At 33.7% G+C, this 282,119-nt stretch overlaps 33 protein-coding genes and 7 long non-coding RNA genes across 58 annotated transcripts; 18 read left to right on the top strand and 22 right to left on the bottom strand.

Annotated features, from left to right (window-relative positions):
* Positions 1-6,059: 6,059 nt before the first annotated feature.
* Positions 6,060-12,447, bottom strand: LOC124441882 (zinc finger C4H2 domain-containing protein-like). 2 transcript variants are annotated; one of them, XM_046992352.1, is made up of 5 exons: positions 12,370-12,447; positions 9,464-9,619; positions 7,870-8,041; positions 6,918-7,087; positions 6,060-6,550 (listed from the first exon to the last, which is right to left on the bottom strand). In XM_046992352.1, exons 2-5 carry the CDS (start codon positions 9,571-9,573, stop codon positions 6,256-6,258), a joined length of 747 nt encoding a protein of 248 aa, XP_046848308.1. In that variant the 5' UTR covers positions 9,574-9,619; positions 12,370-12,447; the 3' UTR covers positions 6,060-6,255. The 2 variants fall into 2 exon arrangements, with proteins under 2 accessions (XP_046848308.1, XP_046848307.1); XM_046992351.1 differs by lacking the exon at positions 12,370-12,447 and adding an exon at positions 12,260-12,331.
* Positions 7,082-8,072, top strand: LOC124441883. The gene is made up of 3 exons (XR_006947022.1): positions 7,082-7,172; positions 7,447-7,520; positions 7,756-8,072. It is a non-coding gene; the product is annotated as an uncharacterized LOC124441883 (long non-coding RNA).
* Positions 12,448-13,967: 1,520 nt separating the features above from the next.
* LOC124441881 lies at positions 13,968-17,863 on the bottom strand. Of its 2 annotated transcripts, XM_046992349.1 has the most exons (5): positions 17,449-17,863; positions 16,754-17,106; positions 16,244-16,332; positions 15,132-15,485; positions 13,968-15,031 (listed from the first exon to the last, which is right to left on the bottom strand). In XM_046992349.1, coding segments are annotated over exons 1-5 (1,107 nt in total). In that variant the 5' UTR covers positions 17,450-17,863; the 3' UTR covers positions 13,968-14,721. The 2 variants fall into 2 exon arrangements, with proteins under 2 accessions (XP_046848305.1, XP_046848306.1); XM_046992350.1 differs by lacking the exon at positions 17,449-17,863 and having other exon boundaries at positions 16,754-17,335.
* Positions 17,864-18,461: 598 nt separating this feature from the next.
* LOC124442416 (pyridoxal kinase-like) lies at positions 18,462-21,337 on the top strand. Its single transcript, XM_046992913.1, is given in 11 exon segments — positions 18,462-18,688; positions 18,765-18,819; positions 19,158-19,262; positions 19,349-19,432; positions 19,516-19,550; positions 19,622-19,707; positions 19,787-19,832; positions 19,908-19,976; positions 19,979-20,021; positions 20,567-20,758; positions 20,835-21,337. Coding segments are annotated over 11 exon segments (921 nt in total). The 5' UTR covers positions 18,462-18,604; the 3' UTR covers positions 20,957-21,337.
* On the bottom strand, positions 20,980-23,110 carry LOC124442415 (popeye domain-containing protein 3-like). 2 transcript variants are annotated; one of them, XM_046992911.1, is made up of 4 exons: positions 22,557-23,110; positions 22,229-22,334; positions 21,528-21,729; positions 20,980-21,468 (listed from the first exon to the last, which is right to left on the bottom strand). In XM_046992911.1, the coding sequence occupies exons 1-4, from the start codon at positions 23,000-23,002 to the stop codon at positions 21,290-21,292; spliced, it is 933 nt and encodes a 310-aa protein (XP_046848867.1). In that variant the 5' UTR covers positions 23,003-23,110; the 3' UTR covers positions 20,980-21,289. The 2 variants fall into 2 exon arrangements, with proteins under 2 accessions (XP_046848867.1, XP_046848868.1); XM_046992912.1 differs by having other exon boundaries at positions 20,980-21,453.
* On the bottom strand, positions 23,105-24,780 carry LOC124442414 (general transcription factor IIE subunit 1-like). Its single transcript, XM_046992910.1, has one exon. The coding sequence runs from the start codon at positions 24,681-24,683 to the stop codon at positions 23,472-23,474; it is 1,212 nt and encodes a 403-aa protein (XP_046848866.1). The 5' UTR covers positions 24,684-24,780; the 3' UTR covers positions 23,105-23,471.
* A 276-nt stretch (positions 24,781-25,056) lies between these two features.
* LOC124441947 (rab-like protein 3) lies at positions 25,057-27,859 on the top strand. Its single transcript, XM_046992421.1, has 10 exons — positions 25,057-25,102; positions 25,367-25,458; positions 25,852-25,969; positions 26,037-26,132; positions 26,474-26,504; positions 26,701-26,791; positions 26,883-26,957; positions 27,032-27,103; positions 27,175-27,213; positions 27,346-27,859. The coding sequence occupies exons 1-10, from the start codon at positions 25,057-25,059 to the stop codon at positions 27,415-27,417; spliced, it is 732 nt and encodes a 243-aa protein (XP_046848377.1). The 3' UTR covers positions 27,418-27,859.
* A 152-nt stretch (positions 27,860-28,011) lies between these two features.
* On the top strand, positions 28,012-39,593 carry LOC124442015 (PEST proteolytic signal-containing nuclear protein-like). 3 transcript variants are annotated; one of them, XM_046992506.1, is made up of 6 exons: positions 28,012-28,091; positions 28,197-28,342; positions 28,580-28,663; positions 29,028-29,086; positions 29,383-29,499; positions 39,471-39,593. In XM_046992506.1, the coding sequence occupies exons 1-5, from the start codon at positions 28,046-28,048 to the stop codon at positions 29,483-29,485; spliced, it is 438 nt and encodes a 145-aa protein (XP_046848462.1). In that variant the 5' UTR covers positions 28,012-28,045; the 3' UTR covers positions 29,486-29,499; positions 39,471-39,593. The 3 variants fall into 3 exon arrangements, with proteins under 3 accessions (XP_046848462.1, XP_046848463.1, XP_046848461.1); XM_046992507.1 differs by lacking the exon at positions 39,471-39,593 and adding an exon at positions 39,086-39,102; XM_046992505.1 differs by lacking the exon at positions 39,471-39,593 and adding an exon at positions 30,650-32,499.
* A 1,073-nt stretch (positions 39,594-40,666) lies between these two features.
* LOC124442167 lies at positions 40,667-41,879 on the top strand. The gene is made up of 3 exons (XR_006947169.1): positions 40,667-40,690; positions 40,778-40,939; positions 41,836-41,879. It is a non-coding gene; the product is annotated as an uncharacterized LOC124442167 (long non-coding RNA).
* An 89-nt stretch (positions 41,880-41,968) lies between these two features.
* LOC124441008 lies at positions 41,969-54,305 on the top strand. The gene is made up of 15 exons (XM_046991426.1): positions 41,969-41,999; positions 42,068-42,139; positions 43,136-43,237; positions 43,387-43,498; positions 43,834-43,940; positions 44,088-44,355; positions 44,426-44,682; positions 44,983-45,217; positions 45,904-46,956; positions 47,250-47,255; positions 48,003-48,007; positions 49,840-49,974; positions 52,596-52,883; positions 53,252-53,515; positions 53,593-54,305. Exons 9-15 carry the CDS (start codon positions 46,031-46,033, stop codon positions 54,087-54,089), a joined length of 2,121 nt encoding a protein of 706 aa, XP_046847382.1. The 5' UTR covers positions 41,969-41,999; positions 42,068-42,139; positions 43,136-43,237; positions 43,387-43,498; positions 43,834-43,940; positions 44,088-44,355; positions 44,426-44,682; positions 44,983-45,217; positions 45,904-46,030; the 3' UTR covers positions 54,090-54,305.
* LOC124442166 (metallophosphoesterase domain-containing protein 1-like) lies at positions 47,038-49,738 on the bottom strand. The gene is made up of 4 exons (XM_046992649.1): positions 49,664-49,738; positions 49,178-49,293; positions 48,838-48,948; positions 47,038-47,807 (listed from the first exon to the last, which is right to left on the bottom strand). The coding sequence occupies exons 1-4, from the start codon at positions 49,678-49,680 to the stop codon at positions 47,683-47,685; spliced, it is 369 nt and encodes a 122-aa protein (XP_046848605.1). The 5' UTR covers positions 49,681-49,738; the 3' UTR covers positions 47,038-47,682.
* A 1,933-nt stretch (positions 54,306-56,238) lies between the features above and the next one.
* Positions 56,239-57,656, top strand: LOC124442896. Its single transcript, XR_006947423.1, has 3 exons — positions 56,239-56,374; positions 57,144-57,491; positions 57,579-57,656. It is a non-coding gene; the product is annotated as an uncharacterized LOC124442896 (long non-coding RNA).
* A 5,576-nt stretch (positions 57,657-63,232) lies between these two features.
* On the bottom strand, positions 63,233-67,596 carry LOC124441907. Of its 2 annotated transcripts, none has more exons than XR_006947030.1 (3): positions 67,467-67,596; positions 65,248-65,455; positions 63,233-63,422 (listed from the first exon to the last, which is right to left on the bottom strand). It is a non-coding gene; the product is annotated as an uncharacterized LOC124441907 (long non-coding RNA). The 2 variants fall into 2 exon arrangements; XR_006947029.1 differs by lacking the exon at positions 67,467-67,596 and adding an exon at positions 65,828-65,880.
* A 22,547-nt stretch (positions 67,597-90,143) lies between these two features.
* On the bottom strand, positions 90,144-93,597 carry LOC124442773 (transmembrane protein 9B-like). The gene is made up of 5 exons (XM_046993265.1): positions 93,467-93,597; positions 93,202-93,293; positions 92,177-92,264; positions 91,987-92,097; positions 90,144-90,677 (listed from the first exon to the last, which is right to left on the bottom strand). Exons 1-5 carry the CDS (start codon positions 93,512-93,514, stop codon positions 90,552-90,554), a joined length of 465 nt encoding a protein of 154 aa, XP_046849221.1. The 5' UTR covers positions 93,515-93,597; the 3' UTR covers positions 90,144-90,551.
* A 736-nt stretch (positions 93,598-94,333) lies between these two features.
* LOC124440953 (dynein axonemal heavy chain 5-like) lies at positions 94,334-153,421 on the bottom strand. Its single transcript, XM_046991378.1, has 96 exons — positions 153,311-153,421; positions 152,537-152,712; positions 150,932-150,934; positions 150,115-150,135; positions 149,820-150,038; positions 149,225-149,343; positions 148,872-148,963; positions 148,713-148,802; positions 148,605-148,637; positions 148,336-148,398; positions 148,153-148,224; positions 148,007-148,081; positions 147,674-147,745; positions 147,485-147,586; positions 147,108-147,377; positions 146,261-146,337; positions 146,096-146,189; positions 145,405-145,503; positions 144,813-144,994; positions 144,369-144,488; positions 143,978-144,089; positions 143,573-143,662; positions 143,413-143,508; positions 142,923-143,023; positions 142,319-142,391; positions 142,158-142,247; positions 141,784-141,849; positions 141,600-141,689; positions 141,440-141,517; positions 141,041-141,102; positions 140,761-140,912; positions 140,626-140,678; positions 140,245-140,399; positions 138,892-139,222; positions 138,271-138,375; positions 137,558-137,788; positions 137,201-137,281; positions 136,682-136,956; positions 135,224-135,353; positions 135,036-135,154; positions 134,736-134,839; positions 134,432-134,627; positions 133,226-133,466; positions 132,398-132,597; positions 132,170-132,323; positions 124,063-124,226; positions 123,312-123,543; positions 122,678-122,815; positions 122,017-122,094; positions 121,597-121,743; positions 120,632-120,895; positions 120,461-120,548; positions 120,059-120,246; positions 119,252-119,446; positions 118,515-118,592; positions 118,009-118,227; positions 117,696-117,836; positions 117,099-117,203; positions 116,814-117,001; positions 116,605-116,659; positions 116,242-116,355; positions 114,942-115,106; positions 114,750-114,869; positions 114,563-114,679; positions 114,339-114,473; positions 114,127-114,249; positions 113,387-113,629; positions 112,931-113,083; positions 112,441-112,675; positions 111,847-111,995; positions 111,625-111,779; positions 111,194-111,359; positions 110,973-111,137; positions 110,707-110,895; positions 110,105-110,467; positions 107,906-108,196; positions 107,344-107,511; positions 106,657-106,922; positions 106,266-106,539; positions 106,141-106,191; positions 103,344-103,499; positions 102,370-102,552; positions 101,543-101,786; positions 100,706-100,892; positions 99,888-100,006; positions 98,966-99,087; positions 98,625-98,810; positions 98,328-98,463; positions 98,042-98,181; positions 97,752-97,916; positions 97,411-97,605; positions 96,933-97,163; positions 96,613-96,801; positions 95,980-96,192; positions 95,784-95,912; positions 94,334-94,942 (listed from the first exon to the last, which is right to left on the bottom strand). The coding sequence occupies exons 6-96, from the start codon at positions 149,325-149,327 to the stop codon at positions 94,532-94,534; spliced, it is 13,857 nt and encodes a 4,618-aa protein (XP_046847334.1). The 5' UTR covers positions 149,328-149,343; positions 149,820-150,038; positions 150,115-150,135; positions 150,932-150,934; positions 152,537-152,712; positions 153,311-153,421; the 3' UTR covers positions 94,334-94,531.
* On the top strand, positions 153,317-154,054 carry LOC124440950. The gene has a single exon (XM_046991375.1). It carries the CDS (start codon positions 153,351-153,353, stop codon positions 153,933-153,935), a length of 585 nt encoding a protein of 194 aa, XP_046847331.1. The 5' UTR covers positions 153,317-153,350; the 3' UTR covers positions 153,936-154,054.
* Positions 154,055-154,188: 134 nt separating this feature from the next.
* LOC124440949 (proteasome assembly chaperone 1-like) lies at positions 154,189-157,071 on the bottom strand. The gene is made up of 4 exons (XM_046991374.1): positions 156,557-157,071; positions 155,054-155,237; positions 154,508-154,650; positions 154,189-154,428 (listed from the first exon to the last, which is right to left on the bottom strand). Exons 1-4 carry the CDS (start codon positions 156,950-156,952, stop codon positions 154,348-154,350), a joined length of 804 nt encoding a protein of 267 aa, XP_046847330.1. The 5' UTR covers positions 156,953-157,071; the 3' UTR covers positions 154,189-154,347.
* Positions 157,072-157,146: 75 nt separating this feature from the next.
* LOC124440952 lies at positions 157,147-158,146 on the top strand. Its single transcript, XM_046991377.1, has 4 exons — positions 157,147-157,273; positions 157,375-157,475; positions 157,631-157,710; positions 157,782-158,146. The coding sequence occupies exons 1-4, from the start codon at positions 157,232-157,234 to the stop codon at positions 157,898-157,900; spliced, it is 342 nt and encodes a 113-aa protein (XP_046847333.1). The 5' UTR covers positions 157,147-157,231; the 3' UTR covers positions 157,901-158,146.
* Positions 157,925-159,690, bottom strand: LOC124440951. The gene is made up of 4 exons (XM_046991376.1): positions 159,367-159,690; positions 158,826-159,185; positions 158,441-158,574; positions 157,925-158,348 (listed from the first exon to the last, which is right to left on the bottom strand). The coding sequence occupies exons 1-4, from the start codon at positions 159,437-159,439 to the stop codon at positions 158,334-158,336; spliced, it is 582 nt and encodes a 193-aa protein (XP_046847332.1). The 5' UTR covers positions 159,440-159,690; the 3' UTR covers positions 157,925-158,333.
* A 2,434-nt stretch (positions 159,691-162,124) lies between these two features.
* LOC124442699 lies at positions 162,125-163,867 on the top strand. Its single transcript, XM_046993192.1, has 3 exons — positions 162,125-162,246; positions 162,334-162,849; positions 163,063-163,867. Exons 1-3 carry the CDS (start codon positions 162,144-162,146, stop codon positions 163,470-163,472), a joined length of 1,029 nt encoding a protein of 342 aa, XP_046849148.1. The 5' UTR covers positions 162,125-162,143; the 3' UTR covers positions 163,473-163,867.
* Positions 163,453-167,606, bottom strand: LOC124442698 (phenylalanine ammonia-lyase 2-like). Its single transcript, XM_046993191.1, has 3 exons — positions 167,147-167,606; positions 164,028-165,781; positions 163,453-163,840 (listed from the first exon to the last, which is right to left on the bottom strand). The coding sequence occupies exons 1-3, from the start codon at positions 167,149-167,151 to the stop codon at positions 163,680-163,682; spliced, it is 1,920 nt and encodes a 639-aa protein (XP_046849147.1). The 5' UTR covers positions 167,152-167,606; the 3' UTR covers positions 163,453-163,679.
* A 284-nt stretch (positions 167,607-167,890) lies between these two features.
* Positions 167,891-168,921, bottom strand: LOC124442381. The gene is made up of 2 exons (XM_046992879.1): positions 168,441-168,921; positions 167,891-168,348 (listed from the first exon to the last, which is right to left on the bottom strand). Exons 1-2 carry the CDS (start codon positions 168,581-168,583, stop codon positions 167,922-167,924), a joined length of 570 nt encoding a protein of 189 aa, XP_046848835.1. The 5' UTR covers positions 168,584-168,921; the 3' UTR covers positions 167,891-167,921.
* A 201-nt stretch (positions 168,922-169,122) lies between these two features.
* LOC124442308 lies at positions 169,123-170,056 on the top strand. The gene is made up of 2 exons (XR_006947209.1): positions 169,123-169,357; positions 169,803-170,056. It is a non-coding gene; the product is annotated as an uncharacterized LOC124442308 (long non-coding RNA).
* A 2,275-nt stretch (positions 170,057-172,331) lies between these two features.
* Positions 172,332-173,219, bottom strand: LOC124442266. The gene is made up of 3 exons (XR_006947197.1): positions 173,161-173,219; positions 172,800-172,835; positions 172,332-172,705 (listed from the first exon to the last, which is right to left on the bottom strand). It is a non-coding gene; the product is annotated as an uncharacterized LOC124442266 (long non-coding RNA).
* Positions 173,220-178,404: 5,185 nt separating this feature from the next.
* On the bottom strand, positions 178,405-191,580 carry LOC124441949 (inhibitor of Bruton tyrosine kinase-like). 2 transcript variants are annotated; one of them, XM_046992424.1, is made up of 32 exons: positions 191,127-191,577; positions 190,962-191,058; positions 190,415-190,545; positions 190,199-190,309; positions 190,055-190,140; positions 189,910-189,991; positions 189,722-189,839; positions 189,625-189,665; positions 189,021-189,151; positions 188,801-188,924; positions 188,371-188,482; positions 187,841-188,066; positions 187,627-187,723; positions 187,131-187,431; positions 185,277-185,430; positions 184,893-184,952; positions 184,663-184,745; positions 184,316-184,353; positions 183,710-183,809; positions 183,154-183,203; positions 182,451-182,502; positions 182,256-182,373; positions 182,091-182,151; positions 181,518-181,691; positions 181,234-181,446; positions 181,075-181,121; positions 180,869-180,958; positions 180,555-180,707; positions 179,121-179,285; positions 178,924-179,028; positions 178,734-178,764; positions 178,405-178,656 (listed from the first exon to the last, which is right to left on the bottom strand). In XM_046992424.1, exons 1-32 carry the CDS (start codon positions 191,433-191,435, stop codon positions 178,537-178,539), a joined length of 3,780 nt encoding a protein of 1,259 aa, XP_046848380.1. In that variant the 5' UTR covers positions 191,436-191,577; the 3' UTR covers positions 178,405-178,536. The 2 variants fall into 2 exon arrangements, with proteins under 2 accessions (XP_046848380.1, XP_046848381.1); XM_046992425.1 differs by lacking the exons at positions 178,405-178,656; positions 178,734-178,764; positions 178,924-179,028; positions 179,121-179,285 and adding an exon at positions 179,306-179,364 and having other exon boundaries at positions 191,127-191,580.
* Positions 191,581-193,215: 1,635 nt separating this feature from the next.
* On the top strand, positions 193,216-197,250 carry LOC124442707 (TNF receptor-associated factor 4-like). The gene is given in 6 exon segments (XM_046993197.1): positions 193,216-193,527; positions 194,543-194,690; positions 194,800-194,961; positions 195,038-195,328; positions 195,331-195,411; positions 195,869-197,250. Coding segments are annotated over 6 exon segments (2,127 nt in total). The 5' UTR covers positions 193,216-193,348; the 3' UTR covers positions 197,135-197,250.
* A 153-nt stretch (positions 197,251-197,403) lies between these two features.
* LOC124441007 (TNF receptor-associated factor 5-like) lies at positions 197,404-202,662 on the top strand. The gene is made up of 11 exons (XM_046991425.1): positions 197,404-197,427; positions 197,571-197,666; positions 197,790-197,914; positions 197,993-198,053; positions 198,338-199,166; positions 199,697-199,942; positions 200,831-200,978; positions 201,088-201,249; positions 201,326-201,403; positions 201,614-201,691; positions 201,913-202,662. The coding sequence occupies exons 6-11, from the start codon at positions 199,767-199,769 to the stop codon at positions 202,660-202,662; spliced, it is 1,392 nt and encodes a 463-aa protein (XP_046847381.1). The 5' UTR covers positions 197,404-197,427; positions 197,571-197,666; positions 197,790-197,914; positions 197,993-198,053; positions 198,338-199,166; positions 199,697-199,766.
* Positions 202,663-203,383: 721 nt separating this feature from the next.
* LOC124441874 (peptidyl-prolyl cis-trans isomerase H-like) lies at positions 203,384-205,470 on the top strand. Its single transcript, XM_046992338.1, is given in 10 exon segments — positions 203,384-203,467; positions 203,611-203,706; positions 203,830-203,954; positions 204,034-204,097; positions 204,183-204,245; positions 204,317-204,372; positions 204,374-204,471; positions 204,889-204,945; positions 205,018-205,153; positions 205,220-205,470. Coding segments are annotated over 10 exon segments (900 nt in total). The 5' UTR covers positions 203,384-203,389; the 3' UTR covers positions 205,347-205,470.
* A 227-nt stretch (positions 205,471-205,697) lies between these two features.
* LOC124441006 (chloride intracellular channel protein 2-like) lies at positions 205,698-206,859 on the bottom strand. The gene is made up of 3 exons (XM_046991424.1): positions 206,818-206,859; positions 206,588-206,722; positions 205,698-206,531 (listed from the first exon to the last, which is right to left on the bottom strand). The coding sequence occupies exons 1-3, from the start codon at positions 206,857-206,859 to the stop codon at positions 206,070-206,072; spliced, it is 639 nt and encodes a 212-aa protein (XP_046847380.1). The 3' UTR covers positions 205,698-206,069.
* A 269-nt stretch (positions 206,860-207,128) lies between these two features.
* Positions 207,129-208,340, top strand: LOC124442615. 2 transcript variants are annotated; one of them, XM_046993104.1, is made up of 3 exons: positions 207,129-207,347; positions 207,605-207,679; positions 207,825-208,340. In XM_046993104.1, exons 1-3 carry the CDS (start codon positions 207,269-207,271, stop codon positions 208,091-208,093), a joined length of 423 nt encoding a protein of 140 aa, XP_046849060.1. In that variant the 5' UTR covers positions 207,129-207,268; the 3' UTR covers positions 208,094-208,340. The 2 variants fall into 2 exon arrangements, with proteins under 2 accessions (XP_046849060.1, XP_046849059.1); XM_046993103.1 differs by having other exon boundaries at positions 207,132-207,347; positions 207,596-207,679.
* Positions 208,116-209,672, bottom strand: LOC124442618 (profilin-4-like). The gene is made up of 4 exons (XM_046993105.1): positions 209,487-209,672; positions 209,266-209,400; positions 209,086-209,191; positions 208,116-208,952 (listed from the first exon to the last, which is right to left on the bottom strand). The coding sequence occupies exons 1-4, from the start codon at positions 209,628-209,630 to the stop codon at positions 208,924-208,926; spliced, it is 414 nt and encodes a 137-aa protein (XP_046849061.1). The 5' UTR covers positions 209,631-209,672; the 3' UTR covers positions 208,116-208,923.
* Positions 209,673-209,798: 126 nt separating this feature from the next.
* Positions 209,799-211,621, bottom strand: LOC124441473 (jun dimerization protein 2-like). The gene is made up of 4 exons (XM_046991953.1): positions 211,433-211,621; positions 211,116-211,313; positions 210,790-210,897; positions 209,799-210,158 (listed from the first exon to the last, which is right to left on the bottom strand). Exons 1-4 carry the CDS (start codon positions 211,484-211,486, stop codon positions 210,009-210,011), a joined length of 510 nt encoding a protein of 169 aa, XP_046847909.1. The 5' UTR covers positions 211,487-211,621; the 3' UTR covers positions 209,799-210,008.
* Positions 211,622-211,698: 77 nt separating this feature from the next.
* LOC124441471 lies at positions 211,699-217,843 on the bottom strand. Its single transcript, XM_046991951.1, has 10 exons — positions 217,549-217,843; positions 216,899-217,010; positions 216,186-216,373; positions 215,900-216,079; positions 214,899-215,034; positions 213,790-213,962; positions 213,483-213,722; positions 212,723-212,899; positions 211,970-212,167; positions 211,699-211,899 (listed from the first exon to the last, which is right to left on the bottom strand). Exons 1-10 carry the CDS (start codon positions 217,664-217,666, stop codon positions 211,712-211,714), a joined length of 1,710 nt encoding a protein of 569 aa, XP_046847907.1. The 5' UTR covers positions 217,667-217,843; the 3' UTR covers positions 211,699-211,711.
* Positions 217,844-218,611: 768 nt separating this feature from the next.
* Positions 218,612-225,746, top strand: LOC124441469 (solute carrier family 28 member 3-like). 3 transcript variants are annotated; one of them, XM_046991948.1, is made up of 12 exons: positions 218,612-218,782; positions 219,190-219,438; positions 220,371-220,449; positions 221,340-221,692; positions 221,981-222,122; positions 222,600-222,791; positions 222,875-223,036; positions 223,172-223,428; positions 223,538-223,706; positions 224,197-224,376; positions 224,574-224,754; positions 225,584-225,746. In XM_046991948.1, the coding sequence occupies exons 2-12, from the start codon at positions 219,350-219,352 to the stop codon at positions 225,595-225,597; spliced, it is 1,818 nt and encodes a 605-aa protein (XP_046847904.1). In that variant the 5' UTR covers positions 218,612-218,782; positions 219,190-219,349; the 3' UTR covers positions 225,598-225,746. The 3 variants fall into 3 exon arrangements, with proteins under 3 accessions (XP_046847904.1, XP_046847905.1, XP_046847906.1); XM_046991949.1 differs by lacking the exons at positions 218,612-218,782; positions 225,584-225,746 and having other exon boundaries at positions 219,241-219,438; positions 224,574-224,759; XM_046991950.1 differs by lacking the exons at positions 218,612-218,782; positions 219,190-219,438; positions 220,371-220,449 and adding an exon at positions 220,681-220,958.
* LOC124441472 (AFG1-like ATPase) lies at positions 218,810-229,356 on the bottom strand. Of its 2 annotated transcripts, XR_006946973.1 has the most exons (13): positions 229,099-229,356; positions 228,769-228,911; positions 228,631-228,694; positions 228,373-228,474; positions 228,118-228,242; positions 227,952-228,051; positions 227,826-227,884; positions 227,702-227,753; positions 227,603-227,633; positions 226,876-227,053; positions 226,542-226,799; positions 226,253-226,434; positions 218,810-219,289 (listed from the first exon to the last, which is right to left on the bottom strand). XR_006946973.1 is itself a non-coding variant. In XM_046991952.1 (12 exons), exons 1-12 carry the CDS (start codon positions 229,214-229,216, stop codon positions 226,303-226,305), a joined length of 1,362 nt encoding a protein of 453 aa, XP_046847908.1. In that variant the 5' UTR covers positions 229,217-229,356; the 3' UTR covers positions 225,683-226,302. The 2 variants fall into 2 exon arrangements, 1 of the variants encoding a protein (XP_046847908.1); XM_046991952.1 differs by lacking the exon at positions 218,810-219,289 and having other exon boundaries at positions 225,683-226,434.
* Positions 229,357-231,647: 2,291 nt separating this feature from the next.
* Positions 231,648-233,058, bottom strand: LOC124442879 (akirin-2-like). 4 transcript variants are annotated; one of them, XM_046993398.1, is made up of 4 exons: positions 232,984-233,058; positions 232,641-232,850; positions 232,129-232,398; positions 231,648-231,953 (listed from the first exon to the last, which is right to left on the bottom strand). In XM_046993398.1, the coding sequence occupies exons 2-4, from the start codon at positions 232,804-232,806 to the stop codon at positions 231,754-231,756; spliced, it is 636 nt and encodes a 211-aa protein (XP_046849354.1). In that variant the 5' UTR covers positions 232,807-232,850; positions 232,984-233,058; the 3' UTR covers positions 231,648-231,753. The 4 variants fall into 4 exon arrangements, with proteins under 4 accessions (XP_046849354.1, XP_046849355.1, XP_046849353.1 ...); XM_046993400.1 differs by adding an exon at positions 231,986-232,057 and having other exon boundaries at positions 231,732-231,882; positions 232,641-233,039; XM_046993399.1 differs by having other exon boundaries at positions 232,129-232,395; positions 232,641-233,044.
* Positions 233,059-234,823: 1,765 nt separating this feature from the next.
* LOC124442867 lies at positions 234,824-248,807 on the bottom strand. 2 transcript variants are annotated; one of them, XM_046993373.1, is made up of 28 exons: positions 248,703-248,807; positions 248,363-248,460; positions 248,185-248,289; positions 247,869-247,953; positions 247,684-247,799; positions 247,534-247,608; positions 247,360-247,461; positions 247,094-247,199; positions 243,079-246,264; positions 242,731-242,770; positions 241,771-242,394; positions 241,122-241,256; positions 240,477-240,680; positions 239,843-240,220; positions 238,898-239,158; positions 238,535-238,617; positions 238,145-238,306; positions 237,860-237,917; positions 237,714-237,793; positions 237,449-237,518; positions 237,175-237,282; positions 236,596-236,820; positions 236,375-236,512; positions 236,078-236,268; positions 235,890-235,997; positions 235,575-235,752; positions 235,345-235,506; positions 234,824-235,272 (listed from the first exon to the last, which is right to left on the bottom strand). In XM_046993373.1, exons 3-28 carry the CDS (start codon positions 248,255-248,257, stop codon positions 235,084-235,086), a joined length of 7,137 nt encoding a protein of 2,378 aa, XP_046849329.1. In that variant the 5' UTR covers positions 248,258-248,289; positions 248,363-248,460; positions 248,703-248,807; the 3' UTR covers positions 234,824-235,083. The 2 variants fall into 2 exon arrangements, with proteins under 2 accessions (XP_046849329.1, XP_046849330.1); XM_046993374.1 differs by lacking the exons at positions 247,869-247,953; positions 248,363-248,460; positions 248,703-248,807 and having other exon boundaries at positions 248,185-248,255.
* LOC124441000 (DNA polymerase zeta catalytic subunit-like) lies at positions 248,352-250,397 on the bottom strand. The gene is made up of 5 exons (XM_046991418.1): positions 249,969-250,397; positions 249,741-249,815; positions 249,595-249,676; positions 248,896-248,977; positions 248,352-248,503 (listed from the first exon to the last, which is right to left on the bottom strand). Exons 1-5 carry the CDS (start codon positions 250,292-250,294, stop codon positions 248,352-248,354), a joined length of 717 nt encoding a protein of 238 aa, XP_046847374.1. The 5' UTR covers positions 250,295-250,397.
* Positions 250,398-252,398: 2,001 nt separating this feature from the next.
* On the top strand, positions 252,399-262,335 carry LOC124442869. Of its 4 annotated transcripts, XM_046993377.1 has the most exons (3): positions 252,399-252,560; positions 254,414-254,510; positions 259,249-262,335. In XM_046993377.1, exons 2-3 carry the CDS (start codon positions 254,466-254,468, stop codon positions 261,694-261,696), a joined length of 2,493 nt encoding a protein of 830 aa, XP_046849333.1. In that variant the 5' UTR covers positions 252,399-252,560; positions 254,414-254,465; the 3' UTR covers positions 261,697-262,335. The 4 variants fall into 4 exon arrangements, with proteins under 4 accessions (XP_046849333.1, XP_046849337.1, XP_046849335.1 ...); XM_046993381.1 differs by lacking the exon at positions 254,414-254,510; XM_046993379.1 differs by lacking the exons at positions 252,399-252,560; positions 254,414-254,510 and adding an exon at positions 258,344-258,523.
* A 5,796-nt stretch (positions 262,336-268,131) lies between these two features.
* On the top strand, positions 268,132-272,775 carry LOC124442891. Its single transcript, XR_006947417.1, has 4 exons — positions 268,132-268,189; positions 269,873-269,931; positions 271,655-271,713; positions 272,634-272,775. It is a non-coding gene; the product is annotated as an uncharacterized LOC124442891 (long non-coding RNA).
* The last annotated feature ends 9,344 nt before the right edge of the window (positions 272,776-282,119 follow it).

Here is a 282,119-nt window from a genome sequence, read left to right as displayed (position 1 = left end):
TAGAGATGTTGTCTATAGAGATGTTGTCTATAGAGATGTTGTCTATAGAGATGTTGTCTATAGAGATGTTGTCTATAGAGATGTTGTCTATAGAGATGTTGTCTATAGAGATGTTGTCTATAGAGATGTTGTCTATAGAGATGTTGTCTATAGAGATGTTGTCTATAGAGATGTTGATGATGTTCTATAGAGATGTTGTCTATAGAGATGTTGTCTATAGAGATGTTGTCTATAGAGATGTTGTCTATAGAGATGTTGTCTATAGAGATGTTGTCTATAGAGATGTTGTCTATAGAGATGTTGTCTATAGAGATGTTGTCTATAGAGATGTTGTCTATAGAGATGTTGTCTATAGAGATGTTGTCTATAGAGATGTTGTCTATAGAGATGTTGTCTATAGAGATGTTGTCTATAGAGATGTTGTTCTATAGAGATGTTGTCTATAGAGATGTTGTCTATAGAGATGTTGTCTATAGAGATGTTGTCTATAGAGATGTCTATGTTGTCTATAGAGATGTTGTCTATAGAGATGTTGTCTATAGAGATGTTGTCTATAGAGATGTTGTCTATAGAGATGTTGTCTATAGAGATGTTGTCTATAGAGATGTTGTCTATAGAGATGTTGTCTATAGAGATGTTGTCTATAGAGATGTTGTCTATAGAGATGTTGTCTATAGAGATGTTGTCTATAGAGATGTTGTCTATAGAGATGTTGTCTATAGAGATGTTGTCTATAGAGATGTTGTCTATAGAGATGTTGTCTATAGAGATGTTGTCTATAGAGATGTTGTCTATAGAGATGTTGTCTATAGAGATGTTGTCTATAGAGATGTTGTCTATAGAGATGTTGTCTATAGAGATGTTGTCTATAGAGATGTTGTCTATAGAGATGTTGTCTATAGAGATGTTGTCTATAGAGATGTTGTCTATAGAGATGTTGTCTATAGAGATGTTGAGAGATGTTGTCTATAGAGATGTTGTCTATAGAGATGTTGTCTATAGAGATGTTGTCTATAGAGATGTTGTCTATAGAGATGTTGTCTATAGAGATGTTGTCTATAGAGATGTTGTCTATAGAGATGTTGTCTATAGAGATGTTGTCTATAGAGATGTTGTCTATAGAGATGTTGTCTATAGAGATGTTGTCTATAGAGATGTTGTCTATAGAGATGTTGTCTATAGAGATGTTGTCTATAGAGATGTTGTCTATAGAGATGTTGTCTATAGAGATGTTGTCTATAGAGATGTTGTCTATAGAGATGTTGTAAATATATATTCTATGTTTTCAACATTCTTAATTGTTCATTTTTATAGTTCCTTCTCACAATCTACATGGATTACATCGCCCACTTTTTGACAAGTTCACACCTGTGCCCGAGGGAGATTTAAAAACAGCCATTGAATCATTGGCAAGGAAAATTGACTTTCCTTTGACAAAGTTACTGGTTCTTGAAGGATCTAAAAGATCCTCACACAGCAATGCTTATTTTTTTGGTTTTTACAAGAACAAAAAAATTGTATTGTTTGATACCTTACTTTCCGAGGATGTGATCGGTAAACCGGAAGACAAGAACCTAAAGGATAACAAGGATAATGGTAAGGAAGATGGGATAGAAGTGGATAGCAATAACATCGAATCCAAAGGAGAAAATGAGGGTGAAGTGAAAGTTGAAAAGGTATTTTTAACTGTTTGATATTTTGAATTTGTGTGCAATGTTTTTAGTGTTTACCCCACGATTTACTGTTTAGTGCTTTAGTAAGCGAGAGAGTTATATTTTGAAAGATTAAACCAATCAAAAATCTATAACACAAAGTTTTTAAGACTTTGTGGTATTTTTATTTTTTGGATATTACAGTTTATTTTCTGAGAAAACTCGTGTCGACAAAAAAAATTTTCAATGAAACGAAAAAATCCCCTTCAATCCATACGTACCCACCAATACCCCGAGACAGTTAATCACTAGAACGTCGCATGTTTACGTTTTGGTGGGAGATGTCGGCTGTTGACACGCTATTCTTCCTACGTGGGGATGTGAACAGCAAGCTTCCACCCATCAGATCACCAAGGTGATATGCAGGGAGAGTGCTGTCGCGATCTGCGTAAATCACGCATGCGTAGATGATTTCTTTAATAATTCGCGACTAAACGAATGAATTATTGAACTGCATTAGTTTGAACGGCATTAGTTTGTCAAGTGGATTGCGCGAGTATTCAGCCATAAATTATTAACATGTTGTCTGTCTTCATTAATAACATTTTTGTCTTAATAACTTTTTTTGTTGCTGTATCAGATCGTATGAATTATACTTTATTTTATTTGTATCAGAAGACAGACGTCGATGTTGAAAATAAGGAGGATACAAAAACAACAAAAAAAAGTGTTGGTTGTACGATTGAAGAAGTACTTGCTGTTTTATCTCATGAAATGGGACATTGGAAACTCAATCATACCTTGAAGAACTTGATTATAAGTCAGGTAAGTTCATTGGTAGTAACTTGATTATAAGTCAAGTAAGTTCATTGGTAGTAACTTGATTATAAGTCAAGTAAGTTCATTGGTAGTAACTTGATTATAAGTCAAGTAAGTTCATTGGTAGTAACTTGATTATAAGTCAAGTAAGTTCATTGGTAGTAACTTGATTATAAGTCAAGTAAGTTCATTGGTAGTAACTTGATTATAAGTCAAGTAAGTTCATTGGTAGTAACTTGATTATAAGTCAAGAAAGTTCATTGGTAGTAACTTGATTATAAGTCAGGTAAGTTCATTGGTAGTAACTTGATTATAAGTCAAGTAAGTTCATTTGTAGTAACTTGATTATAAGTCAAGTAAGTTCATTGATAGTAACTTGATTATAAGTCAAGTAAGTTCATTGGTAGTAACTTGATTATAAGTCAGGTAAGTTCATTGGTAGTAACTTGATTATAAGTCAAGTAAGTTCATTGGTAGTAACTTGATTATAAGTCAAGTAAGTTCATTGGTAGTAACTTGATTATAAGTCAAGTAAGTTCATTGATAGTAACTTGATTATAAGTCAAGTAAGTTCATTGATAGTAACTTGATTATAAGTCAAGTAAGTTCATTGGTAGTAACTTCATTATAAGTCAGGTAAGTTCATTGGTAGTAACTTGATTATAAGTCAAGTAAGTTCATTGGTAGTAACTTGATTATAAGTCAAGTAAGTTCATTGGTAGTAACTTGATTATAAGTCGAGCAAGTTCATTGGTAGTAACTTGATTATAAGTCAAGTAAGTTCATTGGTAGTAACTTGATTATAAGTCAAGTAAGTTCATTGGTAGTAACTTGATTATAAGTCAAGTAAGTTCATTGGTAGTAACTTGATTATAAGTCAAGTAAGTTCATTGGTAGTAACTTGATTATAAGTCAGGTAAGTTCATTGGTAGTAACTTGATTATAAGTCAGGTAAGTTCATTGGTAGTAACTTGATCATAAGTCAAGTAAGTTCATTGGTAGTTTCTTCATCAATCTTTGGTAAAATTCTTTCGTATTTTCTTATACTTCATGTGAAATTACCAAAGATAATTTAACGTTTTCTTTCTCTGTCTTTGTTGTATTCTGTTATTTATAACTTTCATTTTGCAGGTTAACACTTTTTTATCCTTTATGGCGTTTGGTTTCTTCGTTCATTGGGACGTTTTGTACACGAGTTTCGGTTTCACATCTTCACAGCCGACGTTGATTGGTTTGCTTATTGTCTTCCAGTTTATATTCTCGCCTTATAATGAGGTAATGTTGTGGATTTGAAACATCATCATAGTTTACATTTGATCTTGTAGTTCAGTTGGTAGAACATTGGAGACAATGAATACTTGTTAATATACCTGAGTACATCACAACAACGTAATGTTATTATCTATGATATTAAGATGTAAAAGAAACTAGAACTATGTTTTGAAATATCATCATAGTCTACAGTTGATCTTGTAGTTCAGTTGGTAGAACATTGAAGACAATGATTATCTTGTTACTATACCTGAGTACATCACAACAACGTGATGTTATTATCAATGACATTAAGATGTAAAAGAGACTAGAACTGTGTTTTGAAACATCATCATAGTCCACAGTTGATCTTGTAGTTCAGTGGGTAGAACATTGAAGACAATGACTATCTTGTTACTATACCTGAGTACATCACAACAACGTGATGTTATTATCTATGATATTAAGATATAAAAGAGACTAGAACTGTGTTTTGAAATATCATCATAGTCCACAGTTGATCTTGTAGTTTAGTTGGTAGAACATTGAAGACAATGATTATCTTGTTACTATACCTGAGTACATCACAACAATGTGATGTTTTTATCTATGATATTAAGATATGAAAGAAACTAGAACTATGTTTTGTAGCTTAGAAAACATTCTGTAACTTTTGTTTAGTTACTTGGCTTTCTTATGACCGTTCTCAGCCGCCGTTTTGAATTTCAAGCCGATGGATTTGGAAAAAGTCTTGGATACGCGTATTCTTTAGAATGTGCTTTGGTGAAGCTAAATAAAGATAATCTTGGTTTCCCTGTGGCAGACTACCTCTACTCCACATATCATTACTCCCATCCATCAATCGTTGAACGCATCCGGGCTTTGAGAGGCAAGAAGACCAATTAAAGAGTGGAAAAGATCACTTTTCCCAAGGGTTGTGCAACATCAACAGATAAGTGGAAAATCTCATTGCGCACGTTCGCGCTTTTCTGTCAACAACGTGCATGGATCTTTTGTTTTTAAAATCATTGTTTGTGAGCTGTTTGTGTTATTGACGCCTTGTTTTTTGACGGAGTGTTTTTAAATATAAAACTACAAATTAAACGCTCTAAATTTTTAATCATTTTTTTTATTTTGCTGCTTCATAACATCCTTTATACCACGAAGATCTTTTATTGCGTCATGTGCGATAAAGAACAATGAACTACATTGCGCTATTGATGATTTAAAAGGGAATCATAAATTATACATTGAAGTGCTTCAGATGTCCTTACTTTGTCATTTCTGTCGTCTATGTATGTAAATTATGTTTGTGCGACAGAAACGAATGAAAGGCCTGACAATACTTGGAACACTGTTCTTTATTATTCTCAAATTGATCTTTTGTCGAAAACACTGCCGAAAAACAATCCTTTGATTTTTGTGTAAGACGTCATTGCTTTACCACTCAGTCAATGTAAAAACTAAAGGAACCCCCCCTGGACACTTTCTAAATGTAGGATGAAAATTTTAAAGAAAATAAATTCAGAAGGGGGGCAACTGCCTTAGTTTTCTTCACTGACTGAGTGGTAATTTATTTTTGACTTATGCAAAACTCAATGAACATAATATTTTCTTTTTTTTACTCCGAGGTTTTACAAAACTGAAGAATTTGTTAATCGTGATATTAAATTTAGGTGTGATTTCCAAAGTACGTGTCAGTGAAAAAAGTTTTTAAGTTTGTCAAATCGTTCCATTTTATGGCTGTATAAAGTTGCCAAAAATACTCTTTTTAATGGAGCTTGTACGCCATTCGAAAGGTCTGGAACGACATACTGTTGTGACGTCATGCAAGGGATTCCTCAAAACGAGATATATATACCATATATACCAACTACCTTGGATGACGTCAGAACTTGGCTCGACCCAGGCTTCATGCCACGACGGACGAGGCCATTGAAAGGCAACTTTAAAACTCCATAACAAGAAGACGATTTGACCAAATTGAAAATTTTTTCACCGATACGTTAGCCATTACATCTAGTTTTAATATCGCTGATAAAAGTTTTGCTATCTTGGGCACTTTGATTTGCAAATTATATGATTATTTCAGTTAAATAAATTTGAAATGTTTGTGATAAATTTGTGATGTCAATTACATTTATTGATTTGTTGTAAAAGTCAATTAAATTTTCTTCGTGTTTGGTTTTATTTTATGGTCTGGTTGGAAAGTCTTTCTTATAAATCACAAGTTTTATCCATCTGCCTTTGTTTATGTTCACGCTTTTAATATTTTTTTCTGTTTTCTGTCATTGAGACAATGTCAAGAATGACAACCTGGATTGAAATAGTAAGTACTTCATGTATCAACAATATATTGTGTGTGACTTTGCTAACTTTATATATCATTTAGTGAATAGTTTTGTTCAACTTTTTTCTTATTTTATTTATAGCGGTCTGTATATATTCTACGATATATTTTCATAAGTTGTACAATCTTTAATTTATTAGGGACATATGGGGGTATTGTGGTGTATATATTGATATGGTTTCTCTAATTTGTTTCCTCGTGTTTTCGTTTGTTTTTCTTAGGGTGTCTTGAACGACTCTTGGCTTTGCACAGGGGACATATGGGAGCATTGCGGTGTATCTGTTGATGACACGATAGACAAGATTTCATTGGTGGAGGCTGCTGTCTGAATGGTCGGCTATCCAAAGGTGTTAAAGGCTTGCTCACCATCTGATTGGCTGCTCTGGTGGCCACCATGATTTGAGATGTGACTGTTGGAGGTAGGAAGTCTGGGGGCGAGTGTAGCCATGTTGGTCTTGTTCGGTTATTGTTTAAGTAACTGAAAGAGAAAATTTACTGTTGGAAATGAAGTCTCGAATTGATAAAGCTGATGAGATAATTGTTTGAATCAGTATAAATAGTGCTTCATATTGTACAAAAATAACGGGGTAATCTATCTAGGATGATTTGTTATGTATGTGGGCTGGGAGAGGCATGCTTTGATTTGTATTTTGGAGTCTACTTTGTGATTGTAACAGACAGTACCATTTTAAATTGTGTTACTCATATGGCGCGATTGGAAGATATTTTTGGAATGTTTTCTCTAAAAATGCATAAATTGCTTTTGCTTGATTGCTTGGTCTATTGACATACGCGCCCCCCCTCCCCCGAAATTTCCTATCAAAAACATGCCACGCAGAACTTACTCTTTTTTCAGTTTTTCTTCATCTGGCAATCCTGGTAGTTTATCCAAACCAATGGAATCTCTCATTTTATCAATCTCTTCCTTCAATGGTATATAATCAGCGTGCAGTCGGCGGACGTTATCCAAGCAACGATCTCTCGATTTCTGCGATTGTTTCATGGTGTTTTCCATCTGTCAGACGTAGGAAATATTGAAAGACCTAGCTACTTATGGTGTCCGAGGATTGTTGACCGTTCAACAAAATGTGTGAAAAGGGGTAAGTATGAGTAAAGATGGATAGACTATCATGCAGTGGCTCAATAAAATACTAATGAAAATGACCAATTTTCCCTCCATTGTAAGCATCGCTATGCTCAACATACATCTCAAAGAAAATTTAAGTTGAAACATGTTGTACGAAGCCTGAATGATAATTTTTTCAATCGTTTCAACAATCTTTTGGCGGGAAAAAGAGGAATTTAAATTGTGCTACGTATGTACTGTGTGTATAAAAAAATACTTGACTCGTGAAAAAATTTCTCTGAAACTAGACACGCTTGGAATAAGCAAAAATTGACTGTCGCCAATGAAATCCTTTTTATGAAATCACTTCTTCCTCAATTAAGTAAGTTTGATCAAGTTTATTCTTTGATAATTGTACTTAATAATTAAAATTTTGATGTTGAAAAAGCAATATTCTGTTTTTACGAAGAACAGTTTTCATTCTCTTGTGCATTAAATACATCCCTCCATGTCCTTTTAGCTCACGCATTTTGTTGAAAATTTTATATAACCTGTGAAGCCAGCAGAGTTTCATTTATTGTACTTCTTTAATGAACAATTTCTGTTTATTTATTTAGTGGTAATCAAGAACATTTTATTTTCCTTTACTAACTTGAGGAAAAAGTTTGAATTCTTGTGAGAAAAGGAAAAGCGAATTTCAATATTTTATATGTTTGAGTGCTGCAACTCACCATATTAATGTCGGCATGGATTAATCTCAGTTCTTCTACATGTGACATTTTTTCCTGCAAAAGTTGATCCATTTCGCTTTGATATTCATGTAAACATTTATCTTCGCGCTCCGTAGTTTCCCATTCTTGCATCAGCATATTCTGAAGTCGATGTAACTCGTCCATTTTTATTCTTAAATAAATCAAAACTACATATACTCGTATTTATGTCCTTGATGTTTGTCTTTAAATGTTGACAACATTAATCTTCTATACTAAAGCGAGTCAGAATTTGGCAAATTTGAAATAAGATCATTTCTTCATATGATGCAGATGGATTTATATTTTTCATTGTTATTAAAACAAAATTATATCGCTTGTATTAATGTTAAATGGCTGTAACGTTTTGAACAGTTTATTTTAAAGTTTGTTGAAAATCGCCGATATTTTCTTCAAAACGATCGCTTTATCGCTTGTGTGGGTTCTGCTATATTCATTTCTTCAACGCGTTCATCTGGGTTTTTAGATAAGTCTGTTGCATGCTATATTTTACTGGAGCATTAATGAAGAAGAAATTCTTAAGTTTCTGTAAAGAAATGTTGAAATAAACGATATATTATCATATAAACTATAAAAAATGTGTTTTATTACACCCTGTTTGTATTATTTGAAAGACGTGTCGAAGTTCGTAACACGTGTGACCTTTTTTTGTATTTCCATAATTAACTGTCTGAAAGAAAACTGCGTGGAGTTTCTGGTTGCTGAGACACCAAAACTTCTATAGAAAAATCTGTGCGATTGTTTTGTGCACTTGGCGACGTAATCATTGGAATGGCGCTGAGCCAAATAAGTATTTTCTGTTTATCCAAAACTCGTCTTAGGGTCTTGTTAAAGATATTCGTTTTCCTTATTGCTTAGCTGACCAAACAAAGTGTACTTCGAATAAAAATGAAGTAACGTCTCGCTTTATAGTTTTATGATAATTTTGGTGAATAAATTACTGCTAAAATATCTGCTGTGCGTGTAACTGGCTATAAATGTGCGTAAGAAATTTAGACGTCTCGCTTAATGTTTGTTTTAAATTGACGTCTTTTTATTATAAATAAACAATATCTTTTGGGTTGTGAATAAAGATCTTTTGAACACTAGAACTTTAGCGATGCTCATAACAAAGTATAACCTTTTAGAATCGTAACTTTTATCTGCAGAATTTAATGAAAATTCGGTGTGGCCTTTTCTTTTATGGATTTCAATCATATTTGGTATACAAACTATAAGATCAATCTTAACTATACTACAATATCCTTGTGTCGATGCTTGTCGCTTATCGACGTTTGTCACATTCGTACTGCAGATGTGAAATTAGCAATACATATTTTACGTCAAAAGATTAGTGGATCAGCAGCTATGTTAAAAATTGCTTTAATTAGTCGCAGGTTGCATTTTGTAGCTACTTCGCGTTCCGTTGAATGTTTTTGCAACGGAAATTTTGTTTCATGTTTGATAGGAGAAACATATGTTCAAGGGTACATGCAGCTAATTTAGTGTTAGTCCCATAGACTTGCAATATAGCAAATGGTCAATATTGTAGTCCTTATCTTATAAAATATCTTACTTTATTTCTTTCACTTTTTCCAATTTTGACGCTACAACAGTATCGTCTTCATCGTTGTCACATTTTGTTTGTTGAATTTCCAAGGTTTTGCTCGTCGCCGGCAGAGCCATCTTCAGCGTCTTTGTTCATAACATTGAAAATTTCGCTTCATCTGCGCTTTATTGTAAAAGTATATATGGATATTGTTAGATTGTAGCCAATGAAAATGAGGATAGTATTGAACTTGTTATAGTGTCAGCTGTATAACACCTGTCTCTGTACCATGACAACCTAACATTAATGACTGGAACTCAAAAAAATAACTCTGTAGATGATTAGAATGTTCACAGCCATGAACTACAAGTTATGAAGAATCAGCAACATTAACGAAAAGACGACAAATCTTCCATTTTTATGAATTTATTTTTCACGAGCGGGAGATTTTGATGAAGCAAATTATAGATAGTTTTTTAATATATTCAATGGCTACTTTATGCAAACCTCCAATGACTTGTCAAATTTCATTAATGACAATAGAGGTTTTTACAAAATAGTCGCCACTTAACAGGCTTTGTCTAAAACCGAACAATATACCAACTTGATGGAAAAATTAGAAAATTAGCAACAGTTCTGCAGGATCCTTTGTGAAAAGTTGCAAATATCTATTATGAATATCAGACTGCTGTCTTCAACAGTTTAATGATATAAAATATTAATGGTTTTTTTTTCAAACAAAATTACCTTCTGCCCTTGGACGTTGCAAAATTGTCGATTGTGATTTGTCAGTACATTTAATCAAGTTCGAAGTTAAATTACTTCTGAAAAAAGGCTTCTCAATTTTTTAAAAATGGCTTTTTATAATCGTCTCCTAGTGTAAAACGAAATAGCTATTACTTTAAAAGACATTCTGCAATAGCTAAGCATACGGAAGATAGTTCCGATGTTTTTTCTATCAATCGATTTAAGAAGCTTCCAATTTTATATATAATTAACTAGCTATCATTTAATATGTAAAAATTCTCATTGAATATGTTTAGAAAATGAAGCTTTTCTTTCGATAAATTGGCGATCAAAACTTATGTCTACGGGGTATGCACACTCGTTGCAAATAACTTTATAAATAATAAATATGATTATTTATCGCCATGTTCAAATTGAATTTTATTTTTAGTTCACTGCTAAGTTTAACGTTGGACTTTAAGTGCAATATTTTTTCTACTTATTAAATTTAAAAACTGCAACTTTACATATGAGAATTATCCTTGTGTAATTAATATACTTCATCGGCTTAGCTTTGAAGATTGTTTATCGGCTGGTCTAGTTAGATCTTCCTGGTAAATGTGGAAAACCGTTGATTATAGGGATGTTTAAGAAATTGATACTTCGAGATTTTTCTTTAAAATTGACGTTTTCCTTAACTTCAAAACCGGTTTGAAGACGCTACTTGAATACGAGATTGTGATAATTTCAACTATTAATTGTGAGGTCGCTCGTGGTGTTTTAATAATTCTACTCAACATACCAATCTTCTATAACCTTTAATTTTCCTATCAATCAAAATAGCTGTATTTGTTGCCGTATATTTTTTTTCGTTTGTTGAGTACGAGTTCTTTCAATATGTTTGTGTGCATAATTTGAAGCAATTAAACTCTTTGTTTTTAATTCTGTATTTTTAATCAAGCCGCTTATTTGTAGCATGTGGAGTACAGTCGCATGCTTAAGCACTTCAAACAAATACATCAGGCAGATATTGAATATTTAGATTAAAGAACATGATATTTATTCTTGATTGTCGAGAGACTGTTGATGAAGTCCGTATTTATCTATCGTTTGCCGTAGAAACTAAACTATTTTCCACTCCTTAACTCAAGAAAATCTTAACCTTTCTTTCCAGAGATCTTGTAAACATCACTTCACTAAATTAGTTTTTACATCCTGTATAGTTCTATCTCTTTCCGAATGCGCAGTTTTAACCTCGACTCTTCAACTATTATATCAAATTTTTTTCTTCAATAAGGAAGTTGATTTGGATATAAAAACATCCAAAAATTATTTATTCAGAAAATCTTTATCATTTCTAAATTGTTGACAGAGATTTGTTTTTGAATATCCTATATTCAGTTTAAAAACATTAAAGGATTTTCTAATGTACAATATTTCTTATTCTAACTCGCACTTTTCTGTCATTTTAATCCAAACTGTTTCCCCATTTTATCATTGACTTTTCATCTTGTGAAATATGTGTATCGATATTGTATTAAATATTTTAAACTCATCTTAATTTAAAGCCACCATTGGTCCATAGTTTGTAAATATCTTAATCTCATAATCTGTTACCCTTAACAACTCAAAACTAATTTCGAAAACTTTTCATTTTATCAGCTGTGTGACGAATCAGACGATAGGGAAGAAAAATTGATTATTGGAAATAGAAAGGTTCGTCGTATTAGTTTATTTTTTAATACTTTGTGAATATTTAACTTGTTATTGTCTTTAACTCGCATAAATTGAAATTGATTATTTCTTCAAAGTTGAGTAGCAATTTATGAACACCGCGCAAAGTTTGATTTTTAATTATGTTTGTTTTGATATGTGATCTGTTCGAGAATATACTAAGATCATTTTTAATTAATCTAATGAAACAACGCTATAGTGGAACCTGAACGTCCACTTCAATTACTCTAAAAAACAGACCATTTATTGTCTATAGTAATCTTGCAGATCACTTCAAAATATCTGTTTTAATTCGACACGTAAACGTTTTTTGCCAATCGTGGACCTTTGTATGAAGTATTTTTTTCACAATTGACGTTATACCTTGTTATCCTTATCTATCCTTGATGTTTCTTTGATAGTACTTATGATAATGTACCCTGTTACGGTTATCTATATCGCATGTTTCTTTGGTAGTACAATTGACGATATACCTTGTTATCTTTATCTATCTCTTAAGAATGCTACGAAAGACCACACTTCAAAGCTTGCCAGTTCAAGAAGAGATCGAAATTGGGAGAAATGAGTCAGGAAGGCTGTCAAGCAAAAAGAAAACTGTTCCCACTCCAATAAATGAATTCCAAAGTATTGTTTCAACAATCACAATGGCGCGTTCTCTAAGGAACCGAGATTTGCTGCGCGCAAAATTTCCTAAAGAAGACCTGGGCGAGTTTTATATGAGTCATGCAACGTCACCATATGACATTGAACGACAATGGGATACGACGACCCAGCGAAGAACCGACGTTATAAGCCGACTGAATGCAAGTCCTCATTTCCTCTTTACAACTACACCCAGCAGAAAATTCCAGGTATGGATACATTGATCTCCTTATTTAACTGGACTACATTTATCGTTTATCTTTTTTCAGTATTATAGAGCTCAGTTGTACATAATACATAAATGGAAGTATTTTACAAAAACTGGCCCGCTCTTGTTTTATTAAACACAACCTTTTTAAATAATATTTATAAAAAAATTCAAGTTACAAAGTTTCATACGGACTTTCGTGTCGTCAGTCAATTTGAAGTAAAGAATAAATGATCATTTCGGAGTGTCAGAAAAATAAACTTAGCCTTTAAAACTAAGGAATATAATAGTTACTGTTTAGTTTACTGTACAAGACTAAAACTTAGACAAAAACAAGGAAGGAAAATTAAAATGATAATTTTTATTTTATGACAAGTTGTTTAGACTTGCACTCCATAATGTGGATTTTGCGAATTATTATCTCTAAATAAGGACTACACAACAGCAAGCATGTACTTGTTTTCAGTATCAAAGCCAGACTGTTTTCGTCCTAATATTTTTGTGCTCATTCCCTGGAAAAACAACGAATGGAATTATTTTTGTAAAGCATGAAAATAATTTTGCTGGAAAATTAGAGTAGGTGTAAAAGTTCGTTAAGGTTTCGCTACTGTTTGCTTCACAGAATATGTCACGTTTATTTTGAATCGCGATTCTTCCAATCACTGTCGAATGGCTGGCTCTTTAACAACATGCTTTGTAATGTTTGTGTTTATATGTTCATGAATTTTGTTGAAAAATTATTCCTATGATTTTGTGCAAACAAACGTAGCTAATCATATTTTTAGGATGTGAAAGTAAGAATCGTCGTCGAAGAAGTTTTGAAAGAAAATTTAAAAATTGTTCTTATTCTCCTGAATTATGTCGAACATATTCTCCTGTCCTTGCTGATCATATAAAAGATCGGGTAAAGAGATTGGTTTTCCGCGTTACAAAATTATTGCTCATGTGATCATGGGTCAGGTGACTGGTCAAAGCATGCGCAGTGTTAGTCGATGCGCATGGAACGAAGATTTTGATAACTTTGCGCAGTATTGTTACAAGAGCTCTACACTGTTTGCGACAGCGGTTGTTTATGGCGTGTACACGGAGTAACGAACATCCCTCAATATCCTTTAATACCCCACGACCAATACATTTACACATTTTATTCTTCCTTCATATCTTTGCTGTTGCCATTTTGCAGCGAGTTACCAAATTAAGAGTTGTATAAAAAATCATGAATTTGGATTTGATAATTTTTATTATTAAAATAGTAAATTGTTCATACATTTCAATTTAAAAACAATGGCAGGAAATTTTCTTGCCAACAGTGTGTTACATCAACACAGCTTCTTAAAAATCATTTTACAGCAATTATAAATTAATTATTTCTTGATCATTACTAACTAAGCAATTACAAAAATAGCAAAGACAATAAACTACATTTTATATGGCAAGCATCACTTTCGGCAAATTGGCGGGTTTTGATTGGCTCAGAAATATTTTTGTCAGTCCATTATTTTCCGTAATGGACCACGGTCCAAAACGCGTAATTTTACCGTCAAGTGTAAACAAACGTCTTAAAGCAAACAGCTAAACGCAAAAACAAACAAAAACCATTTACGAGTGTGAGTCGACGGAAAAACACTCCGGAAACAGTTTAACTATCCCGACGATACAATTTGAAACGATTTATTTTTTATCGACAAAACTAGAAAAGTGAAAGTCAACCCGTAAAAACAGCATGTACGAGAAAGAAAACAAGCTTCGTTTCGGGTCAAATAATGCCTTATAATAAACCTTATAATAACCTCGCTTTCTCGGTCTTTACTGAGAAATATCGGAGCTTTGTCTTTCTGTACAAACCTCGCCCTACGGCTTGGTCAGTACAAAAAGACCTCGGTCCGTTATTTGTCCGTAAAGACCTCGCGCTCGGTTATTATAAGGTCTTAATAATCATGATACATTGTTCACACATAACTTTATAAATTTGTTGTCACATTGCTTCAACACATGACTGATAACTTCCACTTGAAGATAGAAGAAGATTTTCCAAACTGTTCCTACTCTCCCTTAAGCTTGAATTTGATCTACTGGTCATCTGTCGATGTTTCTTCTTAGCCGCTTGTATATCGTTATACGTGTGAATTAGAACATATATTTTGAAATCGATTGCTAGAGGCAGGACATACAGCTGTAGCTTTTTATCATTCTCAGGTTTCTTATGTTGGAAAGCCTCTCCAATTAGCTCCAAACATACTAATGCCAATACGTTCCAAATCATTAGATTCAGAGCAAACCAGCATCTATAACACAAAAATAGCTTGTTTCTTAATTTAGGTCTTTCCTCAAGTTTGGTTTCTTTTTTGAGATCTAGTGAAAAATTGGCTGAGAAAAATAGAGTACCTTAGTTCCCGCCGGTCACGATTCATCCAAAACATAAACACAGTCAAGATTAAACAAGCAAAACCTTTACAGCTTTCTCTGATTTTTTCTCTATTATTATCGCTGTACACAGTAAGTAGAGAGTGATAACTTATGGCACAGATGGAGTAAAACAGTAAGATTCTTGAATGTCCAACATTTTCCCCTGCCAAGTATGCTGTAATTCTCTCAAATACCGTTGTCTCTCTGTCCATAAATGTGTTTTCTTCATTGTCACGTTGACAACAAGTTACATCAATAGTTAAACCCAATACAAAAAGCGAAATGCCTATTATGGCACCCGTTGCAAGGTAATGCTCATCCGTAGTCTTAAGCCTTAAAAATAAGAAATGATCAATTGAAAGTTGTAAAGAGTTGTTTGAAAGTTACTTTAAATAAGAAATGGTCAATTGAAAGTTGTAACGAGCTGTTTGAAAGTTACTTTAAAAATAAGAAATGGTCAAGTGAAAGTTGTAACGAGTTGATTGAAAGTTACTTTAAATAAGAAGTGATCAATTGAAAGTTGTAACGAGTTGTTTGAAAGTTACTTTAAAAATAAGAAATAATCGAGTGAAAGTTTTAACGAGTTGTTTGAAAGTTACTTTAAATAAGAAATGATCAATTGAAAGTTGTAACGAGTTGTTTGAAAGTTACTTTAAATAAGAAATGATCAATTGAAAGTTGTAACGAGTTGTTTGAAAGTTACTTCAAATAAGAAATGATTAAGTGAAAGTTTTAACGAGTTGTTTGAAAGTTACTTTAAATAAGAAATGATCAATTGAAAGTTGTAACGAGTTGTTTGAAAGTTACTTTAAATAAGAAATGATCAATTGAAAGTTGTAACGAGTTGTTTGAAAGTTACTTTAAATAAGAAGTGATCAATTGAAAGTTGTAACGAGTTGCTTGAAAGTTACTTTAAAAATAAGAAATGGTCAATTGAAAGTTGTAACGAGCTGTTTGAAAGTTATTTTAAAAATAAGAAATGGTCAATTGAAAGTTGTAACGAGTTGTTTCAAAGTTAATTTAAAAATAAGAAGTAGTCAAGTGAAAGTTGTAACGAGTTGTTTGAAAGTTACTTCAGTGCCGTTATCTACCTTGTTATATATGAACCAAGTGCAGCAGACACGAACACAACAAATAAGAAAAATCCCCACCAAGTTCCTTTGCTTGAATCGGATTCTGTCTGAAAATATGGTCATTATAAAAATAAATATAAAGAGGCTAATAATTTTTTCTCCTCGTGTCATTTGCTGTCATTGAAACACACAGTAGAAAGTGATTCTAACAAACATACGTATAATGATTTTAGTCGCCAGGCCTAACAGGATAGCGTAGTTCTGATGTCCGAAAATCAAATTTTCGTATTATAAAATATATTGCAAATGTTTTAAAACTGTCGTCTCTACATAAATACATTATTTCCCAGCGGGTGATGTATGAACTTAGTCGGTAAAATAATTGAAAACGGTTTTTAATTATAACGGTTAAATTGTGAAAAGTATTTTTTGCAGCCCAAGTTAGGTTTGCAAAAATATGGGAAATATCAGTTGCCAACAGCGTTTGACTTTCAGTTTTGAAAATTATAGAAAACACGAATGCCTTACTCTTGCTTGATAGTCAATTCTGCCTTGGTCTACAAGATCTTCGCATTCATGATCAATTTGATTTGGATTATCTTCTATGTAAAACTTATACAACAACTGAGCAGACTCAACATGATAAGCCAATGTCGAGGCTCTGTTTACAATGTAGACAATCGTATCAACAGACTTGCTGTAAAGTTTGTCCATACATGGCGTTTGTAAGTCAACTATATTCTTAAGGTCGGTAACATTCAACATCCACATGTACATATTCATAAATATCATAACAAGCAGAAACGATTTTCTTGTTATCCTCCAATCTCTTCCTGCTTTAAGAACCCGTGTCTTTTTCTCATACGTGAGCAGGCACAACACTGTAAAATATAATACCACAAGTAGACAGATTTTTTTATAATATTGAGATTTTCAACTTCCGGGATAAACTCAGCTCATGTTTGAAATACCTTCATGTAATCAAACCCCGTTTTAAAAGGATATCGAGGTATCTATGTCCGCTATATATTGTACATAAAAGTTGTGCAGTAAATTGTTAATATTGAAATTAAATTCATTGCGGTAGCTAACTGTAGGGCCACGTACTTCCTTTTATTATAAATACTTCTTTTCTATCTAATGCCCGTTAAACAGACTAGTCCTTGATGTGCGAGGGAAAAGTTATTGTACAAAATAGTCGATATAGTGTACATTTAACTTACTTTGAAACGAAGTTTGAATTAACAAGACTATGCGCTCGAAAGCAAATAACCACCAATCTTCACCATAGCCAAAGAGTACCTTGTTTTTAAATCAAACAATCCGATCAATCGCAGTATTGTTTCACTTCCCGATAAAATCCAACTGAGAAAAGCGACTTGAAATTAAGCGGTTGGTTTTCGTCTTTGTGCGTAGTTTTCGTCATTACTCCTGCCATAATATACTAAAATAACGTAGACAACACAGGACAACACAAGCATTGTGCAACCAAGGATTAATAATAAACGGTACAGCAGCTTCCAGTGACGTTCAAAATCATTTTCTAATTTAGATATCACAAAATAAATAGTGCTGATGAAATTTGCAAAAATTGTTAAAATAAGAACAATATTTAGCAATAAAACCATGCGAATCTTGCTCGAAGCACATTTTGCGTTTGTGAAATTTCTGAGAAATGATATGAACATAAACTAATAAATGTATTCCCACTAAAACGAGAAATCAAGACAATTGATTGGTTGCGTGAATCAAAGACCCTTGAGTGCTTGAGTTATCAATATATCAAGTAGTCGAAGGGTAGTTACGTTTAACTGATTTTAGTTGTGTTTTGTATTTAATTTATATTCTTCACAACGTTATATTTTGCCATTAAAGCGTTATAATTTTCAATAAACATTACAAATTTTACATTGCTAGATCAAAATACCTTAAACAAATGTGGTTGGCGAACTCGAAAGTAATCTTTGTTTGTAATTTTTATGGAGAACTTAATGAAAAAATACTTTTTAAATTTCTGCAGTGTAAAAAGATGTGAAAGTTGAACAACCACCTTAATAATGTATGACATCCACCATTTTCTGAAGTGGATGGTAATTGACCTCACTCAAAATAATATTTCAAAACTCATTTAGATTACAAGCCAACATTGATTACAAGACCAACAGTAGATATTTAAAAAAGTAATTATTTTTTTATTGGACTTCTGTCATCACCACTTATGAAGTGTGTCTCCCATCGGTGAAGACGCGGCAAGTGCTGTTGTAGTGGGCTCATTGCGCTGTACAGGCAATGATAATCAGCTATTATTTATGCAAGAACAAACTCCAAACGTTTGCACTTCTACAGCTTACATAATTTCTACGTAAAAATTTTTATCAGATGTCCGATTATCGTGTTTTATCAATACAAAGTCATGTCGTTCATGGCTATGTTGGTAATAAATCTGCAACATTTCCTTTACAGGTTTGTGTGAAACGATAAACGATCCTATAAACCAATGACCATTCTCTGTACTGAATTCCCGCTTCTCTCCACCTAGGTTAATGGATTTGAAGTTGATGCTGTAAATTCTGTGCAATTTTCAAATCATACAGGTTGGAAAGCGCGTCGTAAATTATTTATTTTATAATTAATCGAACCATATCAAAAGTCACCTCCGTTCCTCACTTTCCAAGTTTATATTTGTTTGGGATCATTCGTTTGCATTCGTCCTAAATGACTTGGATTTTTAATCTTTGTACAATGCGAATTGATTTAAATCCTATTAAAGCATATCTAATTTGACTTGAAGCATATAACTGGGTTTGTTTTGTTTCAATACAAGTTACAATGCCTGCACATGACAACACGACATTTTTGTTGACCGTCTTTTTCTTGTTCATTGCTATTGACAACATTTCTAATGATTTGAAACATTTTTAACTCTTTATAGGTTATGGTCATTGGAAAGGACAAGTGTTGAATTCCAATGAACTGAAAGAACTTTACGATGGCCTCAGGCTAAATAAGATAAATAATTACACTCATTTATTGACAGGTAATAACATAAGATTTAGTGACAATTCAAGATAATTTTATTTTTTCATTTAAACATTATAATCACATTCAAATGCACAACGTCAGGTTATGTTGGATCCGAATCATTCCTTGAAGAAGTTGTCAATGTTTTGTTGGATTTGAGAAAATTAAATCCTACCTTAGTTTTTGGTAAGAATTTCACACGACAGATTAAAAATTAATCGCCAGGAAATTTTTTTTATAATAAAGAATCGCTCCTGGATCTTTTGTAGTGTGCGATCCGGTCATGGGCGATCACGGAAAATTTGTAAGATTACACTTTACAATATTATGTATATATAATCAACATGTCTTCACAGGTTTTTTCTTCAACTTCAGTATGTACCAGAATCATTGCTACCAATTTACCGTGACAAATTGTTGCCCTTAGCTGATATCATTACACCCAATCAATTTGAGGCAGAGTATGTCAAAGTGTAGTTATGCTTTATGAAAGGCATTGAAACTTTATGGCTACTTTATTTTAATTATTTTTTTCACTAGACTGCTCAGTGGAATGAAAATCAACACTGAAGAAGATGCATTTAAGGTAGTTATTTTTAGTTATGAAGTTGAAGAACCAAGCAAATTTATGACCAAAGTGAACAATGTTTTAATTCTACAGGCGATGGATGTATTACACAAGAAAGGCGCAAACTCTGTAGTTATAACGAGTTCAGAATTAGGTGAAGATAACACATGGTTGCATTTGGAAGTTCAAATGGGAAAGGATCATCCGGTGAGTTTTTTAGCTGTTTATATATTGAATAGGCTAGATATTGTATTCATTTTTATACATTTCATGGATGTTGGAAATGGGTTGGTTATATTGTCGGCTCATTGATTAGATAGGTGCAAGGATGGATTTACCTGGGAAATTTTCACCCCCCCTGATAACCTTGAGCAGAGCAAATCTACAGGAGTGGTGCCAATTTCCCTATGAAAGTCAAAATATTAATATGCCTAGTAATTAAGCCGGAGCATTGTTATTTGTGTTTATGAAGCCGATACTTCCAAAAATATCTCCTTGTCATGGTGTAAGAGTAAGAAATCTAACATTGAATGACTACTTTTAAACTTCTATAAATTACTCGGAAAATCTAATCCAAACTAGGGCACCGCCCACAGTGAAATTATCTTGGTTCCATTCCATGGTAGATGTTGTATATCAGGGTTTTTGTTCGAGCATCATTTATGTGGTTATTTTCTTCATATTGATGTTTTAAAGGCGTAGAGTCAACTCAAATTGTATCAGTTTTAAGGACATCTGAATTTATATAACAGGAAATAGCCATCGAACATGCATAAGAATGGTGGTACCTAAATTACCTGCTGTGTTCACCGGAACTGGGGATTTATTCGCAAGTTTGTTGCTTGTATGGATGCAGAAACATCCAGAGAATTTGAAATTGGCTTGTGAAAAGACCATGTCTTCAGTTCAGGCTGTCTTACATGAAACATTACAGGAGGCTCAAAGTAAGTTTGTTACACATCAATTGTTGCATGTTTTAGCTTTGCAAATCAACTATAGAAATGTGAAATGTTTGTTTAGAAAAAGCTGGGGAAGGGAAGACACCTAGCAGTTCTCGAATTGAACTTTGTTTGATAAAAAGTATGGCGAATTTAATTAATCCTCCTACAGACAATGTATTTGCAACGGAAGTGAAGTTTTAATCACTTAAAATGTTAAACATATATTAGATAAGTAATTTTTTTATTATTAAAATTGTTCAACAAATTAACATTACAATTATCACAAATATGTTAGAAAATATCAAATGAATACCATACATTACATACATACTCTTAATTTCTTAATGTCGGAGAATGGCCCAAACAATTATATGGAAATATTTACTTGATTAAAGTGATTGAGGAATTAAATGTGAATGCAATTGCAAAAATCCTCTTTCATGTAAGTCCATTGCAAAAATATCCAATACTTGCATAACATTGATAACTTCACTTGTTTTGTAAAAAGGAATGCCTGAAAATACTGATATTGAGTTATAACCTTGTGTCAATATCCTTGTTATTAAAATTATTGCTCAATAATTTGGTTTCTAAATCATTACAAGTTTCTTCTTCATCTGATAAATTATCAAGGCTCGGATAGACGATATTCGTAACTGTGTTAATGCCAGCAATGGTTGTCTTTACTTCATCTTTTTCTAACGAAAATAATGCTAAAAAATACTTCAATGATCATTATTTTGCATCAATGTAAAGACATACACCAACTTACCATTTTTACTGTACAAAGATTGTGTAGGTCCATTATCAGACTGATCTACGATATGACTTGATTCAAATAGTTTTTTTGCAACATCTTGGCTCAAAACTGAATCAACAATTGCTTTCAAGTAACTATTCTTCTTGAAGATTTTTAACACTTGGATTTGATTCCACGAGATGATTTTGCAATCTGTTTTTGCTTGAAATGTAACCTGTTAATTGAAAGAAATGTTGTTTTACCTACTGGAAGTTTATGTTGTCAATGTTGAATGGGCTAGAATAATTTTACTTTAGTACAAGTTTGTAGGCGTAGGATTATCCAGGTTAATGAAGTCCTGAGTAGGACTTGGTGTTGGTGTTGACTAATGTGTCTACATCATTGAGCGGAGGTCATCTTCATAGTCACATGACCTGTAAATGTCATACATTTCCCCATCATCAGTCATCACTTCAATCAGAAGATGACTATTTCCAATGATGTCAAATAATCAGTCGACTGAACACAAGCACCAACATTTCTCCTAAAGACTGCATTACTAAACTGGACAATCAACACCTTCGAACATATGTATAATGATACTCCTTGGTTCAAAACACTCGCTTTTTTACTGCCATACATGCAGCTTCACAAATGTTGGGTTTTGCTTTGTAAAAATTCATTTCGTATTTGGCTCTAGATTTCAACAAGTGATTTTTGCCTTGAAAACTTGCCTTGTAAATATACGATTTTTCCTTTGCAATAATCCACTCAGGCGAATTTATAAATTCACAATCTTCAATTGTGTAAAGTACTTTGTCATGTTGAAGTACATTTAACCTAAAAAAGGATATTATTTCAAACAATTTAACACTCAATTCACTTCACAGCACTTAGACTCTATAACCGATTTACATACGTATTGCGTAATGTTGTTTGTTTTTACTTAACTGTGTCAAAAAGTTCCATTTGTGCTTAGGCCAACAACGATATTGACCTTTTTATGACCAAATATGACAAGAAATTTATAAAAAATAAATATCGTACATTTCAAAGACATACTTTCCTTTCAAAAGTATCCACAAATTATCTAACTGAGTAACTCCTTCGGAAGCCAAAATCTCATCTGCTTCCAATACTTTCGTTTCAAAATCTTTCGTTAAATATTGAAATTGATGCCGTAAAGTGTTCACAGGTTGAAATATGTTCGCATAAACAAGTTCCATTTCAGCGCTAAACTTTTTAGTCCGGCGACAGTAAAATACGTAAAATAAATGTAGAAAATTTCCTATGAAGAAGATAAAGTTCCAGAGAAAAGTATCTAGAGAACACAATATTATCCATCCCCACAAAGCAAAAAACAAACTGGCAAAACCCAGAGAAATTCGCAAGTATATCAATCCATTAAAGGTCGGCGGACATGCATATGATAACAGTAAACAAAAGTTGGCACAGTGAAAGAAGAAATGATTAGCCGGTAGCCATTCGCAATCAACAGTGTAGGTCATATTACATCGAGTTTTTGTTCTGTTAGTTTCGAATTACAACGCTAAAATTTTTAGCAAGAACTTTTAAATGCTTTCTTCCTTCCAACGAGCTTTTGATTTGCATTTAAAAAAAAACAACATTTAATATTCAACATTGAAAACAATTAAATAATAAAGGTAAACGCACACGGTTGACTGAGCTATCAAACATTAAGAACAGATGTGCACATGTTAAGTACTTAAGTAGTTCAGGAAACAGGTTTATTTGCTCAAGCCAAAACTGAAGTCTAAAAGTAACAAATGTTTAGGTTTGAAAAATACTTACAAATTTTAGTTGTTTTTTAAATTATTTTGCCATTAAGGTTAAGTTAATCAACTCCAAACCAAAGCTGACAAATACTTATTTACTTCTTCAATTGAAATACCCAAATTTTTGATACCTAATAAGAAATCAACACACATCCTCATAGTCTTGAAAATATTTTTCACTTTAGTACAAATGACTAAATGCTTCTTGATAAGCCTTCATGTAATTATCGTGCTCTTCTGTAGTCATATTTTCAATCATTTCATCTGTAATATCATCCAATGCAATATTTTTATCCCCAATCTTTACTGTGATATCATCATCATCATCACTATCCCCTTGTGTACCAGCGTTCTCCTCGGTAACATTATGAAACCCGGAATCAGACTCATCACTTGAGTCTTGTGGTAGACTACCCACACTCTCATCCAGCCTAGCTTTCTTGTTCTCATGCAGTAATAAATTTTTCATAATCTCATTATTAGCTGTATGTGGTTGTTCTTTAGTTAAATTATTGCTGGACGTAGAAGGACTTTCAGCTATATCTCCTGAAGGTCCTACAGTACTCTGACTTATCCATAGTGGTACCTCTTTTGTTGCTTTTTCCTCGTCAACTTTCTCGTCACCCATGTTAATTTTTATGTCATGTTCATAAAGATTCTCGTTAACTTGGGCCTTTGTTGACCAACCTTGTTTTGCATTGGATCCGCCACTTCCAGAGTTTCGTGACACCAACTGTTTTAAACATAATGCAGGTCCTGGTTCCAAAATTTCAGGTGCCAACTTAAAGTTCTCGCATCCACGAAGCAAAATAAATATTTGTTCCATTTGCTCATTAAAAAGAGCCAAAAGCGAACGAGAACTTTGTTTTTGTTCAACACCAGTTGTGTCTTCTTCAATGGGACCACCACAAAATTCACAGTAAAGATTTCCAGACATAGGATCAAGCAAACGATCAATTTCCAAATCAGAATACCTTTTGTTGCATTGAGTGCATACAAAAGATGGTCTGTTTGTTGCTTCTCGTTCCTCATGTTCGATCTTGTTACGAATATGGTCTAATTTGTATTTGATCACATTTACAAATAGTTTATAATCGATAAAAAAATAGTTGAAAGCAATTGTATTTCCTGTATCGGCCTGTTTGCCTTTGTATACTCTCTGTTTAACCAACTTGTCGTTCTTTAATCTCGCTAAAACATTTCGTAGTTGCTTCTTCTCAAATTTTAACAGATCAGAGAGATCATCTTCTTTCACACAAGTATGTTTAACAAGTAAATTAACAATGGCACTGTGTTCTGTTTCGTAAAAGGATTTAACCACAGTTAAAGCAAGGCGCTTTAGAATATCTGGAACTTCAGTCAAAAGTTCTGATTCGTCAACAGTTTGATTCATTTTAGAAAGAAGAAATCTTTCGAACAAGACTTCTTTAGCCGCGTGGAGAAGAGTAACTCTATTTGTGTGACAGTGATACACAACATTAATTGTTACTGTTGCCTTTTCCAGGGGGTACCATTTTTGAATAATACACTCATTAGTTTTACTTTTTAGTTTCGTTTGTGCGATTCAATCTTTTACGAGAGGTTGCAACTAGTAAGCATGATAAAACATATGTTTCGTGTCTTTGCTCAGTATGTGCAGTATGTAGTTTTATTTGCGCTTTTTGTATGCAAGTTTTGTGTGTTTCTGAAAAGGAAATACTATTTTTCCCAAGATTTTTCCAAGCTCTTTAGTCTTTACCCCCCTGTAAAATATCCTAAAATTTAAAATGGCGGATCTCGACAAGGTGAAAATATTAGTCGTTGGAGACTCAGGTATGAATAAAAGCGTAGAATGTTGAATTTAGTTCACGATTGATACTTAAATTTATCGCAAGAGAAAGTTATGATTCTGTAAGCACAGCTATGGGTAAAACACTACACCTTTCTATTAACATTACGCAGTTCTGATTTTAGTCCCTTTTAGTTCGTTTTGTTAATAAACTTCACTTGTCTGATGCGGCCGTAAATTACCGTATTTGGTTTATTTTATAAACTGTAACGGATATTTATGTGTTAAAGTTCATTTTTGTTGGGCAGGTGTTGGAAAAACGTCTTTCATTAATTTGATATGTCACAATGAAAAACTTCGAAGTCCTGCATGGACCATAGGCTGTTCTGTTGAAACTAAGGTAAATTTCGTCGAAACTCGTCTTCGAGAAAGAGCAAGATCAAATCAAGAAGCAGTGAGGTCAAGGGCTCTTTCTTCGTGTTTACGTCAAACTCCGTCCTTTCCATTCATATGCAGTACTGTAGCAAGCCAGTTTACTACTTGTGCTAAATATTTAAATATTTTGGTGTTCGGAGTGCACTCGCTGTAAAAGCAATAGATTTCTAAGAAAATAAAATTAATATTCAGAAATTTACATAGTGTAAGTAAATTTTTTGGCTGGCTACGCTACTGCTCACATGAGCTATTTAAATCTTACAAACCACCTTTAGAAAATGTGTATAATTTTTTTGAATCCAAGAACATAAGAATCTCTGTGATCAATGTCTTACTAATATCCTTTTAAATATCTTAGGTATTTGAGTACAAACGAGGAACTGCACAAGTAAAAGATTTCTTTATTGAATTATGGGATATTGGTGGCTCTGCCAGTCACAAATGCAGCAGATCAATATTCTACTCATCTATAAATGGTATGAAAGTCTATTTTTCCTCATTACAAGGTTTTGTATAATAGCTCAAGTATCATGTGATTTTTAGGTCTTATCTTGGTGCATGATTTGACCAATCGAAAGTCATATTGCAACCTTAGAAAATGGTTAGGTGAAGTTTTTGGTGCTGGTAGAGAAACATCTGGTAGTTGAAATGAATTGATACAATTTAAAGCATCTTTTTTTAGACACTAAAGTTGGCATGTGAAAATTTTTTAAATTGTTTCATTGAAATGAAGAGTTCAAATTTTCAGCTCGACTTTTTTAATAAATTCTTTTTGAGTGGTTTTGAGCAAAATCCATTTGCTTAGCTAAGTAGCAAGTTTTACTTCTGCTATGCAAGCAAGGATGTATTTGCATAGCCCAACTAAATGAATTGTTTGGCTACACCACTGTTACCACAGCTGAAATTGACACGTCATCATTTTTTCATTATTGTCATTCTCTTAAGTACATAGTAACACACTCATAATAATGTGTTTCTAGGAATGGGTTCTAGAAAAATTTCCAGAGCAAGGTACATTTAATGTCCATTTTCTCATCTCAAATGCTCAGTGTCCTTCAAACCAAAAGTTGTGTTTTGTGTAATAATGAACAATTGTTTGATTTTCACTTTGTCAGTTTTCTGATAATATTTAACAAATAATTGAATATTATCTACTTCCTGCATTGTATTAAACTACTAAAAACAGTATCTTGTAATCTTTGAATAGTTTGATAACTGATTTTGACAATGAAGATGAGTGTGATCCTGAACAATTGGCTGGTAATCAAATTCCTATTTTGATTGTTGGTACAAAAGCTGTAAGTATGTAAAGTTAACTGTTGTAGAAGAGCAAAACAATTCGTTTTGTCAGCTATGATTTTATGCCAATTTTTTGATCAATCACTGCAGGACCAGTCCGTATTATCAAATGCAAGCAATGTTCATGATTTAGCTGGTGAAGTTGGTGCAGATTGTTTATCTGTAGTAAGCGGAATATCACACATTTTATGAAGATGCTTTCTCACTTTCACTAGCCTAATTTTATTCTCTCACTTTAGGACTGCACAAGAACCGAACAACTATCAACAGGATCAACAAACCTACAGAAGTTCAATGCTTTCATCAACAAGGTTGGTCTGAAATTAAAATTTACATTTTTCTTGTTGATAAATGTCTGAAACCATTGTTTCTGTCATGAAAGGTTATTGAAAGAAGATATTTTCCAAGAGAAAAGTCACAGGTATTACTCTGTGGTGAACACTGTCCGTTTTTGGAAAATGGGCATGGCAGTTTGTATATTTCGAAGTACATTTAATATACGTTCATGCTTGTTGCATTTCATTAAACAAATGCATTCATTGACATTTTTTAGGCAACTATTCTGATGGATAACACTCGAACAGATAGCTGGAAGGACAGAAGTAATAAAAGAAAATATTTTTAATAGTTCTGCAATTTAAATTATAGTGATAATTTCTAGAAATTGCATCCCATTCGCCAGGACACTTGCTTTACACAGCATGACGTCAGGGGGGAACACTTGAGTAAATTGGGGGGGGCAGCAAAATGAGTTAAAACTAAAAACATAATTTATAATTTTGAGCAAAGGAGCTCAAAAGGAAATAAGATAGTGTATTTAAATATTTTGAGTCTAAAAGGTAAAAAATAACTCAATATGTACTATATTTGAAAATTATTTTTTTTGGGGGGGTACTGCTATCCACCATCCCCTAGTGTCTGTTATTGTCTCTCATGACATCAAAACACCTTAGTGTTGTTAAGCAATGGAGATTTGTGCAGTAACTGAGCGTCGCCATAATCACTCGTATGGTTTGTTTTGAGTTATTTTGTTTTGTTTTAATATTAACTGGAAAATTTGCACTTAATTTTGTTGACAGTGCGCTTAAGCGTGAGGTACTTATAGGAGTACATTGGATATGACGAAATAACGAGAGGGATAGCCGGCTTACCTCGAGGGCATGTTGAGGGTAATATGGGGGTGTTTGAGTTACGTTCTGAAATTCTGAATCTTATTATGTAATTATGTGAAATTGTGAAAGCGACTGGAAATAATGGCTGAGAAAGACGACAAAGAAGTAGAGCGAATTTCGAAAAAAGGTTGATTTCTTCTTCATTTTGTTGATTTCTTCAACATGTGACAATAAAGAAAGGTACCTAAGAATTGTAAGGCTAAATTTTTCCAGTCTATGTCCACGTAAACAGGGTCAAAAGATGAACAAAAAGTGGCAGTTAAACGCAAGTCAAACGACCCGCTTGACGATGAAAAGTACTCGTCGTCAAAAGTAAAAGTTGAAGAACCTTCTAGTAAGACGTTGAAGAGTGGCATTGCAATAAAAGTTGCACCATTGGTAAGAGAAATAGCTTGGATTGTGTGGTTTTGTTGTTTTGGCTTGAAGAGCTCCAGTGTGGGCCACGGGCGGTGGGGGGAGCACCTTTTGAATGCCTTTCCAGTAATGTCATTTTCTAGTTTCTTTCATGTGCATAGCAAACTGCTCTTTTTTTCTCAGAAATTGGTTATTTTTAACATATTGAGCTTCAGTTTTAATGATTTTATAGTACCGAAATGTCTTCGTGTTTATTTATAGAAATCAGCTGAAGCAAAAAAAGAAAAACTGAATGTTATATCAAAACCAAAGAAGGGTTCTATAGCTGCCGCTTTTAATGATGAGGTATTTGATACTTGCTTAGGATGTTGTTTGGATATTTGTGATCATCTTGGTATGTATGTTTGTGTTAGTGTATTAACTGTGTGCAATTACGTCTACCAAACAAAGAAGACATAGAAAGTTTGCTCAGAGAGTGGGTATGAGTTTATATGTATCTGCCTTATATGGTAAAATACATGGTAATGTGTTCTTCTGTTGCATATTGGGGTCAATAAAGATATTTGTGGTGTTTGGAGATATTGAAGATAGGTGTTGGGGGATAATTTAGGGATATATGTGTCAGTGGAATGCAAATTTGTTGATATTTTATGGTCATTAAAATGTCTTTGAATAAAACATTCTCATCAATTGATATTTTTATTTTCAGAGTGACGAGGAGGAAGAAATACCGAGGGAGGCAAAAATGAGAATGAGAAATATGGGAAAGTATGTGAAAATGAATGTTTGAATACATGAACCTGCAATGATTTTATATAGGGGAGGAGAGGGTGTATCTTGGTTTCTCTAACTGTCAGTACACCTACATAACTGCTCACAAAGCTATAGGAAGAGTGCTTCCGCCCCCCTGTCAGTAAACCTATCTAACTGCTTAAATGTTGACCACATAAACTTTTCAAATTTTGGTTTTTTGTAATTGTTCTGATTGTCTAAGACAAACTCAAACAATCTGTTTTTTAATGTGAATATGTAACCATTAGCTAATGGTTCAATGTATGTTTCAGAGACACTGTGACCTCCTCTGGGCCAAATTCTTTCAATAAAGGCAAACAAGGATTCACAAATCATAATAAACTTAAGGAGAAAGAAATGAAACTCTTGAAATAACTAATTCATTCAAGGTTGGTGGCTTTTATCCTCACCATTTCTTAGGAAATGTTTTTATAGCACTGCAGTGTATAGTTGTTCACATGCTATGTAAATGTTAATTCTGTATGGAATCATTATTTTATGAACTATCATTGAACTATGTACATATTATGTACAGTTGGTATTTCATATTCAAACAATTTTCCACATCTTGAAAACTGATGTTGAGAATATCCAAATTTAGTTTTTGAATTACTCACTTTGTCCCTCATTATACATTTAATATATGTATTGACTTTGAAACAAGTTTCAATATTTTGCAATGTAACTTCCACTCATTAATTAAATCATCCAACTTTACTTACTATGATGTAGTTCTTTTAATGGAAATGTTCATTTACTGCAGCCATAAATATGTTATTGGCATATGTATGTACCTCACTAAAAGCCTTTGTTCTCCGACCCCTCCAATGTCAATTTCATTATTTCCAACTCGAATCCACTGACTAAAACATAACCATTGACTCTGAGCCCACCCTGACTTTTGACTATATGTAACTCTAACCCATACATCAATTCCAACCCTTCTTAAACTTAATAAATACCACTCACAATAAACCAAGGACAACAGAACATTGATAATTGAGAGGGCTATAATCATATATTCATAATCCGTAAACACAATTGATTTCAATAGAAACGTATAAAGTAAAACATGCATGTATGAATAATAGCCTCCCAATTATCAATGTTCCGCCACCCTTGCAATAACCCCCCACCCTTGCAATAAACCCCTAATCTTCATTGACTCCAAGTTGCCACCACCAACTCAACCTCGTACCATCCTCCCACCAAAGCTTTTTCACTTCAAAACAAAGAGCCTGGGTACGAGAATGCTTTCGCATCAACTCCATTTCTAAACATTTAGAAATAACGCTGGCATATTGACATATAATATTTCCATATTGTGCACTTAATTAATATGCATATTAATTATGCATTAATTAATATGCAAACATTCCAAAGTGGAAACACGTGTTCCATACAAACAAAAAAACGTTATAATTGTAGATAATTACAACGAGATATTTGAAAATGACGAATGTTTTCACAGATTTTACATTTTCATTTATAAATATATGTTTTGACCCGTTTTCCGACATGTTATCGGTCTCTTTAAAGATATTTTTACCTGTTTGTATCACATTTAAAATCATCGTACTTTTGTCGCATTACTTTGGCTTGGGAGCAAGGAAACCTTTAATTACTGGTGGTAAAAGCGACAAAATGCGTAAGATTCTCGACAAACTATCAAAGAAAGTTAGTCCATTTCATCCAACTGTGTGGACATACGGTGGTAATCTACACACACTGTTTGGGGATATTTTACGTGGCCAACCGAAAGTGAACTATCAATATGAGAGTATAGTTGCGCCTGATGGCGGTGTCTTAAGATTGGATTGGACTTGTGATGATAATGAGGAATACATAGGACCGTCAAAGGCTACGAATAGTGAATCCAAAGTGGATGAAACACATGAATCAAAGACTGTAAATCCCTCCGTATTGAAAGAAGTACCTCAGAAACCAGAGGTTACGAACATTGTCCTTATTCTTCCCGGGTTGACAGGAGATTCTTCATCAGGTTACGCTTTGCAATTTGCAGAGGATGCTCTTGAGTTAGGTTACAAAGCTGTTGTAATGAACCATCGTGGTTTGTCTACAATCCCCACAACATATCGATTCTTTTGTGCTACCAACTGGGAAGATCTTGAGCTTACACTGAAGACAATACACCATAAATATCCTCGCTGTCGTATCTGTGCTGTGGGTGTGTCAATAGGTGGTATGGTCTTAACAAATTACCTTGTACAAAAAAGTATGAATAACGAGGAAACAGGTCTTGCTGCTGCTTTTGTCATTTCAATACCCGACTCATTTAAAGCAGCAAAATCATTGGAAAAACCTGTTCCATGTTTTATGTTTAATAGATATCTGACAAGGAAACTCAGGCATATCTTTGTTAGAAATGTACAAGGTCTGTTGAAGAATGGGATTAAGGTACCAGAGAAACATATAGTTGATGCTTCAAAAGCCACCACCATTAGGCAATTTGATGCAGCGGTTATAGCACCTATGTTTGGTTTTAGAGATGTTGATCATTACTATCATTCAGCATCCATTGTGGAGAAACCTATAGAAGATATCAGAACACCCTTATTGTTCCTTAGTGCTGTTGATGATGCATTTTCTCCTATTGAGCAAATTCCAGTGGAACGTATCAAGCACTGTGATAATGTTGCTTTGTTGTTAACACATACCGGTGGCCATGTTGGATTTCTTGAGGGTTTAATACCTTATGGTCGTAGTTACATGGATAGAGTGTATAAACATTTCATTCAAGCTGTGTTTGATGAAGGATAGAGAAGAAACTAGTGATGAACATTACTGGGTACATAGGGATAGAGTTTGCAAGCATTTTATTCAAGCTGTGTTTCATGAAGGATAGTTTAGATGAATAATTGGTGATGGATAATGCAGGGTAGAAAGGGATTTAGTTTATAGGCATTTCATTCAAGCTGTGTTTGATGATGGATAAAGGAGAAATTTGTGATGAAAGTTTTTAACATTTTTACTAGCAAAAAGTTGTAATTTTTTTAAATCAGTTGAGATCTGCTGGATGGAAACACAACTAGACATGAATTTTCAATTATTTATTAGAAAGGAGCAATTTTAATACTAACAAAACGTCATTTAAACATACTTAAACAATAAACAATTATTGTGTACAATAACAATATTCTAACTACCTACGTGCAAATATAGTGATGTGCAAACTTCTTAGTGCAGTGACTTCGTTTCGAAGTGTATTTGTGCTAATGTGCTGTCCTTTTTGTAGAACTTTTAATGTGAACGTTATTGATAACTACTTAATTGCTATATCATTTGATATTACTTAACCACTATTTGGTGTAATTTGTAACTAGTTAGTTTGTGCTATAAAATGGGAAATATTATACAATGACTAGGCATTGTGCTGTGCTTAATTTTTTTGTTTACATTGCAAAATAAATTCAATAAAATTATGCGTTATGATTCGTAGAAAAGAAATATAATGTGTCTAGAAATTTTGAACCTTAGTTCGATTGAGTGGTCCTGTTTTGGGATCGTATAAAATCATAAATATTTTTACATGCATGCGTAAGATTTGATAAAAGACTTCATACGTCGTCAATACGATACGATGTGTGTATGCGCGATAAAGGGCGGCTGCATAAGTGCTCAATAAAGAACTTTACTAATGTTTATAGAAAATTTGAATATTCAAAAAGTTTGTATCAATAAATGGTTGCGTGACTTGAATGTAAAGAAAAGTTTGTTTGAAAATCCTTATAACGAGAGACAAAGGATTACAATGTAAATGAGCGATGCCCTTGTTCTTATACAGGAGTTTTAAACCACGAAGGTCTGGTATTATACCAATTATAGTAGTACGGTGATGGTAGTACATCTTGATCGTACATACAGTATCCATAGTTGGGCATTGGACGAAATGGGAACGCCGTTCGTACTGGACTGCGCATGTCTGATGGTGATAAGCAGTACGATGATACGGAGGGCTTACTTTCTGTGGTCGATACGGAATAATTACTTCCCGGGTATTTCGTCCAAAATTGTTGTGGGTGAATGATCTGTGCGGGTTGGGTATATGACGATGGACGAATAGTTGTTGGGGAGTATGGTATGCTTGTACTTGTTTCTATCTCTGTTCTTGTCGTTGTCTTTCGTGGTTCTGACGTTTTGCTCTTGCGTCTCCGTGGACGGTATTTGTAATCAGGATGATCCTCCAGTAGTTTAGCGGTCAGTCGCTTCGCTTCCTTCACGTAAGGTCGTTTGTCTTTGTCGCTGAGTTTTCTCCAGGCCTCCCCCAACATCTTACTGATTACAGCATTATTTATTCCTAGAAAAGAAGTGTGTTTATAGCGATTATTAAAGTTCATTCAAAACTATGTTTTACAATATGCTTTTACTCTCCTGCAAACTTTGTAGTTTAATGAAACGAAAGCAATTGTCCGCGTTGAACTAAGTTTTTAAAATATTTGTTTGATAAATCAATAAAACGAGTAAAATTTTAATCAATGTCAGTTATAGTGATTGATTTAACGGTGTGATTATGGAGAATAAATTGTGATATTACGGCAAAATTGGGCAACTTAAGTAACCTTGAAATGTATCTACAAGTGTATCTATTTGAATGTCATATTTCTGTACTTTAAGCGACGTCTAAGAATTTCCTAATATCTAAATGAAATGGAAAGCCGGTTTCGTGTCTTCCCACTTTGAGGATGCGTTAACCATATCACATCTTGACAAGAACTACTTATTTCAATTCCTCGTTAGCTCAATTGTCACGACAACTTTGTTTGTTGCTGATTAACAACTAATTTTTGCGAGAGCAGTCCTTCTGCCATTGCTTTTGGGAAACTTTGCGCGGCTTTAAAGGCTCGGAACATTGACCTTCTCTGTAAGACTCATTGTCGCAACAAAGTGGGCAGGGCCTAAAATTTTCTTAATACATATAATATAATCAAGTATCGTTTGTTTGAGGAAGCTGTGAGTTCGATATTGGACCGCTACTTTTGAAAAATAATCAGATCTTTGGAGCCAGTTTTGTTCTGGCATTGTCTTTTCCCACTTAGCTAAAGTAGATTGTATGAGTGGTTTATGGTTATGTCTTCTATAGTTTGTGGTATTTGACTTCAAGTGAAGCTTTTAAATGGCTTCACGCAAACGGCCTTACCCTGACTTGTCGGCAAATTGTATTGTACATTAATAAATGCTACAGTTTAAGGCGTTATACATAGTTAGTGAACCTTCTGTAAGCTTTTTGAACGGTTGACCGTGAGTTTTGATGTTGAAAAATGTGGGCACGTTGTATTTTATGGTTGTGTTTTAAAGTCGTAGCTATTAACATTCAAACATCGCCTCTTTTAATGACTAATGTTATTTTGCGTTTAAAAGCGAAGCGGCCTCATGGGGAAGTTTTTTGTTGTGGAACTTTAATACGTGTCGCCTTGATGCAATGCAAGTATTTAACCACACTAGTCATACAAAACTTTCATCGTTTTCAACATACATTGATAGCTCTGAAAATTTGAAATATATATCTTTCGCTACACTTCTTTACTCTATAGCACTCTGTCTTCGTGCAAGAAAAGGGTGGTGAACTTGTAGCTTTGTTAGATCACACAAAGAAATTTTTGTTTAAATATTGCAGTCGTTTGATTTTACTTGGGTCAAGGTTAAAATCTCGAAGGTTATTTTGGTGCCTTTCAACTTTCCATACCTGGATTATTTTTCAGTATTTCGCATCTTTTTTCACGACTCCACAGCATAAAGCAATTCATCGGTCGTTTGATGTGAAGATCTTTTTGAGCCATTGATTTAGTTGTTTGAGTGGGTTGTTTGTATACTTGAAAATCGATGATTGTCTGTGTCTTTTATCGAAACAGCTGCGTTGTTGTTTCTTCTTTCTTGTGTTGTGTATTCGTTATTGCCGGAGTTTGGACGTATGTCGTGGATCGAGTTGATAGAACTGTGATATGAACGAACGATGGAGGCCGAATGATTGCATTGAGTTGGTCACAGTTGTCTTATTACGTATGCATATGCCACCCCGCTGATGTAAAGTGGATAAATTTACCATGATCTGAAAGAAAATGAACACAATGCCAATTGAAGAAGTTCACTCTTATTATAATTGTGTTATCAGCAGGCGAGCGTTGAATTCATTTAATTTCGTTTGACATTGAATAACAGTTTTCCAGTTTTTCTGGCATTTATTGCGTGAAGTATTGAACAATGTAGCTTGGATAAATGATGTACCATCATACACCCGTGGATAGCAGATTGTCAACGTGTCACCTTGCTGTATATTTCATATATTGCTAAACAATGCCTTGCAAACTACGCGATATAAACAGGCGAGCCGGAAAGATTCCCACGGCGCTGTTCTTTTTAATATAGCTACGAAACAACGCGTAAATAAGTAGAGAGGTCTTCAGTGAAGGTTTTAGCACTTTATTGTTGCAAAACATTTCATTTTCAGCTTGCAGCTCCTGGTAGTTTTCTTCATAATGCTTGTGTAGTGACTCATCTTTCATTTTCCTTTACATTCTGAAGTATTTAGGGAAACTGAAATCTATCTTTGTTATGCAAAAAATATACCATCTTAAATGTTTATACTTCGGCAAAGAAATAAATAAGATTCTTCTGCAGAATGATACTAAGTAATGTGTATTGATAACATTCCAATTCATATTAAATTCATCGCATTCCAAGATTTATAGATTTTTGATATATGAATGTTTTCCAGATTTGAAACCATTATAGTACATACAATGTGTTGAAGGTACGATTATACCTACAATGTATTAAAGAAATACAGTATAACATAATGCCATTTTGGCTGATGACGGCCATCACGAATGACTGACCATATTATAAAGGATTAAATGAACAAGCAGACAATGAGCCAACTCAGTACGTGTTGTATATCACTTTATTATGTTCTACAATGGCGTTTTATTCTTGTTTTCGTCAAATCATACATTCACACATATTGTATGGACGTTTTAACAATTCTTGGGACTTAAAAGTTTAACGATTATAATGTTTATCTGCCGACGATGGAAATTGTTTAATTGCCTTGTTTTAGTCTCCTTTTAGAATTTCCTACTGAGTAGAGACAGAAAACGTTTTGTTTACATATAAGAAAGAGGCTTAGTTTGTCATAAAATCATTTAAAATGAAAATAACAGCAGAATCCTGTCTCATTTATGACTAAAAGTGTCAGTCAAACTACTACGTCGTTCTTTTCATTAAATTAAAGTAGAGTTTATATACAAATCATGTTGGTATTTTTAATATACGATATAATAGAGCTATACATTTTTTATTTTGGTCCTTGCTTTCATTTATTTACATGTACATTTTGGTAATGCAAAACTTCATTGCAATGCTACGCGAAAAAGATATTTAAAATAACTAGAATAGTTGGCAAAGAAGAATCATAGCTAATTGTCGGGGGTCTTATGATTGATTTATTATAAACGTTACTTTAAAAATGCGGTGGTTAAGTTTTACTTGTAAAAAACGATGCGACTACCCTTCTAGAATTTCGTTTGTGCATCTTTTAAGCATCATCTTCACAAGAATTCATTCCGTTTCAAAAATGAAGAATGCAAAATATTACTTAAGGATTACACACACCTGTTCTTTTGTGGGAAGTTCACAATTGCTTACTGTTCATCCTTTATCGCGGTACGATTTGTCGCAACGTGAGGTTTTAATTACTTATCTATAAGATTGTGTTTGCAAGATAATCATCGGAATGCTGATGTATGAAGATGAATAAATAATATTATCTTGAATGTACACAACTTTCGTTAATGATTTGCCATTGAATTTTTACAAACTTTGCATTTGTAGGCACTGATGTTTAACTTCACAACTCCAATGTTGGCGATAGCAACAAAGCCTAATTTTGATAAATAAATCATGCGTTTAATAAAGCTTATCTTAAAATAACTGCAATTGCATTAACGGAAATTGTAGCATTTAGGTAATATGTTTAGTGTATTTTATGTGCTCGTAAACAATATAAGTGCAGGTTGAATATTAGTAGTAGAAATCTGAGAAGGGTTGTTGACTAACATGGACAAAGAACATCTACAAACATATTCGGAAGCAATAGATGTTTCGTGAAGCTGTGTGCTATATAAATCTTTCGTCATTATTGTTTGATAGTCAATTGATATCAATTAACTCAAAGGGTGCTCGTGGGAATTGTGAAAAATATATATATGTACTTTTTCCCACGTTTTAAACGAAAAATTTCTTTGTATCAAAAAAAGTCAATTATGATTAATTGACTTTATATTTACCCCTTCTGACGAATAAATCCTGCTTGTTATATAAAGGTATGGTAAATATGTGTGAATTTCACTATAACCATGTGAATAAAACTTGCTTTGTTATATGAAACGAAATTTTTGCTGTTTTGATTCCAAAAATGACTACCACTATGGATGTTGAAATGTTAGTCAACACCAGAACCAACAGTCAGTCTGCACTGACTTGAACGATCTCTACTACAAACATGTAAATTAAGCTTTCATTAAACAGAACTTTTAAACTACGGTAGACTTTCTAAAACAATTTTCACCTCTTTTTTTATACTCAAGACATTGAAATTTTTGACCTGTCCAATGTAAACAACCAGTGACGTCATATGACGTAATGAACATGAGTGATGAGGGAGGTATATTTTTTGATGTGGTACTTCAACTTAGCAGAGTTTCCTTCCTTGCGAAATGCTAATGACATAAAATTCTTTCCAAAGCAATTCATCTAAAATTTGCCGCCAGAAAACTGAAGAACATTTGACATTTTGCAGTGACTGCAACATGACGTCACTTACAATGTGACGTCACTTGCAACTTGACGTCACTGGTTGTTCGTAAACTGTAAATCGGACATAACAAACATCTCAATATCTTGAGAATGAAAATAAATATGCGTGGACTGTATTAAAATCTCCATTATCAATTTAAAAGTTCTGTTCAATCAACATTTAAAAAGCAAAACTTTCGTTTCATTGTACGATCATAAGAGCAGCAAGCTAAACACTTTCTTTCTATAAATGTTTGTAGATGTATATCATTCAGGTGTTATCAATTGGGTAATAAGTTTTTAAAACTTGTGAAAAAAGTGTTTATATTTTCTTTGCAACAATAGAATATTGTAATTCTAGAACCAATATTGCATTTCGTTGATTGTACGGTTCAAATCATAGACTTTCCTGTATAAGAGATTTTTGAAGCGTTCAAAAATATTGCTATCCAGTGGATAGTGCTATTCGGCCTTCGTGCTACCTGCTCCTGAGAAGGACTGTAGGTGTTGACTGACGTTTTGGGTCGTTATTCACTCCTTGGTTCAAACCAGTCACTTTCTCCCTATGGTAGAATTGAAGTTGAAACAGAGCTATCCTAAACAAAACGGAATTTATATCCTGTTAGTTTTTAATTATTTAGTATCATAGAAGGCAAAGAAATCCTTAGAGGAAACTTTGAGAATAGTTCATTTACAAATGGGAACTTCCACAAATTCATATCTTCTACAAACGTTTTAAGTAATCTGTATATGGATGGATGTATCGGTTTTTTCTTCACAGTAATTGGAATATTCTACAAGTCTCCTCAAATTACGTTTATTTTTATTTGAATGCAACAATGAATGTTCGTGGTTGGCATATTTAACTGACGTTTCTGACATGTGAAGGATGTAAAAATAATTTTAATTATATTGGGAAAGAAAGCGTTAATTGATAAAATTATCTGGGAATATTTTTCGTGTATCCGTGCCGTCTGTCGTGTGCTGATTTTAACTTGTTGTTTAACGTCTTTATGTTGTGGGCGCCATTAAATCGTGTGCGCCATTAAATCGTGTACTTATTTTCTACTTTGTCGTATGTTTATGTCAAACATGTTTTCATTTGTGTCATGATGAAGCCTATAGCTAATGCCTACTGTACTCTTACTATTGTTTTTCTTCAAGAGTCGATTGCACAACATTGAAAGAAAAACTTGTAGGTAGGAAATCTGCAAATCAACTCAAATTCGCAAACGTTTGTTTGTTGAGAACAGCTATATCTGATCATTCATGATGTTTAAGGTTACCCTCTTGTAAAATGATTTTTGAATACGTTCAACATTTTCTCCGTACAGTTTTTTGCTAAATACGAATTTAAAATCTTAAGCTTGTAGCTAATAATTTCCATTTTAGTTGTTCGCGGACGTGTCGGTGCCTTTTAAAAAATTAGTAATATTTCTGATGTTGCGTTTCATTTAGTCGAATTCTTTAGCTTACATAAATATCGGACATAGAATAAAGTCGATTCTTGCCGCTTTTAATTCTCATTATAAACTTATTGTTTCTTTAGACAATGATCTTTTTATACATATAATGGATCTACAGGAGGGTGAGAACTTTGTACTTTGTCGAAATAAAGTCTAGCTCTTTTCTTGCCTGTGTATTTGTTCTCCTTGGGAGGCAACGTTTACCCTAATCTTAATTATATAATTTCATTAAATTAACCTATTATTCCTATTTATGTCACGATTGCATTAGTTTTTACTGCTTGATCATTGTTATGATAGTATTTTCTCATACATACTTTCTTGTGGTGTATATTTAGGCATTGAAATTGTCATTGACAATGTTAAAAACATCATTTCTCGTCACGTAGTATGCAATTCACTCTTTAAGCCACATTGGAATTCATTTTTTCTTAAAATTGCTTACATATCGTAAACGTTAATTTAAAATTGTGTACGATCTTTCTTGACCTATATTGTGCGTAAATATTTTGGACTATAAACATGATTTTAGCCAGCCCAACAACACACTGTCCCTTGATTCTTTGAGTCTTAGGTTACATATTGTTCAACATTTAACATTTATTTTTGTCCGTATTTTCCCACGTATGTGTTGCCTTTGCAGATGAATCTTGAATGACTATATTACAAGTTTGGAGTGGTTATGTTATGTTTACAAACTTAATACATTCACTGTTTGTATACGTAGCTCAGACAGGTGCGGCAGAAATTCAATTTATCTAAGTGGCAATCTAGAATAAATTACGGCTTCCCGCAATGGTAGAATTATTTTTGGAAATTCATAGCCCTGAACTGAAGACCGATGATAAATAACTGGACTGTGAACATGTGTTTGTTTTCAAAGTCCATCTGCTACATTATATTTTGCCAAACGCAGGATTCTCTACTGACTTATCGTCAATCTCTTTATGACTGCAAGAAGTTGAGATTATGTTTACTGGCATAAAGAATTTCATCAGTTGGCGGACCTGACATGTGTTATCTTGTTTTTGTCGCCTGGAGAGTTAAGAATTTTTTGTTTTGAGCATGTTGATGTCGTACATTTTAATTTTAACAAAAATCGAAATGTATGAAATCAATTTTCGCAGACTGCGAGACCTTCTGACTAATCCAATCGCCTAAATCGGTTTATCCTTTCGACTTTTACAATTCTTTGTATCCAGAATTTGTAAATCAAATTCTTTGATTTACATAGATTAGAGATTAGGTAATCTTAGTTTAATCCATTACCCTTGCTTCCATATAAGTAAGCATGGAGATTTCGGTAAGTCACACGCTTTTGGTCATTAATTTTTAACTTTTATTGATTTATTTTTATCGTCAATCAAATATTCGTTGCCTTTTTTGTAAGGAAAAGATGGAGGGAAGTTTTGCGACTCCCGGTCATTTTTCTTTGGATATTATCGAAGAAGGCCGTCGAGATATTTATAAATGGGGAGAGAAGAGGCGGTCAAAACGCTCTGGTTTTCACGGAGCGCTTTATAAAACCACGAAATTGTTTATTACAAGATCGGTATGTCTACTTCCGATTACGTTTCTTTTCTTTATAATATTTATCTAACGCGCATTGTGAAATTTCATCGAATACAGGAATATGTTACAGCTTGGTTGAAGCATTATAATGTTGAACACGATGTTTAATGACTGTTTAATGACTCTTGTTTGCCATTTTTGTTTATTTTAAGTCAATTTACTGAAGACATTTACTGTACTTCAACCGGACTGACATTCCTTTTCAAAAGCTTTTGAAGTGAACATTAAATATTACGTAACTCAGTTCAAAGAAATCAGAAGCCAAAGTTCAACTTTTCCTACATTGCTAGGGGGAGAGCAAGAGTTAGCATGCCCCATTTCTTTCCCCTGTGAAATTTTTGTAATTTTGTCTACACTTGCTGAGAAAGTTTGAAATTATATTTTACAGTGAAAAGTAAGTTGATACAGTAAACAGGCCAGATTTAACTATTGTATTCAGAATCATTTTCACTGTAATCTGATTTAAGTGGGGATTCATGGAGGCCAATTTCTTCCCCTCACTGACTTTTCATGCTGACAGCTATTTTTGTACTTTTCGTTTTTGACACATCCTAAATGACTTTCTCCCATTTCATAAATCCAATGGATGCCCCTGTTTATTTAAACATTTTTAAATTGTCATGCATGATATTACATACCAACTGAATTTTAACTTTTCAACAGACTTCCTGTTCATTGCAGCATTGCATGAGTCGTACATCGACGTAAATACAGGCAGCTCTGTCTATAAAAATTGGATGGTGTTAATGAATTTGTTGTGTGCCATCTTGCCAATGTAAATAATTGAACAACACTTTGGAGGAACTACAAATCAATGACATGTTCTATAAAGTAGAAGAAAAAATATTTTACTAAACTTGTGTTTTTCTATTTCAGCTTGTTCAAGCTTCTTGCACGAATTTCATGTTTGTTGTGTTGTTCCAAATGTTGTTGGGTATACACAGCTGTTGATAACTTTAATTTTAAACTTATTGCACATATCTTTTATACAAAATCTTTCATTATATTTCAGCTGTATTACTCATTGTTGTGTAACTTCGGTAAGATGTAATAATCATGCGAAGACATTCTTTATAAACATGTGTGTGATGTGAAAATATTTTTTCAGGTCTTCAAATGGAAGTTCATATGAGTTTGTTTGTCTCACCAATTGTCTTTCCTCTTGCATTTTCCATAAATGGTAAGACAAGTTGGTCATGTGACAAAATTCATGTTCAATCTTGCAACTCCTTTAATTTCCACATGTCTGAACTTCTGGAGATTTTGTTGGGATTTATGAGTAATTATACCATCTAAAGTAAATGGTTTGAACCCGGGAGTATCGTTACATGTTTGTAAATATAGATCCTCAAGGTTTGTATAGTCCTGAGAAGGACTGTTTTTGTTGTTGTTGACTGACGTTTCGATGACTACCGCTAAGGTTGTTGAAATGTCAGTCAACAACAGTCTTTCAGGACTATACAACCTGGACATTTACATTTACAAACATATACCATCTAAATACACACATTATGAATAAAATTGAATTTGATTGTTGACAATTGAAGCCCACTTGACAATTAAGGTGCAATACCAACAGTTAGTTAAACCCTAAGTTTTTGTTTTACAATGCTGCTTTTCTCCAAAGTTATTGAATATTTGCTATTAAAAAGTTACTCTAACAATGACAGGTGAACAGTATGTTATTTCTAAGTTGAATCTTAGTCTGTCAAGTTCCTCTTGTGCAGTAGAGTGGGGGGGCGCACAGGAGGAGCCCCTTCTACCTTTGAAATGGATAAATTTTCATATTTAAACTTCAGCTTTGTCAAGAGAGCCATCCATCTGATAAATTTAGTTCTACAGCACTGCCAGCCAATGAATCTTGAACTAGGTAGACAACCAGCTTTGTCTGTAGTTAGATTATTTTGTTTTTTTTCTGTTGATTTTCTGGTTCTTACTCTGTGAAGAAACAAAAAGATATCCACCCTGAAATTTACATAACAGCAGTACCACACCAGTGTTGTAAAGCCACTTTAAATATGTACTTTCATTTAGCTCTTTAGTTGAAATTCTGTTGTTTGATATTTTTACATCTAATTCATTTCAGTACTTTGATATCCTACATCAGAATGTGACTACATAGTTTTATGAGTCAGCTGTAAAATTGAAAAATCATGTTTTGTTGCTTTTTCTTTAGCTAACTATCAACGTCGTGAATCTGTACTTGAAGACTTTAGCAATGTTTAAATCATCTTCTTTGGTTTTGTTCTTTTGTCACAGAGATTGATCGAAGCTGCGGGTTCAAGATTTGTCGTTAATACGAAACCTGCAATTTTAAATTAAAACACTTAATATTACTATTGTGAATTTTCTTATTTTCAATTTTGTGCTTTTTGCGTAAATTTACATAGTATAATGCAGTGTTTGATATATTTCTTTATGTTTTAGAATTGCCTGTCGATTTATTAAGACTTTGTCCAATAAGCTAAAATTTCTTGTCATAAATATAAGAGAGTTTCTCTTGACTGAGGAGTCCATGAAGCGGCAATATATCCTTAAGGTATCTTGTTTTCTACAAAGATGTTGTCAAGCAAATGGTTTGAACCGGGAGTATCGTTATATGTTTGTAAATGATGATCGTCCAGGTTAATAAAGTCCTGAGAAGGACTGTTTTTGTTGTTGATGACTGACGTTTCGACAACCTTAGCGGTAGTCATCTTCAGAGTCATTGATGACTACCGGATTGTCGAAACGTCAGTCAACTTCTTCAATCCTTCTCAAGACTTTATTAACCTATCATTAAACACTATAAATATTGTCAATAAATATGTTGCCTATCGAAAGGTTGTTTGTACGTGGAAATATTCTCAAAAGCATTATCGCTTCATTTAATAGGCAATTTATGAAGATTTAAGTGATGTCGCGCAGTTGAATGACAAAATTCGCACATCGACCCTCAAAAGTAACTCTGCGTTGGTAGCTCGTATCATACATTGTCACAAGTAAGTTCAGAGATTTTATACATAGAGATATTTCTTATCACTCGCAGAAATCTTCTCCAGTTTGGAATTCTGGAAATAATCATGGATAAAACCCAGAATTACATTATATAATTAACGGAAGAAAAGTATACTTTTCTTTGTTTTTAGTTTAATGTGTTGGTCTTTGAAACTTCGTGTCATCCGGGAATACAGCTCTCCCCGGTCCCTTCGCGCCTTTACTAAAGTTTTCATCTTCTTGATGCCTTTACTACTGTCTCCGTATTATGTGTACAGCGGTAATCAGACTGAGAGTACATGGGCGCCTTACTACTTAAGTGTTATGGTGTCTTTTCTATTTGGATCTCTTCAAGCTGTTCAGGATAAATTGGATGATCCATTTGATGGTATTGGTGAAGATGATGTTAAGTTAGAACAGGTAAGTTGTATTTTAAATATTCTTCACTTGTTTGTCGATTCTTGTTAAATAATCTTATCATTCGTTCCAGCTTGATGATTGGACAACTCATTCTTTATTAACAAACAGAACGGTTACGATTGGTCAGTTTACCGTCACGACGCAAACAGCAGCCAATGAGAACAACAGAAGTACATCACCTATTGCAAACGTTGAATGATGAACATTCTCCTAAAAATTTTATTGAAAATGGATCACAAGAAAGCCGTCGCTTTACTTTTCAGGCGGAAGGTTCGCCCAACAAATTAAGACGAATATTTCCGAGGAAGTCCGAACGAAATACGGAAGGTGCGATTGTTAAGATCTTTTGACTGGAAATTCTGAGAACATTTGAGTTGGAGTGCATTTATTTTGTATAGAAATTGGAAGCAATAAATTCTTATTTAGACTTAGTTACCGTTAATTTAACGGTCTTCTCTTAAAGAAGTGAGAACACGTCAAGTTTATATAAACAAAGCCAAATAGAGCACTAAAATGTCCTCGATGCTCATTTGTAGCATTACATCTGTTGCTGAAACACGTGTTGTCATGGTAACATCTGTTGCTAGCGCAACATGCTATATTTTTTTAACGTTTCATTGTTTTCAGGTCGAAAACTACCAAAGATAGAACTAACTGAAAATGAGTTTACGGATGAGCTCGAGTCTCGTTGCCATGGTATCGCATCTAAATTAGAAGGAAAGATGTTGTGCTTCCTGGCAATCGAATACCGTACATTTATAATGAATATGAGGGAATCGCCTCACCAGAAACAGATATAAAGTTAACAAAGGACGACTTGGCCGCGTTAACGAACGAATCGTAGATAGATCTTTGATAAAAAGGATCATGGTGATGATTTTATTTGAAACAGTTGTTTTGTTTGCAAAAAGTTGTTCCTCTGGGTATTTCATGTTTATAAGTCCGTCAATCTGCTTTTCGTTCATATTGTTGTTCGCTCGTGTAAGTTGCGGATCATACCCGTGTTATTTTATGGAAAATTTAATTTAAAATAAGCTGATACGATGACATTTGTTTTTTTTTGATACATCAGTGTTTATCAATTCATTGTTTTTAATGGTGGAAACTTTTGCCTTTAAAATCATTGTTACTATATATCCATTGAACAATTTTACAAAACATGTTTAAGTTTGATTGAAAACTTAATGGGATGGGAAACAAAGAACCTAGGTTCTAATCTCTCATTTCTAGGTTTTAATCTAGGTGGTTAGTGATTAGATTAGTGATAAGTGATTAATCACTAGGTTCTAATTCCTAGTGATTAGAACTTAAGGTTCCAATCTAGGTGATTAGTGATTAAATTAGTGATAAGTGATTAATCACTAGGTTCTGATTCCTAGTGATTAGAACTTAAGGTTCCAATCTGGGTGATTAGTGATTAAATTAGTGATAAGTGATTAATCACTAGGTTCTAATTCTAGTGATTAGAACTTAAAGTTCTCACCACTCCTAAAACGCTCCTAAAACTGTCCTCTCATTTTTATTTACCACTATCGTTCATTCTGATGTAGATATCGAGAATGAAAAGTTCAATAAAACATTATTGAAGGTTCCTGAACAAATTCTGCAGTATAAAAAGTCCGATCTTTCAATAAAACGTGAAGAAACGCAGGAAAAACGGCCTTCAGTGTTGGGTATGTTTTCTACATCTCATTCTGATACCAATATTGAGGTAAGTGGCAATCTTTCTAGTGCTCCCGAAGTCTTCTCGCCTTCTACCGATTTATCTTCGGATAAAGCCGACGTACATTCGGCTAGTAGAGGCAATACACCATCACGAACTAATTCATCGAAGAATTTACTATCAATAAGAGACGAGCGTGCTACTGCGGTACAACCGGTCAGCCGTTTTAAGACCGAAAAAACTATACCGCAAAAAAGTCAACGGAATGGTGGTGAATTATCATCCGTGAGTGATACTTTACCGCCTCTACGGTTTTGTTTGCCGGGTAAAAATCTCCGCAGCAAAAATAAAGGTGGGAGATCGAAGGGTCGTAAACGGGCGAAAAAAGGTGTTAAAGAAGAAACTAAGTTGCCTTCAGAAAGCGTGCATCTTAGTGACTTTAACTCGCGATCGCCATTGCTATTACGTCATTACGATAGCGATGACCTCATTGAGGTATCTGAAGTGGATGCTAATAATGATGAGAAACTGTCAAATTCGGATTCTGGGAATGATGTTAATGGGCAAACTGAAAATGCTTCAGAAGGTTCAGTGGAACTCGCATCTGATGATGAAAATAATGGATTTATTGGTGATTGCGAAACTAAATTTTTATCAAATGATGAAAGAACTGCTCAATCTGAGACTGTGAAGCAGGATGACATTGATAAATGGGATTTTGACATTGATGATAGTTCCACTAAACAAGATATTGAAAGATCACCTAAGGTTAATTCAAAGGTTGATGAAGACATTAAAGAAGAAAGATCTAGTCTACTATCACCTCCTTCTAAAGAAAATGGCTGTTCTCGTTTCCATGTGTTAAAAAGCACTGAAAATCTGTCAGATACGAAGGAAAACAGTTCTCTGTCAAGTCGTTTTACTGTCTCGCGTTCTTAGTTGTAAATACATCCTGTCTGCTGTATTTATTGTATGATCTGTTGACTTGCTCTAAATTAAGTTAATAAAACGATAATTTATATATTTCATTATTTTGTACTGCTCTGAATTACTAATTCAAATAATTTATACATTTTGACAATAATACGTTTTTGTACTGTTTGGTAGAGAGAAGGAAGAAAATAAATATGTTTTATTGTGACTAGTGATGGATCACTAATTGTTTAAAAATTGAATATTATGAAAAACTAATTCTCTTCAAATTTTTTTAATTAAGCTTTTTTTCCTGTAGTGGCAAGTATACGATAAGTCGTTCTCAGCTTTTCTTCAAAAATATATTTTCATGTTTTAAAGTAAATTTCGTCAAAAAACTTCTATTTTTTATTTATCACGAAACATTATGTTGTCTCTCTCTTAGGGTTTTACTAAAATCCTCAAACCTCTCCAAGAATTGCGCAAACCAGCGCAAACAGTAGAAAAACATCTTTTATTTCTTTTATAGAATAAGAATAATACGGGAAAAAATGAATTGGAAGCAAGCGTTTTGATTTTTTCTCCAACATGTTTTCGTGATTGTTTTGCAAATTCTCTTTCATTGATTTAATTGATTGAGCTCAGATGATTTTACATAGGCCAATGCAGACCCAGCTGTAGGCCAATCAGCGCGCGCGTTTTATTACCGTTATTATTTTATAATTTGTTTCGAGGAAAAGCATCCATAATTTTTATTCATGATCACCGTCCTTCATTTCAATATCGAACACAACAGGTTTGTTCACTGGTCTGTACATAAGATTACATGTTGAGGCGTTTATATAAGTTGTCGTACCATCTGATGATACTCCATAACCTAAAGAATAAAGCTTAAACTTGGCGGCTGTTCACTTGATCACGTGCAAATGGTTCAGCGAGGCGTGAAATGACGTTGAGTCATTGAAAGGAGTAAAAATGTTAGGCGCAACAATCACAACCTTTTCTTCGGTGTCATAAGTCATTTTAGTTGTAATTTTCAAATCAGGCTAAATTATTTGTTTTTGTTTTAAAGGTTTTGTAAGTATGCAAAGTGAGAGCATAGAGAAATTGCTCAAATAAGTTTTTTCTTGTGAAGTATTTAATCTTTGTTTTGAATATTAGGGCAATATAGTTGTATCATGATATGGATATTTATAAAACTGGTTTAAAGAGTTTTACCTTCATGTATATGCCCAAAGATATGGTATCTTGGCTTCACATGATTTTGAACAATACGATGATTTTGAAAGGAGTAAAAATGTTTCACATTGCTTCACATGATTTTGAAAGGAGTAAAAATGTTAGGCGCAACAATCTGAGCTTCACATGATTTTGAACAATACGATGATTTTGAAAGGAGTAAAAATGTTTCACATTGCTTCACATGATTTTGAAAGGAGTAAAAATGTTAGGCGCAATCATCTGAGCTTCACATGATTTTGAACAATACGATGATTTTGAAAGGAGTAAAAATGTTTCACAATGCTTCACATGATTTTGAAAGGAGTAAAAATGTTAGGCGCAACAATTACAACCTTTTCTTCGGTGTCATAAGTCATTTTAGTTGTAATTTTCAAATCAGGCTAAATTATTTGTTTTTGTTTTAAAGGTTTTGTAAGTATGCAAAGTGAGAGCATAGAGAAATTGCTCAAATAAGTTTTCTTGTGAAGTATTTAATCTTTTCCATTTGCCTAAATGATTTAATGCTTTGCTGACTCTCGGCTACTGGGCTTATGTAAACAGCCCCTTACAGTTCATCACCAGCATTAGGATGTTTCAATTAAAAAACCTTAATTTGTTTTGAATATTAGGGCAATATAGTTGTATCATGATATGGATATTTATAAAACTGGTTTAAAGAGTTTTACCTTCATGTATATGCCCAAAGATATGGTATCTTGGCTTCACATGATTTTGAACAATACGAAGAAGATTGACACAGCCAGCATGAGTTCGAGTGTAAGTCTTGTCACCTCTGCCTGTTTGCAAGAAATAAAGTGAAGATAATGATGTGAACATAGTGGATAACTGAGGATTTGAGGGTACGTAGAGGAGGATGTGAACATAGTGGATAATAATGTGAACATAGTGGATAAATGAGGATTTGAGGGTACCTAGAGAAGGATGGGAACATAGTGGATAAATGAGGATTTGAGGGTACCTAGAGGAGGATGGGAACATAGTGGATAAATGAGGATTTTAGAGTACCTAGAGGAGGACCATGGGTAATCAATATGTCAATATTGGCAGGAATTTTCTTCCACATGGTGTTGATGTCTTCGCCACGCTTTTTAAGAAATGCCCAATCATGGAACACAGGTGTCCTAAAATAAAATTTTAGAATTTTATCTAAGGAAGAGAGGTTTAGAAGCCTGATATACTGAACAAAGGATGGCAACAATGTACAATTTCAACCGGGATGTGAATGTTGACTGGGTAAAACATTCAAGTGATAGTTTCAGCTGTCTTGTATTACCAAGGTGAGCCATAAATTTTTATGCCATGAATTTCAATAAGAGAATCCTGTAAATAATTACAACCACTCAATTCCCCTTTTATTGTAGCTTCAGGAAAGAAATGACGACGATGTAGTCTCTTAGCTGTTTCTTCATGAAAACCAATGTCATGGTTGCCTGCAATTACGATTTTATGTTCATGCTTTAAATTCTTTAAAAATTCATTAAATCTCCTAACTTCGTCAAATGTTCCATGTTTTATAAAATCTCCTGCATGAATGAGGATGTCGCCGTCAGGAATATCCTTCAACGTTCCTTCGGTTGCATTATGCGTGTCGGAGATACAGACTATCCTGACATGATTATCTTTTTTAGGTTCATTATAGGGCAGAGTGACGTCCACGAATTGTTGAGATTTCGATTCAATACTCCAAGCTTTATTTGGATTTTCTTCAAGTGGAGAATCCGATGAACTTATAAAGATATTTTTCAACCTTGAACATATTGACATCCTTGGCTGTGAAAAATCCTATCAACTAAAATTTCCAGGTATAAAATTACAGAATTTTTCAGTTTCGTAGTTTACATTTTTCCTTGTCTCAATTTTGATGTAAATAAACCTGCTTTTGCTTGTTACACCTGTCGCAAACTAACTTCACCTTAAAGCCGGGCGTATTTTTTGTCGTATCAATTCGCCTACAATCTTTGTTTTTTGTCTTCTTCGCCTCAGCTAATCATCTACCAGTTGTGTCTAATTTATCCTCTTTTCTCAGACAAACTAACTTCGTTTCCTCTGTCAATGTATCTATATGGAGTATGGACCTGTTAATAAAACCTCTTTAATTTGTTTTGCTAAAAGTATAACTTATATAAACAGTCTTTACGGATTTAAATTTTGCCTGACCAGTTGCTTGCATTGCATAAAATGAAATACAAAATAAAATTCATTTCACCCATGAAATGTCGTATTCATTCTAGCTCGTGAATGCGACATGTGAAGTCTCGCAGATGTTAAATCAGAAACTTTGAAATGGCACAAAAAAGATGTTTTTTATTTAAACCTAGTGCTTAATCTCGCCAATTATCAAGATGCTACGGAAATGCTGTGTTTGGTGATAAGATAATTAATTTTCGCACCAAATACAGACATATTTTGTACTTAATTCCTTTGATATAGCTAATAAACAGCGCCTTATCGTGGTCTCGCAGAGTTCTAACTCCACGGCTTTAGTAGTTAGTTTTTTCAATGTTTTATCTTGTCGTTCATAATTTTGTACACTTATCAAAACTGAGAACATCTGAAGATCCTATAAACCTTGATAGATAAATATTACTGGTAAAAAGATGAAGGGTATAGGCTATATAACCATGTTTGTTTTTTTGTTAAATACACTAACTGTTGTGAAGAATTCACGATGCATTTTTTACGTAAATTATTGTTTATTCTGCCAGAAGAAAGTATTTGATTTCATATTTTAAATTTCTCAATATTGTTCATATACTTTGATTTCAATAATTAAAGCAAATATGGATAAATTTTCCTAAACTTTAATAAAAAATCAATATATACGAAGTGAAATAGCTATTGGCATCGCGTCATCGTTTACTCTTTTCGCTCTGGGTGTCGTAGAAATCTTGATGATACTTGATGACCTTTGTAATTGGATAAATTTTTTAAGATACTTATGCTTTAGATGAAGTATGGTTTAAATTTATTGCACATTTAAATATTCTGGTAATTGTTTGTGTTTAAACGTGTCAATGAGCTGGAAAGGAATATTTTTATGGCAATTTTGTCGCGTGTAATCATACAGCGTTTTATAAACAAGACATGGTTGCTGTCGTTATTTTTAAACGTTTAACACCTTCAAGATTTTACAAGATGTGTCAAAATTGATTTAATTAACGTCTACTATGAGATGGTATCGGTTTACATTATAGCATCAATCTCTGCTTTATCGGCATCGCGTCCCAAGTATTAATACGCTTTGAATCATTTCGTGACGCGTTTTGGCATGCAGTTGGTGCGCAAAATGAATCTTTTATTATTGATGTTGATATTGCTGGAGTATTTTACTACTGTTCAATGCTATGGTAAGAAATGGTTGTTTTAGAGAGTGTTTCGATATGTGGTAGATTAGTCTGTATGATTTGATAGCGTGTGAGCAGTAATTGTAAAATATTTTCCTGATAAAACAAATTGGTGGTCAATTTCTTCCCTTGTTGTATACAATACATAAAATCTGCAGTTGCTTTATGTAGGCTGTACATTTTATTTAAATATGACCTGTTCTTGCTGTGTTTTGGAATGTGTTAACGAGCGAAAGTGATGAAAAATGATCTGTTTTTCTATGCATGTTTTTGCCTGTCTGCAATACTTGAAAATCATAAAGTATGTTCAACATTGGTAGACTAACCAATATCTTGTATTGAAGATTTTCCTACTGTTAATTGTTCAGTATAACTCGACTGTATGCGAATGGTTTATGATATGCTGTTGACGGTTAAACTTCTAAAGTGTTAAAACTGGTGCATACAGTACTTTCCATTCAATGTTTCAATGCTATTCCGCTTTTACTTACACTTAATGTTCGAAGTCTGTTGGGCAATAAAAAGCTTTTGTTAAGAAGTACAATGTACGAATCATGCGCAACTTTGCCATTATATTAGTCTACGGAACTTATTAACTTTGTACTTGTACAGGTCTACGGAATTTTTTATTCACGGATTTGGTAAAATCATAAAAACTTTTGAATTCCTCACTAGAGTAAAATGGAGGCTTTTTACTTGGTTTACAAGTGAACTTGTGCTCAGTCAAAGGTATTTGAACCATTTATTGATACTCAACATGATTTAATGAAATCATATTGAAGTATTTACATTTTCACGGAGTGTTGAAAGTCAGAATTATTGTTCAAAGACATCTCCCGCGCGTGAAATATGTTAAAAATACAAAAATATTTGCTGTAAAAATAACCTCTGTGATCGTAGGGTGTCGTGAATGTTTCGGCGTGTACTCGTGCTTTTCTCGTTTTTCGTAGTGGAAATTACATTATTACTGGAGGGAAAAGTCGCAAAAAAGATGTAAAAAATTTTGTGGTCATTTTATGTTATTTTAAGATCAACAAAGTCAGGTGTTTTATTTCTCTAACTTTTTCTGTTTCTTTTAGGTAAAAAAGTGAGAATAGTCTGTGAGGGATCTGTCTTGAACATAGATTGTCCTCTTGCTCAAAAGATTCGCATGTTTTCGGCGAATTTTGGTAGAACTAATAAAAACTTGTGTGCGTTGAAGAACCAGAGCTACGATGATGTCAATTGTGTATCGAAGAAAGCAAAGACAATTATTTATCAAAAATGCGAGGATAAAATATTTTGTGTTGTAAGAGCAAATTCTTCTGTGTTCGGTGAAGATTCTTGTCCTGGAGTCATTAAGTACATTGATGTCATTTATGAATGTGGTGAGTTTTTTGATTACTTTTAAGATAATTCAGTAAACTATTGCAAAGTAAATCTTTGTCAATTCATGTGAGTTTTGAGATACCTAGATGAATGAAGTGGAAAGTGCCTTCAGGAAGGGGAGATGTGCTCCTGGGAAAGGAGAGGAGGGTTTCCCACAAGTGGAGGAAAGGGTGCCTGCAGGAAAGAAGGGGAGAGTTTCCGAAGGAAGAGGAAAGAAGTTGCCTGTAGGAAGCGAGGAGAATTGGGAAGAGTGTGTGACGTATTAATGGAATTATTCACGAAACAACCGATATTTCAATTTGTGACTTTCATAACGACATTAATATTTGTCGAAACATTGAAAGACGTTTGATATTTTTTTATGTAGTCAGTGTTTATAAAACTTCAAGAAAACCAGCATCTGTAACACCGCCATTGATTAAAACAACCCAGTTAAAAACAACATTAGCAAAAACAACGATGAAGACAAGAGACAATTTAACGACAGTCCAACCAAATGAAGGCCGAATTGTAAATGTTGATGTTCCAATCGTCAACAAACCAAATGAAACGATACCAGCTGCAAGCAGTCGTAAGATAAATGATTTTAATTTTTTTCGTTCTGTTTTGGTTATGCTGGTTTTACTCAAAGGTATAAAGTTATGGTATTGCTCATTGCTCATCTTTTAATTCGATTTTTATTGAAGTACTTTTTACAATTTTTGCCAGATAAGCCAAACCATTCATTACTGAGTGTGCTGATCGGTGTGGCCGCGGGCTCAGTTGTAGCTTTAGCTACAGTGTTAATATGTGTATGTGTGGGCAAAAAACGTAAATCTAAAAAGTCATCTGATATCGAAGGCGACCACAAGAACGATGGTGCTATTGAACTTGAAAAAAGCGAACTATTGGCGAGGGAGATGAAGGAAAATAATGATAACAAAACGGCTAAAACAGATGATCAAGTAGATTCGGCATTTTGTGATGATGATTTAGATGGCAATTTATCCAATGGTTATGAAACGACGTCAGATTTAGCTTATTTAGATGCTTATCTTGAGGAATATAATAAAAATCGCAGTCTCCCCAGACCTCCTGTTGACTGCAATAGCAATAGTAGCACACTGCGCATGTCTCGTGGAAGTTACAATGACGGGATGAAAGGTCTTGGTTATGATTACATTGTAAAAAATCATGGAAATTTTTCCACTTTTTCAAAAAGATGATTTTTGAATAAAGGAGGACAGAAATATTCCTTTTAGACTTTCAAATGTCAACTTTATTTCTTTAAACATCAATATTTAACGAAATATTGTGATACTAATGAAAAATATTTTTCAAAAGAGATAACCGACAAATTTTAGGTTATTTCATTTATTCGTTTTCTATAGTTGACATGCTGTAGTTCGTTTGAGTTCAATAAATGAAAGACAGCTGTTTTATATTGTTTGTAATCTTTATGCATTCCGATTGTGCTGGCGAAAACTATGTCATGGAGTTAAATTTAGAACTACTAGCTAATGAGCTAATTATATATATGTGTGTGATATGGTTGATGCTGTGTCCTATGATGTTTTAGAGCAATTATACGACTATATCGATATAAAAAGTTTACTATGTACACATGACATTTCTGACAGCAAATTTGGTTTTACTTCATAAATTCTTGAAATGAAAGAGTGAAGAATGTTAAAGAAAGCAAATGGGTTGTAAGTTAGCGTTCTTAGCGCTTGCGTTAGGATTTGGCTACCAAGATAAGTCTGGCTAAGTTTTTTTTAAGTAATTAACCACAGTCATTTCTTGAAGTCTTGAAGTTGGATTTGCTGTCGTTATTTTATCTTATGAGCCTGCAGTACTTCTGCGCTGAACATTGTACTCCGCTAAACTGCACTTGTACTTTTTTAACCATAGATATAGTAAGTCTAGATTGCTAACAAGCCGCCATATTGCGCGATATTCATGATAAATCCAAGATGGCGTGGGAACGAGGCAAAAACACAGAGTTACTATAGGGCAATTGACGTTTTCGCAATTTAAGTCTTCGTTTATTTTTGTTGACAAACGCCTCGAGACAACCAAACGACCAATTTACACAACATTTCGCAAGCGATATTTTTGCACGTATTTCCATAATAATTGTCCAATGTGACTTCAAAACATTATTAATAACTTAGTAACGCCTTGTTTCTAATAAAACTTGATTGAAAGAGTTTGAAAACACTGAAACGAAGTAAACTGCGAAAAACAACAATTGCCTAATAGTAGCCCTAAGTTTTTTGCCCGGTTCCCGCGCCATCTTGGATTTATCATGAATGTCGCGCTGCCGTCTTAATAAGTCTTATATTACGTCACCCTCGTCAGCGATCTAGTTCTATTATATCTATGCTTTTACCCTTCTTTCACCATGATGGTAGAGAATTGATCCACTCATTAAGTTAAATGTCATGCAAATATTTGTAGCTATAAAACTGCTTTGTCACAAGATACCAAGTTATCGGAATTAAAGATAAAGCTTTTCTACCTTCACGATAAGCAATAATTAAAATGACGTCACCCCCAAATTTAGAAGATGACGTTGAAAAAAGTGAGTTGATTAAAACGTGATCATTTTATCGACAAATTACGTTGTCAGAAGTTAACCATACAAACAGATATCATAAATTATAAACCACTTAACCATGCACTCTATGACCTGTAACCGAAATAATTGAACGGCATTTCTTTGTAATTTTAAAATTGTCATCTGAATAGGAATTCGCATTGTGAGAGTTGTTCAAAAACGTTTAACCATATCTATCATTAAACATTCATTAAAGCAATCATTCATTATACAAGAACGTGAATCACACAGCTTTCATTAAACATTCATTAAAGAACGCCAATTGAGTACGATTCATCAGATAAATATAAAATTAGTATAAAGTTAGACACAACATGCAATTTAAGTATTCGGTCAGAGATTTTCAAATTTCTTCTTTTATATAAATGAACTCAATGTTATATACCAATACGACAAGGACAATTGTAACCTCATTTAACTACATCTCATCACTCAAAATAACAATTGGGGAAGATGGTGTTTACTGACTGTGGTTTTAGCCCTTGAACTCAATAAAACAAAAACAGAATACTTTTCGAGTAAATTACTCGAGTAATGTTATCCTAAAGATAAGCGAAGACAAAAGATTAAATCTGCCAAAGTTAAAGAAACCAAAGGACAAAAAAATATTCAGAAAATTCTGATTTCTCAGACTTTGTAAGCCTTTATGATGTTATGAGCTCGAGACTCAATAAACATTTTAAATAAACGACAACATTCTTCAATTTTATATTTTTTCTAATTACAGGCATGTTTCGACTTAAGTGTATCTGTAAGTCATCTTCAGTGTGAATAGTTATGTTATTTACAGGCATAACCAACTGAATATCTTTAGGAAGTTTGCGCAGTTGGTATGTCCTTTGATAAGCTTCCTGCTTTCATGGCAACTTTACAGCTACTCTTAAATAAAATGTACGTTACTCAGTTTTTAATTCATTTAACGTTTTAGGAGCTAGATTGCTAACGCATTGAACAATTGTTCATTAAATATTCTTAACTTTTTGAAATTCCCTTATACAAAGAATACAGGCGCTGGTTAATGAATACAACAATAAATTAGATGCAATTAACTAGCCATTTTAACTTGCGTGTTTGAAAATATTTCAGTTCAACGCCTAAGAACTTTGATCGCCGACGGGTGCGTTATTGTGTTGATTTCAATGTTAGAACAGAGTTATGTTAAATTCCCAGGAGCAGTTGTAAAAACGATTTGTAATAAATGCATTGAGCTGACAATCGTGTAGGCATACACAGGCTTAGAAAGTTGATATGGCATTGCAATTATAGCAATAGATTAATTTCTAATGATCTCCTTTTTATATACGTCCTGTACAATTGACAGCATGCCTAGGAACTGACCAATCAGAAGACAAAAGATTTGTGCATTTTGTGGCATATTTTGAAATTAACTCAGAGAACATGTGACCTGACGTTTGAATCTACCATCATTTCATTTAATACTGACATGAAGAAAAGTTAATAGAAATACAAATGACGCTTGTGTGAAAAGTTTGTTTGAGTTCTTTGAAAGCAAATTTAGGTAAATGTATTTTTGATGCTCATTTTGACGGAGTACTTTTTGCATCAAAGCTCAAAATATGAACGATATGTGAAACCTAAATATTTCTTGCCATCGAGTTTTCGATTTAGAAACTAATGTTTGTTCTATGCTTGAATATAGACTTGAAAGTTATTTTGTTGTGCGGCAAATGATCACCAAATATTATGGAGAAACAAAGATTAAATGTTGTTAGTTTATGAATGTGGACTCGTACGTATAACTAAAGAAAGTATTTATTGTTGACGATGGACATTGATGTGGCATTTAGAAGCTGAGCTACACGTACCTTAATAACAAACATTTTGTACAATGCAGTGATTAAACTCTGTAAATTTGCTTAAAATTCTACTTGCCTTCAACTGCTTTAACTTTTGCATACCGTCGTCCCACACGAAGCAAAATGAAATGAAACTCCATGGACGAGAATATTCAGCATTCAAAGAGTAAAAACTAAACATGATGTTCAATGTAAGTAATTTTTTTCTTTACTATTTTTGTCTGTAAAATTTTAAAAAAATATCTTGAACTAACATTTACATTAATTATTTCATTTAGAAGTCCTTTGAACAAAGATCAAGTGTAAACAAAAGATGGTAGTCTTAAGAAATGCTTTCATCAGCTCAACATGAGTGTCAATACACAAGTCACTGTTTTATTAAACTATGAATGTTCTAAAACGTTTTTTCTGGACATTCTGTCAAGATTACAATTCCTGCTTGATCAATTAATCACAAAGACAAGTCAATTATAAACTACGATTTATCATGGTAAGAAAAATACTCTTAAGTCTTTCACAACAGCAGAATATACACACCCAATTGTTATAAATATGTAATTTTTGTATAATTTTCTTTTGCAGATGAATAGAGCTCCGCTATCATCGAATGTCTAAATGTACAAATCAGTTGAATTGTGAAATTCTTCGAGAGAAAAACAGAGATTTTCATTTGTCATTTTCTTGAGAATGACAAATTAAAAGTTAGCAGTCGTAATTTTCGGACTGACTGTCCATATTTCTAATATTTATACCGAATGCCATGCCCAACCAAAAAATATAGAGTGTTTTCTTTCTGTGCATGTCGTCGTTGACATGAAACTGGGAATGTTTGTGATATAGCATGAAATTGGATACGATGGTTGTACCTTATGAACGTTATGAATTTTCTTAAATGAAGTATTTTAGCAATGGTTCTATCTAGGTGCTGAGCATCTTAAAACTTTATTGTCACCCTTGGCTAGGGATTCGTCGTTCATCGTCGTTGGTCGTTAAACGCCACGAGGAAATCGTCGAAAACTGTGAGTGTAAACTGTTACGTATATTTTATTCTGCTAACAGGTGAGATCTCCAATTCAAGGCAATCTTTTTGTATTTAGTTGAATTTAAAACTTAAAAAAGAAATGTTAAACTGTCATACAAGGTTGCTCCAAGATTAGCATTTTTTCTCATTAAACAAGAAAATGAACCAAAAACGCTGCAACCATTTTAAAGAGCTTCACAACTTCTGAATAGCTTATTGAAAAAGTAAACTCATAAATATTTCGTAAGACTTCCATACAAGTCTCTCTTCAGTTATGAAAGTCCCAGTCCCAGTAAATAAATGATATTTGGAAACTAAAAAATAAATATGTTATCAACTATGTATTTAAACATTTTTATGTACTACTATTGTTATTTCACCTTTTGTGATACAAATTCATTTCCTCTTTGTCTATAATGTTGTACGTTTTCTCAAAAAAAGAATTTTTCGAGAAGAAAAAATAAAAAAAAGATAAATGTATCCATTGCCAGTTAATAATATTGTGTTGATTTTTGGGATTTTTTTTTTGTCACAGTACATTTCAAGATAATTATTTTCTCGCAATGTTATTATGGTCTGGTCCAAATGCTTTTGTTTCAATTTCTATCGCTCGTTCATAAAAATCTTTAGCTTTTTCGTACTCTCCCATTTTCCTGTAAACTTCACTCAGATTGTTGTACGTTATCGCAATATTAACATTGTCCGGTCCAAATGCTTTTGTTTGAATTTCCATCGCTCGTTCATAAAAATCTTTAGCTTTTTCGTACTCTCCCATTTTCCTGTAAACTTCACCCAGATTGTTGTACGTTATCGCAATATTAACATGTTCAGCTCCAAATGCTTTTGTTTGAATTTCCATCGCTCGTTCATAAAAATCTTTAGCTTTTTCGTACTCTCCCATATCACTGTAAACTGAACCTAGATTGACGTACGTTTTTGCAATATTAACATGGTCAGGTCCAAATGCTTTCGTTTGAATTTCCATCGCTCGTTCATAAAAATCTTTAGCTTTTTCGTACTCTCCCATATCACGGTAAACTGAACCTAGATTGTTGTACGTTTTCGCAATATTAACATGGTCAGGTCCAAATGCTTTCGTTTCAATTTCTATCGCTCGTTCATAAAAATCTTTTGCTTTTTCGTACTCTCCCATTTTCCTGTAAACTTCACCCAGATTGTTGTACGTTATCGCAGTATTAACATGGTCAGGTCCAAATGTTTTCGTTTCAATTTCCACCACTCGTTCAAAAAAATCTTTTGCTTTTTCGTACTCTCTCATTATAATGTAAACCGTACCCAGACTGTTGTACGTTATCGCAATATTAACATGGTCAGGTCCTAATGCTTTTGTTTGAAGTTTTATCGCTCGTTCACAAAAATCTTTTGCTTTCACGTATTCTCCCATTTCTATGTAAACCGAACTCAGATTGCTGTATCTTACCGCAATATCAACATGTTCAGCTCCAAAAGCTTTTGTTTCAATTTCTATCGCTCGTTCATAAAAATATTTTGCTTTTTCGTATTCTCCCACTTCACTGTAAACCCAACCTAGATTGTTGTACGTTATCGCAATATTAACATGGTCAGGTCCAAATGCTTTTCTTTGAATTTCCATCGCTCGTTCACAAAAATCTTTTGCTTTTTCGTACTTTCCCATTTCACTGTAAACCCAACCGAGATTGTTGTACGCTGTCGCAATATTAACATGGTCAGGTCCAAATGCTTTCGTTTCAATTTCTATCGCTCGTTCATAAAAATCTTTTGCTTTTTCGTACTCTCCCATATTATTGTAAACCAAACCCAGATTGCTGTACGTTGTCGCAATATTAACATTGTCTGGTCCAAATGCTTTCGTTTGAATTTCCATAGATCGTTCATGAAAATCTTTTGCTTTTTTGTTCTGTCCCATTTTACTGTAAACTTCACCCAGATTGTTGTACGTTATCGCAGTATTAACATGGTCAGGTCCAAATGTTTTCGTGTCAATTTTCACCACTCGTTCAAAAAAATCTTTTGCTTTTTCGTACTCTCTCATTATAATGTAAACCGTACCCAGATTGTTGTACGTTGTCGCAATATTAACATGGTCAGGTCCAAATGTTTTTTCTTGAATTTCTATCACTCGTTCATAAAAATGTTTTGCTTTTTCGTACTCTCCCATATCACTGTAAACCGAACCCAGATTGCTGTACGTTGTTGCAATATTAACATGGTCAGGTTCAAATGTTTTCGTTTCAATTTCTATCACTTGTTCATAAAAATCTTTTGCTTTTTCGTACTCTCCCATTGTCCTGTAAACCTCACCCAGATTGTTGTACGTTATCGCAATATTAACATGGTCAGGTCCAAATGCTTTTGTTTGAATTTCCATCGCTCGTTCATAAAAATCTTTTGCTTTTTCGTACTCTCCCATTTTACTGTAAACCAAACCCAGATTGCTGTACGTTGTCGCAATATTAACATGGTCAGGTCCAAATGTTTTCGTTTCAATTTCTATCGCTCGTTCATAAAAATCTTTAGCTTTTTCGTACTCTCCCATATCACTGTAAACTGAACCTAGATTGACGTACGTTTTCGCAATATTAACATGGTCAGGTCCAAATGCTTTCGTTTCAATTTTTATCGCTCGTTCATAAAAATCTTTTGCTTTTTCGTACTCTCCCATTTTACTGTAAACCGAACCCAGATTGTTGTACGTTGTCGCAATATTAACATGGTCAGGTCCAAATGCTTTTGTTTGAATTTCATCGCTCGTTCACAAAATCTTTTGCTTTTTCGTACTCTCCCATATCACTGTAAACCGAACCCAGATTGTTGTACGTTGTCGCAATATTAACATGGTCAGGTCCAAATGTTTTCGTTTCAATTTTTATCGCTCGTTCATAAAAATCTTTTGCTTTTTCGTACTCTCCCATTTTCCTGTAAACTTCACCCAGATTGTTGTACGTTGTCGCAATATTAACATGGTCAGGTCCAAATGCTTTTGTTTGAATTTCCATCGCTCGTTCATAAAAATCTTTTGCTTTTTCGTACTCTCCCATTTTACTGTAAACCAAACCCAGATTGCTGTACGTTGTTGCAATATTAACATGGTCAGGTCCAAATGTTTTCGTTTCAATTTCTATCGCTTGCTCATAAAAATCTTTAGCTTTTTCATATTCTCCATTCTCCCAAAGCAATAAACCCAGCTCGTTGTACGAATATGAAACATCAACATGATCAACACCTAACACTTTAGTTTGAATTTCTATCATTTTATAAAGTACTTTAGTTGCAAGTTTATAGTTGCAAAATCTTTCCAAAACATCTACAAAATATTTGGCCAATTTCCAATTTCTTTCATCAAGTTTTTGTTTTGATGATTTTACATCGAACAATTTATTTAGGAAATGCTGAAATGATGAATTTGTTATGAATTTAATTAGATGTGGAATTATTTTGATTTCATCTTCTCTGTCTTTAAAATGATTTAGTGCCCAAGCAACTTGACACAAAAGATCAGCTGCAGATTCTTTAGAATTATTTTCGTTTTGTTTACAGCCAAAGGTCTGCGATGAATAATTTATGATGGCTTCGTGTACAACGCTGTGCAGGCGGATGTCGTTGTTTTCCGTTTGAAGGAATAAAGAACAATGCTTTAATTGAAGACAGACATCTTCTGCAGATTTTGTGGATCAATGCTTTTAATAAATGTATTATAACATCTTGTGGTAAGGGATCGAAAGATATTATTGAGAAAAGTTTAAAACATGTTCCAACAAGATGGATTCTTCGGCATTTTTTGTACTGCTAACATAACAGTTTTCATTCCTAAGTAAGATGGGTTTATTTTTGAAAATTGGCATCCATGTTCTGTCGCTCTCCTTCATTCAACTTATCAAAATATTGCTCCCACGTGAATGTCGGATTTACACTTTTACACTACCTACGTAGGAAGCAGCATTTGCCAGGAACAACGGTTGACGATCTAATTTGTCTGATAAATCCTTTAAATTTTTCATCTTGATTTGAATATCAGAAAAGACAGATAGAAGTTGTCGACATTCTTCATTGTTCATACCATGACTAACTGAAATGTGTTTATTTAGATTTCCATCTGGTGGTATAGCATCTGTATTTTGGACAGTTACTATAATTTGACCATTTTTCCAGCTCTGATCACCAACTTGAGGTAATAATGGATAAATTTTATGAAGTTGAACCACGTTATCTACAACAATCCACCATCTTTGCCAAGATTTCAGTTGCTGTGTCAGCAATAATTGAAAATCTTTAATTTTGTCTTCGCTGCTTTTTGCTTCTTTCAGAATATTTTCAATGACATTTTTATCATTGTTAAAGCGTTGATAAAGTTCAGCATAAGTTTTCAAAAGAGAGTCGACATCTTTTCCGTCGAGTGTCATCACAAATGTCGTATTCTTTTCCCAGTCAAACGAGTTATGCATTTCTTCGCAAATTTGTCTAGCTAATTGAGATTTACCACTGCCAGGATTACCAGAAATATAGTAATATGTTAGTTCATTATTGTTAGTACTGCGCAAGTTATTGAGATCTGCGGTGATTTGATTAAGTAATTTTGTACGTTTAACTACATCGTGATTTGATTTGCAAGGAAGTACATGAAAAGAATTAAATTTGTTTCGTTCACTTTTTATTTTGATAATTTCAGTGAATAAAAATCCTAGATCTTGAAACGACTTTTCAATATCACAAACCATTGTGTGATATTCAGTATCAGATACTTTTCCATCTTCGTTATGAGCGAGTTTGTTTCTTACATCACGTAGTTCCTTCACAGCAGCTTCAGTGTTTGGGTCAATTTTGTTCCAATTGAGTGGGTAAACAATATTGCTCTACATAATGCCGTACAATCCCACTTACTTGTGTCACCATCTTTAAATTTTGACAAAATTTGTTTATCACAAAATTTTTTCTCTTTGATTACAATATTGAACAACTTCTGACCACTAACGTTTGTATTATCCCATTGTCCGTAATTAATGTTCCACTCTTTGATAAATAAATCAACAAGTTTCTTTTTAACGACATTTTTAAGTATTTTCTGCAAGTAGTTGTAATTCTTTTCTTCTCTTGACTCCATCTAAGGGTCATAAGTTTGTTTATATCAACATAAATTGTTTGTTTAATTTGAATTTATAGACAACTAAAATTGTTGAATATCAAACATAGCTACGTAATGTTACAGTTTTACTTGTACGTGTAAATGAATATCGAGGATGGCAGCTGAAAACAACGCAATTGGACATTTTAGTTTTACTGCATTTAGGCATTTGGCCACATTTTGGTAGTGACGTCGCCAGGATTTTGCAAATGCGGTTACAAAATTTGTACCACGTCTGTCGCTAGCGAAATGGCCCTAAAAATTGCTTCTACACTGGGAAATTTTTGAAATATTTATCACAGCATGAAAAGTTTCTATTTTTTAACTTCCCAGCTTAACCTTGGCGGATTTGTACATTCTTCCTGTTATAACGTTAAGTAGATTGATTATTGATTTTAATGAAATGTTTTTATTATATAATACTCCCAGAATTTCAGTATTTTAATGAACCTTACTTATTTTAATGAACATTGCTATTTTTGTATTTTTGTGTCATGAATGTACGATCTCATACAAGCTCTATGATATGGTGAAATGTGGTTTCTGACATGCATAACAATATTACTTGTTCTTCCTTGCCCACTAGAGACTTGAATTATTCTAAAATTATTGTTTATTTTTTTTATTTTTAAGAAATTCAATTCTTTATCACTTGGCTAACAACCCAGAAAGGATAAATACAACGCAAACTGGTCTACACAGCTAATAGAATACTTCCCTTTACAGTAAAGTTTTGTGAATTCGTAAGAACTACATTAATGCCATGTGCTTCTTTTTCAATTTTGAATGATGAATATGAAGACTCTTATCTAAAATTCAATTGTGGAGCACTTAGGGGGAACGTGCCCCCTTTCCAGGCCCTACTTTTGCGAAGCCACTGCATATTGGAATAAAAATGGAGGTACTGAGTTATATTATCACTTAGGAAGGTGTTTAACAATTTGTCTAACTGACACACAAAGTTTGTTTCTGGCAGTCTACTTGAATACAATGACTACTTAGTTAGCTGTACAATAGAAATATATATGAAGCAGAGAGTTCTGTAATTTAGGCTTTGCTTTAAATATAAAGATTCCTATTTCCTATAAATGATCTGGTTGTCTTGTAGAATTAATTGTAAAGACAAACATAAAATTAATCTTCCTTCCAAAAAAACATGTAAAACATAAGACATGTCACTTTTGGTGGAAAAAACAAAAATTTCGTTCTTGGTGTGTGGAATGCAAATTGAGACTGTGTTCAGGCGTACATTTAAAAAATTAATCAATTACACACCGTGAAATATTGTGGTGTATTCTGGCATTGCCTTTTAATAATATTCTGTATGTAATCGACATCTGAATTTTATGTAAATGCCATAAAATGTACAACTTATTTGCCGAGTTTTTTGCATGCATTTCAAGTTTCTTAAAACGTGCCTAACACTTAAAATGTTTTGGAAAATCTAAAAAATAACAAAAAAGCTTTAACTATACAACGTGTATGTTTCTTACAATAAAAATTTGTTGTGGCATAGGCTTATTGGAAAGGGGGCACAGGACCCCAAAGGTTTCAGTAACCGTAGGCATTTGAGCTTAAACTCCATAGGTCATTTGCATAAGCAATCAAAAAAAAGCTAAAAAGACGTCAATGAAATTAAGTTATAAGAAAGAAATGGAGCATGAAGAAAAAGATTTAAGTATAGGACTTTAGCTCATGTGCTATCTACATACACTCCCATGCACACAGATTAAACTTAGTAATCCAGAAATCACTCTCATATGTTGAACCATTGCATTTTAAAAGAAAGCAACCAGTCACATACCCTTTTTGGTGATGCGTATTGTATAACAGCAATCCAAAACTCACACTCAAATCCCAATGTGAAACCAGGTGTTTGTGTGTTACAAATCCGTCAATGCAGTTATTCGACAAGTCAAGAGTATTACCAAAGCATTGGTTTAATTAACAAAGCATAAGGATCCACAAACATCACCGCAAACGAATTTATAAGTAGATTCTGCTTTGTTTTTCTAAAAATACAATTGTGAAATGTCTTAAGTATACATTTACAAAGTAGCAGTATGGATGTTATCAGTGCCTGTGCACACAGAACCTTTTTGCTGTTCAATGTTGTCGTAGCGACTAAAACTTTGATAGTGTGTGGCAAATGGCGGAAAACAGAATGTTATCAGAGACACGAAATTTTCATTCAAATATGCAACTGCATCAACAATTTACATCCTACATGCCTCCAAGCTTTATTTTGAGAATAATATAATGATCATAGTATGACAAATATTGCTTATCATGCATCGAGTGAACACTTGTTTTGTTGCTTTAGACATAGTTGTTGGAAAATTAAAAAGAAGGATCACTCTGGTGGACAAAGATATCTTGTTTACCATTGGTGACGCGGTTTAAATGACAGCCTAGCAGAATTTTCCCCGAAGTTCACAATTTTTCTGACTTTCCATGATGCGTGAGTGTGAATGCACACACCAATCAAACAGAACAAGAAACACATGCAACTTGAAATGATAACGACCAATTTGCCTTAAGAATCATCGATTTTGTGTCAATATTAATGAATTTTACGTTGACATCAATTAAAATGCATCAAAGATACTTGTTTTCAGTTGGTCATGCATACGATTTTCAGCAAAAGAATCCAATAAGAAAAAAAATGTTGTGCTTCTTGAAGATAGTCATGTCAGAAAAATTAAAATCACTCCGTATAATGATATGCATAACTGAAATTCTGTGATGTGTCATTATTTTGACACATTTTGTTGAATTTGTAGAATAATATTTGAAATGAAGTATTGGAGTGTATTGCTAGCGATGATGCTGGAAAGTTTAGTGTTTCCAACGTTAAATTATCTAAACTTTATTTGTAATTGTTTAAAACCCCATCAAAATCAGCAAATGTTTTTCGTAACAAAAATGCCTTTAAACAAAGACACGGAGAGAACACAAAAGTAATGATTATGCAAATCTGTAGCAACTAATTTTTCCATAGTTATCTAACGCAAAATTTGCGAAATATAAAGAACTAGATAATAAACTGTATACTCTCTTTTGATGTAAATATTCTAGTCCTATATTCACTATAATATCAATGGTTGTACGTTGACGTACCATCTAAATTGACCAAAGATCTAGCGATGCATCTGGCACAATACATAGAATTGTTCTCATGTAATCGCGTACGCTAATTTGATGGGATACTATAACGGACCCGGGCTGAAACTTAGCCATTTTTATTGTTTTTTGAAGTGTTTTATTCGAAGATTTGTGCTAAGATTGATTAAATAATGAAGACTTACAATACAGTAGTAACTAGGGGAACTAAAGCACAAATATCAGCGAATGGGGAACAAATTAAAAGGTTAAAAATGAGCCAAACAAGAAACTTCCTTTACATAAAAACAAATGTGCTGCTTTACAGCTTCCCTTTTCTCTATTTGTTCGCATGTCTGCATTTTTCATTTGGTAACCGCCGTGGCGAACAATTCAACCTGTTAGTGGCCATTGCTTGCGCGAGCAATAGAGACAAAACGAAACTTATTTGAGAAAACAACTGGCCCTAAGAGAGTCACAACACGTTGCTACACACATTATGTGTGTCCTCTTAAATGTTTGTCAATCTCGAGTTCTTTAACGTAGACCGCATGGAGTAGTTATATTTTGATGCTTTTCACTACATATGGCCCTTAGAGGGTTAAGTACAGTTTCGGTTAATAGAAAATATATAACACTAACAGGGACCTGTTATGACTCACATCACAGCTGTTTTTCTCTAAAAATCCCATGTCTGAAAACAGTGACATTTAAAACGGTACGAATCTTATCCTGTGAGAATAAACGAACTTAGTAACTATCATAAGAGCAACAAGAATCACTTTGGCAATATCGCCAATATATTTTTGAACGCTTTGTTAGTCATTTTATCAGACATCAGAACCAAACAATTAAAAAAATTTGTTCTTTGAACAAACGTCTCTACTTATATATGGCAAAATTCGTGTAAATCAGACGTACCTGTGTCGAGAGGAGTGAAGAGCTTGTTCAAATTAGAAATTTGTCAATATACTGTAAAACGTCTTGAGAAAAATGATGCTATCTGTTTCAATGCGATTGCTTTTAGAATTTGTGAAGCTCCTTATCATAGAAGAGGTGGAGTTGCAGTCAAACACTGCAGGTTGCTAAGATAGAAGGAATGTTGATGAAATTGAACGAATCTTATTGGTTGGCAAATAATTAGTTATGCTACTAGCAACTGTTGCTACCATGCAAGAAAAATTTTTAATAAAAAATAGTGGATTTCAGTAAATGGACAGCTGTTTTTACATTTGTAGTTCACCCAATTGATCTAAACTCTCTGAAAGTATGTCCTCTCATTTGTATTTAGCATTTCCTTGACATATAGAATCAGCATATCTCATAAAAACTAAATAGTCTGCAAGTGAAGAATGTCAAGTCACGATAAAACTTTTACATACACAAATTATTCGTAATGACAGGAGCACTACATGCGGTCGTTTTAACAAGAACTAGCTAATGCAAGCCTAAAAATTCAACGAACAATCGTATATTCTATAATAATAAATTACGTCAAAATGGTTTCCATCTTAGTTTTCAGTGTGTTCTCCTCGAAACACTCCTTATTCATTTCACTTTAATATAATAGTGGAGGAAACAAATCAAGTTCGTATTCTTTTCTTCCCCGAATGACAACTAACAAATTTGCATTATATAAAATAAAAGCAATAAAACGCCTGCGTTGATTGGTTGATAGCTGAGCCTCATCAATTAAGCAATCAAAAAGTATTTTCTAATCAATCATGAATACATGTTAGATGAAAGATTAAACCCTTTGCTTTGAATTTATCTTCATTACATTATTGTTATTTTGTAAAAGAAATATAAAGATGTTTTTGCCCTGATCTGCTTTCGAGTACTCCCAAAGGTCTCCTCGGTTTTAATATTTCCACAATAAACATCTTTTATTTCTCAATTGAACATCTGCAAATCTTGCAAAGCACACCGAGTGGAAACATTTGTTTCCTCCTTAGAAACGTACGTTAATTTGAAACCTCCACAGCAACAAACGTGACTATGGCACTCTTCCACTCTTTACAGCTTCCCTTTTCTCTATATGTTCGCATGTCTGCATTTTTCATTTAGTAACCGCCATGGCGAGCAATTCAACCTATTAGTGGCCATTGCTTGCGCGAGCAATAATCACGAAACAAAACTTAATTGAGAAAACATCTCGCCATAAGACAGTCACAACACGATTGTATAAGACGTAACAACTGAATTAAAAAAGTAAAATGTAGTACACGTTTTGATAAAAGCCATGTTAGAAGAAGTAAAATTACTGCACATAATGATATGCATATCTAACATTCTTTGACGTGTCATTATTTTGACTCATTTTGTCAATTTTGTAGCTTCTCCACACAAATAATATTTAAAATAAACTTTTTGAATGTATAGTTTTTTAATGTGAGAACGGTCGGTACTACCCAATGGTAAAATGCTCAAAAATAAATTACCGTTTGTTTAAAAATTTCATCAAAATTGACAAGTGTTGTCCGTATAGCACATGCGTAGAGTACTAAAATTATTTATATAAGTCATTTGTGACAGATTACATAAAAACAAACAATTACAGGTAGAGTTTAAAATGAACATACCTTAAAATTTCAGAAAAATTAAAGAGGACACGATGCCTTTGCTTCTGCTTGATAATAAAGAAATTGGTTGATGCTTAAATTTAATCGCCTGCTGTTTTTATTGTAAAATATTTAATTCTGTTCATAATAGCGACACGATAGAATGTGAAATGCAAGTTTTATATTTTAGTCTGCTAACAACAGGCGCGATCACCAATTCAATTCAGACATTGCCATAAAGAATCCTGGTGTGCAGTGTACTTAACTGTAAAGCTACTTTTAAATCCAGATCTGGGAATAAATACACTTTCATAAGTTTTCAAAAGTTTTCACCTGCGTTCAATATAAGTGTTTAAGTGGGTTAGCGGCAACTTCTACTTGGGTGTCACGTATTTTACAAAATAGTTACACGAAGGTTTCCATGTTAGCCAATCGTGTAGCTGTTAAATTGAACTATATGATTATCGTTAAACTAAAACATATCATTTTAAATCTAGCGCTACCGTTTGTTTTGTTTAACCATCCCCAGTCATTCGGTAACCAAACCTATGCATTTTGAAACAATTTTTGTTAACTTTGTTTACTCGTGAATTATTTACAGCTTCACAAATAAGTGAAACACGCCCACCTCTATAAGCTGTCTTGACGTATTTTTATCTAATCCATGTCATGCAAAAAGCAATATTCCAATTTTAAGCGCTTATGAGGCGCTAGGTGCAACTGATTTCTAGTTGGATTGGATGAGCAAAGCACACGCTTAAAAAATCCCCATCCTTTACAAAAATTATAATGAAAGAAAGAACATTGCTCTGTCATTGGTTTACTTGCAGTTGAAAAAATGTGTCGGCTTTGCTGGGAAACTAGTTTGATAAAATTGGAAAATTATTTCCAAAACTAATATGTCTTAAAAAAGACTAAATTATTATTAAGTTCAAAGGTGTATTTAAAAAATTTCGCATTTTTGTTTTTCTTTTTAATTTTTGAACCGTTTTCCGTTGATACGAGTCCTCGGGGCGCGGAACTTTAGCTACATTTTTTTGTTTTTTTTTGTGTTTTTTCTCTATTCTTCGAGTTCTCTTACGTTTCTGCTCAGGCTTGGGTTTTACCGTTCATGTTTTTCTATTCGGGACTTTGTATTTCGTTAACTTTTAAAAAAGATTCTCTATTGCTCTAAAGCATGCCTCTATCCCAACAAAGTAGTCTATACATGTTTCATATTCTCACTAAAAATTAAAATTATCATCTGCAAACGACATAGTTAAGGGAGACTCTTGTATAACTGCATCTGTATCTGTGAAAATGCGTGAATTATAGTCTGAGTGAAAAAATGTATAAATTTGTGAAAATGCATAGACTATAGTCTTTGGCGTAAAATTTTGTGAAAATGCATGGACTATTGTCTTTGGCATGAAAATTTGTGAAAATCCATAGACTATAGTCTTTGGCGTAAAAATTTGTGAAAATGCATGGACTACAGTCTTTGTCAGGAAAATTTGTGAAAATGCATGGACTATAGTCTTTGGCATGAAAATTTGTGAAAATGCATGGACGTTTTTTTAATATATATTAATTTTTGCGAATAGGATATGATTCCAAAACGCGTTTCGACATTTTTAGTTTTCTATTTTTACATTTTTTAGGTGCTTTCTTTAAGAAGTCGATTAGTGTCAAGGAAAAAGAATCTGGTCTTTGGATAAATTGAAAAGCACGTTTTGGACTTCTAATCTCCTTTTCATTGAATCGCAGTGTCATAAAAAAATGTTAGCACTTATTCATTATACTGGTCTTATGCATTAACAGAAATCAATGTGGGGTACACTTATACTGTTACCGCCATTTTCAAAAGTGAACAATGACAACGGCAAGAAAAAAAACTAAAGTCAGACTTCCGCAAATATCCTGGTAAAAATTGTCGGCATGAGCATTGTTAAGTTTGTTTTGAAATTTATTTGATTGTTTCATAGTTTGTCAATCTCTGTCTGCAAAGTTCTTGATTAAACAGTATGAGAGTAGTGGCATTGATAAAGTAAATCAAAGCAATAACAAATCCTTTGTGTCTTTGAATCCTGCAGCTTTTTGTCTTTCTTATCTAGTGGTGGAAAGGATAGTTGCTTTATTATGCTACATTGTGTGAAACATGGTCACGAAATTGTTGTTCTTGCTAACCTCAGACCTCCACAAAGTAAAGGTTTGTTAACACACATGCTTGGCCTTCCATTAAAAAGCATTTTTGTCTCTCAATTCAGTCGTACTTGCCTTTAAAAATTTTGGTGGCTTCAACAAACCCCTTGTTAGACCACGTGGTCTAAGGGTCTATAAACTAAAAAGGTTTTGGTCTTTTTTTTCTAATGAAGTGAAAATATTTTGTCTATTGTGTTACAACTAACTCCACGTTCAGTCTAATTCCCATTTACAATTAAAAAAGTATGAATAAAGGGTGCTACTGAAGTTGAAGTTTTATTTTGGACAATGATTTTACACGTTTCTTGCCTTCTTTCAGTGTCTCACTTCTTAATAAAGTATTTCACATATAATTCTAGATGAGGTAGACAGCTATATGTATCAATTCTAGATGAGCTAGACAGCTATATATATCAATTCTAGATGAGCTGGACAGCTATATGTATCAATTCTAGATGAGCTATACAGCTATATGTATCAATTCTAGATGAGCTATACAGCTATATGTATCGATTCTAGATGAGCTATACAGCTATATGTATCAATTCTAGATGAGTTAGACAGCTATATGTATCAATTCTAGATGAGGTAGACAGCTATATGTATCAATTCTAGATGAGGTAGACAGCTATATATATCAATTCTAGATGAGCTAGACAGCTATATGTATCACTTCTAGATGAGCTAGACAGCTATATGTATCAATTCTAGATGAGCTAGACAGCTATATGTATCAATTCTAGATGAGGTAGACAGCTATATGTATCAATTCTAGATGAGCTAGACAGCTATATGTATCAATTCTAGATGAGGTAGACAGCTATATATATCAATTCTAGATGAGCTAGACAGCTATATGTATCGATTCTAGATGAGCTATACAGCTATATGTATCAATTCTAGATGAGGTAGACAGCTATATATATCAATTATAGATGAGCTAGACAGCTATATGTATCGATTCTAGATGAGCTATACAGCTATATGTATCAATTCTAGATGAGGTAGACAGCTATATGTATCAATTCTAGATGAGGTAGACAGCTATATGTATCAATTCTAGATGAGGTAGACAGCTATATGTATCAATTCTAGATGAGGTAGACAGCTATATATATCAATTATAGATGAGCTAAACAGCTATATGTATCAATTCTAGATGAGGTAGACAGCTATATGTATCAATTATAGATGAGTTAGAGAGCTATATGTATCAATTCTAGATGAGCGAGACAGTTATATGTATCAATTCCAGATGAGCTAGACAGCTATATGTATCAATTCTAGATGAGCTAGACAGCTATATGTATCAATTCTAGATGAGGTAGACAGCTATATATATCAATTATAGATGAGCTAGACAGCTATATCTATCAATTCTAGATGAGGTAGACAGCTATATGTATCAATTATAGATGAGTTAGAGAGCTATATGTATCAATTCTAGATGAGCGAGACAGTTATATGTATCAATTCCAGATGAGCTAGACAGCTATATGTATCAATTCTAGATGAGCTAGACAGCTATATGTATTAAACTGTGGGCCACAATGCTATTGAGCTGATACCATGGGTGTACCATTGTTTCGACAAACAATGAAAGGACTACCTCTTGAACAAGACATGAATTATATTATCAACAAAAAAGATGAAGTAGAGGATCTTTACGAACTTCTGAAGGATGTTATGGTATAATCATCATTGAATTTTTAAAGAATAGTAGTCTTGTCGTAAAATTTTGGATTTTTAGACAATAGTTATTAATGTTATGGTAATTTGTCTCAGAATTGATGACTTTGTGCTATTAATCTTTTCTATTTTTAAGCCATAGTAATATAGGCTTTTACAAGTGTCCTTTTTCTGTTGATCTTTTTGCCAGGCTGAAGTTCATATTGAAGGTGTTTCATCTGGTGCAATCTTTTCTGATCACCAAGACCTGACTAACCTGGACAAAATACATGGACAAAAACGTGTTTGGTTGAGTTACGTTCGTATGTTGTAAGATGTTCCAAAATTCATGTACTGTAACCTAATATCATTTATTTTAACCTGCCTTTCTGTGTTACCAATGCTCGGAGTACACCAATGACCGAGCCATGCTTGAATACTTCCACTGAAAGCTTCTTTTTGGAAAAATGAAGATCGTGAAGAAAAACAGGAATTAAAGTGACGAAGAATTTATGGCTACTGTATTTTCATGTCATATACTTTGTATAGATGTTTATATCTGGAGAACGGGAACCAATGCTTAGCACAGCAGCTTCTTGTACATCCTTTTATCTCTCCAAATCCCATTTCGCACGCTTTAAGCAATGACATCACTTCAGATAAGCTTGATACTGAAAAAGATCAAGGAAGAAATTAGAATGGCGGTGATGATGGAGATGATTATCCTGATTTGATGCCTATTGCATTGGGCTACGCTGCGAGAAATTCAAGAGTTTGGAATGAATTTGAGGTGTTGCAAATGCTTAGAAAAAGGAGAGTTTGCGTCAATTGTCAAGGTAACATTTTACTTTACATACATCGTTTAAATAGATGGCAATTTGGTCATGTAAATGAAATTTTTTTATGTGATTTGGAAATGCTTATATACGCTTAGGTACGTAATAAATTGGACGGCTGTCTCTATACGATGAAAAGAATTACTGTGAATCCAAAAAGTGTGCTGTTTGATTGGAAAATTACTCGAGGAGAGAAGTTACTTTCTAGATTGAATCATCCATGAAAATATTGTAAAGTAAAAAAAGTTTACTATCCAAAATGAATCAAAATTTTATAGCATAGGGGTTGAAAGCGAGGTTCAATTTAGACGATACAAATGGCTTGGCTTATTAGATGTTATCTCTGTAGAAACTCTTATAAAAAAGGAGATAATCCCTTTTTTCGGTGAAGCCCTCGGTTGCTTGGATGCCAAGCCATGGATGCTTTCGTTTATGATGAGAGAGTTATATTGTATAACGAGGCTTTTTTCATCACGAAAGAGTTATGAGAAAGTTACATTGTAAAAGGTAACAAGTACAAAACGTACAAACATGCTTAGAGTTGGTTTAAATTATAAGTCAAAAAGGCAGAAGTTATTTGAACCGTTGCAGTATCCTTGGATGTTGTAGTTTCTCTTATAAAAATAGTTCTTGTAAAGAAAAAAGACAAGTTTTGAAAGCAAAAAACCCCGTTTTCGGTCCATGCTTCGCGATACCCTCTTAAGCGTAAAGGCGCATCTCCACTAGACGATTTTTGTGACGATCGTCTTAAATTTTCGCGTCGACACATTCGCAGAGGCAAAAAGCTTTTCGTTCGGTCGAAATTTTTGACGATTTTGATTCTGACAAAAAGTTTAAACTGTTTTAACTTTTCGTCAAGCGCTTTACGATCGTCAAAATTTTAGCCAATCAAATATCAGAGATGAGCAAACACTGCACATGGCCAACCTAGCAGTTCATATTAATGATTTCAACATGGCTACTAGTAACGAAGAAACAACAGAAGTTGAGTTAATTATTACAGAGCTTCCACACTCATCAGAAGTGGACAGTCAGTCTCAGTTTTTCTTGTTTTGGTGTTCTCCCTGAGCATTTTTGGTGAAGATTGTAAAGAAATAAATATCTTCTACGAAGCAGCAAATATAGAATATATCTTTTATTTATAGACGCCATTTTGTTTATTGGAAAACACCGCGAAATAATCGTCTAGTGGAGATGATTAACAAAACCGTCCTATAATTCGTGTTCGAAATATTGTCGCGAAAATTTAAGACGATCGTCACAAAAATCGTCTGGTGGAGATGCGACTTAAGGCACTAGAACGCTGCATGTTAACGTTTCGGTTGGAGATTTCGGCCCCTTCCACGCTATCCTACTTGGGGATGACAATAGCAAGCTTCCACCCATCAGACCCCGAGATCACCTGCGATAGGTTTTGCTCGGAGTACGCAGGGAGAGTGCGGTCGCGACCCGAAACGTCTGGACCCCTAAGCCACTGCATACATATCGCACCCAGCTTCCACTGTTAGTTAACATCTACTATACATGTATTTAGCTTTATATTTATACACATAAATTCAAAGGCCTTACGAAAGTTGTGGTATTAATGAAGTCACTACTACGCATGCTCAGATGATTTCTTTGATAATTTGTGAATAAATAAGCTAATTTCCACAAATGTATTGCAAGTACATATACTTAGTCGTTGCCATGACTATTAAAAATTAGTCGAATAGACTGCGCATGCTCGAGCGCATGCACAGATGATTTCTCTGTTAAATTGCTACCAAGCATGCTCCTTACTTCAAAATCGATGCCAGTAGATGCAGTCTGGATGCAGTTGGTCGTTGGCATGACCATGAAAATAGGCAGCTTGTCAAGTCACTGCAGATGCGCATGCGCAGATGATTTATCTGAAAATTTGTGACTGAGCAAGGTAATTACTCCATAATTGGTACTAGTACTTACAGTTGGTCTTTGCCATGACAGTGAGCTTGGAGAAATGGTGCAGTTGACTAAGCATGCTCAGATTAATTCTCAATTAATTTGTGACGGGGCAAGCTCTGCAAATTTATGCTCTCAGCAAATTTTAGGGGCTTAAAAGTAAGGCCCTAGAACGCCGCATGTTAACGTTTCGGTAGGAGATTTCGGCCCCTTCCACACTATCCTACCTGGGGATGTCAATAGCAAGCTTCCGCCCATCAGACCCCGAGATCACCTGCAATAGGCTTTGCTAGGGGTACGCATGGAGAGTGCGGTCACGACCCGAAACGTCTGGGTACCTAAGCCACTGCATACATATCGCACCCAGCTTCCTCTGCTAGTTGACATTTATTACTTATATACATAATATACTAGGAAATAATTCGTTTTTTGATTTCTCCGTTATACAGTGCTCAATACATATAAGTAGAGCTGAACATATTTGGTGAAGGAAAAAGTAAGAACTACTGTAATTTTATCCCGACAAGCCTCTCAAACCTAAAGATATGTTATACACGCTTCGTGTATATTTAACGTCTTTCCTAGAACCGCTTGACTTTATTAAACGTCCCGTCAATGATCTAATCCAACCCAATATCAAGATAAGCTTTGCTAGGTTTGATTCTGCTTCCACAACTTTTAAAATGGCCCTCCTGTGCTTTCAAAAGAATTTTGCGTCTAGTATTTATACAAGGCAAGACTGCTAAATTGTGCGACCGTTTGGCCCATCTTTCAAAGTCATCAAAAACAAAAAGTTACGAAAGTTAAAAGGCAAATCTTGTTCTCAAATGTCGAAAATTTAACCAGTCAATAATCCATATTATTAACAGTTGACATATTTTTTCTTGAATAAACATTAGATAGTACAAGGATTGTCTTTCTTTTCTATTGGTCATTTGTATATTATCATGAAAAACAAACAGAGAACAAACACTGTCTTTACTTTATCAAAAATATTGTTAAGCAATGGCATTGAGTCTAATGTAATGAAAAAATACAAAAATGTCTTTCATTTAATGTCTCATTTCTGTTGTTTTTAGCATCATATTCAGAGCAAACCACATTTAATCCACTCTCGATCCGCCTGGACTGTGGTTACAATGTAAATCATACTAGTGGACGCTGGGAACATGATGGATATGGACGTATGGCATAGCACAACTCAGACTAGGAGAGGTAAGTACTTTGTATGGATAATTTAAGTTATCAATCATCAAAATGAAATAAAATCTTAGCATTTTAGACAGCAGAAGGGAACCTCACCGTATTTGACCGGAAATGTATTATTGTACGTATGAGCTGTAATTTTGTTGCTTTGCAAAAAGACAACATGAATACTCAACACAATGAATTTGGGAGATGGATCGTGGAATATAATTTCTTCATTTTTAAAGTCTATAAATCTTCTGGGCTAGAAAGTGACTTTAATCTTCACGCTAGAGTATTATCTCTTTTTAGAACTGGTAGCATGGACGTTGAACGATTTAGGCATGCCTGGGGAGTGGTGAATAAAATCTTGTCAGCCGGCCCAGAAGTCGAAAATTTAACGGAGCGTAAATTTTTTCATTTTTTTCATACAAAAATAGGAATGTGGAAAGATTCAAAGAAATAGTTACTATGAAAATTTGTTCCTGCATGGAGATTGAAAATTCTTTAAAAAGAACAACATACAATACCGGCTACAATACCACGATAAAAAAATAAAACAATGTATTGTAATAATACTTTTTATCCGATTCATTCCTTTGGGTGTTTAAGTTGAAAATTATGCGTGCAAAAATAGTGGATCCTGCTTCATTTACCGTCAAAGACTTTTGTATAACTTAATGCCTGTCACTATGCGAAGCACACAGGTGCATAAATTATTGTTAGAAACGTTGAGTACAAAAGCTCTTCCCCCATTGGAAATGTAATGCACCAGTAAGATTAGCACAGTGATTGAGCTTTGAAATTTTACGATAGTTAAATTGACAAAAGTCCTTTTCAAACGTCGAACTTTACATGCACCGAACGCGTTAAAACAAAAGAAAATGAGATAAACTTCTTCATTATCTTTTGTTTTAAATGGGTTTGGTTCATGTAAAGTTCGACGTTTGAACTACGCCTAAAAGAAATCAAAATGTTAACGTTGGTGGATAAATACATTAAGAAAATGAGATGAAATTAACTCAAATGCTCTTTGATATCGGTCTACATTTAGAATGTAGTATTTGTTCCTAAGAAGGCTCAAATGTTGGGATTTACTATTTGCAGTAGCTGAAATATACGTCTTATTTATATTGTATTTGATTGTATTTACGGCTCTATGGGGATTAAATATTTCTAAATGATGAATCATGCAAATTCTAAATGTCGGCTGATTCCAATGATGAGCAGTTTTTTGAGACACTCTGTATTTCCATAATGTACAATTGACGACACACCTAGTATCTGACCAATCAGAACACAACACGTTGACGACACACCTAGTTACTGACCAATCAGAACCCAACACGTTTGTGAAACATGGCCTTAGTTTAAGACCACGAAAGAACATGCTATTTTGAACGTGAACACGAAAGTCTGTAGATGCACGATGAATCGTCAGCCGAAGTTGAAATTATTTGGTGAAAATTCTCTTGAAGTGCTTTGAAACCATGTTAAGGTAAATATGTTGTTTCATGTTCTTTTAGACAAAGTAAATTGAATTGGGACACTGCTTGTGATGTTCATTCATGCAAAGTGCGGTATGTCCTTTCCATAAAATTTTTGTCTTTCTAAATTTTGTTTCTTCTGTGCTTGATTTTAGATATGAACATTCTTCTGTTAAACGATAAATGATCATTAACTGAGATTGAGAAACAAAAAACAAATGTTGGTGTATTCACTATGATGGTGGACTTTACAATTTAATAAAATGGTTATTGTTCACAGTGGTGGACGAGAATTGCGGCTGTTGTCGACCATTTCTTGGAGAATGAACAATATACTTCGATAAAGTCCTCTGAACAATTATCAAGAATGATAAAGTTCTGTGAACAATGATCAAGATTGGAAAATATACTTTGATGAAGTCCTCTGAACAATAATCAAGAATGAACAATATTCTTTGATGAAGTCCTCTGAACAATGATCAAGAATGAACAATATACTTTGATGAAGTCCTCTGAACAATGATCAAGATTGGACAATGTACTTTGATGAAGTCCTCTGAACAATAATCAAGAATGAACAATGATCAAGAATGATGCAGTCCTCTGAATAATGATTAAGAATGAACAATATTTTTTGATGAAGTTGAAACTTGACTTCTGTTTTCTAAAGGCAATCTCGACAAAGAAGGAAACACGGAAGACTATACTTGAGCAATGCATCCATCAGTCCTCAGCCCAACGCCTGTTTCCATGGACAAGTCAATATTCTGACCGATTCTAAAACATTTTTCTTGGCATTTTCCTGCAAAGATCACGACTGGTCAATCGAACGCAAGAGAAGTCGATTAATTACGATAAAACGTCACCATAAAACGCCCAGATTTCGTCATTTTTTAATGTAAAAATCTTTCTGAATGAAAACATGGAATTTCTTCAACATGAAAAAACAAAATCTAAAAATCCTAATTTTCCGACTGACTGTCGATATTTCTGACTTCATGCCGTAGGCGACATGCGCAGTTGTAAGAAATGGCCAATCTTGCTTCTGTGCTTGCCGTCGTCGACATTAAACCAGGGATATTTGTCAGTTAGCCTGAAGATTGGATACGATGGTTTCACCATCAACGTTCTGAGTTTTTCGAAAAATTAATTTGGGCCTTTTTGTTACTGTCCGCGCTCAGGGTCCAATCAACTCGTCTTCATAGTTTCCAAGGGATTTGTCGTTAATCGTCAAACTGCCAAGGATTCGTCACTGATCGCAATCTGTCGTCAAACTGCCAAGGATTCGTCGAAAACCGTGAGTGTAATAGTAATACACATTTAACGTACTTAGTTAAGCCTGTTAACAGGTAAAATCTATATATTTCGGGCAATAGCCACAACAAATCCTGGTGTGCAGTATATTCCACTGTAAGGCTATTTTTTAATGCAGGAATGAAAATAAACAAATTTAAAGAAATTGACATCTGCATTTTCAAAAATAGTCTTGATTAAGAGGTGATAAAAATGTTCTTTCGGTTGAAATAATCCAATTGTGTTTTTTGGTGCTGTTTTATTAGTTTTAAAACATGTATATCAGTAAGCGTGAAGTTGTATCAACTATTTTAAATCTGTGACTGACATGCAACTGTTTTTGTTCTTTATAATTTACCTTCAAAAAACCTCTGTGTGAATATACTGATTTAAGGAGCTACACATGATCGCAGCGGCTGTTGCCTCGCTGAAGGATAGACAGGACCAAAGCTTAGAATCGGAAATGCAAGTGAAGTTTGGCCAAAGGCAGGCAACTTCAACTTGGGGTTAGTGGGTACAAATGGTACCTTAGCGTAGAGGATGCAAATTGCATCTGTAAGAAGACCTTTGAAGACTGGATCAAGAGAGCAAGACCTATTGAAGACTAAGGAAAGATGGTGGCTCTGGTGGAAAGAAAAGTATCTCTCCCCTAGTACGGTAAAAGCATGCAGTCGTTGTAGTTGGCCAATTTCATGAACGGCTTTCTACAGTGACTATTAAGGCACTCCTGCATGGATCCCCTATAATGCATGAGTAGTTCAACCCACCTCGGTTGGAGGACACCCGTAGGTGCTACATGCACTAGGTTAGGTTAAGTTAAGGGCATGATGGGTTACCTCCTTCACGGGGCATTCCTTTGCAGGGCGGAATTCCGGTGTCATGCGCAGGTAGGAAGTGTAGATAGTTTAGGCATGCGCTGTAGGTAGTTGCTACGCTCAGATAACGAACGTGGGGTTTGTACTTATAAAGGATGAACCCCCACTATCAAGAGAAATGAGTGAATTTTAAACGTTTGGAAGAAAACTTTCAATCTTATCATTCATTCCTAAATCGACAAATAGATACTCAAAAAAGTATTTAATTTGTTAAGACATTTACCGTTTAGGGGCGGCGTGGCGATTACTGTAAATGTGTAAAAGGACATGTTGTTTTCTTATGAAGAAAACTTCATTCCTGGGAATTTCAATGCTGCAAGCCACAGCGTAAGGCGGGTATAAAAATAAACTAGTACACCAGGTCTAAGAATGCGGAATGCCTTCGTAATAATCTTAAAGAAGTTTTAGTAAAAGTACATTGCTTTTTGTTTTTTTTGTAATGGTTACTATGAAGACAAACCACAGACGTTGTCACATATTTTACTTAAAAGTTGCACGAATGTTTCCATGTTCACCATTCGCGTTTCTATCAAAGTCAACTATGTGATAATTGTCAAATTAAAAAATAATTTAAATAAAGCGCTGCCGGTCGTTTGGTTAGAGTATCACCACTCCTTTGGTAACCAAACTTAACGTGTGCTTCTTCAAGTGGTTTCAAAAAACAATAAATTTCGTCTGACCGTACAAACTATCTTTGAAGTACTATATTCTATTCCATATCATACAGTCAGCGCTTGCTTTAAATTTAAGCGTTAGTGCACCGGGCGCGCAAAGCACTGAATCAAACGGTGTAAAATAAGGGCGCTTAGGTGGCGCTAGGTGCGACTGATTTCGATGTGGATTAGATAATTAAAGCACAGGTTTTATGAAATTCCCATCATTTACACAATTTTCTCGTTCAAAGTAGAAAATTGTCCAGTTCGGTGATCTATTTATGTGTAGATAGACTGAAATATGGCAGCTTCGGTTTCGTTAACTGTATGTTCAAAATGGCGAAAAAGAACTAAAATACCTTAAAAATACTAACAAATTGTTAGCTTTGAAAGGGTAAATGAAATTTTGCGAGTTTTTTTTGTTCTTGGCTTTTTTAATCGTTGCAAAAGTAAGTAAAGTTTATTGTTTATAAGGGTCCCCTGGGGTGCGGAAGTTCGGCTAAAATCCCTAGCGGTTTTTTCCTGTTCAGTATCCTCCAAGCTCTTACGACTTCGTGTTCGGTCTTGGTTTATACCGTTCAGGTTTTTCCATTAGGGATTTTTTATTTCGGTTAGGTCGTCAAAAAAAACAGTGACCTTGGTATGGACTAAACTTGCACTGCTTCATGTCATATACAACAATGGAACGTAAAGAAAAACAATTTGAAAGTTATGAGCTTTTGGCTAAGCGAACCTAAGGCCTATCAGCTAAAATTTACAGCCATCTTCACTTCCGTTAAAAAACCAGCTTCGTGCTTAAGCTATTCTGCTTTTAGAACAGTGTTGGGAGATTTTAGTTCAAACTATTTTTGCATGTTTATTTACTTAAAACATAATGTTAATGTGAACGTTTCAGTACCGTGTAATTGGGGGCTCAAAGTTAAACATTTAACCATTCTGACGTTGAACCGGCTGGATAAAAAGGCTGCACTATTTAAAAACAGCCTAATTCGGGTATTTTCAAAGCGGTACATTTTAGTCTTTGGGTTCGATTCCCAATGCACTGTTATTAAAATACAAAAATATTAGCCATTTCCCAATATTATACTGCAAGAGATTGAATCTTTATTTTCATGGAAATTAATAGCATCTTTATTCTGTACACTAATATAATATAGGAAAGCGTATTTAGTGCAAAATATATAAAATAATTTCATTCTAAAGATGTGATTTCTTTGGCAAAGACACGTGGTGCTTCGACATTCATCACTAATATCTTCGACATTCATTTACTCAGAAGAGAAGTCTTATACAAAAAGAAATTTTGTATTCATGCCAAATGTTTCGTCAATTTCTTTCTTTATAAACATTTTTGAAAGTATCTGATAGATGTGGCTTTCGTGTACGAAGTAAATTAAACCTAAATATTTTTTTGTAAATATGACATAAAAACTAGTCCATTAAAATTTTTGGTTTTCAGAAAAATTACTTATGTAATTGACAATTAATACTTACTATTAAATTTTGATCACATAAAAGATACTATTTACAGTCCTCTTATGGATAACACAATCCAGGTTTAGAGCTAGAAAACTTTTAATGTATTATACGTGACAAAAAAACAGACTTCACGTGACAAAAATATTAACTTGGAAAACGTGCATGTATCAATGTACACTTCAATATAAGTTTCTCCAAAATAAATACATACGTCTAAAGCAGATCTGTATCCCATTGTCAATTTCCTTTTTCATTGAGTTTTGTCGCGTTTCTTTTGTGTGGTTTAGCAATAATGCTCGTACTAAGTTATTCTACATCAACTGCATGAAAATGCATGTAGTATAATCTTTTGAGTGAAAATGCATAAACTATAGTTTTGGAGTAAAAATTAATGAAATATGGTCTTTGGCATGAAAATATGTAAACATGCATAGACTATAGTTTCTGGCATGAAAATTTTAGAAAATGCAAAGCTATAGTTTTGGCATCAAAAATATGTGAAAATCTAAAGACTATATAGTATTTGATATGAAATTGTGTGAAATTGCAAAGACTATAGTCTTTGGCATTAAAATGTGTGAAAAAGAATAGACTATAGCCTTTTTCATAAAAATTTGTAAAAATGCAGACTATAGTATTTCGCATGAAAATTTGTGAAAATGCATGGAGTATAGTCTTTGGCATGAAAATTTTTAAAAATTCATGGACTATAGTCTTTGTCATGAAAATTTGTGAAAATGCATGGACTGTAGTCTTTGGCATGAAAATTTGTGAAAATGCAAGGACTATAGGCTTTAGCATGAAAATTTACGAAAATGCATGAACTATAGTCGTTAGCATGAAAAATTGTGAAAATCCATTAACTATAGTCTCTTTGGCATAAAAACTTGTGAAAATCCATCGACCATAGTCTTTGGCATAAAAATTTGTGAAAATGCTTGGACTATAGTCTTTGTCATAAAAATTTGTGAAAGTGTGTGAACTATAGTCTTTGGCATAAAAAGGTGTGAAAATGCATGAACTATATTCTTTTTTATAAAAATTTGTGAATATACATGGACTATAGTCTTTCCCACGAAAATTTGTAAAAATGCATAGACTATAATCTTTGGCATAAAAATTTTTGAAAATGCATAGACTATACTCTTTGTCATAAAAATTTGTAAAAATCCATCGACAATAGTCTTTGGCATAAAAATTTGTGAAAATGCTTGGACTATAGTCTTTGTCTTGAAAATTGGTGAAAGTGTGTGAACTATAGTCTTTGGCATAAAAAGGTGTGAAAATGCATGAACTATAGTCCTTGGCGTGAAAATTTGGAAAATACATGGAAATTTCATGTCTTTCGCATGAAAATTTCTGAAAATGCAAGGACTATATCCTTTGGCAGGAAAATTTGTAGAAATTCATGGACAATAGTCTTTGTCACAAATATTTGTGAAAATGCATGGACTATAGCCTTTTTTATTAAAATTTGTGAAAATACATGGACTACAGTCTTTGGCATGAAAATTTGTAAAAATGCATGGAATATAGTTCACGATTATTGTTGCAAAAGACTATAATTCACGATTTTTCATGCAAAAGTGTATAGTTCACGATTTTTGATGGAAAAGTCTATAGTTCACGATTTTTCATGCAAAAGTCTATATAGTTCACGATTTTTCAACCAAGAGACTATAGTTCAGGATTTTTCATTCAAAAGGCTATAAGTTCACGAATTTTGATGCAAAAGACTAAAGTTCACGATTTTTCGTGCAAAAGCCTATAGTTCACGATTTTTCATGCAAAAGTCTATAATTCAAGCATTTTACCAAATTTTCACAATTTTTCACAATAAGACTATAATTCACGCATTTTTAAAAATTTTCACAATTTTTCACAAAAAGAACAAATTCACGCATTTTCACAAATTTTCATAATTTTTCACAAAAAGACTATAATTCACGCATTTTCACAAATTTTCAAAATTTTTCATAAAAAGACTATAATTCACGCATTTTCACAAATTTTCATAATTTTTCACAAAAAGACTATAATTCACGCATTTTCACAAATTTTCAAAATTTTTCATAAAAAGACTATAATTCACGCATTTTTTAAAATTTTCACAATTAATCACAAAAAGACTATAATTCACGCATTTTTTCACAAATTTTCACAATTTTTCACAAAAAGACTATAATTCACGCATTTTCACAAATTTTCACAATTTATCACAAAAAGACAATAATTAACACATTTTCACAAATTTTCACAATTTTTCACAAAGGACTATAATTCACGCACTTTCACAAATTTTCACTTTTCACAAAGACTATAATTCATTTTTTTCAAATTTTTACAAATTTTCATAAAAGACTATAATTCACGCATTTTCACAATTTTTACATTTTCACAATTTTCACAAAAAGACTATAATTCATGCATTTTCACAAATGATAATTCACGATTTTTTGTAATTTTCACAATTTTCTCTAAGGATAATTCACGCATTTTACAAAATTTTCTGATTTTTTCACAAAACTATAATTCACGCATTTTCAAATTTTCTACAATTTTCACAAAGAATTCACGCATTTTCATAAATTCATAATTTTCATACAAAGACTATATTCGCATCTAATTTTCACAATTTTTCAAAAAGACTATATTCACGCATTTTCACAAATTTTCACAATTTTTAACAAAAGACTATAATTCATATTTTCACAAATTTTCACAATTTTTCACAAAGACTATAATTCATTTTCATTGAATTCAATTTTTCACAAAGATTATCAAAATTAAATTTTCACAATTTTTCATACTAAGACTATAATTCACGCATTTTCACGAATTTTCACAATTTTTCACAAAAAGACTATAATTCAGGCATTTTTACAAATTTTCACAATTTTTCACAAAAAGACTATAATTCACACATTTTCACAAATTTTCACAATTTTTCACAAAAAGACTATAGTTCATGCATTTTTAAAAATTTTCATGCCAAGGACTATAGTCCATGGATTTTCAAAATTTTTCATGACAAAGACTATACTCCATGGATTATCACAAATTTTCATTCCAAAGACTATATAGTCCATGCATTTTCACAAATTTTCACAATTTTTCACAAAAAGACTATAATTCACGCATTTTCACAAATTTTTACAATTTTTAACAAAAACATGATTCACAATTTCACCACGCATTTTCATTTTCACAATTTCACAAATTACATTTTTAAATTTTCACAATTTTCATACTAAGACTATAACCATCATTTTCACATTTTTCACAAAAGAATATAATCAGGCATTTTTACAAATTTTCACAATTTTTTACAAAAAGACTATAATTCACACATTTTCATAAATTTTCACAATTTTTCACAAAAAGACTATAGTTCATGCATTTTTAAAAATTTTCATGCCAAGGACTATAGTCCATGGATTTTCAAAATTTTTCATGACAAAGACTATACTTATGGATTATCACAAATTTTCATTCCAAAGACTATATTCATGCATTTCATAAATTTAATTTTTTCACAAAAGACTATAATTCAATTTTCACAAATTTTCAAAATTTTAAAAGACTATAATTCATATTTTCAAAATTTTCACAATTTTTCATAAAAGACTAATTCACGTATTTTACAAATTTTCACAATTTTTCATAAAAAGATAATTGAAGATTTTCATTAAATTTCACAATTTTTCATTAAAAAGATTATAATTCACTTCCTAATTTTCATAATTTTCACAAAGAATAATTCATGCATTTCCAAATTTTCAAATTTTCACAAAAAGACTATAATTCATGCATTTTTGTTTTAATTTTCTCACAAAGAACAAATTCACCATTTTTTTTCAATTTTTCAAAGACTATAATTCACGCATTTTCACAATTTTCAATTTTTCAAATCTACTAATTTTTTCACAATTTTCATTAAAGACTATAATTCACAATTTTCACAATTTTCAAAAGAACATATTCACAATTTCATAATTTTCACAAAAGACAATTAATTCACGCATTTCCAAAATTTTCAAAGATATATTCACAAAAGACTAATTACTTATTTTCAAATTTTCACAATTTTTCATAAAGACTATAATTCACACATTTTCAAAATTTTCACATTATTTTTCATTAAAGACTATAATTATGCATTTTCTTCACAATTTCATAAAAATATAGACCATGAATTTTCATATTTTCATTAATTTTTCACAAAAAGACTATTATTCACACAATTTCACAAACTTTCCCAATTTTTCACAAAAAGACTATAATTCACATATTTTATCAAATTTTATGAAAAATTGTGAAAATTTGTGAAAATGCGTGAATTATTCTCTTTGTGCAAAACTGTGAAAATTTTTGAAAATGCATGAATTATAGTCTTTTTGTGAAAAATTGTGAAAATTTGTGAAAATGCATGAATTATAGTCTTTTTGTGAAAAATTGTGAAAATTTGTGAAAATGCATGAATTATAGTCTTTTGTGAAAAATTGTGAAAATTGAAAATGCGAATTATAGTGTTTTAGAAAATCGTGAAAATTTTTGAAAATGCGTGAATTATAAGCTTTTTGCGAAAAATTGTGAAAATTTTTGAAAATGCGTGAATTATAGTCTTTTGTGAAAAATTGTGAAAATTGTGAAAATGAATTATAGTCTTTTGAAAATTGAAAATTCCAGAAAATCGCGTGAATTATAGTCTTCTTTTGTGAAAAATTATGAAAATTTGTAAAAATGCATGAATTATAGTCTTGTGAAAATCAGGAAAATTCCAGAAAATGCGTAATTATAGTCTTTTGTGAAAATCAGAAAATTTTGTAAAATACGTGAATTATAGTCTTTGTGAAAATCATGAAAATTTTGAAAATGGTGAATTATAACTTTTTGTGAAAAATTGAAAAATTCCAGAAAATGCGTGAATTATAGTCTTTCTAAAAATTGTGAAAATTTTGAAAATGCGTGAATTATAGTCTTTGTGAAAATCAGAAAATCTTGTGAAAATTTGTAAAATGTGTGAATTATAGTCTTTTGTGAAAATAGAAAATTTAGGAAAATGCATGAATTATAGTCTTTTGTGAAAATTGAGAAAATTTGTGAAAATGCGTGAACTATAGTCTCTTTGTGAAAATTTTGAAAATTCCAGAAAATGCGTGAATTATAGTCTTCATGTAAAATCATGAAAATTTGTGAAAATGCGTGAATTATAGTCTCTTTGTGAAAAATCAGTAAATTTGTAAAAACGCATGAAATATAGTCCTTTGTGAAAATCAGAAAAAGTGAAAATGCGGAATTATAGTCTTTGTGAAAAACAGAATTCCAGAAAACGCGTGAATTATATCTTTGTTAAAAATCAGAAAATCCATGAACAATTACAGTCTTTGTGAAAATCAGAAAATTGAAAATGCGTGAATTATAGTCTTTTGAAAAATCAGAAAATTTGTGAAAATGCGTGAATTATAGTCTTTGTGAAAATTGTGAAAATTTGTGAAAATGCATGAATTATAGTCTCTTTTGAAAAATCAGAAAAGAAAATTTGGAAATGCGTGAATTATAGCCTTTTGTGAAAAATTGTAAAATTGAAAATGCATGAATTATAGTCTTTTTGTGAAAAATTGTGAAAATTTGTGAAAATGCGTGAACTATAGTCTTCTTGTAAAAAATTATGAAAATTTGTGAAAATGCATGAATTATAGTCTTTTTGTGAAAAATTGTAAAAATTTGTAAAAATGCATGAATTACAGTCTTTTTGTGAAAAATTGTGAAAGTTTGTGAAAATGTGTGAATTATAGTCTTTTTGTGAAAAATTGTGAAAATTTTGAAAATGTGTAAATTATAGTCTTTTTGTTAAAAATTGTGAAAATTTGTGAAAATGCATGAATTACAGTCTTTTTGTTAAAAATTGTGAAAATTTGTAAAAATGCGTGAATTATAGTCTTTTTGTGAAAAATTGTGAAAATTTGTGGAAATGCGTGAATTATAGTCTTTTTCTGAAAAATTGTGAAAATTTGTGAAAATATTTGAATTATAGTCTTTTTGTGAAAAATTGTGAAAATTTGTGAAAATACGTGAATTATAGTCTTTTTCTGAAAAATTGTGAAAATTTGTGAAAATGCATGAATTATAGTCTTTTTGTGAAAATTTGTGAAAATGCGTGAATTATAGTCTTTTTGTGAAAAATTGTGAAAATTTGTGAAAATACGTGAATTATAGTCTTTTTCTGAAAATTGTGAAAATTTGTGAAAATGCATGAATTATAGTCTTTTTGTGAAAAATTGTGAAAATTTGTGAAAATGCATGAATTATAGTCTTTTTGTTAAAAATTGTGGAAATTTATGAAAATGCATGAATTACAGTCTTTTTGTGAAAAATTGTGAAAATTTGTGAAAATACGTGAATTATAGTCTTTTTGTGAAAAATTGTGAAAATTTGTGAAAATGCATGAATTATAGTCTTTTTGTGAAAAATTGTGAAAATTTGTGAAAATGTGAATTATAGTCTTTGTATGAAAAATTGTGAAAATTTGTGAAAATGCATGAATTATAGTCTTTTTTAAAAAAATTTTGAAAATTTGTGAAAATTTGTGAATTATAGTCTTTTTGTGAAAAATTGTGAAAATTTGTGAAAATGCATGGACTATATAGTCTTTGGAATGAAAATTTGTGATAATCCATGGAGTATAGTCTTTGTCATGAAAAATTTTGAAAATCCATGGACTATAGTCCTTGGCATGAAAATTTTAAAATGCATGAAATATAGTCTTTGGCATGAAAATTTAGAAAATGCAAAGACTATAGTCTTTGGGATCAAAATGTGTGTTAGTCATGGCAGATGTAAATCCATGTTCCAGCGTAAATCTCTTGGATGAAGTGAATTTTAACAAATTGAAGAAAAAGCCAATATTGCAGGAAGCAAATGAGATAATCTTTCCTTAAAAAACAACTATCGATTAAAGGAAAATGTCAGTGTGTGGTCGAAACCGATAAACTATATGGGTTGGAGACATTTTTTGTTGTTAATGGGAATACGGGTTGCTTGCGCTATAGTCTTCGGTAGTAAAATGTGTGAAAATGCCTGAACTATAATGCAATTTCACAAATTTTCATGACAAAGACTATAGTCCATACTTTTTTACAAATTTTCATGCTAAAGACTATAGTTCATGCATTTTCACACATTTTCATGCCAAAGACTATAGTTCATGTATTTTTACACATTTTCATGCCAAAGACTATAGTTCATGTATTTTTACACAATTTCATGCCAAAGACTATAGTTCATGCATTTTAATGCCAAACCTATAGTTCATAGTCTTTTGGCACATTTTCATGCTAAAGACTATAGACCAAAGAAATGAAGTAAATGGTTAAGGTAAAAGTAAATGCATGAATTAAATGGTAAAATATGAAAATTTGAGAAAATGCACAATTATATTTTTGTGGAAACGACAGTAAAAGTTTCGATTTCTTATGTAATCTAGGGTTATGTTGGGATAATTTGGGGTTTTTACAAAATTACATTTGACAACAACATTTGTACATGATTACATTAAGATTTATGTTATCTACAATATAAAATTTGTGAAGTAATTGTTGTGTAAAATGAGCTAGTTCAACTATCACAAGTAGTTTTGTATTTGATGACATTACTTGAGTCAAGCATTAATATATTTCTTGACTCCTTAAAAAACATGAATTAAAAAAGTTAACGTTACATTTACAACCAAAATGTTCTGTCAGCATTCTTTCTTGAATTACTCAAAGATGATTAGTGAAGAAAAAACTTGTATATTAACTAAGCATAATGTGGTGATTATAAACATTTCTACGCTGATTTTCAACACTTTCTTATAAATATTATTAACTAAGCATTGTGTGGTGATTGTAAACATTTCTACGCTGATTTTCAACACTTTCTTTCCACTTCGTTACAGTACTATCTAGTCGGTTCAGTGTGTTTGAACGTTGTATTAATCTCTCTTGAAGCTGTAAAAACAGTAAAACAATTTTTTTCAGGATTTAATGTTTTCTATAAGCTTGAAAAAATTACATATTAACTCCAAACACACATTAACTAGCATATATTAATTGTTGTAAAAACTCATACATGTAACATGTTGAAACACCTCCTTCCATCACCTCACTGCAAATCTAAATACTCACAATCCTGCTTTCGTAACTTAAGCCAAATCTTCACAAAAAATTCAGCATGACAAACAAATTCTGTCTGTTTTTAAACATTTAACACTAACACTATACACCAAGACTAAGACTACACACCAACACTAACACTATACACCAAGACTAAGACTACACACCAGCTCTAACACTATACACCGAGACTAAGGCTACACACCAACACTAACACTATACACCAAGACTAAGACTACACACCAGCTCTAACACTATACACCAAGACTAAGACTACACACCAGCTCTAACACTATACACCAAGACTACACACCAACACTAACACTATACACCAAGACTAAGACTACACACCAACTCTAACACTATACACCAAAACTAAGACTACACACCAACACTAACACTATACACCAAGACTAAGACTACACACCAACACTAACACTATACACCAAGACTAAGACTACACACCAACACTAACACTATACACCAAGACTAAGACTACACACCAACACTAACACTATACACCAAGACTAAGACTACACACCAACACTAACACTATACACCAAGACTAAGACTACACACCAACACTAACACTATACACCAAGACTAAGACTACACACCAACACTAACACTATACACCAAGACTAAGACTACACACCAACTCTAACACTATACACCAAGACTAAAACTACACACCAACACTAACACTATACACCAAGACTAACAAAGTAACATTAGAAGCACTTTAAATTAATTTTCAAGCAACATAACATCACTAATCACCCTATTAATATAAATAACTTCCATGTCTATTTCTTTGTCCACCCACATATCATGTCTCATACTTCAGTATAAATCAACCTGTTTGTCAACATTTTATTTACTTGGCACTGGCTACGACTAAAGTAAGCTGACACATGCGTTCAATAAAAAAGTTTAAAAGTTGTCATTTAAGTTAAATGCTCAATTACACATTGCTTATCTTATGCAACTTATTGAAAGATTATTTAAGGATTTATTTACTTTTGAGAATGGACACTTTTGATTAGTGCTCTAAGAAGCACACTTACAAAAAATTCCTAATCATGGTATATAAGTAATCCAAACTGAAGCACACCTAAAAATATAATTTTCAGACATTACTTACCACATCAGATCGAACACTAAGTTCACGAGGTTTCCACAGAGATAATATTGACAACATAATCATATAAATAATAAGAATTACCAAGACAACCACAATGAATGTTACTACAACCTGAAATGGAAAAACAATATTTGTTTTAACATTTAATGTCATATCAAAATTAGATGAAGTATCAATAACAAACATTGACCTTAATTAACACTGTGTTTCTTGCTTCGTAGTCGCAGCGACAACGTAGACATTTGCTTTCTTCCAATTGTATCAAGTTTACACAGGTGCTGTAACATAACAATTGGCTATGTTGACTTTGTAATTTGTAACAAATAACAAGAAAAATTTAACATTAATCATGACTACACATGTTTCGACTCAAACTAGGTGAAATAATGCTCTTACGTATTTCTAGATTACTTTAAAAACTTTAAATTGTTATCTACTCAAGGCATTTTAGGTTGTGATAAAGAATCATATCTTGTTTCGTAATCACAAGTTCAACACCACAAGTTGGAAAATACGTATCTTAAAGATTTGGTGAAATACAACATGTTTGAATATAAATATGCTTTGTTAAGTCACACTTGACATTTATGAAGAACTATTGTTCAATAACAGCACATGCAAGATGGAATAAAGCTTTATTTATAAATACAGTTACATACGTAGTAGACTAGTAGTTAACACAGCTGACTGGCAGCAGGTTTTAGTCCTGAGATATAAACTTTAAATTTCAGAACATCATAACTCATTTATAAACAAAGTTACATACGTAGTAGACTAGTAGTTAACACAGCTGACTGGCAGCAGGTTTTAGTCGTGAGATATAAACTTTAAATTTCAGAACATCATAACTCATTTATACACACAGTTACATACGTAGTAGACTAGTAGTTAACACAGCTGACTGGCAGCAGGTTTTACTCCTGAGATGTAAACTGTAAATTTCAGAACTCATTTCTTCAGCTCAGTTGTTCAATATAGACAACTCAGTTGTTATTTTCTTAATTGTTTACTACAAAACGACGAACATCGCATTTTTAATTTACTTTTACTAGTATTTAACTTTTATTGTATTTAATGCAATTTAGCGTTACATTCAATATTTCTACAAACATATAACTGATTTCTTCAGAAATTTATTGCTTTCACAGTAAGTCAACAGATAGAAATTCACAAAAAAAGGCTAAACAAACAGGATATCTACAATATTTAACGTACCAATTATGCACTGAGACAAACTTGATTACAACATTACGTTTCAAAACGTCTCTTGGACAAACACATTTGCATCGTACATCGCCATATTGTGCCTAAAATATTAAATTTTCATATGTTTACAATGCTGTTGTTGTTAAAATTACCACGAAGAAAAGTACGATAAATGGAATATAAAAATTTATAGTACATGAAGTTAGAATGTGAGGTTTGAATGGATTTAAATATACTTTATATCGCTAATAAACAGAAAGATGATTTAGCATACCTCTGTAACCTTGAGGAAAACAACAAAAGTTAATAAATAAAGATTCATCTTTGATAAAATAAGCACATATTTAACGATAAATAGCTAAAACATTTGACCTTCGATTACGATGTAAATAGTTTTGATAAAATTAACGACAGCAATCGTCGTCCAGCGGTACGTATAAACAAGTATCTACTTCATGCTATTATAACCAACAATATTGACAAATCAGTTGCCTTTTCTTAACTGTTTACTACAAAACGATAAACATCGCATTTTTAATTTAATTTTACTAGTATTTAACTTTTATTGTATTTAATTCAATTTAACGTTACATTCAATAACATTTTTAATGAAAAGTATAAAATTTGATGTTTGTAAAACTTGATCAATTACAAACCAGTGTACAACAGACGTCATATAAAAATGCAGAACAAAAATATTTTCTTATTATACACAAAGAAAAACAGGCGAATGAAATAGAAAGGTGAATAAATTTTATCACCAAAACCTCCATCAACAATATTTTTTTCTTTTTGAGTAAGAAACATTTATAAAATTCAAGAACACGAGTTTTCTATAGACTTTAGAGTTAAGATACAAATATGGAAATAATTATAGACGCGATGTTGCAATATTTTGATATCTTGTAAAGAACTAATATCCGAAGTAAAATTTTCTTACCATCATAAGTTTTAATCTCTTTCTTTTCCACGTTGCTCTGCTTTCAAGAAAAGCAACGATTTCTTCACTATCAATAAGACCTCGCAAACAAAATTAGTACAGCAGTACAATAAGAGGCGATTTACATGAATTTCACTCGTTTATGCAACAACTACGACAACAATTAAGGTAAAACGTTTTTCACAAAAACAAGTAACAATGTATCATATACTTTGGTTTTAATCAAAAAACATATTGTAAACACAATTAAACAATATAAAAATTACCTGTTTTACAGGTAATTACAATTTCTCAGTAAGTATAAAGTAAAAATTGCGCGTTTCTCTCAGTTAAATTCGCAGTGAAATAAAACAAAAATCACAAATATGTCCCAACAAAAATCTTGCTCTGTCTTTAACCTTACTTTGTATCACAAAGCAAGGCAACGCCACGTAAAATCCAGTGATCAGGATGTTGTAAAGTCTTCAAATTCAGACAGAATATGTATGTTAGATCGGTTCTTCGAGGTTTCTTGTAAACTGGACATTCATATAAACGTGGATCTTTTGCCGATGTGGTATTCACAGCGTAAACATGTACGACAGGAAGATTTGTAAATAGTACCTTTGCTTGAGGTTCAACGAGCCTGCAGTTACGACGATCCCAACCAGCGCCATCTAAGAACAATCCATAAACATACACACCTTCTACAGGTGCAGACGTAAGATCTTCTTTCATGTATTTCGTAACATCATTGCTCAAAACAACACAATCTAGAGCCCAACCTTTATGAGCACGTGTGATTTCTTGACGCATGGCAGTAAGAAAGCCCTAAGAAAGATAGAGGTCACTGATGAAAAACAATTTAACGAGTTAACTTATACGTCATGTTCAAATTTACTCATACGTCATGTTAATGTTCAGTCATACGTCATGTTCAAATTTATTCATACGTCATGTTCATGTTCAGTCATACGTCATGTTCATGTTCAGTCTTTCTACGTCATCTTCATTTTAGTCATGCATGGAACGTAACCTGAAGAAGCATATAATTGAAACCAAATCTTACATCCAGACACGCGTATGTAGTGTTTCGAGATTCTCTCGCGGGGTGAAAATTGACTGAACTACACACGTGTGTCTGGGTGTAAAATTTGGCTTCAAAAACTTATTAGAATTTTCGATTACAGGTAGCGTTCCTGTATTATAGTTCAATGGTTCAGTGATACGTCAATTTCATGTTTAGTCATACGTCATCTTCATGTTTAGTCATACGTCATCTTCATGTTTAGTCATACGTCATCTTCATGTTTTGTCATACGTCATCTTCATGTTTTGTCATACGTCGTCTTCATGTTTTGTCATACGTCATCTTCATGTTTTGTCATACGTCATCTTCATGTTTTGTCATACGTCATCTTCATGTTTTGTCATACGTCATCTTTATGTTATGTCATACGTCATCTTCATGTTTTGTCATACGTCATCTTCATGTTTTGTCATACGTCATCTTCATGTTTTGTCATACGTCATCTTCATGTTTTGTCATACGTCATCTTCATGTTTAGTCATATGTCATCTTCATGTTCAGTCATGCGTCATGTTTAGTCATACATCATCTTCAAGTTTACTGATGCCCAATGCTAATATTTACATATTTTTTCATTTTTACCTGAGGATTAAAAAAGCCAGTCATCCAAAAGCAAATAGGTCTTCCCTCAAAAAGCCAACTGTAGAATTGATTATTTCTTTCTATAAGATCAGTGAACCAAAATCCTAAAGTCGTCGACTCCCAAGAGATCTAAAACAGTGATATAGAATCAGTAATCCCCAAATAACACATAATGTTGAAGCAAAGCGTAAAGCACCTTTTTCCAAAGTCCTGGAACTCTTGCATCGTAAATATTATCCAGGGCATCTTTGAGATTTTCGCTCATTATAATAGTACCATCAATAGCCAGTTTTAGATCCACCAAAGTGTTTCGTACTGTTGAAATAACACGTTGCATACGGTCAACTTCTTGTCGAAGGAAAATATTCATTGATGTTAATGCCCCCATCTTTTGAAGACGAGCTTTTACCTTAAGATAAAAGAATCATTAAATTATTTTCGAGAACAACCAATCAATATAGCAAAAGTAAATGGTTTGAACCCGAGAGTAACGTTACATGTTTGTAGACGTAGATCGTCCAGGTTAGTAGAGTCCTGAGCAGGAATGTTGGTGTTGTTGTAGACTGACGTTTAAAAAACCTTGACGGTCGTTTTCCAAGCTTGTCGAAACATCAGTCACCGACAACATCAACAGTTCTTCTCAGGAGTCTAGTAACCTACCTAGTCAATATACATCTACAAACATATATCTATCAAAAAAGTCTTTGTAAACTTCCTTAGAAAGCAACACATTAATGCGACGCCGTTTCTATAGCAGTCCCTCGGCCTTAAAATTACGGCATCCTTCTGTAACGAATGTGAAAATCCGTGTATTAAAACAATATATTACTTCATGAGGTACGTAGTTTCCCGGGAGTTTATCGAGCATTTCCGACGCCTGTCTGAACACGACAGTTTCACGTGTCTCTCCACCACCTCCACCGCTGTCTTTAGGTTGAATATTAACAATTGTCTCCAAGACATCTGTCGTTGTTTTAGCTTGATATGTTATATCTGCGTTAGGATGAAGTCCGAACACCTGTGATATAAAACATTTTAATACACTTCATGTAAGTCATGTTGAACTGTATATTACAAGGCTACCACAACGATCCTTGATGCAAATTTGCTAAAAATCACCAGAGAAATAATTTTCGATTCAACACCTACTTCTGGTGTATCCGTTAGCGGCAACTCCTCAATAGCAGATCTGAAGTCGGCAATTTGAGCGCACCGTGGGATCTGGTAACCAGTGTAGAACTTAAATGATTCGTCAAAAAGAGCATCCGTAAACCACACATGCGCATATGTATTTAACAATCGTTTATCAAAATCATCGGTGACGCGTCCTCCATATTGTACTTCACCAATCATATAATGAACAGTAAGCCACGAAACACCCTGAAGTATCATGAAATATAGCAATGAGCTGGAGTGTAGAGTTGAAATAATTGCTTCGTGAGTAAAACACATGATAATTTAATAAAGTGAATGGTTTAAAGCAGGGAGTATCGTAACATGTTTATAGATGACTACCGCTAAGGTTGGCGAAACGTCAGTCAACATCAACAACAGCAGTATTTCTGAGGATTCTACTAACATGGACGATCTCCATGCACAAACATGATAATTTAATGCCACATCTGACCTTCTTCACATCCATATCGTCTAAATGATTCTGTATAAACTGCACCGTAGCACCAAGATCAGCAGAGTTAAATTCATAAGGAATGTTCCATCCAAGGGGACCGAATTTTCGTCTTTCTTGAACAACAGTATGAAGAAATGCGGCAGCGTAGAGCATGGGTTTCCATTGAGGCATGTTTGTTACATCGAGCTGATCCTGAATAATACACAAATAAAAATGATATCAATCATTGTAACCATATGCTTCATTTTATACATAAATATACATAAATACTACTGCTGTACCAGTGTTACCATATGCTTCATTTTATACATAAATATACATAAATACCACTGCTGTACCTGTGTTACACCAGCATATGTTCTCTTGAGTCCTGCCTTGATGCCTTCAGGTGGCTCATTCGTAAATTTGATGGAGGATTGGAGAAAGTTGATGGGAAATTTGGGATGTTCTTCAGTTGTGATCCACAACCGAAAGTTGGCATTCACAGTCTCAGTTGTCAACACCTCAAGAAAATAACACACATAAAATAAAGATTGAAAAAGACGACACTACATTTAACTGGACACATACTTCACGTCATAAAATCATTTCATCACATTAACAAGAGCGAACAATATTAATAACATACTGTATCAAGTAGTTCATCAAGAAAATTTAATCCTAAATGACAGTTCTGTAAGAGCACCCAGCCACCATCAGCCATAAATTGTTGTAAAAGTCTTCGAGCATGAACTTCCTGACCTTGACCCATAGAAATAGCACGACATTCTACATTATGTAATAAAACCACTTTAGCTTTCACGTAGCGTCTATTTTGTCAAAATTATAGACGTATTCCGCCTAACACCAATGATATTTGATCACATAAAAATAAACAGTTGATAGGAGATAATTTCTATGTTAATAAAACAAACCAAGTCTGTTCTTCTTCGAGAGCAGCTCAATGGAAGCGGTTGGATCGGAACCCATAGAAAGTAAACAAACCATTGGTATTCTAGGATCACTTTCTTCCCACATTCCTTCCAAATTTAGAATGACTCCCTCGGCAAACTATAACATACATGTATGTTAATGTAAAATATCACATGTCAATGTAAAATATCACATGTCAATGTAAAATATCACATGTCAATGTAAAATATCACATGTCAATGTAAAATATCACATGTCAATCTGCTAAAATAAAAATTTGGGTTAGACTATTGCAGTACCTGAGTACCAATGGAGTCGGCAATATAACGTCTAGCCTGACTCAAAGTTCGATCTGGACACCATGAACGTATTAACAGAAGCTTTCGAAATGTATCTAATGATTCTTCATAACCATCAGGTATTGGACTATCTTCGGGACTGTCTGAATCAAACCAATTTTTCCAACTCCGGTCATTTCGAGAGATCTAAAGCAGTTAAGCAACATACCGATATGAGATATCGATAAAATACTGTTTTCTAAATGGTATCAAGACGTCAATGAAAACGTGTTCCTTTAGATGTTAACTTCATAACATAATGTAAAGAAATGTAGAACTTTTATGATAATAATGACGATAACCTGGCCAATAATTTGAGAGAATTGTTGTAGTTTACTGAGTTGTACAAGATTCAACCAAGTCATGTCTGAAATCCATTTCTTCGGCTTTGGTTGGACAGCATTGAGATCCAATGCAGCTCCCCCTGAATAACAGATATAGACATATAATGTATATATGAATGAATGACTCTACAAAATAATCCATGCAATATGTAACCGAACATCCTGTATCCTAAGTACAAGAGTAACCAAGAGTAACCCATATATGAATACATTATATATATATGAATACATTATGTATATATGAACACATTATGTATATATGAATACATTATACAAAGTGTATAACAATGTGCCCTCCCGGCTATCACCACAGTAAAATGGTGACTCCTGCTCTTGGAACACAGGATGTACGGTATATGAATACATTATGTATATATGAATACATTATATGTAGTGATGTTGAAAAAAATCACGAAACCTACAAAATCATCCAGACAAGCCTGTTTCGTGATTGCTCACTCTTCAGGGGATTTAAAGGGGATTTAGGGGATTGTCAGGATGAATCTGTAGTTTTCGTCATTTTTCCAACATCACTACACATACTTACGCCCTGCTCTCGGGCATCGTGCACTGTTTTATACGAAGAAGCATCACATATAAACTTCTTATGAATACATTATGTACAAATATGAATACATTATGTACAAATATGAATACATTATGTACAAATATGAATACATTATGTACAAATATGAATACATTATGAATGCATCATCCTTATTAGTCGCCTTACAACTGTTTTTCCATACAAGTTGTTTCTCCAAAAGGAAAAAAGAAACATAAATACTCTACATAAAAGACGTTTCTCAACCTCAAAAGAATGAAAAGCGTATGTACAAACGTTAAATCGTTATGCTCTTTTGAAGAGCACATCAATTACCTTTGATGAGCACCTGAAACTCGTCTTGTTTAATTTTACGATCCTGTAGTTCAATTTTTAACGCCAATAACAACGTGAAGAGAAATTTATGACTTTCGTAAAGACCACGAGTAGTATATCTGAAAATATTAAAGTCTTTACAAACATCTCCAAAAGTATACCCCTCCCCTTCCACTCGATAGAAAAATCAACATGTCAATACGTATACACCTCTCCTGATGTCAACCAACCACCTCCTGATATAATCCACCCACCTCCTGATATAATCCACCCACCTACTGATATAATCCAACCACCTCCTGATATAATCCACCCACCTCCTGATATAATCCACCCACCTACTGATATAATCCACCCACCTACTGATATAATACACCCACCTCCTAATAATCCATCCACCTCCTGATATACCCCACCAACCTCCTGATATAATCCACCCACCTCCCCATATAATCCATCCACCTCCTCATATACCCCACCAACCTCCTCATATAATCCATCCACCTCCTCATATAATCCATCCACCTCCTCACATACCCCACCAACCTCCTGATATAATCCACCCACCTCCTCATATAATCCATCCACCTCCTCATATAATACATCCACCTCCTGATATAATCCACCCACCTCCTCATATAATCCATCCACCTCCTCATATAATCCATCCACCTCCTCATATAATCCACCCACCTCCTCATATAATCCATCCACCTCCTCATATAATACATCCACCTCCTGATATAATCCACCCACCTCCTTATATTTCAACCAGTAAATAAGATACAAAAGCAAAGATAAAACAAAGGTTTTCTTACCTAAAGACTTCAAAAGTGAGATAGTCAATGATATTCTGAATTCTTTTGGCAGGAATTGGAGACTTTTGAGATCGCGCCATTGAGATATCAAATAAACCAAGAAATTGCTTCAGTGATGTTTGATACATGATGTTAACATAGGACATTTCAACGATCAAGAAATACAATATACTGCCACGTGATGCAACTATAATAAACATAAATAAATACAATATACTGCCACGTGATGCAGCTATAATAAACATAAATAAATAAAATATACTGCCACGTGATGCAATTATAATGAACATAAATAAATACAATATACTGCCACGTGATGCAACTATAATAAACATGCATAAATACAATATACTGCCACGTGATGCAACTATAATAAACATGCATAAATACAACATACTGCCACGTGATGCAACTATAATAAACATGCATAAATACAATATACTGCCACGTGATGCCACTATAATAAACATGCATAAATACAATATTGCTTTTACGCATAGCGGAAGCACGCCAGGCCAGTAACGGCCAACGACGTAAGGGGTTTAAAAAAACTGCATATGTTGAAAAACAGAATGAAGAATACAGACAAAATGCCAATAGTATTATGACTGAAAATTTGCGTACTCCTCTCCACAAACTAATAAAGTTCATACGAATCAACTGGACCACCTTGCACTGATGTGAGACTATACATACTATTGCGTACAAATGAGAACTAGAACTAAGCACAGTTGATGGCAAAATCCATAGAAAACTCTCATCTCAAGCATGTTGTGAAAAAGCGTTACTTCATTAAGAAGAAAAAGTACTTCAACTTCTAAAAAAAAAAGTATTTACCAGGTCTGTATTCCTCTCTTGCTGTATTGATCTTAACTTCAGTTTCAGCAGCAACAATAAGTTTCTCACTCACTTCCTCCGACGTCGTCTTTGTAATACCCAGTACACTTATGAGAGAGTCATCGTCAACAAGTGATCCTTGAGTGCTCGTCAAACGATACAATAAATTATCTTCAAGATCTTTCATTTTACGTTTGTTTGATGTTACTTCCTCCATTAATTTCGTACGTTCTGCCTCGAGTTCCTAAAACAACAAAAAATAGATTTAATGAGATGTACACCCAGTGTCCATCATAGTCCCAGCTTTGGCTATAGGAGATGTACACCCAGTGTCCATCTTAGTCCCAGCTTTCGCTATAGGATATGTACACCCAGTGTCCATCTTAGTCCCAGCTTTCGCTATAGGAGATGTACACCCAGTGTCCATCTTAGTCCCAGCTTTCGCTATAGGAGATGTACACCCAGTGTCCATCTTAGTCCCAGCTTTCGCTATAGGAGATGTATACCCAGTGTCCATCTTAGTCCCAGCTTTCGCTATAGGAGATGTACACCCAGTGTCCATCTTAGTCCCAGCTTTCGCTATAGGAGATGTTCACCCAGTGTACATCTAAGTCCCAGCTTTGCCTATAGGAGATGTAGAGAGAATTTAACAAACACGGGTGAAATTGCACGGGTACACGTACAAAGTAGCCACCAAAATAGCTGCAGCAAACCCCTCCTGGATCCATTTATGAAAACAACAATCAACAAATTCCGTCTAAATTCTCGCCATTCCCCCCGTTTTATAAGTGAAGAATGAATGCAAAAAAAGAACATGACATTTCAACCTGTTTTTCAGTAAGAATCACACGACCCAGCAACTGATCTTCTAAACCTTTCATAGTCACGGTAAAGTCAATAATTGAGGTTTTTGCACTGATCTCTGGCGTGTAAGCTGGATTGCCAAGTTTGGTCGTTATATAAAGAACAAAACCCTCCATTACATCAACTTCTTTATCCCCAACTTTAACCTACAATACAAGAATAATCGAGAAAGACATTAAGAAACAGCAGAAAGACTAACGCAATAAATTGATTCTTTAGATTAGGATGAAATACAACGCAGCTGACCAGATTTGGATGTATTGATGGGTACTTTACCTTAAATGTACGGATGTATACAGATGTATATCTTAAGTGTATGGATGTGTACCTTTCGTGTATGGATGTGTACCTTTCGTGTATGGATGTGTACCTTTCGTGTATGGATGTGTACCTTTCGTGTACGCATGTGTACCTTTCGTGTATGGATGTGTAACTTTCGTGTATGGATGTGTACCTTTCGTGTATGGATGTGTACCTTTCGTGTATGCATGTGGACCTTTAGTGTATGCATGTGGACCTTTCGTGTATGCATGTGGACCTTTCGTGTATGGATGTGTACCTTTCGTGTATGCATGTGGACCTTTCGTGTATGGATGTGTACCTTTAGTGTATGCATGTGGACCTTTCGTGTATGGATGAGTACCTTTCGTGTATGGATGTGTAACTTTCGTGTATGGATGTGTACCTTTCGTGTATGGATGTGGACCTTTCGTGTATGCATGTGTACCTTTCGTGTATGTATGTGTACCTTTCGTGAATGCATGTGTACTTTTCGTGTATGCACGTGTACCTTTCGTGTATGCATGTGTACCTTTCGTGTATGCATGTGTACCTTTCGTGTATGCATGTGTACCTTTCGTGTATGCATGTGTACCTTTCGTGTATGGATGTGTACTTTTCGTGTATGGATGTGTACCTTTCGTGTATGCATGTGTACCTTAAGTGTAGATCCACTTTTCATAAAGTTCTTTTCGAGGATGTTATCCAGGACAGGATCAAGCTCTTCACCAACATCTTGAAGTAATAAAGGTTTCCCAAGTGACAATGCATCATCAAGATGATTTCTGAAGTATTTGTTGTTTAAGGATGTCACCTACATGTAACATGATAAAATATCAATGAAATCAATGAAATAAAAATATTGAACAAAAAAAAAACAAGAGTAAAGAAACTCCATTTAAATATTTGTAGATGTAGATCATCAAGGTCGGGTGAAGTCCTGAGGAAGACTGCAGGTGTTGATGTTAACTGACGTTATACGACAACCTTAGTCAAAGTTCTTTAAATCAAACAAACTTAACAGAAGATAAACTTTTATATGATCAATAGCCGTATGCAATGCAGTGTTCTTTAAGTCACAGTAAGTAGATAAAACCACAGTATGCAATGCAGTGTTCTTTAAGTCACAGTAAGTAGATAAAACCACAGTATGTAATGCAGTGTTCTTTAAGTCACAGTAAGTAGATAAAATCACAGTATGTAATGCAATGTTCTTTAAGTCACAGTAAGTAGATAAAACCACAGTATGTAATGCAGTGTTCTTTAAGTCACAGTAAGTAGATAAAACCACAGTATGTAATGCAGTGTACTTTAAGTCACAGTAAGTAGATAAAACCACAGTATGTAATGCAGTGTTCTTTAAGTCACAGTAAGTAGATAAAACCACAGTATGTAATGCAGTGTTCTTTAAGTCACAGTAAGTAGATAAAACCACAGTATGCAATGCAGTGTTCTTTAAGTCACAGTAAGTAGATAAAACCACAGTATGCAATGCAGTGTTCTTTAAGTCACAGTAAGTAGATAAAACCACAGTATGTAATGCAGTGTTCTTTAAGTCACAGTAAGTAGATAAAATCACAGTATGTAATGCAATGTTCTTTAAGTCACAGTAAGTAGATAAAACCACAGTATGTAATGCAGTGTTCTTTAAGTCACAGTAAGTAGATAAAACCACAGTATGTAATGCAGTGTACTTTAAGTCACAGTAAGTAGATAAAACCACAGTATGTAATGCAGTGTTCTTTAAGTCACAGTAAGTAGATAAAATCACAGTATGTAATGCAATGTTCTTTAAGTCACAGTAAGTAGATAAAACCACAGTATGTAATGCAGTGTTCTTTCAGTCACAGTAACTAGATAAAACCACAGTATGTAATGCAGTGTTCTTTAAGTCACAGTAAGTAGATAAAACCACAGTATGCAATGCAGTGTTCTTTAAGTCACAGTATGTAGATAAAACCACAGTATGTAATGCAGTGTTCTTTAAGTCACAGTAAGTAGATAAAACCACAGTATGTAATGCAGTGTTCTTTAAGTCACAGTAAGTAGATAAAACCACAGTATGCAATGCAGTGTTCTTTAAGTCACAGTAAGTAGATAAAACCACAGTATGCAATGCAGTGTTCTTTAAGTCACAGTAAGTAGATAAAACCACAGTATGTAATGCAGTGTTCTTTAAGTCACAGTAAGTAGATAAAACCATAGTATGTAATGCAGTGTTCTTTAAGTCACAGTAAGTAGATAAAACCACAGTATGTAATGCAGTGTTCTTTAAGTCACAGTAAGTAGATAAAACCATAGTATGCAATGCAGTGTTCTTTAAGTCACAGTAAGTAGATAAAACCACAGTATGTAATGCAGAGTTCTTTAAGTCACAGTAAGTAGATAAAACCACAGTATGTAATGCAGTGTTCTTTAAGTCACAGTAAGTAGATAAAACCACAGTATGCAATGCAGTGTTCTTTAAGTCACAGTAAGTAGATAAAACCACAGTATACAATGCAGTGTTCTTTAAGTCACAGTAAGTAGATAAAACCACAGTATGTAATGCAGTGTTCTTTAAGTCACAGTAAGTAGATAAAACCACAGTATGTAATGCAGTGTTCTTTAAGTCACAGTAAGTAGATAAAACCACAGTATGTAATACAGTGTTCTTTAAGTCACAGTAAGTAGATAAAACCACAGTATGTAATGCAGTGTTCTTTAAGTCACAGTAAGTAGATAAAACCATAGTATGCAATGCAGTGTTCTTTAAGTCACAGTAAGTAGATAAAACCACAGTATGTAATGCAGTGTTCTTTAAGTCACAGTAAGTAGATAAAATCACAGTATGCAATGCAGTGTTCTTTAAGTCACAGTAACTAGATAAAACCACAGTATGTAATGCAGTGTTCTTTAAGTCACAGTAACTAGATAAAACCACAGTATGTAATGCAGTGTTCTTTAAGTCACAGTAACTAGATAAAACCACAGTATGTAATGCAGTGTTCTTTAAGTCACAGTAAGTAGATAAAACCACAGTATGTAATGCAGTGCTCAAGTCACAGTAAGTAGATAAAACCACAGTATGTAATGCAGTGTTCTTTAAGTCACAGTAAGTAGATAAAACCACAGTATGCAATGCAGTGTTCTTTAAATCACAGTAAGTAGATAAAACCACAGTATGTAATGCAGTGTTCTTTAAGTCACAGTAAGTAGATAAAACCACAGTATGTAATGCAGTGTTCTTTAAGTCACAGTAAGTAGATAAAACCACAGTATGTAATGCAGTGTTCTTTAAGTCACAGTAAGTAGATAAAACCACAGTATGTAACGCAGTGTTCTTTAAGTCACAGTAAGTAGATAAAACCACAGTATGCAATGCAGCGTTCTTTAAGTCACAGTAAGTAGATAAAACCACAGTATGTAATTTCACTAAAAAAACAACCCACGATCGATACAACGATCTTTCCAACCTGTAAGTCTTGAGCAGCTTCTTTGTTCTTTATCCAAGCTTTACCTTGACCCTAAACAGAAAAAAATCCAACATACATCATTGACAAGAACTTTACGAACATTTCCACTGCTGCATCTATCAAACCTGCGGATCAATGAGCAAAGGATATCTTGTCGCCTTGGTAACAATGATACCGTTTTGTATGGAGAGTTCGTCGTTAGGAAGACCTTGGAGATTCCATTCACCAATCGTCGCAGAATCTGTCAGCATTTCAGTTAAATTGAGATCTTCGGAAAAAGGAATTTTATTCCTCTTCATCATGTTTTTCCAGTTGGAGAGAAGGAGATTTCTAAACTCTTGATTGAAAGGTCCGGAGTAAGAGAGAAAGCCAGTAGCCAGTAAAACATCACCAACCAAGCTGAAATTATACATTATATTATACACTTCCTCATTTGTCATGGAGAAAGGAATGAAGACGACATTTCAAGAACGTTAATTGTCATAGAAATGCCATAAAAAGATGCGTAATAAATACCGTCGTATCTGTTCTGCAAATCTCCTGCTTTGCTCCGTCCATCTGACCTTTTCTCCACCAAGACCTTCAATAAGTGCTGTTGCATTAGACATTTTACGACGACATGCTTCGGCATCGTCAATCAACATCTGTTTTTCTCTCATTGCTTCGTCAAATTTCGCTTGTACAGCGTCTAATTCACGTTGCTTATCGTCGAGTTGTTCCTGAGCAGCATTCAGTTCAGATGTCGCCTTTTGTAGTCTTGCTTCTTGTACGACAAGGTTTGCCTACAGTCAGGTAAGTACATGTTACACATTCATACATACATCATATTAAAAAGGGAAAGGTTAATGACTGTGTTCTTTCATATTAAATTTTCATCAAACGACTATAGTAACACTGTGTTTTCCCTTCATGTACTATAGCAATCCACAAATATCATCAAACGACTATAGTAACACTGTGTTTTCCCTTCATGTACTATAGCAATCCACAAATATCATCAAACGACTATAGTAACACTGTGTTTTCTCTTCATGTACTATAGCAATCCACAAATATCATTAAACGACTATGGTAACACTGCGTTCTCCCGTCATGTACTATAGCAATCCACAAATATCAACAGACGTAATAGTAACAGTGCGTTCTCCCGCCATGTACTATATTAATCGGCAAATATCAACAGACTCAAAAACAACCTTGTACCTTTAAAGGTAAAACTTCCTTATTGACTCCATAGAAGAAAGCCATGGCCTTTGTCCATGATGCAAGACCAGCAACATCACCACAGACTTTCTTTGCACTCTCTAAGGTATAATCTTCCATTTCAAGATATGGTGAAAGCAATTCAACAGTCTCCTCATTGATCATATCCTAAAATGTATAAAATATTTTCCTATAAAGTAAATGGTTTGAACCCGGGAGTATCGTTATATGTTTGTAAATGATGATCGTCCAGGTTAATAAAGTCCTGAGAAGGACTGTTTTTGATGTTGTTGACTGACGTTTCGACAACCTTAGCGGTAGTCATCTTCAGAGTCAAAAGATGACTACCGCTAAGGTCAATCAATCTCTGTAGTCATCTTTTGACTCTGAAGATGACTACCGCTAAGGTTGTCGAAACGTCAGTCAACAACATCAAAAACAGTCCTTCTCAGGACTTTATTAACCTGGACGATCATCATTTACAAACATATATTTTCCTATATTGAAAAGATCTACGGTATGGTAAACCAACCATGTGTATCCTAAATGTTAACATACGTACCTTAGGAAAAGTCAGCAATGTTTGTAAAAATCCACCTTGACTCATTAACTTCAATGACTCTCCCCATGAAGGTTTTACACAAGGTCTCTCAGGATCTGCACTCACGGTATCCACACGTTTACCAAAGAGAATCAATACGCAGTCCATAATGCGCATGATCAGATGCGGAGGTTTCGCCAGTTTACGGACAGTCGAAATATGAGCAGGTTTGATCGTCTGAAGAGCTGCCTCGGCTTCAGCTAGTGCAGGCTTGGCTGCTTCAAGTTTCTTTTGGGCAAATGCTTTGTCTACCTAAATAAAACGTGAAAGACGCAAGGATTTAGTCATGATTTCAATCCACCTTTCTGAAAGATAAACACACGTGTCAAAATTACGAGATCAAATAACAAAATTCTGCCATCAAATGGTCAGACATAGTATTTTTTATGTAGAATAGTGCAATATAATAGAAAGAAGATGCTCTTTGGTGCATTTGTAAATCTTATTTTAGAAATGCAGAACAACTAATTATAAAGGCAGAAGATGTAAGAGTAAATAAAAACAATTTTCCGCCAGATCAAAGGAAAGCTTGGATATGACATGCAATATGAAGATACAAAGTTATAGAGAAAAATAAAAACATCTCTAACATTGACACGGATATTACGAGTGGCGTAACAAAGTGTTGATGAATTTGATATGCATTTGTCAACGCAAGCTTAAGAAGACCAAGAGCATGCCAAAAATAATATGATTGAAAATTTGCTAAGCGCGTATACGAGCACCGATTTCAGAGCTCGCTCCGTCACAAATTGAGAACGACCAACTGTACGTACTGGTACTGATTATAAAATAATAAGTTTGCTCAGTAACAAATATATAAATCATCTGCGCATGCGCAGTCGGCTTAAGCATGCGCACTTGACTTGACCGGCTGCCTAAGTTCATGCTCATGGCAACGATCAACTTCATCTACTAGCACCGACTTTGACGTAAATAGCATGCCTAGGAACAATTTAAGAGAGAAATCATCTGTACATGCGCTCGAGCATGCGCAGTCCACTCGACTAATTGCTTATAGTCATGGTAACGACTAATTATATGTACTTGCACTACATTTGGGGCAATTAGCTCACTTAGTCGCAAATTATCAAAGAAATCATCTGGGCATGCGCAGTAATGACTTTAACAATACCGCAACTTTCGTAAGCCTTCAAAATTATGTGTGTATATATATAGCTAAAACTTCATATAGTAGATGTCAACTAGCAGTAGAAGCTGGGTGCGATATAGTATGCAGTGGCTTAGGGGCCCACACTTCGGTGGCGACCGCACTCTCCCTGCGTACCCCGAGCAAAGCCTATCGCAGGTGATCTCGGGGTCTGATGGGCGGAAGCTTGCTATTGCATCTCCCAAGTAGGATAGCGTGGAGGGGCCAAAATCTCCTACCGAAACGTTAACATGCGGCGTTCTAGCGCCTTACGCTTAAGAAGGTATCGGGAAGCATGGACCGAAAACGGGGTTTTTGCTTTCGAATTTTCTTTTTGTTTACAAGAGCTCTTCTCATAAAAGAAACTAGAACAGCAAAGGATATTGCAAAGGTTCAAATAACTTCTACCTTTTTGACTTATAATTTAGACCAACTCTAAACATGTTTATACGTTTTTTACTTGTTACCTTTTAAAATGTAACTTTCTCATAACTTTCTCGTTATGAAAGAGCGAAAGCATCGATGGGCTTCATGGAAAAAAGGGGTTATCTACTTTTTAAAATAGTCCTTAAGAAGATAACATTAAAGCCAAGCCATTTGTATCGTCTAAATTGAACCCTCATGTCATAAAATTTTAATTCACTTTGGAGCGTAAATTTCTTTTTACTTTACAATATTATCTTATAAATAATTGTTCAGAATAACTAGAATCAGATTCACAAATGCCCCAAAACTCAAAAGCATCTCTTGACCATTTTATTGCCACTATTCTACATAAACAAAACTATGACCATTTGACAGTCCGAATTTTGTAATTTGATCTCGTATTTTGACACGTGTGTCTAACACGGTAAAGGTGGATTGAATTAGTAAACAAAAACACTCTTACACACTGTGAAAGAAAAAACCAAACACAATTTCTAAGAAACCAGAAATATTTCCCGTAATAGCATCACATATTCAATATTTTCTACCTAGCAGTTAACAAACAAGCAAAAAGGTCAACTTACTTCAATTTCATCGACAATCGCCTGAGCTTTATCTTTGACTTTTTGAACTTGTGATTTGACTTTCTCGGCGGCTTGAGCACTAACTGTAACTTCCTGTAACACTTTATCCGCTTTAACAGAAGCTACAGCCAACTCCTTCTCTTTTACTACAAGTTCCTCCGACAGTTTGGCAACAGATTCGGTCGCTTCAACCAACTTATTCAATCCAGTGTTCATACGGTCAGCGAGAATACCTATTGCACTGTATTTTTCTTTATAGATCTCTTTGTAACCGGCGATGAAAGACAGGTATGATTTGGGTGTTACATGCATTTGACGACGAAATCGTTCAAAATATTCGATGCAAGTTGCAGCTACTTTATCCTAAGAAAAAAATGTTAAAACTGGAATTAGGTTTGGAGTTTTGGTCATCAGTAATGCATTGAATTATTCCAAGGTAAATTTTTCGTTTCTTTAAAAGTAACATCGAGTGGCACATTCTGAATATTACGGGTAGTAAAGATTTATTAAGGTGAATAAAGATTATCATTTTCATAAAAAAAAAGACAAAAAGTAATTTCTTACTTTATCAAACTTCATCATAGTTCAATAAAATTTCAAACCTGGAACATTCCCATGGTGTTGACGACGGCTTGTTTGATTTCTGCCGAACAAGAAATTTCAAAAGAAGATAGGAAATAATCTGCGACTGCAATCAAGGCATCTTTTGGCCAGCTGCTGAACCAGTCCATTGTACAGCCACTGAATAAACCAGGAAATTTAAGAGAACGATTACGAAACTTTTCACCGACCTTGAAAGAAAACATAAACGTACGGTAAACATGGTGGTAAACGATGTTAGAAAAAAGAGACAAAGTCCTGGTCATACCGGAGAAAAACACAATACAATATGTAGATTATTTCTCACGCGAGTTATGAAATAATCATAAAGATTCTCATTGGTTGGTGGTCGTCTTGGAAACTCTTTTTTCATTGGTGAAATTAATTCTTGCGTGATTTCATCAATCTCGTCACGTGCAAAGAGATTTGATACCTGAAATGACGTGATGATAAGAAAACCTTCGTAGATAAGATACAAATATCGCATACAGGAGAAAAATACCTCCCGGAAGCGATGACGTTGTTCATATATTCAAGAAAAGCCTCGTCCTTAATTTCGTTGTCGGTAAAGATGAAGGTGATACCGCAACCCTGTTGTCCAGCGGTACGATAGAGAACTTTCAAATCATCCATGAGATTAGTCGTGTTGTATGATCTACGAAGAAAGGATCAGTTAACACATGTAATGTTATAAATTACACTCAACAGTCTTTATTCCGTTGTTATGAAGTATTAAATACGTTTATGGTTACATCGTGGGCGCATGTGTACGTTCGCACAACGTTCGTTGTTCTTTCCTTTTTCATCGTAATAAAACCTACTTTTATGTTTAAAGTGTTTAATCTGTTGAAATATTTCGTAATACGAACATGTAGAAGTTCAATACTACAGTAAGAAAATGGAGATGAGTACATACATACCTTGATAATGTTATCTGAAAAGTTTTGTAACCAGCAATAAATGATGCCAATCTTGTTAAACTCTGTTTACCAGAACCACCAACACCAACCAACAAAGCGTTACCACGTGGTGTTCGTATGATACGAGAGATTTTCACCAAATGAATCATCGCGTCCTTTGAAGAGGCAATATAAAAGGTGGTTATAGATGATACAAATGGATAATGGGGAATACAAACGTACTCGAAAGAAGACAAGATCCAAATGGCCTCCACGGATTGCTTCATTATAACTTGCCATAAACATCTTAAGTCGGTCATTAAGATTTTCAAAGGTTCCAATAGATTCATACACTTTAGGTGCATCGAAATCAGCATCATCGGGTTCATCACCTACGTCAATATATAAAGCACATTAAATAAAACAATTAATAAGTAAAAGATATAATTTACGTACATTGCATGTTTAAATGATATAATTTACATACATTGCATGTTTAAATGATATAATTTACATACATTGCATGTTTAAATGATATAATTTACGTACATTGCATGTTTAAATGTATAATGTAACATAACAACATTGTTTTTTAGTGTAAAGAGTAAAGTTAAACTGTACTAACGGAACTAGTAAAGAGATCTTAAAATACGATTCAGTTCATTATCATAAAGCATAATCGATCAATGTCTTAACAAGTACAGTACAATACAGTACAGACTGCAGTTGCTATCTGCTCAAAACTAGCAGTAAAACTTGCGTTTTGTTTTGTTATATTTTGTTGGAATAACAACGCAAGGAAAACAATTTTATTATAGAAATGTCCTGCCTACTGACCTGTGATTTCTGGAGCGTCTCGCAAGAAATCTACAAAATAATCATCAACTTGAATGATCTCGACCATTTCCGGACCAAGTTCTTCTTCTACAAGAGTACGGATGGCTTTCTCGAACCAATCTTTGTCTGTTTGATTGGTAAATCGATCTGCTATCACTCGTTGACATTCATGTTTCCACAAATGAAGTAAGATGTTGTTGTCTACAAGAACTTCTGATTTGACGTTCAGTATACCCTAGGGAAGATTTGACCAATGAAATTAGAAAATGACTGTCTATACAATAGTTTAGTAAACCCTAGCAATTAGAAAATGACTGTCTACACAATAGTTTAGTAAACCCTAGCAATTAGAAAATGACTGTCTACACAATAGTTTAGTAAACCCGAGTGAAGATATGACTGATGGAAGAAAACAAATGTATGAGATGATTTTAGTAACTAATGTTCTAGAGTGTTAGCAAATATATATAAACACATATGAAGAACAGACCTGCCAAATACGACTGAGATCTCTAAGATTGAAAATGTAATGAAACTTTGCAGGTGTGGGTAACATTTTGACTTTGGTTCTCTGCCAGAGTTTTCTTGTTAAAGATACAAGTTGTTTAACGCTGTTGCGTAGCTCAGAATCAAATCCTCGTTCCTAGGAAAATATTTACAAAAAAAAATGTTTCTTAAAAAGGAGTGAAACTAGCTGCACTGAGAAATCCACTTCTTCATTGAAACATCGTAATATTTTCTTAAATATATTTCATTTCGGTGGAAAATCTATTTTCGACGTGTGGCTCTGATAACTGAATATTAATTACAAAAATTTTGACCCGTTTCATAAAGAATAAGGAATAATATAATTGATTGAATTCGGAGAAAATTGAACACCAGGATAACTTCAATGCTCGCAAATTATTTTTAATTGATCAACAACATGAGACAAATTTAAAATTACCTCACAGAAATATCCTTCTCCAATGGTCATGAAGATTTTATCAATGGATGCATCAGAAGGCAGTGTACAGTTAAATACGGTAAATTGTCTTTTTAATCGACTAGGAATATCGTTACGTCCACCACCAGGTTGGATCATTGCAGCAATATATTGTATATCGACAATGTTGGTAAAATCGCCAGGTTTATCAAGATTATAAAAACCATTCATCTCCATTAGTTGACGAACTATTTCATTAGTTATCTAAACAAATATCAAAAAGATAAGAAGGCGCGTATTACAATGAGGATACTAAAATTTTACACCAGGAGCCTGTTGTTCAATATTGAGTTTGTCTAACATATGCGGGGTTGAAAAAGCAATAGAAAATTCAACCTCGAGGATTCAAACAATCGTTTCTCAGAGTTCAACAGTGTGTTAACATTGTTGATATAACACTTGTGATTTTGAATAAACAATATTAACTTTAACCTAGAGGGTTTTCAACGATTTTACATGGATAGCTCTCATTCTAGTAACATTAATTAATGCTATAACAAAAGAAAAACACATGGAAATACAAGAATTATACGAAAATAGAAATATATACAATGCAAACGTTTGAGTTTGAAGTTTCATCATATAAAATACGAAAGAGGATGTACGTAAAATCTTTGATAGAAACTAAATAATGTCAAAAAGCTTCAAAATTAAACGTAAAATTCTTGATTTGAATGAAGAAGATATTTTATGTAGCCAACCTGATCTCCCCACTCGTTGATGATAGGCATGTTAACATCGTCAATAAAAACAGTCATTTTCTTTCCGGCAGGAGGACCGTAAGTCGTTCCCATTCTCTTGTCGACATAGCTCTCTATAGTTCTCTAAATGTTTCATATAAAAATAAATACAAAGTTCACAAACATTGATGGTGTATTGAGAAGAACATGGTGAAAGTATAGAGGGAGAATACCTGAAACATGTTAGGTGTTGTTGCCGAAGAAAAGTTCATTGATTTTGAAAGATGAACTTCTGGATCATATTTACCACAGTTTCCTTGAATCATTACGGTCTTAGCTGTACCTTGTTCACCAATCAATAACACAGCCTGTAACAATCACAAAACATTTAATTAACTTATTCCTGTTAAAAGAATCCGTGAATGTCAATAATGCCATAGATGTTGATTCAACTGACCTTCCCTTGTTTTGCAATGGTATGAATAAGAAAGTCAGTTCGTACATTATCGACGTTAGGAACCAAAATGGATGCATATTCAGGCACAGAATCCGTTGGATACTGGTATACTTCCACCTAAAACATGTTTGAACATAACTGAGTTTCGTTCCCAAGCTCTAAACAAAATTATTTCGATAGGACATACCCTGTTGTGCCAATGTTCCCATTGTCCTTGTTCATTTACCAAATATTCAAAGATCGTCTCTTCATTTTTTACAGGAGGTAGATTTAAATCTTTAGCATTCTCCAGCAACCATTCTTCCATCTTTATAAATAAACATCAAGTTAAAATCAAAGCTAATGGTACTTGAGAGCGTGTATACAAAAATCAACATACTTTCTTCCTATCAGCAAGCTCAAGTATCGCTCCAATACTCCACATCAATGAGAACACAAATAGTTTCTCTAAATATGCAGCATCAGCTTGTTTTGGGGCATCCTCACCGGGAATAAGACCTTGCAGGAGATTGATCGCTTGTGTCACGTGATTACATTCTAATAACTAATTCAAAAACAACATTAAAAGCGAACTTGCCAACGATTGATTTTACCTAAAATATCTCGCTATGGACAAAATCCTCAAACGCTTGTTTATAGGCCCAGAACAGGTCAACTCGCATAAATATATACTTTGAAAAGCAAACTTCGAAAATAGACATCTTGGTTTCTTAGTATTCAAAATAAAAAAAACAAGAGTTTAGAGATAGAGTAAGTACCGCTCAGAAGAAACTTAACATTGAACACGATGTTGAACACTTGTATAGTGAGTATAAATGATGATTACGAAACAATGATCGGATGCGGTCAACAACGCGTTTTGACACACGTTCCACTTAAGCCGAACGCAACTGAAACGCAACTGGAACGCAACTGAAACGCAACTGAAACGCAACTGAAACGCAACTGGAACGCAACTGGAACGCAACTGAAACGCAACTGAAACGCAACTGGAACGAATTTGGAAAGCATTTTGGAACGCATTCGGAACGCGTTCCGTACGCGTTTTCGTTAAACTTACTTCTGAGCAGTACCTTCATTCTAAGAGATTGTTAGACCCATAAAAAAAATAAAACGTGATGTCCTTTTTCAGGAACTAGTTTTATCATTGTATACATAAGGAAGTGCGAGCAGGTGATATGAAAACGTGAATTGGATTGCAACAAATGTAAATATATGTAAGCTGATGCTTTTCAAAGTAAATGGTTTGAGCCCGGGAGTATGGTTACATGTTTGTAAATGTAGATCGTCCAGGTTGGTATAGTCCTGAGAAGGACTGTTTTTGTTGTTGTTGACTGATGTTTCGGCAACCTTAGCGGTAGTCATCTTCAGAGTCAAATGAGGAGTAAACGTCAGGTTAGCCGTATTTGTTATCTGGTTCTTACGTCATTGTATTACGTCCTGTACACACAATACAATGACGTAAGAACCAGATAACAAATACGGCTAACCTGACGTTTACTCCTCATTTGACTCTGAAGATGACTACTGCTAAGGTTGTCGAAACGTCAGTCAACAACAACAAAAACAGTCCTTGTCAGGACTATACCAACCTGGACGATCGAGATTTACAAACCTGATGCTTTTCATAGTTTAACAACTGGTGTAATAAGTAATAATATGTTTGATACTGTACTTACATCCATTTTAGGTACGAGATTCTGTTGTACATAACGTCTAAGGTCAGAAAAAACTCTTTCAAACAGAGGCATGAGAACATCACCTTCAATGATCGAGCGAGTATTAAGCCAACCCTGAAAAGATAAACACCATAACAGATATCATGAAATTGAAAGTCAAAATAGAACAGAGGGACAGTGAGGGATAATGAGTGATGCAAGCAAACTTGTAATATCGAACAAAAGGAAGGTAAGGGGTAATGCATGATGTAAACATACTTGTCATATGGAACAGAGGGATGGTAAGGGATAATGCATGACATAAACATACTTGTAATATTAAACAGAGGGATGGTAAGGGGGTAATGCATGATATAAACATACTTGTAATATAGGTTTCCAATCAAGTATCGATGAACTCATGTACACCATACCGTTCCTAATGAAGATGAGACAGAATGAACAATTTAGACATTTTTTTTTATTTGTAACTTTGCATTTGTAGAAATGATAAAACATGAAACATTCAAGCAAAGCATTTCCATCATCAACAATAAACAAAATATATAAACCACATAAGAATAATGACAAACCTAGAGACCGTTGCTGGAGAAGCATTGTCGATATTATGAGGTTCAAAAATAATCTTACAGTTTGGAGCCATTGGTATACGATCACCATTTGCTAATGTCAAGGTTTTGTTATCATCCAATACACTGTTTAAATTCTCAATCCATATGGCATCAACGGGGCCATCAAGAACAAGCCATATATGATCGCTCTGTTCATTAAAGAAGAAGATATGTATGTAGTTTCGACAGTTACATATGATCAAATTTAACGAAATCCTTTCTTGTGTGTTGCTTTTTTTTACATACCTTTTTTGCCCGAAGTGTTTTTCTCCATAGTGTTGAGAATATTCCATCAGTCCAGTCGTTAGTCGACACATCTAAACGTCCAAACATCTGTGGAGCTGTTATGGCCTACATATAAATAACAACAAAGTTAAAAATGGTGACCATTTCATATCTTCTCCCCATGTTATTCAACATTTGCTGGCGACCCATTCATGAACACCCAGCCCTTCATTACAGATCAGTTTTACTGCCTTGTATCATATACAATTCAATTGCATGTTCAAAATGACAAATTAAGGGAACCAATATCGCTATAATTGGTAACAGTAAGCATGTTGCCTCGTTAACTAAAATTACGCTCTCAAATAATTTCACCCTTTAAGTGACAATGTAGCAGATATGTAACAATCACCGAACGAAATGAAAAACAACTTATTGAAAACATTCGCCAAGTAAAGGGTTTAGATGGTTTTTAAAGGCACAAATTGCACAAAGCACTTCTTTCAATGCAATAAAATTTTCTCGTACGTACAAGCGCGACATGTAGCTAAAAAGTATCAATTAGTTCAATGAGAATAAAACAAAACTACACCAACTACAAACAAAGGACATACATACTTTAGGATTCATTCGAAATTCTTTATGAGGTGCTCCACATTGAGTCATCGCCTTCATTAACATATTGATGCACTTGGTTTTGCCGGCACCACTCGGTCCCAGGGTCATCATACCGTGACGTACGCGTTGAGTTTCGTATAACTAAAAAGCAAAGAGATTAAGGTTTAGTTTGGAATCGGAGGTAAACAAAAAATCATATCCTAACCCTAGCCTAAGCAACCTTTGAAGAATATCACAGCACGTTAAAGGTAAATCATCACGAGAGACAGAAGCTGTCGAGAATTAATGTCATTTAATGTAACATAAAAAATACCTGTATAAGTTTCAATACCCAAGGTGCGTGGTTGACGAGTTTCGCTTCCTCTACAGCCTCGGCTATGGCTTGTTCAATGTCAGGATATCCAGCCTTTAGAAGAGTAAGACCAGGAAAGAGATCGTCGATTAAACTTAAGAATAAAGGTTCATCTTCGTCCACAAGTTTACTTAGATTCATATCACGAAGAACTCTCATTACGATCTTGTCTTCACCGTCCTTAAATGGACAGAGAAAAGGAAATAGAACAATATATATAAAGATGATAAAATTTACATACTGAAAAAACCCACGGATGATGTTTATCCTAGATATCATTATCAGTCGTTACGACGTTCATTCAACTTTGGAAATAAATGAAACGCGTAGAGAGAACTGAGAAAGACGACCAAAAATCCGTTTAAAGTCTTCCGTTCAACGTTTGATTGAGAAAATTGCCTTGCACGAGAGTACGGTATGATGTCATCGATCAGACCGATGGGATTATTATTTTTATAGAAACTCACCTCGGGATTGGCTCGTTTTGAGGCGCCAAGAGTTCTTAATACCGAAAGAATGTTTCTTAAACCAAAATCATAATGAACCTATGAAAATTCAAAAAGAGCTGATACATACAGTAGATCTGTTTAAAGGCCCGTTCACTCGATCCGATTTTTCGGATCCGATTTGTCAGATCCCAAAATCCGGATCGTGTGAACACGTTTAAAGTGAGCATCCGACAGTCAGATCCGTCAATCTCAAAAATCGGATGGAAATAGGATTTGCTCTATTTTCATCTGACAACATCAAAAGAAGCCGACTATGCTTAAGCTCTTTACTCTCTATACTTCCCAAATTTGAGTTAACGCGAGAAATTAGATTTGAAAAAGACTTGAAAACAAATAGAAAAATAAGCAAATATATCGATAAATGTACTGGATAACACAAATGGCTTCTTTCAAGGCAGTGCTGTAGAACTAAATTTATCAGATGGGGGGCTCTCTCGACGTATTTATCAATAATGCCCTTTTAAAATTTACCCATTTCAAAGGTAGAAGGGGGGCTTCTCCCCCAAGCGCCCCCCCTCACTTCTACAGCACTGTTTCAAGACTATAAATTAGACATCGAAACAAATATAAATATCAACAAAACTATTGGACCGTCTGAACAAGTAACCAAAAGTCAGAACCGAAACAGTCGGATCCGAAAAATCGGATCGTGTGAAAAGGCCTTAATGAAAACATCTCATGTTATATATAGATACCTGTTTAGTAAGTTGTTCCTCGCACAGTTTATATAAAGTATAAAATTTCCTGGCAAGAACAACATTCTGTTGGAAACCACATGATGCAAGTTTAACACGCATGATAATCTGTCTATCCGGCACCATCATCGCAACCGTTCGAAATTGAATTTTAAGATTTTCGGGAAGTTCTTGTCTACCAGCGTAACCAGGATTCTATAAAGTACATAACATGAAGTACATTACATGAAGTACATAACATGAAGTACATAACATGAAGTACATAACATGAAGTACATAACATGAAGTACATGACATGAAGTACATAACATGAAGTACATAACATGAAGTACATGACATGAAGTACATAACATGAAGTACATGACATGAAGTACATAACATGAAGTACATGACATGAAGTACATGACATGAAGTACATGACATGAAGTACATGACATGAAGTACATGACATGAAGTACATAACATGAAGTACATAACATGAAGTACATGACATGAAGTACATGTCATGAAGTACATGACATGAAGTACATAACATGAAGTACATGTCATGAAGTACATGACATGAAGTACATGACATGAAGTACATAACATGAAGTACATAGTTAAGGCAGCGGCGAAGCTACTCGCAGTAGAGTTTCGCCTGAATATCTAATGAATGAACACAAAAAATAATAGTTAAAAGTTCAGGCTGGCTTCTCCACGATGTAAAAACAAAAGTAGGTTTTACTCAAACTTAAGGCTTAGGAAAAACAATCCCTTGAAAACTATCGCTGAATAAGAGAAATGTTTTAAGTGAGTTATGCGTACCATGGTAAGAAATATACCAAACTCTGGATCTAGATCGACGACATCACCATCAGTGAAGATGAACTGCGACTTTCTTTCTTTCTTTGCCGTTAATACAATATAAATTTGTTGAGCAGCTACTGATAATACAGGCAACTCAATACGATTGAATTCATCAAAACATCCCCAGCTACCCGACTGAGCTAGACCTACAGGAGAAAAAATAAAATATGCATGAGAAAAATTCAAGGAAAGATTGAAAATACAAAGAAATTTGTAGAGAATACATTCCTATCTAGTACGTTTTATGTAAAAATTATAAATGTTTGAAAGAAATGCCTTTTTCAGTATTGAGATCAAGAACAGAACTATGTATAAGAAAAAAAACTGACATGCTATAACCATGCAAGCTCATCAACCGACCTTTGTAAATTCTCCCCAGACCTCTGTAATCCATTTGATCAGAACAGTTAAATACAACGACATACTTTCCCAAGGCTTTTCCCATATCCTAGAAAAAGTCAAAGATCCATCTGTAGGTTTCTCACACAGTACATGACCATTTAACACATAGCCAAGACATGTACTACTTACTTTTGTCGTTTCCGTTTTCCCTGTACCAGCAGGTCCTGCAGGCGCACCACCCATGGACATACCAAGAGCCTGCGATAGCGTAATGTAACATCGATCGGTCAGCGGTGTGATGACGAGTCGATCAGTACAACCAAGGAATTCGTTTTGATAAATGAAGTCGACATCGGTAATGGAAACAATACATTGATCTGTATCTTCTTTGAAATAAAATCTTGATTGTTTTAACCATTCAAAGTCTGATGGTGACTTGATGTTTTTCTTTACCTGTGAAAAAAATAAGTGCCAGTTACTCTTGGTAGCCGTAGTACATAGAAAATAACATCATTACATCTTTTATGGAAAATAAACCTAGATTTTCTGTTCAACCTTCATGTCATAAACTAAATCACGTTAAGCCTGACCGTTTCATACCTTTAAAAATCACACAATCTACGCTACAAAGTACAGTTCTACAATTAATAAAATAGAGATGTAAAAATTGTCTAGAAAATCGCAAATACCATGGTGAATGGTTAAACTGAATAATCTAATGTTTCTCAAAAGAAATACTTAAAACCAGAGCACTAACCCAAAAGTTCTTAAAGAACTGTTGTAAAGCTAAACAGGTCTTTTAAAAAGTAATATCATGTAAATGGTTTGAACCCGGGAGTATGGTTGCATGTTTGTAAATGTAGATCGTCCAGGTTGGTATAGTCCTGAGAAGGACTGTTTTCGTTGTTGTTAACTGACGTTTCGACAACCTTAGCGGTAGTCATCTTCAGAGTAAAAAAAAATCATCTTCATTTCCATTTTTCTTCTTTAGCGGTAGTCATCTTCATTTTACTCCTTTTATTATGTTTTATGTCATTGTTATTTTTAAAAATACACCATGGTATTAGTGATTTTCAAGACAAGTTCTGCAATACCTAAGTATTCAGTAAAACATACAAAGAAAAACATCGAAACTAAAATTTCTCTACACTTACCAACTCATCAAAGATATCTCGTTGATGAACGTGAATGGTAACAAGTGTCTCGTATCTAGTTCGTTCCATCTTCGTAAGTTCTCGTGTCGTTACGTCAATAAGTTCGTTCAGCATGTCCAAGAAATATTGATTTCTTTGAACCATAATCTGAAAAGAGAACGTAAAAAAAGTGATTATTGTTTATATAAAGAACAAAATAAATATCTTAGAAAACATTTGCTATAGTTATGCTATTTAGCAAACAGGAACTATGACATCACGCATATCAACCGTAAGTACATTTCACCATTCATTGTTCTCGACTCAGTACTTTTAATTCAATTATGCCGTACGCATCAAATCATTTCGATTGCTAGAAAACCATTTTCGTTCACCCCCCCCTCCCTATCGACGGACGACCAAGTGCTTCTAACGACAAACCTTTTTATCTGATTTAGCATTTGCAAGTGCATCTTCTGAGTCACGTGTCCATATCATTTGAATACCCAGAAGTCCAACCTATAGATATATATTATAATAAACATTTTAGATAAACGACAAAAATTTTTCAATTTTATGTTTTTAATTACAAACATGTTTCGACTTAACTGTAAGTCATCTTCAGTATGAATACTTATGTTTATTACAATGTGTGAAATATATAATAGAAATACGATACAGTATGTTGATACTCAGTGAATACAATAAGTATTTACAAGACGTTGAGGTTTATAAACAGGATGTATTATAGTAAGGATAATAAAAATAATTAGAAAGTTAAAGTTTGAAAATGGTGTTAAAATGTTGGACCTGTTTATTCAGGTCATGTTTATGTTTGTGGGTGTATAGTGCTTTTTTAAGTTTGAGGGTGAATGGAGAGTTGGCAGTGTCTATGTTGGTAAAACAGGATGTGATGTATTTAGATTTGCATTCCGGATTTTGTAGATGTTTATAAACGTGAGAGGTTTTGTCGGAGGTGGTGTGTTCTTTGATCCTTGTGGCAAAATGTCGGGTGGTCTCCCCAACATTGTAAAGCTTTAAGATCAGTCATCATAAAGACATATTATGAAATGTTCAGTTTCATTATACACAGATACTGTACCTGAGCAGGAAACGTGTCCATAAACTCGAGCAATTTAAACACAGGATCTTTAATAGCGACAGACGCCATTCTAATAACTGCATGTAATGCTCCTTGGGCTGCATTTAATAATGCCAACAACCATTGTTCAACGTTACCCTAGAAAATAACAGCAGATTGTTTTAAACGTAATCTTAAGATCAGTGAAACTTTTTACTTAAAACAAACCCTTTAAAAAGCTTTTGAAGCAGCAGTTCTACTTCTGAAATTTCACTTTGGAAAAATATATTTGCTTTTATTTATTAAAATAAGTGAATTGAATACGCTCAACAGAAAATGCATGTAAAATACATGTAAAAAGGTGGGAAGAGGGTAAAAATTCGAAACATAAAACGATAAAGTAAATGGTTTGAACCCGGGAGTATCGTTACATGTTTGTAAATGTAGATCGTCCAGGGTAGTGGAGTCCTGAGAAGGATTGTTGTTGTCAAAACGGCAGTCTACAACAACAAAAACAGTACTTCTCAGGACTCTACTAACCTGGACGATCTACATTTACAAACATGTAACATAAAACGAAGTTGGAGAAAATGATATCAAGACTTTCATAGTTCAACATGATTCCAACATTGAATTAAAAAAACTCTCTTTATACCTGAGCCATAATTGGTTTCTCCAGCGGGATTTGCTCTCCTTCAGATGAATTGATGGCGAGAATTTTATCATAATCTTTCTCATCAAAGCTGACGGTCTTGAGATTATCAAAAACACTTAAAAGATGAGCCTGTATGGTGTGCGAGTCACTAGCTTGGCCAAGAATTTCAAGTAATGCTGGATCGGATACGAAGAAGAATCGAGGAAACAGCAGACGTTTCTTCTCAAGATATCTGATATTGAAAATAAAATGAAGTAAGTGTAGTTTCTTCTCAAGATATCTGATATTGAAAATAAAATGAAGTAAGTGTAGTTTTTTCTCAAGATATCTGATATTGAAAATAAAATGAAGTATTTGTAGTTTCTTCTCAAGATATCTGATATTGAAAATAAAATGAAGTATTTGTAGTTTCTTCTCAAGATATCTGACATTGAAAATAAAATGAAGTATTTGTGGTTTCTTCTCAAGATATCTGATATTAAAAATAAAATGAAGTAATTGTAAACACTAGGAGGTCCTACGTTTCTTCTAAAAACAATCCATGATAGTCTTCCCGCAGTGCTGTAGAAGTGGGGGTGGGGGTGCTTGAGGGAGTAGCCCCCCTTCTACCTTAGAAATGGATAATTCTCCATAATTTCATGGCTTCAGCTTTGTCATAAGAGCCCCCCATCTGATAAATTTAGTTCTACAGCACTGTCTTCCCGGTCGTTTTAAAGTAAAAGAAAAACCGTTAAAACAGCAAGTAACTTACCCACTTAAAGATTTCTGACACATCTCTAATTGTTCCAATAAATGTGGCAATAATTGTCCTAAAGTATCATCACCAACACAACATTGTACAACATTTGGTGTTTCGTGAGCACGTTGCATTATCTTTACCCACGATTTATCGATCTGAGAAAAACGTTTTGCTTCCTACGTAGAAATAGAAGATGAGGACAAGTTATCATTTCACATCGTCGGAAAGTTTACAATGTTTTATAAAGCCTGGTTCTCATATAGTCGTCCGAGTCGTTTAAGTCGTGCCAAAATTTCACAGACGACCCGTGCGACTGTATGAGAACATTTCAAAGGCGACCGGGATGACCTCAAGTGACTCACACGACTGAAACGACTAAGGTCGCTTGGATAGAACGTTCCTCTATCCGAACGACCGTTGAGAAACGCAAGCGACCTTTTTATGACGCAATACGATTTTAAGAAGCAAATAACTAGCCAAAAGACTTTGTATTATTCACTATGTAAACAATGTTGACTGTGGTATGTCAACTACATGAAAATAATTTTTGACATCTGTAGGTATGACGTCATATCTATAAATACTGATTATTGACGCCATCAAATGCCGGTTTTGAAAAAAAATCAAATGACAGCGATGTTTGTAATTAACATATGGAAGTTGGACGATACATTAAACGGAAGAAAAATTAACAGAAAAAATATTGATAAACTAAAAATGGTATTAACGTGGTAAACTTGTTTATTGAGATCGGGTTTAAGTTTGTTAATGTGTAAGGCTTCTTTAATTTTGAAGTGGAAGAAAAATTGGCAGTGTCGATAATTTTGAAGCAGTTGTTGGTGTATTGTGATTTGCAGTTATGTGAGGAGAAAAGGTGTTTGAAGGTGTTTGAAGGTGTTTAAAATAATGGATTCTCCATGATGTTTGACGGTGTTTCACATAACTGCAAATCACAACACACCAACAACTGCTTCAAAATTATCGACATTGCCAATTTTTCTTCCAACTTCAAAATTAAAGAAGCCTTACACATTAACAAACTTAAACCCGATCTCAATAAGCAAGTAAACAACGTAAATACCATTTTTAGTTTATAAATAATTTTTTTGTTAGTTTTTCTTCCGTTTAATGTATCGTCTAACTTCCATATAAAGTAAATGGTTTGAACCCGGGAGTATCATTACATGTTTGTAAATGTAGATCGTCCAGGTTGGTATAGTCCTGAGAAGGACTGTTTTTGTTGTTGTTGACTGACTTTTCGACAACCTTAGCGGTAGTCATCTCTAGCGGTAGTTGTCGAAACATTATTCTACAACAACAACAACAGTCCTTCTCAGGATTTTACTAACCTGGAAAATGCATCTACATCTACAAACAACAATCTATCTCTATTTATACATTTAAGTATCACATTTTGTTATATTCATTCAAGCTGATGATGGCATAAGTTTGCCAAAACATGTCAATATTAAAAAAGTTTGTTCTCTATAGTCAATTTATAACTGATATAAATTGAACAGCTTTTGCACAAGTTTGCCGGCGAACGAAAAGACTGCAAATATCGATGTTGAGCACATTTTTGTACGGCATTACGAGGAGTATAACAATTTTAAATCAAGAAAGAACACATCCTCTGAAAGCTTATCTTCAGTCGTCGATTAAACTTTCAATAGAAGCACTAATGGCGCAAGTGTACCGTTGAAGCTTGTGAAAACACATTTCACGATTTTAAAACTAAACAACCTTACATCAGGCTTGTTGTAAACGTCGAAGTTTACATGAGCCGTATGAAGTAAAAACAATAAAAAATGTGATAAACGTCGAAGTTTACATGAGCCGAATGAAGTAAAAACAATAAAAAATGTTATAAACGTCGAAGTTTACATGAGCCGTATGAAGTAAAAACAATAAAAATGTTATAAACGTCGAAGTTTACATGAGCCGTATGAAGTAAAAACAATAAAAAATGTGATAAACGTCAAAGTTTACATGAGCCGTATGAAGTAAAACAAAAAAATGTGATAAACGTCAAAGTTTACATGAGCCATATGAAGTAAAACAATAAAAATGTTATAAACGTCGAAGTTTACATGAGCCGTATGAAGTAAAAACAATAAAAAATGTTATAAACGTCGAAGTTTACATGAGCCGTATGAAGTAAAAACAATAAAAAATGTTATAAACGTCGAAGTTTACATGAGCCGTATGAAGTAAAACAATAAAAATGTTATAAACGTCGAAGTTTACATGAGCCGTATGAAGTAAAAACAATAAAAAATGTTATAAACGTCGAAGTTTACATGAGCCGTATGAAGTAAAACAATAAAAATGTGATAAACGTCAAAGTTTACATAAGCCGTATGAAGTAAAAACAATAAAAAATGTTATAAACGTCGAAGTTTACATGAGCCGTATAAAGTAAAAACAATAAAAAATGTGATGAACGTCGAAGTTTACATGAGCCGTATGAAGTAAAAACAATAAAAAATGTTATAAACGTCGAAGTTTACATGAGCCGTATGAAGTAAAAACAATAAAAAATGTTATAAACGTCAAAGTTTACATGAACCGTATGAAGTAAAACAATAAAAATGTGATGAACGTCGAAGTTTACATGAGCCGTATGAAGTAAAAACAATAAAAAATGTGATAAACGTCGAAGTTTACATGAACCGTATGAAGTAAAAACAATAAAAAATGTGATAAACGTCAAAGTTTACATGAGCCGTATGAAGTAAAACAATAAAAATGTGATAAACGTCAAAGTTTACATGAGCCGTATGAAGTAAAACAATAAAAATGTGATAAACGTCAAAGTTTACATGAGCCGTATGAAGTAAAACAATAAAAATGTGATAAACGTCGAAGTTTACATGAGCCGTATGAAGTAAAACAATAAAAATGTTATAAACGTCGAAGTTTACATGAGCCGTATGAAGTAAAACAATAAAAATGTTATAAACGTCGAAGTTTACATGAGCCGTATGAAGTAAAAACAATAAAAAATGTTATAAACGTCGAAGTTTACATGAACCGTATGAAGTAAAAACAATAAAAAATGTTATAAACGTCAAAGTTTACATGAGCCGTATGAAGTAAAAACAATAAAAAATGTGATAAACGTCAAAGTTTACATGAGCCGTATGAAGTAAAAACAATAAAAAATGTGATAAACGTCGAAGTTTACATGAGCCGTATGAAGTAAAAACAATAAAAAATGTGATAAACGTCGAAGTTTACATGAGCCGTATGAAGTAAAACAATAAAAAATGTGATAAACGTCGAAGTTTACATGAGCCGTATGAAGTAAAAACAATAAAAAATGTGATGAACGTCGAAGTTTACATGAGCCGTATGAAGTAAAACAATAAAAATGTTATGAACGTCGAAGTTTACATGAGCCGTATGAAGTAAAAACAATAAAAAATGTGATGAACGTCGAAGTTTACATGAGCCGTATGAAGTAAAAACAATAAAAAATGTTATAAACGTCGAAGTTTACATGAGCCGTATGAAGTAAAACAATAAAAAATGTGATAAACGTCGAAGTTTACATGAGCCGTATGAAGTAAAAACAATAAAAAATGTTATAAACGTCAAAGTTTACATGAGCCGTATGAAGTAAAAACAATAAAAAATGTTATAAACGTCGAAGTTTACATGAGCCGTATGAAGTAAAACAATAAAAATGTTATAAACGTCGAAGTTTACATGAGCCGTATGAAGTAAAACAATAAAAATGTGATAAACGTCGAAGTTTACATGAGCCGTATGAAGTAAAACAATAAAAAATGTTATAAACGTCAAAGTTTACATGAGCCGTATGAAGTAAAAACAATAAAAAATGTTATAAACGTCGAAGTTTACATGAGCCGTATGAAGTAAAAACAATAAAAAATGTTATAAACGTCGAAGTTTACATGAGCCGTATGAAGTAAAAACAATAAAAAATGTTATAAACGTCAAAGTTTACATGAGCCATATGAAGTAAAAACAATAAAAAATGTTATAAACGTCAAAGTTTACATGAGCCATATGAAGTAAAAACAATAAAAAATGTGATAAACGTCGAAGTTTACATGAACCGTATGAAGTAAAAACAATAAAAAATGTGATAAACGTCGAAGTTTACATGAGCCGTATGAAGTAAAACAATAAAAATGTTATAAACGTCGAAGTTTACATAAGCCGTATGAAGTAAAAACAATAAAAAATGTTATAAACGTCGAAGTTTACATGAGCCGTATGAAGTAAAAACAATAAAAAATGTGATAAACGTCGAAGTTTACATGAGCCGTATGAAGTAAAAACAATAAAAAATGTTATAAACGTCGAAGTTTACATGAGCCGTATGAAGTAAAAACAATAAAAAATGTGATAAACGTCGAAGTTTACATGAGCCGTATGAAGTAAAAACAATAAAAAATGTTATAAACGTCGAAGTTTACATGAGCCATATGAAGTAAAAACAATAAAAAATGTGATAAACGTCGAAGTTTACATGAACCGTATGAAGTAAAAACAATAAAAAATGTTATAAACGTCGAAGTTTACATGAACCGTATGAAGTAAAAACAATAAAAAATGTGATAAACGTCGAAGTTTACATGAGCCGTATGAAGTAAAAACAATAAAAAATGTTATAAACGTCGAAGTTTACATGAGCCGTATGAAGTAAAAACAATAAAAAATGTGATAAACGTCGAAGTTTACATGAGCCGTATGAAGTAAAAACAATAAAAAATGTTATAAACGTCGAAGTTTACATGAGCCATATGAAGTAAAAACAATAAAAAATGTTATAAACGTCGAAGTTTACATGAGCCGTATGAAGTAAAAACAATAAAAAATGTGATAAACGTCGAAGTTTACATGAGCCGTATGAAGTAAAACAATAAAAATGTTATAAACGTCGAAGTTTACATGAGCCATATGAAGTAAAACAATAAAAATGTTATAAACGTCGAAGTTTACATGAGCCATATGAAGTAAAAACAATAAAAAATGTGATAAACGTCGAAGTTTACATGAGCCGTATGAAGTAAAACAATAAAAATGTGATAAACGTCGAAGTTTACATGAGCCGTATGAAGTAAAACAATAAAAATGTTATAAACGTCGAAGTTTACATGAGCCGTATGAAGTAAAACAATAAAAATGTTATAAACGTCGAAGTTTACATGAGCCATATGAAGTAAAAACAATAAAAAATGTTATAAACGTCGAAGTTTACATGAGCCGTATGAAGTAAAAACAATAAAAAATGTGATAAACGTCGAAGTTTACATGAGCCGTATGAAGTAAAACAATAAAAATGTTATAAACGTCGAAGTTTACATGAGCCATATGAAGTAAAAACAATAAAAAATGTTATAAACGTCGAAGTTTACATGAGCCATATGAAGTAAAACAATAAAAATGTGATAAACGTCGAAGTTTACATGAGCCGTATGAAGTAAAACAATAAAAATGTGATAAACGTCGAAGTTTACATGAGCCGTATGAAGTAAAACAATAAAAAATGTTATAAACGTCAAAGTTTACATGAGCCATATGAAGTAAAAACAATAAAAAATGTGATAAACGTCGAAGTTTACATGAACCGTATGAAGTAAAAACAATAAAAAATGTTATAAACGTCGAAGTTTACATGAGCCGAATGAAGTAAAAACAATAAAAAATGTTATAAACGTCGAAGTTTACATGAGCCGTATGAAGTAAAACAATAAAAATGTTATAAACGTCGAAGTTTACATGAGCCGTATGAAGTAAAAACAATAAAAAATGTTATAAACGTCAAAGTTTACATAAGCCATATGAAGTAAAAACAATAAAAAATGTTATAAACGTCGAAGTTTACATGAACCGTATGAAGTAAAAACAATAAAAAATGTTATAAACGTCGAAGTTTACATGAGCCGTATGAAGTAAAAACAATAAAAAATGTTATAAACGTCAAAGTTTACATGAACCGTATGAAGTAAAAACAATAAAAAATGTGATAAACGTCAAAGTTTACATGAGCCATATGAAGTAAAAACAATAAAAAATGTTATAAACGTCGAAGTTTACATGAGCCGTATGAAGTAAAAACAATAAAAAATGTTATAAACGTCGAAGTTTACATGAACCGTATGAAGTAAAACAATAAAAATGTTATAAACGTCGAAGTTTACATGAACCGTATGAAGTAAAACAATAAAAATGTTATAAACGTCAAAGTTTACATGAGCCGTATGAAGTAAAACAATAAAAATGTGATAAACGTCGAAGTTTACATGAGCCGTATGAAGTAAAAACAATAAAAAATGTTATAAACGTCGAAGTTTACATGAGCCGTATGAAGTAAAACAATAAAAATGTTATAAACGTCGAAGTTTACATGAACCGTATGAAGTAAAAACAATAAAAATGTGATAAACGTCGAAGTTTACATGAGCCGTATGAAGTAAAACAATAAAAATGTTATAAACGTCGAAGTTTACATGAGCCGTATGAAGTAAAACAATAAAAAATGTGATAAACGTCAAAGTTTACATGAGCCGTATGAAGTAAAAACAATAAAAAATGTGATAAACGTCGAAGTTTACATGAGCCGTATGAAGTAAAAACAATAAAAAATGTTATAAACGTCGAAGTTTACATGAACCGTATGAAGTAAAAACAATAAAAAATGTGATAAACGTCGAAGTTTACATGAGCCGTATGAAGTAAAAACAATAAAAAATGTGATAAACGTCGAAGTTTACATAAGCCGTATGAAGTAAAAACAATAAAAAATGTGATAAACGTCGAAGTTTACATGAGCCAAATGAAGTAAAAACAATAAAAAATGTTATAAACGTCGAAGTTTACATGAGCCGTATGAAGTAAAAACAATAAAAAATGTGATAAACGTCGAAGTTTACATAAGCCGAATGAAGTAAAACAATAAAAATGTTATAAACGTCGAAGTTTACATGAGCCGAATGAAGTAAAAACAATAAAAAATGTGATAAACGTCGAAGTTTACATAAGCCGAATGAAGTAAAAACAATAAAAAATGTGATGAACGTCGAAGTTTACATAAGCCGAATAAAGTAAAAACAATAAAAAATGTGATAAAATTCATCGTTATCTTTTGTTTTGCATTCCGTTTTATAGTTCGACGTTGGAATTATGAAACCGGCCTCGTTCACAAAGAAATCGTCTGCACATGCGTGGCACAAGTTCAATCACACCACAATCGTAGAGCAGCCTTATATTAATGCGGTATAAATAAAAAGAAAAACATGTTTACGATGGGTCAGCTTGCAGTGAGATATGAGCACGTGCAAGAAAACGTCACCACAAAACATGAGATTGACGTCAGCTAGCGACCTGCCCAATCGTGCTGCAACTACTGCGCCACACGAAAGATGCGAGTGAAAAAATCGCAGGGTAAGAGGGCGGGCGTGTGAGATTGGGATTTTTTTCATTTTAAAAATTTTTAATTTTCTATTGTGCACACAATTTCTGACTTGTCTACGTAATAATTTCAGGCACCTATACACATATTTAACACTTTTCAGACTACAAAACCTACATCTACCACATTTATATTTCGCCATTCATAACGACAGTGAAAAGTTTCTTATGAAAGTTTCTCACTACTCAAAACAACGAAAAAATTCTTATGCTGTATGATTTTTACGATAGAAGAAATACGGTAATAAATATATGTTATTTACTGGATGTGCGATCCCGTACGGAAAAATATTTTCACGAGGTTTCAAAAGCGCTTTTGAGGCCATATTTAAGTATTTTTTAAGTACGGACCGACCTAAACGATATATATTTTTTATTTTTAATATGAAGAAATTCGCGCGAATACACTTTTCTTACTTGTTGAACAATTTACATCGCTTTTAAATCACATTTTAAAATTTACATTTCACTTCGTAAACAAAGACATTGCGAAAAAAATAGCGCTTCTGCTCACGTGCAGATATCGTAAAAAGCTGCCCGCTCAGGCAGCCAATCAAATTGCTGGAAATCAAATAAATATCGCTTTGGAGCGCTAAATAAAAAAGAAAGGGTAATATATGATGATACGTACATGTGATGACTTAATAAATAAACGTATATCAGTAATTCTAACCTGTGGTAGTTGTTTTGCAATATCTCCCCCAACAAATACAGCTTCGAGATATACCCAGAGATTCTGTACAACCAACCAATTCTCTATGATCTCCGTAGAACCAGTGAGTTTTGCAACCCATTTTTGAATTTCAGCTTTAAATGGTGCATTATACCTGACGGGAGTACAGGACAATCATAATGAGCTTTTCCACAAAAAAACGAATCCCTCAGTGATCACAAGATATACCTATTGCTCATCAAAGATCCCAATACCATCAAGCTATCCTCCATCAGGGATACAATTTCTGAAGTTTCACCACCCTTCAATAAAAACTCTCCGCGACTTTTAAATGAACCAAAGCTGAAAATCTGAGTATTCCAGTCGGCGACAACTCCTTTTAACTTTGCCTCGATGTCTTTCTCTTTTACGGCGGCTATACATATATCCTAACATACATCAACAAAGAATGTTATATGCAGGCGGAGTTTGGAATTAAATCTAGATATGATCTTCGCACTTTGTTGGACAATTTATGCAATTGTCTCATGAACCTGAAAAATTCAGGTGACTCAACGGGATTCGAACCCATGACATCTGCGGTGCCGGTGCAGTGCTCTGACCAACTCAGCTATGAAGTCACACAGTGGTGAGCAGGTCAATTTTGTTGGGCTGATGTTTTCTCGTGAAAGGAATGTCATACGAAAGAATGTTTTACATGAAAACATGAACCCAACAAAATTGACCTGCTCACCACTGTGTGACTTCATAGCTCAGTTGGTCAGAGCCCTGCACCGGCACCGCAGAGGTCATGGGTTCGTATCCCGTTGAGTCACCTGAATTTTTCAGGTTCACGAGACAATTGCTTAAATTGTCCAACAAAAAGCGAAGATCATATCTACATTTAATACATCAACAAAATGAATTAGAAATACGCACTTGATCAAAGCTCGCAACTATTAAAGCGAGAGTTATCTAAATCACTATCATGTAACATGTGTTGAAATGACAGAATAGGACAGCAACATTTGAGATTATACCAGTAGAAGTTTTAAATTGACAAATAAACAAGTATACCTCAATATCTTCTTTGTTCTCTAGAAGAGGTGCACTCATTAGATTTCTTAACGAAAATGTCTCGGACTCGACTTCAAGTGATGTCTTTGTGACGTTAGATATTCTCTCCCAATGACGCGCTTTCATCGCCTTGTGTGCCATCATTTCCAATAATGGACATGATTCACTGAAATCATCGATCGTCTTCTTCAAATCAAGGAACGCTTGCCATTCTTTTAGAGCTTTGGGTAGCTTACGAATCCTGATGATCAGAAATAATGTTTGAGGTGTCGAGATTGAACAAAATTCCAAATTACAATATTCAACGTTTGTAAACATATCTAATTGTACGAACATTTAGATGTTGAAAGTATGAAGAGCAACTACGAAGCTTTGATATTTATAGCATACATACATTCTTGTACTTTACTCTTTAACTTTAGTGTGCACTTTAATGTTGTTTTATGAGTACTTTTATTGTACTTCAGTGAATACATTAATGAACTTTGTGTATACTATAATGTACTTTAATGTGCACTTTAATGTTGTTTTATGAGTACTTTTATTGTACTTCAGTGAATACATTAATCAACTTTGTGTATACTATAATGTACTTTAATGTGCACTTTAATGTTGTTTTATGAGTACTTTTATTGTACTTCAGTGAATACATTAATGAACTTTGTGTATACTATAATGTACTTTAATGTGCACTTTAATGTTGTTTTATGAGTACTTTTATTGTACTTCAGTGAATACATTAATGAACTTTGTGTATACTATAATGTACTTTAATGTGCACTTTAATGTTGTTTTATGAGTACTTTTATTGTACTTCAGTGAATACATTAATGAACTTTGTGTATACTATAATGTACTTTAATGTGCACTTTAATGTTGTTTTATGAGTACTTTTATTGTACTTCAGTGAATACATTAATGAACTTTGTGTATACTATAATGTACTTTAATGTGCACTTTAATGTTGTTTTATGAGTACTTTTATTGTACTTCAGTGAATACATTAATGAACTATTGTGTGTACTATAATGTACTTTAATGTGCACTTTAATGTTGTTTTATGAGTACTTTTACTGTACTTCAGTGAATACATTAATGAACTATTGTGTGTACTATAATTTACCTTAGCGTGCACTTTAACATACTACAATAATTACATGCAGGAAATTTAAAAAAAAACACTGCCATTAATAATAATGCTCATACCTAGTTTGATACTCTAATAGTTCTCCATTGATTTTCTCAACATCAATATCTGACCAAAGGATATCTTGATATCCATTCACATTCTCGATGACGGAGTTATAAAGACTGTAAAGTTTCTGTAAAAGACCCAGTTCCCGTTTAATTCTTTGCAATTCTTCATACTCGGTAACTGGCAATCCGAAAAGTTCTTCGCCACCTTTGATGAAAGAAATATTTCACATTGGTTGTAATAATTTTATTCGGCAAGGAGACATCTTAAGAAAAAGATCGATTTGAAGACATCATATGATGAATAAGATAGTACCAGAATATGTTTGATATTTCCTCCATAATTCATCAAATCTCGCCTGGAATATTTGCAAGCGATCGCTCGCTTCACTCGGTGGAATTCCAAGTACCATTGGACCCCTGTAAAAACGTTTTACATAAAGTAGTACACACAATCATCCTGTATCATTTCCTTGCCTTATACAGTAACGAACCGTCGGTAGCTGGATGCTACCCTAGCTCCCAAAAATTCCGTAATTTTCAGGAACGCAAGCCGCATAAGGTGGAATGTCGACATAACTATCAATGGCTATTATCCTGAACATATTTCACATACTTATCATCGTAATCATCAACAAATGTGACCATTGTTTCTTTATATGTTTCAACAGCATTCAATAAGTTCATCTTATATTCAGGTTCAATCTCAAGTAAATGTGTCTGAACAGCTGATGCCTACAGATAACGTAGATCATCAAACATGGAAATAGTTGAGTTTACATCAATAAACATAATCATTACTACCTGTGTGTTGACTTTTTTCCATGAATATGTGAGACTGTCCACTCTTTCTGAATCATGACTGGAGTAATGAAGGCCGTACTTGTTTAGTAATGCGAACGATTCTTCAATAGGTCCAATGGTCATATCAATCCTGTCATTAACAAAGGCAATCTTGTGATCGAATAATACAAAATGTACCTAATGGTCATATCAATCCTGTTATTAACAAAGGCAATCTTGTGATCGAGTAATACAAAATGTACCTAATGGTCATATCAATCCTGTTATTAAAAAAGGCAATCTTGTGATCGAGTAATTCAAAATGTACCTAATGGTCATATCAATCCTGTCATTAACAAAGGCAATCTTATGATCGAGTAATGCAAAATGTACCTAATGGTCATATCAATCCTGTCATTAACAAAGGCAATCTTATGATCGAGTAATGCAAAATGTACCTAATGGTCATATCAATCCTGTCATTAACAAAGGCAATCTTATGATCGAGTAATTCAAAATGTACCTAATGGTCATATCAATCCTGTCATTAACAAAGGCAATCTTATGATCGAGTAATGCAAAATGTACCTAATGGTCATATCAATCCTGTCATTAACAAAGGCAATCTTATGATCGAGTAATACAAAATGTACCTAATGGTCATATCAATCCTGTCATTAACAAAGGCAATCTTATGATCGAGTAATGCAAAATGTACCAATGGTCATATCAATCCTGTCATTAACAAAGGCAATCTTATGATCGAGTAATACAAAATGTACCTAATGGTCATATCAATCCTGTCATTAACAAAGGCAATCTTATGATCGAGTAATACAAAATGTACCCAATGGTCATATCAAATCCTGTCATTAACAAAGCAACGTACAACAAGACATGAGTATACAAGTTTTACGTTAAAATTTCTTATTGAAGATAGGTTTGTTGAACATCCTGTTGTACGAAAGTTATGATTTATAAAAAATTACAAAGGACGAAAAGGAAAATTTTAACATTCTTTAATACTAAATAAGAATTTTGGTAGGAATGAAGGAACAAAAGTCCTAATACGCGAGAAAAAAATCTTGTTGTTGCTTTTTGACAGATAAATTTATAAAGTAAATGGTTTGAGCCCGGGAGTATCGTTACATGTTTGTAAATGTAGATCGTCCAGGTTGGTATAGATCGTCCAGTTTGACTCTGAAGATGACTACCGCTAAGGTTGTCGAAACGTCAGTCAACAACAACAAAAATAGTCCTTCTCAGGACTATACTAACCTGGACGATCTACATTTACAAACATGTAATGATAAATTTATGTTGAACTACTGACTCCTTAAAATCCCGCATCTTTCAGCCATTTAATTACGACCCTATGTCGCAGTTCGAAGACATGACGACAATAACTGCACTATACATATTTTATAAAAAGAATCCATTAAACAGCCAAGTGTATTTATGTTTCACAAGTATACTTACTTGATTTCGGACTCTCGGACCTCCCGTAAGGCAGCCATTGTGTTACGGACATCATCAAGATCTTTGATTGGTCGCGATAAGCGTTTACACATATTATCAAAGAAGGTAAATATACCCTCCATATCAGCACTTGCTTTGTCTGCAAGAGCTTTACCAAATGCTTGTTTCCAGGCCTTCGTCTCTGTAACTAGAGCTCGTTTAAGAGGTTCGGTTGAATAAATAATTGATCCAACTGTATAACTTGCTGGTAACTCTTCCACAGACATTTCTAGCTCCTGAGAATATAAATATGTAAACATAGTAGGGAACAAAGTAACATAAACCTGTATGGAATTAGTTGGGAAGCTTGAATTTTCATGAAAAGATATAAGGTTGTTAAATGTCGTTTTGAAACAGAGCATCATAAATGAACTGAGAAAGATGGCAAAGAATTGGGGTGAACTGGAAATGAAGTAGATGACTGAGAAATGAATCATTTGTATATGAATGAATGTTTGAAACTTTATTGACAAAATCTACCTGATAGTAACGTATTTGAGCTTCAAAGTCAGACAACAAAGGTTCCGCTGCAATAAATTCTTGAACTTTTGTATTAGGATCCTACGTGAGACAAAACAGTAAGTAGGAAAAATTTCACAAACATAGTACAAAATTCAGTCCATGATGGCTATTATTACCACGCAGATAATTTCATATATTATTTATATATTAATTATATATTTATAACAATACATGTTCACATAATCACAGACAGGAAACATGTAGTGAAAAACATCGTCACATAAAAACTCTCGTCAAATGTAAAAACGGTGTGACTTGTCCAGAGTAGTACAAATAGGACAGAGGGGGATGGTGCGGGATGATCGAGGAACTTACTTCATTCCACAATTCTTCAAATTGTCCCATGCCAGTAAGGACTTGTTTGGCGTCCATTTTGAATGAGCTGATGATGGAGTTAAGAACAATGACGACCTTTACGACATCTTTATGTTCAGAGACAAGTCTATACAATGACTTGATGACAACAGGAGGTATTGGTTTTCCTTCTTCGACAACAGGAGCTGGCGGTTGATGAATAATATCATGTTTCTCCCATTGATACACTTGCTACAGTAAAAATAATGTTAGTACTTACAACAAGAGAAATATCGCTGAAGTCACTTTTGAACAATATAATAGAAACTATCTTAACGATGTATTGGACGACAAAAACAGCGTCAAAAAATAAGAGTTGTACGTTTAAAGATTTTTACATATTTATAATGGTTCAAAATTTTCGATGGATTTTGACATAAAAAGGAAGGCAGTGCTGTTTGATGTCAACGTTCTTCAACGTCAACAATACTTGAATTTTCCAACTTTGATGAACAACCGACTCTTAATGAAGTTAATCTGGCTTTTTTTCACATTTAAAGTTACATGCTTTTCTCAATCAATCAATGAATGATTGAATTAATCAATCAATCAATCGATCATTGAATCAATCAATCAATCAATCAATCAATCATTGAATCAATCATTGAATCAATCAATCAATCAAATCAATCAATCAATCAATGATATTATAGAAACGTTTTATGTATACGTACCATTGTAGTCTTCAACATGATTTGAACAGCTCTATTCAATACATGTTGTATATCGTCAACGCTTGGCTTCATTTGTACAGTAGGAATTGCCAAAATGATCTCAGCCTTATAGAGAGCAAAGAAGAAACAATAAATAATCTTTTACCATTTATTAATAAAAAGAGAGATGGGAGGACGGTTGAATGATAACAGTCGTGCTTTCCAAAAAAGTAACTTTTTACAAAATTTTACAAAGTTCGTGAATATTTTCACACGATGAACAAAGACCCGACATCATTTGTCTGTCCACTTAATACTTACAGAAATTTTATCAATCCCACTGACAACTTGCATAGTTATATTAAACAAGCAAAAACAAAACTACAATATCTTTAGTATAAACGATTGAACTAAAATACATGGACGCTACCTGAAAGCAAATAATTGAAGCCAAATCTTACACCCACATACGGGAGATTACACCCAGACACGCGAGTGTAGTGTTTCGAGATTCTCTCGTGGAGTGAAAATTGATTGAACTACACACGCGTGTCTGGGTGTAAGATTTGGCTTCAAGAAATTATTTGTCTTTTCTATAACAGGTAACATTCCATGTATTATAGTTCAATGGCATAAACAAACCTTAAAAAGCGGCTGTTTGGCATTTTCCTGCGACAAATCACTTATATATTTACTAGAAGATTGCACATAACGTTTGATGAAGTCTAACGAGATCCGAGTACATTTAACCATAGCGTCAATAGTCTTCTGATTGAAGAACACAACGAGATTCCAATATGAGCATGGCATACATTCCCAGCAACGACTGCCTTTACTACCTTTTACTTGTTTCGCTTCAGGGACAAGACAACGGTACAAATCACCTTCAAGACCTAAAGTATCTTGACCTACCAGACGATCTTTTAACGTCGTGAGCAATAGGTCAACAGCAGACTCCACAAGACGACTTTGTCTGGAAATGTGTTAAGGATTGTGGAATCAATGTATATGACAAAGTAAAAGGTTTAGAACATTAACTTAAACAATGTTTGTATCTATTATAGATATATTATTACATATTCCACTCTGTTACCCTTTGTTGATGTAAAGTACATCTGCTTTAAAATAGGTATGTTACACTTTTTTGTCATTTTTTTCACAAAGACGACCCCTCCCTTATCCCTTTTAATATATACATAAATCAACACCAGCTCCCTTAATACAGATGCAACAGAACTTAAACATATACATATATCAAACCCAACTCCATTAATACAGATGTAACAGAACTTCAATATATACATATATCAAACCCAACTCCATTAATACAGATGTAACAGAACTTCAATATATACATATATCAAACCCAACTCCATTAATACAGATGTAACAGAACTTCAATATATACATATATCAACACCAGCTCCGTTACAACAGATGTAACAGAACTTCAATATATACATATATCAAACCCAACTCCATTAATACAGATGTAACAGAACTTCAACACATACATATATCAACCCCAGCTCCGTTAATACAGATGTAACAGAACTTCAACACATGCATATATCAAACCCAACTCCGTTAATACAGATGTAACAGAACTTCAACACATGCATATATCAAACCCAACTCCGTTAATACAGATGTAACAGAACTTCAACACATGCATATATCAACCCCAGCTCCGTTAATACAGATGTAACAGAACTTCAACACATGCATATATCAACCCCAGCTCCGTTAATACAGATGTAACAGAACTTCAACACATACATATATCAACCCCAGCTCCGTTAATACAGATGTAACAGAACTTCAACACATGCATATATCAAACCCAACTCCGTTAATACATACGTAATATTATTCCTTAATGGAACTACGTAAGTAATTTAATACATACGTGGGTAAAGAGACTCTTCCCATTTCCATGCAATACTCAAGAGTTTAGTACATATTCTGATAGTTCAATTAAACATCTTAAAATACCTTGAGAGTGAAACAATGACATCAGAACAAGTATCTTCGGTTCTTTTAAGGAAATCTTCCACGGTGATTGAATCATCTTCAGGTATCTCACACAAACATGTTAAACTGATATCTTCAAGAACAGCCTCAATACGACAATCCAAAATGTCTGTCACCTATACGACAAAAAGGCCACGTTATGGTACTGACGCAGGGGGGGGGGAGAACAATGATTAGTTCGGCAGTCTTGTCATAAAAGCATAAAGGTAGGAATTTCGATGGTCAAAAATTTACTAGATAAATTTTTCTCACCAGAAAGTCAACCTTTTATGCAATGAAGGGAATAAAATTATCGCTATCATTAAGAAACAAGTTGCTAGCTCTACATTAACAAGCTATTACCTCTTTCGTTAAACGTTTCAGTCCCGCAAGAGAATTGTTGATGTTATCAATAACTGTAATGATGATTACAAAAATCAAAATAATATTTATTGAAAAGAGATTGCGTGAATAATCCAAAATCATCTATGTACTTACATCCTTCAATGTTCAAAGATGTCCAGCTCAACATTGTGAGCCCAGGTTTAATGGTATCTTCAACTTTATTGATAAATGGTTTCATTAAAGGCAGGACAATTTCAGGGATATTCTCGACAACCTTATCATATTCTTGAAGTAGTTCTACCAATCTTTATAAAAAAATACGTACAATAAATAAACACGTGTAACAGCAAGGACACATTGTTATGAAATTTCCAAAGATTTCAACACAAATATCGATTCAAACAAAAATGTCATTACAAGCAGGGTTACATACCGATTGTAAGCTGACTTGATCGCATTTTCTCTCATCCACAAAACTTGAGCACTTTCAGGAACCTATAGGTATAGAGAGCTACATATTAGGAACCTATAGGTACAGAGAGCTACATATTAGGAACCTATAGGTACAAGAGCTACATATTACGAACCTATAGGTATAGAGAGCTACATAGTAGGAACCTATAGGTACAGAGAGCTACATATTAAGATTGTTGTTGATTGTAAAAATGTTTTTAAGGTTCTTTTAATTCTAAATAAAAATGTTTTTAAGGTTATTTTAATTCTAAATAAAAATGTTTTTAAGGTTATTTTAATTCTAAATAAAAAATAGATCGCAAAATGCAAGAAATGCCTCGAAAGTAATGATTCCATGACGACACCATATAAAGCTTACCTCAAGACCCAAACGTCGCATGCAACGACATTCTCGGATCAACTCGAGGATTTGGGGATCAAAATTCACGAAGATTTTCTATAAAAGACATAGAAAGCCTATAATGAAGTGTTGTGTCAAATAAATCCGACATTGGACTAACTGATCTTCCTTCATTTACCTTCGTATCTGGATGGAGAACCAATAAAGATGCTTGCATGCCACAACGAGCTATGTCGACAGCATTCATCCAACTACGATGATACAAAACCTACAAAATTTTTGGAGAAATTAACACTTAAATTTAAACAGATAAAGATGGATGATTACGTAGCTGACATTGCAAAGGAGAAAATAATGCGTACCTCAAATTCAACTAATACTGACGCCATTCTATTATAGTTCCTTACAATTCTTTTAGCCTCATCACCCTATGGTCATAAGCACGAGTTTGATACATCATGACGATAGTTCAATATAGATTGGAAAACAAGATCTGGGAGATAGCAGGTGATGTTAGAGCACTACCAAATGACTACAGATAAAAGATTAATGATGAACAGGATCAAATAAGAGACCACAGGTGATGCCGAACAATAATAAATGACTGCAGATGAGAAAGGTGGATCGCAGATGTCAACCGTTAAGGGATGATAAGGGATGAGGGGAGATGAACGGGGTACTATAGAACATGAGCGATTTAAGACGTCCTCTTTCAATTTACGTAATTCATAATCACCTTCAAGACGTCAGGATATCTATGAAACACTCTCATTGGTTCATGTATACGACGGAATAATTGACGACACCACGTGATCTTCCCAGCAACCTAAGCGAAAGAAAGGACTTCGAAAATAGCATTTGAAATGCCGTGAAATGTTGTTTTGTATGTTGACTTACAGGAGGCAGGTTCCTTTGAATGGGAGGATCATGTTTAAACTTCTGATATATTTTCTTGCAAGTCTCAAGATCTCTTTAAGATAAACAGTAAGTACATATAGGTGAGTAAAAACTTTATTTCAAAACGGTAACACACAACAGTTGATGAACAACAAGTCCTCTTATTTTTACACAAATGTACATCCAAATTTTAAATAAGGTTGTTCCATGTTCCATCAGTTGAAACAGTAAACGACCTCCTTCCTTCGTTACATTTTATTCTGTACATTACAATTATAGATCGTAAGCTAATGTACATAAGCCATACTAAGCATGAATAATGATTATTCTCTGTAACACCATTGCCTACAGGTTACCAAACAAAAATACCCTCAATAACTGGGTGATTTTAGTTGTGTTTTGGAGGTGAAATTATTTGCCGTTAATTGGGTGAAAAATTACGCCTTAGAAACAATAGTTAAATATATACACTTACTTTCTACACAGCTTAGAAACAACAGTTAAATATATACACTTACTTTCTATACTGCTTAGAAACAAGACTTAAATATATACTCTTATCTTCTATACTGCTTAGAAACAACAGTTAAATATATACACTTACTTTCTATACTGCATTAACACTTTGTCATATTTATCATTAAGATACAGGACCACGCCACTGATATTCTCAAACTTCCCAAGAAGCTCTAGGGCGCGGGTCGTCTATAAAATAAAACAAATATTGAGTTTATTAATCAGACTAAGACGTGTCATACTATGCAAGATAAACATAATAAGATATAGATTTACGTATGAATGGTAATAAAGTAAATGTTTTGAACACGGGAGTATCGCAACATGTTTGTGGATGAAGATTGTCCAGGTTAGTAGAATCCTGAGAAGGACTGTTGGTATTGATGTTGACTGACGTTTCGACAACCTTAGCGGTAGTCATCTTCAGAGTGAAGCGATAATTATCTTCACTTGACTCTGAAGATGACTAGAGCTAAGGTTGTCGAAACGTCAGTCAACAACAACAACAACAGTCTTTCTCAGGACTCTACTAATCTAGACGATCTACATTCACAAACATTTTATGAATGGTGACTTACTGATAAAGATTTATCAAACCACGAATCAACAAACAGCTGCAACTGTTCTTTTAATGCTTCAACACTTTGCTTGAACTCGTAGTAGTCAGTATCGAACTGCGGTAAAAATAATTCTAGTAACGGAATCTTTAAGAATGCGACAAAAACATCAATAACATACTTCTCCCTTACGATGATCCAGTAGATCATACGTTTTCTTCTTGACAGTCGCAACCATCGTCTGATATCTTACAACAATAGTTTCAATACCCTAAATGGAAGATAACGGAACTTTTAAAGGCTCTGTAACTTAGAGTCAGGGGGGGGGGATATACTTTACGGGTCAACAGGTTTGTATTTCTTAATGATGGTGTATACGTAGAGTACTTTCAATGAAACTCATACAGGTATAGAAAAACCATAAAGATGAATGGGAACTGGCACGAGGGGGAGCGGTAAAATTTTCTACTGGATAGACATGTAAAAGGGTTAACTTATCTCCTTCTTTTAGAAACCTTACAAAAGATGATTCAAAGAAAGACAAAGCTCGTGAAGATATTCGCTAAATAACAACATAAAGCAAAACCTCGATTTTGATTTTTTGTAATCCAGACAAGTTCTCCATTGCAATTAACATGTCGTCAAGTTTCCCTAAACGTCGACAGAACGCGTCAAATTTACCAAAAATATAGTTCTCACTGTAAGATAAAAAAATGATAATTAAAATTTATTAAATTCATGTCGTTTATTAAAACATGACCAATGTTGTAATGGATGATTTACAATGATGTAATGGATGATTTACAATGATGTAATAGATAGTTTACAATGATGTAATGGATAGTTAACAATGATGTAATGGATTGTTTACAATGATGTAATGGATAGTTTACAATGATGTAATGGATAGTTTACAATGATGTAATGGATGGTTTACAATGATGTAATGAATGGTTTACAATGACGTCTATAGTCACCTGAACTCAAATTGTCGTTCACATTGTGTTTCTTTCAGTTTGTTCTTCGTTTTTTGAAATGAAATTTGATAAACTTCGTTGAGTTTTACAGCTTCATGTAACCGTGCGGACAAAGTCTCTCTAAAACATCATATCCAAATGGTCACTTGGCATTTGTAAAGCATTTTTAACTTCGTGAATTACAAGACCATGTGATATAATTAACGTATTGATGATAGTAAAACGAGAAAAAAAGTAATGTTGAAGTGGGAATAAACTGATCTCATTTACAGTGGACTGTTATACATTAGGTACAAAATGGGGTTATATCAATCCACCCGCAGCCAAGTTTAACAATGAAGTGGAAAAAGTAAGTACATTTGATTAACTATTATTTAGGACATTACACAAGGATGTGACAAGGAACTTCAATTTAATCGATGTCATGCGCAGTAGAGCCAATACCTTGGTAAATCCCATATTCTGCTGACGTCTTTATTTATGTAAGCTTTGCATGTTGAAATCATTTGATTAGTGACTTTTACAAATAATGACGTCATTCTTTCGGATGTGTTGTAATACTGAGATATCGTGTGAATCATTCGAATGGAGTTCATAAGACTGGGAACATACTCTGTCATTTCAGTCTAAAAATAACACATTTTACAATACTGTCAGTACTAACATTATTTTTACAATCCTACTTTTTATTTGTAAAAATCCATGATTTAGAGTTCAAAATTCAAGCATATTACTGGTAAGCAGTGAGCTATCCTGTCAATTTTTTAAGATCACAATGTGTAATTACACAAACGACATTTAAATGTTACAAAATTTACAATAAAGACAATCTCAAATAATTAGGAAAAATAAAACTATCTCATTAGCTTTCAACGCACCGATTATTGAATCATGACGAAAATAAATTGCATTCACCCCTCCCCCCTGAAAATGTATACTATGTAATATTCGTATGAATTTTGGCGATTTTGGAAACCTCGCACTAAAAACAGACGCTATTTTACGATATACATGTATATATAGTAGTTGATCTTACAGGTGAACACTTGACGAGCGGACCGAAAAATTTATCCAAAGTATAAAGATATTTCACGTTATCCTTGGCTTCATTGGCAGCGTCTGTTATACGACTGTCCTAAAATCGTTTAAGAAAAAAACAGAATTGTTGTCAATAATGATAGCTGCACGAAGGGGGTATAGCTGCACGGAGGGGTGATAGCTGCACGAAGGGGTGATAACACGAAGGGGTGATAGCTGAAGGGGGATAGTTGCATGAAGGGTGATAGCTGAAGGGGGTGATGATGCTGCATGAAGGGGGTGATAGGAAGGGGTGTGGAAGCTGCATGAAGGGGTGATGCTGCATGAAGGGAGGTGATAGCTGCATGAAGGTGATAGCTGCATGGGGGTGATAGCTGCATGAAGGTGATAGCTGCATGAAGGGGTGGCTGCATGAAGGGTGATGCTGCATGAAGGGGTGATAGCTGCATGAAGGGAGGTGATAGCTGCATGAAGGGGGGTGATAGCTGCACGAAGGGGGGGCATATTTCTTCACAAAGGCGCTAAAAGTTGGTTATCATTTTTAACAACTGATTTCAATTCTGGGTTTTTATCCAACCACATCTACAGTAAAACGTTCAGTCATTTATTTAATGTGCAAGTCTTAATATTTAGTAAAAGATTTACAAACAACAATATACACTACTAGAAGTAAACAATGAACAACAAACCAGTTCTTTCCAATGTTTCAAACTTTTTGATTTAGCAGCATGAAGAACACCAATGGCAGCCTTGCAGTGGCGGCTCTTTATTTCATCTAACAAACTAACAATAATTTCCATGATGACTCAAGTATCTCTATGATGGTCGTTGTATCAAACAAAAATCGTAGCTACCTGTTAAATTTCGCCATTCTCTGTTTCCAGTGATCAAGTTCAGCAGATGGTCCAATGTCGTCTGATTCTTTACGGAGCTGCAGGAGAAAAACTTCATCGTGATGATTCTGCAAGACATAACTAACGACATGCATGGTAAAATATACTATAGCAGGCGGGCATATTTATTTTTATGCAAGCCGTCAGTCGAAAAATAGTTACGCGATCTAGATCTTATGCAAACCAGCTCCATAAATTCTTTCTATTGTCCAATAAAAACCTCTACTGTTCAATAAAAACATCTATTGTCCAATAAAAACCTCTACTGTTCAACAAAAACATCTATTGTCCAATAAAAACCTCTACTGTTCAACAAAAACATCTATTGTCCAATAAAAACCTCTACTGTTCAATAATTTATTTTAGTAAACATATTTCAAAGTGTTTTATGGGAGAAATATGAGCTTTATACACTTCTTAAGTGTGCATGCGTGCATAAGTTCTCTTCTGACCACTGTATTTACGTAGCTTCAGTCACTTGATGACGTCACTGGCTACGTATGAAGTCAACCTCTGACATTCACGCATAACGAATCTCAAGATATTGATCCCATTTGTGATATTGATGGAATAAAAATACGTATCTACCGATATTGATTGATCCTACATGAAGTTATACCAGGAGTGGGCAACATACGGCGCGCGGGCCGCGTCCGGCCCCTGAAGGGATTTTGACTGGCCCGCCGACTGTATCCGACCATTGAATATTGAATATTATTCATGTAATAATCTGGCCCACCAATAACTTCATTTTCCTAAATCTGTCCCGCAGATTGGAGAAGTTGCCCACCCCTGAGTTATAGAATACCTGTTCACTTTTAGCCAAAACCAATTCAATTTCCTTTGCCCAGACTGCAACAAGACCCTCAAGTTTATCAACAGTCTCAGGACTCTTTGCTGCAGCAAGAAAATCTGTTGGCGTGTTTAAACTGTCGAGTAAATCATTCAAACCATTTTCACTCAGTTTTACTCTTCCTTGCATGTTGTTTTTCGCTCCGGTTAAGATACCGACAAATTTCTCTAAGCTTTCAAGAAATTCTTGAATGGAAGATTTCTCATTTGATAATTGACCCCATTGCTGAAGGACAAATATTACATTGTTAAGAGATGAACACCAAAATCTATGTACATCAACATCTACAGCCATGGAAACTTATGGTAAAAATATAACTTAAGTTTGTTTACCTTTTGATTTTTTAAAGCAGGTACCATAATGTTGCCTAACAACTTTTCAAAACCTTCAAGAAGACGACCATTTGTTGCATCAAGCATCATGAAATTTACCTCCTGTTTATATCAACAAATCAAAACAAACAGAATGAGATGATAGACAGTACCATTTGGTTTGTACGTAGATATAAATTCATAACTTACCTGACCAACATTGGATACAGTAATTGGTTTGAGATTTGTACGCAGGAAGAAGAGACACATACCACTTACATGCTGAATAATAATATTATCTGTTAATGTTTACAGGATGATCTTTATAGAAAATGTCATGATAGTAAAGGAATGATGTCATGATCTTTAGAGAATGATGTCATGATCTTTAGAGAATGATGTCATGATCTTTAGAGAATGATGTCATATCTTTAATGAATGATGTCATGATCTTTAATGAATGATATCATGATCTTTAATAAATGATGTCATGATCATTAAGAAAGGCAGTTATGAATGATATATTATATATTTCTAACAAACCTCATTAGCACGATCAGCAATAAATAATTTCTTGGTTGAATTTGCTGCATGTGTACTGAGGTCTGGACGGTTCATCTAATAAGAATATCGGTCAAACAATGATGACATGTTCTTAACAGACAGAAATATTTCACAGTGTGTTCAACCGTTGCTTCTTGAAATAGGAACAAGATTGCTTTAGAGCCATCAGCTTTGAAGAAATCTTCTATATCTTCATACTAAAAACAAAAACAACTATGATGCTCCATTCTTCATATAAACTTCACATGCATTAAAACCGCATGGTAAACAAATAAAATTACCCCTCATATCCTATCCTGTATACGTACCTTAGCATCCCCCAAAATGAAATCCTCAACAGTGGGAACATCAAGCCCAACAACATCAGCAATCTGAAATATTTTGGGCAATAAAAAGTTGCTTTATTCCAAGGGTGGTGGATGATTAATAATTGGGACGACTAAGATTCATATATTTACATTTCAAAAAATAATTTGAAATCAATGGTGATTACAGATTATAAAATATGAATACATGAAGGGCTCCCCCTGCTACCCTTAAACTTCTTGTCAAAATCTTTTAACTTTTGGTTCATTACCTTTGTAAACAAGAACTGATGTCTAGCGTCAATCTATATAAAACAAGTTAAGATACGACTTTAATATTGTACATATCTAAAAGAAGCATGTGTTCTCTTTATACAAACCACGGCCTTTCGTTTTTCTTTTAAAGTTTTTAATATCTTCTGCCTTTCTTTTAAACTTTCGCCAGAAATAAGCGTGACACTTTTACTCCGCTGTAGTAAAGGAAGGAGAGTTACGGAGCTTTCGTGAATAATAGTGAAAGAATGAACGATAGTATTTACCGGTTGCACAGGGCCAGACGGTTGTATAGGTCTTGAGTCCTTTTGTGCAAGTTGTCCTCGTCTTTTTCGATGTTTTCCACCATCTTCAGTTGCTGTTGGTATAGATAACCTGTTACTCAAAGCTCATAACGCTGTATTTTCGAAATCTTATAGCATAAAGTTTCATTCCAGTCAACAAAAAAATACAAATTTAAAAGATATGAGCAGTCGATACTCTCACGTCAATTTTTGAAGTTGAAAACTATTTATGTCTTTGCTAAGAATAGTATCCGTGCCTTAGGATAGGACATTAGAGAAATATTTTAATAGGTAAACAAAGAAATAGACAATAGAAAGTAAGAAACGCTCGCTACCTTTTACATTTGACAACAACGGTGGAGCAACTTCTGCATTTGATGGCGTCGATTTTTGATCGCCTTCGTCTTTTGCAGCCGTTTTATCTCCCTGACTGGCCATATCCTTAAGATTTAGCCTTCAAAAACACATACATGTCAAAAGCAAGCCGTTTAAGAAAATATTTCGCAAAAAAAATACGGCTGAAAACCCCAAATACATAAATCTAGGTGAAAAATGTATTCAGTTGAGCAGCCGACTACATTGTAGTCATGGCAACAACTCCGAGGGCTTTAAACATTGGGCGCGAAAAATGACGTCATTTCATTGTCGTTCGTCCTGAACGAGCTTTTCATTTCGTCCAAATACAAAACTCTTTTTCCTTGATATTAGTTGACTTTTTAAAAAACAACGCTTAAAAAATGTAACAATGGAAAACCAAAAATGTCGAAAGGCGTTTACTTGAATATTACCCTGTTGTCAAATATTTGAGAAAAATAGCAAATAATAAGTCTTTATCTAAATTTATTGAGCTAAACGAAAATTGTTCACATTTTTTTCTTGTTGAAATACGCATACATACAGTTAGCACATATAATAATCGAAAGTTTCTACCTGTGAATGAACGTGAACTAATCCTTCTACAATCTCACGAAGAAACCGCCACATTCTCTGTTGGTCCATGTACTATCCCTCGTCAATAGCATTCCTTAGAGTACTCTTCTCACAATACTCCATCTGCATATAGAAAGATTACCGAGAACACTTTCAATCCTCTTTTAAATCGTTTGTGGTTATGACTTCCTCTTCACTTTCGAAATCAGATTTCTCGTCCTAAAGAAAAGACGATGGTAGTTATTTTCACATATCTTCAGTAAAATCATGCAGAGTTCCCACTACTATATAATACCTGAGCCAACGAGCTTCCAAACTGTACATATGATTCATCGATATTTCTTTTGATCATATCTTCAATAGACTCGGCGTTATTAATGCATTGTTTTTGTATTGGAACCTCGACGTCGCTAGAGCTTTGTATCGTCGTCAACATGCTTGGAACCATGCTTGAATTCGTATTTTCATTGGTCCACATGTCCTCATCCAAAACTCACGAGCGTATGCTAGGTGCATGAACTAGGTTCAATTTCATCATACTATGTTTAACTTGGGCGCAGTTGTTTCTCTTCTATCACGCTTGATTACGTTTCACTTTTGGAAATTTCATTTTAAGTATTTCTTCTACCTTAAACCACAGATAATAATATCTGTCATAAATATTAAAGCATTGTTTACGCATTAAATATGCAGACACAAAGTTATGGAGAGAAATAAAAACATGTCTAACATTGTCACGGATTTTGCAAAAGGCGTAACAAAGTGTTGATGAGTTTGATATGCATTTGTCAAAAGAAGCCTAAGACAATAAAGAGCATGCCTAAATTCTATGATTGAAAATTTGCTATGCGCATACACAAACACCAATTTCAGAGCTTGCTCCCTGACATATTGACTGACAATTAATCTGAGCACGTGTCGTCAACTCCACCAACTCTCTAAGTTCATCGTCATAGCAACCACCACGTATACGTACTAGTACCGATTAGATGCGATAATAAGCTCGCTTAGTAACAATTTTTCAGATAAATGATCTGCGCATGCCCAGTCTGCTTGAGCATTTGACCTGACCATCTGCCTAATTTCATGTTAATGGCAACGATCAACTGCACCTACTAGCACCGATTTTGAAGTAAATAGCATGCTTAGGAACAATTTAAGAGAGAAATCATCTGCGCATGCGCGCGAGCATGCGCAGTCTACTCGACTAATTGTTCATAGTCATGGTAACGACTAATTATATATACTTGCACTACATTTGTGGTAATTAGCTCACTTTGTCGCAAATTATCAAAGAAATCATTTGAGCATGCGCAGTAATGACTTTAACAATACCGCAACTTTCGTAAGTCTTCAAAATTATGTGTATGTATATAAAGCTAAAACTTCATATAGTAGAAGTCAACTAGCAGTGGAAGCTGGGTGCGATATAGTATGCAGTGTCTTAGGGGCCCACACTTCGGTGGCGACCGCACTCTCCCTGCGTACCCTGAGCAAAGCCTATCGCAGGTGATCTCAGGGTCTAATGGGCGGAAGCTTGCTATTGCATCTCCCAAGTAGGATAGCGTGAGGGGCCGAAATCTCCTACTGAAACGTTAACATGCGGCGTTCTAGTGCCTTACATATCAGAAGGTATCCGGAAGCATGGCCCGAAAACGGGGTTTTTTACTTTCGAATTTTGTCTTTTTGTTTTCTTCTCATAAAACAAACGAAGCAATGTTTCAATTAACTTCTTATGACACTTCTGACACTTATAATTAAAAATAACCTTAAACATGTTTTATACCATTTTTATCGGTTTATATCTTTCTGATTTAATTCTCCCATTTACTGTTTCTCATGTATCACGAGCAAACCATCCATATGCTTCATGGCAAACAAACAAGGATTATGTGGTTCCCTTAGTTAACATGCGACGCTCTAGTGCTCAACTATCACGGGTATCGGGAGGCACGGACCGAAAACGGAATTTTTTTGTTTTCAAAATTTGTCTTTTTCTTCACAAGAATTCTTCTTATAAAAGAAACTAGAACGTCGAAGGATACTTCAAAGGTTCAAACAACTTCTGCCTTTTTCACTTATAAATCAAACCAACTCTATGCATGTTTATACGTTTGTTACTTGTTATCTTTTACAATGCAACTTTCTCATAACTCTCTCGTGATGAACGAGAGCCTCCTTATACAATATAACTCTCTCATCATGAACGAAAGCAACCGTGGGCTTTATGGAAAAAAGGGAACTATTTTTTTTATAATAGTTTCTGCAAAGATAACATTTAATAAGCCAAGCAATTTGTATATCGTCTAAATTGAACCTCGCTTTCATCTTTATGCTATAAAATTTTGATTCATTTGGATAATAAATTTCTATTTAACTTACAATATTTTCACGCTTCAATCTAGAAAGTAACTTCGCTTCTCGAGTGATTTTGCGATTATGCAGCCCACTTTTCGGGTTCAAAGGAATCCTTTTGATCGCATAGAGACAGCCTTCCAATTTATTACGTATCTAAGCGTATAAAAGCATTTCCAAATCACGTACAGAATTTCCTTCACGTGACCAATTTACCGTCTATTTAAACAATGTTGGTAATAAAAAGTTACCTTGACAACTGAAGCAAACCCTCCTTTTTCCAAGCATTTGCAACACCTCAAATTCATTCCAAACTCTTGAAGTTCTCGCAGCGTAGCCGAAAGGAATAGGCATCAAATCACAATACTCATCTCCATCACCACAGCCATTTTGATTTGTCCCTTTATCTTTTTCAGCGTCAAGCTTATCTGAAGTGATGTTATAGCTTAAAGCGTACGAAATGGGACTTGGAGAGATAAAAGGATGTCCAAGAAGCTGCTGTGCTAAGCATTGGTTCCCGTTCTCCAGATATAGATATCTATACAAAGTATATGACATTAAAAGACAGTAGCTATAAATTCTTCCTCACTTTAATGCTTGTTTTATGAAAACAAGACAGAAAGTAGGCTTTGTTTCAGGTCAAATAATGCCATATAATAATCCTTTTAACAATCCGCTTTCTCGGTTTTTACTGAAAAATGTCCGACCTCTGTCTTTTTGTACAAAACTCGCCCTACGGGCTCGGTCTGTACAAATAGACCTCGGTCCGTTATTTCTCCGTAAGGACATCGCGCTCAGTTATAAAGGGCTTATTAACTGTTATTATAGAGCTCAATACTTTAAACATTGAGCGTCAAAAAATGACGTCATTTCATTGGTTTGATTTTAAACGTATTTAAACTTAGTGCGCGTGCGCGAAGAATAAGGAGGTCCTTTTCCATGGGGTTAAAGCATGGGGTAAGCTGCTGTAAAAAAGTAGGAAAAATACAAACGGTAGTTTTGTGTATGCTTAACATATGTTTACTTCCACAAAGATTAGGCAGACAAAAGTACAAATCTTTGGGTATTAATAAAAAGTCATTATGGTCTTATATGTCAGACAAGAGATCGTCAAAAAATAAAATTAAGATCATAACCTTTCTATTTTGCTAGGGAGATCTGTATCTTACTTACACGATGAATTTTCTTTGGTCTTCTGAAAGGAGAAATATTGAAAACACTTTCAGTGAAAGCAAACCTTCGCTGAGCACAAAGTCAGATATTTTTCATGTACTCAGTGCTGAAGAAAGCAACGGAAAATCTTTACAATCTTTCTTAAACCAACAACCGAACTCGAACTTAAAAAATCCATACTTTCCATCGATTTTAACCAAACCACAATTGTTACGTAAAAAGAATCTAGAAATCGAGCGTTTAAAAGAGCTTGCTTGGAAGAACAGACTTGACTGCGCCAATGCAATTGCTCAAGAGAAAAAAGCAAGAATGCAAGAGATGATACAAAGACAAAATGTTGAAAGGATGAGAGCGCAGAATAAAACAAATCTAAAAATGGAACGCCTACGAAACAAGGAGAAATATTTGAACGAAAATGAACAACTAAAATGGGAACGAGATGAAGCAATATTGTGGAATAAAAGAAAAGATAATTTGATTCAAAGGCTTAAAATGAGAGTGATATACTTGAAGCAAGCAGAAAGGCAAGCTACGAAAGAAATAGATAATTTAAAAAGAAAATTGGAATGTGATAATCAAACTGTTTAATAACATATACATGTTGGATAGAATTTTGGGCAAACATTTTTCATCAAGTCTGGGAAATATATTTATACAAAAGCTTCATAGAAATGCTGAATATGACACAAAATTACTTAAGTACGAGAGGTTTGTATTGTAAAGCAACCCTCCCCCTCCCTGCCACAAAAAATAGAGTTACGTTACGGGACAAATATTTGATTTGGAGTGTCTGCATCTAATAGAAAAACCCGTAGTTTTAGCAAAACTAACTTTCGTCCTCTATCACATTGAGCTTTTTATTTTGACGACATTTTTCACAAAAGCACCGCTTCTAACAGTCATTGATGATTGTATCATAAATGTTTTATGTCATAATGTGCATATATAAGTACATTCATGTACATTCATGTACATAAATGAATACTTATCTTATCTTCATTTATGTATACATATTGCTTTGTAAATGTGGACTCGTGATTACTAAGGAATTCAAGAAATCTTCTTTTTCACATTTTGACAGCTAAAAAGTAAAAATAGACACATGTCAAACATAAAATGGATGATAAAATATTTCAAACAATCAAAATGGTTTGACATACTGTAGGTAGATCTTTTAAACTTCCATTTTGTATCAATGAGTCGAATATATCTATTGCTGTAAAACTGTGAGTTAAACTATCTGTTGCAAAAACACCAACATACAATGCTGCAGGGATTCGAAATATTTGACAATAACTGAGCACTAGAGAAACGAGAAAAGAATATTCATTAGGGCAATGCTTGCTGAAAGCTGATAAATGTATTTTTGGTGGATTAATCATTTATTTTCTCTTTAGAGTGAATCAAAAATTTCTTTTTAAGATTTTATTCCTCCCTCACATATAATTAAGTACACAAATACAAACACTTAAACTCCACTACAAAATTTGAACACAAAACACTTGTGTTGATGAAACTCTCCGACTGAAAAGAGATGACAATGTTCAACATATACAATTCAAATAGATAATTTCCTTATTCAGTAGAAGGCTCGAAGCACCGAGTCGAAAGCTCAATAAAAATCATTCATAAAATCCAGAGAAACTTTTATTTTTCAACATTAATGCCTGGATTACCAATTTTAAAGCTTAATTCAACATACATACCTGCAGCAGGTAATTTTGAAACAAAATTAGGCGAAGGTAAATATGGTAAAGATAATTCACAGTTCCAATGATCTGTTTTTAATACAAACAACTGATCTTGATCATCATCACAATCAAGAGAGCATGACGATGCAGGCAATGTTGTCAAGATTATCACTTTCTTGGGTTTTATACAAGCAAATACCTATAATAGTTAATAAGTTGGTTTCATGATGTTTCAAGGTATGTAGGTAAAGAACTGCAATACAAAGAGAAGCACTATAATTCCAGTACTTTAGCTACAGACTATTTTGAAGCATGTAAAGATGCATGGGTACAAACTTTGCTATGTGCAAATTAGTTCAGAAAAAAAGATGTGCAATTTTTTTTTGACAAAAGTGTTTCTTTAGAAGCAAAATCAAATCAATATTACGTTAATTATTATATAGCGCTAATTGCTAAATTAATATTTTTAAACGTGCACCAATTCAATAAAAAACATCATATTTATGTCATATTACAAACAATATGTAAAGCAAAAAGTATGGCTGATCATGGTTGCCAGTTTGGCTTAATGTTTTGAGCCAATTTTCGTTTCTTTTTCTCACGCTAGGCTTGTTTAAAATCAAAATTCCCAAAATCAAATTTGTTGCTTATTGCCAGACTTCCCAGTCTCAAAGTGACAACGTCTTTGAATTTTATGACATTGTGTCAACATGGATTTTAATGTCGTGCAACACACTCGTTTATAAAGTAAAGATCAGTAAAGACTAAGCTTGAAAACCTTTTTCAATTTATGTGGTAGTAATCAATAGAGCATTTTTTTTGCATATCGTTTGAAAAAGTGATGTGCAATTGTTGTCATTTTAGCTAAAATGATGTGTAAATTGCACATTGCACACCGTTAATTTGCACACTGGTACAAACGATCCATCATTTATCCCCTTGTCCCACAATACATATCCATATTTTCAAAAGCACTATTGCCAATACACATTTAATATACGACTTTTTGATAGGACATCTCATGATGCCATCTTCAGTATGAATGAAATAATAGGTGATACAGGGTTTATATAGTAATATGATACATAAATTACAACAATAAAAGGAAATAAGATAATATAATGAGGAGCCCACATTAACAAAACTAACCCTGACCTCAATGTTCAAGTTTTAAATTCAATACAATATTTAGTTTATAATACGCCGGACGCTCCTCATTATATTATCTTATTTCCTTTTATTGTTCTAATTTATGTATCATATTACTTTTATAAACCCTGTATCACCTATTATTTCATTCATACTGAAGATGGCATCATGAGATGTCAAACATGTCTATTTTCAAAAGTTGTCGTATATTACATATCCATATCCTATAATAGCATTAGCAAAGTCATAATGTTGTCAAGATATAATATTGTTGACCTCCATCCATCCAACAATGACACATTGACAACAAACAATAAACTTGACACAAAACATAACCACCTACATGTACACAAAGCAACAAATACTCACTTCCTTGACCCAGTCATGACTGATTTCTTCAGACACCTTCACTTTACATTGACAAAGGAGAATTTCGCGGTTATTTGTAGCAGAATATATGAAACAAGTTTTATCCAAGTTTGAAGTCTGTTTTAACGAGTTCCATATAATTTCATCTTTACAAACGCCGCTAGATACGACTCCAATGATATCACTGTCTTTGTTTATAAAATTTGCTTCAATAAAGGTTGTAGGAATTCTGTCAAACGCCATAACAAGCAACGCACAAGAAAGTGACGAATCATTTTGAAACCGTCTTGACAGACGAACAATTGGTCTTGAACTTCGATTCTTTTGATCCGTAAATTCGTCATCTTCTGTGTCAAGATCAACAGCTCTTGAATGGGGATATACAACCTCCCACATATTATAAAGAAATCTTTAAGAATATAACCACAATGGTGACAATAGTAAATGGAAACGATAAGAATTTTACTAAACTTGCCCTTCAAGGCTCTTGACATGTGCTCAAGATCGAAAATGCTAAATCTGCATGTTAGTCAAAATACTCCCCCCTGTCGACATTTGTAGAATTATTGTAAACCGGGAGACCACTGATATTTCCTTCAGACAACAATAATCGTTCCGAATAAACGTGCATTTTGGTATTTATATAACTTATTCAAGTTTATTTTAACGAAAAATATGTTTGGAAGACAATTTTTACGGAAATGCCCCAACATTTCAGTAAGTAGAACTAATTTTGAACATGAAGATAATTTTAGTTTGAATATATAACGTTGAAATGAATGTAGAATTAAACTGAACTATTACATTTCTATTGGCAGAATCTAAGTTACGTAGCATCTAGACAATACAGGAGAAAATCTGGAAACTTGACTCGTGAAGCTGCAATGAAACATTCAAAGACAAAGGCAAATCAAATGAGGTAATTCTGTCTTTCATGATTCTGTTCTGTTTTGGAAATTCAGACTACCAGATGATCAGAGAGCTTCTATATTAAGAGTCTAAAATTCCATTTCCAGACTTGAAATGACATTTTGTCTTGATAAAGGTATTTGAACATCATTGTTTGTATTACAGGGGACATCATGTGATAACTATGGATATGAATTTAAGCTTTTTAAAACAGATGGAGCGATTTTCAATTCTTCGTTGCTCAGGTAAAACATTATTTTTCAGCAGTTTGTGTTTTCTTAATCTTGTATTTAGAATTCTTTTTTTGTAATCACAGCTGTAGGGACAACAATGGCTATACGTTCTGTGATTTGTTTACCACACAATGAAGGAGTTTTGGAGTTAGCTGAAGATGAAGAAGAAGCATGTTCGGTCAAAAGACAGTCTCTTTGTTGATTAAAATATTTAAAAATGGAGAAGTTTTGGGCAGTGATACATACATTTTATCTTATTAATTAAGAATAATGGATTGGTATTGAACAAATAAGGATAACTATGGATTGATATGGATAGAAAGGATAGATAAGGACAAAGCTCACTGGTGCTTGCTATGATGATATGTGAAGTGACAAGATCTTAACATTGTATTTTACATTTATATTCGGGAATTTTTATGTTTCATAAAAACATAGGAGAATTAAACTATTTGTTGTCCTTCTGTTTTTAGTATAACCTTTTGAAGAGTTACTTTTCCATATTCATGACAGTTTCTTGTTAACAATGGCATAATTTTCTTATTGTTGTCTTGCAAAACATGTTGGAACTCTAAGAGTCTGTGTGTGTCTCTGATTGACAAAGTACTGCTTTCTTTCTTTAACATGAAATTGATTTATGTCAAGGATGTCTAAATTGAAGATTAATATAGCACCATTATATTTACTAGAGAAAAAAAATGTAAATAAAATGGTTAAAAATCACAGGTGCTGCAATACTTACACATATTTCACAAGTTTTCTTGCAGTTGTAGCGTTTCATAGCAAAGTAGGGACTGTCGCTGCACAAACCGTCCGTTTCGTAATACTTACAATCTGAATCTAGATCCACGCAGCCATTGTATGTGAAGCCAGGACCTACGATTTGTTGTGGTTTGTCATTTGAAATCATATGAAATGAATATACGCTTTTAAAACAGCTTTTTTACAATGCTTAAGCTCTTGTTGAAAACTGTTTTTGCTTCGTTATCATTCAACTACAGTGAAATCTTTGTTAAATACGGAGTATGACTATGAAACTGAACGATGATGAATAGAAATCAGTTAACCTCGGGGTCTGATATAATGGGATAAGAGGGGTAATGGTGTGCATCAAGTTTTAAACCAACCTCTTTCTTCACGATCATACTTGTATTCAGGTAAAGTATTTTGTAGCATTATGTTTAAGTTTTCTATAGATTTTGCCTTTAATCTTTCTCTCGCAAGTTCTGGGATCTGTTGTATTCTTTTATCTTGTTCAGCCTTTGAAGTTAGCTTATCAAAGCGATGATGACGACGATCATTGTTATTTAGTAAATCCTCTTTGTACTGATACTCCGGGGAAATTTTCACTAGCAATGCATCCTCGTCAGGCTCGTTAGAAGGAAATGGTTGAAATCTTTGTCCATCTGATCCTGAAGATTTCGATGGCGGTTTTTTTGTACGTTCGTACGAAGAAACGAAATTGTTTTTTAGTGTCTTTGATTTTCCTGTGTAAATTAAAAATGAAAATTTATATGACGAGGGAGGAGGAAACATGAAAAAACTACATGTTTTGCTTAAATGCTTTACCTATTTACAGAAACAAACGATCCACATACACTAAGATCTATAAAACGTCTTTGAAGGTCTTTCTGATTGACGTTTCATAAATCAATAATCTGTTATTACCTTCATGATTTGAAGAGAACACAACAGCCAAAATCTCTACAAAACAAACTAACACGACAAAGATACGGGGCATTCTTTTAAAACATATAAATGAAGATAATCACTTTTCTACCGTATCGTTTCTGCTACGTTGTATACAGGTGTTGAAGTTGATTTTATTGTTCAGTTTATAGCAAACGAAGCATGTTACTGCGTGTATGTAGCATTGCAAGCATAAATTACGCTAATACTTTGTTTGTAAACATATCTGTAGACAAAAGGAGATTTGGCTCACGAAAAATTTAAATAGTTAAACAACAGACGTGCTAAAGAAAGGAGACGGAATTGACGTTTTCATTAGCAAAAGCATTTTAACAGGTACAAACTGATGCGGTAATTGACACTGATTGTATTTTTGTCATTTGAAAACTGGTGTCCAAAAGCTGAAAATAGACAAGTTACATTACAGTAAATTTATAAACAGACCTGTGACGCATACCAAAAGTAAATTTTTCAGTGACGTTATAACAATTGACATTCGCCCTGTGATATAAATCGTTATAAACGTAAGAACACCAACATATTTTAATCCCCATTACTTAAGTACCTTCAGAATATAAAGAACGAAAGAACTAAAATTCGGCAGCAAAGTAAAATTATAACAATATTGGCAATGATGTACTGTCAGTTGTTATCTGATATTAAAAATGCAGCTGGACACATGACGTGTCCACGTGACTTGTTACATCATATATATATATACTTGCCAACACGTCTATAAACAAAATCAGGTGCTTGGGAAGCCGTGGGCGTCCGTGTGCAAGCGCACCCACAACTTTAAGAGTGTGGGTGTTTTATATAGGAAGGACACGCACAAATTTAGCTTCTTGCATGAAAATATATGATATGTTGCATCCTGAGTTTTTGCAAGCACACTGAATTTTCTAATGAAGGAACTGGCACGAGTAAGCTGGAAATTTCAAATGGTTGAGCATAGCCGATATATGCAAATCATTTGTATGTAATGCATTTTTTACAATTTTTGTAATATATGCCGAAAAAGGAAGAAAAAACTATCAAAAATAACTAATATGAAGCAGTTTCATTACTATTCTTAGTTTCTCGCATTATCAAATTGCGAACATGAAACACCCACAACTTTTGAAAGCTTCCAAAGCCTCTCAACAAATTCCTCTCATTGATATGCAATATCTTTTCATACAATGCAACAAAATTGTCGTGACGTCACATAGACCAGTTGTCACGTGGATTGTTCAATGTTAATGAAGATCACATGTTCAAACGCCTATAACAAAAATCGTGATATTTTGGCGTTGAGCAACAACATCGTGATAATTTATTATTTCAAAACTTATGAAGGGACAACACCGGCATCATACACACAAATTTAATGACTATTTTGAACGTCTGAGCTGTATAGTTCGTCTGGAGTATTATTCTGTTCTTTATGATCGAAAACTCCTGGGTCGTGTTCAGAATGTGAACCATTTATATTCATAAGAATTTTCTTCAATAAAAACGTTAATATTTGTATATTGTCCTGAAGGAGGTTTTGCTTCATTTATACTTTTATAATCATGTAGAGGTATCAACTTTAGAGATTCCTTTAAGCTTGTACCTGGTGTAGTGCCTTGAGAATTGACGTCATTAAATGATTTAACGATGAATCTAGAGGTAGCTAAATTACAAATAACAACACTTTATAAAATCGTCGATAATTCATATCAACACAGATAACAAGGAACTAAAATGTAAAATAAAAAGTAGGAAAAAGAACAGAATAAACATATACAACGACATATAAGGAGAGGTAATGTTAGTTGTTTAGTGTACGACAAGATCTTTTTCCTAACTATAACCTAACGACATACGCCTTTATCTTTTTGCTTCTCCCAACCTACCTCTACCCTCTGCTTTCTCCAATACACAACTTCACCATTTACAAGTGCATCACAAAGACGACGTAGGATGATTTCAGTGTTCATGCAAGATCTATCTTCAATATGAAATTCATGACTCTCTAGGTTTGGAAACAAGATTCTTTAACTTCAGATTTCCACCCCGACTAAGGTCTAAGGCATTAACCTCAACACTTGCATTAGAAAAGTACCCGCTGACGTCACTCAATACAGGAAATACATCACTGTTGCTGATCACTAGAACTTTGAAGTCGGCTACTGGGCCAGCGGCATTTGGCGAGTCGGCAGCAATGACGGTGTCAGCGACCGTGAGAAATCCCATAGTCTGGGGAGAGTTTAGTTTACCATTACTGTTGCTTTTGAAGGGAGTAAATGTACGAATTAAAGGTCGCTTATTTAGCCATTTCTGTACGCCTGATTTTCTGATTATGTGTTAAGATCGTGTATACTGTCTTAGCCACGAAATAGTAGAAACATAATCACATGATCAAGAATCTTGCATAACAATAGTCAATATTGCAAATTCCTTGGCTACTTTTCCTGAAACAAACTGACGAATTGATTTAGTGCAGTCTTCATTTAAAAATGGTTTTCATTCAAAATAGCAATAAAACTTTTGCTAATGGGCAATACCAGTTGTTTCATTTGTGGGTTTTTTAAAAAAAGAACTTTTTAGCTTTTAACCAACTTCCTAAAATATTCGCAGTAAATCTGACTTCACGCAAGAACGAATTTCAGTCTGTGAAACTACAGGTTAAGAAAATATTCAGTTGATTATTTTTTCGTGATTACTACCATTTTTTTATTTCACATGAAATGATTTTTTCATTGTTTTAGCGATAAACAGGTTTTGCATATATGTCTTTAAAAAGGAAATGGATCTTGAACAAGAGGAGCTTTGGTCTATGTTTTTTCGTGTTTTCTCTCTCGCTGGTGCTAGTTTTATATAAGAATTACAAAGGTATGTCTGAGTGAAAAATATAAAGATATCGTTTACAAAATGAAATCACTCTTTCTTACTAACTGAAGGAAATTTTTCCTCTTAAAGACATAGAAAGAACTTTAACGAAACGCGAGCAAACGCTACAAGTGGACATTTGTTTTATGATCCCGAGCTCAATGAACATAACAAATTCTACTAGAGAAAAAATCTTTCAAGAAGCTATAGAATGGTCCAAATTATTGACAAGAGCTTTTGGGGAAATTGGAATCAATAAAACAAGAATTGCTCTTATTTTATACGGAGAAAACGCGAAACTGATGTTCAATTTTACTGATAAAATGGACAAACAATCTGTAATGGAAGGCTTGGATGAAGCGAGCGAGCCTCCAGCTTTGGGTAATGAAACATCAACAGAAAAAGCCTTAGAATTTGCGTTAGACAATTTGGTGAACCAGACTCGAGAAGATGCCGTGAAAATATTCTTTGTATTTGCTGATCATCCCGCCGACGATAATACAACAGCAATTGTGACGAAACTTAAGGAAAAAGATATTGAAGTTTTTGGCCTGGGACTGAGAGCGAATGCAACGATCGATGAAAACAAAAACGAAACTTCAGAAGGTATGTTAATGCCAGACTTTTAACAATGGAACATGAGTTGAACACGAAGCATGATTTACGAACCAAAAACATTTTTTAGAAATTGAATGAAATTATAAAATTGCTTCAGAAGAATCCACAAACCTTACAAAAACAGGGAAAATCTTCATTTTTGTAATTGGGTCGTGACATAAAACATTCATCGGGTAATTAAAGAAAACATGGCTTTTTTAGATAACAGTGAACTGACCTCCGAGAGTGGTAATCAATCCTTAAGCATCAACAATGATCAAGCATCACCCTCTACTATCAACATAATTTCAAACAAACCATCCACCGGCATCAACAATGATCAAGCATCACCCTCTACTATCAATATAGTTTCAAACAAACCGTCCACCGGTATCAACAATGATCAAGCATCACCCCCTACTATCAATATAGTTTCAAACAAACCGTCCGAAGCAAAAACCAACTATGACGATCATGATGAGTTGGAACAGTCCTTGAATGACGACAGTAAACCAAAAGCAAAGTTAGGAAACTACGAAATATTTGGAAAATTGACAGGAAAACAGATTGAAACGAGGGACATTTTACGTAAGATTATCTACGGCGACAAGGCAAAAGTTGTTATACTTTAATATAAAATGCAAAATAGCTTTTCTATAGGATGGTACTTTTAAAATAACGACATAATGAAAATAAAAAATTGCTTCCAATATTTAGAAATCTAGAAAGTACTATCGTTAAAATTGTACGATTTCTTGTTGAAATCGTCACCACCTTGTTTCTACGACATTGCTACATATTGTTGAATACAGAAAGTAAAATATATTGTAACGCTGAAATCAACTGTTGGTACTACTTGCAAGCTTCGAGACAATATCATCAAAACGACCATCTTTGATAGCATCATAAATTATCTGTAAATTTTCATCTTGAGGAGTGACTCCATCGTGGAATTTTACTCTAAGACTTTTTCTAACAAATAAATACAAAAGCCGTGTACCTAGAAAAAATTAATTCTGAACAAAAACATGTTTCTAGACTTTTTTTCTTTATTCCAAAAGCATTATTACATTAACAAGAAAGGAAACAGAAAAGGAAATATGTAAATACATGCGTTACAATCGACACGCTAAAATTAGCTTTACATGAACATTGCCATTAAAATAATTATGATTTGAGTGGCTTACCTTCACCCATATTACTCGCAATTTTCTGAATGAACTTGCCAGAAACCAAATCCTCTCTCAGCTTGTCCATTTTTGCTTTGACTTGATCACCAAGAGCGGTGACTTGGCTAGCTGCAAAGCCATCAATATCCATCAACTTTACGGCTTCGATTGGACAACAGAAGAAGCGATACCAGGGAATCAATTTGAACAAAACATTCATATTGAGGTTGGTGTAATCACTAAGCATTGACTCAAGTATTACTTCAACATCCTTCTTAATCCAACGAAGGTCAACAGCTTGACATAAAGATGTCAACATGTTCACAATTTGCATTTGAAAGATCTCCAACACCATCTCGGACATGCGAGCTGAAATCAAAGCCAAGGAATTGACGCCTTGGTTTCGCAGCTCAGCGCACAACACGTGATTCGACACTGGATTTGTGAGAAAGTCAAGTTCCGAGGTATACGAAGCCATTGCAGTCTCCGTTCCCTTGAAACCCATATCAACATTGAGATCGCCACCACACAAGTTGGGCGAGAGATCATTATTGATTTTGAAATCCATGATTTCAGACATCAAAGCAAAGAGAATTTTCCCACATATCTGCATACTTTGCCTAAACTGATCCATAGCAACAGCTGTAGAACTGCCTTGAAAATTTCCACCGTGAAGAATGACTCCTGTTCGATGATCCACGATAGGATTGTCGCTGACACAATTTAGTTCAACTTTGATCCGTCTCATTGACTCCATTGCAGTCTCTAAAGTCGGTCCCAACCATTGAGGTGACGACCGAAGCCCATATCTATCCTGCTTCAGTTTCCCCTCACGGAAATCCCTATTCATTTCTAACTCAGTTATAGCAAACTTTGTACCTTTAAGGAATTTCCTGATATTACGAGCAACCTCTCGCTGTCCAACATGTGGTAGACATTGATCGTGTATCAATGGATGAAAAGATTCCAAACGTCCCTCTAAAGCCTCTACGCTAAACGCTACCAATGCCTGGGTCAACACAATACCTATGTTTCCTTGATAAAGAACTTCAGCAGCTAAAGTGGCAGCACAAGAGGAAGCATTGACAATACCTAGAACATCTTTACCGTGAAAGACAACAGGTGTAAGACCCGCTTGGCTAAGAGCTTCCGGTGCATCTTTGTCAACACCATTATCGTTGACTAAACAGCCTGGTCTTCCCTCCAGCAAGGCAGCAATATAAGCTAAAGACATAAGATCTCCACTAGCGCTAACTGTCCCTCGCTTTGGGGAATACGGGATTATATTTTTATTCAAAACCTTTAAAAGAAGATCGAGTACAATACTTTGTACGCCTGAATAACCCAAAGCTATACAATTGGCTCTAACTAACATCGAAGCTTTTGTTAAAGCAATAGGCAACTTTTCTCCAAAGCCTACCTTAATATGAGTCACCCCACCTATCTGCACAGCGCCGACTTTTTTAGATCTCACATCGGCACTTCCTCCAAAACCAGTATTAATACCATAGACACAGAGACCTTCGATCACCTTATCTTTCAAGAACTCGTCATTATTTTTTACAGACAGCTGAGCTTCTTTTGACAAATCAGCCGAGACAAACTTGTTTGTAAAGATGCTGTGAACGTCACCAATGCTTAAAGAGTGACCGTCAAGTGTGATTTGACCATTGGAATTTTGATAATTTCGTAGCATATCTTCTACTTCAGTCAAATGAGATGAATATGGTCCGTGATTGTTGCTCTCGTAAATTGATGTCGAATTCATAGTCCTAGAGAGTATAACAGATTTTGGTAGTAACAAAAGACTGTACATAGCTAAAACAGAGTTTTTTTGAAAAATTTCTAACGCGTTTTCAATTTTGGTTAAAAAAGTATTGAAAATAACCTACCTGTGTTTGATTGAGAAAAATAAGAGAGATCTTCTAAACGTATTACACAAAGAAATGGAATTCTGTAGTTGTCTTGTTGAAGTCAATGGAAAAGTGCCAACTGTAGCAATAATGAGTTACACATACTCAAATCTGTTCGTGTAGAAATCCTTGACGCTTAACTACTTATCTGTGAAGTGATTTTGTTTTGTGTGTGTGAAATCATCCGTACAAAAAGGTTGAATGAAAATGAAAAATTGATCATTATTCTCTAAATACGCTTTGGTACATCGAATTGTCGTTTTCATGTATAGCTTGAAAAACCGAAAGTTCTGTCCATAGAATTGCTAGACCTATTAAATATTTCTGCTGTCTCCAGGGTTATAGTTGAGGTCATGACTCTGCATGTTGAAAAGCTCTCAAAACAGTATTACCTTAACAATACATTGTTTTTTGTACATAAAATTATCAGTGAGGCCTCGGCAGATTGAAAAAATTAGGCGCTAAAGTACACGTTCCACTTTACTAGTTTCTGTTGATATTAATTGCGACTGCAGACAACAAATTATTTTATTTGACTGTAACCACATTCCTAAATAATTGTTGTCTTGCAACCATGTGAACAAGGAAATATTTACTAAAATTTTACTTATATAAAGGTTGTTTTAGTAATACTTCTGTCGTTATTTCTTTTCAAAGGGAGTGTTGAATGCGCTCGACTGATTTCTTTTCAAATTCAGGGGGTGTTTACATGAATCCGAAATGAGTTTCGATCCGGAATGAACTCATTCTACTTTAGAAGAAATCCTATTGCATGTTTACATGAATCCGGAATTAGTAACAACTCAATCCGGATCGAGTTCATTCCTAGTTTCATTCCGGATCGAAATTTACTTTTTATCTCATGTAAACGCGAATTGAGTTTCATTCTAGAATGATATTGTGATTAATGACGAAGCACGCATGTGCCATGGGTATTGTCTTCTGGCAAATAGAAGCTCGTAAGTAAATAAAGAGGCTAAATGGGTTAAAATGAGTGCGAAGAAAAACAACAATTAGTTTCATGTAAACACGGATTGACATCACGTTTCGATCGGGATTGAAAGTCGTTCCGGATTCATGTAAACACCCCCTCACTCTCAAAAGAAATCAGTCGGGCACAACGGAATGCAGCGAAGCATGACGGCCCTGCCGCAGCCGCTAGGCATCAATTAGACACTATCCTTGAGTTTTAATTTTATCTATGAAATCAATAAACGTACATACCACATTGTTAATCCACAAAAAGCAAACGAAGAAATCGTAACTATACTTTCACTATCGCGACCAACTATCGAGAAATAAGCCCGAGACACACTATGGCGCGCCAAGATGGACAATATTACCAAAATCGAAAATATTTACAACGAAACACATTATCGTATGTCGAAAACAATATACTGGCAACTTGAAAGTTTTGCAATTTCATTTTGAAAAACCATAATAACATCTGTGAAAAAATTCACGATTTCGTTAGTCCATCCCTGAAAGCGAGATAGTAGGCATAGGCCACATAAGTATTCTTCAGAACGAGCTATTATCACCTCAGCCGTAACATTATCTTTCGTAAAATGTTTCGATGTAGCTCATCAAATAAACTAAAGCCTCTCGTTAAGAATTCCACAATATCCCGATATTCTACCATATTTAATATGGAAGGACAGGCAGACAGAAAGGATGGAGAGAACAAGATAAGGAGTCATCGACAGTGTTCACGGAACGCGAAATAAAACGCCTTTTTTTCTTTGATGTCAGTGGCAGGGCGCGGTAAAAAATGTCGTTTGTTCGAAGAAAATGTCGTTTTATGAATGTAAAATTTCGTTTTATATAAATGAGTTTCGTTTTATAAAAATAATTTTCATAACTTGAAAAATAAATTTCGTTGTGTATATATAAATTATGGTAAACGAATTTTTGTTTTCTTTTATATTTTTGCGTTTCGTTTTACAAATATTGAAAAAGTTGCCAGTATATTGTTTTCGACATACGATAATGTGTTTCGTTATAAATATTTTCGATTTTGGTAATATTGTCCATTTTGGCGCGCCATAGAAGCGACACGAAAAATGATAACAGACACACTGTCGCTAGCGCAACAGGCAAAGCGACTTGATTTTAAGCACGTACCAGTCCCCCTAGAGAGAATTTTAGCGGGAAATACGAAAAAGTCATATTCATCTTGACTCTCTGGCTCTTTAACTTGTTTTTTGTGAAGAGTTTCTAGATACCCAATCAACTTTGTTTGATATGGTGACATGTCTTCAGCCTTCCTCTTCTTGCATCGTACAATTTCAAATGTGCTGGACAAATTTGTTGATTGGCTTGATGGACTGTCAGCAAGCACACTCTCAGCTATCTCCTCAGAGTCTTCCTGGATTTGAGAAGACGTAAGTTGGTCTTCCACAGGGATAACAACATTCGAGATTGTCCTATGAATAAAATGATCAATTACTCATAGAAATAGCTTATTTTTCCTACATTGTTATTAGAAAGTCATAGTGTAATTTCAAAAATTACATACTGGCGTCGTTTTGCGTAATCATCCAGCCAGGTCATAATAGACCAAAACTCCCAGTTTGGTGTTGAGGAAGCAGGAGCACCAGATTTGATAGCTGCATCATGCTTCTTTTTGCATCGCCTATATGTGTCTCGCAAATTCTTCATTTTACCTTTTAGTTCGTTTGCTTAATAAGAGAAAAATAAACATTTATTTGACTGGGTCAGACGATACTGACAAAAAATATTGTGAGATAAGAAAACATGTTTTGCGAAATGACGATTTACCTGAGAAATCAAAACCGATTGCACGCATTTCTTCGGCTATCTTTTGCCAGATATTTGCCTTCAATTTTTCATCTTTATAGTCTTTTAAAGATATGTCGTAAAGAGCAGGATACGCGCGAAAAGAATTTATAAGTGCTTCTTCTAGTGACGCCATTTTGAAAATTTTGTCCTAGCGACACAGCGATTTCATGTGCTCCAGCGAATTCGCTGGCTGTGTTGAAACGACAAAGCGACACGGCTTTGTAACCGCGCAATACCGTCGCTGCGCGGTAACGACATAGCGACAGCGACAGTGTGTCTCAGCCTTAAAGGCAGCTCAAGGACCCGGATGTGATATTGCATTAAATTACAAATTGCAACAGTTAACAGCACGTGCACACAAAGCCACAAACCGCAAATTTGCATGAAAGATGAAGCAATTGGTGCTAATGATTATGGCGGTGATGAGCATCAACGTACCCTAAGAGAACTCAATATTTTATGAAAATGGCTTCTTCATCGTTTGAAGGAATAGCTACACGCTGGACGTTTTTATTTTTGATGTCGAGTACAATCGTTTACGAAGAATACGCAACAATCTTTTTCAATCAACTTGGCCTTCAAGCATCATCGATTGGCGTGTCGTTGCTTGTCGCTATCCCCGTTTTGCCAATGGTTAGACAATACATCATTGCCCTTCAGTGAAAGCATCCCGCTTTCCACTGGAAAAGAATGAATCTAATATCGATGTTAAACATATCTACCCGATATCGGCAAGCGGGATGCTTGTAACAATCTAAAAAATGCACACACGAGAACAAGCGAAAGCAAATTCATTAATATGTAAAATAATTTTGTTTGTGGAGAATGTGTCTTTCCTATAATGTAAAATACAATAAATTTTATTGAAAGTCAAAACACTTGGGCTTAAGAATCTTAAACTGTGTTTAAATAAATAAGTTAGACATATCAACTAAAATGATTTTACTCATGCAACACGAACAGAAATCTTTTTCTTGTTTGGTCTAACTGCATTTTCCAATTGATTTGTATTTTACCTTTTCTTGTCATACTAAAATATAACAAAGTTTGATTTAATTTATTCTCTTTAAACTTTAAGGAATTGCCGACATGATATTTGCGATCGGAAACGAAGCTGGTGCTGGCCTCAATGGAGTATTCTTTGGTGTTTTTGGTTCAAGAAAAACTTTAATGTCTTACGCTCTTGTGTCTGTTCTAATGTTAATAACTAATTCTGTGTATCTGTTTTGTAGAAAAGATCAGCTTGAACAGTATGAGCTTCTTCCAAATAATGAAAGTGACGTCAGTGATTGAAAGCGCGAAGAATATTTTCAATAAAGTTACTATCTTAAAGAGTGTTGTCTCTTGTTTGAATTTTACCGTTAAGAATACCGAACACAAGACTGGATAATAAACATATTTTTATACGAAAGAAACGTGTCCAAGCAAAGCGACACAAAAAGAATATCTTACGACTTTCTCAGCTTGCGGCTATTTATATTTTAAATATGTCATCCATGACGACGCTGATTGAATAAGCTTCACTCATGAAATGCAAAATAAATAGAAGCGATAAGAACCATATTATTCAGTAGTAGCCATTTATCCCATACCATTAATGATTAAACGCTTATTGAAAAAAACGTTTTCAAATTTACGTTTCCAGCATACCGACCTTGAAATTTAGCAAAATATAAATTTTAAGAGGTCTTTTGATACCCCTTTGTATACAGTGATACCCCATGTATACAGTGATATTCCTATGTATACAATGATACCCCCATGTTTACAGTGATATCCCCATGTATACAGTGATATTCCTATGTATACAATGATACCCCATGTCTACAGTGATATCCCCATGTATACAGTGATACCCCATGTATACAGTGACACCCTTATGTTTAAAGTGATACCCCCATGTTTACAGAGATACCCCCATGTTTACAGAGATACCCCCATGTATACAGTGATACCCCATGTATACAGTGACACCCCTATGTTTAAAGTGATACCCCCATGTTTACAGAGATACCCCCATGTATACAGTGATACCCAATGTATACAGTGACACCCCTATGTATAAAGTGATACCCCCATGTATACAGTGATATCCTCATGTATACAGTGATACCCCTATGTATACAGTGATACCCCAAATGTGTATAGTGTGTATTAAAAAACTGTAACCTTTTAAAATTTGAGCACTCAACATGGCACTAAATGATAGATTCCGTCAAAAAACGAAATCATACTCAGCGGCAGGACCCAGGATAGTTCGAAATAAGTTTTCAAGGCTAATTTTAAATCAAAAATACTTTAGTAACATTGTCACATGTTTGTAGATGTAGATCGTCCAGGTTGGTATAGTCCTGAGAAGGACTGTTTTTGTTGTTGTTGACTGACGTTTCGACAAACTTAGCGGTAGTCATGTTCAGAGTCAAATGACTCTTGAAGATGAACACCTGAGTTAAGTGAACATTTGTCTCTGAAGATGACTACCACTAAGGTTGTCAAAACATCAGTCAACATCAACAACAACAGTCCTTCTCAGGACTCTTCTGACTTGGACGATCTACAACTACAAACATGTTAAGATACTCCAGGGTTCAAGCCATTTATTTGTCCAAAAAGAATGATAGCACAACTGAAGGGCAATGATGTATTGTCTAACATTAACACCGGATTATGTTACTGATATTTAATATGGAATTCGAGATTTGTCCATATGAACTGTTCAACATGCTTCCAATAAAAAATGAGCAGGAATATTCAGTTGATTAATCTATGATAAACCTTTCACCTTTTAACTCTGCTATACCGGTCACAAGCCCGGGACTTGTAGCGTATAAGGCTCTCTGCTTTTGAGTAGGCTTGTCTCGTTTACAAGGAAGAGGAGTGGAAGGTTAATTTCTCAAATGTTGTTACATAAGGTCGTTATTGTTTGTAGTTGTTGGTTATAGCGTTGTGCTATCATTATTTTTATTTAATAGCATTCTAACTATTCATTTGTCATAACAACTTTTTGCTCAGAAATTTTTAAACAATATTGAAAAACCAATATTATTAGCTTTTGAGTGTTTAAAATTGGAAAAATATTTATAGCAATACATTCTAACCTACACTTTGGTATTGGAAAAATATTTATAGCAATACATTCTAACCTACACTCTGGTATTGGAAAAATATTTATAGCAATACATTCTAACCTACACTCTAGTATTGGAAAAATATTTATAGCAATACATTCTAACCTACACTCTAGTATTGGAAAAATATTTATAGCAATACATTCTAACCTACACTCTAGTATTGGAAAAATATTTATAGCAATACATTCTAACCTACACTCTAGTATTGGAAAAATATTTATAGCAATACATTCTAACCTACACTCTGGTATTGGAAAAATATTTATAGCAATACATTCTAACCTACACTCTGGTTAATATTTAATAATACTATGAGATGAATTGAATAAGGTGTTTCGGTAAAAAAATGATAACCTGTTAAGAACAATGAAAATGTGCTTAGATTAGATGTGGTATAAGACCAGAAAGCATTTTTTTAAAGGACTACTTAAAAAATTTAAAGGGGTCATTGGCGATGTATGTTTTAACAATAAAAATGTGTTATTGATGTTTATTATTTGTATACGTACATTCAATTTTTAATAATTTTTTAAATGAAAAAGAGCGTATTATCCCTGGCTCTTCTTCACAACTGTTGCTGTGATTTTAATCAAAAACAACAAGTATTTTAATAAATCTTTAGACACTAACAACGAAAAGAAATTAGATAAAATCTATATGAGTCTGTGGATATTATTATTTGTTAAAACAACGTACACTTATAATTCCATCGCAAATAATTCTATTCAAAAATCCTTATTATTAAAGACAAAATACAACCTGGAATCTTCGTGTTTTCATCCATGGCTCTTCATTCTAGATTTCTTTTTCGCAGAACCGACAACGACCACAGGTGGAGGCTGAGCTGGTCCTAATACAATTTCCAAAACGTATCATAATGACACAAAGTAAAAAAAAATACCCCAAGTTACTTTGGTATTCTAAATAAGATATTTATTTCGTACCTCCTGGAGGTGTATCAGCAGCAGAATAGCTTGGTCCTATCAAAATATGACAATTAATATATTACAAGACGGATAAAAGTAGTTCATGAGGTTTGGACAAGAAAGCAAAGCTTGAGAATTCTACCAAAAACATTTGAAAAGCAGTTTGCGTTTGGTGACACATCTTTCTAGAAAAATCGTAGCATTTCCGCGAATCAAGCAAAGATATTGACGATTGACGTCAAAGATCGATGGGGGAAAACTGTGTTTGAGAGTACCTTGACACATATTCAATGAAATCATGAAGAAGTAGAACACTAGAACATCATTCTAGTTGAACATTAAATATGATAATTATGCATTTCTGAGCAAGTAGATTTACCTGGTGGACCTTTTGGTCTAGGTGGAGGAGGTGGAGGAGGAGGAGGGAGGAGGTGGGGGGAGGAGGAGGGCGAAGGAGGAGGTGGGGGAGGAGGTGGAGGAGAAGGAAGGTGGACAGGAATAGGTTGAGGTGGGGGGAAATGGACAGCAATAGGTCGGAATGGAGGATGTAATGAATATAATGGATAATGGAGGATGGAATAGGATGAATATTGGAGGATGAATGGAGGATGGGATGGAACATGGAGGATGTAATAATGAGGATGGAACATTGGATGATGTAAAATGGATGGATGGAACATGGAAGGATGAAATGGAATGGAATGGATTGGGATGGAAATGGATGGATGGAATGGATGAGGATGGAAGGATGGACATTGGAGGATGTAAAATGGGTTGAGGATGGAACATGATGGAGGGTAACAGAAGGAATAACGTCAGAATGAATAGGATGTGTGTAAGTAGGAGGACGAGGATACATAAGAGTACCAAACAAATTTTGATAACCATGGCTGTAGGAAAATCCATTAAATGGCCAATGCATGTCGCTAGGATTGTGGTAAAGTAGTGGAGGGCTTTGAACCAAGTTAGAGTTTGTGCCTCGTTTTCATTTACATACACTGCAGGATGGGTTTGAGGAAATATATCAGTTACCATAGATGGTACCGTAGAAGGTATGCTTAATGGCCATCCCTCAAAGTTAGGTGAATTAGCTAAGGTTGAAAATCCAGGGGGGGTTTCCAGAGATTGAAGAAACCTTGGACAAACTATAAATCATAAAAACTTCACAATAAATTTTCATTGCAGATTTTACAAACTTCCATTTCAAATGTCAACTCACCCACTTCTCGCTTACAGTCGCAGGCATCTGAAAGGAAGGGAAATATTCAAATGCGAAGATATACTTCGTGTAATATTGGTGTGAAGTCGACTCGCTTACCTACTATTTCATTTTTTTTGAAGATATCTTTGAAAGGACAACGATCTTCAAATGAACGAAAAGAAACTTAAAGAATGTTCGCACTCAAAGTAAGTGAAAACATTACACTATCACACAATACAACATACTTCAGCAAGAGAAAAAGTATATCCCCCCCTATCCAACAGCACCCTACATTTTAACATCACATATCCTACAGTATCATACATTATCTCTAACGCTACAAAAATAATACGTGTAGGACACATTAAGTTATCCCCCACTACCCTACATTTTAACATCATATATCCTACTGTATCATACATTATCTCTAACGCTACAAAAATAATACATGTAGGACACACTAAGTTATCCCCACTATCCAACAGTATCCTACATTTTAACATCATGTATCCTACAGTATCATACATTATCTCTAACGCTACAAAAATAGTACGTGTAGGACACATTAAGTTATCCCCCACTATCCAACAGCATCCTACATTTTAACATCACATATCCTACAGTATCATACATTATCTCTAACGCTACAAAAATAATACATGTAGGACACACTAAGTTATCCCCCACTATCCTACATTTTAACATCATATATCCTACAGTATCATACATTATCTCTAACGCTACAAAAATAATACATGTAGGACACATTAAGTTATCCCCCACTATCCAACAGTATCCTACATTTTAACATCATGTATCCTACAGTATCATACATTATCTCAAACGCTACAAAAATAATACATGTAGGACACACTAAGTTATCCCCCACTATTCAACAGTATCCTACATTTTAACATCACATATCCTACACTATCACACATTATCTCTAACACAACAAAAACAATACGAGTAGGACCCATTAAGTTTTTACAAATCACAATTGCTCACATACAAACGAATCTATGATCCGAAAAGTACATATAGAAAATGACAAAGTGATGTGAAAGCAGATCAAATATATTTTATTTCTACAAAGCTGCACACTAACCAATAGGACAACACACCGAACAACAAATCACGGAGAGAGAACAATCACTAGAACCCAGTCCTCGTTTGGCCAAACACTGCTGCGTCATCTTCGATATAGATGTTGGGTCAGTGTCTTGCGCAAAGGAAACTGCCGCCTTTGAAGAAACCGGTGTTATGTTGATAACTGGTGGAGGAGAGACGTTCTCTTGTCGGTCCTCATTTACTATTCTTACATCATTCTGGTTCTGAGGAGAATTTACAAGTTCATCAGAAAGTAAATATGCAATTTTCTTCGCTAAGATGTCGACAATTCCATCGTCGGAAAGCAATCGGTTGATTTTCTTCAACGACTTTGAGCTACCGACTTTAAATAGATCACCTACGCTGATACTGTTTTCATCAGCATGCAATCCTGATTTGACGTCATCAATACTAAGGTATACGTCATGTAATCCAGACAAGACAGAAGCAGGAGAGTTTCCTTTGGTGGAATTATTAACGTGTTTGTAATCATCTTTTATGTTTTCGTCATTTGGTTCTTTGACGAAGATTTTAATGCCAGATGTTGCTTTTTGAAGAACTCTATCGTCGTATAAAGGAAGAGATGTCAAGTTTATCGATGGAGGAACAGGAAATTTTTGTTTATGTTTGAAAATAATTTTTGGTGGTTCGTAGTCATGAATAGTGCCAAACACTGACCATTGAAGGTTCGCATCCGGCGACGAATTTTTAATATCTGTAACTTTAGTAGACGATGCGTTCAAAATTTCCTTCTTTTCACTCTCTGTTACCAATGAAGAGCTCAGCTTAAGATAAAGTTGGCGGGAATTTGTTAGATGACGTAATGTTGGTAAGCTCGTGCTTAGTCCGCTGCCAATCTTTCTCGCCTTTAAGGCATCGACACGTTTCCTCAAAGCTTGAAGTATAGTTCGTATATCGTGATGCTGTTCAACATATTTTCTGTCTATTTCTTGATCACCTTTAACAATAACTAATCCTCGTGTTTTGGCGTTAATCTCTCGGAATTTTGATGTTTTAGCTTAACGATGTGATGTTTTCGATAAGGTTTAACAGTTCTATGAAGGGTTTCAAATAAAAAATCCTTTTCATTGTGGAGTTTCAATCGCGACTTGGGTTTTCTAAGTTGTGATGAAATGTGGTTATGGTTCAGCTGCGTCGTACAACGATTCTCTTTGGAAGTAATACAATCTCTTTTTTCAAATTTTGGAAATCTTTCTTCCATCTTAAAACAAAGTGTTCAAACATTGAAAGAGGTTTTCAACAAATCATGGTTTTGGTAAATGATGAACAACAAGACGATGTTCGTTTACTGTTAAATTTGAGTGCCGAAATATCCACTTCCCTAATAATCCCTTACAAAACTAATGGTTAATATCTTGATATAACTCAGAGGTCAATACTTTGTTATGCCCCAGTGGTCAATATGTTGTTATAACCCAGTGGTCAGTGTCTTGCTATAACGCAATGGTAAATACTTTGTTATAAACCAGAGGCAACTATCTTGTTATAACCTAGTGGTCAATATGTTGTTATAACCTAGTGGTCAATATGTTGTTATAACCTAGTGGTCAATATGTTGTTACAACCTAGTGGTCAATATGTTGTTACAACCTAGTGGTCAATATATTGTTATAACCTAGTGGTCAATATCTTGTTATAACCTAGTGGTCAATATGTTGTAATAACTTAGTGGTCAATATGTTGTTATAACCTAGTGGTCAATATTTTGTTATAACATAGTGGTCAATATGTTGTTACAACCTAGTGGTCAATATGTTGTTACAACCTAGTGGTCAATATATTGTTATAACCTAGTGGTCAATATCTTGTTATAACCTAGTGGTCAATATGTTGTAATAACTTAGTGGTCAATATGTTGTTATAACCTAGTGGTCAATATTTTGTTATAACATAGTGGTCAATATGTTGTTATAACCTAGTGGTCAATATGTTGTTATAACCTAGTGGTCGATATGTTGTTACAACCTAGTGGTCAATATGTTGTTATAACCTAGAGGTCAATATGTTGTTATAACCTAGAGGTCAATATATTGTTATAATCCAGTGTCAAAGTGAACATTACAACAGAATCATTAAACATAAAATTGATCAAATAATACTAAAATTTCATAATACCTTGATAACCATACACAGAAAGAAGATCAATAACTACAAATGCTAACAACACGTTCAGTTGCCTACATACTAAAGCAGAGAAGACATATTACATACATGAAATCATTGAATCTTCACATAAACTTCAATAATGATAGATAAGCAAAGATTAACAAAAGAAAAAGACTCGTCACAACAACATACCCATCACCATACGACGTAGAGCATACTTCAGATTTTTTTAAAAAACAGCTAAAAAAATAGTTCTACAATATAAATGTTTACGATGAAGAAAACTTATTTGTTCGTTGCGTTGTAAATAATGTTGACAGCGTAAGTCCTAGAGAATCGGCAGGTACCAGTAAAAATAAAAATATATAATTTTGAATGGAATGTCTAATACTTTCTAGAAGTGAACTTCTTTAAGACTTTAAGACGTGTATAATGTCTTTATATTATTTAGGACATAAAACATAAAAGAAATACTTCTTAGTTCAAAGTTAAATTAATTTATCAACTTTGCCATCAAAAAGTCACATTTCATAACGAAATTAATTTTCCTAATTACGACTTATTGAAGACAAGTTGAGCGTCACAAGCACTTTGATACAGTTGTAAAAACAAACAAACAAATATATTTATTTAACTTGGAGACAATTTAACTGTGTTTTATGATAACAACAAGAAATCGATATGAAAAACTATTACATTGAGTTGTGATCAGTGCTGTAGAACTAAATTTATCAGATGGGGGCTCTCTTGACGTTTTTTGTCAATATTTAAAATTACCCATTTCAAATGTAGAAGGGGGGCTCCTTCCCCAAGCGCGCCCCACTTCTACAGCACTGGTTGGTTGAGACGTGCACACAGTCACAATCAAAAGTCACGTAAGATCAAATTTCACTTAAGGCTAAAAGATCTCGATAGGTCAAAGATCTCATAAGACCAAAGGTCACGTGAAGCCAAATGTCACGTGAGACAAAAGATCTCGTAAGTTCAAAGGTCACGTAAGACCAAATGTGACGTGGACCAAAAATCTCCAAAGGTCACGTGAGACAAAATTTTACGTAAGTTCAAAGATCACTTAAGGTGAAAGATCTCATAGGACCAAACGTCACGTGACTCACGTGACACCAATGATCACGTACGTAAGCTCAAAAATGTAGTAAAACCAAAATTTTGACAAACGAAACACAATTCCAAGAGAAGCAAATTATGTTTTTAAACAAAATACATATTCGTAAAATATATCATTTGATTCAATTAATAAAAGAACTCTCTAAGGTCAAGTTTACCATTAGATAGCTCGTAATCACGTGTACAACACATTCATTTAACCCAATCGGGACTATCTGTAGATCGCATTTTTCGTTCAACACAAATAAACTCACAAGGATTGTATTGGCCACCATAATGTTCAAGAAGTTGCTCCATTGCTTTGTCCTCAATCTGGAAAGAAAATTCATCCATGTTTCAGAAAATTTTCACTTTTTAATTCACAAAGTAATTAAAAACACGACGACAACCTGAATAAGTGATAACGGTTTTTTCATATCCCTAAAATACGAAAATTACAACGTTTGTGAGAGCTCAATTATAATTTGTGATGGGGACGAGGTAACACAGAGAATGAGGACTAAATAACACACAGAGAGAGGACTAGTAACACAAAGAGAGAGGATTAAATTCACCCCATTAAATAAAAACACTAGGTACCATTCTCTATAAGCCACTTCTTCTTCTTGCATTTCTTGTATTTTGGTAAACTTCATGTAAGAATGATTTGGAGGTGAACACTCCTCTTGATTTTTGAGCCAAGCACTTTGAAAATAGAGGAACGAAAATTTGATTTATGTTTAATTTGTCATGAAGCACTTCAAAGATCAAACTTCAAACAAACATTTTTTATTTACTTTTCAATTCCAGGATCCTTTTTTAAATTGGAGGATGACTTTGACGATCTTGAAAATTTACTCTTTTTCCTCCATGAAGAATTGGTAGTTACCATGCTCTCCTCGTCTTCCAACAAATCTCTGAACGAGAGGGGAGACTGGACCGAGGAGGAGCCCGGATGATAGCTAAACGATTAAATTCGACTATGATTTTATGGACTAACTTGTTCGTGTAGGAGAAATTTTAATCAGCAGATTATTAATACTAGAAAATAAAACAATTAAACTGAAAACGGGTAACTTTACAACTAAATTACATTGTTACGACGTAATTTTTCTCAAAATGTTAGAACAAAATGTTTTAAAAGTTCAACAAAGAAATATTTGATGTTGCTTCATAAAAAAAAGTTCACGTTGCGTAAAAAGATTGAAGAAATCTTTGAGCGGCATGTATAAAACTTTGGCATTCCCTCATGAACCTATTTTATATAAAGATTAAAATCTAAAGATTACCAAATACACCGTTTTATAAAGATGAACACCGAGCGATTTCCACGAGACTCTCTCATAAATTGAATTTCATAACAAACAAAGCTAAGTTGAACTGTAAACAGTAGGGAGCTTTAGCTAGAGTACGACTACGACAACGAGTACAAAGTTAGACCGTGTAAGAAAATGGCACGAGGAAGTTTGTTGTCGTTGTTGCTTCGTCAAAATTTAGTTTTAGCTATAAACAACGGAACGAGCCTTTTATTGTGAAAACACCGAAGTTTGCGAAGCAGCTACGGCTCTATTTGTCAATAATGATATCAACTAATCGGTAATACTGATTTTGCAAGAACATAGGACTTATTAGAGTGAAAAATCTTCACTATTTTAAATTTTATGTACGATATTTTTATACTATTTTATTGTTTGTTTACCTTTCACTTTGCGTGCGAAATACATGAAAGTTTTCAAGGTCATATTTTCTTTCTAAATGTACATATGCGCTCAAAAAAGGTTCTAAAGTAAAGCATGGATGCTCGAAAATAGTACTGTAAACTAATTTCTTACAGAATGAAGAAATATACCTACTTTCTTTGCTTAAAAAGACATCGTAGTCGCGACTACGAATTTTTTACAAAACATCGTACTCAAATTGATGACGGCTACGTGTTGTTGTTGTCGCAACAATGTTTTCGCGCCAAAATGACGTAATCCGTACTCGTAGTCGTACTCGTAGGCTCTGCTAAAGCTCGCTAATACAGTAAAGCAGGCAGCACGAGAAGTTTGTCATGCTATGTATAATTTTCATCATTAGCATTCTTCGTTTCGTTGGAAATTTATTGTTTTTACAATGGTAGACCACCAAAAAATGAACATACCATGCACAAATTTGCGGCCTGATGACTACGCCACGAAACTATAAATAATGATATCATTTAAACACAGATGCTATCATACACAACATACCAGACATTCCAAGGATTTGTAGGTGAAGCTGGAGTTTTATCGACTTCGTTTCCATTTGAACAACTAGAGCATGACGCTTCCACTTTTTGTTCTAATGATTTCCGCAATTTCTTTTTTTCTTTTTGAGACATTCGCGTTTTAATGGCTGGGGGACTATAAAAAAACGTATAACATGAAGTATCAGAAAAAATATACGGAAATAATGTTATACGTATAATTATAGCTGGAGAAAAGACAGTTTATTTACGGTGAAGCTATTTCTCCATCATCAACAGGCTCAAAATCATGGAAAACAACAAGAAATATTATTGAACCTCTTTCCATCTTTCTTGACGCCAACAGACATATTTTCTTGTTGCTCTTTTTTCATAATGTCGCGCAATTTGGAAGATGGAGGGCTAAAACTACATAATAGATATATGTGGTGGTAATAAAAGATGAACAAGTACATAAATGTACAAATGGTGGTAATAGAGGATGATGTACTATAGTAAACACTAATGTATGGTAACAGGAGTACCGAGATATTTGCCATGGCTGTTTTCCTTTAATTTCTGTATCTTTTGACTGGAAAAATCATTAAATAAAAAAAAGGATTGATAAAATATTGAAAATACAACATTTCGTTATGTCTACAAAAACACAAAGATGTATAATCATCTCAGACAGTAATTCCAACCGTAATGTCAACAGGTGCTCCCTCGAAGATTACATTTTCCTTCATTTCAACGGAGGACGCTACGACAGAACAATTCTCCACGATATTCATTTCATCTGTAATGGAATTTGCCATCTTTTTATTTTGTGTTGCAGTCATGCTGTCTGCTGTCCTACACTCGTCCGTAACTGGGTTTCCGTCTTTATGTTTGGTTTTTTCTTTCTTTTCACCAATCTAAACAACAAAGATATAAGTTTCAGAATATTAATCACATGACCAATAAAAACACCTGTGCTTCCGCTTACAGTCTTGTGATTTTCCTCATGGAAATTCCGCTCCTCTATGACATCACTTTCACTTGTCCTCGATCGCCTCTGAGCGCGGGAGGTCTTTCTCTTGCTAGGACTTTCCATCTGGGGCCATGGGACCGAGAGATGAATATCGTTTGGTGTCAGTACCCGCCATGCTTTGCTTGATATCTAATTTACATAAAAATGTAAAAGCATTTTCTAAAATGAAATAAAAATCTAATGCTTCTAATTGTAATAAAATTATCATTAGTTTAACTGTGAATGTTTTTAAATGGTAGTTCTTATGGTTCTAATTGTAATAAAATTATCGTTGGTTTAACAGTGAATGTTTTTAAATGGTAGTTCTAATGGTTTTAATTGTAATAAACTTATCGTTGGTTTAATTGTGAATCGTTCTAATGTGTGGTTCTAATGGTTCTAATTACGAAAGCATTATCAAGGCTATTTCCTTAGATGATCCGAGCTTATTGCCAACAGTCTATCGTTAAGGGAAACCAAATCAAAACTCTGGATTTCTTTAGAATTCTCGATGTGGAGGAGAGTGTCTGAAAACAACACACATCTTACCTTGTTTCTGTAGGCTTTTGAAACCTCTTCAAGCGTTTCTTCATCTAGAACCTCAAGACCACTTTAAGATACACAATAATAACATCATCAGAGGACAAAATATTCATTTGAATCCACAGAGAAAAACAGATAAAACATGATATATTGCGATGAATATTTACTTACCCAACTTCAAACAAATAACAAATATTCATACAAATGAATTCAAGACAAACGTGTTTCAAATTAGACGCGTTGAAAACAATGGAAACTTCCAACATCTCACATACATTCTTTAAGGACACTGATGTAAAATTAGAAGAAAAAAATATTAAGTTTTTTAACAAAGGAGAAAGAATGATAAAAAAAAAACAAACATACGCAATGATATCAATGTCTCTTCACATAACTCTCGCAGTCGAATGATCCACAACTTAAGCAAAAAAAATAAAATTTAGAGATAGAGAACAGGAATTTAGAGATAGAGAACAGGGATTGAGAGATAGAAAACAGGAATTTAGAGATAGAAAACAGGAATTCAGAGATAGAGAACAGGAATTCAGAGATAGAAAACAGGAATTCAGAGATAGAGAACAGGAATTTAAAGATAGAGATCAGGAATTCAGAGATAGAGAACAGGAATTCAGAGATAGAGAACAGGAATTCAGAGATAGAGAACAGGAATTCAGAGATAGAGAACAGGAATTCAAAGATAGAAAACAGGAATTCAGAGATAGAGAACAAGAATTCAGAGATAGAGAACAGGAATTCAGAGATAGAGAACAGGAATTCAGAGATAGAGAACAAGAATTCAGAGATAGAGAACAGGAATTCAGAGATAGAGAACAGGAATTTAAAGATAGAGAACAGGAATTCAGAGATAGAGAACAGGAATTCAGAGATAGAGAACAAGAATTCAGAGATAGAGAACAGGAATTCAAAGATAGAGAACAGGAATTCAGAGATAGAGAACAGGAATTCAGGGATAGAGAACAGGAATTCAAAGATAGAAAACAGGAATTTAGAGATAGAGAACAGGAATATAGAAGTTTTATAATTTAGTAAAAAGATAACATTTTTATACCTGATTTGTTACAGAAAGTACTTCACTGAGAAAGTCAAGATCTTTACTATCTAACATAATAAAAAATTTTTCATCAGTAATTCGAGAGAAAGAAAAAAATGAAGACAACACGTGACAGAAATGAATACTACGTGTGATAAAAATGAAGAACACACGTGGTAGAAGTGAAGACAACACGTGGTAGAAATAAACACAACACGCGATAGAAACAAACACAACGCGTAGTAAAAATACACACAACGCGTGGTAAAAATAAACACAACACGTAGTAGAAATAAACAAAACACGTGGTAGAAATAAACAACACGTGGTAGACATAAACACAACACGTGATAAAAACGAAGACCATGAGTGGTAGCGATGGAAACAACACACGATAATGATACATACTACACGTGATAGAATTTAGCACAACGCGTGATAGAAATGAAGAACACACGTGGTAGAAATGAAAACAACACGTGGTAGAAATTTAGCCTACCATGTGACAGAAATGAAGACGATAAATATAATATTTGAGTTGTTTCAATAAAAATGGTCAAGGTTGCATAATCACCTCTTACGGATGGTGCTTCGTCTGTGTATAAATATTCAATGATAACTTTAAGAATACGTGAATGTATGGGAATCTTTAAACGAGCAAACTCCTTTGATGACTATAAATAGACAGAGGAAAAAACATAAAACAAAATTTTGTTTCAAACTATCATTTCAGCAAGTTTCAGTATGAGAGCTTTATCAATAGCTTTTCCAAATCAGTCCCAACATTTTCCATAAATTCCCTTATGAACAAGCTAACATTTTGCATATTTTCTGTACGCAAAATACCATCGCAAACTCAAATGTTCGTTTTTAGGTTGATCGAACTATTTATTGTTTGTAATTTAGTATAAAATTTAAAATCTTTCGCAGCTTTAGGTAATAAAGAAAGTAATGACGTATTTTTGCTTTAGTTCGTCGATAAAAATATTTTCCAACGTTAACAAAATGACTGTTACATTATGGCAGTAATATCTCGACTTATAAAGGAAAATGAGCTACATTATAGCAGTAATATCTCGACTAAGAAGGGAAAATGAGCTACATTACATATGTATGACAAAGCTTCCCTTAACTTGCCCATCAATTTTTGAATAAAAACGTAAGTGTCAAGTTTACTAACCTCTATCCAAAAACTATTCAACATCATAGCAAAATACTCTGAAATCGACAATAAAAGAAACGTTAAATACCACAGATGGCACACAAGTGGCAAATGGTAATGCTCTGCATAAAATCTGAAACATATGAAACACTTTCATTGCAGAGACGTGTCCTTCTAGACAGTTGATATTTGAATAAACGATTCTTTTTTTAAAAAGTGCATTTCGAAGGATATTACAAAAACATATAAACTGTCTGTTTATTCATCAAAAAATCAAATGTGAATAAAATAGTATTTGCTATGAATACATTGTTCATAGGGCTGACATAAAACCATACTCGAACAATGAAAAAACCATTACATACCAAGTCTTGATGTAAGAATACATTTATGACAAGAAAACTCCACACCGTCATCAGATTGAATAACAACATCACAATACTCCAGTCTAAACATTCATAAAACATTCATAAGAAAACTCCACACCGTCATCAGATTCAATAACAACATCACAATACTCCAGCCTAAACAAACCGCGAATTCACGATGTAAAATCTTCCGTATTTTCATTTTTCTTAAAATTCGAAAAACCTACAGTTTTCTGCGATAAATTCGTTTCTTCATTTTCGTGATTTCATGAGACTTATGCTGAATCCTAGGAAAAAATAAAATATACATATGTCAGAACAGATAAAAGTTCTTCAATTAAATCGTGTCAAAAATAAAAAATATGGGGATAAATGTTCATTATCAATAAAACATGAGGTCATTCATACAACTGTGTAATGAGGTCATTCATACAACTGTATAATGAGGTCATTCATAAAACAATATGATGAAGTCATTTATAGAACCTTGTAATGAGGTCATTCATAAAATTGTATAATGAGGTCATTTATACAACCTTGTTATGAGGTCATTCATAAAACTGCATAATGAGGTCATTCATAAAACTGTATAATAAGGTCATTCACACAACCTTGTAATGAGGTCATTCATGTTGTATTTCTTCGCCAAACGTAATAACTCCTTTGTGTTTTCAGACATTTCATTGTTGTTGATGTATTTTTTTTCTTTACTGTTTTTTCCTTTCTTTCTTGACGTGTTAATATCAATGTTTGAGTCACGGTATACTGCACGAAACAAAATATGGTCAACAATTATGATAAATTAAGATGATTATGTATGTGTAAAGGCAACATGTAAGTTCAACATTTTCCCAGTAAACATTCAATGTACTTTATTATATGTATCATACGATCATAAATTTCTTTGAACTAAACAATCTCTCAACAGTAAACGATCACTCATCACTTTACTTTAAACACTCGTATACAACGATTCTAACGTTTTCAGAGTTAACAGCATACATTGTACCAATCTCTATCTCCAAGCCTATACAATATCTAAACCACTCCTAAGTGCATCAGTAGCGGATCCAGCGTTCAAAAAAACTAAATTATAGCTCCTAAATTTAAAATTTAAAGTATTTTCAGGAAAACACTGTACTTAGAAATGTCAATACGTTACAAAATGTGCTGCAGTAATTTAGTTTGACGTCCCCTATATCCGCCATTGAGGTAAACGCTCATTGTACCCCATTACACCTATACAACAGCTAAACCTCTCTCCAGTAAACGCTCATTGTAGATGATTACACCTATACAACACCTAAACCTCTCCCCAGTAAACGCTCATTGTAGATGATTACACCTATACAACACCTAAACCTCTCCCCAGTAAACGCTCATTGTAGATCATTACACCTATACAACACCTAAACCTCTCCCCAGTAAACGCTCATTGTACCTCATTACACCTATACAACACCTAAACCTCTCCCCAGTAAACGCTCATTGTAGATCATTACACCTATACAACACCTAAACCTCTCCCCAGTAAACGCTCATTGTAGATCATTACACCTATACAACACCTAAACCTCTCCCCAGTAAACGCTCATTGTAGATCATTACACCTATACAACACCTAAACCTCTCCCCAGTAAACGCTCATTGTACCTCATTACACCTATACAACACCTAAACCTCTCCCCAGTAAACGCTCATTGTAGATCATTACACCTATACAACACCTAAACCTCTCCCCAGTAAACGTTCATTGTACCTCATTACACCTATACAACACCTAAACCTCTCTCCAGTAAACGCTCATTGTACCTCATTACACCTATACAACACCTAAACCTCTCCCCAGTAAACGCTCATTGTACCTCATTACACCTATACAACACCTAAACCTCTCCCCAGTAAACGCTCATTGTATCATTACACCTCATTGTACAACACCTAAACCTCTTCCCAGTAAACGCTCATTGTACATCATTACACCTATACAACACCTAAACCTCTCCCCAGTAAACGCTCATTGTACATCATTACATTATACAACACCTAAACCTCTCCCAGTAAACGCTCATTGTACATCATTACACCTATACAACACCTAAACCTCTCCCCAGTAAACGCTCATTGTACCTCATTACACCTATACAACACCTAAACCTCTCCCCAGTAAACGCTCATTGTACCTCATTACACCTATACAACACCTAAACCTCTCCCCAGTAAACGCTCATTGTACCTCATTACACCTATACAACACCTAAACCTCTCCCCAGTAAACGCACATTGTACATCATTATACCTATACAACAATCGCTCATTTCGTCAGAGTTATCAGTCACTATAACCTATTGTCATTATAAAGTTTCCCAAAGCTGTCCTAAAATAGCATTATTCTTTGCACACAATGATCCTTAACTGTTCCCAAGAGTCCCAGATCAACATTCTTTGTACACAATGATCCCTACCTGTTCCCAAGAGTTCCAGGTCAACATTTTCCAAACTGAGCGCCAGTTCATTCAGTATATCAATATCCGTCAGTTGACACTGTTCAGAGTCTGGATCATCGTGAGGAATCGCGGGTAATGACGAACAACTTCCGGTGTACGCATATTCCAATATTTCACGAATGACATCATAATTTTCGTCTCCCAGGTGTATGATGGGAATGGAACTTGATTTTTGTTTAGCGTCATTAATGTAGTTACGAAAGGTTTTGCTGACTTGAGCCATAATAACTTGATGGGCAAAAATACTCTTCTTTTTTACCTAAATTATAAATATTTCATTAAAAAAATAAGTTTTGAGGAATGCTAACAGTTACGTACTTATGGACTAAAACCTTCATTAGAAAAGCGCGGAAAATGCTCAATTTATTTTCTAATACATTTAACACAGCGTTTGGTCAAAAACATCGTACTATACTTTAATACAAATGTTTGTTCAGCAACAAAGATGTCAAACCTTAATTTCAAGATCGTGATATTCACCACGTCTCTCATACAATGATTTCAAATCACACGACATGTTTGAAGGTGAAATATTTATCTTGTCTGACACGCTAAAAATATGAAAAGATTTGTTCAATACTATAGTTAGCGTAAACACAACTATAATAACGAGATGTATACGGCTATCGTAAAATATAAAAATCTTCGTAAAATATGGACCAACGTACCCCAAAAACGGTTTAACCTGAAGTACAGCAAAGTTTAACGAATATTTATCGCAAGCGATGTGTTTGGCGCCATAAAGCAGACGCATGCGCTGTAACGAGATGCCTATATATTCGTCTTGTTTTAATACATGACTGTTTTTCATCTTATTTTGATTCATTGATGAAAACCGCGCGGATTTTTTCACCACATTACTAGATCCAACTTCATTGTACACCTCACCATTATCTAAAAAAAATAAAGAGTTGAAATTTAAGACACAAACACATGATATAAAAGCGAAGATATTAGCTTGAAGAGTTTCACTTTAACAAAACACAAAGCACAAGCCACTCTAAAAACAGTAAAGATTAATTTCGTTCCAACATTGATATTTTTTATTTACGATGAAAATTTTTACTTTTTCCAGAGTGTCCGTTGCTTTGCGATTTAATAAAATAGTCTGTCGCAGTCGTAATTTCTATTTAAGAACTTGGTTCAGTTCTAAGAAACAGCTATGGAGATGGCGATAATCTTTAGTATAAAAACCAACCTGTAACAAGATGCAAAGATTTACCATGAGCAATATCTCGAATAACTAACGGCGTTTGTGCCATCCAACGACAATCTCGTATACACTGATCTCTTTCAGTCCATTGAAAAACCTAAAAATATTATGACGTCATGCTAACCAATGATGAAATATTATGACATCATGCTAAACTATGATGAAATATTATGACGTCATACTAAGCAATCATGAAATGTTATGACGTCATACTAGACAATGATGAAATATTATGACTTCATGCTAAACTATGATGAAATGTTATGATGTCATACTAGACAATGATGAAATATCATGACGTCATACTAAACAATGATGAAATGTTATGACGTCATACTAGACAATGATTAAATAATATGACGTCATAGTGTAATAACTCTGACTGTTAAACTAGTACAAAATTAACAATACTGACATAACCATCACCATAGAGACCATAGATGACTAAAGGAGGATATTTTGCGTTCGTGGTTTCATTCAATGGTGTAAAATCACCGAAACATCCACCGCTGACTACAATTTTTGATGTATTTGGCAATCTGTGTTAAAATAAGAAACGAAAGATTACTGATAGTACTTTTGAACTTTTTTATAATAATTCCATCAATGCTTAAATGTAAAAGATAAAAACTAACTTTGAGATAATTTTCTTTATATCAAAATGATAAATGAGATAGACATCTCCTTGTTTTGTCAGGCAAACAGTTGCTACATCAGAACATGTCACTGAGAGAATCAAAGTATCTTTAAAATGAAGACTGCTGATCTAAATCATGAAAAAATATGTTTGTAAAGAATAGATGATACAATGATGGATAACTATGGATGATACAATGATGGATAACCATAAATGATACAATAATGGATAAAAATGGATGATACAATGAGGGATAACCATGGATCATACAATGATGGATAACCATAAATGATACAATGATGGATAACCATAAATGATACAATGATGGATAACCATAAATGATACAATGATGGATAACTATGAATGATACAATGATGGATAACCAAGGATCATACAATGATGGATAACTATGGATGATACAATGATGGATAACCAGAAATGATACAATGATGGATAAACATGGATGATACAATGATGGATAACCATGGATCATATATGATAGATAACTATGGATGATAAAATGAAGGATAACCATGGATGATGCAATGAGGGATAACCAAGGATCATACAATGATAGATGACAAGGTGATACCAGCAAATACCTGTCGAGGAACAACCTGAGTTTTGTCAAGTTTGTTATGACCTGCAAGATTAATAAAAAAAAGCAAGTAAAACATAACAAGATATCCATTAAGATACCTAATTGTCCAGCATTCAATCCCCATGAATACACCTGTGATTCAGTAAAAATTACAGAGTGGTATTTTCCAGCAGCAACACCAACAAATTTCTTCCCTTTTGAATATTTCATTTGTACCTGCAAACATGAGAACAATTTTTTGTGAGAACTTTCAACTTGAACAATTTGTTTAGTTTATTAAACTTACTAGTTTTGGTGCAAGGCATTTATTGATAGAAGAATGGCCAAGTTGATGATGTTCATTCAGACCAAAAGTGTAGACATTACCACTGTAAAACATAGATTATAATATGCATACAATGTTTGAGCAGGAGTTTTATTAATAATCTTACTTTTCACTAAGAACAACAGTATGATCTTGTCCAGCAGCTACGGTCCTGCATACTTCCTGTTTTAAGGCTTCAATCCTCTTTGGAATCTTAAAAAAACATTTTGTTACGATACTGTAGTGAGTTACAACATAAAAGTTCAGTTACCAAAATTGTGTTTTCATTTCCGTGTCCTAGCCGGCCACCTTGGCCATGACCACAAGTCCATATGCCTCCATCATTTGCAAGGAAAACAGCATGAAATTTACACAAAACAACCTGAAAACACATGACATGACCAAGTACATCATGATTTAGGCAAGGAAATTATAAGTCAAAAGCATCAATAATTAATGGTCAAAGTCCTAAGTTCTAATGAAAAACCTGTTTAATGGAAACATAATTTAGCCCAGCAAAGATGTCGATAATTTCTGGTAAATTTCTCTCTTTTTCATCACCATGACCAAGGGTAAAGTTGTTATTCTGGCCCCAGCTGTACACATCGAGACCACACTCTAAAGTAGACATATTAATGATGAAAATGAATAATGAGTCATTAAATTTCATGTTTGATAAAGGAAGGTAAGAGGGAAGAGCTCCCTCCTTGAACTCAGATGTATTAAAGCTTTTTAACATAAATGTTTAGGTAATGTAGCATTTTAAAATATGTTTGTAAATGCAGATCATCCAGGTCAATGATGGCCGGAGAAGGACTATAGGTTTTGATGTTGAGAAATTTTTCCAGAATCTTAAAGGCAGTCATCTTAGTTATCTCAACACAAACAGTCCTCATAACTTCACTTATCGACATCTTCAAACATGCAATGACACTCCAGGTTCAAACCATTCACTTCAATATATCCAATCAATAACCCCCACCCCACCACCCCTGAATATAATCCTGAATCTACTCTTGCTGTGATGTACGAACCTGGATCATTGGTCATGTGACATCGTGGACTGTCAAACATCATAAGATCAAGAGGAGATAGGCCATCAAAATCTTTTGTATAAATATCTGCTCCATGCTGACAATGAATGCAATGAAAGTTATCTAAGCATTAGCAAAACCCTATTGTAAATGTAAAAATCTAACCTCAATAAGCAGGATGGCACAGGATATATAGCCATAGTAACAAGCACGATGTAAACCTGTCCAACCACATTCGAAATCTTTCTCGTGTAAATTAATTTTCTTCTCATCTAGTAACCATTGTAGGACGTCTTTTCTTCCATAAGATGCAGCAATATGAACTGCATTTCTTCCATGATTGTCCTTTACACAAGTTCCTTTGCCACAAAAGTATTTCATGAAATGTTGGATTTTTTCCACACTCTCCCTTGTCACCACGGACAGGACCACGTCAGCATGGTAAGACAGCCGGCATTTTGCCGTGCAATCCATTGATTTTAAAAGAAAGCCATGATTTAATGAAACGAAACCATTCTTATTTATAAAAATTATTTGCTGTCATGTTATTCATTGATGTAAAAAATGAAAAAATGCAAGAAAATTGTTGAAAATATTTCGTTAAACTCGTTCCTGCTTCGACGGCCATCTTGATCTTTGAACTCCACTGAACTTCCATATGAAATTAACTGGATAGATTGACGTCGTCAGTAGATGTTACGTAAATATTTTTACTGACATTTGAAATAAGACAAACTACTTCAAAACTGGCTATAGCAATAAAACATGTATATAGGGGTTTATAATTTCAAAGCATCAATAATACAAAATGCGTGAAAACAGAAATATCGAATAGATCTCTGGATATATGATCCTAAAACATAGTACAATGTATCAAATAACAAGATCATTGAGTTCTTTCCAAGAATCTCTGTTTTACATCGGTTCTTAATAAATAATGTCATGACAACCAAGAAACATAAAACCACGCGTTCATTTTATGCAATTTCAATCCAAAAACTTAAAAATTTCCAGTATATACCATATTTATGTTCAATAAGTTTCATTTTAGCTGCAGCAATTAAAGAACCATTTTTTTGTTTTTGTTTGAAGGGGGCTTAACAAGCTTCAAAACGATGATAGATTTGATGGATTATCGAGCAAAGTTTGCTTTGGCTTTATCTGAATTTTCCTTTCGTCTAAAGCAGATTTGTTCGGTAAATGGAATATGTTGATTCGGCTTTAGCTAAATCTCGAAGATTTGGGAAGAAAAAAGGGGTCGAAAAGAAAAATAAAGACCTTAAATGGCATTTGAATTATTTGCTTTGGAAATTTGACGTGTTTTAAATATAAAAAATAAGTAAAGTATGTAAATCATAATAAAATGAGCCAACCATGAACTTTCTAGAACAATATCACGCTGAGAAAGGGCGTGTTTTCTTAAAAAAACAATAGTAAATAGTTGTGATGTGGCAAATGCAAGTTCAGGACGTGCGTAAAGACAGTTTGTAAAGCTATAAATTGTACGTTTCAATGTTAAAACTGGGGCCTGAAGGTAAGATAAAATACGTACAACAGCAAGTTATGTTTTGTTTGATAAAAATAAAGGTAGTCGACAAATCCCAGTTATCCCATTATTTAGGCTATGAAGAGAATGTTCATTTATCTCTACCTACATTGACAAACGTCAGCTATTTCTTAGAAAGTTTATATAGTGTAAAGACTGTTCTTGTTCTCAATTGTTCATTCATCACTACCTACACTGACACACGTTATCTTATTTCATGTACATTTTATGTATTGCAAAGACTGTTCTCGTTCTCTGTTGTTCATTTATTTCTAACTATACTGACACACGTTATCTTATTTCATGTACACTTTATGTATTGCAAAGACTGTTCTCGTTCTCTGTTGTTCATTTATTTCTAACTATACTGACACACGTTATCTTATTTCTATTATATTGTAGGTATTGTAAAGACTGTTCTTGTTCTCTGTTGCTCATTTATTTCTAACTATACTGACATACGTTATCTTATTTCTTATATATTGTAGGTATTGTAAAGACTGTTCTTATTCTCTGTTATTCTTTGTTCACTTCCCACATTGACACACATTATCTTGTTTCTTATATATTTCATCATTTTTATTTATTATAAGACTGTTCTTGTTCTTTGTGGTTCATTCATCGCAACCTACACTGATACAAGTTATTGATAGCTCCAAACACGTGACCATCACCTGTTAAAGCGGAAACCAAACGGCACGGAGCTGTTTCATATAGAAAACACTTATGTCTAAAGTATAAAATCCTTATGACAATAACTTCTTTTACAAGTTTCAGAAGATTCTTCGGAGACAAGACAGAAAGTGTATTTGTTGAAATAGGAAAATTGACTCTGTTCAACATGGTTGAAAACAAGACTAGAGGTCAAGGTTTCGACAGACATTGGTTTGTTAAAAAAGAGAGGGCTCTTCAATTTCAATGTGGAGTTTGCAGTAATGTCGTCAAAGATCCCTATCAGATTGTCAAATGCGGTCATCATACATGCCGTGATTGTCTATCACGTGATCTTAAAGATGTCAGGTTTATAAATTATTTTAAACATTCTCAATGTGAATCTTTAATTAGAAAGGAAAAACGTTTGAAAAATTCTCAAAAATTTAATACAATACATGTGGAATGTTTGTGAAGATAACTCAGAAGAAACATATATATATATATCGCCCTACGCCTGAAGATCGCCCTACGGCGTGAAACTCCGAGTAGCGACAGCATATACTTGTCAATTTTATTTCATTTTATTTCATTTTATATATATATATATATATAAGTTTGAAAATTTGTAATCCAGGCATTGAATACATAAAGATATAAGTTTCTCCGGTTTTAAGTGATTTTTATTGAGCTTTCGACTCGTTTCGCAACGAGTCGAAAGCTCAATAAAATCATTAAATCATCTTTATGTATATATATATATATATATAAATGAGTGCTTAATTGAGCACTCTACGATAATCCGCAATGGAGAAATTCAACTTCAACTACAGCATGAAGAACATTCCTCTACCATCACCGAATGAATACTTAAAACTTCCTATACATATAAATGATATATTCGATGATTTTTATTGAGCTTTCGACTCGTTTCTTTGAGCCTTCATCAGAAACAACAAAACCAACACTACAACATTACACACTAATAATATTAACACCAATCATGTTCACAATACACCAAAACCCATGGCAACGCATTTCACCTGACCCAAGCACACTAATCCACTCGCTAATCCAATTAGACGCTCTAAGCGTCTACAAGCTAAAAGCAAGTGTAGATAGATAATTTCCTCATTCTGATGAAAGCTCGAAGCAACGAGTCAAAAACTCAATAAAAATCATTGACAATCCGGAGAAACTTTTACTTTTAAATAATATAATGCCTGGATAACCAATTGTTAAACATATATATATACATATATATATAGGAAGTTTATAAGTGATGATTCTCCGTATAAAACAGTGCTCGATGCCCGAGAGCAGAGCGTAAATATATATACACAGTAGATAAACCAAATTTAACAAATTTTTACGCATTTTCAAGGGAATGTCCTGTGTGTAATTTTGAAATAAAAGACTTTAAAACGGAGATTTTCCCGGATACTTCAGTGAAAATAAAAGTCTTCGGATTGCTCATAAAATGTCCTGATAAAAAATGTAAATGGAAAGGAGAGTTGAGACAGTTCCTCGAGGCGAGTCATTCTAAATTTTTTTTTTAAAATAAATTTCCTACGCCAAAACGAGGTTGACATAGACAAGTTGTACAAAGAAGATATGATGTTCAACGATTTCTGTTTTCAGAAACATGAAAATGAATGCCCGTTTGGTGTGCTCAAATGCCCAAATGAGAAATGCAATGAACGAGTGACGAGAGAAGATCTGAAGAAACATTTAGAAACATGCCCTTACAGAGAGATAAAATGTCCACATTGTGGAATAACTTTGTACTTTAAAGACGAGAAAGTAATAAAAATACGTTTTAAGTAAAACAAGTAATTTAATCTGAAAGATTAATTTTATAAAACTTCTGTTGTTTTAGCGTCACTTGGAGGAGCAATGTTTGAAAATTCCAGTTGATTGTGCTCAAGGATGTGGAAAACAAATTATTAAAGAGCAGGCAAGTCGTTTTCATACTTTAAGACGAGTAACTGAGGCCAGGCTTGCTATTACCCAAAATCCTAATGATATCCATCCAAACCCCTCTTACCTCCTCTCAACCCTCCATACCCTCCATCTTCTAATGTCTAGCACGCTTCTCCTACAAATAGTTTGCATTAGAGTTCTTAATATTTCAAATCGAACTAGCACTTCTCGAAAGAACATTTTTCCCAACAGATCCAAGACCACATAGATAATGAATGTGAAAATACGCTGATCGACTGCAAGTATAAAGACATAGGCTGCGATGAATTGGTAAGAATAATAAGTTGTCACTCAATAACTTCATAACCAGGTTAGATCTTAGAATTGACGTCTTTGGACAATAAAGGACGAAAGGTATCAACGAAGACAGTGAAGTATTGGACGATATATTGAAAACATTGCATAACACATTCTTTCGTATGACGTTCCTTTCACGAGAAAACATCAACCCAACAAAATTGACTGCTCACCCCTTGTGACTTCATAGCTCAGTTGGTCAGAGCACTGCACCGGCACCGCAGAGGTCATGGGTTCGAATCCCGTTGAGTCACCTGAATTTTTCAGGTTCATGAGACAATTGCTTAAATTGTCCACGAAAGTGCGAAGATCATATCTACATTTAATATTGAATAACTGTCGAAAGCGTCTGTCGGATTGAACACATTTATTGAAGTTATATATTATTACTGAATAACTGAAATGATAATTGAAATCTGTTTTTATTAAGGTTGAACGTGGAAATATTGAAGACCATGAATCATCAAATGTTGCCTTGCATCTGGCTAAAGGTGTTGATGTAATTAGAAACCTTAAAGAGGAAAAGCGAGCATTGACCGAAAAACTGAGAAAGTTAGATGAAAAGCACGAAAGTTTAGACAGGAAAATGACGGACTCAATAGAAACACAGAAAACACATTCAAATAAAATAGAATCTGAACTGAAAGAATTTGTGAACACTGGAAAATTAAGTCTAGAGAATGTTAAAAAAGCCACTGAACAAAACTTCGAAAATAACGAAAGAAATGGCATCGAGCTTGAGGAACAGAGAAACGAGTTACAACATTTGAATGATAATATCATTCCCGTTCTGAAGAACGATATTACGATAAACGAAGATGAAATCATTAAATTGATAGGAACTACCAACGACTTACAAAATTTCACTGTAGCATTTTACAACGAACTGAAACACGAACATGATGACCAGCGGCAGGTAATGGATGCAACTATCGATACTCTACGTCATGATCTCGTCATAGAAAAAACCGAACGCATAAAGAATGAAAATAAGACAGGTGAACATTTGACTAAAGTGAACGCAAAAATTGGAGACAATATAAGAAAATTAAAACAAATGCAAGGTGAGATTTTGGTTTCACAAGATGCAACAAAAGAAAAGTTTTCGCAGCAATACAAACAAATCCAGTCAAATTACGAGAATCTATTAGAAATGATCAAAAAAGAGAAAAAGTTGACTGATCATAAATTCATGCGACTGACCAATGACCGAACAACACTGATCCGTAAACGTACTGGAGTGAGCTTATGGCAAATTGAGCATGACGTTAATCTTAAATCCTCCTCTGATTGTGTGACTGGCGAAACTTTTTATTCTGAAGAGTATGGTTATCTGGTCCAACCAAAACTTTACTATAACGGGGCAAGAGAGGAAGATAGTGGTTATATTTCAGTGTTCATACAATTACTCCAAGGTCCTTACGACGCCATATTGCAATGGCCTTTCAACAAACATGTTCGATTTACTTTGTTCGCGCAAGAATGTAAGGGGACTGGAAAGAATATACAGAAAATCCTCATTCCACAAACTGATGTTGAAGAGTTTCAACGACCATCAGAGAAGGAGAACATGGGATTTGGACTGTTTAAATTTGCATCCCATGAGATTTTACAGTCTGGGAGTTATGTAGTAAATAATACAATGTTTTTAAAGATTGAAATACTTACAAATAATGAACTTTTTGAAACTATTTGAAGATTGTCTCCATGAACGTCTTAGTGTAAATTCTCGTAATTTTGCCCGTAGTTAGTAAAATATATGTCTTTCATCTGCTGTGGATTAAAATCATATCAAAATTTGTGCTTCCAAAATGGCATACTCGTGTTTCCGCTTTCTGCTCACCGTTATTTAAATGTTCCCTCCATAGTTGGCATGGCAACGAGTTGCTATAGAAACCACTGTACACCAGCATGGTGGCTAAAAAACAGCTTTTCGTTTACGGTTTGGTTAAATATGTCCAATATCATCAAGCCATTGGCATAGCACAGGTGTGAAGAATCTCATGCATGAAAAATTTGTTCATTGTTCGTAAAATGCTATTGCTTTTCGTAGAGGCTATTGTTTATAGCTTCTTTAAAACTGTTTCATTACGACTGAACTTGTATCCTGGCTTATTTAAAACCTTTTCAAGGATTTGTATGATGGAAATCAGAATGCATTTTTCAAACCTCAATATAAGGGAATGTTGGAGTTCGAGTGGGTGGATTTTGTGGAGAAAAAACGAACAGTAAGTCGCTTCAATAATATATTATTGATTATTTGTTACGCCAGCATTTTTTTAATTGGAGGCAGAAGACGACAGTCGTCGTCACGCAGACAAACAATGAGATTTTAAAGAAACGTTTTGAAGTCTATAGAAAGCGAATTGTGGTCCTTATCTTCTGAAGTTATTATATTGGTGAATGACGAGTTGTTTGAAGATTTTGACAAATTTTTAACATGGGCCGAAACAAATCACGCATAGAAGGACTATAGGTGAGGATCGATATTTGACATTACCTAGTTTGAGAATGTTGTGTATAGCTGATGTATGTACACACACTTCTTTTTAAGACCATTACCCCTATGGTACGCAATGTGTAAGGAAAATTATAAAGAACACTTGAAGTCGAAGGTTTGTATATTTAAATACAATGTCAATAATGTTACTCATGACAGTAAGTTTCAAAACCTTTAATACTCTTCATATTGTATACTAGCACAGTTTTGTTTATCTTGATGTGGAGATTTCGTCTGAACCCGTAGGTAGACTGCTAATTGAGGTACAGGAAAGTATTTTTATCAGATTTAAACTTAGAGTTCATAATTTCAAATATAACGATAGTAACAAGCACGGTGTAAACCTGTCCAACCACATTCGAAATCTTTCTCGTGTAAATTAATTTTCTTCTCATTTAGTAACCATTGTAGAACGTCTTTTCTTCCATAAGATGCAGCAATATGAACTGCATTTCTTCCATGATTGTCCTTTACACAAGTTCCTTTGCCACAAAAGTATTTCATGAAATGTTGGATTTTTTCCACACTCTCCCTTGTCACCACGGACAGGACCACGTCAGCATGATAAGACAGCCGGCATTTTGCCGTGCAATCCATTGATTTTAAAAGAAAGCCATGATTTAATGAAACGAAACCATTCTTATTTATAAAAATTATTTGCTGTCATGTTATTCATTGATGTAAAAAATGAAAAAATGCAAGAAAATTTTTGAAAATATTTCGTTAAACTCGTTCCTGCTTCGACGGCCATCTTGATTTTTTAAACTCCACTGAACTTCCACATGAATTTAACTGGATAGATTGACGTCGTCAGTAGATGTTACGTAAATATTTTTACTGACATTTGAATTCTATCTGAATTTTCCTTTCGTCTAAAGCAGATTTGTTCGGTAAATGGCATATGTTGATTCGGATTTAGCTAAATCTCGAAGATTTAGGAAGAAAAAAGGGGTCGAAAAGAAAAATAAAGAACTTAAATGGCATTTGAATTATTTGCTTTGGAAATTTGGCGTGTTTTAAATATAAAAAATAAGTAATGGTATGTAAATCATAATAAAATGAGCCAACCATGAACTTTATAGAGCAATATCACGCTGAGAAAGGGCGCGTTTTCTTAAAATACAATAGCAAATAGTTGTGATGTGGCAAATGCAAGCTAAGGACGTGCGTAAAGATGGTTTGTAAAGCTATAAATTGTACGTTTCAACGATAAAACTGAGGCCTGAAGGTAAGATAAAATACATACAACAGCAAGTTATGTTTTGTTTGATAAAAATAAAATAAAGGTGGTCGACAAATCCCAGTTATACCATTATTTAGGCTATGAAGAGAATGTTCATTTATCTCTACCTACATTGACAAACCTTAGCTATTTCTTAGAAAGTTTATATAGTGCAAGGACTGTTCTTGTTCTCTGTTGTTCATTCATCACTACCTACACTGACACACGTTATCTTATTTCTTATATATTGTAGGTATTGTAAAGACTGTTCTTGTTCTCAGTTATTCTTTGATCACTTCCCACATTGACACACATTATCTTGTTTCTTATATATTTCATCATTTTCATGTATTATAAGACTGTTCTTGTTCTTTGTGGTTCATTCATCGCAACCTACACTGACACAAGTTATTGATAGCTCCAAACACGTGACCATCACCTGTTAAAGCGGAAACCAAACGGCACGAAGCTGTTTCATATAGAAAACACTTATGTCTAAAGTATAAAATCCTTATGACAATAACTTCTTTTACAAGTTTCAGAAGATTCTTCGGAGAAAAGACAGAAAGTGTATTTGTTGAAATAGGAAAATTGACTCTGTTTAACATGGCTGAAAACAAGACTAGAGGTCAAGGTTTCGACAGACATTGGTTTGTTGAAAAGAGGGCTCTTCAATTTCAATGTGGAGTTTGCAGTAATGTCGTCAAATATCCCTATCAGATTGTAAACTGTGGTCATCATGCATGCCGTGATTGTCTATCACGTGATCTTAAAGATGTCAGGTTTATAAATTATTTAAAACATTCTCAATGTGAATCTTTAATTAGAAAAGAAAAACGTTTCAAAAATTCTCAAAAGTTTAATACAATACATGTGGAATGTTTGTGAAGATAACTCAGAAGAAACATATATACATATATATATATCAGCCTACGCCTGAAGATCGCCCTACGGCGTGAAACTCCGAGTAGCGACAGCATATACTTGTCCATTTTATTTCATTTTATTTCATTATATATACATATATATATAAATGAATGCTCAATTAAGCACTCTACGATAATCCGTAATGGAGAAATTCAACTTCAACTACAGCATCAAGAACATTCTTCTACCATCACCGAATGAATACTTAAAACTTCCTATACATATAAATCATATATTCGATGATTTTATTGAGCTTTCGACTCGTTTCTTTGAGCCTTTATCAGAAACAACAAAACCAACACTACAAACTACAAACAACACCAAAACTACAACATTACACTCTAATAATATTAACACCGATCATATTCACAATACACCAAAACCCATGGCAGCGCATTTCACCCGACCCAATCACACTAATCCACTCGCTAATCCAATTAGACGCTCTAAGCGTCTACAAGCTAAAAGCAAGTGTAGATAGATAATTTCCTCATTCTGATGAAAGCTCGAAACAACGAGTCGAAAACTCAATAAAAATCATTCAAAATCCGGAGAAACTTTTATTTTTAAATAATATAATGCCTGGATTACCAATCTTTAAACATATATATATACATATATATATAGGAAGTTTATAAGTGATGATTCTCCGTATAAAACAGTGCTCGATGCCCGAGAGCAGAGCGTAAATATATATACACTGTAGATAAACCAAATTTAACAAATTTTTACCCATTTTCAAGGGAATGTCCTGTGTGTAATGTTGAAATAAAAGACTTTAAAACGGAGATTTTCCCTGATACTTCAGTGAAAATAAAAGTCTTCGGATTGCTCATGAAATGTCCTGATAAAAAATGTAAATGGAAAGGAGAGTTGAGACAGTTTCTCGAGGCGAGTTATCCTAAATTTTTTGTTTAAAATACATTCCTTACGCCAAAACGAGGTTGACATAGACAAGTTATACAAAGAAGATATGATGTTCAACGATTTCTGTTTTCAGAAACATGAAAATGAATGCCCGTTTGGTGTGCTCAAATGCCCAAATGAGAAATGCAATGAACGAGTGACGAGAGAAGATCTGAAGAAACATTTAGAAGCATGCCCTTACAGAGAGATAAAATGTCCACATTGTGGAATAACTTTGTACTTTAAAGACGAGAAAGTAATAAAAATACGTTTTAAGTAAAACAAGTAATTTAATCTGAAAGATTAATTTTTTAAAACTTCTGTTGTTTTAGCGTCACTTGGAGGAGCAATGTTTGAAAATTCCAGTTGATTGTGCTCAAGGATGTGGAAAGCAAATTATAAAAGAGCAGGCAAGGCGTTTTCAGACTTTTAGACAAGTAACTGAGGCAAGGCTTGCCATTAACAAAAATCCTAATGATATCCATCCAAACCCCTCTTACCTACTCTCAACCCCCCCATCTTTTAATGTTCAGCACTCTTCTCCTACAAATAATTTGTATTAGAGCTCTTAATATTTCAAATCGAACCAGCACTTCTCAAAAGACCATTTTCCCCAACAGATCCAAGACCACATAGATAATGAATGTGAAAATACGCTGATCGACTGCAAGTATAAAGACTTAGGCTGCGATGAATTGGTAAGAATAATAAGTTGTCACTCAATAACTTCATAAGCAGGTTAGATCTAAGAATTGACGTCATTGGACAATAAAGGAAGAAAGATATCAACGAGGACAGTGAAGTATTGGACGATATATTGAATAACTGTCGAAAGCATCTGTCGGATTGGACACATTTATTGAAGTTATACATTATTACTGAATTACTGAAATGATAATTGAAATCTGTTTTTATTAAGGTTGAACGTGGAAATATTGAAGACCATGAATCATCAAATGTTGCCTCGCATCTGGCTAAAGCTGTTGATGTAATTAGAAACCTTAAAGAGGAAAAGCGAGCATTGACCGAAAAACTGAGAAAGTTCGATGAAAAGCATGAAAGTTTAGACAGGAAAATGACGGACTCTATAGAAACACAGAAAACACATTCAAACAAAATAGAATCTGACCTGAAAGAATTTGTGAAAATGGGAAGTTTAAGTCTAGAGAATGTTAAAAAAGCCACTGAACAAAACTTCGAAAATAACGAAAGAAATGGCATCGAGGTTGAGGAACAGAGAAACGAGTTACAGCATTTGAATAATAATATCATTCCCGTTCTGAAGAACGATATTACGATAAACGAAGATGAAATCATTAAATTGATAGGAACTACCAACGACTTAAAAAAATTCACTGTAGCATTTTACAACGAACTGAAACACGAACATGATGACCAGCGGCAGGTAATGGATGCAACTATCGATACTCTACGTCATGATCTCGTCATAGAAAAGACCGAACGCATAAAGAATGAAAATAAGACAGGTGAACATTTGGCTAAAGTGAACGCAAAAATTGGAGACAATATAAGAAAATTAAAACAAATGCAAGGTGAGATTTTGGTTTCACAAGATGCAACAAAAGAAAAGTTTTCGCAGCAATACAAACAAATCCAGTCAAATTGCGAGAATCTATTAGAAATGATCAAAAAGAGAAAAGTTGACTGATCATAAATTCATGCGACTGACCAATGACCGAACAACACTGATCCGTAAACGTACTGGAGTGAGCTTATGGCAAATTGAGCATGACGTTAATCTTAAATCCTCCTCTGATTGTGTGACTGGCGAAACTTTTATTCTGAAGAGTATGGTTATCTGGTCCAACCAAAACTTTACTATAACGGGGCAAGAGAGGAAGATAGTGGTTATATTTCAGTGTTCATACAATTACTCCAAGGTCCTTACGACGCCATATTGCAGTGGCCTTTCAACAAACATGTTCGATTTACTTTGTTCGCGCAAGAATGTAAGGGACTGGAAAGAATATACAGAAAATCCTCATTCCACAAACTGATGTTGAAGAGTTTCAACGACCACCAGAGAAGGGGAACATGGGATTTGGACTGTTTAAATTTGCATCCCACGAGATTTTACAGTCTGGGAGTTATGTAGTAAATAATACAATGTTTTTAAAGATTGAAATACTTACAAATAATGAACTTTTTGAAACTATTTGAAGATTGTCTCCATGAACGTCTTGGTGTAAATTCTCGTAATTTTGCCCGTAGTTAGTAAAATATATATCTTTCATCTGCTGTGGATTAAAATCATATTAAAATTTGTACTTCCAAAATGGCATACTCGTGTTTCCGCTTTCTGCTCACCGTTATTTAAATATTCCCTCCATAGTTGGCATGGCAACGAGTTGCTATAGAAACCACTGTACACCAACATGGTGGCTAAAAAACAGCTTTTCGTTTACGGTTTGTTAAAAAATGTCCAATATCATCAAGCCATTGGCATAGCACAGGTGTGAAGAATCGCATGCATGAAAAATGTGTTCATTGTTTGTAAAATGCTATTGCTTTTCGTGGAGGCTATCGTTTATAGCTTGTTTAAAACTGTTTCCTAACGACTGAACTTGTATCCTGGCTTTTTTAAAACCTTTTCAAGGATTTGTATGATGGAAATCAGAATGAATTTTGCAAACCTGAATATAAGGGAATGTTGGAGTTCGAGTGGGTGGATTTTGTGGAGAAAAAACGAACAGTAAGTCGCTTCAATAATATAATATTGATTATTTGTTACGCCAGCATATTTGTAATTGGAGGCAGAAGACGACAGTCGTCGTCACGCAGACAAACAATGAGATTTTAAAGAAACGCTTTGAAGTCTATAGGAAGCGAATTGTGGTCATTATCTTCTGAAGTTATTATATTGGTGAATGACGAGTTGTTTGAAGATTTTGACAAATTTTTAACATGGGCCGAAACAAATCACGCATACAAGGACTATAGGTGAGAATCGATATTTGACATTACCTAGTTTGAGAATGTTGTGTATAGCTGATGTATGTACACATTACTTCTTTTTAAGACCATTACCACTATGGTACGCAATGTGTAAGGAAAATTATAAAGAACACTTATTGAAGTCGAAGGTTTGTATATTTAAATACAATGTCAATAATGTTACTCAGGGCAGTAAGTTTCAAAACCTTTAATACTCTTCATGTTGTGTACTAGCACAGTTTTGTATATCTTGATGTGGAGATTTCGTCTGAACCCGTTGGTAGACTGCTAATTGAGGTACAGGAAAGTATTTTTATCAGATTTAAACTTCGAATTCATAATTTCAAATTGGTTTCTTTTCTCCATAGTTATATAGTGACAAATGTCCAAGAACATCTGAGAATTTCCTACAACTTTGTAAAGGAGGATTCGGAAAGTGACAAAAACCAATTGCCGATCAAACTGTCTTATAAGAAATCAATATTTCACAGAATTGTGCCCAATGGTTGGATTCAAGGTGGAGGTACAACATTCAAATGTTTTTTACATGAAAATGATCCTAGAAGTACAGAAAGTTTTGATGATAAATTCACATGTTTTTTTTACATAAAAATGATCCGAGAAATGGAGGAAGTTTTGATGTTAAATTTCACATATTTTTTACATGAAAATGATCCCAGAAATACAGGAATTTTTGATGTTAAAATTCACATATTTTCACATGAAAATGATCCCAGAAATACAGGAAGTTTTGATGTTAAATTTCACATATTTTTTACATGAAAATGATCCCAGAAATACAGGAAGTTTTTATGTTAAATTTCACATATTTTTTACATCAAAATGATCCCAGAAATACAGGAAGTTTTGATGTTAAATTCACATATTTTATACATGAAAATGATCCCAGAAATAGAGGAAGTTTTGATGATATGTTTAGACTTTGTCACACATAAAGGAACAGGAGGTCATTCTATTCATGGTCCATCATTTGAAGGTATGAAAAATGGTCAACTTAAATAAAGATCTTTCAAGTTGCTTATTTGGTAAAATTATTCTTTAATGATAGATGAAAGTTTCTCTGTACCTCATGACAAGAGAGGAGTGCTTGGAATGGCAAACAAAGGCAGACACACGAATGCTTCGCAATTTTACATCACTCTACAACCTTGTTCTTGGATGAACACAAAATATGTTGCATTTGGGTATGACACCATTGTGCTTTATGCTTTGAATTTATCTGATTCTAACAAAAATGAATGCATTTACAGACAAGTCATAGAAGGTATGGCTGTCCTTAAAATACTTGAAGAGCAAGAAACGTACAATGAAAGACCAAAGAAGGCATGTGTTATTGCCAATTGTGGAATTTTTGACGTTGAAAAACTGTTTACATAACTTAATATATATTAATATTCAAATTGACAGTGAGTATTTTGTTGTAAGGAACATTTTTAAAAGGTGACTCCTGCATTAAGTACATTTTTATTCCTACAATAAAATAATTGAAATTTTGCCAACACTTGCTGAGAATGTACATTTTGTACTTTGCATGATATTGTGTTGAACACAATTAACCTTAGAGTAATTGTTATAAAACACGCACAAAATGTTATTGTCATAAAATTGCTTTATTAAGGCATTCCAATGTTTATGTGTAATCAGAATGCTTACAAATAAAGAATGCAAGAAATTTGACAGTGAAAATTGGCATTAGCCAAAATAAAATTTGAACTCGAACTACAGCCATTTTGATTTGTTAATATAATGAATTTTCACAATTTACTAACGACAAACACAACTACGAAATACAGCTAGTAATATTTTTATACACTATTTCATTATTTTGTCTGTGAGGATCACAACGCAAGCAATTAAGAACGTTTGCAAGGAAGGAACTTGGCAAATTTACATTCTAATTACTATAATTGTGACATTCTCTGATAATCACGCGAGTGCAAAGTCGTAAAAATTTGTATAATGTTGAGGTATAATCCAAATATTGATTTAATAAAGTGTCGATATGTCATCGGCACAAAAGTGTTTTTTAAAATAAATACGAGAATCCTATAAAACGCTTCAACAATTTTAACAACAACGACCCATAATTCACCATTTCTTCTACTGAACATACCGTTTAAAGCTCTCTATAATTTCCTTCTCGGAGCATTTTGAATCTTGAAAGGCTTCGTCCAATTCACCTGCTTCTATGTAGCGTTTCAAAGCAACGAAGTCTTCGGGTATTTCGAACTCTTTAAAATAGCGGCCAGCGACACGAATGTAAAACAGTTTTGGCAATAATTGACAATCGGGAATCGTGATTGAATCACCACTCAAGAATAGTCGCTCGTTATTTACCAGAAACTGGTCAATTTTTCTCAACTCGTCGTGAAGATTCTTCAACTTGACTTTTTCAGCATCGCCTTTCGCTTTTAAATAGAATATGAATTTCTGAAATACATCCAGTTGTATTTTGTAGGCTTTTGGATCGCCACTACGAAGATAAGGCCTAAATTTCTCCTCCAAGTATATCTCTATTTGAGGTGGATCGTCAACCAAAACACGATCGCCTTCATTAAATACGTGATACAAAATGGCAGTTTTAACGTCGGATCTTCAACTCCGTACTTCAACAAAATTTCTTTTTTATAGACAAGATCAACGGGAATTATTTTCGCATTCGGGATGTCTTTCTTAGCAATCATGAACATAAAACGATGACTAAATATATCTTCGCCAAACTGCGAGTCTTTATCGTCTTTGATGACGGGCCCCTAAAACCATAATTTTACGCTTTAAAACATGTACAAACATACCACAAAGATCACTCAAAAAGCAAACAGCAGCGTTTTAAAATTATCCAACTTACTTTCACAAAGAGGAGAAGTTCTGAGCTGGTATCGTTGCTCATTTTTGGTCGTAAACCTTTCTTTATATTTTCTTACACTGTCAGCACACTTATTCATCAGCATACAACTTTGTTTCGTTTCTTTGTCCCACCCTATTCACGCATGCGTATGATTTTTTCTACACCTGCATTTGCCGGCATCGGCAAGGGGTATCTGCCCACAAGCAGGCTGAAGCATTCCTGACATTCCTGCAGCTATTTATCACTCCATTTTCACTTCGAATCTTTGGGCTCAGTGGAAGAAGATTACTTCCGTTTTTCCATTTCCTTAATTTCAGTATGCAAAGAGTTGCAATTACATCTGCAAGAGTTTTTTGTTCGTTTCACGATTTGCTTTTTACGTGGCAAAGTTGTTGATGATAGACAGAAGCAAATTCTGGTACTCGGAAAAATATTTTTGCTATCATACACAATGTTTCGCACACTGCAGAATAAAGCGTTTTGCTTAGCAATAATTTATGGCGTCTTGCTGGTAGTGGCAGATACTAAAGGTTAGAACATAAATTTTATGAGTAATTGTGACAATCACGATTATGTCGTCTTGTCTTGTGGTTTTATTTTCTTTTACCACATTTTCCGTCATTGTGAAACTGGCATGTTTCAGCGATGTTCGATATTAATATTTTACAGCGTTGATTTGTTTGAAAGGTTTGTTGTTTGTGGAATAGACGAAAACATGTATAATCAGCTGATTAACGTACTTTTTGTGTTGACGCAGGGTTCTATCATCTTTCATTTGTTACTTCAGGCAATAATTCTTCAAATCCATTACTATCACTTTCACGCGCGATAACAACTTTGTCTACAACGAGGTCAATATTTAGTAAGTACTCCTTTACAATTTTATGTGGAAGATGCTAAGATAGCGTTGAAACATTATTTATTCATTGATAGTAAACTTCCCATTTTACAATAAAATAATTTTTCTATCAATGATACATTGTAATGCAATGTTTTCCTTTGTATAGCTAGTCCCATGGTCATTGTAAATGCATCAATAACCATTTCAATGAATTTTACAACTGGTCAAACCATTAAAAAAATTTCAAGCACCTCAACTGGCCATGCTTCTAAAACACCATCTCCAACACCAGCCAGTCCACCAAAAGATGATGGTCGTGAGTTTGATGGATTGTCTTTCTTTGGAGGTATGATCCTTGGCTCATTTATTTGCGTTGCATTGCTGATTTTGGTAAAGATTTATAAGGCAAAGAAAAGAAGCTACCATTCCTTGTAAGATGACGCATTAAAACTTTTAATAAGTTTTTTAGCATTTAATTAAAATGCATGAATTGTTACAAACTCAGTTTAACAAAATTAACAATGAATAAGTTTGTCATAAGAACCAGTCGAAAGCTCTATCGACCTTGGGTTACTAAATGACATTGTCAAAGATTTTTTGCTTAGATATACAGTATGTAGATACATCATAAATGTTAGTGGGAAATCTTCGCTAGTAATAAATATACTTAAACATCCATCTACCCATATCCATTGTTTAGTAATATTTAATCACCAAGATATCCACCAATATCCACTGTCTAATGCAATTTTAACACTGAGATATCCATGAACATCCATTGCTTTATGCAATTTGACCACTAAGATATCCACCAATATCCATCAACTAATATATTTTTACCACTTAGATATCCATCAATATCCACCAAAATCCATTGCTGAATACAATTTTATCATAATGTTAAGTAAATATATAGATCTTGCTGTTACTACCACAGTATAGAGAATGTGGAGAGATTTACTTGTGCCAAACTAATTGCCATACATATCAGTGACCATTATTACCGTCGGTTGATTAGAGTTTATCTGTCAAAGTGAACCTTATGTAAAATCATTATTTCTTGGTATTGCATAACAACATTAATTAGGGACTTTTATATTTGTTGTGTTGTTATCCACGCATCAAACTTTCTGTGTTACAATGCTCACTGTACATGGCACAAGACCATAGTGTGTAGTGTAATTTATTCCGACAAAACCTTTTCTAAAGCGACGAGAATTTTATGGAAGCCAAACACTTTTGCTTTACTTCATTTCACTTCTTTATCATTTTCCCTTTTCTCTGAAATAGTCAGCTAAAATAAATAAAGTTGCTGTCTGAATAAGAAATATTTCTCCTGATGACCGCAACATTTGGACAGCTAAAAACAAAATATTTGAAAAGAAAGCAAGAAACAAAAGTTAGCACTTGTTTTCATGGAAACATACCAAGTTTTTCCACAGCTTCGACACAAACACTTGGGTACATTTCAGATGAATATGTGGCCAACAGGATAAATGTTGATGACCGTACCAATATTAACCCACTAGATTCCTAAAAAATTCCTATATATATTAAACTTCTTCCCAAAATGGCAAGTAAATGCAAAGAGTGATGGTTATTAGTACCGTTTTGGCATAAATTGAGAATTTGTCAGCTCGTACACAAGAATATCTTTGTCCTCCAAGTTCAACACCTTTTTCACGAGTATGCGAAGGTTGTCTAAACGCTTCAATTAAACTGGTTATCTCTCCTGTTGTGAGCTGTTAACAATACCGAAAGATAATATTACCCTCAAACAATAATCTCATTCTCTCATCTTTATATCTCATGAAAATTTAATACTTACGGTAAGACCAGATGAGGATGCGCGAATCGCCGCGTCGTTTCGACGTATTAAAGCACAATTTTCAACATGGCCAGTTGCTATCAAAGCATCATGCAGTAAATTATGCAACTGATTCATCGTCGTAAACTTCTTTTCAGTTGTCATTTTTATATTTCCACAACAACAAAGTGATGAGAAACACCTGATCGCGGGCTTTGATCACCAGTGGCAACCATTGGTGGTATTAATAAAATAGCGGAAATCGTATTAGCGGAGTTGCGGTTTCTTGTTTTTATAGAGATTGGTGATGAATGGACAAATAGAGATTGAGAATGAAGAAGTAGAGAGTTATTCTTAATATAAAAATACCTCAGATATACAGGGAGCAATGATGGCAGACCGCAATTAAAATTACATAAGTTTTTATGAAGTTTAACGACATACAATGAAAATTTAAAATACTTTTGATGTGTGATGAATGACAAAGTAAACATTTTTCGAGAATTTTCATTTTGCATGACCAATGATTTACATGATGACATCTCAGTGTAAAATGTTGTTTGAACTATCCTGATATAGAACACGGTTACATGGATGATTATCCAGTATTTTCTCCAATTCTGTTATTTCACAACGTAATTTCTCAATCTCCGTTTCCAAATTCTTGTTACAAACTTCAAGATATTCGTAAGACTGCAACAAGAACAAACAGATTTAGTTCGCACAACATGACCCAGTCACAGGAAGTGTTAACCAAGGTTGCCTAAGAAATACGCCGTTAAAGCGCTTTTCTGGGAAATCCTCGTGCTTTACGAGGTGTATAAAAAAAAGGTATCACACAGTCAATATTTTGACTGGGAGAGATAATTAAATTGTTTTCCAGTTTATTATTATCATTGTGCAAGGCCTGTTTTAAATACAGATCTGTCGCTTGTAAAAAATCCCGCGTTTTCAAAAATTTCAGCGCCATTCATGCAAGAAAACCCTAAAGTACTGAGAATCATTAAATTTTTTTCTTACTATTACTTAGTTTAAAGCATTTTTTCAAGAAGTATACTTTTTTACTCATACACCCTGTGTATTTAATCAGTTTACTAGCTAAGATCATTTGTACTATTCTTCAGAAAAACCTAGTCACTCGCTGTTGATTATAACTGCATGCGTAAGATTTGCATTGTACAAAAAAATTTATGGAATAAATCTACTTTGTTTTCACATCGCCTTTGACATTGCGTCTTGCATTCTTAATTTATCAAGTGAAAATGCGCGGGAAAAAATGTCATAGCAACGAGACAATGAAGAGAGAAAAGACGCAAGCGGATACCTCAACGAGACTTCGTACGTGATCTTTACGTTTTTTTCTACATTTTGAAGCAGCAAGTTTGTTTCTTTCTCGTCTCACGCGTCTCTTTTCTGCATCATCATGGTCAGACTATAAATACAAATGATACAAGTGATAGGTATTTTTGAACAAGTCTAAAATTCTGAATGTTGTCATAGTTTCGCTGTTGGGACCCTTGACTTGGTTAACCCCTAATCATGGGCTTTATATGAAGGTAGCTAACAAATTTTATGAGAGAAGAATAGTTTGTACTGTATCTTATTGATGACAGAAATATGTCTTGTCGTCCTTGTTAAAACACAACAAACCGATTTCATTTTATTATTTTCATTTCCAAAGTCGTATATGTAGTCTTTGTTCACGTCGGCCTCCATTGACTGCTGTATTTCCATTCTCAACGGACTGTCGTCTTCTTTAACCATCTCGTGGCCTATGACGTCATGTTTATTCACGCGATCATGCTCGACGTCATGATATATAAAGCTTGAGATGGTAGACGTTGATGGCTAAATATGGATAAAGATGTAAAACAGTAGATTATTAACATAAGATAGTCGTATATATAAAACAAAGTGATCCTTTTAAGTGTTTACTTTGAGAAAAAAAAGTGGAGTTTCGTTCTTACCTCAAACACATTCTCTAAGCCAGGCATATTTACGTCGATTTCATTAAAAATCATCGCTCGCAATAACAACGCTAAAAATTCTACTAAATGAAGCGACTTATCTTGTTATCATTGGCCAATAAATGAAAATTTCATTAAAAGGAGATGATTTAGCATCGGTTTTAGTTGCTTGAATAAATAGTTGAAAGTGAAAATGTGAGTCAGCGAGGCTTCAAATATTGACAAACAAGCGAGCAGGTACCAGAATAAAAAATCACTTAAACTCATTGAGGCAGTAAACTAAAGTATTTCTTTCTTACAAATATATCGTCTTTTCACAAAACAATTATCTGTTCCCCATTTTTTACGATGTATCAACAAAGCACAGTTTACATTCCATCTTGGTTCATCGTCTTTCCAATCTTTGTACTTCATTGCGCTATCATCTACCCAAAAAAAATCTCCATCTCCTCCGTGATAATACGCTCCTGAGGAAAAAAAACGGGGGGTGTCGGGTCACTGCAATAAAATGGTTGTATTTTGTTCATTCTCACTCACCTAGCCAGTAATAATATAAATGTAAATCATTCTTTTGAAGATAACTACGTAGTTTATGTTCCTCTGTTTTGCTTTTTAATGTCAAAAGATCAGCTCCACCATCAAGACATATTTTTCTTCCATGAAACCACGACAAAGGTTCATTGTAAGCTTTGTAACAAGCTTTATCGTGTTGAAACCATCCTGATGGACACGTAGCTGAAACAAGAAGATCAATTCCACCTCTTACCTTTAACCATTTATAAATTACAACCTAACATGATGTGCACTTTGGAGATTCCATTTTTGATAATGAAATTGGACTAAAAACATTTTTAAATATTGAAACCAGCTTAAATACTTGGCAAAACATGCTGCTCATCTGTGCTAAGAGTAGATCAAGCAAAATCTCTCAATATTCAGATGATTTTAACCAATCATTGAGCAAAGAAATTTCTGAGGGAAAATTCATTCAGATGATTTTAACCAATCATTGAGCAAAGAAATTTCTGGGGGAAAATTCATTCAGATTATTGTAACCAATCATTGAGCAAAGAAATTTCTGGAGGATTTTTCATTCAGATGATTTTAACCAATCATTGAGCAAAGAAATTTCTGAGAGAGAATTCATTCCATTTTGCATCTGACTGTCATGTATTTTCTTTGCTATATAATCGTGATGGGAGATTACCAGTGACTTGTTTTATGTAATTTTATTTTATTTTCTCTATGTTCCTCAATAAAAACAGAAGTCCTCGCTGTTAAAATACTCACTACACTTTCGTCCATAACACGGCTGTTTACCAAGCGGTTTTGTGGAGTTTGAACAAAAACTTGAACTGACTTGTTTCATATCTGACTTTGCGCAAAAAATATCACGATGTTTAAAACCGGAGCCACAGTCTGTTGAGCACTTCGTCCACTTTTTTGTTCGCCACATGTAAGGAAAATCTATTGTCAACAAATGCAGAAAGAAAGGACTTTGTAAGGACTATAATTTTTATCCAAGTTACGTAACTTATTATTGTTATAGTCAATGTTATTACTATATACTAATATTTTGTTTCGCTGAGCACCAAAATGATTCGTTTTTCCATATGAGCTCTAACGACTCAAAATTGACTTTTCGAATAAATCTTCGGCAAATGGTTATTGGGTTAATACTTCTGTAAATGCTTATTGGTTTATATTTCTGCAAATGGTTATTGTTTAATACTTCTGTAAATGCTTATTGGTTAATACTTCTGTAAATGCTTATTGGTTAATACTTCTGTAAATGCTTATTGTTTAATACTTCTCCAAATGCTTACTGGTTAATTCAGCAAAAGACTATTGGTAAGTACTAAAGCATGGAAGTTTTTGTTCTTAGTGGTAAATACATCAGAGAATGCTGTTTTGATACTCGCGTCCATTAAAGAATATAAAGAGTTTTGAAACCTAACTACGAGCGAAAACAGCCTGTATAGAAGAGATATGACAACTAATTGTGAATATATAAACTTTGAACTATTTACTGTCCATATTTCTTCATTACCGGCACATCCATAAAGTATATTCACTTTAGCTGCGTCAGCTGCAGTCACATTTTCTCGTTGTCCCATTTTATCCACATAGTTTTTATCCAAAGCCTCGATTGTAGTTAAATATCCAGTGCGATTCTTCGTCAATTTTGCAAAGTAATCCTTCCCATAATGCATTATACTCATGTAGTCATATTTCACTGACGAAGTATTGGCCAAAAAATGTCGATACTTGCGAAATTGATCTTCTTTGCCTATAAGCAACAACAAATTTATCAATCGTATTGTGTTATAATCTCCACATTCACAAGGTCTGCTAACCAGGTAAAATATTTTTCCAAATGATCTTGACGTAATTATCACGATCCTCGCGCGACTGTTCATGCCAAAGACCCAACGCATGACCCCATTCATGAATTAAGCTACCAGGAGGGCATAAATCACCCACTCTGATTGGCTGATAACGACCGATTCGGCCAATCATTGATGCACATCTAAAAAATAGTTTAATTCATGAATGACCATCATTGACAAATGACCATCATTGAAAAATGACCATCATTGACAAATGACCATCATTGACAAATGACAATCATTGAAAAACGACCATCATTGGCAAATGACCATCATTGGCAAATGACCATCATTGACAAATGACCATCATTGACAAATGACCATCATTGACAAATGACCATCATTAATAAATGACCATCATTGACAAATGACCATCATTGACAAATGACCATCATTGAAAAATGACCATCATTGACAAATGACCATCATTGACAAATGACAATCATTGAAAAACGACCATCATTGGCAAATGACCATCATTGGCAAATGACAATCATTGACAAATGACCATCATTGACAAATGACCATCATTGACAAATGACCATCATTAATAAATGACCATCATTGACAAATGACCATCATTGACAAATGACCATCATTGAAAAATGACCATCATTGGCAAATGACCATCATTGACAAATGACCATCATTGAAAAATGACCATCATTGAAAAATGACCATAATTGACAAATGACCATCATTGAAAAATGACCATCATTGAAAAATGACCATCATTGACAAATGACCATCATTGAAAAATGACCATCATTGGCAAATGGCCATCATTGACAAATGACCATCATTGAAAAATGACCATCATTGGCAAATGACCATCATTGACAAATGACCATCATTGAAAAATGACTATCATTGGCAAATGACCATCATTGACAAATGACCATCATTGAAAAATGACCATCATTGAAAAATGACCATCATTGGCAAATGACCATCATTGACAAATGACCATCATTGAAAAATGACCATCATTGACAAATGACCATCATTGACAAATGACCATCATTGACAAATGACCATCATTGAAAAATGACCATCATTGACATTGTTAATCTTACCGTCGACTTTGAGGGTTACGTTCTCTGAACAATTGTACCCAGTCTCTGTGATTTCTCCGCTGAACAAATTTGACGCAAGTTTTCTCTTGCCACTGGCGCATGCCCGCCAGGAAACGTTTTGCAACCTTCGTATGAGCTAAAGATGATAAATAATAAAGTTTGATTACGGCCATTAAATCTGGTGTAAAGCAACTTTGAAAAGTAACTATCAAAATGAAAGAGTAGGAGTCTGGTACCTACCAGAAAGAAAGGGAAAGAGTCTGGTGCCTACCAGGAAGGAAGAGTGAGAGTCTGGTGCTTACCAGGAAGGAAGAGTGAGAGTCTGTTGCTTACCAGGAGGGAAGAGTGAGAGTCAGGTGCTTACCTGGAGGAAAGAGTGAGAGTCTGGTGCTTACCAGGAGGGAAGAGTGAGAGTCTGGTGCTTACCTGGAGGAAAGAGTGAGAGTCTGGTGCTTACCAGGAGGGAAGAGTGAGAGTCAGGTGCTTACCTGGAGGAAAGAGTGAGAGTCTGGTGCTTACCAGGAGGGAAGAGTGAGAGTCAGGTGCTTACCTGGAGGAAAGAGTGAGAGTCTGGTGCTTACCAGGAGGGAAGAGTGAGAGTCTGGTGCTTACCAGGAGGGAAGAGTGAGAGTCTGGTGCTTACCAGGAGGGAAGAGTGAGAGTCAGGTGCTTACCAGGAGGGAAGAGTGAGAGTTTGGTGCTTATCTGGAGGGAAGAGTGAAAGTCTGGTGCTTACCAGGAAAGAAGAGTGAGAGTCTGGTGCTAACATGGAAGGATAAGAATAAGTCTGATGGCTATCAAAACTTAAAAGTGAGAGTTTGATGATTATCCGACGAGAGAAAAAAAAGATCAAAGAAAACATTATAATCGCCCATCCACAAAGAAAGTGAAGTGTTCGGTGCTCATGTAGAAAAGAAGAATTTTCTCTGTCCATGAAAGAAAAGGAAGATCTACAACAACTTCCATTAAAATTAAACAAAAAAACAAAACTTTCTACTCACACAGACTAGGTGGAACATAATACGGTATGATATTATTTGGCCATATCACCATAGCAACTGAGATTGGCAAATTACGATTATCGTGATATAGAATACTGTGCGGGTTCACAATTAGAGCTTTCTGAGCTTTAGTTAGTATGATGTCATCTTCAAAATCCTCACTGTCAGTAAACGTCTCTCCTAAAGTAAGATGTCTTTTTCAAACTGGGATTATTAGGGGATGAAAGAGGTGAAACTGGGATAACTAGGGGATAAAAGAGGCAAATTTTGCTTAAAATGAAACTACCTGTCAAAGAGTAGACATTCATCGCACCAATAGCTCCTTCTCCATTAACGCATTTCTTTGACGGACGAAAGGTTTTATATAGAGGATATTTATGCTTTCTTGCAAGACATTCACCTTTGTTGATCAATGCAAATATTGAATAACCTTTGTTCATTGTCACCGCAGCACATTTTTTAATGGAGTCGAGCCTTGAATGAACACATGTAGAGAATTGAAACAACAAAGCGTGTTAAAACAACTAATCAAAGATCGCATGCAATTTTATACAATTCGCTATGAGTCTATGTCTTTCAAACATAGTAATGAGTCTATGTCTTTCACACATAGCTATGAGTCTATGTCTTTCAAACATAGCTATGAGTCTATGTCTTTCAAACATAGCTATGAGTCTATGTCTTTCACACGATATATAATTTGCTATGAGTCTATGGCGTGTATCAGTTTGGTCTTCAGACTCACATCTTAATCAAAGTCAGACTCTCATTTTAATCAAAGTCAGACTCTCATTTTAATCAAAGTCAAACTCTCATCTTAATCAAAGTCAGACTCTCATCTTAATCAAAGTAAGATTCTCGTCTTAATCAAAGTCAGACTCTCATCTTAATCAAAGTCAGACTCTCATCTTAATCAAAGTCAAACTCTCGTCTTAACCAACGTCAGACTCCAGTTGAAATAAATTTAAAACCTTTTCATAATTCATATTTAAACGTTACCTTTGCCAGTAGAGACCATCCAGTTCATCGTGGTAATTCTCCAAATCATCAAAATATTGCATTGGGTTTTCAACTTTCCAACAGCCAAGTGATATAAACTTATGATCAAAATCTAAATATCGATAAATGTAGAAAAAATAAAGTCAGAGAGAGATAGAGAAGAGACTACAAAAGCTCATTAATTTCTTAACAGTCTACGGAAAGAGGAAAGTATATTTGCGTGTTATAGAAATGGCAAGTTTTTATAGTTTGAAAATTTGAGATCCCTGCTTTGGATCCAGTAAAAAATTGTAAATCTTTTATTTACTTATCTTGTATCTTGACGAGAGGATCAAAACAACAAATTAAAGAAAAAGATAAGAAACAATAAGTACTCATAGGAGGAGAGGGCAAAACAAGTTAAATTTTAGGGGGAAAGGGATCATCATAAGTTGTGGAGTGCAACAAAAACAAAGATAATGAAGAGTGAGGAAAGACGAAAAGAAGAAACGCTTCAACGGTTTGAGCGTAAGATCATAACAGGTGTTAAATAATGAAAGTAAATATTTTCTATGTTCGAAACATTGAGAATATAAAAATTATACAAATATTCATCAATAAATTTAATATTTGTAATGAATTATGATTTTTAATCAATGTGTAATACATACCGATTTTTGAAAACAACGCTTTGGTCGCTTTCCATGTTGAGTGGCCAGCATAGACCTTATAAAAAAAGACTGCAAGAAAGAAAATTCTGGAGATAAGTTTAATACCATTGCACTGCATTATAAAACTGTGTGATCAAGTTGAAACTTTATGTACACTGCCTTGAATATGGAGTGTCGAAAGACTTCTGCATATTATTTAGATAAACTGATGTTGTGCGAGAAAAAATCTGGCGTCTATGATGTAATTATCCAGTTTAAGAAATGAAGAAGGAAATATGTATACATAATTAACCTTCCATCCCCCTCCCCAAAGACACCATTCAATATGTTTAATGTTAAAAGGATCATTGGAAACTATGTAAAACTTGCGATGATCTCCGAAGATGACTACCGCTAAGGTTGTCGAAACGTCAGTCAACAACAACAAAAACAGTCCTTCTCAGGACTATACCAACCTGGACGATCTACATTTACAAACATGTAACGATACTCCCGGGTTCAAACCATTTACTTTAACACATCTTGGCTTTAAAATGAATGGTAAAGTCACAAACAAGAGGAATGAAAAATATGTTTTGATATGTTTACTTTTAAAGCATTGAACAAAATGAGTTCAAAATAGCTCGTGCCGTTTATCTTCAAAAAACATTGCAAAAACTTTGCATTTTCTATTCTTCACTTACAAGTTTGATAAATAATCTGATCCCTGCAAGAACCAAATTGAATTATCGATACAATTTTCATGGTCATAAGAAGAACAAAGTGATTAAGTTATTAATAAAACAAACAAACAATGTTTATAATGTGGGTGTGATTAAAAACCCCAAATCACACAATAAGTTAAGGTATTATGAAAAGTGCATTACATACAATGACAAATGGACCGCATATCACAAAAAATCACTGCAAATAATGAGGAATGGACAGCATATAATGACAGATGGACTGCATATAACGAAAGTATCACTGCAAATAATGACGAATGGACAGCATATAATAATAAATTAACAAGACGTAACAAATGTCATGGCATAAGACAGCTCTGGCATTCCATATCGTGTGGATTACTGTAAAAATATGCAGGCATTTAAGGCAGTACTTAGCAGCATGTATCGATGTTGACTGGTGAAATGTTAAAGTATCAAATTACGTTAGTTAAAATGATATACCTATGTTCAAACGAAGATCAATTTATATCAAGACTAGCAGACTGACAAAACTGTTTTAAGTTTAAGTAAGTATACAGGCTACAAATAAACGGTGCCAGTCTTGTAAAGTATAATAAAGATGAGCTTTGCATATTTGTGCAAATACAGTATATACAATATAATACTGTCTTTAGTTATGTGAAGTAAAGTTTATATTTGCCGTCCCGTAATTCTTGAAATATATGAGTTCCACATTTTAAGTATTTGCTTAAGACCGTGTTAGAAAAGCCAGTGAGAATAAAATTAACTTCTTTTCGTCTTCGCTCGTCATGAAACACACACGAGTTTAAACGTCTCATATGATGCATTTTGCTTCCGAAATATTCTAATACGTCAGTAACACAGCTATACTAAAAATTGTAGGTAATAAATTCGACATTAAAATTGTTGTACGTAGTTTTATTTGAACCACCAAAACTATCAATTTGTGTAGTATCAACTTTGGAGAATTGTTAATCCAGTAACGTGTGTGAATCCAAGAAAACCAACATTTTGATTTCTATCCACGATAGAAAAGTGTTAGGAATCACAAGCTACATACAAAAAAGAGAAGATAGAAATATATATATACTGAGGTAATTATTCATAGAAAAATGGCTTCAGGAATTAATATTGAAGTGAGCAAAAATGATGTGGAAACTAAAGATAAAGAAGGAATTGATAATCCTGGCTTTAAAACAAGGTAATGATGATAGCTACGTCAGTCTCTCGTCATACAAAAACAATTTTAAATTCTTTCTTCTCAATAACGAAGAATTTCAAAACGACGTTTTCAGCCTGCATAAAAATACTTCAGCAGAAAATAATAATCTAGCGACTGCATGTGATTAACTCATATTAATGCATTGAAGAGAATATTGCAGTGGGAAAATCTGTAAACTGCACAAATTTCTAAGAAATTAATCAGCGGAAATTTTCGAGTCTTTGAAAAACACACGCCTGAATTGTTTTCCAAATGGCGCAGAAAATCATAAAATTATACCTGACACGGCAGGCCAAAGCCTGACTTATAAATTAATTTTTATATAGCACTAAATCAACTGATTATTAGGGTTTTATGAACATTAAGTTGGGACATGACGATTGAAATTTTCTTATTTTAGTTCATAGTATCAAATAATTACCAGAAATTTTATATATTTTCACATTATTTTCGCGTACGACTACAAATTAAATTATTTGTTTATTTATAAGTAATACGATCCCGTGTGAAAACATATTTGGAAAATATCAAAAAAATGCGCCAAAATCTAGCCAATCGTAATCACAAACATGATATAAAGCTTCGTCATTTGGTAAATCAATATTATTGTCGCATTGCTTCTTATTTCACATTATTTGTTGATAAATGGTACATTGCAAGTGTTATCCAACACACACAATCTTTGCAGAAAAATAAATACCATTATACAAAACATTTTATCCATTTAATCAGGTAAGGTAGTGAGCCATTCAGCTTCATCGTTGCATAACGCATTAATTTCACTGTTTGACTACATATTGTATATATCATGTGGAAAGAACCTTCCCGTATGTTTTGTATTCTAAAAATCTAAGATAGAATTTTCATTTCTTTTCGCATTAGTTTATGATATTTAATTTTTTATTTAACAGAATGGCAAATAAAGATCGTAGTGGAGACACTTTATTACGGTTATCTTCAAATGCACCTAATTACTCAACTGCTGTTGAGGTTAGATTATTGAATTTTGCATATATTACATGAATTATTGCATTGAGACGTAAATATGCAATAGAAATACCCACACGTATAGAAATGCTGAGATTTTGGAATTATTTTGAGAAGGACTACCGCCTTAGTTTAATTAGGTTTTTATGACAGCTTTCTCACATTTCGCGGAATTAAAGTGTTTGTGCCAAAGAGAGATGATATCGCAATAAATATATCGAATGTCGATGAACCATATGGAAATCACATCATGGTTGTACATAGAAACATACAAACTTGAGAATGCAAGTCATTTGAAGTTATCATGTAAAAAGTCATGTGTTATAAATGTGATAAGACTCTTCGCATCACTTGCCTTCACTTACTTGTGCTTACTCGAGCGTACGCGTAAATTGTGCTCAATCATTCAACACAAAGCTTTATGACTTTATCTTCATTTACAAATTGTATTTCGTAAAACAAAAAATGCAAGTTATTTCTTGGTGTAAATTTATAAACTCACGCACTTTATGGTACGTAATTTGTTGAAATTAATTTATTAATTAAAATCACCATCTCCTGTAGTTAAGTATGTCAATATTCCTTCTTTAAATATTGTGTTATTAACAAGGCGATTATGAGTGAAACATCCACCTTCTTTTATATTACACTAAATGTAATAATGTGAGAAAAATCATAAATATCATCAATTGTTGTTTTAAGAACAAGTGAGCAAGCTATGATTATTGAATATTTTGCATAATATGAGCAAATATGCAGGCTGGCTTTGCTACTGTCCACAAGACAATACTATAGCTATAAATTTTTATTGATAACTTTGATTATAATTTCTGGGAATGTTTCTCTTATCTTTAGAGTTTAGATCAATAAAATCTTTGTAATCATTTTGTTAGATTGAGTTAGATGACTCAGCAAACCAATCGACCAATGAGAAAACACCTCAACAGCACATGACATATGAAGATGAAAAGAAGAAACCATTACGTAAAGTTTTGGGTCAAGTTTGGCGAAGGCATTGGATAACCATTGTTGTGGCAGCTCTTGATTTTATTGTAATTATTTATAGCATTTTTGGAATTATGAAAGTTGGTTTTACTGATGCTGCTGGTTTGTTTGGTATTGGTGTATTTGTCTGGTTTTGTTTGACATGGATGGTTTTTTATGAATACTATGGTGCGGAGATTCAAGACAGAATTATTACACCATTCATGCAGAAAATTGATGAACATTGGACGTACTTAAAATGGTAATTAATTAGAAGTACAGATTAGTGATTCCGAAGGTTCTTTGATTAAAAAAAGAAGTACCTAAAGTATATGAAAGATCCCTAGAGTAGAACCAAAGATTCTTAGAATACACCAAAGTACCTAGAATACATAAAACGTCCCTACCAAAGTACCAAGAATATACTGAAAATATTTTAGAGTGCCAAAAAGATCTTTAAGAATGTTCATTGTACTCTCTAGAGTGAACCAAATGCCTAAAGTATACAAAAAACTCTCTGTGTGCACAATCTAAACTTTGCTGTTTTTAGGTTAATTTATGGTGTATTGTCGATGGGCATCATAGTGTTTTTGGCAGTAGATACAAGAAAGAAACCAATTCGATTCTTGTCATTGTTTGGTCTTGCAGTATATGTCTTCATTGCATATATTTTCTCAAAACATAGATCAAAGGTTTGTGAGAATAAGATATGGATTTACTGGGGAGGGGAGGGAGGGATTTCCCCATAAAATAAGCACAAGAAATTATGATGTACTTTTCAGACATTCAAAATATCTCCTAATAAATCATACGAAATATTGCATGACCGTCTGATGCAAGTCTGGTATGGCATGGTTACACAGACAAAAAGTAGCCACCGAAATCTAATCCAAACTACAGCATGCACCCCACATACATGTCCATACATGCAAATATTTTTTTACTAGATTTGGTCTGATAAGCTTAGACTTTCCCTCCCTGCTTTATATAGTTGTAAAGTTGAGAACAGGAGGGGGTGTTTAAGCTCATCTGATCAAATCAATCCAAATGAAAAAATTTCATTTATGATCGCACTACCTCATCTAAAAAATCATCCTGAAGTCATCCTCAATTAAAATATCAGTTTTAATTTCGTAGTTTTATTTTTACTCATTCTAATTTTTTTAAAGATTATTTGGCGTCCAGTATTATGGGGTTTTGCATTACAATTTATCTTTGGTTTACTCATCCTTCGTACAACGGCTGGAAGGAAGAGTTTTAAATTTGTTGGAGATCAGATTAGTATTTTCTTGGATTATACAGACTATGGCGCAGTCTTTGTCTTTGGTAGTAACTTTAAGGAACACTTTTTTGTATTCAAAGTACGTTAAGTGAAAAAAAATTCACAGTTTCTTAACAGGGTACGATTAAAAAAACTGAACAGATTTTTTCGTGTTTTATTTAGGTGCTACCAGTTATCATATTCTTCAGTTCGGTTATTTCAGTTTTGTATTATTTACGCATTATGCCAATGGTTATAAAGAAAATTGCTTGGCTTATGCATGTCACAATGAAAACGTCCGGCAGTGAATCGCTAAATGCTGCAGGAAATATCTTTATTGGACAGGTACGTAAATCTTCATACGCATATTAAGATCTGCGCTGTGCAATTTACATAGATCTTCGCTAGGTTATTGTTTCAGATGAAAGTGAGTGGTGAGCAAAAGAATGTCATTAAAAACCATTATATGAATTTTTTAAGACTGAAGCTCCACTAATGGTACGGCCATTTCTAGAGAGTATGACAATGTCCGAACTACACGCTGTAATGACGGGTGGTTTTGCTACGATAGCTGGCGGTGTTCTCGCAGCATATATATCATTTGGCGTAAGTCCATCACATCTTCTGTCTGCATCCGTCATGTCTGCTCCAGCAGCGTTGGCCATTTCTAAAGTTATGTATCCAGAAACTGAAGAATCGGAGACGAAAACCTCAGACGACATTGATGTTCCTAAAATGTGAGTTCTCTGAAGTTACGGTGTAAAAGATAAATACCTTTTCATATTTTTGTACTGTCTAATGCATATTGTCCCTATTTTATACAAGTATTTTTTGTTCATCGCCCAGGAAAGAAGTTAACGTTATCGAAGCTGCTGCATCAGGAGCATCAAACGCCATTCCATTGGTAGCAAATATTGCTGCAAATCTTATAGCATTTCTCGCCTTTCTTGCCTTCATTGATGCAGTTTTGTCATATGTTGGATCTGTAGTAGATTATCCTGATCTAAGTTTTAAGGTAAGTGGTATTTAGAGTTGTCTCTCGAGACTTTCTGCTCTGAAACCAGGTGCTAAGACAACGTTTCCATTCAGCATCACTAGGCTCAAAGACAACGTTTCCATTCAGCATAACTAGGCTCAAAGACAACGTTTCCATTCAGCATCACTAGGCTCAAAGACAACGTTTCCATTCAGCATAACTAGGCTCAAAGACAACGTTTCCATTCAGCATCACTAGGCTCAAAGACAACGTTTCCATTCAGTATCACTAGGCTCAAAGACAACGTTTCCATTCAGCATAACTAAGCTCAAAGACAACGTTTCCATTCATCATCACTAGGCTCAAAGACAACGTTTCCATTCAGCATCACTAGGCTCAAAGACAACGTTTCCATTCAGCATCACTAGGCTCAAAGACAACGTTTCCATTCAGCATCACTAAGATCAAAGACAACGTTTGCATTCAGCATCACTAAGCTCAAAGACCACATTTTTTGTTTTTATTTCAGTTCATATGTTCCTGGATACTTCGACCTTTTGCGTTCATCATGGGAGTAGATTGGGATGATTGTGGTATTGTTGGAGAACTCTTGGGAACTAAGACATTTGCAAATGAATTTATTGCTTACTTAGATCTTAGCCATTACATCGAAAATGCAAAGGAAAATAATGGTGGTAGAACAATCACTGTAAGTCTTACTGAAGAAATAATTTGCTTTTCCCGGACCCCTGAAAATTGCAGAAAGTCTTACGTCACGCCTATGTAGGATCGTCGAGAAGGGGGGCGTGAGAAAAGATTTGCGGGTTTTCTGTTCCTCAGAGAGCAACAAATAATACTTCTTGAGAAATTCCTTCACCAATGCCTCTCTCTTTTTTTTTACATCAGGAGCGTTCTCAAATTATAGCAACATACGCACTTTGTGGTTTCTCTAATTTTTCCTCCATTGGTATTCAAATTGGAGGAATGGGTCCTCTCGCCCCCAGTCGACGTAGTGATCTCGCAGTGTTAGCTCTGAGAGCGCTATTGGCGGGAACATTGGCTTGCTTTATGACAGCTTGTATTGCAGGTTAAGAAAACTTTGTGTTATATTATTTTGATCGTATTGACCTAAGCTTGCTACGTATAACTTTTTAATTGTAGTCTACAATCTTTTACCATGTTTATAAATGTAGATCGTCCAGGTTGGCATAGTCCTGAGAAGGACTGTTTTTGTTGTTGTTGACTGACGTTTCGACAACCTTAGCGGTAGTCATCTTCAGAGTCAAATGGCAGTCATCTTCAGAGTCATCTTGACTCTAAATATGACTACCGCTAAGGTTGTCGAAACGTCAGTCAACAACAACAAAAACAGTCCTTCTCAAGACTTACAACTGATAACGATACTCCCGGGTTCAAACCATTTACTTTAATCTTTTACCAATTGATAATTTTAAAAAATATTTATAAAAGAAACTCCGAAAACAGAATCGTCTTGTACAACTCGAGTCTTGACTTTTCAAGATGATTCTGTTTTCGTTTCTTATAAATATCAATAAATAAATAAAAATAAACTGTGGTGTACATAGTCAATGTTCAGGTTTAGTCATACAGAGAGTAAACACCAATATATTTATGACACATGAACAATCCCGCGGGCTGATGACGTCACTGTTGTCAAAAGACAGAAATTCAAAGCAATATATCGCATTATTTCAGCTTCACTAAGCTCGAATCATAAACAATAAAGCTTCAAATTTTGATTTGTTTTATTTTACTAGATGATAAAATTTCCTAAATGATACTTTTGACTATTTACTATAAACGATATTTTTATCCTAAGGATAATGTTCAAAGTATGTTTAAATTTTTTATTGTCATCTACGCCTTATTTAAAAAGAGTTTTTCTTCTTTCATAGGAATCCTTCTGTAAAAGCTGCACTGCGTACTGTGGAATTTAACTTACAAACTTTCTAAAGTAATCTATCAAAATTTGTAATCGCTTGATTCAACTCGTGTTAAAGTATAAAAATTTGTAATTATTTAATGGTATTTTAAATACAATCGATGTTTGTTGTCCAAGTCCTTGTCTATTTTTTGTCATTCACAACTTTTGTACACATAGTTATACGTAAGCTTCATTGTTTTTTTATTATTTATTTTTTCTGGAGGGGGGAGAAGTTAACTTGCCTGAATTTCTAACATGTCCAAGTGCCATTGTAGTAATTTATAATCATTTGCAAGCTTTCTGTTTTATATGAACTTCTTGAGTAAACTGTAAAGGCTTTTACTACAGAGTGAAAACGCCATCCAAACGCGATGTTAAATCTCTGTCATCTGACCTGCACAAGATCCATGAATCTCACAAGTATACCTGTATGATCCATGAATCTCACAAGTATACCTGGATGATCCATGAATCTCACAAGTATACCTGGATGATCCATGAATTACACAAGTATACCTGAATGATCCATGAATCTCACAAGTATACCTGCATGATCCATGAATTACACAAGTATACCTGAATGATCCATGAATCTCACAAGTATACCTTGGATAATGATCTAGGGATGTTAAAAATGTACCTGGATGATCCCTCTGTACAAAGATAATACTGAGCACCATGTACTTCCGTTCAATGCTCACTCCTTTCAGAAGCACTTTCCCAATATTGCCTCGTTTGCATTTCACAAAGTCTTGAAATAGTTCTTTCAAAAGCAAACAGTTCTTCTTCAGCGGTAAACAAACTTAAACTTGAGCTCTCAACCTAAAATAGTAACTTCACCTCAGTATAACAATTACGTTCAATATTTGTGACATTTCCATCGAGAATTAAGAAATGATCGTTGATGTAGACAGTAAACCTTTATCTACCTCATTGATCCCTAAATCATCCATTAATGCTCGTCGGTTATCATCGTGATCCCTTGATAATGGTGATGTTTGAAATAAATTCTCCGGTGAAGCTTCGGCGGAACAGATGATTCTGACTTCGTTGTCGTAAAAATTGTCGATCATGGTGATGAACCGTCTCGCCTCAGTCCTTCTTAGTAAATTCATCACGGGTATGTGACGTATAATGATGACGTCAAACTCTTTAGATAACGTGATGTAATCGCTGGCAGCTAGAGGCTGGAGATACGAGACATTTATGTATTAATGATCAAGTATCCGCTAAACGTAATACTTCATATTATCAAAGTTGTACCTGCTCACAAAGTTGGTTGAAAGTAAAATCTGCCAGTCTCCCGCATGAGGCAGGCACGTGCAAAACACGGCCAAAAACATGAAGATCACGTGGTTCTTTCTCGTATCCATCGTGTTGTTGCTGAGCTATTCTGTTGAATATCTCATCTAAAGTATCATCACTTTTTGAATCCAGGGAACTGAAAGAAATATATTTAATATTTAGCTTTTAACGTTTATAGGGGTGGTTACAAGGTTTAACATACGATGTAGGGGTGGTTACATGGTTAAAATACCCCTACAAGCAAGGTATGATGTCTAACGTATCTGTGGAAAATTTTTCAAATTCGCAAATTGTGTTCTTTTTATGGTGGTTTAAGTTGCTTTTTTATGGACCTCGTCCGTCGTGGTATGAAGCCTGGGTCGAGCCAAATTCTGACATCATCCAAGGTAGTTGGTATATATATACTGTATTGATGAATCCCTTGCATGACGTCCACAGTATGTCATTTGTGACTTTTCTATCAACAGACAAGGTCCATCAAAAGATATTTTTGACCACTTTAAATAATCGGAAAAATGGAAAAATCTCAGCAAATTAAAAGCTTTCCATTTTTACATTGCATTTAAGATCATCTTTAGAATTGGTGTTGTATAAGGTCATGATTAAATGATAAGACAACAGTAATCAGTTGTATTTAAGATCATCTTTAGGATTGGGATATACAAACTAAGGCAACTTAACTCACCTAAAGTAAACATTTTCCTCAAATTTAATATCTGAAACAAACATAGAAAGACTTGTGAAAAATATAAATTACAGTTTCACATTGGTAAATGTATCTAACCTAGTCGACGATAATCCACATCGGAGTCAAGACAAATCACTTCACATTTGCTCTATAATCATGAATAAACAATGAAATACAAAATTTTTGAAAACCATCAGATGAAATCTTTAAAAGTAGGTACCTTCAATATTGGTATGAATGGAACAAAATTACTTCTTTGTAATCCATTTTTGTATAAATCTAGACATTGAAATAAGCCATGGAATTTTTGTTTCTTTTTTTACATCAACACATCCTTGGATCTTACCATCAGGTGATCTGTTTGATGTTGCTATGACAACAACACCATATTCAAATAGAGAAGTAAATAGCCGGCGAAGAATCATCGCATCAGCTATATCAGTCACCTATCGCAACAAACATACACTCTTTAACAGCCATCAGAGTGCTTTAGTTCAGTGATCAGTTCTTACCTGAAACTCATCAAAACATAGCAACAATGACTCCTCACTGATCTCTTTAGCTAAAGGTGGAATAGGATCGGCAGATGTTTTAGATTTACTTCTCGATGGTAACTTGCTCTTGAAATGATGAATACCTAAAATATAACAATTTCATTAACATTAACACTATAAATGTAATATTTATAAAAAAATTCACAAACACATAAACATCCAAACTCCACATAATTACAGATGAACTGTAATAATTGGATTCAACAAACTTACGGCTGTGTACATCCATCATGAAAGCATTAAAGTGGATTCTTTGCTTATTCTTTATATCAACATTCTCGTAAAACATATCCATCAACATTGTCTTACCACAGCCTGAAAAATACCAAATCTACAATATTAACAATTTAAAATGAATGGTTGAAGCTCTGGAGCATCAATAAATGTTTGAAGATGTTGATTTAGGCAGTTAATGCAGTCATCAAAAGGCTGCTGGTGTTGACAGTATATATACATAAGTAACCTACCAACCTACGCTACCATATAAATAAACTCCTTTCGGGGTCTTAAGTCCATTGTTCAAACTCCCCATTAACTGTAATCAAAATAAGAAATGAAATTAAAACATTTACAGTATGAGATACAGATTGTAGAACTGTAATTTATCACCTTTCCAAATAATCCAAGTTTTGTTGGTTTATACTTGACAATGTCTTCATTTAGTTTCTGAAGTCTTTTAACGACATTCAGTTGATGTTTATCTTCGTGTAAAACCGCTTTCTCGACCAACTCATTGTAAATACTGATAATATCTGGAAATAGTTCGTTAATTATAAAAATTGTTAAACACGAAATTCAACCATAAAAGAAAATGACGACATTAAAATTATTAAAATAGTCAGCTGATCTTTCATCTTCTGTTTAACTCCTGATGTAGTGTGTTTATTCTAGTTTCACTTAAGATTTCAAATCTTTTAATTCACAAACAATTAAACTTACTAGAAAATTTAAAATTCGACAAATAAAACGATCTTCTGAAATGTAGATTTCGACCAAAGTCATTCAAAACAAAATATCGTTTGTGTCTCCCTATGTTTGCCCAGCAAACACTAACCATATTCTCTTTGATATAAAACTTAGCTTACGGTAAACATTAGTTAAAAAACAGTAAAACACAACTCAAATAAATGCGATAAAATACAAATTTTAATCAAAATTTCTCAAAACATCGTCTGACGCGGGAAATACAAAAAAAAATTATCTGCACGGATAAGGCTGCACGGATGACGCAATCTAATAGCAAAAATTGAAGCCGGAAGTAAATCTGCCCGAGTCGAAGTTGAGGACCCACTTTTCTATAGATTTGTATTACAGAATCACAGCTTTTGCAATATTTTGCCTTTTACGCGTTTCTAATCGGGGCAGTTTTTTTATCACAACTATAGAAAGATAAAAAGAATATTTTGGAAGAAAATTTAAAGGTTATTTCGACTTCACAACGCTGTGACACTTGATTCGCAAATTTGAAAGAATGAACAACTTCGATATTATACAAGCTTTTTCTGAATAAGGCGTATGATTCTTCACTGAAAATCGATTCGAAATACAGATTTTAAGATCCTAGACTAAAGCCGTGTAGATATTATGTTTTTCAACCATCTACATTCTTATCAGAAGCGAAAACTGTAAGCGAATATATTTGGACTTGGTTTTCTGGTCACTCTGGTGTGGAGAAATATACATGAACCATAAAAGTTTATGGATTCTTTTCAAATCCTGCAAGACCAAGCAGCCAAATTGATACCTGACCTGGTTGTACTTTCTCTGAGTTAGTGTTATAGGATCTACACTAGAAAAATTTGTTACTTATTTCAAGACCAAAATACTTTAATGATTATAATACTTGTGTGACTAGATGTAAAAATTTAATAAATAATCTTAAATCAAATTTAAAAAAGGGACTACAGAAATCTTTCAATAGCTATATCGGAGACTGGAATATTCTTCCTGATAAATGAAGACTTTACCAAGAAGAAAGTATTTTTAATGAACAATAGCAATTCGCAATTTTTACTATGTATAGATTTGATTATTGCTGAAAAGCATCATTCGATGATCTTGGACATTTGTAAAAAGATTTTAAATTAAACTAGATTAAATCAAAAGTTAAGCTTTCAATTGGGCATGTTTTTAAAACTACATGATTTATTAGACTTGGTCAGTTACTCCACAAATGCAAAATAATTTAGCAGTGTAGGAGTTGTTTTTCTTGCCAAATTTACTTATTAGTAAACCAGTGCTCAAAGGCCATACTCAAAACATCCCAGTATGTTTTTCTGTGTAAATAGTTTTTTTGGCTCAGTTGGTTGAAAAGAACAAGTTTTCCCAAATCATGTGGCCATTACTTGTTTGAAACATTGTTCATATCCTTCGCAAATGTCAGTTAAACTTTGATCAAGATCACAAAAACTCGTTCTTTTAAACAACAAATGACTTACTAACATATGGGACCCACAAACAGACCAAGTAGTCTTATACAAGTTTATATATCATATGGTTTTAAAGACTTACCAAATTAAAGGTCGTCATTTTCGCTTCTGATAAGAATACAAATGGTTGACTGAACCTAGCTTTTACCCTAAATTCGTCCACCATCATAAATTCTACATTTCAAATAGATTTTGAATCCTTCGTCTTATTTCGAACAAGTTTGTGTATCGTAGGGTTTCTCACTCCTTCTAATTTGCGAATCAAGTTTCACAGCGTTGTGAAGCAAAATAACCTTAAATTTTCTTCGAAAATATTCTTTTTATCTTTCTATAGTTGTGATAAAAAACTGCCCCGATCAGAAACGCTTAAAAGGCAAAACATTGCAAAAACTGTGATTCTGTAATACAAATCTATAGAAAAGTGGGTCCCCCAACTTAGATTCGGGCAGATTTACTTCCGCCTTTTTTGCAAGAACTTTGTATTAGTTGCGTTATCCAGTCTATTTCAGATCAGTGCACGGAGCGCACGAAATGTGCCGTTGCTTTCCGATGTGAAACCGAGGACAAATCATGAGCAACACAAGGAATTCATCAATAAACATCAATATGCTTTATATGCTTGTAGTAAAAAACACACTGCCTTCATCAGGAAATCATCTTCCTCCATCAAGTTCTGGAGGCAGTTGATGTAAATGAGTCTGAAACGGTACACAAGTCCCTAGGCCGTGGGCAAATTTTCTGGCTAAATGGTTTGACCAATGAAACAGGGAATAGGATGTAGAGAATAGAATTGAAATCATGTATGTATAAAGAAATTGCAGACATGAAAAACAGATTTAGAAATTCCCTATGCAAGGATGGCGTCAATTTTGGTTATCAGTAAATCACTTCAGAAATCATAATTCCCCAAAAAGCCACTCATTTCAAAATTGGACATTTTTATATTGAAACAACTGTCAGTTTGGCAAGGACTCGATCCTGGACTCCACACTGCTGTACAACTATGGAAAGTCCTGTGGCAAGCAATATGAACATCAGTGATGATTCGATAGACTAAAGTACCAAAACAATTCCAAACAATCTTTAATTCAACAATACAAATTTTACAGCAAAATTATTTACAAAATTAATTTGGTTTGATTATTAAAATTAATATCAGACTAACCTATTTTTCACAAATTGTCAAGTCCGTGATATATATTTTTATATACATTATAAGACTTGACATTTGTTTGTCCCACCAAAAGAATGTAGAGCCAGTTAGTATTTCCTTCAAAAGGATCTTATGATACATCTTAAAGTGAAAACAAATAAGATAAACCAGAAGATAATTCATTAAAACAATACCAACTGTTTTCATGTTTTCTAAAATGAAGACATAACATCATATTACTTACAACTTAAAGGAGCTTCGCCCATTCGTCTTTGAACTTGATCATAGTTAAACTTTACAAAGGCATCATATTGCTCTAACAACACAAATATAACTCAAAGGCCAGGGCATTATATTGATAAAAAAATGTATTTTATGAACAATTACCTGATAATTTCTGGTTTAAAACCTTATCATACTCTTCTCTTAAAGTTTCCTCTCTTTCCTTAAGCATTCTTTCACAAATTATCTGTACTTGTTTCAATGTAAAAATAGGTTTGCTATCACTTGAAGATGCAGTGATGGTCGAAGCTGGTTGTGTTACAACTGAAGGTAGTGAATGCTGCACGTCTGTACTCGATGATGGTGAAAGAACGGCCAATCGTTTCCTTTTCTGATACCTCCTCCATTCCTGCTCAACATTTTGAGCAATTTCTTCTATAAACAAGACACAGAATCCTTATTTTGAAACATCTTTACTCGTTATTCCGCTATCAACAAAATTGACTTTAACAAGCTCATGGGCATGACTTTCTTTCTTAAGAAATGGCCTATAAGTACGGATATTTTGGCTATTTAAATGGATAATTCATACGTGAAATGATAAGTAGGGTGGGGATTTCATGCCAGCGAAAAACGACTCAACAGCGCATATATATAATACATAAGTTTTGTCTGACCTGATGTTAAATTAGGTGTTGCTTCAAAGAACTTTGATTTATCCTTGACAGATGAGGTTGGGTTAGATTTGACTGTCATGTACCTCCTTCTCTTTTGACATGGTTGTTGTTGTGGACTGAGAACTGGATCAAATTCATAAGATCGCTTTAAAGTGGCACACGCCATCTTTGTTTTGTTGAGTCCGTTTCGTCGTTCAATTCAAAGCCTGTCTAGCAAGAGATGATACGTCCAAAAAACTTAAAAATAGCAATTCCTTAATGAAGAAACGTTCTACTGCACGTTCGTCTCCCCTCTTTATTCATAAACTGTACGATTGCTTTATAATATTAGGGATTGTAATACCTAACACATGAAATCTTTAGGCACCCTTCTTCCAAATTCTGCACTTTCCTATGATTGTTTGTTATTGTCTTGCTGCGCATCAGCCAATCACGAGCTTGGGTTATTGTGACGTTTAATCAACTCACTTCCTGTCGGTCATGGTCTTTAAATCACTTCGTCACATTTTGACATATCTTTATCTTAAATTTTGTATTCACCAAAATCGATATTTCCTTGAATTAAATTTTAGTCTTGAGCTTAAATACCATAGACATCAGAAGTAAGTATAATGCCAAATCATCCTTTCGCTGAACAGCAAATCCTATCTGCTGTTTTGGTCAATTTCGGTACATGTGTACTAAAAATTAATTATTTATCAATTATTGGATTAACTTTGCTTTAATAGCAGTAAACTATAATATCAACAGTTCACTGCTTCGACCTCGATCTGAATAATTTTGTTATCACGCGTAGCCGAATTCAAAAATTGTTTTATTTAAATTGTCATGGGGAAAAATTTAAATACAGTTTCCCCACTCGTTCAAAACTTTTCTGACTGAAAACGTAATCCTTTTTGCGCCTTTATTCTAAATAAATTGAGCCGAATCAGCGAGCGAAGCACTTGCAAATCTCGAGCAAGATTTGGCCAGTGTACTTCTTTGTTTACAATTTTCTCATAAACAATTACGTCACCACATATAATATTCAATTGGCTCTTAGCCAATCACATTAGAGATTGTACAAACATTGGTACAATAATTATAATTAATAGATTGTAATGCCAAGAAAAGCGACAAAGAAAGAAGCAGAAGAGCGGCTGAAAGGAAGTTCATGGGAAGGAGCAAGAAAAGTGAAGGATCTTCCTGAAGTTAATGGTCATACAGGAATCTTTGCATACCATCACAATGATTGCATGTGTAGTATTGCTGGTTGGTATGTTACCGTGAAGGACGAATATGGAGCTGTTGTGGTAGTACTGATGTTAATTCTTTTTGCTTAAATAACAGCTCAAAACCCTCCTTAAAACCCTCCTCAAAATTCAGCACAACACCCTCCTCAAAACCCAGCTCAAAACGCACCACAACACCCTCCTCAAAACCCAGCTCAAGCAGCACCAACACCCTCCTCAAACCCAGCTCAAAACCACCACAACCCTCCTCAAACCCAGCTCAAACCCCACAACACCCTCCTCAAAACCCAGCTCAAAACCACACACCCTCCTCAAAGCCAGCTCAAAACCCACACCAACACCCTCCTCAAACCCAGCTCAAACCCACTACAACACCCTCCTCAAAACCCAGCTCAAACCCAGCTCAAAACCCAGCACAACACCCTCCTCAAAACCCAGCTAAAAACCCACACCAACACCCTCCTCAAAACCCAGCTCAAAACCCACTACAACACCCTCCTCAAAACCCACTACAACACCCTCCTCAAAACCCAGCACAACACCCTCCTCAAACCCAGCTCAAAGCGCACCACACCCTCCACAACACCCTCCTGAAACCCAGCACACCCTCCTCAAAGCCAGCTCAAAACGCACTACAACACCCTCCTCAAAACCCTCCACAAAACCCAGCACAACACCCTCCTCAAAACCCAGCTCAAAATGCACCACAACACCCTCCTCAACAAAACCCAGCACAACAGCCTCAACAAAACCCAGCACAGTATCTTCCTAAACCCAGCACAATACCTTCCTCTAAACCCAGCACGGTACCCTCCTCTAAACCCAGAACAGTACCCTCCTCTAAACCCAGCACGGTACCCTCCTCTAAACCCAGCTTAACACCTTCCTCAAAACCCAGTTTAAAAACCAGGTCAATACCCCAAGAAAAAACAGAATAGAACTTCATTTAAGTAATTTTAAGAATTTTTCAATAGAATTGGCAAGTCCTAGCATAGCAAAACATACTGTAATTTTTAAATGCACAAATTAGATAAAATATAAATGAATTATTATAAATTACATTGCAAGTTTTATTGCTTGTTCATCCATCGTAATCTTGTTATTCTTGAGAAGAGAGGAGTTAATTAATTGTTTTTCAGGCACTTCAAATTTTTGCTTATTATAACATTTGAAGAAATTCCCAAACCAACCACATACAACATAATATACCATCAACGTTTGGTGGTTATATTGTTTACCTCTGACTGACCATAACTTTCTTCAATTGTTTTTTGAAAGTCTCTTAATGTCATTCCATATTCCATATTTGTTTTTAACTTCTCTAGTTTAAACATAACAGGACAATCCAGTGATATACAGCTCAGTTGTTCATCTCTAGCTCCACAACACTGAAAACATATCTACAATATGAAAAAAAATTAAATGTCATGACAAAGCCAAATCATAATTGTTAGGTTGTTTATTATGCATACCTCTTTAAGATGACTGTATTTTCTTTCCCAGTTCCCCACTCTACTTGCCAGAATAAAGACAGACTTTTGAGGGTTGCTACGACAACTTTGACACAAACCGTGCTGTGTTAATTGTTCACATACAGGACAGTGTAGAGTTGTAAAAAACCGAGAAATCGAACGCTAAAATTTGTTCAAATAAATTAATTTAGCTTTTACATCAATTCATGAATGTACTGATGACAACTAACTTTTTGTTTCCTAGCAATAACACGATGTCGAGGGATATAGCGGGGTAGTTGTGTATACCATGAAAACACATCAACACCAATCAAGGAAAAAACTCGATCCAATGGAGGAAGTATTTGTTTTTGAACATAGTAGATGGTATTGAGGCGTAGATTTTTATCATTTAACACATCAATAGGACTGAAGAAAATTAAAACAAGAAGATTGTTCAATGAAGACAATCATATTTAGACTAAAGTATTTATTAATAACATTCCAACAGCTTTTGTCATGATACATAACGTAAAATAATGAAAGACAGCAACATTTAAACTTACTCTTTAACCAATTGAATCAATGGTAGTCCAGGACTGCCGTTAACAATGACGTAAGGTACACGTTCTCCCACGCGAGGTTCCGCGCGACGATCACGTGACAAATGACGTCTATACAAAAAGAGAAATAGTAAAATTGTAATCATGACGACAATATAAAGAAGATTTTTCATTTCAACAATAAAATGAACCTTGCAATTTCCAAAGCTGGAACACATGCTTTTGGTTTATATCTTTTCATACCACGATATTCCTTAGCAAAGATGAAATCCTGAATCGATACTCTATCTTTCATCATTTTAACGAACTGCCGCTGGACAAACTTCTTCACAAGACTCACGTCTCTTTCTTCAAATAAAATCCTTAAAGACTTCTCTAAAATCTGTTAGAAAAATAAACTCACAGACTACTTTGTACTCAAAATTACCCCCACCTGCAGAATCTTGGGTGATTGGATGACACAGTAAATATTGTGGATTGTTCCATACCTTAGCGACCGCTGGACATGTATCTCGCCGTACAGTCTCTATTCCTTTCGCATCAAACACTGGATCTTTCTGTTCTAATGTTTCGTACATATAACCAACGTAACGTTTCTTTGTTTGAAGAACACAAGGCATATATACCTAAAAATCATCCCTAGTTATACATAAATGTATCTTAAAGTCCAAATCTCTCAAATAGATACAATTTTACAGTAGATAAAAACCTTTTCAAACTTTAATTTCACAGGTTTAGGATTCTCTGCAGTAACAGCATCAACAATTTCTTTTCCAATCTTAAACGCTTCCTCTTTACTGGCACCTTTTACTAATACGAAAAGACTATCGGTGTCCCCATATACCACACGACCACCCCACTCATCCCTTGTGTTCACGAGATTGATAGCTCGTTCCAGGGTCTCGCGTGCTTTACGAACAATGGCGTCAGCAATCTGATGAAAAACAGAAAAGAATTTTGGGATGGCTTTATGAGTAAAATGAATCCAGTATGACAATAAGCACTTGATACATTTTCAACCTAAGAGAATGTGACTAAGTCCAGGCTAACGATAATCATAATAATCAACATGTATCTATATTGTATATACTATATATTTACCACTTATCTGTAGTAAATATATTATATATTTATTGTATCTAAAATATATATGTGTATTAGTAAATATATAATATATATAATATAGATACAATCAATTAATACAAAGTTTACGGCGCACGGTCTGTTTAGATGGAATGGGGAGAGCTATAATTTGTTTAAATTTCTATCATGACAAGATCAAAGTTACCTCAACACAAGGCATTCGTCCTGAGAAGTTTGCTGATGTGTAACCATAAGTGACATTTGCAATCAACTTTAAAGCAAGTTGTCGAGCATCAAGAAGTTGAAGAAGAGTCTAAAATGTGAATTATTTATGATATTGAATGATTAAAGAAAACAAACGAAGAGTGGAAAGGCATCTTTTTTGAACATGATGAAAACTCCATGACGTTTTAGCTACTGGATGTTATAAAAACATCAAAGATCGCTTCAAAAACAAAGGTTTAACAAAACCAACTTACTTTATCATCTTTACAATCTTTCAAAGCTTTCTTTACCATAATACGTGTGTATAATATCTCCTCTAACATTCTAAAATAAATCAAACTTATTGAACATATAATAGCCAAAGATATCAAGACTCATTTAGGACAGTTAAGACTTAAGAAGGAACGCTATGTACATTGCAAAATATACAACAAAATGCAAATGTTGTTTTTTCAACAATCTTTTGAATCAATAAAAATGTGACCTGTAACCAAATGAATGTGAAATATCCCACATTACCTGGGTAAAATTCCTCGTCTTATGTTAGATTTTACAAAAACAGAGCCGTTGGCGCTTACATGAATATCATCTTGCAGTTTCTGAAAGGAAATGTATTGTTTTAAATGTATTGCTTGTCGTGATGGTAATTTATTAAAAATTCTCACCTCCAGTAATGTTGGAGGAACATTTAACGATGTACAACCAAACTCAAAATGACCAATTCTATCAACAAAAACAATAAATATTAAAAAATTTAACTGAAAGAAAATACGTAGAAGGTTTGTATTCTAAAATCTTTCAACTCGGGAAATGAAGTTCTTCAACAACACATTAGCTAAAGCCTTAACTAGCGCAAAGTTTAATAGTGTTAGTCGAAAAACTCAGCCAAGACGAAAATGTAGCGTTCAAAGGTAATTTGAGGAAAATATTTTACAAAGGTTAACACTTACTTATTTAATCTGGCAAGCTTTCCAAGACAAGTGGAATAACAATAATTATAGGCTATGATCATAGAGGGATAAAGAGATTGAAAATCCAACACAATAACGGGATCAACATAGAAACGAGATTCGGGCTCCATGACCAAAGGGATACATTCTGGTGCATCCATTCTAAGGAAGTTTAAGATAAAATTTTCAATCAATCTATCTTTTTTAATGAATAAAATGAAAAGTAGGAGTGAACAAAATAACATCTTAGGAAAACAATATAGAATAGTTGCATATCGCTAAACGACAATGTTAGATTAGTTGCTTATTGTTGGGGGTAATATGAAACAGTTTTGTATAGCTGAGGGATAATGTGGAACAGTTGTGAATCGCTGAGGGATAATTTCTTACCTAGCTCTCTGCTGTATACTTGGTGAAACAGAAATATAATTCATTGGTTTTGTAAGACGAAACATCATCGACTCAACACGAAACTAAAATAAAATAAAAATAATTTCCTGCAAGACTAAACTAATTTAAAATAGTTATTTGGCTTTAAATCCATGAGTGAAATAAAGCGTTGATGATAGAAAGATTATAAATGAAGATAGCGCTCATCAAAGATGGAAAATTTAGTAGTAGTGACAGTTTAAATATGAAACTATTATTGAGTATACATAAAATAAAATTGCAAAATAAATGTGCATCATTAAGTAATTATAAGTCCATTGAAGATCAAATTATTCCTAAGCATTATTAATGAATAATTTTTACCTGTGAACCACGTGATATCACACTGTAAAAGAGTATCCCATAAAGCCTTGCGAACTCACTTGTCCTGTTAATGAAGTCGAGCTGATTCAAAATCCTGATGTTGCCTTGACAACGAATGACGTAGTGCTCCACAGTTCTCCAACGATCATGAGGTAGTTTCTTATCCCACCATTGTGTGAGCTGACGATAACTGTACAGCGGTACTCTTTCGTGCAGTACGTGGTATGATACATTCTCAAACGAGTAGACATTCAAAGTCACCTAAACGAAAAATCATCAAACTGCGATCTTTATTACTAACATTTTTACTATATCAATAATGTCAAAAATGTTAACAACTTTAACTTTAAATTGTCAGCAAAGTTTGTAAAAATGTTTTTGGTAAGAATAGAGAAAGATAAATGAATCATTTATCTTAATTAAAATACAGTCATCATAATGTACTCGTACTAACGGAATGGCACACAGAATTAGACTGCAGAGCGTCACAAAGCAGTTCTAATTAGTTGATAATATTTATAAAAGAAGCTAGTTTTACTTTTAGATCGATAAAAAAGATTGTTACAAAATGACCTAATCAACAATAATGAAAACAGACCTAATCAATGATGGTTCATACATGATGACGTAACCAATGATGGTGTATGCATGATGACGTAATCAATGACAATTTATACATGATGACCTAATCAATCACGGTTTATACATGATGACCTAATCAATGATGGTGTATGCATGATGACGTATCAGTAATGGTGTATAGATGATGACGCCATCAATGATTGTTATGCCAGATGACGTCATCAACGATGGTGAGTACATGTTTGTAAATGTAGATCGTCCAGGTTGGTATAGTCATGAGAAGGACTGTTTTTGTTGTTGTTGAAACAATTTAGTTGATAGTGAGTACATCATGACGTAATCAATAATGACATCACCAAATACCTCGTGTTTCATAAGTCGCCAAACATTTAAAATAATTCTTCCCGTAATTGTAATCTCTGACGTATGATTAGCTCCCCACTTGTCAATTTCCGCATCAAACCGCGCCGTACCGGAAGTATCCTGCACTCGAGATAATTGTGATGCTATATCAATCCCAAGAGTCGTAGCGCGCTGTATAAGATATCCCCAAGACAACATTTGAACTTCAAAGCCCAGCAAGATGTCAGGATCTTTTTCATGGACAATTTTAACCAAATGATTGATAACATCAGTTTCTTCTTCCACTGTTACAACCTCAAGATTGTTTGAATTACAAAAATGACGCTGTAAGGTTCCTTTTACATGGGATGTTTTTGTCGTGTCTGTCGCACTTGTAGACTTGAAAACAAAAACAAAAAGTGTTCAATGCACGTTCATTGTTTAATCATCTGAAATTGCCATCGTAAAATAACTCCCTTACGCAAAAATAACTCAAATTTAAGTTAACTAACAGACCATAACAACAACTGATTAATTGAAAATAGTGAACAGGGAAATATAGTTTTCCAAAACGTTTTCAAATTTAGCCCATGTATAATGATAAGAAGAATTTTTTACCACTCCTGAGAGATGAAATCCATAAAATGTCATTTACCTGACATACGTCATCATTAGTGTTTCTAATTTTCGTCATCTCTCGTAGAGTTACTATCACTCCAGTTTCATATTTCTTCCCATCTTTTGTCTCGTTTTCAATATGATAAAATATTGCACAAATTACGTCAAACTCTGGGTCTGGACGTAAACTTCTCCTTGTTCTTACATGAAGTTCTACACTCAGCAAAGTTAGAAATTGAACCTAAAAAATTGAAAAAAAACTGTGCCTTAAAATAAATAGCCTAAAACGTTCACAATACCTTCTCAAAAGTATCGCTATGGGTAGTTTAATCTTTAATCTTCAACTATTCTAATCTCACATTTAAAGTGCCTATATCATAACATCATCAATACAATTTTCATGGTTTTGAAGAGAGCTTTAAATGTTACTAAATAAGTTTCAAAACATTTTTTTATTTACTTGAATAGTTTTTGAAAAATTAAGCTTTGAATTGCGATTTCGGCTCGTTTTAATAAAATTTCCGTCATCTGGGGGGGACTGGGACTCAGGAACGTGTCCTTTGTAATTTACTATAAAATGAATTACAATTCCGGTGACCAGTTGGGAAAATCGTTCTTTAACTACTGCTTTAACTATTTTCTAAGTCTAGTTTGGTGCACATTTGACATTTTGATCACCAACCTGGCGAAGGGACTTGGCATCTTGAATATTTGGTTGAGAAATTTGAAATCCAAAACTATTTGTTGGTGTAGGTCCTTCAATATAAGATCCTTCACTGAGAGATGTTTGTTGGTGTGCGCCTGGTAATGGATAGTCCTTTTGGAAAGAGATAAGAATTAAATTGTACAATATATTTTAAGTGAAGACAATTGATTTTCTTTCTTCAGCAAGATTCAAACTGACAAAATATCATCCACAACAAGACAGTAGCTAAGTCAGCCGTTCCTACTCCTACATAAAATTGTATGAGTAAAAATTCGACAGGTTGTTGACTTTTTGTAAATACAAAAGAATCAAGTAACAATATGTAACAACTTTGTAACAATATGTAACAACTTTGTAACAATATGTAACAACTTTGTAACAATATGTAACAACTGTGTAACAATATGTAACAACTTTGTAACAATATGTAACAATTGTGTAATTATATGTAAAAACTTTGTAACAACAACATTGTAATATCAATTATGCCTTATAGAAAAATGCGTAAATACATACAATTACGTAGCAATGACGTAACCGTAAACCAAGAATAATAATATTAAGAGGAAAGAAAATTTCCTGTTTATAGCACAATTATCAAACTCAGAAAATAAAAATGTTTTACCTTTTCGTGATTCTTGAGTAAATTTCTCCTTAGGTTTTGTAGTTTTAAATCTTTTTCCTTGCGAGATTCTTCATTATTCTTATCTTTAACATGATCTATAGGAGTACAATGCCATACTTTATGACTTTTATTTTCACAATCAACTACAGGTGTACTGTGTTTTGGACCAATCACGTGACACGAAGGAATGTTCCCGGAATTTCCTTGACTTTCCTCATTATTTTCTTGTAAACTTTGACCGCCACTACTTTCAAGCAGTTTATGTTCTGTCACAAACGTCTCTCCATTAACAAAATTCGCAATTTTAGGAATTTCGCAATCCTCTGAAACAATATCTGAGGTATTCAAACGTTCACTTCCAGGCCTTTTTGTCAACATCCATTTCTCGACATCTTTCCTCGTTGGCGGTAGTTTAACTGGAGTGATTATCACGTCACGATCTCCCATTAAGACAATCTTTAGTTTTCCAGGTATATCCTTATATTGAGGAAAATTACTAATTTTACCCTCTGAAGCTAGACAGTCCATGAGTAAACCGTTGTCCATCTTGGATACACATTGGTCTTGGAGTTCCCTCAAAGTCCTGAAGTTCCCGCCAAGATTGAATTCAGGAAGCTCTTTTACCTGCGAAACAAAATAACACTCCAAAATTAAAGGATGGTTAACCAACAATCAAAGGAAACGATGGAACTATCATAACATTCCTGGATTAAAGGATAGTTAACCAGCTATGAAAAGAAAGGAGGGACATGATAAGATTAAGTCCCCAACTAGCATAGGAGAGAGGGGGATTATGATGCAAAGTTAGAAGATAAAGACGAAAAAATAACATTGCATTCAACGGAGAGGTTTTTGATTTTTAATCTCCAATTTTCATTGCTCATTATATAAGATAAAATTCCATGACAACAGTTCACTAAGTGTACACAACAAAAATAAAAGTAAGAATGGAGAGCTTACCGATAATGAAGACAAATGAAGACGCCGTCCACCGACGACCCTAAAACCATATCATATAAGAAACATTCAAGAACGAATCCAGCCCGTTTTTTATACCTACAATGCAAACAATTTTGTCAAAGTAGCTAGTTGCTAATTTTCAAAAGAAACAAAAAATTTTGCTGAAAAATTTGCATTGTATAGGCAAATGTCCGGGATGGTTTCGCCAGTGGAAACATTCAAAATTATTGAAGGCCCAAAGAGCACGCCATTTTAAAAAAAATACATTTCAAACATCTTTGCATTTAAACGAAAAGACAAAATAAACAAAAACAATGTCATTTTCAAACAAGAAACTAAATTCCTTACTTCGTTGTTAACGGTAAATCATTGGAATCTCTACAAAACGCTTTTTGATGACGAACATGAGGTAGATTGTAGATATGACGTGTTTCTTTAACATAATTTGGTGATGGAGGCATTATTGTTGGTCTCCAAATCTTCAATTCATAACTACCTTCTGCCTGGGATGTGTTGATGTTTTTGATTTTTGAATGGGATTCTTTTTGGTCTTTATATACTTGGTAAGAACTATCTTTATTAACATATAGTTGATTATAACCATCACTATCCTCAAATACTTGACGACAACCATCATACTCCACAGCTACCTGATTACAACCATCATTATCCGCATATACTTGATTATGAACATCATTATCCACATATACTTCATTACAACCATCATTATTCACAGACACCTGATCAAAACCATCTTTATCCACTGATACTTGGTCACAATCATTATTGTCCACAGACATTTCATAAAAAATATCATTACCCACAAAAGCGCCTTTAATATGTTCTTTATTGTGTAAATCACGCGATATTTCCATGTTTGAAACATCACAAACAACTTCTTCACCCTTTATTACATTATTCTTACTAAAACATTCCCCAGTCCTTTCTAAATTTAAGTCCCTGACCTCGGTAACAACAGGAACTGTACTACTATCAGGACTTCCGAGGTTATTACTCGTACCAGAGGACTGGTGACCGTCAAATGACTCATCAAGATTCCATTCAAAGCTTTCCTCATCTGGTGGAAGCCTTAACACCATAGAACTTCCACTAGAGCACCCATCACTATAATGACTGTACAAAGGATGTTTTTCATCGGTCAAACACAAAGATTCCGAAGGTGAATCAATCAGATTTTCACTTTTAGATTCACTACACACAGATCTGTGATCAACATGTTCCAAGTATTGATCAAAATTCTTTTCAGTTTGGTTTGGTGTTAAGGCAAACAAATCATCTTCAAAATCCAATTCAACATTCCTCGAGCAATCTTCCACAACAAAATCATTAAAACCATTATCGTTGTCAGTATTTAACGACTCCAATACTGAAGATATACTGTGAACACGGTGATCTTTAGTTGTTTTTGTTTCAAGAGAGTTGATAAAATCTTTATTTACGATATCACCGCACGATAAAAACACATTACTTTCGTCGATAAATGTGATTTGAAAATCCCTCAATTTCCCACAAGATTTGTCAACCTTATCATTCAGGGTGATATTATCCTCAATAAAGTCAGGTTCATCAAAGGACTTCTCAATCCTTTGAAGTTCATGCTTATCCACATCTATCATACATTCCTTACAAGATACGTTAATAGAGTCAGCAGACGCGTTTTGTAGAAAAGAAGAAAATGAAGGTGTGTTTCCATAACCAGAATGATTTTTCTCAACTAAAGTATTCTTCTCATAGCTTTGCAATGATGTAAATTTATCTTTCATATGTATAAAATCTTCCATATCTTTTAACTCTAAATCTTCGTCATTTTTGTTCTTTCCACAATTAACAACATCTTTAGGATGCTCCACAATTTTAGACGACGTTTTAAATTTTAAATCTTCAACAGAAATCTTCTCCAGCCGTACGCAAGCATCCATTAAAACTCTTGGAGAATTTCTTTTGTTTCGCATTTTATTGTTTCTTAAATCACAATCTCTGCGTTTTTTATTATCATTTACCTCACTCCGACAATCGATGACTTTAGCTTTCGTACATTTTTTCTTAGGACGTTCACGCTTCTTCTTTTCTTTAAAATCATCATTATAACCACTATGTTTCTTTGCAATGGCGTTATCCTCATTTCCTGTTTTTGTCACCTCCGTTTTCTCGCAGTACTGTGAGTTTTCATTGTACTTTTGGACAGCGTTATCCTTACATAAACTTATTTGATTCATCCCAGAACTTTTTACTAAATTCTTGCAAACATTTTCATTTTGAAAAGTTATCGAATCACCACGATATTTTCCGTCCATTTGTAAGACATCTTGAATTGGATTTTTCTCAACAATTGAAGACACTTCCACGTCACGTTTGACATCATTTCTATTCAAGTCAATCGATTTCTTGTTAAGAGAAACAGCATCATGACAAGATGAACTATCGTCTTTGGTCACCACTTTTTCAGTTTTATTTAAAGTAAACTGTAAACAGGGAGACTTTTCTGATTTTCTTGTTCCTTTCAAATTATTTGTAAAACTATTTCCATACAAACAAGATTCTTGTCCTAAAGTTGAAGTTGTGCTCGGGCCATGACTGTCAGGATCAAATAAGTCAGAGATATTTTTCTTACAAGACACAGAAGTAGTTTCCATACATTCATTTGAGCTAACATTTGATTTTTTCGACATAAGTTTGGTTCTCGTCTTCAAATTATTTTTCCCACATTCATTCGCCTCATTTGTGCCAAACGAGCCTTGAAATACTTTATTTTTATGAAAATTTTTGATGAAAGTTGCTTTAAAATCATCATCATCGTGATCATCACAGGAGCTTTCGCTTAACCAAAGTTCAAAATCTGACGTTTGAGATCCACTAGAATCGTTCTCTGTACAACGTAAAAGTTCTCTGCCATTTTTTGAAACGCCAAGATTACGGAATATTTCATTTCCCTTCTTTAATCCAGACATCTTCTTCTTTCCTTTTGATGTTTTTTTAAAATTATTAGAAACAGTTTCTTTATCCATCATCTTCACGTTTTTCATTGTATTTGTTTTAGAACCCGAAGAATTACTCTCCCCAGATCTCCCTCGTTTATTTGATGGATAAAATGAATGGAAATCAGGGAATTCTTCATTAACATTGTTCTTACTTCCTCGAAATGGACTTGTTGGGGTCATCGTTTCTCGACGTTTATTGTCATTCGTCATCATTTGCCGAGAAGAAATGTGTGTTGATGTATCAACGTCATTTTGAGTTTTATGACAGCCACCAAACACATTAAGTTGAGCAATTTTTCTTTTTCTTCCACCTTGTTTACATTTCTTTAAATTTTTACTTTTTGATTTTTCTTTACTTTGAAAATCATTGTCGTCGTCATACTCGATTTTCATTTTCCAATTTTTATCCTTAAAACCACGTGATACAGTTGTACACGTGCTACCATGTCCCCCAGAGTCCTCGGCATCACCAGGACCATCCACTTGAGGCATACGTGAAGGTGGTTTCCAGTCCATTTCCTCTCCATCCTCCGAACTACAAGTGAAGAAGATAGCCATTCAAAACTTTAGAGCAGATTGATTGTTTTTCATTTAAGATGTTTACAGAGTTTTCACAGGTTTATAAAAACCAAGGAGACCTATGGGAGAACTTGAGAGCTGATCAGTGCAGAGGCAAGTCAAAGGCTCAAAAGTTCTCTCTAACTTCTCCGATGTTTGCATAAGCCTGTATAAGCAATAAAAATGTCATTTAACTCTTTTATAAAACAACAGTAGTACAAAACAGACAACTTTAAAACGAAACAAGTGTTTTACAGCTATTTGCAATTAACGTTTGTTAATAGTTTCAAAATTTGACGTTACTAACGTCTAACTCATTGTTGCTAAGGCATACGTGTTAAGTTATGGAAAATGTTGTTTTTATCTAATAAACAACCGTAAAATGTTGAAATTATGTAAGTATGGAAAGACATTTCAAAACGTTAAGCTCTATCGTTAGATATAAAACTTTAAATTGGTATTGGTGAGACACAATTTGTCTTTGTCGTAGACTCGGAGAGCGACACTTTGTGATTAACCAATGCTATCTAAGGGTTACGCCTTAACAACAAACAGATAGCTGAATAGTAACGTTAAGTTTTGAAACTATAACAAACAATTAATTTATGCACGCCTCACGGTCAATTGCAAATGGCTGTAATTTTTTCTGTGGCATGTATTTATGATTCATTTGGAAATTCTCTTTCATTGATTTTAGTTCATTGAGCTCAGATATATTTACACAAGCTAATGTTAACTCAACTGTAGAAAAATCAACGCACACCTTTTTCTGTCTTTATTTTATAAAGAAAAATGGATACTTTTACCTTTGGAAATCATGTCCCTCTTCATCATCTTTCCAAAATGGCTGTGACATTAATATTGATTCTTTATCTTCATCAATATCTTCATCATGTTCATCATCACTACCTTCTCAATAAACAATAAAATAAAAAAGATTGATTGAAAAACTTCATATAAGACACATTTCACCAAAAAATGAAACTGTAGACAATCACCATTGATATCCATATTGAATTATGGTAGTTTTGATCTCAAAACAATATTCATATAATGGAGTGTTCATTCTTACTTTGTGAGCCCGCAATATGAGAGCATTCATGCAGCAGTGTTTCATTGTCATCCTTATCCAAACTCATTAAAATCTCCACCAATTCTTTATCCAACTCTCCAGCTAAATAAATGTCTCATATAAATAAAAATTTAAGCCCTTGAGAGAGAAAGAATTATTTTTGGTGAATAATACATGAATTGCTGGCCTGGCTGGCTTGTAGTATATCTATAACTGACTGATCAACAACTGGACTATCCACATCCACATCTAAAATAGAAGAAAATAGAAATATTTTACAGTACGATTATAACTTAAAATAAGTTAAACAAAATTCATCAAAACCTTGGTTTATTGTTGCTTCACACTGCGGTTGCTTGCCTTGTGACAAAATACTTTGAGAAAATTCTTTAAAGTCTTTGGGTGAAAGAGATTTTTCCATTGTCTCCAACTCACTTTGACTGCAAGTTTCTTTAAAATTTATAAAAATATAAAGTTAAATCATTAAACATAACAAGATCAAATCTTACATCACTTTGTTTCGTTCATCAATAATTTCTTTGATTTTTTCTTTGAATTCTTTCTCAAGATTCAATACAGGTGTTTCAACACGATCTAACAACAAAAAAGTTGAATTTTTATGTGTAGTGTTAACTGTAAAGTAAACAAAAATTAATAAAGGAAAAGTTGAACACATCTTTAACAAAACATGAAAGTTTATGGACTATAAAACAACATCATTCTGAGATGAACAAGTCACAGCCACTGAATGCCATAACAATATAAAATGCATGAAATGTATTGTGAGCTATACAATGATGTGAAATGTATTTTTTTGTACCTTACCTTGTGAAACAGGAAGAGCAACTTGTGAAGATAGTCCAATATCTCGTCTTCGTTGTCTTTCATCTTCCCACATAGCAGTTATACCAGGATTATGACCAATACAACCTTCATAAACATAATAAACTCATTAAAGATGTATAAACAGTAAAATGAAGACATAAAGATAACTAAATTTTACTTTCAACATTTATTTGATTCAAGATGTCTTCAGCAATTACATCAACTTCAAGTTCACAACGACTGACTTTTTTCACAGTAGGATCCAGGCATAAATTTCTTAACAATGACAAATAACAAACATTAAAATGATGAATATCAACTGTAAAGATAGTTATCACAAAGAATCATTCCAAAGTTAAACTAATTTTTAAATGTAAATTCTGTAATCTGGATTGAACATTGACTCTAAATCTTGGGATAAATCATACACACATGTGTCAAATTTAGGATTAAGGATTTACACAAATCCTTTTGGCTTCAATTAATCTTCAAGTGTAAAATATATGAATCAGACAAACCCAGGAATAGTGTCTTCATTCCAGTGTTGAGATGAAGGAAAATTGAGAAATGAATTTGGAGATGAACCATGAAGTGGAATTGATTTATTATTATATGAATCATTTTTATCTATAAAATTCAATTTGATGGGAAATAATCATTTGCGATGTTAGATTTTTATAGAATGCTGAAAAAATCAATAATGAAACTTTCCTGTTTTTGAAGAAATTTCTCTAAAATGAACTTTTCTTACATAAAGTAAGTTCATACCATAAAGATTGTAATCAATTAGAAACTAAAATAAAAAATATTTCAATATAATTCTTATAATGTAACTTAGTGAAAATCTATAGAAATTGACCATCCAGGTGGGGAAAGACCAAAGAAGGTCAGTGGCATTAGTGTTGAATGACATTTTAACATTGTTACCAGTAATCATCTTATCTAGATGTGAAAACATCAATCAAGACTACCCCCAACAGTCCTTCTCAATACTGTAGTATCCTTTATGATCAACATCAACAAACATGCAGCTATACTTCCACAATGTGTTCAAACCATTCACTTTACTGACAAAAGTTTGGCACAGGAAATTCACAGCTATAATCCATAATGGAATGTTTTTATTGGGCACCTGATATCTGATGTATAATTATAGCAAAGTGGGCACCTATACATGCAAATGTTGAATCTCTGATGTCGGTAGAAAAGTCAGCCCATTTTTTACTCCTATGTACAATACAAATATTGCTTAGATCAATTAGTTTGAAAAACAATGAATGAGATTAATTTCTAAAGAAATAAACAACAAACTTTGCAGGCCTTGCCCCCTTACAAACTAACTACTCCAGTCTGGGTTATAACAATCGAAGATGTCTTTTTTCCTCATTAATAATAAAAAACAATAATTACCTGTAGAATATAAGGAACATGAGCTTCGTGTGGTTGAAATGACTTGTTCAATATAGCTCCATTATGAAGAAGATCAACAAGTCTGAAAAAAAATGAAAAATTTTGATGTAGTTTTATGTTAGAACAACATGAAAAATATATCTTACTTGGGAATTATTCTTGGATTGTACAACTCCATCTTAATAAACTCTTCTTCGTTCTCATGATAACCATAAAATGGTCTAAAAAATAAAATCATTTTGGGTGAATAATATTGAAACGTTATTGGGTCGAAAATGGAAGATTTTGTATTGTGATGAAAAGAAAGAGAGTAAAAAAGATTTAATAATAGTAAGCTTTGACAACATGAGAAGAAAACAAGGAAAATAACTTACATTTTCTTAACAATTTCAGTTTTATGAACATATTTCATAGAAGATGATGTTCTACCAAACGCAACTTGAACAGCAAAGTCTACACTTGTCGTAAATTGTTTCAGATATTTATCTGTGGGTTTAGTTCCATCGTAAGGTATGTATAAGTAAGGAAATACTTGATGAATATGAACACAAGTTTTCTGTCCACCAGGAGTTGAGCCAAATATCCTCAAAACTGGAACACGGTTAACATTCGCCTCGCGAAATTTAGAAAACAAAATATCTAAGCCATCTATAGGTTTTCCCACGTAAAAATCTGCATCTACAATCCTAACAGAAAACATTCTGTTGTTCAAAATAAGAAAATATATCGTCAATTAAAATTTTTGAAAGACGAAAGACGAGAGTTGAATCCGCCATATTTGTTTTAGATTATAGATTAGCCAATCAAAGACTTTATAATCAAACCCTTATACCAAATTATCGTAATCGCCTTTTTGGGATTAGATGGGATAAAGACCTCATATAATCTCTAAGTTAACATTGTCCTCAAACAAACGCCGTAATTAAGAGTCGGGGGGAGCTTACCAAGCTAAAGCATGTAGGCCCACAATCTGAACGGCCTACTTTTCGTAGTTATTGTAAAGAAAAATCCGACATTATAAGTGATAAAATTATGCTTTTGGTTAAAATCCAGTTGAACATTTTATTTATTGACATGTCACCATGGAGAATAAATTTATCATGACAATATCACGACATCCTCACAATTTTGATTGAAGCACTGCTATTTAAGATACTAAGTTTACCTCAGTAATGCTGTAATTACTTTGAAAGTCTTCCTTATTAAAATAGGTGAAATTTTCTGACAAAGAAATTTTAAAATTAAATCAAAGATTTTGGCAGTAGCTTTGTTTAAGTAAACAATAAAAATAATGTTTTTCTGTCGTAAATAACTTTAAAAATTATGGAAAATCACACTCCAGAAACACTGGTAATCGTTATTGACGAACTCCAGATTTAGAAATTTTCGAAAGGTAAGCTTGACTTTATAGACCTCGCTAGAAAGGCTTACGCGTTTAACGTTAGAAAATATGCTCCCCAGAAGTTCATGTCTTTCTTCATGTCTAACTACGACATTGCATGTAAAGGATTTCCGCTTTCGTCGAGCAAAATAGTGTCCGCATCTTGATGTTTTTGGTCCCGTACACCCATGTCAATACTGAAAATTAATAATAGTTAAATGTGTACAACATTTATGTGTTGATTGAGTTGAACTGAAATTGAATTTGCAATAAAATTTCTAACTCAATCCCTGTCGTGTATATTTCAATTATTGCTAATTAGAGTGTCATTGTTTGTTCTTATGTTTAGAATTTTGTTATATTTGTCATAAAAAACCTGAATGATATTTTCGTGGTGGAATTCGCAATTCATATGTTTTATATTGATACATCTGTTAATTTTGGTGGGACTTTCCCAATAACACATTGCATAATTTATCATTTCAAAATACTGATGTTTCTCGCATTGTCGCCATGAATTAGTTTCACTAGTCTTGTCAAATATCATTGGTACGGCAGGGCTAAAAATCAACAAGATGAATCAAAATTATGACACATCACAAAATTTCAGTCATGCATATCATTATGTGCAATAACTTTAATTTTATCTAACATGGCTTTTATCAAGAAGAATTTTTTCCTCATTCATACAGTCATCTATTTATCTTATTCCTAATACTGATGAAGACATAAAAACATTTTGCTAGGTATGTCTTTAGAAATTGCGCCTACTTGGAGTGAAAAGCTCATTTCTTCATGCGATAGTACACGTGATTTTTTTCTGGTCTATAATTGTTAAACTTGTTGTAAGATGGACTACTTAAAATATTTGTTTGCGTCAAAAGTTCACAAAATGACTAAACTTTGCATGATGAACTGTCAAGTCCAAAGGCCATCAATTTTGAAGTATCTCTGATTACTGAGATGTGACAAAATTATTTAAACATAGAGACTTCGAGATTAATTACTCTGAAATTCCCTTTTTAAATAAAGACTGCCCCAAAATCTTGAGCCCCCCATTTTTTACTTGCTTCTCACGCCCCTCATCAAATTATTTGTTTATCCGTATCAAAAGTTTACAAAATGATAAAATTTCATTGACAACGTTTCAAAGTTGGAACGCTGACAATTTCAGAGAAGCTCTGTTTATCGATTTTCTTAACTTCTTTAATTATAAATCTCTATTTTTTGAGCTATCTCATTTGAAAAAGGCTGGCTGCCCTTCTTCCTTTATGATTATTTCAGTTAGTTTGTATGTAAGTCAGGATGTTCAATAATTGAAACAAATCATAGTAAACTGGGAAAGGTTAACTGGCATAAAGCTTCCAAGCCAAAACTTTTTTGTGTTTACTTCAGTCATAGCTAGAATAAAAAATTTGCATTTCATATTCTATTGCGTATGAACAGAATTCAATATTTTACAATAAAAACAGCAGGTGATTAAAATCAAGCATTTATTTAACATTCCGATTTCTTTATTATCGAGCAAAAGCAAAGATATCATGTAGTTGGTTGCGTCGTTTTTAATATTTCTGAATTTGTGAAGGTATGTTGATTTTAAAGTTTACTCTCCTTTACCTAATGGTGTATTTTAACTTTCTGATTTGATGTTTTGTGTCCATGTATCAATTTTTTTGTTTTGATGTCACGAATATTGTAGTTAAGTATAACTTATAAATTACTTCCGCGCTACGTATGTTTTATATAACATTTCTTAAGTTAACATTTCTTAAGTTTTGTGGGATTTTCAAACACAGATAAATTTTGAATGATTTACACTGTGAAACTACCAACCTTTCCCACATTAATACCAATTAAACAAGATATATATACAACATTAGTGTTTAGTGCAAATGTTATCGATGTATTTTTGCTTTATATAACTACGGAATGATCAATTGTTAAAGTGCTTATATTACGAATTTTAGCCCCCTTTTTTATGAGCTTAATTGAAAATTTGGATTATTTGAAGAATTATGACATGTCGCTGGACTTAAACAGATAAATATAAGTCCCTTAATTTTGCCTCCAAAGTCGGGTACTTTTTGCGAATTTTTTACGACGCCATATTGATACTTGTGACGTAGATAGTTGAGCACGTCTGTTTCCGTCAATATAATATTATATTATAGAAGGTGATTTTGTTGTCGTTTTTCTTGTCTTAAAAACAAATAATGACAGTATTTCAATAAAATATTAAAAAACAAGTTTTCCGGAAAGTATGGCCTCAAATCAGTGCTCAGATAATTCGAATTCGATGTCTGAATGCGTATCTGATTCGAGCTCGTCATTAGCATACCGATCAAAAAGTTCGCAAAAAAAATGCTGAAAATCGTGACTTTGAACGTCCGTAAAATCACTTTCACCAATTCCAATTTCAATTCCAATATCAATTATAATTGCAGATTTAAAATCACTGAAACAAGGTCTTTCAATTTAGCTCATAAAAAAGGGGGGCTAAAATTCGTAATAGAAACACTTTAAAGATTTTCATGATAATTTTATGTGCACATTGCATAGAAATTTCAATTCAACCGAAGATGACTTTCATTCAAAAACTATAGTTAATCACTCTGCTGTATTTTTCGGAAACAAATTATATAGTTATTCAAATTGAATAACAACTATCGTTCTTATCTGTTTAAATAACACGTCGACGCTTGCTGGTAAAATTATAAAAGAGTATAATTAAAACTAACAACTTGCACTCTCAGTGTCTACAAGACCACATGCTCTCTAAAATATGTATTAATTTACATATATGAATGACGTCATAAACTGAACTATATACATATCTTTTAACTACTGAATATCTCTTCTCGCAAACTATCATAATTCTAACACTCCCACTTAATGGTTGTGCGAGAAATTTTGTCTTTAAACTAAATAAATATTTAATAGATTTCTAAACTTTTCAAATGTTGGCTTGGGCAATGCCTTTGTCATTATGTCAGCGATCATCCTTTCGGTTGGACAATATTCCACTTTAATTTCCTTTGACGAGATCCTTTCACGAACAAAATGATGACATATATCTATGTGTTTAGTACAGCTGTGGTGGCTTGGGTTTTTGGCCAACTCTAGCGCACCTTGGTTATCTTCAAAAATAATGATGGGCGTCTTTGTGTTTAATCTCAAATCGCTCAATAACATTCTCAACCAAATCGTTTCTTGCGTTGCTATAGACAATGCGACATAGCCCGCCTCAGTAGAAGATTTGGCAACAGTAGCTTGCTTCTTACTTGACCAACTTACTATGTTTCCTCCAAGTTTAAAAACGTGATCTGATGTAGATCTTCTCAAATCTATACCTCCCGCGCGATCGGAATCTAAAAAACCAATTAAATTTAAATCATCATCAGCGGTATCCTTCAGTCAATAATTTAACGTTCCTTTTAGATAACAAAGAACACGCTTCACCCCGATCCAATGATCATTGCTTGGTTTTGCTATGTATTTAGATAGAACATCTACAGCTGCTCTGATATCGGGACTGGTAATTACTGATAAATATGTTAAGCATCCTATAGCTTGTTGATATGTCTGCACATCAAATAACTTCTCGTTTTCTTACATTTCATGAAATTTCTTGCCATTTTCCATCCGTGTGAACATCGGTTTGCACGATTCCATACCAAATCTTGTCAATGCCTTTTCCATATAATTTCGTTGACTTATTGTTGACTTATTGAACTTCTCCAAGATCTTCCATCCTGAATTTTTGGCATAGTGCTTGTTTTTCTGCATTACGCATCTCGACATCGTTGGACACTGCAAAATATCGTCGACGTAACTCTATGAATCACAAAACTAATGTGCCCATTATCCTTCTTTACTGACTTAACATATAGACATCCGTCTGCATCATTCTTTCGATAGCCAGTTGATAATAGGTATTTATCAAGCGTATCATACTAACATCGAGTCGATTGCTTGTGGGCATAAATGCTTTTATTTAATCTGCATACATGATTAGGTTTCCGTGCATCAACGAATTCATCAGTACTGCCGTTTAGAAACGCTGTTTTGACATCCATCTTGTGGATTTCAAGATTCTGAGCATTTTCCATAGATAGCAGGGATCTGATTGACGTGTATTTGGCCACAGGAGAAAATAATTCTTCGTAATCTGTTCCTTTCGATTGTGTGTACCCTTGTGCAACCAGTCTGGCTTTACATCTGTCAACGGATCCATTTTCATTCCTCTTTACCTTAAAAACCCATTTGGAACCAATGATGTTCTTTTCTTTTGATGGTGCAACCAATTCCTAAGTCTTATTCTCCATAAGAGATGAGTATTCTCCCGTCATGGCATTCTTCCATAATTCTGCATGCTTTCCATTCAGTGCTTAATTAACGCTTTCAGGATCATCTATGTCTGAAATCAGTGATTCAGCAACTTGATATGCGTCTAAACTAAATCGATGAGGGATTTTTCTTTCTCTTGTTTGTCCTAAATTCCTTACATCTTCCATAAACGAATCTTTGTATGTCTTACGAATTGGCGTTTCTACATGTTCTCCCACTTGCTCAGTATCTTCTCTGCTTGAGCATTGTTCATCATTCATAGTCATCCTTTGTTGAAACTGTGTCGCTTGCTCTTCTGGATCAGTTGTATCAGCATTTTCGTTGGTTCCTTCATCCTGTTTTTCTTCTGATTTTGCATCTTCTTCATCCTTATAAACGACGGTATCGATTAACATATCGACATTCCTCTGCTGTGATTGTTCAGCAAAGCAAATTTGTTTTCAAGAAATACTACGTCTCTACTGATTGTAAAACGGTTTCGGTTTAAGTCGAATACCTTGTATCCTTTAGTGCCCGAGGGATATCCGACAAAGATTGCTTCGTTTCATTTTTTATCAAGCTTCTGACGATTACAGCTTGGGACGTGTAAAAAACATTTGAATCCAAAAACGTTTAGGTTTAAAAGATCAGGCTTCTCTCCAAATAAGCACTCAAATGGTGTTTTAAACTTTAATGTAGCTGTAGCACTTCGATTATGAAGATAAATGGCGGTATCTCCTAAATATATTTTGGTTGGTGTTTGATATTCAACATAGTCCACAAACAAATCCTTGTTGTATGTCATATGTTTTGTTGCAGCGGAATCGATGAATCATTCATCAGAGGGTTTAATATCATGAATAAGAGCAACATCACTGCCTTCAATAGCACATGAACTTCCTTTTTTCTTATTGGATGTATTCAACGGACAGTTTCTTGCTATGTGTCCACCTGGTTACATCTGAAACAGGTAACACTTCTTCCCTTATTAGAACCACAGCTTCTTTCATCTCTTCCCATGCTCCATCCTGGTTTGCTGTGTTGTGGAATTTCTCCTCTAGGCATTTCATTGACTTTTCCAAAGTCATGCCTTTGTTGCAAATTAAGTTAAAGTTGTGTTGGGTTTCAATTGTACATTCGAGTACGTCGGGGACAATAAGGAACAATGCAGACAACATGAGTGGAACGAAAGTAGAGAGAGGAGAGAACAAAAGTGAGAGAGGCGAGACAAGGGAGAGAAGCGAGAGTAAGAATAAAAATTGTTTAAGAAACAAAGTTGTTGTTGTGATTATTTTTCGTGTTCCGAAGACATTGGAACGGAGGTCAATTTTTGGAATACCTTTTTCCTTGATTGTAGTTTTCCTTTTTTCTCATGTATAATGCATTGTCTTCTTTCTTATCTTCTTTCTTCTCTTTACGTTTAAGATGTTCCTCAATCAACGATCCTTTTATATTATCCCTATCCATATCTTCAACTTTTCTGGTGTTTACACTAGTGATGAAATTCTCGTATGACTCTGGTAAACTACCTAACAGCGCCATTGCGAATTTCTTTAACGGAATTTCCTCATTCATTTCACGCAGTTGTTCTGCTAATGTGGTCATATATGTGATATGCTTTAGCAAATCTCCCCCTTCTTCCATGCTCGCAGCGTAAAATTTCCGATTCAGTGTTACTATTTGTGTGACCGAGATAAATTCAAATTGAACTTTTAAATTTTTTCATGCAATGAGCGGATTTGTGGTTCCAGAAATATGTATTTGTAAATGTTTTTCTACATTTAGAGCTATAAGAGAGTAGGCCTTATCCGACCTTAATTGAAATGCATTCTTCGTCGCAATCGTCACCGTATCAGGAGGAGGAATTTCTTTTCCTTCCCTTGTAAAACTTCATTTTATAGTTTTACACTGCAATATTTATATAGTATTCATTACAAATAATAAATATTATCATTGGTCTAATAGTTGTTCTATCTAATATCTAATCTATATATGGTACATAAGGACGTCATATATGACGTCAATAAAGAGTTTTAGCGAAGCCTACGAGTACGACTACGAGTACGATTTACGTCATTTTGGCGCGAAAACATTGTTGCGACAACAAAAACACGTAGCCGTCATCAATCTGAGTACGATGTTTTGTAAAAAATTTGTAGTCGCGACTACGATGTCTTTTTAAGCAAAGAAAGTAGGTATATTTCTTTGCTTAAAAAGTAGTATAGTAGGTGTATTTCGAGCATCCAGGCTTTAATTTAGAACCCTTTTTGAGGGCAGATGTACATTAAAAAGGATAATATGACCTGCAAAACTTTCATGTATTTCGTACGCAAAGTTAAAGGTAAACAAACAATAAAATAGTACAAATATATCGTACATAAAAAGTAAAATAGTGAAGATTTTTCAGTCTAAAGACTATATTCTCGCAAAACCAGTATTGTCGATTCTTTGATATCATGATTGACAAATAGAGCCGTAGCTGCTTCGCAAGCGTCGGTGTTTTACACAATAAAAAGGCTCGTCTGTTGTTTACAACTAAAGCAAAATTTTGACGAATCGACAACGACAACAACCTTCCTCGTGCCATTCTCTTACACGGTCAAATTTCGTACTTGTTCACGCAGTCGTACTCTTGCTAAAACTTCCTAATAAGTGTTTCTTGGGTGTTAACCGTATGGGAACGAATACACTGGTAAACCCAACTATGTACATTCTATTTCTTTTACGTATTTTTGTGCTTTATGAGCATGACTCAACACAAGCGATTCTGCCAGCAAAATTCGACTGTGTAGTTACCGTTCCCACAAACGCGAAGTGTTATCTTCCTCATAACAAAAACGTTACTAATTTAATATGTAAATTTTTCAAAGTAAACAGTACTTACACATTACATTCTCTGCCTTCAAAATTGATGTTTATTTTGTCCTTAGAAATTAATTAAAATGTTTTATGAAAAACGCGCTAAATTACAGAAGAATTAAAGACACACTAGCTAACAAGACTTCGAATCAGATAAAAGTCGAAGAGTCTGTAAGTGACTAGCTTTCATATCGGGAAATACGATATACGTCTACTATTTGTTCAAAATGTGAAAAGGAGCAAACATCTGCCCCCGTGGCTCTGGTGCCCTTGGTAAAGTTCGTCTCCAAAAAACTCCTTGGCAGACGTACGCCAGGAAATGACGTTCACCAAAAAGCATTAAACATTTAGACAAATCTCAAGGTAAAATTTCTTTGCAGACGTACTCCAGGAAATGATGTTCACCAAAAAGCATTAAACATTTAGACAAATCTCTAGGTAAAATTGCTTTGCAAACGTACGCCAGGAAATGACGTTCATCGAAAAGCATTAAACATTTAGACAAATCTCAAGGTAAAATGCCTTTTCATTTTTCTTCTGGGCCTTCTTTACTAATTTTTTGTTCTTTTGATATATTTAAACGTCTTACGATGTCAAAGTGTACGTCTATTGGAAATAAATCTAAAATAACAATTTTTATGAAAAGGAGGCTTGAAGCCCCCCAAATTGCCCGTATGACAACGTTTTTTGAAATCAACGCACCAATATTTAGCAAAAAGTCTCACGTTGGGGGACAATAACCTTTCTACGCCTGGTATATTTTTTATGCGCAGTCGTTACATAAGTTTTAAACTTATATAAAGTAAAAATTATAAACTAAACTTGCTTCACTTTTCTTGAGGACGCGGTAGAATGACCATGAAGGCATACAAGTTGTATATGAAGGATTTTAAAAACTTCTCTAACTTCCACAGAAATGCCTAAATGCAGGACAACTTTAAACACAAATATTCACAGGGTTGTTTTTAGCTACCACCTTCATTAACCACTTTCATATACAACTGAAAATTTACGAACTGATAATATTCAACAAATTTTAGTTGTCCATAAATTATGGTTAATAAACTTAATCCTTTTATAATCCGTAGATGGAGTCAAGAGAAGAAAGGAATAACTTCTACATTCAGAAAATACTTTCAGATGTTGTTGTGAATAAACTTGTTGATTTATTTATCCAAGAGTGGAAGAATAATTACAAAAAATCCCACGGAGAATGGGATAATACAAACGTTAGTGGTCAGAAGTTGTTCAACATTGAAAAAACAAAAAAGAGACCTTTAGACAACCATATTTTGTCAAAATTTCAAGATGGTGACACCAGTAAGTGGGATTCTACAACAGTATTTGCAGCAATACTGTATTCCAAAACAATTGGAGCAAAAGTTAACCCAAAAGTTAGATCTGCAGTTAATGCACTTCGTATTGTTAGAAACAAACTCACCCATGAATACCATGGAAGAGTATCTGATACCGAATTTGACAAAATGCTTTGTGATATTGAAAAGTCATTTAAAGATCTTGCATTTTCATTCACTGAAATTAATGAAATTAAATGTCAACGAAACAGATTTAATTCTTTTCAAGTACTTCCTTGCAAATCAAATCACGATGTGGTTAAACGTACAGAGTTACTTTATGAAATCAAAGCAGATCTCAATAAATTGCGCAGTACTAACAATAATGAACTAACATATTACTATATTTCTGGTAAACCTGGCAGTGGTAAATCTCAATTAGCCAGACAAATTTGCGAAGAAATGTATAACTCGTTTGACTGGGAAAAGAACACGACATTTGTGATGACACTGGAAGGAAAAGATGCTGACTCCCTTTTGAAAACTTATGCTGAACTTTACGAACGATTAAGCAATGATAAAACTGTCATTGAAAATATTCGGAAAGAAGCAATAAGCAGCGAAGACAAAATCAAAGATTTTCAATTATTGCTGACACAGCAACTGAAATCTTGGCAATTATGGTGGATTGTTGTAGATAACGTGATTGAACTTGATAAAATTTATCCATTGTTACCTCAAGTTGGTGATCATAGCTGGAAAAATGGACAAATTATAGTAACTGTCCAAAATACAGATGCTATAGCACCAGATGGAAGTCTAAATAAACACATTTCAGTTAGTCATGGTATGAACAATGAAGAATGTCGAGAACTTCTATCTGTCTTTTCTGATATTTCAAATCATGATGAAAAATTTTTAAAGGATTTATCAGACAAATTAGATCGTCAACCATTGTTCCTGGCAAATGCTGCTTACTACGTAGGTAAAGTAAAAAGTGTAAGCCCGACATTCACCTGGGAGCAATATTTTGCTAAGTTGAATGAAGGAGAGCGACAGAACTGGGATGGCAATTTTCAAAAATTAAACTCAGCTTACTTAGGAATGAAAACTGTTATGTTAGCGGTACAAAAAAATGCTGAAGAATCCATCCTTTTGAAACATGTTTTTAATTTTTTCTCAGTAATATCTTTCGATCCCTTACCACAAGATGTTATAATACCATTCATTAAAAGCATTGATCCACAAAAATCTGCAGAAGATGTCTGTCTTCAATTAAAGCATTGTTCTTTATTCCTTCAAACCGAAAACAACGACATCCGCCTGCACAGCGTTGTACACGAAGCCATCAAAAACTATTCATTGCAGGCCTTTGGCTGTAAACAAAACGAAAATAATTCTAAAAAGTCTGCAGCTGATCTTGCCTGTCAAGTTGCATGTGCACTAAATAATTTTGAAGACAGAGAAGATGAAATCAAAATAATTCCACATCTAATAAAATTTATAACAAATTCATCATTTCAACATTTCCTAAAAAAGTTGATCGATGTAAAATCAGTCTTTTTTTTCATAAGAGAACGAAAACTTGATGAAAGAAATTGGAAATTTGCCAAATATTTCGTAAATGTTCTGGAAAGATTTTGCAACTATAAACTTGCAACTAAAGTACTTGATGAAATAACAAAAATTCAAACTAAAGTGTTAGGTGTTGATCATATTGATGTTGCATATTCGTACAACAAGCTGGGTGAGTTGCTTTGGAAGAATGGAGAGTACGAAAATGCTAAAGATTTTCACGAGAGAGCAATGGAAATTCAAGCTAAACAAATTGGACCTGACCATGTTAATATTGCGTCAACGTACAACAATCTGGGTTTGGTTTACTATAATATGGGAGAGTACGAAAAAGCAAAAAATTTTTATGAACGAGCGATACAAATTGAAACAAAATCATTTGGACCTGACCATGTTAATATTGCGATAAGGTACAACAGTCTAGGTTCGGTTTACGATAAGATGAGGGAGTACAAAAAAGCAAAAGATATTTATGAACGAGCGCTTGAAATTCAAACGAAAGCATTTGGACCTGACCATGTTAATATTGCTACAACGTACAACAATCTGGGTTTGGCTTGCGATCATATGGGAGAGTACGAAAAAGCAAAATATTTTTTTCAACAAGCGATGAAAATTGAAACGAAAGGATTTAGACCTGACCAAGTTAATGTTGCCACAACGTAAAACAATCTGAGTTTGGTTAACGATGATATGGGAGAGTACGAAAAAGCAAAAGATTTTTTTGAACAAGCGATGAAAATTGAAACGAAAGCATTTGGACCTGACCATGTCAATATTGCGACAACGTACAACAATCTAGTTTTGGTTTATAGTAAAATGGGAGAGTACGAAAAAGCAAAAGATTTTTTCAAACGAGCAATAGGAATTATGTTAAAAAAAAAACAGTTGTATTGTAGATTTCTTTTAACAAAGGCTCAAAGAACAACAGTTGTATTTTCCTAAAAGGTATAAATATAATGTTGACAATATTCAAACATTTGTATTATAAAGTTTTCAACTGTCATTTATTTACTGGAACAGTTTTTATTAAGAAACTTGTATGGAACTATCAAAGTATATTTATGACTTAGTTTGCAATATTCAGAAGTTGAGAGGTTTCTTAAAATGAATGTTGTTGGGTCATTTTCTTGTATAATAAGAGTAAATACTGATCTTACAGCAACCATAATCATGTAACATCCTTTTTTGAAATGCTGAAAAGCCCACAAGATTTGCTTTGCTATATAAGTATGAATACAGTCTTTTCTGTATTTATTTCTATTCATTCATATAATTTACAAAATATAATTTGCATTTATGAGATTTTCAGTTTGAAATAGACATGCAGTTATTGTTATTTGATTAAATCATACTTGATTTGGGGAGTAACTCCTTAATTGTCATGACGATGTTTAATTTTTTATTTTGGAGGAAATATTTATTTAATGATTGATTCAATAATACTTTTTCATAGTTCAAACTATAAAGGCAGTGTAAAGTAAAAGTTATAAATAACCTGAAGAAGAAAAAGTAGGATATCATTGCCATAGCATTGACAGAAGTGAAAATGACACATTTAAGTGTCCGACTAACAGATTTGAGACTACCAGATTGACTAATATATAAAAAATCCCAGCAGTGGCGCAGGAGGGTGGGAAAATGTCATATATGCAAGTCTTGATTTGCTGAAAACAATGGATTTCAAAGGAGCTTAATGTGGAAGAACATGAATATATGAATATGTGCTTTCTACCCAAAATAAAGAGTCTGCTATGCCATTTATTCCAATGGCATCTTGAAGAGCTCTGGCATTGTGTGTAACAGTTAGTATTTCATTTTGCAAGAAACTTCTTATTTTTTTTCCAAAACATTATTTGAACATTATAGAAGTTGTATACAAACTATAAAAAGTTTATATTAGGAATATATTTCTAGGTCAACAATCTCCTTTAAAGTATGTATCCATTTTCAGGAGTGAATGACATGACCAGACAATTTTGGCTAATGTCTTTAAAACTGATAAGAACAATAAATGAGTCATTTCTACTGGTGTCTTTACAACTGATATGGACAGTATTAAGTCATTTTCATTGCCACGACATTCATGTCTTGCTTTTGCAATAGTTTATACTTTACATTGCTTTCAAACTCATTCTCCTAGCTACATAAATGATTTTACCACAAAATCACAATACAAAATGTTGTGGTTATCTCTGATCCCAAGAAAACCAAATATAAATGAAAATTGAGATTTACTACATTTAAATGTAAGAGAAAAAAGAACATTGTCACAACAATTAAGATGTAAATCCTAAACCGTAAATAGAAATGTTGAATCGAGTAACCAAACTATTTACCTTCTCTCCACACACAATTCTTTTAAATACAAATTATATTTTACTATTTTTCACAGTGAACAGAAATTTCTATATTTACACAGCAAAGCCAGTTTTTAGAACACTTACTAAGCGCTATAAATTTTTCATGTAAATAATGTACATGTTAAGATTTTTCTTATGAAACTACAAAAAGAACCAAACAAACCCTCCATTTAAGCCTTGGCCTACAGAAATTGAAAATACAACTGTTGCTGGTGAACTAAAGGAGAAAGAACACATACCCAAAAGCCAGGGCTAACAAAGCATCTTGTTCCTTCAAATGGAGTTAAAAATCCATTAATTTCTGTAAAGACTAAACACACAAAAAAAATCCTTTTCTGAAGCGTTTTTATAGACCTGGCATTGTTGACCACTTGACAATGTAATTTATCTTTATTTCTGTTTTAGGTAGTGACGTAGCCAAGAAAAATGGGGCTTTTACTCTAATTATTTGTGCCTAGCCCATATTTACTGTTGTCATCTCATATGTAGTGTAGTGAGTAACGAAAAAGTAATTGAACAACAAAATATTTAGTTTTATAGCACTTTTAGACTTGCTATACGCTACGAGTTGTCATGGTGTTATTAAAGGCTGAATTCTGATATTTTCCTTTGATTCTTATTTTTTTATTTTCCGTAAATTATACACGTATTTAATAAAATATACATTTAAGTTGATTTATTCAAAGGGGAACCCACATGGTCTGGGGATTTAAGTTCTTGATACAGGGTGTTTCAAAAAAAGGTAATCCAACTTTTACTTGCTGTTGTGTATAAATTACTGAATAAATAACTGTAGTTTTAAATAGAGTTCTAGGTTCTAGCTATGGAATGCTATGTTGTTTGTTGCGATTTGGAAGGAAAATGAGTGAAATGCAAGCGCGTTGAAAAATTTTGGTCAAAGTCGCATTCTTTCACCTTTGAGCATTTTTCCATCAACATGAAAGGTGCTTCACTTTGATTTTGCTGGTTTGTTGACTGACTATCCCATATTTCATGGTGATGTCTCATTTTTCAACCTTTATAATATTTGAAATTATCTGACATTTACAATTTCCATGAATCAGCACAAATTGTTACTAAAGGAGCCTTAATTAAACGTAGTTAAAAAAAAATTCATTAATAACTTCATACGTATAATATAGAAGCTACCTCAACTTGAAAATCCCGGTCAAGAAACTTATTTTAATTACATGCCGCTGAATCATGCGAATTTTAGATTATCGGCTTATTTCAAAGATGACCAGTTCTTTGCAAAGATCATCAAGTGTACGCTCACTACGCTGAAAATGATCGAGGTGTTTAACTACACTGTGAAGCATTTGGAAGAAATAAAAGCATAGAGCACTGTTTTACCCGCTGTTAATCAAGTTGTACTACAATTTGAAACCCTAAATTAGCGTTAAATTTGTTTCTGTATCTCAAATATAATACGCTTTAATAATTATTTTAAACATTGATTTGTTTTATCTTTCGTCATTGACTTCAATTTTCGCCGATCAAAACAATAGTTGACTTGAAGCGTGATTTTATTGTCTTGTTTGTGTCATCTCCATCCTAATCATAAAATGTTTCTGAATTATTGTAAAGATAACAACATCGCAATGAAGACATAATTGAATTCAACTCTTGGGTCGAAAATAGGAGATTTTGTATTTTAATGTAAAGAAGAGAGTAAAAGAGATTCAATAAAAGTAAGCTTTGCCAACATGAGGAGAAAACAAGGAAAATAACTTACATTTTTTTAACAATTTCAGTTTTATGAACATATTTCATAGAAGATGATGTTCTACCAAACGCAACTTGAACAGAAAAGTCTACACTTGTTGTAAATTGTTTCAGATATTTATCTGTGGGTTTAGTTCCATCGTAAGGTATGTATAAGTAAGGAAGTACTTGATGAATATGAACACAAGTTTTCTGTCCACCAGGAGTTGAGCCAAATATCCCAAAACTGAAACATGGTTAACATTGCCTCGCGAAATTTAGAAAACAAAATATCTAAGCCATCTATAGGTTTTCCCACGTAAAAATCTGCATTTACAATCCTAACAGAAAACATTCTGTTGTTCCAAGTAAGAAAATATATCGTCAATTAAAATTTTTGAGAGACGAAAGACGAGAGTTGAATCCGCCATATTTGTTTTAGATTATAGATTAGCCAATCAAAGATTTTATAAGCAAACCCTTATACCAAGTCATCGTAATCACCTTTTTGGGATTAGATGGGATAAAGGCTTCCCTCTAATCTCTAAGTTAACACTGTCCTCAAACAAACGCTGCAATTAAAATTCGGGTGGGAGATTACCAAGTTAAAGCATGTAGAACCACAATCTGAAAGATTGTAAAAAAAAATCCGACATTATAAGTGATAAAATTATGCTTTTGGTTAAAATCCAGTTGAACATTTTATTAAATGACATGTCACCAAGGAGAATAAATTTATCATGACAATATCACGACATCCTCACAATTTTGATAAAAGTGCTGCTATTTAAGATATTAATTTACTTCAGTAATGCTGTAATTACTTTGAAAGTCTTCCTTACTAAACTAGGTGAACTTTCCTGAAAAAGAAATTTTAAAATTGAATCCAAGGATTTTGGCAGCAGCTTTGTTCAAGTAAACAAAAAAAATAATGTTTCTCCTGTAACAAATAACTTTGAGAATTATGGGAAATCACACTCCCGAAACACTGGTTATTGACGAACTCCAGATTTAGAATTTTTCCAAGGTTGAGCACGACTTTATAGACCTCGCTAGAAAGGCTTACGCCTTTGGCGTTAGAAACTATGCTCCCCAGAAGTTCATGTCCTTCATGTCTAACTAGGACACTGCATGTAAAAGATTTCCGCTTTCGTCGAGCAAAATAGTGTGCGCATCCTGATGTTTTTGGTCCCGTACACCCATGTCAATACTGAAAATTAATAATAGTTAAATGTGTACATCATTTATGAGTTGATTGAGTTGAACTGAAATTAAATTTGCAATAAAATTTCTAAATCAATCCCTGTCGTGTATATTTCAATTATAGCTAAAATAGAAAATTTGCTCATCTCATTTTATCGTCTCGCTGTTATGAACAGAATTCAATATTTTACAATAAAAACCGCAGGTGATTAAAATCAAGCATTTATTCAACATTCCATTTTCTTAATTATAAAGAAAAAGCAAACACATCATGTAGATGGTTGCATCTTCTTTAATCTTTCTAAAATTGCTAAGGTATGTTGATTATAAAGTTCACCTGTCATAGTGTCATTGTTTGTTCTTATGTGTAGAATTTTGTTATATTTGTAATAAAAAACCTCAATGTCATTTTCGAGGTGGAACTCGCTTATGCATATCATAAATGCGGAATAATTTTAATTTTATCTAACATGGCTTTTCTCAAGAATAATTTTTTTCCTCATTCATAAAGTAATCTATTTATATTATTCCTAACACAGATGATGACATAAAACGTTTTGCTAGATATGTTTTTACAAATTGCGCCTACTTAGAGTAAAAAGCTCACTTTTTCACGTGATAGTACACGTGATTTTTTTCTGGTCTATAATTGTTAAACTTGTAGTAAGATATAGAATTTGAAATATTTTTTGCGTGAAAAATTCACAAATGACAAAACTTTGCATGATGAACTGTCAAGTCCAAACGGTATCAAATTTATCTCTGATTGCTGAGATGTGACAAAATTAATCAAAACTAGAGACTTCGAGATTAATTATTCTGAAATTCAATTTTTAAATAAAGACTGCCCTAAAATCTTGAGCCCCAAAATTTTACTTGCTTCCCTCGCCCCAGATGAAATTATTTGTTTATCTGGATCAAAAGTCTACAAAATGACAAAACTTTATTAACCACGTTTCAAAGTTGGAACGGTAACAATTTTAGAAAAGCTCTGTTTATCGATTTTTTTAACTTCTTGAATTATAGAACTTTAATTTTTGACTTATCTTACTTGTAAAATGTTGGCTGCCCCGTCTTCCTTTATGATTATTTCAGTTAGTTTGCATGTAAGTCAGGATGTTCAATAATTGAAATAAATAATAGTAAACTGTGAAAGGTTTATTGACATAAAGCTTCCAAGTCAAAAGTTCTTTGTGTTTACTTCAGTAAAAGTTAAAATAAGAAATTTGCATTTCATATTCTATTGGGTCAGGGGCGTAACTAGACTTGAAGTAATGGGGGGGGGGTGGTGGAGAAATTTGTCCTGCAAAAGGGCGTTGCCCACAAAACCCCTTAACTCATTATGGCTAGCAAATTATATTCATTTCTATTATTGCATGCGTGGTTTGTTAGTAATCATTTAGTTAGTTGCACTTGACTTAATTATTTACTAGTTACAGGAAGAATATGAGAGCATATGTTAACAGTATCCAGCGGTATCTGCATCTGCATTTATAATTACTTCATCTTACACATCTCACAGACACATTGCACTGTAGAATTAAGCCAAAATTGTCAAAAATGAAGGTTTGTGATTTCCACTTAGTAATCATTTAGTAGTTCTGGATGGTATGGCAATTTTTCTACTTCCTGAACACTGCCTTGCCACTTGACGGCAATATGCCCTGCAAAAAAACTGTTTTCAGCAATTGGGGGGTGTCACACACCACCACACACCCCCAACAGTTACGCCCCTGTATTGGGTATGACCAGACTTTAATATTTACAATAAAAACAGCAGGCGATTAAAATCAAGCATTTATTTAACATTCCGATTTCTTTATTATCAAGCAAAGCAAACACAACATTTAGTTGGGTGCGTCATTTTTAATCTTTCTGAATTTGTGAAGGTATGTTGATTTTAAAGTTTACTCGCTTTATGTAATGGTGTATTTTAACTTTCTGACTTAATGTTTTGTGTCCACGTATCATTTTTTTTTTTTTGAAGTCAAAAACATTGTAGTAACATATAAATTATAAATTAGTGCCACGTATGTTTTATATGGATAAATTTTCTTCATTTTGGTGAGATTTTCAAACACAGATAAATTTTTGATAAATTATATGTGGAAAATATGACTTTTCTCACGTCAATACCAATTTACTCCAATCGCTTAATCAAAATTGTATCAATACAGCAAAGTTTATTAAATTAATGTGTTGAGTCAAAATAATGACACGTCAAAGAATGTTAGATGTGCATGTCATTATGTGCAATAACTTTACTTTTTCTACCATGGCTTTTATCAAGACGTGTACAACATTTTATACAACATAGGACTAGAATATTCACATCGAAAGAGAGCATGAATTTTTTATCTAGGTGATTACATTTCGCAAATTTTGAGTTAGATATCTATGGAACAATTAGTTGCTACAGATTTGCATGATAACTATTTTTGTTTTCTTTCTGTGTCTTTGTTGAAAAGCATTTTTGATATTAATAACATTTGTTGATATTGATAGGTTTTTCCAGACAATTACAAATAAATTTTAGATGACTTAACGTTGAAAAACACTGAACCTTCCAGCATCATCACAAGCAATACGATGTAATTAATCAAATATTCCGATAGTTCATTTCAAATACTATTCATACAACAGGTCTGAAAAATCAACAGGATGTGTTAAAATAATGACACATCACAGAATTTCAGTTAAGCATATCATAAATGCGGAATGATTTTATTTTTATCTAACATGGCTTTTATCAAGAAGAAATTTTTTCCTCATTCATAAAGTCATCTATCTATTTATCTTATTCCTAACACAGATGATGACATAAAAACGTTTCGCTAAATATGTTTTTAGAAATTGCGCCTACTTAGAGTGTAAAGCTCACATTTTCACGTGATAGTACACATGAACTATTTCTGGTCTACAATTGTTAAACTTGTAGTAAGATATAGAATTTAAAATGTTTGTTTGGGTCAAAAATTCACAAATGACAAAGTATCTCTGATTGCTGAGATGTGACAAAATTATTCTAAATTAGAGACTTTGAGATTAATTACTCTGAAATTCAATTTTCAAATAAAGACTGCCCTAAGATCTTGAGCTACCATACTTTTACTTGCTTCCCTCGCCCCTAATTAGATTACTTGTTTATCCGGATCAAAAGTTTACAAAATAACGAAACTTCATTGACCACGTTTCAAAGTTGGAACGCTGACAATTTAAGAGAAGCTCTGTTTATCGATTTTCTTAACTTCTTAAATTATAGATCTTTAACTTTTGAGCTATCTTACTTATAAAATGTTGGCTGCCCCATCTTCCTTTATGATTATTTCAGTTAGTTTGCATGTAAATCAGGATGTTCAATAATTGAAATAAATAATAGTAAACTGTGAAAGGTTTATTGAAATAAAGCTTCCAAGTCAAAAATTCTTTGTGTTTACTTCAGTAAAAGTTAAAATAAGAAATTTGCATTTCATATTCTATTGGGTATGACCAGACTTCAATATTTTACAATAAAAACAGCAGGGGATTAAAATCAAGCATTGATTTAACATTCCGATTTCTTTATTATCAAGCAAAGCAAACACATCATTCAGTTGGGTGCATCTTCTTTAATCTTTCTGAATTTGTGAAGGTATGTTGATTTTAAAATTTACTCGCTTTATGTAATATTGTATTTTAACATTCTGACTTAGTGTTTTGTGTCCGTGTATCAATTTTTTTTGTCTTGATGTCAAAAACATTTTAGTTAAATATAACTTATAAATTAGTGCCACGTATGTTTTATATGAATAAATTTTCTTCATTTTGGTGGAATTTTCAAACACAGATAAATTTTTGATGCATTACATGTGAAAATACGACTTTCTCACATCAATGCCAATTTACTCCAATCGTTTAATCAAAATTATATCAATACAGCAAAGTTCATTAAATTAATGTGTTAAGTCAAAATAATGACACGTCAAAGAATGTTAGATGTGCATGTGATTATGTGCAATAACTTTACTTTTTCTAACATGGCTTTTATCAAGACGTGTACAACATTTTATACAACATAGGAGTAGAATATTCACATCGAAAGAGAGTATGAATATTTTATCTAGGTGATTAAATTTCGCAAATTTTGCGTTAGATATCTATGGAACAATTAGTTGCTACAGATTTGCATGATAATTATTTTTGTTTTCTTTCTGTGTCTTTGTTGAAAAGCATTTTTGATATTAATAACATTTGTTGATATTGATGGGTTTTTTAGACAATTACAAATAAATTTTAGACAATTTATCGTTGAAAAACACTGAAACTTCCAGCATCATCACCAGCAATACGATGTAATTAATCAAACATTCCGATGGTTCATTTCAAATATTATTCATACAGCAGGTCTGAAAAATCAACAGGATGTGTCAAAATAATGACACGTCACAGAAGTTCAGTTATGCATATCATAAATGCGGAATGATTTTAATTTTATCTAACATGGCTTTTATCAAGAAGAAATTTTTTCCTCATTCATAAAGTCATCTATCTATTTATCTTATTCCTAATACAGATGATGACATAAAAACGTTTCGCTAGATATGTCTTTGGAAATTGCGCCTACTTAGAGTGAAAAGTTCACATTTTCACGTGATAATACACATGATCTTTTCTGGTGTATAATTGTTTAACTTGTGGTATGATATAGAATTTAAAATATTTGTTTGCGTCAAAAATTCACAAATGACAAAACTTTGCATGATGAACTGTCAAGTCCAAACGCTGTCAAATTTAAAGTATCTCTGATTGCTGAGATGTGACAAAATTATTCTAAATTAGAGACTTTGAGATTAATTACTCTGAAATTCAATTTTTAAAGAAAGACTCCCCTAAAATCTTGAGCCCCCAACTTTTACTTGCTTCCCTCGCCCCTAATTAGATTACTTGTTTATCCGGATCAAAAGTTTACAAAATAACGAAACTTCATTGACCACGTTTCAAAGTTGGAACGCTGACAATTTAAGAGAAGCTCTGTTTATCGATTTTCTTAACTTCTTAAATTATAGATCTTTAACTTTTGAGCTATCTTACTTATAAAATGTTGGCTGCCCCATCTTCCTTTATGATTATTTCAGTTAGTTTGCATGTAAATCAGGATGTTCAATAATTGAAATAAATAATAGTAAACTGTGAAAGGTTTATTGAAATAAAGCTTCCAAGTCAAAAATTCTTTGTGTTTACTTCAGTAAAGTTAAAATAAGAAATTTGCATTTCATATTCTATTGGGTATGACCAGACTTCAATATTTTACAATAAAAACAGCAGGGGATTAAAATCAAGCATTGATTTAACATTCCGATTTCTTTATTATCAAGCAAAGCAAACACATCATTTAGTTGGGCGCATCATTTTTAATCTTTTTGAATTTGTGAAGGTATGTTGATTTTAAAATTTACTCGCATGTAATATTGTATTTTAACATTCTGACTTAGTGTTTTGTGTCCGTGTATCAATTTTTTTTGTCTTGATGTCAAAAACATTTTAGTTAAATATAACTTATAAATTAGTGCCACGTATGTTTTATTTGAAAAAATTTTCTTCATTTTGGTGGAATTTCCAAACACAGATAAATTTTTGATGCATTACATGTGGAAAATACGACTTTTCTCACATCAATGCCAATTTACTCCAATTGTTTAATCAAAATTATATCAATACAGCAAAGTTTATTAAATTAATGTGTTAAGTCAAAATAATGACACGTCAAAGAATGTTAGATGTGCATGTGATTATGTGCAATAACTTTACTTTTTCTAACATGGCTTTTATCAAGACGTGTACAACATTTTATACAACATAGGACTAGAATATTCACATCGAAAGAGAGTATGAATATTTTATCTAGGTGATTAAATTTCGCAAATTTTGCGTTAGATATCTATGGAACAATTAGTTGCTACAGATTTGCATGATAATTATTTTTGTTTTCTTTCTGTGTCTTTGTTGAAAAGCATTTTTGATATTAATAACATTTGTTGATATTGATGAGTTTTTTAGACAATTACAAATAAATTTTAGATAATTTAACGTTGGAAAACACTGAACTTTCCAGCATTATCGCCAGCAATACGATGTAATTAATCAAATATTCCGATAGTTCATTTTAAATATTATTCATACAGCAGGTCTGAAAAATCAACAGGATGTGTCAAAATAATGACACGTCACAGAATTTCAGTTAAGCATATCATAAATGCGGAATGATTTTAATTTTATCTAACATGGCTTTTATCAAGAAGAAATTTTTTCCTCATTCACATAGTCATCTATCCTTTTATCTTATTCCTAACACAGATGATGACATAAAAACGTTTCGCTAGATATGTCTTTGGAAATTGCGCCTACTTAGAGTGAAAAGCTCACATTTTCACGTGATAGTACACATGATTTATTTCTGGTCTATAATTGTTAAACTTGCAGTAAGATACTGTCAAGTCCAAACGCTATCAAATTTAAAGTATCTCTGATTGCTGAGATGTGACAAAATTATTCTAAATTAGAGACTTTGAGATTAATTACTCTGAAATTCAATTTTCAAATAAAGATTGCCACTAAGATCTTGAGCTACCCAACTTTTTCTTGCTTCCCTCGCCCCTAATTAGATTACTTGTTTATCCGGATCAAAAGTTTACAAAATGACGAAACTTCATTGACCACGTTTCAAAGTTGGAACATGACAATTTGAAGCTCTGTTTATCGATTTTCTTAACTTCTTAAATTATAGATCTTTAATTTTTGAGCTATCTTACTTATAAAATGTTGGCTTCCCCGTCTTCCTTTATGATTATTTCAGTTAGTTTGCATGTAAATCAGGATGTTCAATAATTGAAATAAATAATAGTAAACTGTAAAAGGTTTATTGAAATAAAGCTTCCAAGTCAAAAATTCTTTGTGTTTACTTCAGTAAAAGTTAAAATAAGAAATTTGCATTTCATATTCTATTGGGTATGACCAGACTTCAATATTTTACAATAAAAACAGCAGGGGATTAAAATCAAGCATTGATTTAACATTCCGATTTCTTTATTATCAAGCAAAGCAAACACATCATTTAGTTGGGCGCATCATTTTTAATCTTTTTGAATTTGTGAAGGTATGTTGATTTTAAAATTTACTCGCTTTATGTAATAGTGTATTTTAACATTCTGACTTAGTGTTTTGTGTCCGTGTATCAATTTTTTTTGTTTTGATGTCAAAAACATTGTAGTTAAATATAACTTATAAATTAGTGCCACGTATGTTTTATATGAATAAATTTTCTTCATTTTGGTGGAATTTTCAAACACAGATAAATTTTTGATGCATTACATGTGGAAAATACGACTTTTCTCACATCAATGCCAATTTACTCCAATTGTTTAATCAAAATTATATCAATACAGCAAAGTTCATTAAATTAATGTGTTAAGTCAAAATAATGACACGTCAAAGGATGTTAGATGTGCATGTGATTATGTGCAATAACTTTACTTTCTCTAACATGGCTTTTATCAAGACGTGTACAACATTTTATACAACATAGGACTAGAATATTCACATCGAAAGAGAGTATGAATATTTTATCTAGGTGAATAAATTTCGCAAATTTTGCGTTAGATATCTATGGAACAATTAGTTGCTACAGATTTGCATGATAATTATTTTTGTTTTCTTTCTGTGTCTTTGTTGAAAAGCATTTTTGATATTAATAACATTTGTTGATATTGATGGGTTTTTTAGACAATTACAAATAAATTTTAGACAATTTATCGTTGAAAAACACTGAAACTTCCAGCATCATCACCAGCAATACGATGTAATTAATCAAACATTCCGATGGTTCATTTCAAATATTATTCATACAGCAGGTCTGAAAATCAACAGGATGTGTCAAAATAATGACACGTCTGAAGTTCAGTTATGCATATCATAAATGCGGAATGATTTTAATTTTATCTAACATGGCTTTTATCAAGAAGAAATTTTTTCCTCATTCATAAAGTCATCTATCTATTTATCTTATTCCTAATACAGATGATGACATAAAAACGTTTCGCTAGATATGTCTTTGGAAATTGCGCCTACTTAGAGTGAAAAGTTCACATTTTCACGTGATAGCAATGATCATTTTCTGGTATAATTGTTTCTGTGGTAAGATATAGAATTTAAAATATTTGTTTGATCAAAACCACAATGACAAAAAACTTTATGATGAACTGTCAAGTCCAAACGCTGTCAAATTTAAAGTATCTCTGATTGCTGAGATGTGACAAAATTATTCTAAATTAGAGACTTTGAGATTAATTACTCTGAAATTCAGTTTTCAAATAAAGATTGCCACTAAGATCTTGAGCTACCCAACTTTTTCTTGCTTCCCTCGCCCCTAATTAGATTACTTGTTTATCCGGATCAAAAGTTTACAAAATGACGAAACTTCATTGACCACGTTTCAAAGTTGGAACGCTGACAATTTAAGAGAAGCTCTGTTTATCGATTTTCTTAACTTCTTAAATTATAGATCTTTAATTTTTGAGCTATCTTACTTTTAAAATGGCTGCCCGTCTTCTTATGATTATTTCAGTTAGTTTGCATGTAAGTCAATGTTCAATAAAAATAAATAATAGTAAACTGTAAAAGGTTTATTGAAATAAAGCTTCAAAGTCAAAATTCTTTGTGTTTACTTCAGTAAAAGTTAAAATAAGAAATTTGCATTTCATATTCTATTGGGTATGACCAGACTTCAATATTTTACAATAAAAACAGCAGGGGATTAAAATCAAGCATTTATTGAACATTCCTATTTCTTTATTATCAAGCAAAGCAAACACATCATTTAGTTGGGTGCGTTGTTTTTAATCTTTCTAAATTTGTAAAGGTATGTTGATTTTAAAGTTTTCTCGCTTTATGTAATGGTGTATTTTAACCATCTGACTTAATGTTTTGTGTCTATGTATCAAGATTTTTTGTTTTGATGTCACGAATATTGTAGTTAAATATAACTTATAAATTACTTCCGCCCTACGTATGTTTTATATGGATAACATTTCTTGAGTTTGGTGGGATTTTCAAACACAGATAAATTTTGAATGATTTATACTCTGAAAATACCGACCTTTCCCACATTAATACCAATTAAACAAGATATATTTACAACATAAGTGTTTAGTGCAAATGTCATCGATATATTCTTGATTTATACAACTATGAAATGATCAATTGTTAAAGATTTTCATGATAAATTTATGTACACTCTGCATAGAAAATTCAATTCAACCGAAGATGACTTTCATTCAAATACTATAGTCAATCACTCTGCTGTATTTTTCCGAAACATATTATACAGTTATTCAAATTGAATAATAACTACCGTTCTTATCTGTTCAAATAGCACGTCGACGGTTGCTGGTAAAATTATAAATGAGTATAATTAAAACTAACAACTTGCACTCCTTATGTCTACAAGACCATGTGCTTTCTAAAATATGTATTAATTTACTTATATGAATGACATAAAAAACTGAACTTTATACATATCTTTTAACTATTGAATATCTCTTCTCGTAAACTATCATAATTCTGACATTATCAAATATAAACTTATGACAATTCCTTCTGGGTGTTTTGAAAAAGTAAAACCCTATTTTTGGGCTTACACCAGCAAGGACATACAATTTTTTGCATAAATCTTGGGCGTCAGCAAGCATTTTCGAAAGCGACCAAACATGTTTGAATAGCAGCTCGTTGCAGTGGGCAAAGCAGGGAATATAACGTGCATGTTTGCAAACTTCATCTTTTATTAGCACCGCCAACCCTTCATTGCTAAAGCTCCATCAAATGCCATACCAGCCATTCATTGAGGATGCAAATTGCAATGCACTAATATGCCTTTAACATATTTTAAAAAGGCTTCAGGTGATAAACCGACGTCACATGGCATGACGCCAATAAAATCTTCTAAAACGTTGTAGTTTTCAGTACAACGGCGAACAGAAATAGATAATTGTTCAGTTTTCGAAATGTCACTTGATTCATTGGAAATTATAGCATAAAATTTAGTACTATTTACTTCATTAAAAAGACTTCTTCTACCACTCAGCACCAATCTTTCTTCTTGGTCAACTAAAATATCATGAGACATGTATTGATTTTCTTTTAAAAGAAGATGCAACCCTTCTTGATCAATGGCTTTGTCTTCGTTAAATTGAATGATGTTCGAATCTTCTTCTGTATGACTCTGACCTGCTACACCCTGTGTAAGAAGTGTTTTTAATGTATTAAAATGGGCTACCAAACTTGTCGCCTCAGACGTTGCTGCTCTTTTACATGGCTACTAATCTGCAAATCAACTGTAGGCTGAGTATTTCTTTTCTGTTTAGTAGCATTCTTGTGGTTTTTGCTATGTTTGTGATCTGTTAGACGTTCTACGCCTTTCTTTCAGTTACAGAAACCAGTGGCAGATGTAATGGTAAATATTGTATGCTTTCCTGTGTTCTGTACACGTCTCACAAAATGCTGCTCACTTCTCGCAGTGATTTGAAAGCCATTCGTAATTTTTTGAGGCATTCGGACTGGAAAAATCTTCCTTTATTTTTACTTCGAAGGTTTTTGCCATCGTTGAAGTCGCTCATAACTTTGATCCATGGATAAACATTTGCCGTTGATGTTTCATGACCTGGGTCACAATCAATGCTATTAGGTGATGGGGTGGTGCCAATAATGTTTCACGACCTGGGTCACTTTTACTACTACTAGTTGATGGGGTGGTGCTGTTGATGTTTTGCGACCTGGGTCACAGTCAGTACTACTAGTTGATGGGGTGGTGCCTTTGATGTTTCATGACCTCGGTCACAGTCAGTACTACTAGTTGATGGGGTGGTGCTGTTGATGTTTTGCGACCTGGGTCACAGTCAGTACTACTAGTTGATGGGGGGGGTGCTGTTGATGTTTCATGACCTCGGTCACAGTCAATACTACTAGTTGATGGGGTGGGGCCAATAATGTTTTACGACCTGGGTCACAGTCAGTACTGCTAGTTGATGGCGTAGTGCCAATAATGTTTCACAACCTGGGTAACAGTCAGTATTGCTAGTTCAAGGGATGGTGCCTTTGATGTTTCGTGACCTGGGTCACTGTCAATGCTAATAGTTGATGGGGTGGTGCCAATAATGTTTCACGACCTGGGTCACAGTCAGTACTACTAGTTGATGGGGTGGCATCTTCCCTTTCTAATATTTCGTTATCGTGTGTCAATTTTCCACCAATTTCTTAAGAATGAAAAAATGATGCTATTTTTGGTTTGACCACTCGTATCAGCAATTGTCTTGTTCTTTTTATTTGCATCCTTCTTTGCTCGTAAATCACGTGGTATTGCTCCAAATTTCTACTTATCAAACGAGCATATTTTATTGTTTACAGAGGAATATTTATATAGTATTTATTACAAATAACAAATATTATCATTGGTCAAATAGTTGTTCTATCTAATATCTAATCTATATATGGTACTTAAGGATGTCATATATGACGTCAATAAGTGTTTGTTGTGTGTTAACCGTATGGTAACGGATACACTGGTAAACCCAACTATGTACATTCTATTTCCCTTAACTTATTTTTGTTCTTTATAAGCATGACTCAACACAAGCGATGAAAAATTCTGCCAGCAAAATTCCACTGTGTAGTTGCCGTTCCCACAAACGCGAATTTTTATGTTCCTCATAACAAAAACGTTACTAATTTAACATGTAAATTTTTCAAAGTAAACAGTACTTACACATTACATTCTCTGCCTTCAAAATTAATGTTTATTTCGTCCTTAGAAATTAATCAAAATGGTTTATAAAAAACGCGCTAAATTACAGCTGAATTAAAGATACACTATCTAATCCTTCGAATCAGATGAAAGTTGAAGAGTCTGTAAGTGGCTAGCTTTCATATCGGGATTTAAGATGTACGTCTACTATTTGTTCAAAATGTGAAAAGGGGCAACCATATGCCCCTGTGGCTCTGGCGCCCCTGGTAAAGTTCGTTTCCAAAAAATATCTTTGCAGACGTACGCCAGGAAATGACGTTCACCAAAAAACATTAAACATTTAGACAAATCTCAAGGTAAAATGTCTTTCTATTTTTCCTCTGTGCCTTCTTTACTAATTTTTTGTTCTTTTGATATATTTAAGCGTCTTTCGATGTCAAAGTGTATGTCTATTGGAAATAAAGCTAAAATAACAATTTTTATGAAAAGGAGGCTTGAAGCCCCAAAATTTCCCGTATGACATCGTTTTTCGAAATCAACGCCCCAATATTGACAAAAAGTCTACTCAAGTAAACTCCCGCGTTGGGGGACGATAACATTTCTCCGCCTGGTCTATTTTTCTATACGCAATCGCTACATAAGTTTTAAACTTATATAAACTAAAAATTATAAACTAAACTTGCTTCACTTTTGTTGACCACACGGTAGACTGACCATGACGGTATACAAGGTATATATGAAGGTTTTTAAAAATTTGTCTAACTTCCAGAGAAATGCCTAAAAGCAGGACAACTTTAAAGACAAAAATTCACAGGGTTGTTTTTAGCTACCACCTTCATTAACCACTTTCATATACAACTGAAAATTTACGAACTGATAATAATCAACAAATTTCAGTTGTCGATAAATTATGGTTAATAAACTAAATCCATGTTAATCTTAACCCTTTTATAATCCGTAGATGGAGTCAAGAGAAGAAAGGAATAACTACTATATTCAGAAAATACTTTCAGATGTTGTTACGAAGGAACTTGTTGATTTATTTATCGAAGAGTGGAAGAATAATTACGGAGGATCCCTTGGATTATGGGATAATACAAAAGCTATTGGTCAGAAGTTGTTCAACATTGAAAAAACAAAAAAGAAACGTCATGACAAAAATATTGAAACAAAATTTCAAGATGGTGACACCAGTAAGTGGGATTGTACAACACTGTTTGCAGCAATATTGTATTCCAAATCAATTGGAACAAAACTTATAACAGCAAAAAGAGATGCAGTTGATGCAATTCGTATTGTAAGAAACAAATTAACCCATAATAATCAAGGAAGAGTATCTGATACCAAATTTGACAAAATGCTTTGTGATATTGAAAAGTCATTTAAAGATCTAAAATTTTCATTCACTGAAATTAATAAAATTAAATGTCAACGAAACAGATTTAATTCTTTTCAAGTACTTCCTTGCAAATCAAATCACGATGTGGTTAAACGTACAGAGTTACTTAATCAAATCACAGCAGATCTCAATAACTTGCGCAGTACTAACAATAATGAACTAACATATTACTATATTTCTGGTAATCCTGGCAGTGGTAAATCTCAATTGGCCAGACAAATTTGCGAAGAAATGTACAACTCGTTTGACTGGGAAAAAAATCCGACATTTGTGATGACACTCGAAGGAAAAGATATTGACTCTCTTTTGAAAACTTATGCTGAACTTTATCAACGATTAAGCAATGATAAAACTTTCATTAAAAATATTCGAAAAGAAGCAATAAGCAGCGAAGACAAAATCAAACGTTTTCAATTTTTGCTGACACAACAACTGAAATCCTGGCAAACATGGTGGATTGTTGTAGATAACGTGGTTGAACTTCATAAAATTTATCCATTATTACCTCAAATTGGTGATCATAGTTGGAAAAATGGTCAAATTATAGTAACTGTCCAAAATACAGATGCTATACCACCAGATGGAAATCTAAATAAACACATTTCAGTTAGTCATGGTATGAACAATAAAGAATGTCGAGAACTTCTATCTGTCTTTTCTGGAATTCATAATGAAGACGAAAATATTTTAATAGATTTATCTGACAAATTAAATCGTCAACCGTTGTTCCTGGCAAATGCTGCTTCCTACGTAGGTAGAGTAAAAAGTGTAAATCCGACATTCACCTGGGAGCAATATTTTGATAAGTTGAATGAAGGAGAGCGACAGAACATGGATGCCAATTTTCAAAAAATAAACACATCTTACTTAGGAATGAAAACTGTTATGTTAGCAGTACAAAAAAATGCCGAAGAATCCAACTTGTTGGAACATGTTTTTAAACTTTTCTCAATAATATCTTTCGATCCCTTACCACAAGATGTTATAATACTATTTATTAAAAGCATTGAGCCACAAAAATCTGCAGAAGATGTCCGTCTTCAATTAAAGCATTGTTCTTTATTCCTTCAAACGGAAAACAACGACATCCGCCTGCACAGCGTTGTACACGAAGCCATCATAAATTATTCATCGCAGACCTTTGGCTGTAAACAAAACGAAAATAATTCTAAAAAGTCTGCAACTGATCATGCCTGTCAAGTTGCTTGGGCACTAAATAATTTTGAAGACAGAGAAGATGAAATCAAAATAATTCCACATCTAATTAAATTCATAACAAATTCATCATTTCAACATTTCCTAAATAAGTTGATCGATGTAAAATATTTCTTTTTTTTCATTAGAATACAAAAACTTGATGAAAGAAATTGGAAATTTGCCAAATATTTTGTAGATGTTTTGGAAAGATTTTACAACTATAAACTTGCAACTAAAGTACTTTATGAAATAACAGAAATTCAAACTAAAGTCTTAGGTGTTGATCATATTGATGTTTCATATTCGTACAACGAGCTGGGTTCATTGCTTTGGAAGAATGGAGAATATGAAAATGCTAAAGATTTTCTCGAGCGAGCAATAAGAGTTCAAGCAAAAACATTTGGACCTGACCATTTAAATATTGCGACAACGTACAACAATCTGGGTTTGGTTTACGATAATATGGGAGAGTACGAAAAAGCAAAAGATTTTTATGAACGAGCGATAGAAATTCAAACAAAAACATTTGGACCTGACCATGTTAATATTGCGATAACGTACGGCAATCTGGGTTCGGTTTACAGAAAGATGGGAGAGTACGACAAAGCAAAAGATTTTTTTGAACGAGCGATAGAAATTGAAACGAAAACATTTGGACCTGAACATGTTAATATTGCGACAGCAAACAACAATCTGGGTTTGGTTTACAGTGATATGGGAGATTACAAAAAAGCAAAAGATTTTTATGAACGAGTGATAGAAATTCAAACAAAAACATTTGGACCTGACCATGTTAATATTGCAAAAGCTTACAACAATCTGGGTTTGGTTTACAGTGATATGGGAGATTACAAAAAAGCAAAAGATTTTTATGAACGAGCGATAGAAATTGAAACGAAAACATTTGGACCTGACCATGTTCATATTGCGACAAGGTACAACAATCTGGGTTCGGTTTACAGTAAAATGGGAGAGTACGAAAAAGCCAAAGATTTTTATGAACGAGCGATGGAAATTGAAACGAAAGCATTTGGACCTGACCATGTTAATATTGCGACAACGTACAACAATTTGGGTTTGGTTTGCCATAATATGGGAGAGTACGAAAAAGCAAAAGATTTTTATGAACGAGCGATGAAAATTGAAACAAAAACATTTGGACCTGAACATGTTAATATTGTGACAACGTACAACAATCTGGGTTTGGTTTACGAAAATATGGGAGAGTACGAAAAAGCAAAAGATTTTTATGAACGAGCAATTAAAATTGAAACAAAAACATTTGGACCTGACCATGTTAATATTGGGACAACGTACAACAATCTGGGTTTGGTTTACAGTAAAACGGGAGAGTACGAAAAAGCAAAAGATTTTTATGAACGATCGATAGAAATTCAAACAAAAACATTTGGACCTGACCATGTTAATATTGCGACAACGTACAACTGTCTGG

The sequence above is a fragment of the Xenia sp. Carnegie-2017 genome, unplaced genomic scaffold, assembly GCF_021976095.1.
Source record: "Xenia sp. Carnegie-2017 unplaced genomic scaffold, XeniaSp_v1 HiC_scaffold_20, whole genome shotgun sequence".
NCBI classification, from domain to species: Eukaryota; Metazoa; Cnidaria; class Anthozoa; order Malacalcyonacea; family Xeniidae; genus Xenia; species Xenia sp. Carnegie-2017.
This window is presented reverse-complemented; position numbering and strand designations above follow the sequence as displayed.

Coding starts and splice junctions, on each gene's coding strand:
- LOC124441006 (XM_046991424.1), bottom strand. CDS start 206,859: ATGAGCAACGATACCAGCTCAGAACTTCTCCTCTTTGTGAAA. Junction 206,723..206,817: donor AACTTCTCCTCTTTGTGAAA/GTAAGTTGGATA, acceptor TTATGGTTTTAG/GGGCCCGTCATCAAAGACGA. Junction 206,532..206,587: donor ATCTTGTCTATAAAAAAGAA/ATTTTGTTGAAG, acceptor ATTTTGTATCAC/GTATTTAATGAAGGCGATCG.
- LOC124440951 (XM_046991376.1), bottom strand. CDS start 159,439: ATGCCCCGTATCTTTGTCGTGTTAGTTTGTTTTGTAGAGATTTTGGCT. Junction 159,186..159,366: donor GTTCTCTTCAAATCATGAAG/GTAATAACAGAT, acceptor TAATTTACACAG/GAAAATCAAAGACACTAAAA. Junction 158,575..158,825: donor GTATGATCGTGAAGAAAGAG/GTTGGTTTAAAA, acceptor AACAAATCGTAG/GTCCTGGCTTCACATACAAT.
- LOC124441007 (XM_046991425.1), top strand. CDS start 199,767: ATGGCTGAAAACAAGACTAGAGGTCAAGGTTTCGACAGACATTGGTTT. Junction 201,250..201,325: donor TGTACTTTAAAGACGAGAAA/GTAATAAAAATA, acceptor CTGTTGTTTTAG/CGTCACTTGGAGGAGCAATG. Junction 201,404..201,613: donor AGCAAATTATAAAAGAGCAG/GCAAGGCGTTTT, acceptor TTTCCCCAACAG/ATCCAAGACCACATAGATAA.
- LOC124441471 (XM_046991951.1), bottom strand. CDS start 217,666: ATGCAGTGCAATGGTATTAAACTTATCTCCAGAATTTTCTTTCTTGCA. Junction 213,723..213,789: donor TTGGAAAAATATTTTACCTG/GTTAGCAGACCT, acceptor TGTTGCTTATAG/GCAAAGAAGATCAATTTCGC. Junction 212,168..212,722: donor GTGTTATGGACGAAAGTGTA/GTGAGTATTTTA, acceptor TTCTTGTTTCAG/CTACGTGTCCATCAGGATGG.
- LOC124442879 (XM_046993398.1), bottom strand. CDS start 232,806: ATGGCGTGTGCCACTTTAAAGCGATCTTATGAATTTGATCCAGTTCTC. Junction 232,399..232,640: donor AACACCTAATTTAACATCAG/GTCAGACAAAAC, acceptor TCTTGTTTATAG/AAGAAATTGCTCAAAATGTT. Junction 231,954..232,128: donor TTTAAACCAGAAATTATCAG/GTAATTGTTCAT, acceptor TCTTCATTTTAG/AAAACATGAAAACAGTTGGT.
- LOC124441000 (XM_046991418.1), bottom strand. CDS start 250,294: ATGTTTTCTGTTAGGATTGTAGATGCAGATTTTTACGTGGGAAAACCT. Junction 249,677..249,740: donor AATCCAAGAATAATTCCCAA/GTAAGATATATT, acceptor ATTTTTTTTCAG/ACTTGTTGATCTTCTTCATA. Junction 248,504..248,895: donor AGAAATTTCTTCAAAAACAG/GAAAGTTTCATT, acceptor CTATCTTTACAG/TTGATATTCATCATTTTAAT.
- LOC124440953 (XM_046991378.1), bottom strand. CDS start 149,327: ATGGCCAGTCAGGGAGATAAAACGGCTGCAAAAGACGAAGGCGATCAA. Junction 148,399..148,604: donor ATCAGTTCTTGTTTACAAAG/GTAATGAACCAA, acceptor AAAATATTTCAG/ATTGCTGATGTTGTTGGGCT. Junction 146,190..146,260: donor AGAATGGCGAAATTTAACAG/GTAGCTACGATT, acceptor AATTATTGTTAG/TTTGTTAGATGAAATAAAGA.
- LOC124441882 (XM_046992352.1), bottom strand. CDS start 9,573: ATGGCTCTGCCGGCGACGAGCAAAACCTTGGAAATTCAACAAACAAAA. Junction 7,088..7,869: donor TCCATGCCGACATTAATATG/GTGAGTTGCAGC, acceptor TACGTCTGACAG/ATGGAAAACACCATGAAACA. Junction 6,551..6,917: donor GAAGAAAAACTGAAAAAAGA/GTAAGTTCTGCG, acceptor TTTCTCTTTCAG/TTACTTAAACAATAACCGAA.
- LOC124442414 (XM_046992910.1), bottom strand. CDS start 24,683: ATGAATCAAACTGTTGACGAATCAGAACTTTTGACTGAAGTTCCAGAT.
- LOC124442615 (XM_046993103.1), top strand. CDS start 207,269: ATGTTTCGCACACTGCAGAATAAAGCGTTTTGCTTAGCAATAATTTAT. Junction 207,348..207,595: donor GGTAGTGGCAGATACTAAAG/GTTAGAACATAA, acceptor ATCTTTCATTTG/TTACTTCAGGCAATAATTCT. Junction 207,680..207,824: donor TACAACGAGGTCAATATTTA/GTAAGTACTCCT, acceptor TCCTTTGTATAG/CTAGTCCCATGGTCATTGTA.
- LOC124442867 (XM_046993373.1), bottom strand. CDS start 248,257: ATGTGGGAAGATGAAAGACAACGAAGACGAGATATTGGACTATCTTCA. Junction 247,800..247,868: donor GATGAACGAAACAAAGTGAT/GTAAGATTTGAT, acceptor AGAAACTTGCAG/TCAAAGTGAGTTGGAGACAA. Junction 235,507..235,574: donor TTATTGCTAGGAAACAAAAA/GTTAGTTGTCAT, acceptor AACAAATTTTAG/CGTTCGATTTCTCGGTTTTT.
- LOC124442869 (XM_046993377.1), top strand. CDS start 254,466: ATGTATTTAGATAGAACATCTACAGCTGCTCTGATATCGGGACTG. Junction 254,511..259,248: donor CTGCTCTGATATCGGGACTG/GTAATTACTGAT, acceptor TATAATCCGTAG/ATGGAGTCAAGAGAAGAAAG.
- LOC124442381 (XM_046992879.1), bottom strand. CDS start 168,583: ATGAAGAATTTGCGAGACACATATAGGCGATGCAAAAAGAAGCATGAT. Junction 168,349..168,440: donor GATTACGCAAAACGACGCCA/GTATGTAATTTT, acceptor TTTTATTCATAG/GACAATCTCGAATGTTGTTA.
- LOC124442699 (XM_046993192.1), top strand. CDS start 162,144: ATGTCTTTAAAAAGGAAATGGATCTTGAACAAGAGGAGCTTTGGTCTA. Junction 162,247..162,333: donor TTTATATAAGAATTACAAAG/GTATGTCTGAGT, acceptor TTCCTCTTAAAG/ACATAGAAAGAACTTTAACG. Junction 162,850..163,062: donor CAAAAACGAAACTTCAGAAG/GTATGTTAATGC, acceptor TGGCTTTTTTAG/ATAACAGTGAACTGACCTCC.
- LOC124442166 (XM_046992649.1), bottom strand. Junction 48,949..49,177: donor TACCCATGGTCCTCCTCTAG/GTACTCTAAAAT, acceptor TCTTGCAAACAG/GCAGAGGTGACAAGACTTAC. Junction 47,808..48,837: donor CTTTGGGCATATACATGAAG/GTAAAACTCTTT, acceptor TTTATTCTTTAG/GTTATGGAGTATCATCAGAT.
- LOC124441473 (XM_046991953.1), bottom strand. CDS start 211,486: ATGATTTTTAATGAAATCGACGTAAATATGCCTGGCTTAGAGAATGTG. Junction 211,314..211,432: donor GCTTAGAGAATGTGTTTGAG/GTAAGAACGAAA, acceptor ATCCATATTTAG/CCATCAACGTCTACCATCTC. Junction 210,159..210,789: donor ACGTACGAAGTCTCGTTGAG/GTATCCGCTTGC, acceptor TTCTTGTTGCAG/TCTTACGAATATCTTGAAGT.
- LOC124442773 (XM_046993265.1), bottom strand. CDS start 93,514: ATGAATCTTTATTTATTAACTTTTGTTGTTTTCCTCAAGGTTACAGAG. Junction 93,294..93,466: donor TTTTCCTCAAGGTTACAGAG/GTATGCTAAATC, acceptor TTAATATTTTAG/GCACAATATGGCGATGTACG. Junction 92,098..92,176: donor GAAACACAGTGTTAATTAAG/GTCAATGTTTGT, acceptor TTTCCATTTCAG/GTTGTAGTAACATTCATTGT.
- LOC124441947 (XM_046992421.1), top strand. CDS start 25,057: ATGGCGGATCTCGACAAGGTGAAAATATTAGTCGTTGGAGACTCAG. Junction 26,505..26,700: donor AGAAAAATTTCCAGAGCAAG/GTACATTTAATG, acceptor ATCTTTGAATAG/TTTGATAACTGATTTTGACA. Junction 26,792..26,882: donor TGATTGTTGGTACAAAAGCT/GTAAGTATGTAA, acceptor CAATCACTGCAG/GACCAGTCCGTATTATCAAA.
- LOC124441469 (XM_046991948.1), top strand. CDS start 219,350: ATGGCTTCAGGAATTAATATTGAAGTGAGCAAAAATGATGTGGAAACT. Junction 220,450..221,339: donor ATTACTCAACTGCTGTTGAG/GTTAGATTATTG, acceptor TCATTTTGTTAG/ATTGAGTTAGATGACTCAGC. Junction 224,377..224,573: donor ATGGTGGTAGAACAATCACT/GTAAGTCTTACT, acceptor TTTTTACATCAG/GAGCGTTCTCAAATTATAGC.
- LOC124441008 (XM_046991426.1), top strand. CDS start 46,031: ATGTTTTCTACATCTCATTCTGATACCAATATTGAGGTAAGTGGCAAT. Junction 49,975..52,595: donor CTATCAACTAAAATTTCCAG/GTATAAAATTAC, acceptor TGTTTCTTTTAG/GTAAAAAAGTGAGAATAGTC. Junction 52,884..53,251: donor TGATGTCATTTATGAATGTG/GTGAGTTTTTTG, acceptor TTTTTTATGTAG/TCAGTGTTTATAAAACTTCA.
- LOC124441472 (XM_046991952.1), bottom strand. CDS start 229,216: ATGGTTAGTGTTTGCTGGGCAAACATAGGGAGACACAAACGATATTTT. Junction 227,754..227,825: donor CATTCATACCAATATTGAAG/GTACCTACTTTT, acceptor TCATGATTATAG/AGCAAATGTGAAGTGATTTG. Junction 227,054..227,602: donor GAGGAAAATGTTTACTTTAG/GTGAGTTAAGTT, acceptor TATTTCTTTCAG/TTCCCTGGATTCAAAAAGTG.
- LOC124441949 (XM_046992424.1), bottom strand. CDS start 191,435: ATGGATTGCACGGCAAAATGCCGGCTGTCTTACCATGCTGACGTGGTC. Junction 190,310..190,414: donor ATTATGTTTCCATTAAACAG/GTTTTTCATTAG, acceptor ATGTGTTTTCAG/GTTGTTTTGTGTAAATTTCA. Junction 178,765..178,923: donor GAAGTGGCTTATAGAGAATG/GTACCTAGTGTT, acceptor TTCGTATTTTAG/GGATATGAAAAAACCGTTAT.
- LOC124440950 (XM_046991375.1), top strand. CDS start 153,351: ATGAATTTTCTTTGGTCTTCTGAAAGGAGAAATATTGAAAACACTTTC.
- LOC124442618 (XM_046993105.1), bottom strand. CDS start 209,630: ATGACAACTGAAAAGAAGTTTACGACGATGAATCAGTTGCATAATTTA. Junction 209,192..209,265: donor TCTCAATTTATGCCAAAACG/GTACTAATAACC, acceptor GGAATTTTTTAG/GAATCTAGTGGGTTAATATT. Junction 208,953..209,085: donor CGAAGCTGTGGAAAAACTTG/GTATGTTTCCAT, acceptor TATTTATTTTAG/CTGACTATTTCAGAGAAAAG.
- LOC124442415 (XM_046992911.1), bottom strand. CDS start 23,002: ATGACCTACACTGTTGATTGCGAATGGCTACCGGCTAATCATTTCTTC. Junction 22,335..22,556: donor TGGATACTTTTGAAAGGAAA/GTATGTCTTTGA, acceptor ATCCTTTTTTAG/GTTAAATGTACTTCAACATG. Junction 21,469..21,527: donor ATCTTTGTACAGTAAAAATG/GTAAGTTGGTGT, acceptor AGTATTTTTTAG/CATTATTTTCGTTAGAAAAA.
- LOC124442698 (XM_046993191.1), bottom strand. Junction 163,841..164,027: donor TGCGAGTAATATGGGTGAAG/GTAAGCCACTCA, acceptor AATTTTTTCTAG/GTACACGGCTTTTGTATTTA.
- LOC124442015 (XM_046992505.1), top strand. CDS start 30,755: ATGCGTAAGATTCTCGACAAACTATCAAAGAAAGTTAGTCCATTTCAT.
- LOC124440952 (XM_046991377.1), top strand. CDS start 157,232: ATGTTTGGAAGACAATTTTTACGGAAATGCCCCAACATTTCA. Junction 157,476..157,630: donor ACAAAGGCAAATCAAATGAG/GTAATTCTGTCT, acceptor TTTGTATTACAG/GGGACATCATGTGATAACTA. Junction 157,711..157,781: donor TTCAATTCTTCGTTGCTCAG/GTAAAACATTAT, acceptor TTGTAATCACAG/CTGTAGGGACAACAATGGCT.
- LOC124440949 (XM_046991374.1), bottom strand. CDS start 156,952: ATGTGGGAGGTTGTATATCCCCATTCAAGAGCTGTTGATCTTGACACA. Junction 155,238..156,556: donor GTCATGACTGGGTCAAGGAA/GTGAGTATTTGT, acceptor TAACTATTATAG/GTATTTGCTTGTATAAAACC. Junction 154,429..154,507: donor GTTTAAAAGATCTACCTACA/GTATGTCAAACC, acceptor TTTACTTTTTAG/CTGTCAAAATGTGAAAAAGA.
- LOC124441881 (XM_046992349.1), bottom strand. Junction 16,333..16,753: donor GAATTGACTATCAAGCAAGA/GTAAGGCATTCG, acceptor CCATATTTTCAG/ACAGAATCCGATTCAAGCAA. Junction 15,032..15,131: donor CGTGACCGGCGGGAACTAAG/GTACTCTATTTT, acceptor TTTGTGTTATAG/ATGCTGGTTTGCTCTGAATC.